This window comes from Homo sapiens, chromosome 20 (genome assembly GCF_000001405.40).
Source record: "Homo sapiens chromosome 20, GRCh38.p14 Primary Assembly".
NCBI lineage: Eukaryota > Metazoa > Chordata > Mammalia > Primates > Hominidae > Homo > Homo sapiens.
The window spans coordinates 24427266-24712103 of NC_000020.11; the positions used below are offsets into that span (position 1 = coordinate 24427266).

General features: G+C 46.6%; 1 protein-coding gene and 1 pseudogene across 23 annotated transcripts, besides 24 other annotated features; both read left to right on the plus strand.

The window, feature by feature from the left end:
- Positions 15630 to 16301: an enhancer, noted in NCBI's record as "OCT4-NANOG-H3K27ac-H3K4me1 hESC enhancer chr20:24423531-24424202 (GRCh37/hg19 assembly coordinates)". NCBI's record gives its function as "activates a minimal SCP1, AML or CMV promoter by ChIP-STARR-seq in naive H9 embryonic stem cells {active_cell/tissue: H9 hESC(naive)}" and the evidence as "EXISTENCE:reporter gene assay evidence [ECO:0000049][PMID:30033119]".
- Positions 16302 to 16973: an enhancer, noted in NCBI's record as "OCT4-NANOG-H3K27ac-H3K4me1 hESC enhancer chr20:24424203-24424874 (GRCh37/hg19 assembly coordinates)". NCBI's record gives its function as "activates a minimal SCP1, AML or CMV promoter by ChIP-STARR-seq in naive and primed H9 embryonic stem cells {active_cell/tissue: H9 hESC(naive and primed)}" and the evidence as "EXISTENCE:reporter gene assay evidence [ECO:0000049][PMID:30033119]".
- Positions 16974 to 17644: an enhancer, noted in NCBI's record as "NANOG-H3K27ac-H3K4me1 hESC enhancer chr20:24424875-24425545 (GRCh37/hg19 assembly coordinates)". NCBI's record gives its function as "activates a minimal SCP1, AML or CMV promoter by ChIP-STARR-seq in primed H9 embryonic stem cells {active_cell/tissue: H9 hESC(primed)}" and the evidence as "EXISTENCE:reporter gene assay evidence [ECO:0000049][PMID:30033119]".
- Positions 17962 to 18693: an enhancer, noted in NCBI's record as "H3K4me1 hESC enhancer chr20:24425863-24426594 (GRCh37/hg19 assembly coordinates)". NCBI's record gives its function as "activates a minimal SCP1, AML or CMV promoter by ChIP-STARR-seq in primed H9 embryonic stem cells {active_cell/tissue: H9 hESC(primed)}" and the evidence as "EXISTENCE:reporter gene assay evidence [ECO:0000049][PMID:30033119]".
- On the plus strand, positions 18147 to 19049 carry GAPDHP53 (glyceraldehyde 3 phosphate dehydrogenase pseudogene 53; annotated as a pseudogene).
- Positions 25019 to 25519: an enhancer, noted in NCBI's record as "H3K4me1 hESC enhancer chr20:24432920-24433420 (GRCh37/hg19 assembly coordinates)". NCBI's record gives its function as "activates a minimal SCP1, AML or CMV promoter by ChIP-STARR-seq in primed H9 embryonic stem cells {active_cell/tissue: H9 hESC(primed)}" and the evidence as "EXISTENCE:reporter gene assay evidence [ECO:0000049][PMID:30033119]".
- Positions 33896 to 34803: an enhancer, noted in NCBI's record as "H3K4me1 hESC enhancer chr20:24441797-24442704 (GRCh37/hg19 assembly coordinates)". NCBI's record gives its function as "activates a minimal SCP1, AML or CMV promoter by ChIP-STARR-seq in naive H9 embryonic stem cells {active_cell/tissue: H9 hESC(naive)}" and the evidence as "EXISTENCE:reporter gene assay evidence [ECO:0000049][PMID:30033119]".
- Positions 42364 to 239351, plus strand: SYNDIG1 (synapse differentiation inducing 1). Of its 23 annotated transcripts, XM_047440496.1 has the most exons (6): positions 42364 to 42488; positions 60498 to 61386; positions 115755 to 116312; positions 157591 to 157728; positions 206287 to 206505; positions 206662 to 207323. In XM_047440496.1, exons 3-5 carry the CDS (start codon positions 115833 to 115835, stop codon positions 206470 to 206472), a joined length of 804 nt encoding a protein of 267 aa, XP_047296452.1. In that variant the 5' UTR covers positions 42364 to 42488; positions 60498 to 61386; positions 115755 to 115832; the 3' UTR covers positions 206473 to 206505; positions 206662 to 207323. The 23 variants fall into 23 exon arrangements, 22 of the variants coding, with proteins under 22 accessions (XP_047296452.1, NP_001310535.1, XP_011527652.1 ...); NM_001323606.2 differs by lacking the exons at positions 206287 to 206505; positions 206662 to 207323 and adding an exon at positions 238081 to 239351; XM_011529350.2 differs by having other exon boundaries at positions 206287 to 207323.
- Positions 52194 to 52695: an enhancer, noted in NCBI's record as "H3K4me1 hESC enhancer chr20:24460095-24460596 (GRCh37/hg19 assembly coordinates)". NCBI's record gives its function as "activates a minimal SCP1, AML or CMV promoter by ChIP-STARR-seq in naive H9 embryonic stem cells {active_cell/tissue: H9 hESC(naive)}" and the evidence as "EXISTENCE:reporter gene assay evidence [ECO:0000049][PMID:30033119]".
- Positions 62778 to 63439: an enhancer, noted in NCBI's record as "H3K27ac-H3K4me1 hESC enhancer chr20:24470679-24471340 (GRCh37/hg19 assembly coordinates)". NCBI's record gives its function as "activates a minimal SCP1, AML or CMV promoter by ChIP-STARR-seq in primed H9 embryonic stem cells {active_cell/tissue: H9 hESC(primed)}" and the evidence as "EXISTENCE:reporter gene assay evidence [ECO:0000049][PMID:30033119]".
- Positions 63440 to 64099: an enhancer, noted in NCBI's record as "H3K27ac-H3K4me1 hESC enhancer chr20:24471341-24472000 (GRCh37/hg19 assembly coordinates)". NCBI's record gives its function as "activates a minimal SCP1, AML or CMV promoter by ChIP-STARR-seq in naive and primed H9 embryonic stem cells {active_cell/tissue: H9 hESC(naive and primed)}" and the evidence as "EXISTENCE:reporter gene assay evidence [ECO:0000049][PMID:30033119]".
- Positions 64100 to 64759: an enhancer, noted in NCBI's record as "H3K27ac-H3K4me1 hESC enhancer chr20:24472001-24472660 (GRCh37/hg19 assembly coordinates)". NCBI's record gives its function as "activates a minimal SCP1, AML or CMV promoter by ChIP-STARR-seq in naive H9 embryonic stem cells {active_cell/tissue: H9 hESC(naive)}" and the evidence as "EXISTENCE:reporter gene assay evidence [ECO:0000049][PMID:30033119]".
- Positions 76446 to 76947: an enhancer, noted in NCBI's record as "H3K4me1 hESC enhancer chr20:24484347-24484848 (GRCh37/hg19 assembly coordinates)". NCBI's record gives its function as "activates a minimal SCP1, AML or CMV promoter by ChIP-STARR-seq in naive H9 embryonic stem cells {active_cell/tissue: H9 hESC(naive)}" and the evidence as "EXISTENCE:reporter gene assay evidence [ECO:0000049][PMID:30033119]".
- Positions 76948 to 77447: an enhancer, noted in NCBI's record as "H3K4me1 hESC enhancer chr20:24484849-24485348 (GRCh37/hg19 assembly coordinates)". NCBI's record gives its function as "activates a minimal SCP1, AML or CMV promoter by ChIP-STARR-seq in naive H9 embryonic stem cells {active_cell/tissue: H9 hESC(naive)}" and the evidence as "EXISTENCE:reporter gene assay evidence [ECO:0000049][PMID:30033119]".
- Positions 84732 to 85233: an enhancer, noted in NCBI's record as "H3K4me1 hESC enhancer chr20:24492633-24493134 (GRCh37/hg19 assembly coordinates)". NCBI's record gives its function as "activates a minimal SCP1, AML or CMV promoter by ChIP-STARR-seq in naive H9 embryonic stem cells {active_cell/tissue: H9 hESC(naive)}" and the evidence as "EXISTENCE:reporter gene assay evidence [ECO:0000049][PMID:30033119]".
- Positions 85234 to 85733: an enhancer, noted in NCBI's record as "H3K4me1 hESC enhancer chr20:24493135-24493634 (GRCh37/hg19 assembly coordinates)". NCBI's record gives its function as "activates a minimal SCP1, AML or CMV promoter by ChIP-STARR-seq in naive H9 embryonic stem cells {active_cell/tissue: H9 hESC(naive)}" and the evidence as "EXISTENCE:reporter gene assay evidence [ECO:0000049][PMID:30033119]".
- Positions 157712 to 158212: an enhancer, noted in NCBI's record as "H3K4me1 hESC enhancer chr20:24565613-24566113 (GRCh37/hg19 assembly coordinates)". NCBI's record gives its function as "activates a minimal SCP1, AML or CMV promoter by ChIP-STARR-seq in primed H9 embryonic stem cells {active_cell/tissue: H9 hESC(primed)}" and the evidence as "EXISTENCE:reporter gene assay evidence [ECO:0000049][PMID:30033119]".
- Positions 162397 to 162987: an enhancer, noted in NCBI's record as "H3K4me1 hESC enhancer chr20:24570298-24570888 (GRCh37/hg19 assembly coordinates)". NCBI's record gives its function as "activates a minimal SCP1, AML or CMV promoter by ChIP-STARR-seq in naive H9 embryonic stem cells {active_cell/tissue: H9 hESC(naive)}" and the evidence as "EXISTENCE:reporter gene assay evidence [ECO:0000049][PMID:30033119]".
- Positions 162988 to 163579: an enhancer, noted in NCBI's record as "H3K27ac-H3K4me1 hESC enhancer chr20:24570889-24571480 (GRCh37/hg19 assembly coordinates)". NCBI's record gives its function as "activates a minimal SCP1, AML or CMV promoter by ChIP-STARR-seq in primed H9 embryonic stem cells {active_cell/tissue: H9 hESC(primed)}" and the evidence as "EXISTENCE:reporter gene assay evidence [ECO:0000049][PMID:30033119]".
- Positions 183002 to 183901: an enhancer, noted in NCBI's record as "OCT4-NANOG-H3K27ac-H3K4me1 hESC enhancer chr20:24590903-24591802 (GRCh37/hg19 assembly coordinates)". NCBI's record gives its function as "activates a minimal SCP1, AML or CMV promoter by ChIP-STARR-seq in naive H9 embryonic stem cells {active_cell/tissue: H9 hESC(naive)}" and the evidence as "EXISTENCE:reporter gene assay evidence [ECO:0000049][PMID:30033119]".
- Positions 188710 to 189527: an enhancer, noted in NCBI's record as "H3K4me1 hESC enhancer chr20:24596611-24597428 (GRCh37/hg19 assembly coordinates)". NCBI's record gives its function as "activates a minimal SCP1, AML or CMV promoter by ChIP-STARR-seq in naive H9 embryonic stem cells {active_cell/tissue: H9 hESC(naive)}" and the evidence as "EXISTENCE:reporter gene assay evidence [ECO:0000049][PMID:30033119]".
- Positions 206452 to 207104: an enhancer, noted in NCBI's record as "H3K4me1 hESC enhancer chr20:24614353-24615005 (GRCh37/hg19 assembly coordinates)". NCBI's record gives its function as "activates a minimal SCP1, AML or CMV promoter by ChIP-STARR-seq in naive H9 embryonic stem cells {active_cell/tissue: H9 hESC(naive)}" and the evidence as "EXISTENCE:reporter gene assay evidence [ECO:0000049][PMID:30033119]".
- Positions 207188 to 208387: an enhancer, noted in NCBI's record as "MED14-independent group 3 enhancer chr20:24615089-24616288 (GRCh37/hg19 assembly coordinates)". NCBI's record gives its function as "activates an origin of replication core promoter dependent on BRD2, BRD4, P300/CBP and CDK7 cofactors, and independent of MED14, by STARR-seq in HCT116 cells {active_cell/tissue: HCT116}" and the evidence as "EXISTENCE:reporter gene assay evidence [ECO:0000049][PMID:35650434]".
- Positions 207269 to 208107: an enhancer, noted in NCBI's record as "H3K27ac-H3K4me1 hESC enhancer chr20:24615170-24616008 (GRCh37/hg19 assembly coordinates)". NCBI's record gives its function as "activates a minimal SCP1, AML or CMV promoter by ChIP-STARR-seq in naive H9 embryonic stem cells {active_cell/tissue: H9 hESC(naive)}" and the evidence as "EXISTENCE:reporter gene assay evidence [ECO:0000049][PMID:30033119]".
- Positions 211322 to 211823: an enhancer, noted in NCBI's record as "H3K4me1 hESC enhancer chr20:24619223-24619724 (GRCh37/hg19 assembly coordinates)". NCBI's record gives its function as "activates a minimal SCP1, AML or CMV promoter by ChIP-STARR-seq in primed H9 embryonic stem cells {active_cell/tissue: H9 hESC(primed)}" and the evidence as "EXISTENCE:reporter gene assay evidence [ECO:0000049][PMID:30033119]".
- Positions 211824 to 212323: an enhancer, noted in NCBI's record as "H3K4me1 hESC enhancer chr20:24619725-24620224 (GRCh37/hg19 assembly coordinates)". NCBI's record gives its function as "activates a minimal SCP1, AML or CMV promoter by ChIP-STARR-seq in primed H9 embryonic stem cells {active_cell/tissue: H9 hESC(primed)}" and the evidence as "EXISTENCE:reporter gene assay evidence [ECO:0000049][PMID:30033119]".
- Positions 239352 to 284838: the final 45487 nt, after the last annotated feature.

Here is a 284838-nt window from a genome sequence, read left to right on the forward strand (position 1 = left end):
AGCTATAATCCAGATTCCCTGTAATATATAATTCACAATATCTAGAATGTGATTAAAAATTACTAGACATATAAAAAACCAGAAAAATATTACATATAATCTAGAGAAAAGAACATAGGCAAGAAAAAACTAAAAAACACCTGTAAAGTTCACAGTCCAGAGGCACAGGCTCCCGGAAAGGATGATGCCTGATTATGTGGCTGCAGAGTAATTCCCCTCCCGGATGCCCTGCCACTATGGTACTAAAGGCCTAGATACAGCAATTCCTTTTATCCAGCACATCATATCTGTCTTTTAAAAATAACAACAAAAAAATTTACAAGGCATACTGAAAGGCAAAAAAATACAGTTTGAAGTGACAGAACAAGAATCAGACATGGCAGGGATATTGAGATTATCAGACAGGGAATTAAAACAACTATGATCAATATGCTAAGGGCTCTAATAGATAAAAGAGACAGAAGAGAAATGTAAACAGAGATGGAAAGTATAGCAGCTTTATTCAAAATTGCCAAAACTCAGAAGAAATCAAGATGTTCTTCAGTAGATAAGCATATAAATAAGCTGTGATACATCCAGCCAATATTATTCAACACTAAAAGGAAATAAGCTACCAAGCCATTAAAAGATATGAAGGAAACTTAAGTTCATACTACTAAGTGAAAGAAGCCGTTCTGAAAAGGCTACATTCTGTATGTAGCTTTTATTCCAAATATATGACATTCTGGAAAAGGCTAGGGGTTAAGAAGGTGCCATGGGCTAGGGGTCAGGGAGGGATGAATAGGCATAGCACAGAGGATTTTTAGGGCAGTAAAAATACTCTGCATGATACTATAATGGTAGATATATGTCTGCATACATTTGTCCAAATTCAGAATGTACAATATCAAGACTGAACCCTAATACAAACTATGGGCTTTAGGTGGTAATGACATGTCAGTGTAGGCTCATTGATTGTAAAAAATCCACCACTCTGGTGTGGGGTGTTAACAATGGGGGAAGCTGGGCATGTGTGGGTCATGGATTATACAGGTATTCCTGTACCTTTCTCTCAATTTTGCCGTCAACCTAAAACTGCCCTAAAACAATATAGTGGTTTTTTGTTTGTTTATGTTTTTGGTTTTTTTGTTTTTTTAAGTAGTCAATAGAAACATACCCAAAGCTGATTCAGATATAGAAATTAGTATTTATGTAGCACTTATAATTGTGTTCAAAGACTTAAAGGAAAAGTTGAATGTAATGAATATACAGATGGAGAATCTTGGTGGAAAAAAAATGAAAATTACAAAAGAACCAAATAGAAATTCTAGAACTGAAAATTACAATACATAATCAATCACAGACCAATAGAAATTATGCAACCTGAAGGTTAGAAAGAAAAAAATGTTTGGAAAATGTGAAAAGAGCATAAATTACCTATGGCATAATATCATTTGGGTAATTGGAATTTCAGTAGGTAAGGATAATGAGAATTGGGTAGCAAAATATGTGAAGAAATGATGGCTGAATTTTTTTTCATTAATGGAGAAAAACATCAACTTACAGATAAAGGCGTATTAGCAAATCTCAATCAGAATAAATACAATGAAATCACTAGACTCAGACACACTGTGAAAGTATCTAGAGGAAAAAAGATGTGTTGTCTCTGGGGAGCAACCATACAAATAATAGTGTACTTCTCATAAGCAATGGATCAAAAGACAGGCAGATGGCAGCTTCTAGGTGCTAGAAGAAAAAAGGTGTTACTCCATAGCCTATATATTACAAAAATATCCTTATAATATAAGGATGAAATAAAAACATTTACAGAACAATGAAAGCTGAGAAAAGTTGTCACCCACAGACCTCCGCGACAATAAATACTAAAAGAATTCCTTCAGGCTGAAGGGAACTGGTAGCCAGATGGATAAATGAATCTACAGGAAGGAAAAGAAGCACTGGAAATGTCAAGTAAGTGGGTAAAGATAAAAGATTATATTTATTGTTCTTATAGCATCCTTAAAAGATAGCTTAATGTTTAAAAAATATATAATAACATGATGCTGGGAGACATAGCATATTTACAAGAATATATACTGTAAAAGTATGAATTATGTGAGATAAAAGAAATTCTTCTGTAATGTTTGAACATTTTATATGAAGTGATACAATGTTCATTGTATGTAAACTATAGGAAATTAAGCTGCATATCGAAATTCCTAGAACAACCACATAAAAATAAAATGATAGTAGACAACACTAATTGCCTCAAAAGAAGGTGACTAGGAAAAGAGAAAGAGAAATAAAAAAATACAGAAGCCAATAGTAAAATGAACCAATTAGTGTAATTGGTTATGATAGATAAGTATAACATAGTAATATACTTAAAACCATACATACTTACATATTTTTATTTATAAATATAAGTTATAAATTCCTATAAACATTATAGCACATACCATATAGTTATATATGCATATATACTTATATATAATTATAATCTGTATTATACATAATAGAATGTATAAAACATAAGACCTAGTTTCTCAAAGAGAGGAATCAACCTGAAGCAAACAGACCCACTGAAATTATGTTAAATGTAGGAACAGGTCAGCTTAATCCATTTGTTCTGGAGGTTTCAAATTTTTTCTGTGAAAAATCAGACCTTGGAGATGATCTTGAGCAGTAGGATATAAATAACTCCCACAAGCCTAGTGTTCCAATAACGGAACACCAGGCATAAATGGGTTAAAACACATCTCACTGGTAATCAGCAGTGAGAATAATAAAGACATTGCATTCATGAAACAAGAACAGGCTGATAAGGAAAAAAAAGCATCCAGAGAACAAGAAAGAGGATGGGAGAACCTAAAACATCACTGCTGAGGTTATACACATGCATGTGCCCGCAGGCACATGTGTGTGTGGAAAAGCAGAATGCGCAGTGATAGGTACTGAGCCACGCAGACACAAACATGAAGCTCTTCTGGAAAGTGGAGCAAAACGAGAGACGCGTTTCCACAGTCAATAGATGAGTGTGTCTGATTCAGAGCACAGATCTTGCCCCGTATGTATATCCAGGTAGCTCCTGAGAAAGTCTGTCTTACTCCTTCCTCTCCAGGCCATTTGGCTGACTTTTCTTCTCTACAGGTTTGCTGAGTGCAAATATCACAGTGCTAACCACCTGACCTTAAGACACGTAACAGCACCGTGGTTTACATGATGAGATAGAGGGAGGCCACCACATGGGGACATACAGATGAACTTGGAATACATGGGTTCTTGGTATGATATTATAATACACAGTACAATAATGGTCTCCATATTTTTCAGTTACCCGGGAAGAGGGAGGAGAGTACAAAGATGTGGAAAGATAATGAGAGGAGAACCGCATCCTGTGAGGGTGGATATTCCCTAATCCCCCCAAGCTGTGACAGATGTTCAGGCTCCTAAGAAGAGGACGAGGACACCTGGGGAGACAACTGCTGTGGAAAAATCTCCCCACAGAAGGGCTCTTTCCTGGAATGTCCCCTTCAGAGTACCTGAGTAACAGGAGCATCCAATGCCTAGAAGCACCAACACCTGCACAAGCTCACTGTGGGCTTCCAGCCCAAACTCCCCCCACAGCCTTCCAGACAAACTCCCAGACAGCCTTCCAGACAAACTCCCCCACAGCCTTCCAGACAAACTCCCACACAGCCTTCCAGACAAACTCACCCCATAGCCTTCCAGCCCAAATTCCCCCACAGCCTTCCAGCCCAAATTCCCCCAACAGCCTTCCAGACAAACTCCCCCCACAGCCTTCCAAGCCCAAATTCCCCCAACAGCCTTCCAGACAAACTCCCCCAACAGCCTTCCAGCCCAAATTCCCCACAGCCTTCCAGCCCAAATTCCCCCACAGCCTTCCAGCCCAAATTCTCCCAACAGCCTTCCAGACAAACTCTCCCACAGCCTTCCAACCCAAATTCCCCCCACAGCCTTCCAGCCCAAACACCCCCACAGGCTCCCAGCCCAAACTCCCCCAACAGCCTTCCAGACACTCTCCCACAGCCTTCCAGCCCAAATTCCCCCCACAGCCTTCCAGACAAACTCCCCCAACAGCCTTCCAAACTCCCACCACAGCCCAAACTACCCCCACAGCCTCCCAGACAAACTCTCCCAACAGCCTCCCAGACAGAATTCCCCCACAACCTTCCAGCCCAAAGTCCCCCGACAGCCTTCCAGCCCAAAGTCCCCCCACAGCCTTCCAGACAAACTCCCCCTACAGAGTCCCAAATTCCCTCCGCAGCCTTCCAGACAAACTCCCCACACAGCCTTCCAGACAAACTCCTCCCCGCCGACAGCCTCCCAGAAAAACTCCCCCCACAGCCTCCCAAATTCCCTCCACAGCCTTCCAGACACACTCCCCCCACAGCCTTCCAGACAAACTCCCCCCACAGCTTTCCTGACAAACTCCCCCCACAGCCTTCCAAACCACCCCCTACAGCCTCCCAGACAAAACTCCCCTCACAGCCTTCCAGACCGAACTCCCCCAACAGCCATCCAGACAAACTCCCCCACAAACTTCCAGACAGCCTCCCCACACAGCCTTCCAGACAAACTCCCCCCAATAGCCTCCCAAACATAACTGCTCCCACAGCCTTCCAGCAAAAACTCCCCCCACAGCCTTCCAGCCAAAACTCCCCCACAGCTTTCCAGACCAAACTACCCCCACAGCCTCCCAGACAAAACTCCCCCCACAGCCTTCCAGCCCAAACTCCCCCGACAGCCTCCCAGGAGAACTGCCCCCCTAGCCTCCCAGATCAAACTCCCCCACAGCCTCCCAGACTCCCCTCAACAACCATCTAGACCAAACTCCCCCTATAGGCTACCAGGCAAACTCCCCCCACAGCCTTCCAGCCAGAATCCCCCCACAGCCTTCTAGCCCAAACTCCCCCACAGCCTTCTAGTCCAAAGTCCCTTCCCAGCCTGCCAGCTAAAACTCCCCAACAGCCTTCCAGCCAAAACTCCACCTACAACCTTCCAGACCAAACTGCCCCCACAGCCTTCCAGACAAACTACATCCTCCCAGTCCAAAGTCCCCTTCCCAGCCTGCCAGCCAAACTCCGCACCCTTTCTTCTTTCATTTTTTTAATAAATTGGGAACGGAGTAAATCCACAGGCCTTCAAAAAAATTGTTTAACTTTGCTTTTCCAACTCACTGTGAAAGAGCCTTAGGAAAAAACTGTTTAATGGAAAGGAAATGATTAACAACCTTAATTTGTGTTTCGGAAATTGTAACTCCAAATATTTATCTACTTAAAAACTCCAGTAGAATTAACCAACCAAGTACTAGAACTAATAAGGGAATGGAACAGGGCACTTGATAACAACTCAGTCTGTAAGAATCGGTCGTTCTTCTATTCACCAGCAATGATCAGGAAAAAGGAAATCTCAGTAAAAAGAGTAACAATGTGATGAAATGAATACCCAGGAACAAAGAAATTAGGAAACGCACAGCCTGAAGGTTTAGATATCCATACCCACACAGAGCTGTTACACAAACGCCTTTACAGAACGCCCTAGAACAAAGGAAGAGATGCAGAATGTGTCTTGTTCCCAAAAGGGAGGCCCTGTTATTAGAAAAATGTAAATGCTCATGAATTGCTTCATACATGTAAATAACCTGTATCATAATCCTGTGATAATTTGTGATAAACTTCAGCAAGGTATCTATAAAGTTAATATGGGAGATAAAATGTAAAATCATAGCAAGGAGTTTTTTTAAAAATAGTAATACTAATGAGATACTTGCTCTACCAGATATGAAAGCAAACTATGAAGATACAGTAATTAAATCTGTATGGTATCAATATAGAGTGAAGCAGCCTCCTGGGAGAGAACAGACAGTTCAGGAACAGATTCACATGTAAGGACACATGATATTTGGAAACAGTGAGGGAAAGATGCATTATTCAACATGTTTATTCAGAAAATCCCACGCCATTTTGTGGTAGGCACCTTAGTAGACTCCAAATATGTGCACACTCAATCCCTATAATATATTCCTTTAAATGGCAAAAGGTACTTTGCAGGTGCAATTAAGGTTATGAACCTTCGGATAGTGAGATTATTTCAGATGACCAGGTGGGCCCAAACTAATCACAGGAGTCCTTAAAAGCAGAGAGGCTTTCCTGGCCATAGTCAGTGATAGGGACTTTGAGGAAGGGTCAGGGGAAGATGTGTTGTTGGCATTGAGGGTGGACAGCGAGACAGGGAACGCAGGAGGCCTCCAGAAATCAGGAAACACAAAAAAACAGACCCTTGCCTCACAGCCTCCAATGCCTCAAGCTTAGTCCAGTGAGACCTTGTTGGACTTGTGATCCACAGAACTGTGATAGAATAGCTTTGCATTGATTTAAGCTACAAAGTTTTTGGTAATTGGTGACAGCAGCAATAGGAAAGTGATACAACTCTGAAGAAAAAAAAGTAGGATTTTACCTTGTATTATGTATTTTTAAATTTCAGATTAGTCAGCCAAATACAACGAAACACTGGGTTAGATAGTAACACACACACACACACACACACCACTTGTAAGAGGTGTAGAGGAGACAGAAGAAGCTTGAGTAGAATAGATATATACATTTAAAGTGCAGAAAGCCATCTAGGCAACACATACAACCCAGAAACAATGAAAAAAAGATGAATAAATGTGACCTCCAAAATATCAACATTTTCTGAAGAACAATAAAAGCATAAACAAAATTAAAAATAAAAACAGACTGAGGAAGAATATTTTGAACATATGTAATGGACACAATGATACTATTGTTACCATATAAAACAGGTACTAAAACAAGAAAGAAAAATAACAATAACTGGAGAGAAAAAAGTTATACAGCATAAGGCAGGAAATTTCCAGAATAAGCAATTCAAATGGCTGGGAAACACGTGGAAAAAAAAAAGGAATCTGGGCAATGGCAGTGAAGCTAATATGAGGCTTCTCTCATCAGACAGGCAAACCTTTCAAATATTGACAACAGTCATTGACTGAACGTAACATACAGATTTTTCTTTTTTCATACATGGTGTGTAAATTTATGAAAAGCAAATAAAATAAAGCAAAACCTTCTTGTATGTAACTTACACCACGGTCATCTTAACCCTAACTTTTTTTTCTTTTTGTTTTATTACACAAGATAAACATGTACACACACATATATATCAAAACAACTGAGCTGAGGGCTGGAGAAACTAAAACCCCAGAGACAAGAAGTCAGGTGTCCCTTGCCTCATTCTGCTATTTCTGGAAAGCAGTGCCAAACTGCCCACAGTTACAGACTCAAGACCATCTAAGAGGGGAGATCTTCACATTCTCGCCAAAGCCTTCCTGCCTTGGCCTCCATCACTGGTGTATCCTCCTTGCTGCTGGTGTTAACACTCTGCTTTTGCCCTTTTTCTTTCCTTGAGGAGATCTGAAGGGACTTTAAGGGTGGGAGAAAATAATGCCTAAAGTTTATTAATTTGAGGCGTTGCTTATGATATTCTTTTTTTTTTTTTTTTTTTGAGATGGAGTCTCTCTCTGTTGCCCAGGCTGGAGTGCAGTGGTGTGAACTCGGCTCACTGTAAGCTCTGCCTCCAGGGTTCACACCATTCTCTTGCCTCAGCCTCCCGAGTAGCTGGGACTGCAGGCACCCACCACCAAGCCCGGCTAATTTTTTGTATTTTTTTTTAGTAGAGATGGGGTTTCACCGTGTTAGCCAGGGTGGTCTCGATCTCCTGACCTCGTGATCTGCCGGTCTCGCCCTCCCAAAGTGCTCAGATTACAGGCGTGAGCCACCGCGCCCGGCCGCTTATGATATTCTTTTTCCAGGAGTACAGAGTCTTAGTTCTATAAAAGTACTCAGGTAAACGTTGGAGCTGAGCCTGGCTTCTACCATCTACACCCTCAATAAAGAGAAACATTCTCTCAAGCAGTATAAATGGGGCTGACATTTTGGAGGGTGCTTGGGCCCTAGGTACTCCACAAGGAAAGAAAGATATATGCACAAGAATGTTATTGTAGCTTGGTTTATAACAAAAACTCAGAAATTGGAAATGACTAAATGATCACTGACATGGTGCTGGCTGAATACATTATTACTCAGCCCATCTCATTAGATGTGAATGGTGTGTGTGTGTGTGTGTGTGTGTGTGTGTGTGCATGCTTCCTGTGGGCACCATGCATTATTACTCAGCCAATCCCATTAGATATTATGGTGTGTGTGTGTGTGTGTGTGCATGTGTGCGCGTGTGCACGCTTCCTGTGGGCATGATGCATTATTACTTTCAGCCCATCCCATTAGATACTATGCATGTATGTGTGTGTGTGTGTGTGTGTGTGTGTGTGTGTGCATGCTTCCTGTGGGCACCATGAATTACTACCCAGCCCATCCCATTAGATACTGTGGCGTGTATGTGTGTGTGCACATGTGCACGTGCATGCTATCTTTAGGCACCATGCAGGGGCCAATGGAGACTGCCTCCACCATGCCTTGAACCACACTCAGGTGCAAAATTGCAGGTGCTTATAGCAGATGCCAGGTGTGTAGTTCCCTACACCCACTTACAAGTATTCCTTCCTTCGTAACACAAAATAACTCCTCAAACCAAGCAATTGTTTTAGCAGGTATGTGGGAGGAAGAAAAGCATCAAAGTCCACCTTAAAATAAATTATGAAGCATGATAGTTTTTAGGTTTCTGCCCTAAATATTTTATTGGTCGTATTTTATCACTTCTGGGGTTGAGGAGGGAGTGCACGGATTCTCCAAAATGAGCACAAAATGTGCTGTATGTATAGCTTTGGGTTTGAACTGCAGCTCTGGAGTTTGCTAAGCATATAGCCTTGGACAATTTGTTTAACTCCTTGAACCTTGGCTATCTATTTCATGGAGTTGCTGGGAGGACTAAGAGAAATATATGTAAAACTTTCAATGATGCCTAACCCTTGACAAAGGTCTGTTGTCTTCTCTTTCCTAGAATCTATCTCTGGAATTAGCAAACTACTGCCTGAGGGTTAAATTCAGCACACCACCTGTTTTTGTAAATAAAATGTCATTGGAACACAGCCAGACTAACTTGTTTATGTATTGTCTGTGGCTGTTTTTCTCCTCAATAGCGGCAGAGCTGAATATTTGTAACAAAGACCGTCCAGCCCACAAAAGCCTGAAATCTTTTCTCTCTGGTCCTTTACAGAAAAAAATCCTGGACTATGTAGTGGGTTACCACCTCTACTGCCTACTCTCCTGTGAGAGTTGCAAAATGATTAGACATATAAGGAAGGACTATTGTTACTAATTACACATATTCATTTGTGAAGAAGGGCCTTCTTTATACTTCTGTTACTAGTTATACTTTTAACTTCATTTAAATCTTTTTCCATAAGAGCTTATCCATATGTGATAATAAGCTGAATTTCCATATGTTTTATATTTCATGCATCTTTTATTAGAAGAAAGACCCAGATTCTTTTAACATAGTCTTAAAAGGGAAGTTTTAGTTAAGGCATATCCTATCAAATGGGATATGTTGGCTGCAAGGAATAGAATTCATAACTAAACGTGGTTCACACGGCACCCTTATGATTCACCTCACTTCATAAGACATCAGGCAGCTCGGTTGTCTGAAGGTTATATGGTGTCACCAATGATCCTAGTTCTTTTCATCCTTCTGCTAAGCCATCCTCGGGTCTGGGATGTTATTCTAATACCTTTTTGTCTCCTGGTCAGCTCCAGACAGCTATGTCCAGGGACAGGACTTGGATTGGAGGTGTTGGGAGGGGACTGGCAGCAAGAAAAATAAATGCTCCTCATCCTGGCCTCTCTCCATTTACTGGGGAGGATTATTTTTTCCCCAGAAATTCTGCAGCTGACTTTCACATTACCCTTTATTGGCCCAAACTGACTCATGGCGATGCCTCTGAGCTGCCATAGATGCTGGGAAATGAGTCTAGGTTGTTTGTTTGCTTGCTTGCTTGCTTGTTTTCAGTCTCATGGCAGATAAGAAAGCTGAGACGGGGTTTGGGAGGCCAACCAGTGCTCTCCACCAGATTGACCAACCTGGGTCTAGACGTCACCACCCAGGTGGAAACAGGGCCCCAGATAAGGAACCTGGGAATCCTCCTTCTAAGTTGGGTCTTTGATGTCTGCCTCTGTGGTGTCATTGACATGGAAACTCCGTTCAAAGAGTGTTTTCAAGGTGGTTTTCCAGTTGCTGAGGTGTGGATAAATGCAGTGATCATAGGAGGTGGCCAATTACATCCTTGCAGGTGGAGCCCAGGCAGCCTCTTCAGTGTGTTTTGTGTCATCTCTGTCCATTTCCCTGAAAGGACAGGGCTCCTTGCCAGATGATGGGGTCCCAAGCTGAGGCTCTCACCCAACATGGATGCATTGGCCTCTGTCCCATCCTCACCCAAGCCTCACTTATTCCTTTTCATCCAACTTCTTCTAATGATTGTAGTAAAAATAAGGATCCCCTTCCCTCTGAACGTTTGTTACTTTTTTATGTGAGACTTTTATTGCTTTTGGCCAAAGTCCTGCTGCAAGATTTATAAAGCAACTGCTGATTATGTGGGTTATGTATAATCTCTAGAGCTAGAGGGAAATTCAGAGCCTGGAAGTGGCTCTTATTGCAGAGGTGAGCTCATTTCATAAGAAGAGACCATGAGGTCACGAGACAAGCACTTCACCATGGAAGCCTTGTAGAATCATCTCGCACTCCTCCAGTCCTGCCGTTTGAAGTAGTCATTGTTAGACTGAGAGTAACATGTTTTCCAGCAACGAAGAAATGTCTATGACATATCCAGACATCAAGAACTAAGGCAAAACAAGCACAGGCGATTGTGGGATGTAGCCATTCCCCAGTATAAGTTTAAGAGTGTGAGCAGCCTGATGTAACATGAGAGAGATCTGACTTCTGCTCAGATAAGGAAAGCAACAACAAAAATGACAACAGGCAAACAAAGTAAGAAAATAGATTTAGCCACCGGTGTTTCACTATCCAAAACAACCAGTTACATGCTGATCCACTTTCAATCTTCCTGTTACCTTCCTAACCATCTGTTTTTTTCCAGGCATCATTTGCATTTATATTGCATATGTCTTTTGTACTCCTTTTCATTCAACATTTGAACCAAAGGATTTTTCCATCATATATGAGGAGTTTTGACTTAAATTGCTACAGAGGTCATTTGGTGTTGCACATCGTGAGGTGCCAATTCCCAAATCTCTTCTCTATTTGGAATTGAAGCCACTGATTTGGCATAGTCTCAGAGGAGAGTCAGTCCTTGGCATGAATGCACAACTCTCAGTCCGTCAACTGAGGCTTTTAACATTCTGATACAGGATGTACTCACCATCACCACACCTTGAAAACCAACCATCCAAGATTATTCAGTTGGCCATTTTTCCTTTTTGTTTTTTATTTTCAAAACCACTCTTTACTTTGAATACATAATAATGATATTTTGATAAAACAATACCAGCAGAATATATCAACAAGAGACTCTTTACCAATCCCAAGTTAGACGGGAGCAAGCAGGACAGAACTTATAAATAAGTATTGCCTACATGCAGGAAGAAAATGCTGTTTGGGAGCCAGTTAGTGGACAGAAAGATTCTGAGCCACACACATTTGGGATGAAATCACCATAAGAACAGAGAGCCCTGATTTACCCCCATGATCCAACAGAAACAACTTCTGTCAGACAGCAGAAAGCCTCTGGTGCTCCTTGGGCAATGGTATCACAAGAGAACTGCTGAGGCAAAAATGCTGTCTCTATCTGTCCTTACTATCATCAAGAATGTGAGCTACACTCAGTTCTCACTGAAAACACCTATACTTCAAAAAATAGTCTGTACCATTTTCTGAGAAGTTATCTTATGCCAGAGCTATGTTCAAACCTTCACCCACATCCCTCTGTGTTTTATAGAGAAGGTGGCTAGAAGGACAGAGGTGAAGCAGCTGACCACCAGCTTCTGATTTTACTCCTTCTCTAGTTACTCCCAAAACCCACATTTTTTCCCCAAACCTACAAAGTGTGTCTTTAAAAAGCAGTACAGTAATGTCTTCTAAGGTGTCACAATTTTTTTATTAGATAACAATGTGTTTAGTAATAGTCCATCATTATTCTTAATAATATGTTTAGTAATAGTCATCATTATTCTGTAAGCCAACTTACTTGGAATAGCTACTCCCTGTCCTCTCTGAACCACAGCCATTGCTACAAGATGGGAGAAGTCTGGGAGACAGGATGTGATACATATGTGTGTGCATGTGGCTAGAATGGGCAGCTGCCATGCATGAGTTTATTTGTTCATTCATTCAACAAACAGTAAGTGGGCATCTTCTGCATACCTGGCACTGTCCTCCGAAGATCAGTGAAGGCTGATGTCTGTGTGGTTCATAATTGGCAGTACCTTATCAAGGGCAGGTGTCCCAGCCATGTTGCTGAAGAACACGCCTCCTCAAAACTTAGCAGAGGTTAACACATTCATGTTGCTCACCAATCTGCAATGTGCACAGGGTGTGATGAGTCTGTTTGCTTCCACATCATATCAGCCGGGACAGCTCGAAGGCTGGGGATGAAATCACCTGACAGCTGGCCCCCTCACCCCATGGCTGGCCCCCTCACCCGCCTGGTGGTTGAAAAAAGCTGGATACTGGCTGAGGCTGTCTTGAGCACCTGCACGTGACCTCTCCATGTGGCTGCTCGGCCTCCTCACTGCACGGTGGTGGCTCCATGATTGAGTATGCAAGTGTCCAGGCAGATGCTATACCACCTCTTAGGATTTTGCCTTGGAGGTTCCACAGCCTCACTTCCTGGTAGTTGTGGTCCCACCCAGATTCAAAGGGAGGAGTGTGAGCATCATGCCATGCACAGAGCAGGGCGTGGGATAAAAGCTGGTGCAGCCAGCTTAGGAGAATCCAATCTGCCACAGCAGCTCAGAGGCTTTCCTGCAGGCCCCATGGTACAGAGTTGGCTGCTCCTCAGCTGTGCTGTTGAAAGATGTCAGAGTAGTTTAGTAAGAGGAGAGCTGACATGTGGTTCTGGACTTAGCTGGGGAGACAAGAAATGCTGGTGTCACATAACAGTTAGGGCAAATTGTCCTTTGTGCCTGGGGTATGTGTGGCTGTTGGGGACCAGGAGGCTGCACACCCCTTTCTCTCAAGCCTTTACACAGCTCAGATGGGAGGCTAAGACCTCAGACTCTGGAGAAAGACCAGGCCATTTGCTAGTTAGTGGGTGTAGGTCCCTGACCTTAGCCCCAGAAAACATCTGCAGAGGCTGAGCCTCTTCACTAATGCTTTGGACACAATGCCATTTATAATTAAAACTGATTCATGGTGATTTTTGTTTCTCTACTCACTTAACCAAAAAGAGTGTAGTGTGACCATAAAGTCTGAAAAGAGATACTATTATTTATCATCTACTATAATATAGTATCAATAAACCATGCATTGTGTGGTTCCAGGCTTGGTGGCCACCCTGATTATTCTCATAACAACCTTTAAATTAGTGTCCCTGCTTTGTGGATGTAGAAACTAAGAGAGGAAAAGATTAGCCATCGCCCCAGGGTCATGTACAGACCACCAGGATTCAACCTCACTTCCGTTAAGTGTTAAACTTGTGGTCTGTTCAATGAGCTAGCTGACAACAGAAAGAACATTATTATAAAAAAAGAAAATGCATTGTCTCTCCCCATCAGGAAAGGCTCCCATGCCCCCAATGTGGGAACCATCTGGCCGGTGTGGTGCTCACTACTGAGGAGTTGTTTAAATCGCTCAAACTTTCCACACTTCACTGGGGAGGGACTCAGTGAAGTCTTTGATGTCACTTATGCTGTGTGGGGTCCCCAGAGATGAATTTGACTGTGAACCCTATATGATGTCTCACCAATCTCTTCCTATTGCACCTGCTATTGGCATTCTTCTCCCCAGACTGCATAGTATCCCTCACTGGAAACATTCAGGGCTCCTCATCTAAAAGAAGACCCACTATGCCACCCGCCTTTTTCCAAACTGGGACCAAAGTGTCTCCCTGAAAATTCACAGGTGCTAGTAATATGGTCATTGAAAGCTGTTTTCTATGAAAGTTTAGAGACATGCTAAACAGCATTCATTTTGAAGGCAAGGACTCAATAGATGAAAATTCCCATCTGGGTACCAAAAGCTCTGCTTTTAAGGTACCCAATCATGAGTATTCTGAAGCTCATTACCATCCATGAAGGAAGAGGGTATGGAAAATAACTAAGTTCTAAATGTCTATTCTTCCCATTGTCACTCTAGCATTGCAAACACCCTCTCATTGGCTGCCTATCTCCTCCACCCACACCCATATTTTAGGTCAAAGAGTCCCTTCTGTGAATCAGAGCAATGTATTTCTCATCTTTTCTCTTTTTCATGCCAATCTTGAGCAAGTCACAGAGCTGACTTTGTGAAACCAGCTGGCAATTGTTCGCCATGAAAACCAATCATACACTAACGCTGAGTGCCTCAATCGCAGTGAACGTGGCAGGGCACCCTCGTAATCAGGCCCTGCATCAATACGCCTGGTGCCTGTGGGCAGCTCTTGTTCTGTGTGGGAAGGCAGGGGCCTCTTCCATCTGCTAGGAGCTAAAGTAATGACTGTGTGCACTGACACAGCCTCGGCTGCCTCTGTGTCCATATGCTGTGTATTCATGGCACGTTAATGAAGAAATCTTCTGTCTTGCCTGGACTAATGGGGGCTGGTGAGAGGCGTGGAACACAAGGGAAGCTGGGGAAGGTGTTCTATCCAGGAGGTACTGGCTGACCAGAGAAGAGAGCATTAGGGGGTGATGCCAGAGTCCCTACACTTGAGCCCATTTCGCTACCAGAGCAGCTGTGCAATCTTGGGTGAGTGAATTGAGCTGATCCTCCAGTCCACAACTACAAATGCAGCTTTCAATAGTCACTTCCTCTCAAGGAATTTATAAACATGAAAGGGATCACACGTGTGTGGGATGGTTTGGGAAAGCAGTTGTAATTAGAAGTGTGATGCAAACATAATGTCAATAACGGCTGGCTTACCGTTTGCCGACCAGGTACATTTGGGAGCCATTTTAACTGCTGTATGGCAGGTAAACTGCTTCTTTACTTGGAGGAACAAAGCTATACTTGCTCAACATACAGCAATCTTTCTAGAGCATGAGGCCTGGATGTGATAGAACTTCCTAGAAAGTTCCATCTGTTTCCTTTGTCACATACTGAAGTCTATGCTTGTAAGAAGAGCAAGTACAGGAACCTAAATTCCACACTGCAGTATGGGTGCTACACTGGGCAGTTAAGTGCTGTATTAAGCTGCCAAAATGTTCATCAGTAGCCTTGGCTGTTTCCTTTTGATTCCGTTTTCTAAGCACCTAATTCAGTCCTCATGCCCATTGCGCTGTCTCTGTTACAGCAATTTCCACAAAACCTTGAAATCATTTTTTGCTGGTCTCTCTTTTCCCGTAGACTTTCCAGGCCTTTCAGGTAGAATGAGCTGTTGATTGCCAGCGGGTCAGAACCCTGTGAGTGACAACTGCAACCGTTTACCCTTGCTGCATAACAAACTACCACAAATCAAGTAGCTCAAAACAACATGCATTTAATAGTTCCCATTTCTGTTGGTCAGAGGTTGGGCAGATGGCTGGATTTTCTGCTTGGGGTCTTGCAAGGTGTCAGCCGGCCTGTCTGGGAGGAATCTGCCTCCAGGGTCATTGAGTTCTCAGCTGAATTCAGCCTTGCAGCTCCAGGACTGAGCTGTTTTCCAGCTGATCCCAGTGACCACTCTTGGCTTCTAGAGACCACGCCCAGCTTCCTGCCATGTGGGCCATCCATCTCCAGTGGAGAACCCCACCCCTGCTGAATTCACTTCAAGCTACAACCTGACCTTCCTGGCTGTGACCTGCAGACAGATTGAAAGGGTTCCTGTGGCCAGGTCAGGCCTGCTGGGTAATCTCCCCATCTTACAACCAACTCACCTGAGACCTTCATTACTTCTGCGGAATTCCTTCATGGCCCAACCTCAATTCATGTTTCATTAAGTGACTGAGGGAAGATGAGCAGGACTCTTGGTGCCAACTTAGAATTCCATCAGCCACAGCACACAAAGTCACTTCAAGAAGTATTTGTAAAGTGAAGAAAAGGCATCAAGTCACATTTTTCCCTATGAGAAACTTAGACTGTAAGGCATGTCTTTGCAGTAGCCCAGGATTTCCAAATGCACCCCAGGCTAAGGCTGCCTCCACTGAAATCACAGTTCCCCTTTCAAATGCAGATTCCTAGACCCAGGGGATTCTAGTGGCAAGCAGGCTATCTGCCTTCTAGCAGGCTACTCCTTGGGGGCGTGTTTCCCTCTACAGCTCATCTGGAAATGACTGGAAGCAGCCTTTGCACCTGGAGACCTTGCTAGATGGGCAATGAAAGGCAGTATTTAGAAAGGAGGCTCCCAGGAGGGATCCTCAAGCCCCCAGCAGGCAGCCTGGGCCTGGGGCTACCACAGATTAAGGATGCCGCCCAAGGAAACAAAGGATCCAGGGAGAGAAATGCAGAAATTAGTAATCATCCAGAAGAGGAGTAACAACAGTTGATACTTACATAATACCTTGCTAATAAGCATGAGCAACTACTCGTAGAAAGGCAGCATGTTCCATCTGTATCATAGCATTGTGAGTTAACTGAAGGGGGTCCTAGAGTTACCAGTGGACACAGCATTTAGCCAGTCAGCAAACATTGCTGAGCCAGGTTTGGAGAGATGCTCCTGCCCTCCACAGCTCACGACTCCCCACAGAGACAGGCGGGTATACAAATGACAGAGGCTAAGGGTCCATATGTACTGTCACCAAACCAAACTCAGGTCCTCTTGCCCTGTGCAGCAAAACCAAACACTGACATCAGGACTGCAGCAACAGAAACCCAGGCATTTATGGCAGAACACCACGCAAGGAGAATCAGGCAGCTCAGGCTTGAGACCAAAGCTGCCCTTGCAGTTAAGTGTTTTTAAAGGAGGGGAGGCAGAGGTCACAGGCCAAGTCATCAATCAATGACCAAAAAAGGCAGAACATCTCCAAGTGGGGGTCCACAGGTTGTAGGTAGAGTTAAAGATTTTCTGATTTGCGATAGGTTAAGGAAGGAACATTTGTCTAGACTGGGGGTCAGCAGAAAAGAGTGTTAGCTCTGGCCTGTGGGCATGACCTCCAGGCTCCTCAAGAAGAAACTGAGAGCAAGGAAAGGCAGGCAGACCTCACTCCTCAGTCCCCCTTATATGGGGTCCACGTACCAGCAGGTCCATTTGTTGGGGGGTGTGGTTTTCTGAAAAACAACTCAGGGTCATATGTTAACATGGTATCCCCTGTGACTTTAACTTCCTTGGCTATTGTTTTAAGCTACTGTTGCCTTCTTGCTTATCAAGTTGCTCATTTACTTGTCAGAGCTAGCTGGGTGTCTGGAATTTCCCTTGAAGGCACTCAAGATTTTCCTTTATTTCCGCACTTAGGAGCTGGGGGATGGCCCCCCCTAAGAGGGGTCCCTGCTGTGTCTCGGCACTGACGGCAATGTGTACAAAGCAACAAGTGGTTCTGCTGCATCCAAAGGAAACCTGGAAAAGTGTAAAGGCCAGGTTACATTTGAGCCCAGGTTTTCCATTTCTTTAGCCATGTTGGCCACATCTTCACTGGGTGGCCAGTGTTTCAACAGCCAAAGTGGACATCACCGCCCACATCTGAGACCCCTGCCCCCAGGGGGGCTGGTCCGTACTCAGCTACCTAATAGGACCGGAGGCTGGGCTTCCTGGGGCTGAGGTCCTGTTAGGTAGGTCATTACTAATAATTCTTGCCCACTCAAAGGACTTAATATACACCTAGTGAGCTGAAATATTACTGACACAAACTCATATCTTACTCTGATTGCTAGTGGCCCCCTTCCCTCTTCCTACCCACTCCCAAGAATGTAGCCAGACTGGGTGTTCCTCATCTGGGCTGGGTGTGAAAGGGGGAGGATTTCTTCTCCTGAGCTGAAGCAGCAGTTTCCAGGCACCCAAAAGACAACCACCCCTTCTTTTTGTTTTCTAGAAGACCACTGCAGTGTAGACCAGACAGGAGGGAAGTTTAGAGCTCCCCAAGACTGGAAAGATGGCTGTAGCATGTGGGGCTCAGATTGGGCACCTGCTCTTCAGGGCTGCCTCCAGCACTGACAAAGTGGACAGTAGAGCTATCAAGGACCCCGGCATAGACTTTAACTACATGGTCTGCATGCTCTAGTGCAGTCCTACCCAAGGCAAGTTCAAGAGCTCCTTCAAGCGGAGGGCAGGAAGCCTGTGATTAAGGACCTGTCTCCATCCTCTATGAGCAGCCCCCCTCCCAACTCCCCATCCCCCGCCTGCGGCATGCAACGGTAATGAGCAGCGGAGACTACTAGAGCTGTCAGTGCCTTAGAGAAGCTGGGCTCCCTTGAATGGTGGAGCCGCAGGGTCAGCGTGTTTGCCACTTCTGTGAAGTCTGTGTTTGTCGTGGGAGTCAGGAATGAGAGCAGAGCTGCCACCAGACTCAGCAACACCTCCTGCACCATGAGCCACTTGTCCTCCCTGCCCTCGAGCAACTTTAGCAATGTTGGCATCATGGAGAGGCTCGGGACGACAGTCTACACCATCCTGCCCTCCAGAAGACTTTGTGGCTAACTGTGGCAAGGTGGACATGGAGCTGCTCAAATGCCAAGGCAGCAGGCAAGGCCCTCCCTGAACTGAGTGGGATGCTCACTGGCACAGCTTTCTGTGCCCCCACTGAGCTGACCTGCCTGTCTGGAGAAATATACCAAACACAGTGACACCAAGAAGGTGGCCCAGTGGGTGTCAGAGACCCCTACTAAGACTCTTGCTTCCCTAAGAACAGGTTGTTTTCTGGGACTTGAATGGTGGCACACACCCACTCCCCCAGCCTTGGTCTTGGGCTGGCACTGCTCTCAATGATCCCTTTATCCAGCCCATTCCCTCGCATGATAATGCATTTGGCCACAGCAGCCTCTTTGTGGACCTCACAGTTCTCATGGCCTCCAGGATGCAAGAGCCCTGGACCACCAGCCCCAGGAGTGGTATGAAAGGAAGAGAGAGGCCTTCAGCCACTGAGAGTCCTGGCCTCTAGCGGCTCCACTTCCCAACAATTGATGGTCTCCCATTCTGCACTAGGCTCTCTCATCAGGCCCCTGAGGCAGTGGTGGGGCTTCCAGAGCCCTGCCGTGCCCTGCACCATCAGTGCTGTCTGTGCTGACCTCTCTAGCCTGCGCAGCGGGAAAGCAGTGAAGCAGCATACTCCGATGTCGAGGAGGGAGTGGGCACGCACTTGAGAGTAACTGCGAGCTGCCCCTGGCGTCACATCACATTGTCAAGTTCATGTTTTCAGCTGCAGTGAAAAAGAAGGAACTTCTTGCAGGGAACTCAACTAAATTGTCTTTAAATGACTAAACCCTAGGGAGGACAACTGCTATTTGGTCATGCATTTTCCATGTGGATTTCCATACACTGTGACTCCCAAGAGGGGATTTTCTGCCACATGTATTGTTGGTCTTTTTATTTTGGGTTTTGCTCTATCTGGAAGGATTAACAAGAACAACATTAAGTCCCACACGAATCCCTTTGCCCCTGTAGCAAGAATGACCTTGAGGAGGCCAGCCCTTCCTAGCTCAGGAAGCGGCTTTGTGGGAGATGAGTCTCAATTGCCAGGACCCCCCAGGGCCAGGTGTCCTCCACTCAGGCAGGCTGCCTCTCCTCCTTGTCCCAGCAGCCCTCACATTCACTTCCTGTCTTTCCATCCAAGCTGCTGCCCTTGACTTCAGCCCTCCTCTCACCTCTTACCCCAAACCTCTCATCTCCACTCTTCTCATTCAAGTCAAATATTACCTAATTAACATCACTCTCTTCTCCAGATAATTGGCTCCTTCTTGCCTGGAAGGTACAGTTTAGGGGACAACTTACCTTGGACCTGTGTGAACACACTCCTTCCCCATTGACCTCAACCTGTGTCTGACACAGCAAAGGTTACACCACTGACCTCTCCACAGGGCTCCTTCCTTTCCTGCAAGGTGAACTCAACAGGAACTTCAGATCTGGAAGTTGCTCCCTAAATAGTGGGCCACCTCCACCTGCCATGAGGTGGGAGACTACAGGCTGGCTTCTGTGGTGAAGCTGGAAGGCGTCATGCACCCTGCACCTGGTAGCAGAGCCCCTCGGGCTGCCTGTTTGCCCTGAGCCCCCTGCCTTCACAGGCACACACTCCGATGCTGATCGCTGTTGCAACGGGGAAAATGAGTTGTTTTCCACCTGGGTGGGTCTGAAGGGAGGAAAGGAGTTGTCCTTGTCTCCAAATTCTCCTGTCACTCATGCTGCTTCAGAAGCCCATTAGGGTCACCATACCTGGAGCAGTGGATTGCAAGGGGCTTGGACTGAAGGCAAGGCCTGCTGCTCACTGCTTACAGAGTCCAGTTAACAAGAGAGAGGTCAGATAGAGAGAAAGTGACCATTCCAGAGCTTGGCTAAGGGGAAGAGGATACAGGCTTCTGCCTTAAGGGAACAGCTTCACCTGTAGAAGCAGAAAGCAGGGGCTTTAAAGGGGAACTTGGCATGAACGGCATGCAGGGGACTGGGGAGGAGATGCGGGGTCTGCATGACTTATTTCAATGTCTTATCCATCGGGTGGTCTGGCTGGTGCTGTCGTGGGCAGAGCTAGATTGTAAGTTGACGATTGTCTCGAGGCAATCTCCTGGTGGGGTGAAACCCAGAGGGTTCCTGGTTTGGTTCAACATTTGGTCCTCTGAATTTCCAAGCAAACATACAGAGAGATAAGCTTGCAGTGCAGGGAGTGCCTGGTGGAGAGAAGGGAACGGTTATAGGTGCATTCCTAAAGAGCTAAGTAAGAAGTGAACACACAGGGAAAAAGAGAAAAGGTAAAGATGACTTTTAGGAAAATGGGGTACTCGGTTACAGTCTGAGGCCTTAGGCTGTGGCATCAGGTCCGATGAGCCGCAAGCTTTAGCAAACATGGAAGAAGTGGGCTCAAAGCAGAGTCAAAGCCTGGGGACAGGGTGACTGCTAGAACTGCTCCGCCTCAAGATGGGGGTAGAGATAAGGCTGTGGGCTGGAGACTGCACCTCAGCTCATAGGGCGGGTGTGGGGGTGCGCAGAGGGTAATAAAACAAAAGTAAAAGCCAGAGGTGTCTCCAGAGCAAGAGGCCACTCCTGGGACAGCTGGCACCCAGAACATGCCTCCAGCCTGTGGCCTCTGACAGTCCTGTGGGGCCGAGGGGCAGTTCCTGTCAGCGACCACTCACAGTCAGCAAGGGAGTCTTCCCCCAGCTTATTCATTTTCATTTTTCTTTGTGCTAATTTAAAACATAACCGCCCCAGGTAAGGGCTGCACATGAAGCCAATCACAATTCAGTGTGGACTGGCAGGTGGGACCCCGAGCACCCGGAAAAGCGGGTGGGGACTGGTTCATCTCCCAGCTGCAAATGCAACTTCAAAAGGGAAAACACATCACTTCACAAGGAAAAAAACCTCACCTACATCACATTTTTTCACACATTTGAAGTTCTGCAACTTCTATGTTATTTTTTATTGTGATGAAATACACATAACATAAACGTTACAATTCTAGTCACTTTTAAGTGCACGGCTGAGTGACATTAAGTACATTCACATTAGTGTTCAACCATCACCAATGTCCATCTCAAGAACATTTTCATATTCCCAAACTGAAGCTTCATACCCATTAAACAGTCACTTCCTATCTCCATGCTCCCCCCAGCTCCTGCACTCACCCTTCTACTTTCTCTCCATGAATTTGAAAACTCCAGGGACCTCACCTAAGTGGAACCACACAGTATTTGACCTTTTTTGTCTCGCTTACTTCACTTAGTATAATGTCTTCCAGGTTCACCATGCGTCATAGCACATCAGTACTTTATTCCTTTGTAAGGCGGAATATATTCTATTTGATGTATTCACCACATTTTGCATATCTGTTCAGCTGCTGATGGGCAATTGGTTTGCGTCTACCTTTTGCTACTATGAATAATGCTGCTGTGATTATGGGTGTGCAAATATCTGTTAAAGTCTCAGATTCCAGTTATTTGGGGTAGATACCCCGGAGTGGAATTGCTGGATCATATGGTGATTCTATTTTTAATTTTTTGAAGGATGGTCATACCATTTACCACAGCGGTTTGACGTTCCCTCCAGCACTGCACAAGGGTTCCAGTTTCAACTTCACATCCTCAATCACATGTGTGATTTTCTGTTTTGTTTTGTTTGTAATAGCCATCCTAGTGACTGTGAATTGGTATCTCATTGTGGTTTTGGTTTGCATTTTCCTGATTATTAATGATGTTGAACACACAAACGTATTGGCCATTTGGTTATCATCAATGAAGAAACGTCTACATTTGCCATATTTAAATCAGGCTGTTCATTGCTGTTGAGTCATAGGAGCCCTTTATATATTTTAAATATACATATATAAAATACATATATTTATATATATTATATATATATATATAAGCCATATCCCTAAATATATATATATATTTAGACAGAGTCTCGCTCTGTTGCCCAGGCTGGAGAGCAGTGGCGCAATCTCAGCTGACTGCAACCTCCACCTCCAGGGTTCAAGAAATTCTCCTGCCTCAGCCTCCTGAGTAGCTGGCATTACAGGCACACACCACCATGCCGGGTTAATTTTTTTATTTTTAGTAGAGATGGGATTTCACCATGTTGGCTAGGCTGGTCTCAAGTGCTTGACCTCAGGTGATCCACCTGCCTCAGCCTCCCAAAGTGCTGGGATTACAGGCATGAACCACCGCGCCAGGCCTATTTTAAATATTAACCCTTTATCAGATATATAATTTGCAAATATTGTCTCCCATTTCATGGCTTGGCTGCCTTGTCACTTTGTCAATAGTGTCCTTTGATGCACAAAAGTATTTAATTCTGGTGAAGTTTCATTTCCCTGGTTTTTCTTTTGTTACCTGCACTTTCAGTGTCCTATTCCCTGTGCTTTTGAGACCTTTGAAACCTAGTACATTTCCATACCTGCTACCGGGCTTAGGAAAGCCCTACCCACTCGCTGTTTCTGCAGCACACACACTTGGGCCTTTGGAATTCCATAATCACCTTGTTTAGTGAACATGTTAGCATTTCCTAGTCATCTGGTATTCCTCTTATTACCCATCTTACTTGCCTTTCCACTGGTGGGGTGTGTCTGATAGGAAGTAGTAAGCTTTCATCTTTCTATGACATTTCCTGGGAGATACCCCAGATCTCAGTATGTTTTTAATTGGATAAATCAGACCTTTTATTTATTTTCATTGTGGTTTGTGATGCTTTTAATGGGAATTAACTAGACAGAAATGTCAGTTACACTGTTATGAGGCTGATATTCCTCAGAGGAAGGTGGGTGGCAGTCCAGCTCATCAGCTGCTGAAAAATGTCCCCCTTGAGCTCCTGATGGTGTTCCAAGGCCATGTAGCTTCTGCTGAAGCAAAAGTAATGAGATCCTTGGCAGAATGCACTTGAACATGCTGTAGAGAGCTTTCTGTATGCATTAAGCACTGCCAACAACATGCATGTCCAACACAAAGGGGCACGGTGGACGTAGCGCATGGCAGGTCCCAGTCTCTGAGTGGAAAGGGCCCAAGTGCAGATGGTAACCCACTCAGCACCAGGGCCACTGCTCTGGCTGCTGAGGGCTGGTCCTGCAGCCTTGCTGGGCACTGGCAGGGCTTCCCCAGGAGCTCTGGGCTCTTCCTGACAGACACCAGCAGTGCCGTTTCCGCCAGAGGCTCCTAGGACTTATCTGCACCCCGAATACTCGCATGTGTGAATGCCTAGTCCTGCTCTCCTTACTGCCCCCGTTTGGCGCTGAACCCTCCAGGTCGTGCCCCCTCCCCACGGTGCACAGCCAGACATCCTTCTTGTGTCCACTGTCCTCTTCACAGGGCCTCTCCTTTTTGTGTCCCTTTCAAAAGAGCAGCCAGGCTTCTCCTGGTCAATTTCTTCTTCTCAATTTGGTGCTGACCCCTGGCTTCTCAAGAGGATTTTTATTTTTGAAGCTTATAGTAAAAATCAGCAATGCATTCTGGTTCCTCCATGCCCAGAATTTGTGCTTGTGCCTAAATATGAGACTCTTGACTCATGTCAGTAAAAATGATGGCCTGGGTAGACCCATGGCAGAGCCTGCAGCCTGGTGCCAAAGAGCGCCTTCCTGCCAGCTCAGCCATTCACCACTGCTGCTGCCTGCACACACAGACACACACACTCACAAAACACACACACACACACACACTCCCACATGCACAGACAGGCACTCACATGCTTGCATGCACTTACATGCATACACTCACACATACACACACACAATGCTTGCATGCACTCACACATACACTCACACACTCACATACTTGCATGCACTCACATGCATACATTCACATATACACACTCACTCCCTCACTCACACACACTCCTGCCCCTCCCGACCGGCACCAGGCACTGCTCTGCAGGCACTCCCTTGGACCCCTCACTCATGTGCTCATTCCCAACTTCCTCTGCTACCTCCCGTTTATCTGCTGATCCAGATCCTCTCCGCCAAGCCTCACTCCCGATTTATCTTGAAAAGAGTCCAGTGCCTAACCCACTTTCCAAGGGCAGTCGAGGTGGGAATCATTGCTTTTATATAGGGCATGGCTCTGGCAACACTCGGGAGATGCCCTCGTTTCATTTCAGAGAGAGGCTGTTCCCTGCTCACTCCCTCCACTTGTCCTCCAGCCATACCCCTGTACAGAACTCCCTTTAGTCCAGGCCCCCAGGCCCCCAGTGACCTCTTCCAAGCCCTCAGGGCGGCTCCGTCACTAGGGAGATATGACCTTGAGGTGTGGGGCAGCTGGTGGGGCTGGGCGAGGCCGGGGCTGGCTGTATCCCTGTAGTGCAGGGCCTCCTCTCTGCCTTAAGGTGTTCAGGTGTCCTACATGTCTGGCCCCTGGTTGTTAGGACGGCACCCCCTCCATATCCTGCTCTATGGCCATTGGCTTTCCGTCTCCTTTGAGGATCTCTACTTCACTGTCTCCCAAGGAACATGTGGCTGTGTTGCAGCACCTGGCCAGGCCGTTTTCTGTTCTCTCTTTACTCCTAAACCAAGCAATGTCATCAAGCTGTACATCTGTCAATGGGTCCAAATGCCAAAGACTCCCAGATCTCCCAGATCCCAATCTCTGGCTCCAACCCCTGCCTCATTCTTCTGCCATGGAACAGCCACTGGAACTCCTGCTCCACCTCCATTGATCTCTGCCCGCCATGCCACAGTTCCCTCTGCCCCAGGGCTGATGGCCAGAGCCACAGGTGGCACCGGGCAGCTTCTGCCACACACCGTGGAGCCACTCTTGGTGGCCCCCTTTCCCTCCAGCCCTCCTTCACCCACCAGAAAGTTCTCCTGGCTCTGCCTCTGACCCGTGCCAGATATGTCCTGTTCTCCCCACCCTCAGTCCATTACCATCACCTCACTCTTGGACTGTGTAGTCATCTCTGGACCGCTTGCCTAGGTCCTGCCCTGCTCCCTGCAGGCCATTCTCTCAGCAGCAGCCCAGCCCAGGGTGGTATTGTTGGATAGGTCAGATCAGCCTGCCCTGCCTGTTGAGGGCCTTCCCTGAGCCCACACCCCAGCCAAGGCTCCCTGTGTGCTCACAGGAGCATTCAAACGCTGACCACGGCCTGCAAAGCTCAGCATCAGCCGCCAGCACTCACTCTCCAGCTTGGTTTGAGGCCACTCTCTTCTAGTCCCAATGCGGTCTGGCTGCACTGACCTGCTTTCTGTTCTTCAAATAATCCCAGGCCACTCGGACTTAGGGTCTGAACTCCTGCCCTTCCTTCTACCTGGTGTGTTCTCTCCTGGATGCTCCCACAGCTACTCCTTCCCATCCTGGGGTTTCAGGTGGCAGGTCCCCCATGCAGTGGGACACTCCCCGACATCCCCAGGAACTGCACCTGCACATCTCCCTGACTTTATGGTCTCACAACACTTGGCGTCATCTTGGGATTCCTTTCTTTCTTCCCCCAGTGGAACATAAGTTCCTTGAGTACAGGGACCAGCCAGTCTTGTACATATTTTACTTCCAGTGCCAAGAAGTGCCTGCCATGGATAAGGCAGTCAAAAAACATTTGTTAAAAGTGAGTGATTACATAATTGAGTGACGAATGTCCACCTTCTCCATCTGTGGTTCTCAACCTTGGAGGCACATAAGATTCACAAATGAGCTTTACAAATACAAATGCCAAGGCCCACCACCACCCCACCCCCCACCCACAAAACCTTGAATTTCTGACTTAATTGTTCTGGGGAAGAGCCTGGGTATCAGGATTTGTTAAAACTACTAATGTGAATCAAATGTGCTTCCAAGGCTGGGAATCAACTGGAATGTAGGTTACAGCCTGGAGAAAAGTTGTCGTCGTCCGGATACTGTCCACTCCACTCCTTGAAAGGACCCCAGAAAAAGACCTACTGCAAAAAGAAAAACCTCCACCTTGATGGTATTAGTAGTTCTCAGAAGGGCAAAGTCAGGGGACCCTATGCATTGGTTTCAGGGCCTGAGCTCAGTGATTGTTAAGGCAAGTCTTGAAAAGTGAGGAATTGATTGGAACTGGCAGAGTCTGACAACAGAGTTTAGGATTAAAGGGCACAGCAAAGGGAGGGTCTTAAATGAGGTGTTGGTGAGAAGACTCTTGAGTTGAGCCTTACGTTCCAAGAAGAGGGACTCTGTGGAGCACTCTCCCAACTTCCTGCTCTGTTTGCTTCTTGGGAGGTTTGTTTCTGCTTGGTCCCAATACTGCTTAACACGTGAACAGGAAGTCCTGTTGGTTTCTGCTCTCAGTATTAATCAGAAGGAAAGCTTAGAAGCAAGTTTGAATCCATGCAAACAGAAGTATATTCAGAAAGAGTAAATGAAAATCCATATGGTCAAGAGGAAAGAAAAAATCAAGCACTATGCAGTTGCCTCCACAATCAATGGGGAAGCAGAGTCTGAAAGTTTTCAGGTTTCTCTAAATTAGCTACTAATTTTTATTTTAACATAAAACTATTGCATGATTAATAATATAACCCAATCTATTAAGCACAGTTTAATAAATCAACCTAATATTTTTGCAAGAAGTGAAACATATTAAGAATATGAATGTATTAGTGAAACAAATGATTTATTCTTAAAAAATGCAACATAACGATGCTATATCCAATTAGAAATTAAAATCAGGAACCTAATTAGAGACAATCATAAAAAATATATTGATTTTGTTAAACATGTAGAAGATGGTTGGCTAGGAAAGCACATAACAAGTTGTTTAGATGAGCGCTTCACCAAGATACAAAGAGAGGTGTACTTGAGGAGGGATCATCACCAGCCACCTGTGCTCCATCTACAAAGATCTGGCTGTGACAGCATGGCTCAGGAGCTGATCAGAAAATTTTTCGTAGACGCTCTCTCCACTCCAAGCCACAAAGACAACTAACTAACCACTTCATTGAATCTAGATGCCAAAGCAAGCCATCTTGATTTAAATCCTTAATTTCCCTATTCATGAGGTAATAAAATAGAATTTTATTTCTGGGAAAATGTTTTAAATCATGAAAATATTTAAACTGATCACAAAGCTAAGTGAAATATAATAAAACACAATGTCTGCAGGTATGTACCATTTTAACGTCTTTTTAGACCAAATTCTTCATAATAAGGTTCTTGTGGGGAGACCAGCGGCATGACCCCAGGACCCCACCCCAGTTGGCTGGGCTGGAGGCCCTGGGCTCGCCCCACAGGGTGGGGGCTGTGCCTGGTCCTGACCCTGGGCTCCAGACACAATTTCCTTTCTTTGACCCCCAGTCCCTCATTTTGCATTCCTTCACAGCAGTTTCTCCCTTTGCTTTGGATGTTCTTGGCTTCGTCTCTTCCCCACTGCTAGACTGCAAGCCCTTGCCAGGCAGAAGCTGTGCTTGAATCATCTTCTACTCTAGCATCTAAGACGACATGCTGAAGTTACCGAGTGTTTGCTGAGTGAACTGTGTCTCTTGACTGCCTGCTTATCTGAAGGCGAGCTGTTTCCCATAAACTCAGATCTCCCTTTTCCAGGACGGCTCAGGAGTGTCTGCTCATGAACAGCCCAGGCTCAGCCAGCCCTGGAAAAGTATGGTCTGCCTGCAGGTGAAGAAAGGAGAATATAATAGAAAAATGGCAGTTGTCCTCGGCCCATTGAAATTCAAAAGATTCCCCGGGGATTTATTTTCTAAATGGCTTCTTATTTCCCTAAGTGTTTTGTCCTTTTTCGTCTGATGTGTGGGCATCCAATAAGCAGGCACTGGTGCCATCAACTCCTGACGTTCCTTCCCTGGAAAAATCCTCTAATTATAAAGCATCACTTGCTGCATGAGCCAAAGGGAAGAGTAAATTATTTTATTTTTATTTTTATTTTTTTGTTTTTACCATTGACTCCAGAGACGAATGTCTTCTTGTCCCCTGGGGAGCCGAAGCCATCCGCGTTGACCTTTTGCAGAGGCGGGTGACAGATTCTTGTGCTCACCGCTCTGTGAACCCCACAGCCCATGAATTCGAGTGCCTGCCTCCCTTCTCCTCAGAAGCAGTCTGTGTGTCTTCCAGCTTCTACTGTCCTCTTTTCAGAATGTCAGGGACACTGTCTCCTACTGTTTGAGTCCCTCTGCCTGTTCCCATCCCCAGGGGAACAGGAGAAGGTCCTCTTAAATCCCTGATTGGGATACAATTCTCCTAACAACATTCCCAATTGCCTTTAGGGCTACATTGTACACAGAAAAAGCGCAGACAGCAGAGAGTGTTTAATGCATCGTGACAGTTAATGTATATTGAATGCAAATGTCACCTCCATACCAAGACATTCTATGCATGATGTCATGGAACCCCCCCACAGCTGATCCATGATGAAGAGATGCTGTTGATGACTCCATTTCAGTTTCAGACTAAGTGACCTGCCCAGGGATCATCTCTCTCTCTCTCTCTCTCTCTCTCTCTCTCTCTCTCACACACACACACACACACACACAGAGTCACACCCATGCACACTCTTGTTAATAAGTGTCAGAGCAGCCTTTTGGCCCCAAGCACTCTGACCCCTCAGCAGGATGTCCTGCTGTCTCAGAGCATCTTCCCTTTATGTGTCTTAGCTGTAGTCTCAGGAAGTTAGAACTGGCAGAGGCACTAGCTCAAGTGAGAAACCCCAGCACAGGGATGGGTGAACAACAAGCTCAGGCCACAGGGAGGAGATTATTCAGATAGCCTCTGAGACCTTGAGCAAGTCACAAGATCCAAGTGTCTTAGGCAGGTTCTCCCAGAATCAGACTTCCGATGAGAATCCACAGGCAAGTGACTGATGACGGGAGAGGCGCCAAGGGAGGTCAGGGAGGGAGCAGGAAAGGAGGGTGGGGAAGGGGAAAGTCAAGCCAGGCTCAATCTCAGGAACAATCTTGTAGGGAGATCTTCAGCCTGATCTTGAAGAGGCCTCTGGAGGGCAAGCAAGCCCTCCGAATTTGTCTTGCCTTGAAGCAAGGAAGCTGGACTTTCCCACTCCTGCCTGTCAGTCATGAGTTACTGACCACTAGGAAGGATATGCGCCCACAGGCCCTTGCAGCTCTCTGAACAATGAGGCTAAGCAGCTCCCGTGGCCCAAGCCCCATGAAGAAAGAGCATGGGCTGCAGTTAGAAGAAAAGCATGCAGAAACTGCAGAGTGGGCACACAGATCAGACACAGGCATCACAGGGCATCAGGGTGGAGACCACCAGGATCCAGGATACTCAGCCCCAGTCACTAGTACAATGCCCCACGTGGGGCCAGAGCTGTGTCTCTGTGACTGGAGCCCCATGACCTCATGAGAAGGTCTGGGGATCTGGGAGGTGAAATTGATTAAGGGGATTAGAAAGTAGGTTTTGAAAGAAAGTTGACACAATTAGAGTATTTCACCTCCAGAGAAGACTAAATAGTAAGCTAGTAACAGCCAGTAACCACACAGGTAAATAAAGACTTCTTACCAAAAAATCATGGCTGATTCAAAGACTGCAGGAGTAGAATAATTGACATACTGCACATACAGAAGGGTTCCTACTGCACAAAGGAAACCCCAGCCTGACAAGGAAGGGAAGCCCCAGAAGACTGTAAGGAAGGGTACATGGTCCACATGCCAGGCATCTGTCTTGCAGGATTACACAGGGTCCCCCCTGAAATAATTTGCTCTGAACAGATAAAGCATGACAGCCAGGAACATTTCCTGAGTGGCTCTTATGTGGGAGGGTTTGGAAACAGAAGTTCATAAAGTACATGAAAATGAGGATGAGACCAGGATGAGAAGATCTTCAACACCGCCCTTGACTCTATGTTGGGGGAGTTGAGGCAGGTCAACCCTTAGAAGCCTGAACCTAGCATCAGAATGCTGCAGGGAGGGCTCTCTCCAGCCCAGAAGCTCCATACTGACTCATAGGAGGTATGGAACCTCTTACAGAATCCATCCCTGATGTGAACAATGGCAATGATACTGTCCCTGCCTCAGTGGGCTGTGATGAATGGGTGCAGACACACTCAGAGTTCTTGCTACAGAGCTGGGAAGAAAATAATGAAGTATCAACTAGAATGGCTCTCCACATGTGAAATATATGCCCCATCCTGGTGGAAAGGTGGCATTCACTGCAGCTTCAAGGGATTCAAAACACTCCTCTGCTCAAGCAGAATTTGAGTCAACACAGAACCATCAAGAGACATACAATGTGTCCCAAATATCCAGCTCATATTATTTCTGTTTCTTCCAGTTATTGACACAGCACCTTCTAGCACACACGTACTCTGCAGAAACACAAACTTATTCATTCTCCCCTTGCCCTTCTGTGTTAGGTAAAATCTGGAAATTAGAATCCTCATTTTGCAAATACCAAATAACTGAGAAACAGATCAAGCTGCGACTCACTGAATCTGGAGCAAAAGCAGGTTCTATCTTCTGTCTCCTTCCTTGTGAGCTCGAGTTCCTGCTCCACTAGCCTAGATGTCAAGGTGCTTTATCCTTCTCCCTGCTCTGTTCTTTCTTTCTTTCCTTTTTGTAAAAAATGAATGAATCTTTCTTTGATAGGAGTGACAAAGGAGCATACAGAAGAGGTATGGAAATTTCAGAAGGGATGGGGTTCCTTCCTGCAGAATCTGACACTGGATCCCTGATTTACACAACCCTGGCACTGCCCCAGGAGCAGAGAAGGAAAAGTGCAAAGCAGGCTGTGCACATCCCCATCCATCTGATCGGCTCACCGGGTCCAAGCCTGGGAGATGCCTGCCAGGGAACTGTCATCTGTTCACTTTTACACACAGTCCACAGATGGAGCCCTCCAAGGTCAGTGGATGAGGGACAGGCTGTGACAGGAGGAAAACTGGGAGTCAGGGGGCCTGGATGCAGAGAGCATTTCTTCCAGTTTCCAAATGTGACTTTGGGTGCCTGGCTCTCAGTTCCAAAGGTTGTGGTGAGCCCTGAGTGCTGCCCCCTTCTCCTGCTTATACTTAGCAGGGTTCTATTCTCAACTGAGAGGGGGCTGTTCAAAGCAGGACAGTGAGGATCATGCTCCAGACTGTTGTTGAGAGACACTGAGGTCTGATACAGAAGAATGATGTCAAGTCCAAAGACCAAGGAAGGGGAAGAAGGGAGCTAGATAGCAGCTGGGGAAGTCAATGCCAAAGGAATTAGGGACAACATCAGGTTTCAGACTGTGGTTCAGAGTGAGCCCCCATCTGTGAGTGTGAGCTAGTGCCTCTCTGGAACACCAGCACCACCCCAGGAGCCTTACGGCTTCATCTGCAAAAGGGGTCATTGTACCTGTGGAGGAGGCGTCTCCTTAGGAGTAGAAGAGAATTTATGTGAAGGAGACTCTGGTCAGTGCTGAGCCCAGATCATGGGTGGCTCCGTGATGAACTCAGGTGGGTCCCAAACATCAGACATTCCCCTACCCATCCCACAGTCAGCCGAAGCCTCTTCTTCACCATCAACAGCAAATGGGCACACACTGAAAACCTTGGCTGTGCCACATTTCTTACCTATGTTGATTCTTTTACTCTGCAATGATGCCGCACCTGGGGCCTGAGAGGGAAGGGACCCACCCAGGGTTGTTCCACCGTAGATGGTGCAGCCAAAGGGAGCTGCAGCCTGGCCATACCCTCACTCCTGGTCACCACGCTGCCACCTTTCCACCATGCCAGTCCTGTCCTGATCTAGGAGGAAAGTGAAGGCTGCCAAGGGATCTCCAGCAGAGCCTTCTTTTACAATTATAGTAGAAATTGGATCCTTCTTATTTCACTACTCTGGTTTTGTTAACAGGCTATTTATGTGGCACTAACTGCCCATGGGGGTCAAGTCCCCAATGGGCTAGAATAAAGGGAAGATGTGATATCCTTTCTTCTTCAGCAAAAAAGGATTGCTGGTATTGCTCCTTTAAACTTCTAGCCCACTCACCTGGGAGGTTCAGCCTGCCCTGTCACCTTGGAGCACTCAGGCTGCTGGGCATGTCCTGACTTTTCCCTTTTCACGTTCCCTTTGACTCTGCAGGAGGGAAGCGGGTCCAGTTGATCTGGAGAGGCTGAAAGGAGAGAGAACTGAGGCAGAAGTAATCAGTGGAAATTCCAGAGGGAGACAAATCAGAACCCACTGTCTAAGCACAAAGGGCTGCTGGCTTAGTAAAGTGAGGCTAAGGTGGGGAGGTCAGTGAGCCAGGGAGCCTGCCCACCTGCAGAGTGGCTCTGCAGCTTTGTCCCTGTAGGAGGAGGCCCTGAACTCTGCACCCACCTTGGTGGGCTGCGCATTTTGTGCTGTGAGACCACTGCAGGTGCAGGCTCAAAGCCCTGCCCCTGCAACCCTCTCCACCAACGTGCCTCCTGAGGGGCAGGTAAGGCAGAGGTAGGCCTCAGGGTGCCACCCCCATGAAGTTGCGGGTGCCCTGCTTACTTCTCTGGGCTCTGCCTTTGCCTTGATAACTAGGGGACAGTTAGGTGGTTTGCAGGAAAAAGACATGTTGCTGTTGAAAATTCTGTTTTCAGGCTGGGCATGGTGGCTCACAATTATAATTCCAGCATTTTGAGAGGCTGAGGTAAGAGGATTGCTTGAGGCCAAGATTTTGAAATCAGCCTGGGCAACGTAGCAAGACTTCTCTACAAAAAAGTAAAAAATAAATAAAATTTTCAGTGCAGCAATTGGGTTCTTTTTTTTTTTGAGATGGGATCTTGCTATGTTGTCCAGGCTGGCCTTGAACTCCTGGGCTCAAGTGATTCTCCTGCTTTAGCTGCCTGAGTAGCTGGGACTACAAGTGTGTGCCATGGCATATGGCTAGCAGTTGTTATTTGTTTACACTATGTTATGAACAGAATGTCTGTGTCTCCCCCCAAAATTTATACATTGTAACCCTAAACCCCAATGTGATGGTATTCGGAGTTGGGGCCTGCGGGAGGTCCTTACGGCTGGAGGAGGTCACAAGAATGGGCGCCCATGATGAGATCAGTGTGCTTGTAAGATGAGGAAGATACTGACCTCTTCTTGCTCCGCGTGAGGATGCAGTGATATGGCAGCCATCCTCCACCAGGAGGAGAGTCCTCGCCTGTCAGCATGCTGAGCATGGACTTCCCAGCCTCCAGAATTATGAGAAATAAATGTATACTGTTTTTTAAGAATGTATTTTTCTACTTGTTTGCTTTTGGGGAGTCTAAACAGTTTCTTGACAGGACAAAGTACATTATTATTAGAGATAATGCAAGTTATTAATTACCAAATATATTTGTATAGAAAGAAAAAAGACACAAAATATCTATGAATTGTAAGAAATAAGCACTGTTGCAGTACAAATATCCCAAAACATTCATGTGGTGCCATGTGCAGCTCTCCGAAGCTCTTCAGCTCTAACCTGGAACAGCCGTGCTCAGGGTGATGCTGCTGGGAGTCTGGAGATAGATGAAGACACTCCCCCCACACCCGCCTTCATACTCGCACATGCACCTGCACACTGGGACACACACTTGTGCAACACATGTAGTCCTTACACTGGAAAAGCCTCCAGTCCAGTAAGTGAAGCACAAAAGGTGAATAAATAACAAAGCTCCAGACAGGAGAGGGTGCAGCCCACAGAGAGGGGGGCAGGCCCGCTGTCATGTTCCCAGGAAGTGGGATGTAGTCAATGGATCTTCCTTCCAGGGTGGGCTAGCTTTGCAGCCAGGAAAGGGGGATAGGAAATGGGGATTCAAGGGGCCACCCTAACAGAGAGTCATGGCCCATGCCTTCAGGTGTTTGCATTGCAAAGAGTGTGAGAAACATCAGTGTGACTATTTCAAAGCAAGTGAAGAATCATCAAGGCTCATCACCATTCTCTGCAGTCTGGGGAAGATCACTCACAGCTTACCTATACCAATCCGATTCTATCACTCTATTCACAGGTTGCTTGCAGCCCAGGATGAAGCCCAATCTCCTAAAACCTGGTGTGAGGCCTTTAGTGATGAGACCACTACCCATCTTTCTGGCCTCACCTTACGCATCCTACACTCTGGTGCTCCATGCTTCTTCAAACTCAAAAATCAGAAAGAGCAACACTGCCCCTAGGAGCACCGCCTTCCCCCACCCCCAGGGTCACAAGCACCCACACACAGGCCACCCCTGCTCCTCAGGTCTCAGCAATCTTGATTACTCCCTGTCTTCATGGGGCCCCCTCCCTCTCTGCTCCCCCAGGAGCCCTTCCTCTCCCCTTTGGAGCAGTCATCACTCTGCATAATCACTGCTGTTTACTTGTCCTTTTGGGCAGGGCCATACCTGCCAGGCTCACCTGCTCCTGTGCCCCCAACAGCTGCTCTGTATCTGTCCAGTAGCAGACACCAACAAACACTCGCCAAGCCAACTGACAAACACAGAGGCAAGGAAAGAATACATCTGGGGACTGGGCCTCCCAAAGTGTGACTCTACCACTGTGGATACAACAGCTTCTTCGTTATTGGTTAAATCACTTTGTTTTGCTATTTTTTTCGCCATGGCTGCGGGTGAGAAAAGCTTTATGTACATTTGACAAGGTCTATCTTAGCTGATGAGTCCTCTTTCAATCAATTCTGTATTTTCAGGTGGCTCTTGAACAGAAGGAACTCTTCTTTATGCTGCTGGCCAGGGCAAATGTGTCCTGTACCCCCAAATTGGATAGATGATGTGAGGCCATGCTTAATACATGCTATGGGAGGAGACCCTTGTGGGACCTGGGTGCCTGATAGCAAGCAAACTGCATTAAAGGAATGCCCCTAAGGACCAGCTGCCATGCCAGCTGTGCAGAAGCAAAATAAGGGTTCTTTGTGGGCCAGTGCTGATCTGCATGACAACTGCCCAGGGAACAGAAGCCAGCATGCTGCAGAGAGTTGCCTTTGGTTCAGGCACTCGCCTGAGTAAGTTCCTTTGTTTAAAGGCATTCTTTTCTTAAAATATGAATGATAAACAGAGAATCACAAAAATGAAATTGCTTACCTTTGTGTTTCCTTCCTCCAGTTTCACATGCTGCAGAATTACACAAGTGGTTATTTTTGCAAAAGAATTTTTTTCGCTCGCAGAAAAAAAGCAAATGCAGCAAGAAATATGTCTTCTTGAGCCAAAAAATGGGTTCTTAGGCCTTTTAGAAAGTGCCAGCAACCATGCTAATAATTAATGACGTTTAAATGCTTAGTTCTGCACCAGCAATATTTTCAAGAATCCCAACCTCTTAGTTTTTCTTGATGCTAGAGCTACACTTGTACAGCAAAAAAAAAAAAATACAGTCTTCCTTTATCTTAGTAAAGAGGTGCATTGCACTGTTCGCTTGGTGCCTAGATTGAAGTCGATGTCTGTATCCATTTTTGGAAGCTCGAGTTTTTGAGCATATGCTACAAATTCTGGCCTCACAGGTCATCCTGTAGCAAAGTTTTGTAAAGCTAAGATTTTTCTTTCTCTTTTCTTTTTTTTCCCCTAATCTCTAATGGTCCTGAGAACAAGCATGTTTTCCAGCTTTCAGCTGAACTACAATTTTCTTAAAGATACTGAAGATTATGATACCACATTCAGTCATAATAATAGGTATGTATTATGGGATAATTAACTGAATCATAGAAATTATTAACTAGATAAAATTCAAAGAGAAGCCATCTGCTCAGGCAGGACAGGGGTGAGGCAGGTTTCTGGGGGACATGAGGACAGCCACTTTGTTGACACAAGGAGGATGCAGGCTCTGGTGTGGACAGGCTGGGTCATTACCCATGATAGCCAGAAATGCCCAGGAGAATGTAAGGCCAAGTCTGTGTTCAGGTCAAGTGACAATCTAAGAACAAGAAGTGGAAGACTGAGGTCAGGAGAGAGCAGAACAACTGCAGGGCCAGCCATACAGGACAACAAAAGAAAGAGCCGCCACGTCCTTATGGGCATGTGGGGGGCTTGAACTTAGTGTTCTGTCTTACCTGATTTCTGGCTGTCCGTTGTGTGAATGGGCTGCTCACTGGTGATGGTTTAGGATCTCTCCCAACTGGACGGCATAAACAAAACCTACCTGTGCGATTATCTGCTCTAAGCAGCCTTATGACCCAGGCTCAACACAGGCTCATATTTAGAAAAAAGATAAACTGGACACCTAAAGTCTTGAATTGAAATCTAGATCTCTAATGTAGACTTGGGCAATGCAGGAATTCCACATTTTAAATGACACAGCAAGATTTCCTAGGATCCTATTTTGACATCTCTCTTGTGCTAGAGGGAACCCGCCTCACACATTCAGGTACCACTCAGCAATGCGGGTGATGTCTCTTCCGCCCCTGGAGGACAGAGGCTGATGGAGGTGCATCTCCTCTTCATCCCCTGGCTGGGTGATTCTGAGAAACACACTCTTCCTTCCAAAGGGTTGGAGAGTGGCTGCTGCCTGCAGTAGTGACCAGCTCAGGGATTCTTCTGCCATCTGGCTCCCCTCCCGCCCTGCTGGCCACCCACTGGCCCCTCACTCCTTTTTCCTGGGATTATTTTCCAAATAAACGTCCTGACTGAGCTCTCCAGCCCTGGTTTTGGGAAGGGAGACACAGGCCAAATGTCACATTCTTTCTGGGTATTTTAGCACCTCTGGTTTACTGAAGCGTGACAAATCTTATCCAATTTATCCAATTAAGGTTTGTGAAATTGTGAACTTGGCTGAGGGAAACTATTCCAACAAAGAATGGGCATAAGAACACCAGATAATAGGTAGCAAAAGCTGCCATTTTGGCTTCCATGGGGTATTGGGCAAAGATGGGTCTTAGAAAGGTCTGCTGACAAGCACAGCAGTGCACTGTGCCCACGGTGCCCACAGCTCCTCTCCTGCGTGCTCATGGTTTTCAGTGCCCTGGACTTGCCTTTCATGCTCAATGCCAGTATGCCCACTTTCTAGATGGAGAAACTGACATTTCAAGAAGATGAGGAGCTTGTTGAATGTAAGCAGGTAAAGGTCGGATGTGAAGGATTAAACTCACCCGGCCTGCCTCTGAAGCTGGCATCCTCTCCACCATACCATGCTGCATTGCCAACCCTCCTAGATAGGCCTGGGTGGTTCTTCAGGAGCCCACATTTTCATATTCTCAGAAGAGAAACTAAAGCTGTCCAAGGACTGAGCACAATACTCAATACATTGTTGGTGTGAGCCATTGAGCAGCAAAGTCCATAGGAGCTAGGGGCAGCCAGATGGAATCAGCCACTGATATCTGGGGCATCTGATCCAGACACAACAGTGTCTGCTACACTCAGCCTCTGCCCCCTTGAAACAAGAAGGTCCCCAGCTGAGGGAGAGACACAGTCATGGTCTTAGGTTCTGAGGGTCTTCACACCAGCATCGGCTTGGTGCCAAGGATCTAGACTTTGCCATTTCTCTCAACGTCTCAGAAAAAGCACCAGCAGCTCTTGTCTTGCCAACTGTCTTTAAGAACAGTGACCAGCCAGCTCCACTCAGGAAGGCACTGCCAGCACTCTGAGCCCGCCCTTGCCTCCTACAATGCCAGGCAGCACATAGAATAAGCTCATTTCAGAAGTGAGGAAATCCAGGCTCAGTTAATCAGGATAGAGTGTGAGAGACAGCAGCAGACACTTGCCTCCAACCCAGGCTTGGCTGGCTCTGAGGTGTGAGATTCTACCCTAGCAGGGAAGCATTCAGCTGATGCCTGACAGACACCCCCTATTAATGTTGGCTACTTTGGATCCCACCCCACTTCTCACAAGTAATGTGAAGACAGGAGAGCCACTCAGTTCTCAAAATTCAGCTTCTTCATCTTCCTGCGATCATTCTGGCTGGCCCCACGGACCTTAAGATTCAATGAGGTTATATTTATAAAGAACTTATCTCATTTCTAGACATGGTCAATTGAAAAAAAAGGCCACAGATTCCTCCTGTCACTCACTGCAAGCCCATTTCCAATGTGACTTTATAGCCAAAGAGTACAGGATATCTCCCCAACTCCTGAATCTGGCCTGGGCCATTTGACCTGCTTTGGTCAATGAGATGATGTGACGTCACCCTGAAGAGCCATGCACATTGAGGTTTGCCTTCCCTTATTGCTGTCGGGCACCCTGAAGCCACCACTGGGTGAAGAACTCTGAGCCAGCCTACAGGAAAAGGACAGACATGGCCCACAGCCAGTCTACTCCCAGAAATGTAAGGTCTTTGGCTGCCAGCTGACCGCAGATGCCTGAGTGAGCCCAGACAGCAGTGTGAGGCAGAGGCAATCCATCCCAGATGGCTCAGCCCAAATCATCAACCCACAGCATTGTGAGCAAATCAGTGATTATCATTTTAAGCCACTGAGTTTCAGAGTAGTTTGTTCAGCAGCAATAGATAACTGATACAACCAGCACTATAGAAGTTGCTTAAAACATATTATCTTTCTCTCTTCCTTATTTCTTTTCAAAGAGCTGTAATGAATGCACGGGCAAGACTGCTGATGTTGGAACTGAGCAGACCCGGACATGCCCTTGACCCCTCTACTCAGCCTCGCTGTAACCATTTCCTCACCTGTGGAATCAGAGGGCTGGACTAGATGACTGCCAAGGTCCCAACCGACTCTAGCCTTCTGACCTTCTCTTGCATCTTTTCTCTTGTTTAAACTTTCATGTCAACATTGTCTCAGACATTTTTCTAGGTTTTGTATCACTTTCCATTCACTTTTGATAGAAATTCATGCTTTCTTTCCAGCCCCTCCTATCATGTCTAGATTGAGCATCTGAATGGATGTCTTTCTACACTTCTAAGTCAACAAGATTCAACTTTAGCAAGACACTGCCGCTTTTCAGTTCCTATATGTCATCCACTTAAGTCCCTTTAATAACAGATTTTGGGGGGGAAAGAAAAACCAGGTTAATTGCATAGCTTTAAAATTGCGTATGTGATTTGTTACCTTTGGTATTGCAAGCAATGTTTGAGGCCGAGCATTTTACATGGGTAACCTGGAGATGCTTTCTAGAAGGGCACTGTTGACCCCCAGACAGTGCATAGCAGGGCTGTTTGTAACCCCACAGTCAAAAGCTTTTGAGTTCAAGACATAAAGAGGAATATTTCCCATTTGAAAAAGTACTGAATCTGTGTTTCCCCTCATCAAATCACCTACCTCTAGGCATGTAAAGTTGGCTGGAGCCGGGCTTGGTAGCTCACACCTGTAATCCCAGCACTTTGGGAGGCTGAGGCAAGAGGATCACTTGAGCAGTTTGAAACCAGCCTGGGTAACATGACAAAATCCATGTCTCCACAAATACAAAAATTTGCCAGGCTTGGTGGTGTGTCTGTAGTCCCAACTACTCAGGAGGCTGAGGTGAAAGGATCACTTGAGTCCAGGAAGTTGAGGCTGCAGTGAACCATGATTGTGCCAGTGCACTGCAGCCTGGGCCACAGGACAACACTCTGTCTCAAAAAACACATTTACCTATGTAACAAAACTGCACATCCTGCACACGTACCCCTGAACTTAAAACAAAAGTTGAAAGTTAAAAAAAAATGTTGGCTGGAAGGTGTGGCAGCTTGCTCGGTGCCTGAGTGACAGTTCTTCCCAGCACAGGAGGTGGCCCACAGACCTCTCTTAGCTCTGAAAGTTCTGTAACATCCTCTGAGAGATAAGCATTGTTGAGAAGGTTACCCCAGTTTCCAAGAGACTTGGCAATTTCTACTGTGCCCCATTGCCTAATATGTGACAGCTCCTCACTGACTTTCTTGAAAGTCTTTATTTCAATGCTATATCACAGCATACCAGATAATATTTCAAGCCACAACAAGGGAATCACAGGTAAGAGAAACTGCCCATCGTGTGCTGGGCAACTGAGCTTCCCACCAGGAGCCCTTAATGAGCTGCTGCATCTGCCAGGAGTGGGTGACATCTGTTTCTTTACATACACGTCCTGGCCCTGTGAGTTTCTTTTGAAATGAAGTGTAAGGCCCCTTTGAATTACAGAAAGATGTGTGTGTGTGTGTGTGTGTGTGTGTGTGTGTGTCATGGGGGAAGAGTCCACCTTCTGTTTCTTTCTTTTTTTTTTTTTTTTTTGAGACGGAGTCTCACTCTGTCGCCCAGGCTGGAATGCAGTGGCGCGATTAAATTCAAACAGCACCCAGGAGACAAAGGCGAGTCCTGGCTGCAGCCCAGGCAGGTGTTCTCTCGTCAAAACAAAATCTGCCTCAAAAGTCAATCCAGAGGCTGGGCAAGTGAAAGAGCAGTGACTTAGAGGCAGGGAACCCGAGCTTCAGGCTACTCCTGCACATTGGGTGGCTACACAATCTCAATTACCCTTTTTAAACTTCAATTTCTTCATTTGATAAATGGGATCAATGACTCTCCACCTCAAATGGGTCTAATAGTATCTGCTCAACCTAATGGCTTAGATGGGAAACTGCTTTATTCAGGAAAGGACTCCGGAAAGGTAAGCTGCTTTATTAAAGTGTGGTGGCATGTTCTTCCAAGTTGAGAAGTTCTGCTAGATGGGAGAAATGAACAGTGCCCGTTTCTGAGTGTTCCAGACCACAGCCTTGCAGCTCTGGGGACCTAAAGGAAGAAACATCAGGTGTGTCTCGCGGGGCTGCAGACATGAAGACGGGGATGGAATTCAGGTGATAGTACTGGTTCCACTCATCCGCGCCTCCTTCAAATGCCTCCTTCTGGCACTCTGCATTTCAGCATTCTCTTTGGGCTGCGGAGGCTCCCTAGAAGCCACGTCCCCTGAAAGGAATATAGGAAGGACCTCTTGTTCCTGGCACCACCTTTAACTCCTGCCCCTGCCCACCAGGACACCTGGGCAAGACGCAGCGCAATGGTGGGTTACCAGGCAGGAGGGAGGGCTCTAGGAAGGTTGGGAGCCATGGAACTCTGGAGCTTAACCTTCTCTGACCACCAGTGTACCAGCCTGCGGGTGGCAGGACTGGGGCCTCTGCCTAGTGTTGAAACGGGGGCGCACAGATGCTTTTCTAAATAACTTTTGACCCCCTTTCTGGTAAATCTTTTTTTCAGAGTTGATTCTCTATGAAATCTACACTGCAAACACCACCTCCTCCGCTCCTAGAACGCAGACTGTCTTACCACCGCCCTAGTTTCCTTCCAATTCCAACTGGGGCGGGCCCGCCATGGGCCAACAACAGGCTGGCTCAGGGCTGAGGGGGTCTCTGGAGTCTGAACTCCGCGCCCGCTTGCTCCTCCAGGGCTTAGCTGGTCAGGACTTGAACATTCGCCGGATCCATAAATTGGGTCATTTTTAACCTCAAAACCGAACCGCAGCCTGGGGAGGCCTTTAGGACCGAGGGGAGCCATCCCTTCCTCTAGTCGGGCAGCAAATTCCTGTCCTCCTAGTCCCCCGCAGCTATCCCCCGCCCCCAGCCTCTGTGGCCCTCACATTGTCAGACACTGGCCGCGGGCCACCATCTGGACGCGATCCCCCGCTAGGGCCTCCCTGGTCTGGGCCAAAGTTGGTGGCCACCTTCGCGCGGGCTGCGCCCTCCTTCTCTTCCCTGCCCTCCTCCCCCGGGGCCCGCGCCCGCTGCCTCCAGCACGCGCGTCGGCAGGCTCGGCAAGCGAAGAGGAGCGGCTCGCCCCAGGGCGCCCCTCGCCCAGCCTGCCGGCCAGGCGAGCGCGACGAGAGTCTCCCCGCACCCCTTCCTCTCCCGGGGGCCGAGAGGGTTGGGCTCCGCCCCGGCGCCGCAGCTCCCGACTCCCCGCCGCTCGGGCTGCCGCCGCTGCCCCGCGCCCGGCGCTCGGGGCAGCCGGGGGCGCAGGCGGAGAGCGCAGGGCGGGGAGAGGCGTGGGGAGCAGAGCGGCGCTGAGGGGAGGGCAGAGGAGGAGAGAGCCTGGCAGCGGAGGAGCAGAGGCGGGCGCCGCACCGCCCCGCACGCTCGCTCGCTCGGGAGAGTCGCGGGCGGCCGCTTGGGCGCACTTGCCGGGTCACCTTGTCCCGGAGGTAAGTCCAGACCTCCCGGCCGCGGGGGCGGGCGGAGGGGCCCGCAGTGGGCGGGGTCGCGGCAGGGGCCGCGAGCTGGCGGCGGGAGCTGGAGGCTGCCCTGCGCTGGCGGGTGTCCTAGTCCTGGCTCCGCCTCGGAGCGCGCAGACCCGGCGGCGGCGTGGCGCCCGCGGTAAGTCCGGGTGGTCGCCGCGACGAGACTTGGGAGACACGGGGTCGCAGGGCGGGAGGGGGAGCTGAGCCGGCAGAGAAAATGCCCAGGAAGGGGTCGATGCTGGCCTGGGCTGCACCTTGGTGCCTTGCCACCCCGGGAGACGCGAAGGGGCTGCTGTGCGAATTCGATGGGAGCTGGTGAGACCGAGAACTGAGAGCGTAGCGGAGCCAGGCTGCCCAGCAGGGCCATGAGGGCGCGCGGCGGGCCAAGGCTCTGCGGGTTCGGGCTGCCCCTCGGAGTGACCCGAAGGAGACCAGCCAGGGCTGGTGAGCCGGGCGGCCACGGAGCTGGGGACCTAGGTCTGTTTGGGAGTAGGAAGGGAAACAGACTAATTCTCCGAGCGGAGCGGCAGGCAAGGTGCAAGCGCGCTTGGGATGGGGAATCCCGACGGGCGACCGTGGCGGAAGCAGAGACTCCTGGAGCCTCTTTCCTCTAGCCAGGACAAGACCTGCCTTCAAAAGCTGTCTGGCCCCTGGCAGCCGCGACAGCCTGCAGCCCTGGGAGCCACAGCCCTGGCGCCGAGATGGGAGCGAGCACATACGCTTTTTTGGTTCCAATTTGAATCTCGCTTTTTCCTAGTCGTGATTTCTGCCTCTTCATGTGCACTCTCTGGGCAGTGAGGAGGAAGGAATGGCTCACTGGATGAGTTGGGCACTTTTCTTAGGGAAGGGGCTTTGTCCCTATGCGCTTTTTGCAAGACCCTACTAGAGTGGCTCTGGCAGCCGAGCTTTGAGGAGGCGGCCAGAGGGGCCGCTTGGCGTTTCTGAAAGACGAGAGGAAGGGGTCTTCTGGTAGTCCTGTTTTCCTTTGGGGGTTTCGTTGCACGCAGAGGCTTGGGCGCTTGGCACCCAGACTTCAGGTGCGCACAGTCCTCCTGCGACGTCAGATGCGCTGGCGCCGCGGCGCTCCTGGCTCGGACCGATGCCTGCGCCTTCCCTGGCCACGTCCTGGTGTTTAGTGCAGCAGACACCGGCCGAAGGCTTGGCTGATTGGGGGTGTCGAGGGGAGGGGGGCTGGGCGTTACACAGTGGCTCCGTTTTCTGGTTGGAATCAGTTGGTGAGGCGTGCGCGCGCGAGTCCGTGTATCTGTCCGTCTCCCTCCTACAGCCCAGCGTGTTTGGTCTGAGTCCAAAGAAGGAGGTGGTGTGTGTGCTGCGTAGACCTGCGCCTGTGGGGTGAGCAGCCTCATAGCCCCCAGAGCCGGCCAACTTCTCCGTGCTAGGCTGCGACCTCAAGGGCTGCCGCGTCGGGGATCGGAAGTGGTCTTCAAAGAGGGGTCTAGGTCGCGAAATCCTGGCAGCAGCCGAAGTGAAAAGGAGCTGCTAGGAGGCGGGCGGGGGGCAGTCTGATGTCCGTTCTGGCGCGGACAGGAAGAAACTGAAGTCGAATTTTTAGTTGAATTGCGTGCTCTGTGTTTGGCGGTGGTGTGGCCCGTTCTTTTGGAGGTCCACACCACAGGTATGAGGCCTGTGGGCCCTGAGGAAGCGCGATCCCCTTAATTCCTCCCTCCCCTCTCTCTCCACCGCCCGCCCCTTTGCAAGGAGCAAGCCTGACAGTAGCTGATCGGCGCCCTCTCTCACCCTGTCCCCATTTCCTGCCTGAAAACGGAATCCTCATAATCAAGAGGGCCTTGTTAAAAAAAAAAAAAAAAAGGAAAGAAAAGATGGAGAAACCTATTTTTAAACTTTTTTATTATGGAAAATTTCAGTTGTACACAGTGACAGACAGAGAATAGCACTGAAGCTTTGTGTACCCCCCACCCAGTCACCACCTGCAGTTACCTTTGGTAGAGTTTTGGAGGCCACAGAGTTTTGGAAGCCTTGTTTGATGAAGTATTTCAAAACTCATTCCAAAATGCTAAGTATTGGATAGTAGGTTAATTAGCTCCATTCAGTCATGACACATTGTATACGCATATCACAGCATCATTTTGTACCCCATAAACATACACAATTATAATTTGTTAATATCTGATAAAATAAACCAATTCAGTAAAAATACAAAATCACTTTGATGTAAACTTCAAAAAAATAAAAAAACCATTCCAAACTCACTTCACCTCTAAACACATCCCTCTGTATCTCCAGCTGATGACATTTCATTTTATGTTCACCTATCAGAAATGTCAGTTTTTAATAACCCCATTAGAGTATAGGTGATATTAAAATAAAAATGAAGGCCCCCTCCATTCCCATTTTAGGGTAGAAAAGGAAAACCTGCCAACTTTACTTGAGGCGTACAGGGGTGAGATATTGAAGAAGGAAAGACAAGTCCGGATCCTGGGAAGACAGATATGTTAGCAATAGGAACAGACTCATTCTAATTCATGAAGGGCGTGAACACGATTCTGGTTGAGCCATGATAGGCAAGAGAATTTTTTTTGATAAAAACTTTAAAACTCAGTTCAAAAATTATAAGCAATTAATTTCTTCCACATTTAGCATTGAGATAAATTAAAAGTGCTCTACCAGACTTGAGTTATTTTTCTCATTAATTTTAAATCGTATTTTCTAGGGAGTTATTACTATTATCAGAGAATAGAAAGTTGTTTTCTTATGTAAGATTTCTATCTGAGGCACTAGTCGGTGCTATTCTGAGGTTCATGGAGAGTACTGAACATTTCATTGTCTAATTAGAAAATGTTTGGTCATCCTCCAGGTCACACCTGCTCTGCCCTCTGAAAAGGCTCTGTGCTTGCTGAGATGTGATATTCACTGTGACTTCTACTGTCTGGAGAGGCATGGCACGCAGGGAGGCACTGGAGGCAGTGGGAGGGGAGGCCCTCCCTCCACCAGCCCCCTCCCATTCTGCACACCTCTGTGCTTTCCTGTATATAAAAGCAGTTCCTAAAAATTGTCAGTGATGTTCTTAGAGGAGTCAGTCAGACTTTTGAATACCTTTATAAAGTGCACTATTTAAAGGTGTCCTTAGTTAACCTTTTGTAAGATGAATAACCATCTTGTAGGTGAGCAGTTTTATGTCCTGTCACCCATCCCCAAATAAAACCTTGTCTTTTCATGACTCCAGCTTGACCCTGTGCCCCTCACATTGGCCTTTCAGACCCTCATGCACATTGGAAAATGCAGGCTCCATCTCAGAGTAAATGTACCGCTGTGGCCCATAGTTTGAACAGATGTCACATTATCAGCAAAATTCTTTGAATGAGTGGGTAAAGGTGACAAGGACTGAAGTATGTGGGGTGTTAATTTGACAACACCAGCAGAACACTAGGGGTAAATGACTAGCAAAACAGCCTCTTGTATCAGTGGAAAGTTGCATAAGGTCATTTTGGGGCAGTGCACTGATAGAAGTTTTTGGAGCCTTAGCTCTTGACCCGGCATCACTACACTAGGGGCATGGTGTCAAAATCTCTACAAAGCAGTATTCAAAACATTAGAGATAGGCTGACCAGGTCTCTAACCACGTCACCAGAATTAGAATAATGAAGTTGTCGGCAGGAGGTTTGAACAAATGTGGTTTCTCAGCATTCTCTGTGCAAGATGCCCATTTTGAATGATTCCTGAGAGATCCTAAACTTGTGTTCAAAGAGCAGATGAAGTAACCCGGGCACCAGCTATGATTCAGTGCCCTCATGGTTGCTTTGCTTATGTCCAGGCAGCATATTGGATTGCACGGGGAGTGGGGGAGGGACGCACTGGGGAGACAGGCGTGCAGAGTGTCTCCTGTCTCCAGGCTACTCCCTCTTTCCCCCTGGGCCTTTCCCGAGTGCCATGAGCAGACATAGGCTCCAGAATCTGGAAGGTCCCATTTGTTTTCTCAGAATGCCATGTGAATACAAATTTACCCAGAGAAACATTGAGACAATGAAGTGTCCTCAATCCAGTGTCTTTTTCATTTAACAAGCTGTGACAACATTAACGCTTGGTTTTCAAAATCCTGGAAAGAATATGGTTGAAAAGAAATGGTCTCAGAAAAGTGACGTGGTTTGTCTAAGATCATTCAACTAGCAAGCAGCAGAACCCAGAGTCTGGAGCCTACAACCTGCCATCAGCAAGAGTGAGGACTGGGACAGTGTGTTTGCACTCACTTGGGGTGGATGGATACATGCACAGGAATGTACCCAGGGTGTGTACATAGCCATGTGGGCTAAAGATTTACAGGAATGGATAGGAAAGGCATGTGAGCAATAGCTTATGAAATTTATCCTTAGCATAACTAAATTAGATTCATATTATGTTATAAAACTTACATGATGCATTCTCTAAGATGGAAACATTTTTAAAACAGATTACCAACAGACCACCACCCTCCATTTATAATATGTGATGATTCAAGATGCAAGCATGGTTGGATGACAAACTGTAAATCATCTTAAACTATTGTTTGATAAATGACCTGTTAAACTACCAAAAACAAAGGAAAATAGAAACTCTAAAGAACAACAACAGATAAGCTTCAGGATCAAAAATAACTGCTAGAACCAAAAATAACAGAACCAGGAAACATTAAACACAGGTAGAAAATAATAAAAATAAAAGCTGTTTCCAAAGGCACAACCCAGGGGATAACCTTGCCTGTTTAGTCGCATAAAAAGAATTTAGGAGTTCAGTTAGCATTATTTCAGAGAGATGGGCCTTGCAATCCGTGTTCAGTGTGAAAAACTTTTTGCTTGGTTTTTAGTTGTTAACTGAATTTTTGTCAATAACATTCATTTTTAAATACTGGGGTGGCATTTAGAGAATGAGTCTGAAGGAGAGAGTACTTGCGTGGATTTCAAACTGCGTCTTTCAAGAACGGCTCACTTAGGTTAAATTTCTATTTTGAACAATTCTTAGGTCTCCAACAAGTTCAGTTGTAATCTATCACTTGGCCTCACTGGGCAGGCGCCCGCTTTCACACGTTACCTCCATCTGTTTCTTCCTTACCTTTCCTCTATTTCAGAAAACTTCAGTGCCCAAAACAAAACCAGAAAGCAAACACATTTCAGATAATTAGAACCACAAAAGTTTTATTCCATTGCCTCAACTTTAAACTACAGATCTTTCTGAAAGGGAGATACAGTAATCTTACCTCAAATACACTTGGAACCACCCCCCATGCCCCCACTTAGAAAAGCAAATAAATGAAATGTTACAGAAACTCACTCTTCTGTCATGAGTACAATAGGCAGTTTTTAACTTCCTCCTATGATCTTGGTCCTCACATGTTGGTGGTACAGACCCTCAGCTAGCATGGGTCTGAGATGCAGGAGTTTATTCCTGAAGATGCTAATGGGATTAAGTCCTGGGACAGTTTCCCAGTGGAAACCCAGTAGCCATGCTGGGGAGTGGCCTGAGGCATTAGCTTTAGGGTAGCCCCCAGGGAAGCCCAACTCATCCTACAAAAGATTGGTACCAATTCCATTGTTAATTATTTGCAGTTTCTAAAAGTGCATTTAAGAAAGCCTATGTGTTTCTGTAGCCAACCTTCATGTCTGACATCTCAGCCTCAGCCCATCACCCATGTGTCTCCCTTATAAGAAACCTTGTCCTTATGGGTCGAGTGCCCCATGGGATAATGGCACAGGACCAGTAGGGCAGTTGAAAGAGTTGAAATGTGATAGGTAGTGTGCGTGGTTTCTGACATGCTGTCTAAGCACAGGGGCTGGCCTGGGCTTGTAGTCATAGATGATTGACTGTCATGGATTGACTGTAAGAGGCACTCGTTTGCCTCAGATCTCCCATGGAAACCCTGTATTTGTGAGGACCTTGGAGAGGACCCTGCACAGGGCAGTCCCACCAATCCTAACCTAGTCTTGGAATGCTTTCAGACATCTCTTGCCTGTGTACGATTCTGGCTTTACTTTTCTCTCCCAATTCCTCACCGTTTCCATAGTGCCTTTGTGACAAGTGGCTCCACAACAGAGAACTGTGAGCTAATTAATGTGCATAGTATCTTTTTTTTTTTTTTTGAAATGACGTCTCACTCTATCACCCAGGCTGGAGTGCAGTGGCACAATCTCAGCTTACTGCAACCTCCGCCTCCCGGGTTCAAGCGATTCTTCCACCTCAACCTCCCAAGTAGCTGGGACTACAGGCGCACTCCACCATGCCCGGCTAATTTTTCTATTTTTAGTAGAGTCGTGGTTTCACCCTGTTGGCCAGGCTGGTCTTGAACTCCTGACCTTAAGTGATCTGCCCGTCTTAGCCTCCCAAAGAGCTGGAATTACATGCATGAGCCACTGTGCCCAGCCTAATGTGCATAGTATCTTAACAGTTTTTTTTCTTATATACTAAACCCAGAGATACAGCTCATTCATTTCAGTACTCTAATAATAGTTTAATACACTAAATTTCCTCACAAAGACAGGTTTTTGTTGAAAGCTAACTTTGAGTCAAGGGGAATAATCTGTTTTGTTATTTCTAAGTTTATTCTCTGCCCTTCATTATTATCCTGATCTTTAAAAGCTGTGGATATTGGCCGGGCGCGGTGGCTTACGCCTGTAATCCCAGCACTTTGGGAGGCTAAGGCGGGCAGATCCCTTGAGGTCAGGAGTTCAGGACCATCCTGGTTAACACGGTGAAACCCCATCTCTACCAAAAATAACAAAAAATTAGCCGGACGTGGTGGCGGGCACCTGTAGTCCCACCTACTCAGGAGGCTGAGGCAGGAGAATGGCGTGAACCTGGGAAGTGGAGCTTGCAGTGAGCCGAGATCCCGCCACTACACTCCAGCCTGGGTGACAGAGCAAGACTCCAACTAAAAAAAAAACAAACAAACAAACAAAAAAAACAAAAAAAAACTGTGGATATTAAGTATCACACACTTTGTTCACAATGGGATCATCAAGGCTCTGCTGGAAGCCTCTCCTAACTGCTCTGGACTTGGTAAGGACCCTGCAGCCTGCAGCACAGCTGTCCCACTAAAGTAGCCTGGAGCAAGGAGAGTCATTTGTCCAGCTGCATCTCTGTCCTTCTGCCATCTGCCATGGCCCTGCTCCTGTGGGTCCTCTTGTGTAACATTCATTGGTACACTTGCTAATCTGAATGTTCTGGGTGTAGGTGTATTAGCTGTAAATCGGAGCCCTAGATATATTTGAGGACATCACAGTCTATTTTAGAACCATAGACATGAAATGTATCTGTTGACTCAATATGTGCAGAATTCTGTAGCTTCCTTCCTTGCCTATTGCTAGACCTCGAGTTTCTGATTTGCCACATACCTTTCCAGGAAAAACATGCGTCACACTCTTGGGACACAAAAATGAGTTTGCATCCCTAATCTCAGCAACGGTTCTCTCTGTTGCTCTTCACATGCCTACAGGGCAAAGTGGCACAGGGCTGCTTAGTGAGTGCTGGGGTGACCAGGTGGCCCTACCGTCTCACCATTGATGTTGGGCCATAGCCCGTCCTCAAACACACTGTTTTGTTTTTTTTTTCTTTTTTTACCAGAGCAGGGCCACATGGACACCTCCCTCCTCCCTAAGCTTTCCTGCATCCCATTGATTGTCTTCAGTCACCTATCTGTCCCACCCAGAGTCTGGCACTGCAGTTACCAGCTAGTCTGTTCTGCTACTTCAGCCTTGCCCCCGGTGCACCTGGGACTGTAGCACCCAGACTCATAGACAGTGGGAACAAAGGGCTTCCTGATGGTCTCTGGATCAGAGAGCCAAGCTGTAACCCATCTGTGATTGCCCTGCCTCTCCATCATCTTGTCCTCCAGTGATTGCAATGCCCTGGATACCTGCAGAGGTTACTGAGGGGATGGGGTATACAGCACCCCACTGCCCCTGGCTCCAGTGTGTCCTGTACATTATGCAGAAGGCCAGGCCAGTGCATGGAAGTGGAGTAGGGAGAGCCATGGCTCTGGGAGATATTTGCCCTTCAGGGGAGACTGAGGCTGGGGTGCGATGGAGGGGCTGATGGAAAGCCCAGCATTGGCCAAAGAATAGACCTCAGTCACTAGCACTTCTACACGGTTATAGATACTCCAAACTCCAGGTGTTTCTGTGCTGTCTGGACCTAAGACACAGACGTGGGCTTCCAGCATTACCGACCTCAGGATTTGGCTCTGGGCTGGACAAGAACTCCACCCTGCCAGTGGCTGAGCATCCTCTCTTGGTAGAACCAGGTAAGCCTGGTGCCTCACCACAGGGCCGCCTGGCTGCCCTAAAAGGGTGGCTCTGCTCTTCAGGTCTGGATGAAATAGAGGTGAGCTAAACAATTGTGAGGAAATAAAGGGAGCTCAAACCCGAAGGGTCAGATTAAAGCTGGCAGGGCCTGTTTGGATGTTGTCATGAAGGAGATTCAGGAAGACCACCAGCTTCAACCATTGGTGCCTTATTGCTTCGGTGTCTGTCTCAGGGACCAGAGTGGCAGCGCCAGGCAGGGCAAGGGAGGAGCCCTAGGAGGGAGGGGTGGAGACTGAGCTTTGGCTGTTATTCTGTGTGACTCCCTCGGCGAGCTCCCCAGATGCCTGTTTGACACTTGGTGGAATGAAGAGACCCAGAGGGCTTCCCCAACGTGCCGTCCAGCCTCACTGTCTGCCAGAGGCAGAGCCAGGGCACAGGGACCCAAATTTTCAGGGCTTGCTTGCTTTTGTATTTGTCTCTAAAGTGCATTTTTTCTCACCCACTGTACTTAGTTTTCTTGGCATTGCTGGAACCTAGAATACTGTTTGGGACAATGACAGACCCCATGCACCGTAGACAAACAGATGCAGACAGCTCCAGCTTCCAGCAAGCCCCAGGTAGAACACAATGTGATGAGGACATTTCTCCATCTGTGCTTTTCAGTGGTTTCCTGGGAGGAGAGCGCCACAGCCAGTCAGGGGCACCATGGGCAAGGGGAGGCCCAGTTCCTAGGCCAGGCCAGGAGTCATGCACTTAGAAAAGTCAGGGAGAACAGAAGCCTCCCACAGAACTCACAGGCAGGCAGAGGGGAAGCTGCATTCCTGTAATGCCAGAGGCCAAGACATTTAGAGAGAATATCGGATTGAACTCCGCAGGACAGCAGGTCGACTGTCAGACCTCGTGGGCACTGTGTTCTTGTCTCGCTCTCAGCATAAGGCTTTTCCCGGAAGATGGAAATGTTCTTTCTCCTTAGACACTGCCCAGAAATGCTGATCTTCCTCGAATTTCTATTCAGAGCTTTAAATATTACAGAAATATATATTTGGTGAGTTGGGCTCTGCCAACTGTTTCAGTCTCTCCATAAGACTAAGTTGGTGCCTAATTAGAGTAAAAACAAGGATGCAAATTGCTTCTTGGGGACCCAAATCAGAGGGTCTCTGTCTCCACCAGAGCCTGGCCCAGCCCTGGAGAGTGACTTGGGAGCCCCGTCCTGATGGGTTCTTCCCGCTCCTCTGAGACCTTCTCCCCGAGCCCTCACCCTCCTTGGATTCCGCCTGCCAGGCCTTCTTTGTCAGAATGGAGTGGCCCCAGGGGCAGGACTCACCTCTACCAACTGAGCTTTCCTATGTGCACAACTGGCTGCCCTAGATATTTTCCTGTCCCTACCCCTTACCCAAGGCCATCTCTGGGATGTTCTCTGGGGCAGCAGCCTCAGTGAACCCATTCTCTATCTGCTCCCTCCAGCCCCTCAGGCTTCCCTTCCCATGCCCCTTCCTCTGATAATGATACTCAGTAACCCAGGAATCCACACCAGAAACTCCCTAGCCCCTGTGCTTCTTCCTCTTCCTCATCACTAGATCTAAGTATTTCCTGCCTCTCTCTTGCATCTTTTCCACCCTTGGCCCCATATGCACACTCATCTCTTGCCAGATCATCTCAGTACCGTCCTGCAAGCTCTCCCTGCCTGCTGCATTGTGCCTCTTGCCTCCAGGACTGCCAGGAGAGTGAGCTGTCTCAAGTGCAGATCCGCCTCTGGGGCGCTCCTCTCGAAGCCCCCTACTGGCACTGGACAGGCTGCTTGGGAAAGATACAAGGCAAGGCTGTCCTGTCAGTCCCTGTTCACCCTCCAGCCTCATCACCATTTCTCTAGGTGCCCAGAACACTGAGTTACTCCTGCCCTGCCATGCACAGGTACATGTGCACACACAAATGCCTGCACACACACACACTCCATGGTCCCACACGTGCACGCGCGCACGCACACACATTACATAGTCCCACACCTCCCCCACCTGCAGTTGGCTACCTCTTGCCTCTTGCTAATCTCCTTTGAGGTTCAGAGGCTTAGCTTGATCATCACCTCTTCCCAGCATCCTTCCTCCAAGTTTGGCATCCCCGCTTCTAGGTGTCCTTGGCACCTGGGCCCATCCCAGCACTGGTGTGGCATTAGCAGAACAACCGAAGATGAAATATCTACAAGTAACTGTCAAGAAATGTGTAAGACCTATATAATGCTATTTCAATCAGAATGCCAATATTATATTGCCTTTTGAGCTTGACAGAATTATTCAGAAGTTCATGAAATTTAGGCTACAGTACTAAATTTTTTTCAGTGAAGAAATGTCCTACCAGATAATAAAACGAAGTGTTCAAATTACGTTAATTGACCTCAAATCCATTAGGATGGCTACTGTCAAAAAAATCACAGAAAATAACAAGTGTTGGTAAGGACGTTTGGAAATTGGAACCCATGTGCACTACTTGGGGAACTGTGAGAGGACGTAGTTGCTATGGAAAATAGTGTGGAGGTTCCTCAGAAACACTAAACATAGATTTGCCATATGATCCAGCAGTCCCACTTCTGGGTATATATCCAAAATAATGGAAAGCAGAGTCTTGAAGAGATATGCACATGCCCATTTTGATAGTAACATTATTCACAATAGCTAAAACGTGGAAGCAAGCCAAGAGTCTATCAGCAGATGAGCGGATAAGCAAAATGTGCTAAACACATACAGTGAAATATAGTTCAGCCTTGAAAAGAAAAGAAATTCTGTCATAGGCTACAACATGATGAACCCTGAGGACACTATGCTTAGTGAAATAAGCCAGAGACAAAAAGGCACATACGATATGGTTTCACTTATCTGACATACTGAGAGTTCTCAAACTCAGAGGCACAAAGTACAATGGTGGTTGTGAGGGTTTGGGGAAGAGGAGATGGGAGTTATTGTTTAAAGGGTATAGAGTTGCATACGTGCGAGATGAAAAAGTTCTGGAGAACCCTTGTGCAGCAATGTCAATATACTTAGCACACTAAGAAATGGTTACGATTATGTAAATTTTATGTTGTGTGTGTGTGTGTTTTTTGCCACAATAAAAAAAAACTACATTAATTGGAAATGTAAGATTCTAGTTACTGGTATGTAGTTAACAGGCTATTCTGATCTACTGTTGCATAACAGACTGCCCCCAAAACTCAGTGTTCATGGATCTGTGGGTCAGGAATTTGAAAGGGCACAGTGGGGACGGCTTATCTTTGCACCATGGCTCCTGGGGCCTCAGCTGGGAAGACTCACATGGCTGGGGCTGGAGTCCTTGCCCAGGTTGGGCTCACTCGAAGCCTGGACCAGGAGCACCTACACGTGACCTCTCCCTGGGTTTCCTCCCAGCATGGTGTCAAGGGGGCCAGACTTCATATGCCGAGGCTTCTGCTCCAAAAGTGAGTGTGAACATGGTCAAGACTGCACGATCTCCTGAACCGTCTCCACAGCCACTCTGGGTCAGCGCCACAAGATTCTGCTGATTATAGGCAAGTTTCTAAGCCAGCCCAGAATCAAGGAGGCAAATTAGACCCCACTTTTGAAGGGAGGTGTGTGAAAGAATTTATGAACCATGTATTCAATCTGCCATGCAGACAGGTAGGTCAGACAGAGAGCTCTGAAACAGATGCCAGCCCCAAGAGCCTAATGAATGTGTGGGAGCTGGCGGGGAGAGCTGAATTAGTCAACATGGAGCACTTTGGAAGTAGGTAGTTGGACTGTAAAGTCAATTTATATCTCCCTATTTCATAAAAAGTTCTGAATGTATATAAAAAGCATTGATAAATAAATATTCTAGAAGCATGAATAAATTCAGCCTGAACATCTTACCGTAATCCCAAGTGAAAAAAAATTGATAAAGATTAAATATATATATATGTACACATTCTATACAACAGGCACTGTAAACAAAATTGGAACGCATATAATAATCTGGAAACAAACATTTGCAACAAATTAACAAATGCTTAATAATCCTCACAGAGCAAATAAGAAAACACAAACAACCTAATTAAAAACTGAGCTCATGCCATGGAGAAAAAGGTGAGAAGAAGTGGAAATGACTAAGAAAGAAATACATGGAAAAACATATGTGCATTTTTACTTGTTTTTTGGTTTTTGTTGTTGTTGTTGTTTTTTCTGAGATGGAGTCTCACTCTGTCACCCAGGCTGGAGTGCAGTGGTGTGATCTCTGCTCACTGCAACCTCTGTCTCCCCTGACCTTGTGATGCACCTGCCTCAGCCTCCCAAAGTGCTGGGATTACAGGCGTGAGTCACCACGCCCGGCCGTGCATCTTTACTTGTAATGATGAAAATGCACATGAAAGTTAGGGAAGACACATCTTTCCAAAATGATTGCCCAGCTTCAGAGATTCCAGTTGCTCAGTAAAGGCACCTGAGGCAGCCTTTGGGATCACTGGGGAGGTTGAATCTCTTGTCTTGAAAGTTTCACTGAAATGTTCACTGAGGTCCTTCCCCTATATCTGTGGCCACACAACAGAACCACTAAAACATTTCTAAGATACACGCAGAGTATGTGTATCTTGCTTCCAGTAATGAACTGTCAGAAAAAAACTAAATGCCTGTCAAAAGGGGATGGTTAAATATGATGCAACTATTATGATGTTCTTAAAATAATGATTAAATTATTCTAAATCCCTTGTCCATTGGCCAGGGCTGTGCTGGGTATGTATTTACATGGATCAATGTCCATGGTAAACTACTAAGGATGGAAAGCTAAAGGAAAATATGTTGAACATTTGTGTGAATATGTTATTCTCTGAGAGTTTAAATATTTATTCAGATAATTCTTGAAAGCTGTTCTCCACATTGTTAATGGTATGTAGCCATGAAGAGTAGAATGGAAATAGGAACTTCCATGGTTTTAATTTTCTATGCATTGGTATGATTTGAATTCATAAATATGTGTTGTTTTTGCAATTTAAAAAACCTATTTAAACACATATCTATCCTTTGGAAGTAATCAGAGGTCTGGATGTAATGTTTCGGCTACACGTTCACATTCATACCTGATTTGGGGGAAGTGGAAAGCCTGGAGCCTCCTAGAAGTTGAGTGAAGGGTGTCTTTGTCAAGCATGCAGTGCACGTTGTGGTTGCAGTGTGACGCAGCAGGAGTCCAAGCCGTGGGCACTCACACGCATGCAGAGAAAGGTGTGCATGTGTGGAAGGGACTGCAGGAGATGCCAGTACTGCCACGAGTAGCTCCAGGCATGGGGTTACATGTGGATTTCATTTCCTATGTTATGTACTTTTCTGATTTTCAACTTGATCCTTGATTACTGTTTTGATTAGGAAAAAAAACCCAAAAGTTTAGAAATTGTTTTGCTCTCTCTCTCATTTGACTGAAAATCTGTTTCTTAATCATATTTTATGTTCCCACGTCCTATGCCCAGAGCTAGCACACATTATGTGCTCAGCCAGTGTTTGCTCTTCCTGTACTTCCCCTGGGCACCTCCCTGCCCCTTGAAAGAGCGTGCTCTGCATTCCCACCCAGGAGTCCCAGCCTGAGGAAGCCCCTCTCCTCTGAGCACGCGTGTGCACGCACCTGCCTGCGGCTGACCGTCTTGGCTCTAAGCCCCACAGCAGTGGATATGTTTTCAAGAGTAGTTCGTTCACCACATATTGAGTACTTGCCATTTGCTTGACCTTGTGGCAGACCCCAGAGACAGAGATGAAAGGCTTTGGTCCCTCATGGAAGAAGGGCATTCAGAGGCCCTGCCTAGTGTGCAGGGCCTCACTTTGCTTGACACGGTGCAAGTGCAAGTGGCGATACAGGCAGGCCAGCGGGGATGCTGCGTCCAGATGCAGCCAAGACTCGGAATGCGAAAGAGTGACTAGCCTGGAGGAGTAGAAATAAGGGGTCTTCTCGGCAGAGGGTGCAGGATAGGGCAGAGGTCACAGAGGCCTCCGCGCACCTAGGAGGTGGAAGTTGGATGTGACTTCAGAATTCCGTCTGCATCAGTGGTGTTTACTGAGATCCAGGTGCCCACACGAGAAACAACAGATGGGGTCAGACGAATTCAAGTGCAGTCCTGGCTACCTACTGCTGCCCAGATTGCCCCAAAATGTATAGCATGAAAGCTGCTGAGGGTTGGGAATTTTGGAGGGGTCGGCTGGGCGTGTTCAGCCCCATTCTCTCAGGCAGGTGCTGTCAGAGTGTATCTGGAGCCAGAAGAGTGGGGGGCCTGGGGCTACTGGGGGTCAGCCAGGTAACTGTAACCTCAGGGGTGCTGCACGTGGTCTCCCCACATGAACGATATTGGCCTTTCTCACAGCATGGCAGCCTTGAGGTATTAAACTTCGTAAAAGGAAGGTCAAGGCTCCGGTTTGAGTTTTCTAGTAAAAGACAGGTTGCGTGAACTTTTCTGACCTAGCCTCAGAGGTCAGGTCACGTCACTGTCGCCACACTCCTTCTGTTCAGGGTGAGTCTCAAGCCCACCTGGGTTCAAGGGGAGGGAGCAGAGACCCCACGTTTCACTGAGAGGAGTATCAGGGCCATATCCAGGAATAGATGTGGGATGGGAAGTAGTGTTGTGTCCACCTTTAGAAACGATGATCTGACACAGATACTAAAAAACAAAATACTCCAATTACTTGCCCTACACACAATAGGTCTTTAGGTCACAAAATAATGAAAAGTAGAGCCTTTTCTTACCAGAAATTTATCTAGATCTATTTGTTTAACATATGGATTTTCTAGAGTGCTATGGCTTGAGTATGAATTATTTGTTCCCACCAAAACTCATGTTGAAATTTGATCCCCAATGTGGCAGTGTTTGGAGGTGGGGCCTAGTGGGAGGGGTTTGGGTGATGGGGGCAGATCCCCATGAATGGCTTGGTGCTATTCTTGAAGTAGTGAGTTCTTTCTTCCTTGAGACTGGATTAGCGCTCCAGCCAGAGCAGGTTGTTATAAAGCAAGGTTCCTCCTTCTGTTTGGTCTCTTTCCCTGCGTTTACACTTCCCTTTTGACCGTCTCTGCCATGTTATGATGCAGCACAAAAGCCCTTACCAGAAGCCGGGGCCATGGCCTTGAACTTCCCAGCTACAGAACTGAGCTAAATAAACCTCTTTCCTTTATAAATTACCCAGTCTCAGGTATTCTGTTATAGCAACACAAAACAGACTAAGACACATAGTCTTAATTATTTTCCAATGTCTGTATATATTCTTAGTGTGTCATATTGTTCTTTAAAAGTATCTTCTAGAGTGTGGTGCTATACTTGAGTCCATGATGCAGAATCTGGGACATAGATTGATAGCACCAATTTTGTTCATTAGATGGATGCATTTGTCATTACGTAAGGAAATTATAGGTCTTTGGAATTTTCTTCAATTCCATCTCTCTCCAATGTTTTCACTGAAGAGATAGAAAGGAAAAGTGGGAAAAATTTGGAAGTTTCAGGTCCTTGTAGATCTAGTGACTTCTCCAGACTTATGCAGAAATCAGTGGCAAAGCTAATTTTGATATAATTTGGATACAGCTTTTTATTGCCTTACTTCTTTTTTTCTTTATTTCGTACAGTAATATCTCCTTTAAAGAAAGAGCCCTTTTAGCAAGTGTGTGTATACAACGTAGAAATGGTACTGCAACAAATGACAGAAGACTGAATGTGGCTGAGTGTTACTCAGGAGCTAAACAATGGAGTTTTCCATACCTGGAGGAATCTGGAAGCAGGAGCTACTGACTCAGCAGCTCAGTGCGGTTGGAGCTGGATCTCTATAGTCCTTGTGGCCTTTCCCTCCTGGCTCCCAGATGGCTGCTACTGCCCCCGATATCACATCTGAGGTCAAGGCAAGAAGTGAGAAAGGTGGACAGAGACCCCCCCAGGAGATGTCTTTGGCCCAAGCTTTGTCTCGTGGCCACCCTTGGTAATAAGAAAGTATGGGGTACAATTGAGGATTTAATGAGAACTTAACTCTTCCACCCTCCAGGTGAAGGTGGGCAGGGTGAAGCACTGACATCCAGCAGTGGGTCCCCTATTCAGCCAGGGAGGGTCACCCCAGCTCTCAGTGACAGGCGTGCCAAGGCCACATCACAGGGTAGGTGTGGGAAGGGAAGACTGGGTGTATTTATGAAATCAAAAGAAAAGTCAGTGGTTTGCTGGTGGGTGTGAGGTTGGGTGTGGTGTGGGCAGGATGGCACAAGAGAGGGCAGGGTGGGTGCTGGAGAGGTGGCAACCCCCTTGCCTGGGCTGGGGAGCCAGGTGGAGGCCCTGGGCTGATGCCATTGCTGCTTATCCATAGACTTTGAATAGCACAGGTCCAGAGTGGTTCTCAAGTTTTGCTGCATGTTAGATTCACCTGGGGATATTTAACAATTGGTTTATACACAAATAATGTGAAGACCAAAAATTGAGTTTAGTCTATAATATTAAAGCAGCAGCTGAATCAGTTTTGCTTACTGAAATGTCTGTTCAAGCACCATTCCTCAAACTCTAATGCACTCACATAACACCTGGGGATTTGCAGGCATGCGAGCTCTGGTCCAGTGGGTCGCTGGAACCTGAGAGTCTCCATTTCTTTTTTTTCTTTCTTTCATTTATTTATTTATTTATTTAATTTTTTTTTTGTTTTTTTGTGATGGAGTCTCGCTCTGTCACCAGGCTGGAGTGCCGTGGTGCCATCTCGGTTCCCCGAAACCTCCACCTCCCGGGTTCAAGCGATTCTCCTGCCTCACCCTCCTGAGTATCTGGGACTACAGGTGTGCGCCAACATGCCCAGCTCATTTTTGTATTTTTAGTAGAGACCGGGTTTCACCATGTTGTCCAGGATGGTCTCGATCTCCTGACCTCGTGATCCACCTGCCTCGGCCTCCCAAAGTTCTGGGATTACAGGTGTGAGCCGCCGTGCGCAGCCGAGAGTGTGCATTTCTAACAAGTGCCAGTGATGACAGTGCTGCTAGCCCGCAGGACACACTTTGAGCAGCCGGGGAATCACGGGCCAAGGTTGGGGGGAGAGGGTCGGTGGATGTGGGGTGGGGGGTATTTGGGAGTAGTTGTCCCTGGCTGGGCCACAGGAGGGAAGAAATGGCTTCAGCTGGAGAGGCCAGCAGCACAGAGCTTGCAGACTTTCACTTATGGTTTAATTTGCCTTAAGTAAACTTATACAACCTGGATTTTGGGTCAAGAAATATAATATGCTTAAAATTTGTCTTATGTAACAATATAATAAAAAACAAATTTTTACCATCCTTTTATTTAAACATTTGGAGGTAGAAAATCAGTGCTGTAGTTGGCAACTGCTATGCTTCTGGGTTTACTGAGGTGATGAGTGTTACAAAAGACACAGCAAGAGCCCAGGTTCACAAGGGATGGTGGTCCAGATGCCAGCTCTGTCCCTTACAGCCCCGTGGCCATGCTGAGTTATCTGCTCTGGTTCCTCCATCTCTAAGTGAGAGATGAGTGCTGTTATCTCAGGAATGTGAGGTAATGCCTGCAAAGGGTCCAGCGCACTTTTTTCATGCAGTGGGACTAAAGAAATGAATCCGTGTCCACATGGAAATGCACCCCCACGTGCACACAGATGTGTATGTGTACATGTATATGTGTGTGTATAAGTATGCATCTATGCATGCTAATATTCCTTCCTTCTGGAATATTTGGCCCCATGTGATGTGTTTGTAACAGGGGCTGCAACACTTCCTCTCATCCTGTTTCACACAGCCCAGCCCTTGGCACTGTGACATTGCCACAGCTCCCGTCAAGAAGAGGAGGTCCTGGGATCTGGATTTGGACTGACCCCATAACTGGCTTGGAGCACTACAAGGAAGCGAAAGTGGCGATGGACCCATTCTGAGGTGGTACAGCCAGCAGCTGTCCAAACATGTCGGTGAGGCTGTAGTGTGCCGATCTACTCCAGCTGACTGCGGCTTCATCAGTGACCCCAGGAGAGACCAGCCAAGAATCAAGCATCCCAGCGCAGCTTCACCTGTCAACCCAGAAAATGAGATGACTCCATTTTAACCCACCAACTCTTAGGGTGATTGGTTACACAACAAGTAATAACACATGGCTAGAAAAAAATGGACTAGAAATATCTCTGCATAATACTCTATATTTACACTCAACAATATAGCCCTTGAGTAAACGTTGGAAGGGAATTCAGCTGGTCATTTATTGCTCCTGCAGAGAGGAAGTGTGGGAAATAATTCAGCCGGGATCCTGGCCCTGGTAAAAGGCAAGGCACCATGCGAGGCACTGCATTCACAGTGAACCAGACGTGAGAGCCAAACAGACGTTTCCCATTTGTGCACACATACAAAGTGCTTCGCCCAGTGCCTTGTGGGGTGCCCCCACTTCTCTTCAGTGCTCCACGTCTGTTTGTAACTCACTGTAGCTCTCACTACCTGGTGGTGTGCCGACAACAATGGTAGACCAGCTGGACAAGCCCCAGAGTGGGGAGCAGAGGGAACACTTCATCTGCTTCAAGCCCTTCTGCAGGCTCCAGGCACAAACTGATGAAGGACAGAATTCTTTTGTCCTGCTGGAGCCAGAGGGTGTGGACACCAGAGGAGCCGTCCCTGGGCATCACATTGGCTCTTGCCCAAGAAAGGTGAGTCCTCGTTTGTTCAGCCTTTGCCAAGAACTCTATACCCCAGGCAGGCCCACGGTGTCTCATTGATGAGCTCAGTGGGACCAAGGTGTGAGTGTTTCACAGGACAGAAGTTAAATATGGAATACATTTCCTGCCTGGACTCTCAGCTGAAACACCTCTCCAGTATCTGCTGATGTCTTTAATGCCAGGCCTGGTGCCAGAGCATCCCCGGGCGCTCGGAGGAAAGGGACACGCCTCGCTCCACAGCTCTGGAATGGGGCATTGGTCCTGGGGTCAGGATTTTCCTCCTGTTCTATGTGAAAAGCCTCTTCCCCTGTTAGTCATCATTTCCCCACTGTGGCTGAGCCCTGTCCCTTGGTCTTGGCAAGTCTAAGCTCCTGTGGAGGCTGAGATTCCTGCAGGTGTCCTGACCCAGAAATGAACATCCAGCTTCTTTTAGAAGGCAGTGTTCTAGAAATGTGGAGGCCACCTTCCCATCTGTACGCATGCACACACCCACACTCATGGGGGCACACACACATACACATGCACACATACACTCACATGGACACAGATAGATGCATGCACACCGACATGTAGATACATGCACACACACAGACACACATGCATGCACACACGTGCTCACAGGGACAGGCACAGTCACATGCAGGCACACGCAGACACATGGACACACATATAGATTCATGCACACACACACAAGATACATGCATGCACACACAGACATGTGGACACAGATACAGACACATGTGCACACAGACACATGGACACAGACACATAGATACATGCACACACAGACACATGCACACAGACACATACGTGCATGGACACACAGACACATGGACACATAGACACAGATACATGCACACACACGTACACATGCATGCACACACATGCTCACAGGGACAGGCACAGACACAGGCACACACCACAGTCACATGACCACACACAGACACATACATGAATGCACACACACATGCTTAAACAGACATACATTCACCACACACACTTATATGGACACAGAAATGCACACACAGGCACACTTATAACCTGAACAGTAACCTCCCACCTCTGTGAATGTCACTGCGGCATGGAGGGAGGAGGGAGTTGCCACTGGGGAGCCAGGGGCCTCCAGCCAAAGGACAGTGTGCGGTTCAGGGACAGACTCGAGCAGCAAGTCAAGAACCAGAAGTTCTGATCACAGCCACTGGAGTGCGTTAAGAAGCCCTGTGGGCTGTTTTGTGTCATCACCAAGCAGGCCTGGCCGCTGGTGCTGCAGTGCATAGGAGCCCCAGATTCATCTGGTGAGGGTGAGGGTGCCATCTGTGTGTGGCCCCCGAGCTGAATCCACCACATCTGCTCCCACAAATAACAGAAGAGAGAGGCAGGGGAGTATGCAGCCAGGGACAGGGGCCAGAGAGGCACCCTCCAGGATACCTTTGGGGCCCTGCACCCTTTCCTGTTCCATCCACATGCTGTGGGCAGTGACAGGGGCAGGGCAGAAGGCCCAGCGGAGTGCCTCTGCGGGTCTGGTTTGTCATGGAGGGATCAGTGTGTTTCCATGCCTGAATGAGGAACACGCAGATCACAGTTCCCAGAGTACTTTATGTAAAGCTCGTCTTTGCGGCTTCTTGATTTTTATTTATAGAGAGCTATTTCACCTAAAATAGCAGTTATGCCTTGCCTATGAGCCCATGAGGATGGGATTTGCTCTTGGCAGTTTGGAAATGAGGAGAGGCCTAGAGGAGGGGAAACCAAGTCACAGTCCTCATGGGAAAGGTGGTTTGGGGCTGGAGTGGGCAGTGGAAGGGGCTAGGCATAAAGAAGGTTGTATCTGGGGCTCTGCTGCCAATGTGCCCGGGCTTGGACCCTGGCTCGCCCCTAGCCCTTGGGAGATCATTCAACCTCTCTGTGCCTCGGTTTCCTTATGAATGAAGCGAGCACGCCAGTTACCCCTCCATGGTGTCGTCGGGGCAATTACCTGGATGAGAGATGTGCAGTGCTCAGCAGGATTGTCACGAAGCAGGGGCCGGCATGACAGCTGTGGCTAGGACTCCTTATGTGGGGCCTCAGCCAAGGCTAGCACCAGGGAATGGGCTGATCGGGGCCCTTCATATGGCAGGTGAAGCTCTGCTAGGAACCTGGAAGCGCCAGGCTCCAGGGCAGCACAGAGGAGGGCAGGCAGATGTCAATCAGCAAGCCAAGCCCCACAGTCTGGAAATTTGCACCAGTGTGAGTGGAGGTGGAGCCAGGGAGGAAGTAAATCCCAGAGGAGAAGGCCTGGGCCAACATTTTAGAGCCCAGCGGCAGTACTGAGCCCACTTAGGGAGGTGCCATGGAGTCGTGGCCCCTGGAGCTCCTCGTGCGTCTGGTTGCTGTGGCAGGTAAGGGTCGGCCTTTGAGGTCCAGGGTCAGGAAAGGACAGGCGCCATGGCGTGCAATAACCCTTATGGGATTGATAGTAAAACATACAGAAAATATGTTTCAATAGCAAGCACCACTGCCTCAGTCCTTAAGATGCTAACCAGTTGGCTCCAATGAGTGTGAGGTCAGCCGCGATCCATTTTGGGAATTCTTTGAAGGCACAAGTGGTGACTCGTGGAATACTTAATAAAACAAAGTAAGGGTTGCCCCTGGAGAACAGAGGTCTGTACAGGCTGGGAGAGCAGCCAGGAGAGGACAGGATGCTCAAGTCTTTTTGCAGGGCCAGTCATGTCCGAACAACGCCAATTCACTTGCCGTAGGTTGACAGGTGCAGAAGATGAAAGAGTGGCGAGCCTCAGATGCTATTGCCTTGATGTTATTAGCTCCTGATTCTGACAGCGCAGGGCCTGGCCCAGGGCACAGCTGCGCACAGGGTGAGCAGCATGCCCTGCTGCAGGAGGGATTTGCCTTGTCACCATCCCCATAGCAGACCCAGGACAAGGTCCGTCACGTTCCTGATGCCAGGGGATGTGACATGTACCTCCCTCAGTGGCTTCCAGGTGCAGACCCAACACTGACACTGACCTTACAGTCAAATGGCAAAGTAGAAAATCCAACTGTAACACCAGCAAAGGACACTAGCTTGACAGCACTTTGGAGTATCTGGAGGAAATTAAAAGTATGGTTATGCTTGAAGACATTTCACTAAGTCATAAGTCTCTGGGCTCCTGGGCACATCAAGATTTGTGTCATGCACTTTCTGGGAAGAAAACAAAATGGAAAATGAGGACCTTCCATCAGGAAGCTGATCGTTTCCTTCAATGCAAGTACTCTTTGGAAACAAAAGCAAAACAAAACAAAAACCATAAAAAATACAAGAACAAGAAATGCTGAAGACAGGTGGAAAGAATGAAAATAGGACTGAAGCAGGCCTGTGCCCTAGGCAGAGCCAGGCACACGCCTGCTGAGAGGACCCCACTAACAGGTGACCCAGGCAAGAGGCCCCCGGCCGGCTCCGTGTGAACAGATCCTCCCATCTTGTCGCGTCCGTGTCCACAGTGAAACTCCAGGCACCGCAGGGACGCTGGGGAGAGCCTTCTCTCCACACCCCCTTGGAATGTGCCCCCCACTTTTCGCTGTTCTGGTGGGCTTTTGGTTTCTTGTCAGGGTTGGGGCTCTGCCAAGTAGCCACAGTGAACACAGAAAGCAGCCCTTGAGCCTGGCCTTCAGCGAGAGTTGCTAAGGGGTGGCTAGGAGATGAGGAGGGTAGGCTCGGCCCCGCCGCCTCTGCTGTCTGGTTCGAGATCAGCTGCTGGCCACCACAGGGGACATGTGCATTGTCATCTATCTTGGGAAAGACTTTGGTAAACATCCAAGTTTCAAAGGAAAAACAAAACCTCACGGTGGCTCCCCTGCAGGATAAAGGACAGCACTGCCTTCTCTTTTCTTCAGAGGCTGGCTTGAGCCAGGTTTGCATAATCCCCCACCTAGCCCTGAGGTGGGGAGAGAGTGTAAGAAGAGCAGCTTCAGGTGGGGTCCTTAGATCCTTAGTGCAGTCCCCACAACCGCCCCCTCCACCCCTCCTTCCCCCGCTACATTGCTGGAGTGTGAGGGGCCTATAAGGCCAAAGGGCTGCCCAGGGGAGGGGCCCAGCACCCAGCTTACCACCTGCACGCCCATCCCCCTTTCTCCATCTTCCTTCCCCTTTGCCTTGCCTCTCCCTGCATCCAGCCAAAGTCCAACTCTGCCCTTCAACCTGAAAGCCAAATCCTCTAAGCAAAAGAACTGACACATTTTGGAAAGTGGCAGGAATTCAAGGTGCTGATGCACGTGATGCTGGGCATGGCTTTGTGTGAGATTGAAGCATTGGTGGTGATGATCCTGTTGTGCTAATTTCACTAATGACTGGAGAAGAGAAAATCTACAAGGCTTCAGGCAGGTAAGGGATATTGAAATTCAAGGCCATCAAAATATTGAGATGCCCTCAGAAAATTTAGGGAAACCTTTGAATATTTCTGCATAAGTCATTCTCTTTCCTGTTTCTGTCAAAGTCAATTTCGTTGGAAAAATTACACAAGCAAACCTAAATGACACTTGATCATTTTTCACTCCAATTAGCACATACTTATAATCCAAGTAATGTGAAAAGCTAAATGAACTCACTTTCCTAGTTGTGGGTTTCCTTTATTGGCATGAAGCTGAACTGGCCCTCATGTGCACACATCCACATGCATGGGCACACAAGCATGCACGTGCACACACATCCATGCACAGGCATGGAAACACGCATGCACACACACATGTGGACACACACAGACATGCACGGGCACACACATGCTTGGCACACACAGGTACGCACACATACATGGGCATACACAGGTACACACACATACATGGGCACACACACATCCACATGCACACATGCAGGTACACACACTGTGGTGAAGTTTGCTTACTGGTTTAAGTAGATTTGTTTTAACTACATCTTCCCCAATATTAAATATCCTTGAAGGTTTTGAGTTGCAGGCTCCATGAGAGGGTTTTTGTCTGGTTTTGTCACTGCTCTGTCAACTGGGCCTGAAATCTAGCACCTAGAAGATGCTCAAATGCTCAGTGGAGTTGGTGAGCAGTGGAGGGTGGTGGAGGAGGAGCAGAGCTCTGTTTTGACACTGTAGTGTGAGGAGCTTTACCCCCACCCTCAGGGGACCATTGGGCAGCCGCAAGCTCAGAGGGGAGGCATGGCCGGGTGCTGGAGTCACCACCAGCATTGGAAGAGCACTGAGCCCCCCGGCTGGCCAAGCTCAGTAGGTAGTGAGAGAAGGAAGAAAAGATAAAGGAAGGGTCTTGGAGTCATCCCAACGTGTGGAGGCCCAGAGGAGGAGACCCAGCCCTGGAAGCTGGGGACAGAGCCGCGGATACTGGCCTTTTGAGATCCCTGGCTCTGGCAGCTCGGCTGGTTGCATCCCGGCCACACCCCTGCTCGCTGGGTATGGGGAGGGAGGATCTGGGAGAGAACTGGGTTTGAACACAGCAGAGGCTTCACCAGCAAAGTACAGGGGCAGGGAAGAGGGCCGGGGGCGGGGCGGCGCGCATGGCCGAGGACTGGATCACTGAGTGCAGATTGAGAAGCACAGCAGGGCAGTATGTGTGGGACTTGTGGTGTAAGGGAAGATAGTGAAGGATGGAGGATTGAGCGCACAGTGTCAGGGAAGCTGCTGGGGGCATGAGCAGGGAGGAATGCTGAGAAGAGTGGCCTTAGAACCACACAGCTAGAGGAGCTGGCGGGTCCGAGGGTGACTGTGGGAGTGGATGGCTCAGGAGGAGCAGCAGGAGAGATCATCGAAGTGGGGCGTGACGAGCTCGAGAAGCTAGCACGTTGGGTGGGCACTGAAGTCACAGAGAGTGGCGTAGGCAGTGGTGGGTGAATGGACAGGGCGCCTGGTGCTGACATCACTCATTCCTGGGGGACTGGTGCCACCAAACATCTGTGAAATTGAGCCCCGAGGGATGAGGAGGAACAGGATGCAGGGAACAGACCCCCCCGGGAGAGGTGCATGTGGCCGGGAGGGTGGGCAGGACTGGAGGCAGCAGGGACCGGGGCCCTGAGGGGCCACCCTACTCACCCTGTCCCTTTGCCCTGCAGAAGGCTGGCCTGACTACCCAGAGGAACCCCTGCTGTGCTGGCTTCAGGGACCTCAGACGTGACAGGCACCTCCAGCCTTCCCCATGTACTGAGAGAGGACCTGGTGGCCTTCTTCCCCTCTGAGGGAGGCCCAGAAATGCACTTGGTGCCCTGGCAGGGTGCAGGGCCTCCTCAGCCCTCTGAGTTTTTGCATTAATGTAGGACCCTCTGTCAGGAGTGACTCCTACTACCTCAGTCCAGGTCCAGGGTTCTCATTCAATCTATAACCATGCCCTGGTCAGTTAAAAAGGTAGAACTCAGTTACAAGAACAGTCACTAATGCATCTGCGGTAGTCATGGTCATTGACAGCTGTATTTATTATGCTTAACACTGTAAATTTAAACTAAGACAAGGATACGATGCAGTACAATGGCCATGTTCCTCTACTAGGGTGGGATTTGCCACTTAAACTTTGTGACCCACTTTTATGACATTCTCAGGGACATCAGAAGGGAGGGTGGATTTCTTGTCAGCTGTTTCAGAAGACAGGACTACCCTCCAGGCCCTCAGCTCACTTCTGACCTGCCCTCTAGTCTGCCCCTGGCTTGCTGGAGGCCAGCCACTTGGCGGCTTTTAGAGGGTCACCTCCCCATTCACTGCACATGACACTTATCCAAGGCCACCCGCACCCCAGTTTATCCCTCAGGCATCACCCCAGTTACCAGTCCCAGCCCGCTTCATCCAGTTCCCCGAGCTGACGGATTCTCTGTCATGCAATGGCAGCGAGTCTGGGAATGTAGCCTGTGGTCTGGGGCCAGGAGGGCGGCTGTGCTGATCCACCTTTCCCTGAGATGCTGACTCGCAACCCAGCCTCCAGCAGCAATGTGCATAGCTGGAACAAACATGCCAGAGAACATCCCCTTAGAAAAGTGCCTTGGGGATTTATTTGGACAGAACAAGGATCAAGTCCTAGGGCTAGGACTTCACTCTCTTCATGCACAAAACGAGAGTAATTGAGTTCTAAAGTTGACGGTACTCACATGGGATCACATTGGTGAGGTGGGCCAACGCCCTGGCCAAATGCTGGGCAAAGAGAACTGCCTGAGAAATGGAGGTAGTTATTATTTCTGTTTTTATTTTTATTTTATTTATTTATTTATTTTTGATATGGAGTCTCACTCTGTTGCCCAAGCTGGAGTGCAGCGTCACGATCTCGGCTCACTGCAAGCTCCGCCTCCTGGGTTCACGCCATTCTCCTGCCTCAGCCTCCCGAGTAGCTGGGACTACAGGTGCCTGCCACCACGCCTGGCTAATTTTTTGTTATTTTTAGTGGAGACAGGGTTTCACCATGTTAGACAGGATGGTCTCGATCTCCTGACCTCGTGATCAGCCCGCCTCGGCCTCCCAAAGTGCTGGGATTGCAAGCGTGAGCCACCAAGCCTGGCCATATTTCTGTTTTTAAAAACTGGGGTTGACTGCATGTTTCAGGAGCAGCAAGAGAGGGAACCCATCCTTCGCTTTTCCCCGTAAATGTTAATTTGACGATACACTTGTCCGTTCCGCCAGCTGTGGTGCTGATGGGACCGCACTGAATCTATGGCTGCGTTTGAGAAGTGTTGCCGTCTAATGATACTCAGTTTTCCAGTTAATGAACATGGATATCTCTCCATATATTTAGGTCTTCTGTGATTTCTTCCAATGAGATGTCTTGTAGCTCTCAGCAGACAAATGTTTCATTTCTTTTGTTAAATTTAATTCCTTAAGATTTTATCCTTTTTGATTCTAAAAGCATGGGTTTCTATAGTGGAATAAATGTGGGTTTTGGCATTGGGCACACCTGGGTGTAACTCTTACTGACCAGGTTTGTAATGCAGGGCAAGATACTGTTTTGTTTTTTTCTGAACATCTGTTTTCTCATCTTTAAAATGGGCATCATAATTCATTTCTACTTGGCTTAGTGAGATGATCACTTGGGATAACGTATGTGAAAATACACAGCACAGTGTGGTAAATACTAGTTTCCTTTCCCAGATCTACAGTAAAGCTTATCCTGACACTAAAGCACTATATCCCCTGACACAATATACCCAGAGCTGGGGGAGAAAAAAAGATCTGTTGGCTTTCACTTTTGTACTTTAAATATTTAAGATTTTTCTTATCCTTATTTTTTCTTTAGTGATGTAATTTTTATCTATTTCTAATTCTCAATTTCTATGCCTTCCCCCTCAAAATCCTCCTGGTACCTTTGAGTTTCTAGATCCAGCCTTAGTAGGCTTATTAGAGTTTTATATCTTCACAGTAGTACTAATACCATTTGCTTAATTTACTATTTCATTGCTAGCTCATATCTATCTTAGGAGATAGAATTTTATCAGAATTTTATTCTTCTGTTCTTACATATTTGAAATGAGATGATTGATGTCCAGGCCCTGTGAATCAAGTAAGTTTTTTCTGCTTCTCTCTTTTTCTTTTCTTTTGTTTGTTTGTTTATGTGTTTTTTGTTTGTTTGTTTGTTTGTTTTTGAGACAGGGTCTCTCTGTGCTGCCCAGGCTGAGTGCAGGGATGCGATCTCGGCTCACTGCAATCTTCGCCTCCCAGTTCGAGCAATTCTTGTGCCTTGGCCACACGAGTAGCTGGGACTACAGGTGTGTACCACCAAGCCCGGCTAATTTTCGTATTTTGAGTAGAGATGGGGTTTCACCATGTTGGTCAGGCTGGTCTTGAACTCCTGGCCTCAAGAGATCTGCCCACCTTGGCCTCCCAAAGGGCTGGGATTACAGGTGTGAGCCACTGTGCCTGGCCTCGGTTTCTCTTAATTTAGTATTTTCTTTTAAATCACAAATGGGCTTCTTAGATTTCAGCGCAGTTGGGGTCTTGGAAGGGATTGAACTAGTCTTCTATGTGCACTGTACTGCCCATGCCATACAGAGGGGAGGTAAGAACAGATGGAAAAGGAGCATTTCTTCACGAACCTGGGGTCTCTGCCCAAAGTTAAATGGATACAAGGGCTTCTAGGCAACCCTGGGGCCCATTGCTGTTAAAAAGAAAAACCAGGAGCTAGTGAAGAATGTCAGCTACAGGGGCTGAAGAGCAGAGCTTAGCTTATGGCCCCAGAGTGTATTTGAAGATCATGCACTATTCTGGTTTTATATGTGATCTGTGGATCCACTTCTGCCTGAAGGAGATGGAAAACAATGGCTAAGTGCTGACAGTAAAGAGCTCTTTCAACCTGGATTGTCCAGACCCATGATCTTACACTGGAATCTCAACACAGGCTGTCATATAGAGCAGACTTGGCCATCAGCCAAAGGCCTGGGCAGGTTATTTAAATAAACACTAGAATCTCACAGCCCTCATTCCAGGGTGGTTTCCCACATGCTGATCTCACAGCCCAGCCTTTAAACAAAAACAAGTCAGCTGACTTTACTGAAGTTTGACTGACACACAAAAAGCTGTGCGTGTTTAACGTATGCAACTTGAGGAGTTTGGACCTCAGTGTACACCCCTGGAGTCATCAACATACTTTGTGCCATCACTTCATCACTATTCATCACTTCCAAAAGCTTCCTCCCACCCCATTTATTTATTATTATTAGTAGTAGTATTTGTGATAAGAACACTTAACATAAGGTCTACCCTCTTAGCAAAATTATAAGTGTATATTATATAGTGTATATTATAAGTGTATATTAAAATTTTGTCCTTTAAATTTCTACGTTAGCCATAGGCGCTGAGCTGCACAGTAGCTTGCTAGGACTTTGTCATTTTGTATAACCAAAATTTTGTGCCTCTTGACCAACACCTCCCCATTCCCATCTCCCGTTCCCTGCCTCTGGCAGCCACCATTCCACTCTCTGCTGCTGTGAGTTTAACTATGTTAGATTCCTCATGTCATATATGTAGATGTGTCCTTGTGTGTAACCGTGTTCCACTTAGCATAATGTCCTTCAGGATTCCTCATGTCATGTATGTAGATGTGTTCTTGTGTGTAGCTGTGTTCACTTAGCATAATGTCCTTCAGGCTTGTCCATGTCACAGAGGTCAGGATTTCCCTCTTTCGTAAGGTTGACCAGTGTTCCGTGGCATGTACACCACCTTTTTTCCCTTCATTTGCCTATCAGTGGGCCCTTAGGCTGCTTCCATGCCTTGGCTGTTATGAAGAATGCTGCAGGGAACACGGGTGTGCGGCATCCAGATGCACAACCAGAAGCAGGATTGCCAGGTCATAGGGTGGTTCGAGTTTCCATTTTTTGAGAAACTGTTTTCCCCAGTGGCTACACCAGTCAGTAGACTCTCAGTAGGCACTAGTTTCTCCTGTTTTGTTTGTTTGTTTGTTTGTTTTGAGACGGAGTCTAGCTGTCGCAAGTGCAGGCTGGAGTGCAGTGGCACGATCTCGGCTCACTGCAAACTCTGCCTCCCAGGTTCAAGTGATTCTCCTGCCTCAGCCTCCCGAGTAGCTAGGATTACAGGTGTGCAGCATCATGCCCAGCTAATTCTTGTATTTTTAGTAGACATGGGGTTTCACCATGTTGGCCAGGCTGGTCTCGAACTCCTAACCTCAAGTGATCCAACCGCCTCAGCCTCCCAAAGTGGTGGGGTTACAGGCGTGAGCCACTGCGCTCAGCCTAGTGAAAGATGGGAATCTTTCCTGATCCAGTTCAGCCACAAGTGGTCAGAGGAGGAATAGGACATGAGGTTTTATGTTCTCATTCTCAGGCCCAGTGGCACAGTTATTTCTGGCAGTGTGGAAGGATAATTAACTCATATTCACCACCACCCTACTCTGCTACCCAGGCAAGGCTGCACTGCATACATCCATAAATGACAATTAGGATGTTTACCTATGAACATGAGAGAACTACCAACATGCGCCAACCTTTGATGGCATAAACACTTACAGCAACTAATGTGGACTAGAAGTGACATGTACGGACTGAGTCGGTCGGTACCTGTCCAGATTCACTGGCTTTGCCAAGAACCTAACTGTCCAAACAGCCATTCTCCATGCCCTGCCCGGGTAGAGGCTGCTCACTGGTGGGAGAGAAAGCAGGAAAGCAAAAGCATCCTTGGTAAGGCAAGGAGTGAACACGCTCCCATCATGTAAAAATTCTATACAACACAATGAAAATCTTTATACATAGTTCATATCAATATATGTAAGGCTGATTCCTGATTATCAGCCAAGGGAGTGGGGTAATAGATGCCTTATAAATCATGCCAGTAATTTTCACGATTCTAATGCAAATAGCTACACTGAGAAGTGCCATCACTGCTCACTCCGTACCCACTCATCTCCCCGGATTTAGTGAGAAGTGAAATGGCCCAAAGGTGGGCATCAGGAAAGGGAACCCAAAAAAGGCCACAGCCAGCCAGCCGTGTCCAGACTGTGGGTTTGCTGCCAAAGACTCCAGACTCAGTTTCTGTGCGTCTGTGTCGACAAAAGCACCAGAACTTGCTAGCATCCCTAGTCCTCTCGGTGATGGTGATGTTTGATTTATGCATGTATATCTCTCAAATGGCATTTTAAATGATGCCAAATGTGATTCCTATGTTTCTTTAAAAGTGAATAAATATAATTCACAGAAATCGTTGATAGAAAATGGCAGAAAAAATAGAAATACCTTCTATGTTGCCAAAGAAAGGATGGAGTCCTTTTCTATCGAGTGTTGTTTTCATCCTTTTTCCATGAGTTTCCACAAAACATTGGGCTGTTCAGGCATTTCAGTATCAACTTAGAGAGTTGGCTGTTTCTAGTTGGAAAACAAAAGCAGATTCTTTTCTTTCTTTCTTTCTTTCTTTCTTTCTTTCTTTCTTTCTTTCTTTCTTTCTTTCTTCTTTCTTTCTTTCTTTCTTTTTTCTTTCTCTCTCTCTCTTTCTTCTTTTTTTCCTTCTGTCTTAATTCAAGTGATGTGTGCCATGCTTGTTACAGATCGTAAAACCCAAGCGCACTGCTGTGTGCAGACACCACAGCATCTTTCTTTAGACTTGACCTCACGTCTGGCTCCACAACATGCTTAGTTAAAGCTCAGCTTTTAAAATGATGGTCCTGTCAGCCATGTCCATTGGAATATCAGTGACCTGCCTGACCAAGGAGGACACTGCAGAGTGTGGGATTTATATTTGGAAGCATGTACTGTGGAAGATTCATTCCTCATAAAGCAAAATAAATTGCATTTATGATCTTAGGCTGACAAGGTGTATGCAGAACTCTGGGGAAGCCCTGAGGGAAAGTTTTCTAACTAGTGAAGAAATATTGAAAACAGAAGTGGGGTAGCTGTCCAACTCTACCGTATAAACACTAAAAAACACAAGAAATGAAACTTGAAAAAAAGATATTTCCTCAAACTGGCAAGCATACTAAAATAATTTGAAGCTTTTAGGAAAAGAAATCTACCTATCTATCTACTTATCTACCTATGTAGATAACATCTATCTACCTATGTAGACAGCATATTTACATATTCCATCTATTTTTTTATATTATAAAGGTTATTTTGTACTTTACATATGTAGGGTGTGCTTTGCTTTGCAGATTGTACTTCTACTTATAATCTACTAAAACTCTTGAAGATGGCGATTCCTCTGGGACCTAAATGTCGTACCTGTAGCTTCCATATCCTCTGCAGCATGCACAGGGCAGTAGCCCCGGATGACAGCGAAGATAGCACGTGTGAGGTGCTCTGAGCAGCAGGAGTGGATTCCATGGATCGAATCTGTGAATCCAGTTCACGGATATCGTTGATCACCCTTCAAGCTTATTTCAGGCCCTAAGCTGTGCTGTGCCCAGCCGTTTATGTGGCTGCATTTCTGATGGGAAGCTATATAGAGTAGGGACTGGGGACAGAGGTCCCAAGGCCACACCGGCTGGGTTCAGATTCCAGCCTTGCCACTTATTAGCTGTGTGACCATCAGTGACATACTTTGCCTCTCTGTACCTCTGTTCCCTCTTCTGGAAATGGGGGTAGTTATAGAATGTCCATGTCACAGGGGGTTATTACGTATTTCATGGTAAGCTTAGTCCCTGTGCTTCCGATATTATTCATCTGTCATGCACTAGACTCTGTCTTACAGAGTTAAAGAAGCACCCACTTGTGGTGTCTCATCCAGGAGAGTTTTATGCATCAGAGCAAGTAAGGCCGGTGCCCCAGGTGTACCCACTGGGCACTCACCTCTGCAGGCCCCGAGCTGCTTCTGGCTGACACCTGTGGCCTTTTTCCTGGGGATTCTTTTCCAGCAAGGGGAGACTGCTCTGCCCATGCCAGGGCAAGCTAAGGGCCGAGAACGAATGGCCCACGAGCAGCCCTTGGCCAGTGGCGGGCAGGACGTTGCTGGGAAGATGCCCCTGTCCTGATAGCTGTGAGTGAATGTCCTATACAGTCCCCTAGACGTTCCCACAGGGCTGAGCCCCAGCCACTGGCAGCAGCAACTGGCTTAACCACACATACCCCTCACCTTCTTTCTGTTCCCTACCTTTCTTGCCCCTACCCAGTGCTTTCTGGAACCACCTCCCAAGTGCACTCAGATCCTCGTCGCAGGGCCAGCTTCTGGGAGGTCTTGGGCATCATCCTGGATGCAGGAGTCATAGCCTTGTGGAAGCAGCAGGCCTGTTCTGCGTCATCTGCTTTCTCCCCATCACTAAGTGAATCCTGTCCAGGACAAGTGGCGAGCAGGGCTTGGAGTGTCACGTGGGAGGCAGTGTCTCTTGGGAAGCATCTCTGCCTGTGCATCAGTGCTGCTCTGATTCACAGAGCATCGTCCTGGCCTCTCCAGGATGAATCATACCCCGGGCACAGACAGGAATGAATGTCAGGGAGACAGAATCTCTCAGAATCCTCACCCTTGAATCTTCCCTGCAGAGTTCTGGGAAAGAATGACTTTGAAACAATCATTTATTTGACCCTGGCAGCTATTTCAGTGACTTTTAAGCAAGCTATTTTAGTGATTTTTAAGAGTTAGTGTCATTCCATGGATGTCCCATTCAAATCTTTGTTAAGAACATGCTAATTTGCTTTTCTGGATCAAATGCACATCCTCCAAGTGCATTGCCATTTGGCTTCTGGTTAGGATGGTGTGAAGGCCTTGGGGCTGTCCTCTCTGTTAAAGGAAATAAAATACAAAGGTCACTGAAGAAGAGAAGAGTGACAGTACTGATTCATACAGTGCCTGCTGACGTGTCTGGAAAGCAGAGCGCTGACGTGGGAGTTTTGTCTTTGCATTTATGTTAATTCTGCTTTAAACTCTGGGAAATTAAGTAGATACGAACTTTGGCACAATTATGTTCAGTGATCATTCAAGATGTCATAGCATGAAGCCCATCACACTTCCAAGTTTCAAGGGCCCTTTATCTGGGATGCGTGAATGGACAGATTCATGGTCAGGGTCTCAGAAGCTTTGTGGTCTTCAGCTGAGCTTGGGAAGCAGACTGTGCCCTCATTCTTCTCATTCCTTCTTCTCTGTTGCTCCTTCCTGAGGACTGTGGGGGAAGGCAGGCGTCCCCTGCCAGAAGGCGGCTTGTAATGCCTGGAAATATAGCTGGGGATGCGTTCCTTCTGCACGGTACTTATCACGCAAGGCAGGGCGGACAGGTGGCAATATAACCAGCTAACTAAATGCACAGATGATCCTAACAAGGTGGAGGAAAAAGATCAGGAAAAATGAGATCACACCAAGAGGGAGGTGAGCACCTCAAATATATTTTGGTGTCTAGAGCTGGCTGTGTGCTCAGCAGCAGTGCTGAGAGGGAGACACAATCAGCAGCATGACTCACAGTGTCCACGCGGTAAAAATAGACCAGGGGCTCAGGAGAAGCTCGTCTACTTTTGCTCTGATACGGGATGCAGAGTTCTCATAGAAGCAATGAGCGTCACCCCCAAAATCCCCCAATGGGAATGCCTCCCCAGCCCCCCAGCGCTCCAGTCCCTCTGACCCTTTGCTAGCTTTCCACTGCTCTTATCTGCAGAACTCATTTATTGAGCTCATGATCTCAGCCCCCTGGCACTCCAATCCCCCTGACCCTGTGCTAACTTTCCTACAGCTCTTATCTGCAGAACTCACTCATTGAGCTCATGATCTGCCTCTCATCTTTAGGTCAAGTGTGAGCTTCACAAGAACACAGGCTTCTTCTGGCTGCTTCCCTGCCACCCCCAGCGCCTACTGCAGGGTGCGTACTCGGGCATGACTTGTTGAATGACTGGATTGAAGACATTTCATGAGGATTGCTGCTTACAAAGCAGATCCGTGGGATCCAGGGAGAGCAGGTTTTTTTTTTTTTTTTTTTTTGAGACGGAGTCTCACACTTTCGCCCAGGCTGTAGTACAGTGGCATGATCTTGGCTCACTGCAAGCTCCACCTCCCAGGCTCACGCCATTCTCCTGTCTCAGCCTCCTGAGTAGCTGGGACTACAGGCACCTGCCACCACGCCGACTAATTTTTTGTATTTTTAGTAGAGACAGGGCTTCACCGTGTTAGCCAGGATAGTCTTGGTCTCCTGACCTCGTGATCCGCCCGCCTCGGCCTCCCAAAGTGCTGGGATTACAGGTGTGAGCCACCGCGCCCAGCCAGGAGAGCAGTTTTATGCTTTGCGGACTTTCATTGGTGTGGCTATCTGATGGCTTGTTTCACTGCAGTGTAGATTGTGGCATAGGTAGCCCGGGGAGCAATGAAGTCGCACATAATAAAGAGACCCTATGCGTAGCAAAAAGGCTTAAAGGAACCCCTGGAAAGAAAACAGGGAAAGACAGGACAGAGATGCAGCGAAGGAAACCCAAGCCCAAACAAGCCCGACTGAGCTCCCTTGGCCCTCTCTGGATGCCACCCTCACCCTGGCTCTAGGTCTCCATCTGTGGCTCGGAGGCTGCCTGGGGGCTGGGACCTGAGGCTGTATTGTCCCTGTGGTGGAGCATGGATGTTCTTAGTTTTCAGTTTTCTTCAGAATGAATCCGGATCCAAACTTTAAAATCTGTAGCTCATGAAGAACAGCTTCTACTTCAAAGAAGGCCAGTCACGAGGGAACATAGAGAGTTGGGAGATGTCAGAGTTGAGACGGAGACTAAACGGGGGTTGGCATATGCTGGCTCTCATGAGCTACGCAAAAGCCTTTGGTCTGTGCCCCGGGAGCTGGGTCACTGAAGAATTCCTGCAGAGCTGTCACAGAATCAGTTCCCCATCTGAAAGACCCTGTGACTGCTGCAATAGCCCAGTAAGGATGTGGGGAAGCAACTAGGAAATCGTTGAAGTGGCCTGGGTGAGAGGATGGTAGCTTGGTCCAGGGTGACAAGGGGGAAGAATCAGTAGGACTTGTTGATGCTTTGATTTTCATGGAGGAGGTGGTGAACAGATCCCAGGTGTGGGGCAAGGCCAGGTGAGCCGCGGCAGGGCTGTTCACAGACGTGGTGGGTGAGGAGCCAGCAGAGGGTCTGTGCGTGTCCAGCTTGCTAGCTGAGTGGTCATCGGCACAGGGTAGGTAGGTGGCACCGCGGGCTACAGGGAGATGAGCTGGAAAAGGCTGAAGAGAGGACCTGGCAAAGAGTCATTGAGAAGTCATTGGGAAGCAGGAAAACCAGCCAAGGGTGCGCAGCCAGGGGAGCCCTGGGGAAATTCTCTCAAGGAGAAGGAAGATGCCCAGGGTGTCATATTTGTCTGAGGTCAGGCCTGGTGGGCAGAGGCGGTCATCCTCTGGACTCACTGGCGTTTAGGACCCCCTCAGCGGGGAAGAGGGGGGCTCAGAGTGGCTCCTACATATCCAAACCCCAGATCTGCCCCCCTTACTCAACCTAGCAGCTAAATTGGGGTGGATTTTAGGAATCCACATGGATTGTTCCCTTCTGGGGTTTTTGTAAATGGCACTGCAACATTTTTAATAAAATTTAAATTGCAGAGCAGACTGGGTCCTCATTCTTAGGCAATCTTAGGTGGCTTCCGCCCATATTTGCTGTCTTCATGTTTACTCCACTCGCCCAGGTCAGCTGTTTATGCTGTCTGGATGCCTCTCAGTGTTCTCCTTAGGAGACCAAGTCCTGGACATCAGGGCACAGTGGAGCTGGGACTTATTTTAGAAGATCAGAAATCCGAATATAGAAAGTGGGATGCTAGACTTTCCCCTTGCAGCACTTGAAGCAAAGTTGCAAAAAATCCTGACAATAGAGACATGCCATTAAAAGAGTTGAAGCATTTTCAGTTGTCTCATTCTCCCTATTCTGCCAAATTCTGTGGTTTGGTAGTAGCTAGATGCAGTCATGAAAACAACACTGCTAAGGGGAAATGGTTTCTTTGTAACTGGTCCAGAACATAGGTGCCAGGATGGCAGGAATCAGAGAGGAGTCACAGCAAATGCTGAACCTCCAGTGCCGACCCCAAGAGTATGACTTAGCTCCCACCAACTCTCAAGTCCTGGCCCCAGTTTATCCTAAGTGCCTTAATTTGGCACCGCCAGGTCTGGTTCATAAATAATCTCCGGGAGGAATTTCCATGAATGTGAACTCAGCTGCAGCTGAGAACATACCCATTGCCCAGGTAAGAGTCTGTCTGTCCAGCCATCCATATCCTTAGCAAGTTATAAGACAAGGGGCATGTGGAATAAGATGAGGTGAAACCTCTATCTAACTATGCCACATGCCAGGTGGCAGCACACCCACATACCCAAAAAGGGAAAGTGTGACTGTGATGCCACGTCTGAGTTGTCAGGAAACCACTCCAGGTTTAGGAGACAGAAATTCCCCCAAGCGCCAAAGAGAGGGAGAGCATGGCCACAGTCCCCCTGGTGCCACCACAGCTGAGGGTGGACAGTGCTTTGGGGATTGGCACTGTTATTTTTTTCTTTCAAAACTGAAGCAATAAGATCTCAGACTCTGAAGTTTCTCTTGAAGTCCTATTAAGGTCCACCAGAAAAGGTCCTTCTCTGGAAGCCCAGCCTGGCCCTGCTACTGGGATGGAACTGTGGCCCTGTGGGCCTAATCTGGGATGGGCCACATCTAAAATAAAAGCTCCCATGGGTTCCCTCTGGTTTATTTCAAATCCGCTGATGCAGTGGTGTCCGGGGCAGTGGCTCCTCCAGGACCTGGCAAGCCGTGTTATTGTGGTCCCAGGCAGTCCCACATCGGTTCCCAAAGCCAGGCATACCTGAGCCCTGTGGGCCCCAGTCACATGTGAGGGGCAGGTTTGAGTCACTCACACAGGCAGAGAAGCTGGGCAGTGGGCAAGAAAGCCTCGGAGCTCATTTAGTCATGAGGGGATTCTAGAATAAAGGAAGGATTTGGCAAGAGTGCCCAGGTATCTTAGATGGGCTCCCCAGAAGCCCCCTGAGATAAGGATTTGGGTGATTTGGGTGCATGTAGCTTGCATGGGAAGTGATGCCAGAAAGCACTGGAAGTGGAGTGGGAAGTGAGCTTTTAGGGAGGCTGGCCAACACACACTTCGTCATCAGCCGTTCCCAGCTGGGCAATGGGCCCCAGTCCACCTCTGAGTTACTGGTGGTCCATCCTCCACCTCTGTCCATTAAGGCTGCGACTGCTCCTGGGCTCTGACCTCCCCCCACAGCCTGCCAAGCCTGTTGCCCACAGGAGCGTGCTGCCTGCTGGCCAGAGGATGCTGCCAGGGCTTGCCCAGGGATGAGAGCTGAGACACACAGCCGGGCACCAGGAATGCCTGAACCTTTCTGATTCATCATCTATATTCTCACGTGGTTCCTGAAGGAGGAATAAATAAGACTCAATACCAATTTGTCCCTGGCTGGTGAGAACCAGGGCTTTTCCGGAAGGAGCTGTGATGAGCTCAGCACAAGGCCCCTCCTTTGTTGGAAGCTCTGTTCCTAGCCCATCCCTCTCCAGCTCCAGGAACCCAGCCCTTGCCACACTCTGCTGCGCGCCTGGAGCCGTGAATGTGGCCTGCAGAAGAGTCCCCTTGCCTGCACCTGCTTAGTAGGAAGGTGGCAGCTTCCTCCTTTGGCTGCTGAAGGTCTGTGGGTGTGGGGGAGCCTTCCCTGCTAGAGATAAGAAACTGAGCAGTATCGGGTGTGAGCAAGGCATCTGAGCTAGGCCGAGGCTCCTCCTCCATTTAACCAGAAGAGAAGCAGGCAGCAGGGGCCTCCTGCGGCCATCTGTTTCCTCCTGTCCAGGACATGCTAATGGGTACCATTTGCCCAGAATCCATGGTCCCACTCAAGGAGCTCATCTCCGAGAAGTGCTGGTGGGACAGCCAGGAGGTGCGCTGTTCCACAACCCAGGAACCTGCGCAGGGAAGCTGCCTTCCTGCAGGGAAGCACCCTCAGTGGATACAACAGTGACCTCTCAGAAGAGCCTGGGGCCCAAGAGGACCACTGCAGGCCAAACTACGAAGAAGTGTTCTGGATCTCCCCAGGTACCTAATGTGGTCTTAAAAGCATAAACCAATAAAAAAAGAAATGAAAAGTAAATTCCTGAGGAAAAGAGAAGATAAAACATAGATAAGAAAGGTGAGAAGGTTAAGAGATTAACACAAAAACATTAACCATGAGGTAAGTGGAAAATTAAAATTAAGGAGGATAATTTTTTTTTTTTTTTTTTTTTTTTTTTTGTGACAGAGTCTCACTCTGTAGCCCAGGCTGGAGTGCAGTGGCACAATCTCGGCTCACTGCAACCTCCACCTCCCGGGTTCAAGTAATTGTCCTGCCTCAGCCTCCCAAGTAGCTGAGATTACAGGCGTGCACCACTACGCCCAGCTAATTTTTGTATTTTTAGTAGAGACGGAGTTTCACCATGTTGGCCAAACTCCTGACCTCAAGTGATCTGCCCGCCTCAGCCTCCCAAAGTGCTGGGATTACAGGCGTGAGCCACCATGCCCTGCCCAGGAGGATAATATTTAAATGTCAGATAATTTCAAAGCCCCAGTGAAGAAAAACATAGGTGAAATAAAAGAGATTTTTAAACAAACGTTTAAATGAACAAACAAAAAAACTAGAGCCAAAAAATTCAGAGGAAAGCCTAGAAGTTGAAGATCAAATTTTAAAGTAAAAATAAAAACCAAATGAGCAGGCAAAAGTTAAAACAAGGCTAGGAGTTGGAAGAGCAATAAATATAGTTCTTCAGACTGATAAAAACCATGAGTGTGCACCAGCTCCCACTCCACTACCCTGCAGGCGCAGGCTGGAGTCACATGAGAACTGAAGAAAAGGGGAATAAATAGAGGTGGAAGCGGGAGGCTGAAGATGAAATCGAGGATGTTACTACCAGGTCAACAAGAAATAAAAACCCAATTGCCCAGATGCCAGGTCCCACAACCCAACACATTCATGGCGATTTAAGAAAGTAACATGGAGTCAAAAGACCATCAGTAAAAAATGTAAAGAATCCCACAGGCCTTAAACATAAACCTCCCTGCAATGAGCATTGGTTTACTGTTTGATGTCCCTTGGTCCCTGTAATTTTAGCAGAAACCCCTGATGCAGACACCTTAGTGTGAGTTTACAACCTGATGGGTTATGGGCATGTTTTATTTAGCCCCTTGAGGGATTTAGTGTACACACATGTGTGTATGTATGTATATGTGTGTGTGTATTTCAATTATTTGTGATTATAAAATAATTCTGGAGCTCCAGTTTCTCTGAACTGTTTTTCTTTTCTCTGTCTACTGGCTTATATTTTATTTCTATCATTAGATGTTACCCTTAAATTTTTAATATGCATTTCTTAATGTGCAAATTCTGGAGTTAATATTGTCCATCCTTCTTCCTAACAATACAAGGAGTTTAGAATCCCCTTGCTTTCTTATGCTATTGTTCTGTATTTCAGTTCCTTCTAACTTTTGTTCCAGTAGAATTAACCATTGTGAGTGTGGTTAGTTTTGCTGTTGTTTTCTATAGTCAATGCTCATTAAATATCACTCGTGTTCTTTACTTACTTTCCACCTTGCATCTCATTTTTACTTTGTCTGATCAGTTTTCTTTTTTTCTGGAGAATATGCTTTAGTAGCCTTAATGAATGGCTGTTAGTGGTTCATTCAGTTTTTGTACAAAGGCCTTAAGTTTTCATTTGTGAATGATAGTTTAAATAGGTGTAGAATTCTAGGATAAAATGTTCTCTCTCACAAATGCTGAAATTATTTTTGATTTCCTTAACGGTTTCTAACATAGTTTGGATGTATGTCCCCAGTCCAAATCTCATGCTGAAATGTAATCCCCAATGTTGGAGGTAGGGCCTTGTGGGAGGTGATTGGATTATGGGGGTGGTTTCTTCATGAACGGTTTAGCGCTGACCCCTTAGTGCTGCTCTCACCATAATGAGTGAGTTCTCCTGAGATCTGGTGGTTTAAAGGTGTGTGCCACCTCCCCGCTCACTCTTGTTCCTGCTTTGGCCAGGTGACCTGCCTGCTCCTCTTTTCCTTCCACCATGATTGGAAGCTTCCTGAGTCCTCCCCAGAAGCTGAGCAAATGCCAGCACCATGCTTCCTGTACAGGCTGCAAAACCATGAGCCAAATACACCTCATTTCTTTATAAATTACCTAGTATTTCTTTATAGCAATGCTAGAACAGCCTAATGCACTTTCTGTTGCTGTTGTTGAGAAACCTACTCTTGGTTTGCTTTTTTTCCTATAGGAATTTGAAATTATTTTCTCTGGGCTGGGCGCAGTGACTCACGCCTGTAATCCCAGCAGTTTGGGAGGCCAAGGCGGGCAGATCACCTGAGGTCAGGAGTTCAAGACCAGCCTGGCCAATATGGGGAAACCCCATCTGTACTTAAAAAAAAAAAAAAAGTTAGGCATGGTGGTGGGCGCCTGTAATCCCAACTACTAGGGAGGCTGAGGCAGGAGAATCTCTTGAACCCGGGAGGCAGAGGTTGCAGTGAGCCGAGATTGCGCCATTGCACTCTGGTCTGGGTGACAAGAGTGAAACTTGATCTCAAAAAAAAAAAAAAAAGAAAAGAAATATTTTTCTCTGTTTGAGATCATATTTTTGTCTTTTGTATTGTATAGTTACTACATTTAGTGTGGGATAGCTTTAATTTACCTTGTATTATGTATGTCTGAATCTGTAAATTCACATCTTTTATTAGTTCTGAGAAATTCTCAGATATCTTCAGATATTGCCTCTTCCCCATTCTCAATGTTCTCTCAGTCTAGAATTCCCAATCTATTCATCTGGATTTTCTATTAGTAGATTGGGAGACCTTCTCATTTTTATCTTCCTACCTTTTAATATGTCTTTCATAATTTCCATATTATGCTGAATTCTAGGTAGTATCATCAGTTCCATATTCCAGTTCAAGTCCCTCATCAGATATTTCAAGTTTGCTTATTAACTCATCCATCGTGTCTTAAATTCAGTAGTTATTTTTATTTCAGGAAATTCCAATTTGCCTTGTCTCTTTTAATAATGTATTTTTCCCTGTGTGGATTTGGTTTCTCCTTGTGTGCTAGAATATCTTAAAAGAGACTTACTTTATCTATCACTTGAAATTCTTGGAAAGATGCTTTCCCTGCTGACTGAGGCTCAGGGCAGGCCATTTCTTGGTAAATTTTAAAATTTTGAATGTCAACCTTTCTCCATGACACTTTAACTGAAAACTGTCATTATGCATTTCCTGAAGTGAGGATGCAGTACCAGGTACCCCTCGGAATCACTGACATGTCACCACTTTTTATGTTAGTTCCTCAGTGTAGGAGTTTCCTAGCTGCACAAATACTAAAATCCCAAACCCCGGCTCCACATGGTGCTGTGTTTTCAGCATAGAACTTTCCCAGCACCAGGCCAATGGGACCACCCCATGTTTTCCCTCACTGAACTGATGGGCAGGGTGATTCTGGATTCTGAGTTTTCACTGGATACGTTATTCTCTGAGCTTCCCGTCTTTGTTTGGGGGTCTGATTTCCACTCCCTTCTTGAGGGGACCCAGGCCCTGTCTCCTCTGCCCCCGCCACTAAACACATGCCCTGTTGCCAGGACTGGCTTCTCTCCCCACACTGCGGCAGTATCAGCTTGGGCTTAAGGCTTCATATCTAACTTTCCTCCTTAATTCTAGCCCCTGAAGATTTCCCTTGCTTTCCTATGACCTTAGCTGTGGCTTAAAAAAATTGCTATGTTATGCAGCATACTTACATGCTTTATTGCAGGAAGTGTTTGAAGTGAGTCTGGCACCAGGTTTAAAACCAGTTTCTGCTGAGAAATTTGAAGATCTGGCAATATGACGTCTGTCTTTCAGCAGGACTAAAATTGGCTAGTGTCAGGGGGCATGTACTCTCTGTTCAGTCTCTAACTCATCACCTGTAATATTATTTTGACTCCTGTGTAGGCATTTATGATTCAGCATAATATATTCCACCTTTTACCCTTTTCCACAAAATGGACCCTAACAGCATCCAGTTCATATCCCAGTTCTGTACCACAAGCCTTTGCTACTGATATAGGAGAATGGCAGCCATGAGGCACCATTGGTCTTTAAAATATATATATATATATATATATATATATATATATATATATATATATGCAGTGGTTCCAAGATGGCCGAATAGGAACAGCTCCAGTCAACAGCTCCCAGCGTGAGCGATGAAGAAGATGGGTGATTTCTGCATTTCCAACTGAGGTACTGGGTTCAACTCACTGGGGATCATCGGACAGTGGGGGCAGGACAGTGGGTACAGCCCACTGAGTGTGAGCCAAAGCAGGGCGAGGCATTGCCTCGCCCGGGAAGCACAGGGGGTCAGGGAATTCCCTTTCCTAGCCAAAGGAAGAGGTGATAGACAGCACCTGGAAAATCAGGTCCCTCCCACCCTAATACTGCACTTTTCCAAGGGTCTTAGCAAACGGCACACCAAGAGATTATATCTCGTGCCTGGCTCCGAGGGTCCCACGCCCACGGAGCCTCGCTCATTGCTAGCACAGTAGTCTGAGATCAAACTGCAAGGCAGCAGCGAGGCTGGGGGAGGGGCGCCTGCCATTGCTGAGGCTTGAGTAGGTAAACAAAGCTGGGAAGCTCAAATTGGGTGGAGCTCAAAGAGGCCTACCTGCCTCTGTAGACTCCACCTCCGGGGGCAGGGCATAGTCGAACAAAAGGCAGCAGAAATCTCTGCAGACTTAAATGTGTCTGTCTGACAGCTTTGAAGAAAGTAGTGGTTCTCCCAGCACGGAGTTTGAGATCTGAGAACAGACAGACTGCCTCCTCAAGTGGGCCCCTGACCCCCGAGTAGCCTAACTGGGAGGCAAACCATAGTAGGGGCAGACTGACAACTCACATGGCCGGGTACCCCTCTGAGATGAAGCTTCCAGAGGAACAATCAGGAAGCAACATTTGCTGTTCTGCAATATTTGCTGTTCTGCAGCCTCCGCTGGTGATAACCAGGCAAACAGGGTCTGGAGTGGACCTCCAGCAAACTCCAACAGACCTGCAGCTAAGGGTCCTGACTGTTAGAAGGAAAACTAATAAACAGAAAGGACTTCCACACCAAAACCCCATCTGTATATCACCATCATCAAAGAACAAAGGTAGATAAAACCACAAAGATGGGTAAAAAACAGAGCAGAAAAACTGAACATTTTAAAAATCGAGCACCTCTCCCCCTTCAAAGGAACGCAGCTCCTCGCCAGCAATGGAAAAAAGCTGGATGGAGAATGACTTTGACAAGCTGAGAGAAGAAGGCTTCAGACGATCAAACTTCTCCAAGCTAAATGAGGAAGGTCGAACCCAATGCGAAGAAGCTAAAAACCTTGAAAAAAGCTTAGCTGAATGGCTAACTAGAATAACCAGTGTAGAGAAGCCCTTAAATGACCTGATGGAGCTGAAAACCATGGCACGAGAACTATGTGACAAATGCACAAGCTTCAGTAGCCGATTCGATCAACTGGAAGGAAGGGTATCAGTGATTGAAGATCAAATGAATGAAATGAAGCGAGAAGAGAAGTTTAGAGGAAAAAAAGTAAAAAGAAACAAACAAAGCCTCCAAGAAATATGGGACTATGTGAAAAGACCAAATCTACGTCTTATTGGTGTACCTGAAAGTGACGGGGAGAATGGAACCAAGTTGGAAAACACTCTGCAGGATATTATCCAGGATAACTTCCCCAACCTAGCAAGGCAGGCCAACATTGAAATTCAGGAAATACAGAGAGTGCCACAAAGATACTCCTCAAAAAGAGCAACTCCAAGACATGTAATTGTCAGATTCACCAAAGTTGAAATGAAGGAAAAAATGTTAAGGGCAGCCAGAGAGAAAGGTCGGGTTACCCACAAAGGGAAACCCATCAGACTAACACGGATCTCTCGGCAGAAACTCCACAAGCCAGAACAGAGTGGGGGCCAATATTCAACATTCTTTAAGAAAAGAATTTTCAACCCAGAATTTCATATCCAGCCAAACTAAGCTTCATAAGTGAAGGAGAAATAAAATCCTTTACAGAGAAGCAAATGCTGAGAGATTTTGTCACCACCAGGCCTGCCTTACAAGAGTTCCTGAAGGAAGCACTAAATATGGAAAGGAACACCCGGTACTAGCCACTGCAAAAACATGCCAAATTGTAAAGACCATTGATGCTAGGAAGAAACTGCATCAACTAACGAGCAAAATAACCAGCTAACATCATAAAGACAGGATCAAATTCACACATAACAATATTAACCTTAAATGTAAATGGACTAATTGCTCCAATTAAAAGACATAAACTGGCAAATTGGATAAAGGGTCAAGCCTCGTCAGTGTGCTGTATTCAGGAGACCCATCTCATGTGCAGAGATAAACATAGGCTCAAAGTAAAGGGATGAAGGAAGATCCACCAAGCAAATGGAAAACAAAAAAAGGCAGGGGTTGCAATCCTAGTCTCTGATAAAACAGACTTTAAACCAATGAAAATCAAAAGAGACAAAGAAGGCCATTACATAATGGTAAAGGGATCAATTCAACAAGAAGAGCTAACTATCTTAAATATATATGCACCCAATACAGGAGCACCCAGATTCATAAAGCAAGTCCTCAGAGACCTACAAAGAGACTTAGACTCCCATGCATTAATAATGGGAGACTTTAACACTCCACTGTCAACATTAGACAGATCAGTGAGACAGAAAGTTAACAAGGATATCCAGGAATTGAACTCAGCTCTGCACCAAGTGGACCTAATAGACATCTACAGAACTCTCCACCCCAAATCAACAGAATACACATTCTTCTCAACACCGCACCGCACTTATTCCAAAATTGACCACATAGTTGGAAGTAAAACACTCCTCAGCAAATGTAAAAGAACAGAAATTATAACAAACTGTCTCTCAGACCACAGTGCAACCAAACTAGAACTCAGGATTAAGAAACTCACTCAAAACAGCTCAACTACATGGAAACTGAATAACCTGCTCCTGAATGACTACTGGGTACATAACGAAATGAAGGCAGAAATAAAGATGTTCTTTGAAACCAATGAGAACAAAGACACAACATACCAGAATCTCTGGGACACATTTAAAACAGTGTGTAGAGGGAAATTTATAGCACTAAATGCCCACAAGAGAAAGCAGGAAAGATCTAAAATTGACACCCTAACATCACAAATAAAAGAACTAGAGAAGCAAGAGCAAACACATTCAAAAGCTAGCAGAAGGCAAGAAATAACTAAGATCAGAGAAGAACTGAAGGAGATAGAGACACAAAAAACCCTTCAGAAAATCAATGAATCCAGGAGCTGGTTTTTTGAAAAGATCAAAAGAAAGCATATTCAATTAGGAAAAGAGGAAGTCAAATTGTCCCTGTTTGCAGATGACATGATGGTATATTTAGAAAACCACATCATCTCAGCCCAAAATCTCCTTAAGCTGATGAGCAACTTCAGCAAAGTCTCAGGATACAAAATCAATGTGCAAAAATCACAAGCATTCTTATACACCAATAACAGACAAACAGAGAGCCAAATCATGAGTGAACTCCCATTCACAATTGCTTCAAAGAGAATAAAATACCTAGGAATCCAACTTACAAGGGATGTGAAGGACCTCTTCAAGGAGAACTACAAACCACTGCTCAATGAAATAAAAGAGGATACAAACAAATGGAAGAACATTCCATGCTCATGGATAGGAAGAATCAATATTGTGAAAATGGCCATAGTGCCCAAGGTAATTTATAGATTCAATGCCATCCCCATCAAGCTAACAATGACTTTTTTCACAGAATTGGAAAAAACTACTTTAAACTTCATATGGAACCAAAACAGAGCCCGCATTGCCAAGACAATCCTAAGCCAAAAGAACAAAGCTGGAGGCATCACGCTACCTGACTTCAAACTATACTACAAGGCTACAGTAACCAAAACAGCATGGTACTGGTACCAAAACAGAGATACAGACCAATGGAACAGAACAGAGCCCTCAGAAATAATACCACACATCTACAACCATCTGATCTTTGACAAACCTGACAAAAACAAGAAATGGGGAAAGGATTCCCTATTTAATAACTGGTGCTGGGAAAACTGGCTAGCCATATGTAGACAGCTGAAACTGGATCCCTTCCTTACACCTTATACAAAAATTAATTCAAGAGGGATTAAAATGCTAGACCGAAAACCATAAAAAGCCTAGAAGAAAACCTAGGCAATACCATTCAGGACATAGGCATGGGTAAGGACTTCATGTCTAAAACACCAAAAGCAATGGCAACAAAAGCCAAAATTGACAAATGGAATCTAATTAAATTAAAGTGCTTCTGCACAGCAAAAGAAACTACCATCAGAGTGAACAGGCAACCTACAGAATGGGAGAAAATTTTTGCAATCTACTCATCTGACAAAGGGCTAATATCCAGAACTCAAACAAATTTACGAGAAAAAAACAACCCTATCAACAAGTGGGTGAAGGATATGAACAGACACTTGTCAAAAGAAGACATTTATGCAGCCAACAGACACATGAAAAACTGCTCATCATCACTGGCCATCAGAGAAATACAAATCAAAACCACAATGAGATACCATATCACACTAGTTAGAATGGTGATCATTAAAAAGTCAGGAAACAACAGGTGCTGGAGAGGATGTGGAGAAATAGGAACACTTTTACACTGTTGGTTGGACTGTAAACTAGTTCAACCATTGTAGAAGACAGTATGGCGATTCCTCAAGGATCTAGAACTAGAAATACCATTTGACCCAGCCATCTCATTACTGGGTATGTACCCAAAGGATTATAAACACATGCACATGTATGTTTATTGCAGCACTAGTCACAATAGCAAAGATTTGGAACCATCCCAAATGTCCATCAATGATAGACTGGATTAAGAAAATGTGGCCCATATACACTAGGGAATGATATGCAGCCATAGAAAAGGATTAGTTCATGTCCTTTGTAGGGACATGGATGAAGCTGGAAACCATCATTCTCAGCAAACTATCGCAAGAACAAAAAACCAAACACCGCATGTTCTCAATCATAGGTGGGAATTGAACAATGAGAACACTTGGACACAGGAAGGGGAACATCACACACTGGGGCCTGGTTTTGGGTGGGGGAAGCAGGGAGGGAAAGCATTAGGAGATACACCTAATGTAAATGACGAGTTAATGGGTTCAGCACACCAACATGGCACATGTGTACATATGTAACAAACCTGCACATTGTGCACATGTACCCTAGAACTTAAAGTATAATAAAAAAAAAAATAAATAAATAAATATATATATATGCCGGGTGTGGTGGCTCACGCCTGTAATCCCAGCACTTTGGGAGGCCGAGGCGGGCAGATCACAAGGTCAGGAGATCGAGACCATCCTGGCTAACACGGTGAAACCCCATCTCTACTAAAAATACAACAAAAAAATTAGCTGGGCATGTTTGCAGGCTCCTGTAGTCCCAGCTACTCTGAAGGCTGAGGCAGGAGAATGGTGTGAACCTGGGAGGCGGAGCTTGCAGTGAGCCGAGATCGCGCCACTGCACTCCAGCCTGGGTGACAGAGTGAGACTCTGTGTCAAAAAAAAAAAGTATATATATATATATACACATATATATATACACACATATATATGTGTATATGTATATATATATACACATATATATGTGTATATATATGTGTATGTATATATATTATATATGTGTATGTGTGTGTGTGTGTATATATATATATACATACACACATTTTTTTTGAAAAAATATTTTTTATATATATATATATTTTGAGAGGGAGTCTGGCTCTGTCACCCAGGCTGGAGTGCAGTGGCACGATCTCGGCTCACTGCAAGCTCCACCTCCTAGGTTCACACCTTTCTCCTGCCTCAGTCTCCCAAGTAGCTGGGACAACAGGCGCCCGCCAACACACCCGGCTAATTTTTTGTATTTTTAGTAGAGATGGGGCTTCTCCGTGTTAGCCAGTATGGGTCTTGATCTCTTGATCTCGTGATCCACCTGCCTCAGCTTCCCAAAGTGCTGTTTTTTAGGACTTTGAGGCTCACTTTCATTGAAGCCCACTAGCCAAAGACCAATAGAAACACACTTATAGTCAAATGAAATTGGTTGAATTTAGCTGCTGCAGCAAGAAAATGGACTACATGGAATATTGGGAACATCTTCAGTAGGAGGAGAAGGTTCTTCAAGGATGGGGGCCTGTGCTAAATAATATTCTCGGGAGCAAGCAGGGGAGTGGCCGGCTCTGGACTGGTACTAGGGAGAAGCATCGACACCTAGCAATGGGGACTCTTTGCAGTCTCTACAGGCAGTGGAGGAGCTGTCAGGGCTGGGACTGCCACTGTGAGAAAGGGCATGGCTCAGAAGCAGGGATCGAGGGCAGCTTTGTAGCTGCAGGAGGGTTCTGCTGTGGAAACACGGTATATGGGCATTATCCTTGTCCCGTTGGCAACACTGTCACCAGCAGGGCTAAATTGCACTTTTTGTCTGGGGGTTCAGCTAATCTTTCAGAAAAGTATTTTTGTACAAGAGAAATTCCTTGTTTCAAAACAAAGCTCACTTCTTGTGACGCTCTGGGCAGAAGGTGCTGGGAGCAGCTTCCTGGGTGGCCCTGCTCGTGTCCCAGCCTCTGGCTTCCTGCTAGTATTGATTCACAAGGGCCCTAAGGCCATCACAGAGGACGTATCTCCATATTCACCACTTGAGCATACCTCCCAGCTCCATGTTTCACTCGTGAAACCATGGTCTTCAAAACATAAAATAATTTACCAAGAGAAACCAGTTTCTGTCTGTTGGCATCCTGGTGACAACAACGAGGACCATCACCACCTGTCTTCTGGCAACCACAGACACACCCCGAGGAAGCAGGGTGCTCCAGCAGGGTCTCTGGAGTGAGTACCCTCTTCCAATTTGGGTTTCTTGACCTTGCTAGGGCGGCGCAGCCCATTACTAGCTGGCAGAGAATAACTCAAGAGCAAATGGCCCCAGGAATAAACTTGAGATATTAACATGGAAATGCTGGATTGAAATGTGACTCATTTTCTCATCAGTCAGCACGCTGATTAACTAATTTCAGCTACTGATATTTTTTATGTTTCCCAGACTGAGCTGTTGCTCTGTTTCTCATCCACAGGTCCAGGAGGCAGTGTGAGAGTTTATGATGTTAATTAATTACAAGATGGACCACGATACTGTCCGTGAAATTGTGTAGTCATTTCTGAACCTTTTGTAATAAAGAAACTGTGCTTCCATATTGAAGAAGCACTTAGTTATAGGAAAAATGTGAGAAATAGTCACTTTTTGTTTTTATGCTTTTGGTTTATTTCAGCAAATCTGAGGTTTAGTAAAAACCAATGGCACAGGAAAAAGCAAGTCACTCCACCATTTTGTTTTTGTGGGTACTTAAGATCTCATGTTGCACCCTAAGGATTTTTAAATAGATCATTTATGATGTGAATGATGAGCTGGCCATGTTGTCACTTCTGGGTTCACTTCTGTGAACTTGGGAAGGTTAGAAGCATAGTATTCTTCAAGTTTCTTTTTTACCCTCTTCCACAAAATGGATCCTGGCAACAGCCAATCCACATCCCAGTTCTCTACCACGTGCCTTTATTATTGATACAGAGAATGGCAGCCATGTGGCTCCTTTGATCTTTTGGTAAAGTTGTATTACTCATGCAACCCTCAGTGCATAGTGGATTTTTCTCTTTCTCTTTCTCCCTCCTTCTCCTTCTCCCTCTCTCTCTCTCCCTTAGACAGACAGACAGACACACGCACGCACGCGCACATGCACACACACACACACACACCCCACCACCACCGCCATCACGAAAAACACAGAATGTCATCACTGTAGATTAAACTCATTTAGTAACTAACCCATGCTAAGGAATTTTCTGAGTAGTGTTGCAGTCTGTGGCTCTTTCTCTCTTAGTTTATTTTCTATTTAATAGTGCATTTCTCCAATTCTAGGATGTACATTCCTTTCTTTTCATTTGTTCCTATTTCTGAAATTCTGAAACAGTGATGCACCTCGCAGTCAGTGGCTTCTGACCCTTGATGGAGTCCGACGGGGCTTTTCCCTGAGCATGCTTTTATGTATATAGGTAAATCTAAATGAATACTGACTGAATAAAGAAAAAACACTAACAAAATATTGTGGTGCTTATATATGTTTAATATATAATTTTATATGTTTTTATATCTTACATAATAGTATATGTATATTATATATAATTTAAAATAAAGCCAACAATAGTACTACAGTACTAAATTTGTAGATTGTAATCAGAATTAATATGTTTGAGGTTCTTATATTTTCCAGAAAGTGTAGAACTAACTTACATCAAATTCCAGTAAGTTCAGGCCAGGTGCGGTGGCTCACGCCTATAATCCCAGGACTTTGGGAGGCTGAGGCAGGCGGATCACAACCTCAAGAGTTTGGGTCAGCCTGGGAAACATGGAGAAACCCTGTCTCTACTAAAAATACAAAAATTAGCTTGGTGTTGTGGTGTGCGCCTGTAATCCCAGCTGCTCAGGAGGCTGAGGCAGGAGAATCACTTGAACCAGGGAGCCAGAGGTTGCAGTGAGCTGAGATCATGCCAGTGTACTCCAGCCTGCGTAACAAGAGAGAAACTCTGTCTCAAAAAAAAAAAAAAATTACAGTAAGTTCAAAGGTACTATACTTGTGTATACTTGCACCTAACAATGTTGGCTTGTACACCAACATTGTTACTTCTTATTTTTTTGAGAAAAGTCCTTTTTTATTGTAGTAAATACATATAAAATATACCATTTTATTCCTTTTTAAATGTACAATTCAATGGCATTAAATCCATGCACATTGCTGTGCAGCCATCACCACCGTCCATCTGCAGAACTTACCACCATCCTAAACCAAGACCTTGTCCCCATTAAGCAGTAACTCTCCGTTCCCTCCCTTCTGCAGCCTCTGCAGCTGTGTTCTGTCTGTGAGTGTGACTATTCTAGGTACCTCATATAAGTGGAATCATACAGTATTTGACCTTTTGTGACTGGCGTATTTCACTTAGCATGTTGTCTTCAAGGGTCATCCATGCTGTAACACTGAGGAAAATTTGCTTCATTTTGAAGGCTGACTAATAATTCAGGGTAGCATATGCCATATTTTGCGTATTCATTCCTCTGTCAATGGGCGTTTTCATTGTTCCCACCTTCTGACTACTTCTGCATCATGATGCTATGCACTTCAGTGTCCCCAAATCTGTGTTGGAGTCACTGCTTTCAATTTTTTTTAAGAGACAGGGCCTTACTCTGTTGCCCAGGCTGGAGTACAGTGACACAATCACACCTGCTTTCCATTTTGGGGAGTGTATACTCAGCAGTGAAATGGCTGCTGTATGGTAACTCAGTGTTGAATCTTTGAGGACCCACCGTCTTGTCTTCCACCGTGGCCACTCCATTTGACATTTTCACTGGCAACGCACAGGGTTCCAGTTTCTCTACAATAATATGAATTTTAAAGGCTATTTTCATATGGTTATTCTGCTAGTATAATAAAGGCATATTTAAAATTTAAGTAGTACCTCGCCACACACAGTGGCTCACACGTGTAATCCTAGCACTTTGGGAGACCGAGGAGGGTGGATCCCCTGAGGTCAGGAGTTCGAGACCAGCCTGGCCAACAGGACAAAACCCCGTCTCTACTAAAAATACAAAAAAATTAGCTGGGTGTGGTGGTGCATGGTTGTAATCCCAGCTACTCGGGAGGCTGACGCAGGAGAATCGCTTGAACCCAGGAGGCAGAGGTTGTAGTGAGCCAAGATTGCGCCACTGCACTCCAGCATGGGTGAAAAAGAAAGACTCCCTCTCAAAAAAAAAAAAAAAATTAAGTAATACCCCGAAATAGTAATGAAAGTTACAAACCTTTCCCCTTGGCCCCTAACATATCACTTCATTTGCCCAGACACTTCTCAGAGGCAGCTCCTGCCCACCTTCCTCTTTTGACTGTTATTGCCATACCCTGACAGCTGTGTTCATCCTGTTCTATCTTTTTTTCTTTTTAGAGATGGAGTCTTGCTCTGTTTTCTAGGCTAGAGTGCAGTGGCATGATCATAGCTCACTGCAGCCTCAAACCCCTGGGCTCAAGTGATCCTCCAGCATCAGCCTCAGCTTCCTGCCTTAGTCTCCCACCTGTAGCTAGGACTATAGGTGCATATGCCTGGCCAGCTTTAAAAATTTTTTGTAGAGATGGGGTCTCATTGTGTTGCACAGGCTGGTCTCCAACTCCTAGCTCCAAGCGATCCTCCCACCTTTGCCTCCCAGTGTGCTGGGATTATAGGCATGAGCCCATGTACCTGGCCGCATCAAGTTATTTCTTGATCCGTTAGCTTTAAATTCTACCAGTGGACTCCCTGCTTTGAAAGGGTAGAGATTAGTTCACTTAAGGTTAGAATTTAGTTCACTTACACTACTGCCTATCTCCTCCCCACTTCTCCCAACTTCTTAGGGATGTATTATTTTGAGTCCTTCCCTTGGTTACTGTTGTATTCATTTCACTCTGTGGGATGAGGCTGTGGTTGGCATGCTTACCCACACTGTTTCTCTCTTCCCCATTGGCCTTCTGTATTAGTCCGTTTTGTGTTGCTGTAAGGGAATACCAGAGACTGGGGCATTTGTAAAGAAAAGAGGCTTATTTGGCTCGTGGTTCTGTAGGCTGTACAAGCATGGTGCCAGCATCTACTTGGCTTCTGGGGAAGCTTCAGGAAGCTTTTAATCATGGCAGAAGGGGAAGTGGCAGCCAACATGTCACCTGGTGAGAGGGAGCAAGAGAGAGATGTCAGGGTCTTTTAAACAAGCAGCTCGCATGTAAACTAACACAGCAAGAACTTACTCCTTGCCACAAGGATGGCACCAAGCCCTTCATGAGGAATTCACCCCCATGACCCACACACCTCCTGTTAGGCCTGCCTTCAACACTGGTGATCACATTTCAATATGAGATTTGGAGGGGACACACAAGCAAACTGTGTCACTTTCCTATTGAGGTTGGCTGTGTCTTCAATTGTACATGAGAATGAGTGAGTCCAGCTTACTGGCTATGAGTCAGACCCTGAAGTCAGGCTTCCTGGCTGTGAAATCCAGCTCTGCAGCTTATAGGCGAAAGACCTTAAACAGGTTGCTTCAGTTTTTGATGCCTCAGTTTCCACATCTGCAAAAGGGATGATAATAACTATACCTACTTAATGGGGTTGTTATAAAAATTAAACAGGATAGTCCTTATTAAAAGTTTAGCACGATGCTTGGGATTTAGGAGAAGCTGAACTCTTGGTCAAACTGATGATGATGACCACAACAACAATGATGTCAACTTGGTCAGGGTGAGGCACCTTTAAATTTTGGTTTTCAGTTACGTTGGGTTTATATGTAGATTCTAAATGTTAAATTACTAAACATTTATTGTCAAGATTCTGTAAATGTTATGGCTATAAACCCAAGTTTTGGTAATAAGTTAATATTGCCTCTGTATTCAGCTCCTGAATCATAACCCCTGTGCCAGATAAAGGAAAATATAGTGTCCAGGTCAAACGGATTCTGTCTTTTTAAATTCCACAGCTGTGTAAAATGACGGGAAATTTTGTTTTGCTTTATATTTGGACCGATGGAGTTCCTATACACCTATTCTGGCTGTGTGTGTTTTTCTGGAGTTTCTAAATGACATTCTTTTCACATTGAGGAAAGAAACCTGTGCCTTCCTCACAGCATCCATCTTAACTTCCAGCTGTGCATGCGCGCTGCCGTTCTTGCTCACAAAGATGGTCTTTGTGAAGCCCACGGGTGTTTGTTATAAATGGGACAGATTGCTGCTGGCCAGCTGCCATGCAGAGATTGCTTTTTATTCATTTAAGCTATTCACTGCTTTCCCCTTATCCTCTATTATCCACATCCATGGTTTTCACTGCCATTTGTTTCTGGAGTAAATCTCTAAGTTACTTATTCAGACAGGCTGCTGTGAGCTACATCTTCTGACTCTTGAAAATATTTATTGTCATCCTTGTTTTGTTTCCTTTTTTGTTTTTACTCATCCTTGGAGGAGTGCTTGGTAGAGTACATACTTTAAAGGTTTTTCTCGCAACTTCGAAGGCGCTGACCCATTGCCTGTCCATGTGCATGGTTTTGATGAAAGGTCCTCTGCCAGCCCATGTTCCTGTGTCCTCTTGGCCATCTGCGGGCTCCAAACATAAATTCCTGGCTGCAGCTTCTGTCCACACTCCTTCTTCTCGCCTTTGGTTAGATTCCTCATCTACTGTTACGCTTTAAAATTATTTATCTTGTTGGCCGGCCAGGGTGGCTCACGCCAGTAATCCCAGCACTTTGGGAGGCCGAGGCGGGTGGATCACGAGGTCAGGAGATTGAGACCATCCTGGCTAACAAGGCGAAACCCCGTCTCTACTAAAAATACAAAACATTAGCTGGGCGTGGTGGCGGGCGCCTGTAGTCCCAGCTACCCCGGGAGGCTGAGGCAGGAGAACGGCGTGAACCCGGGAGGCGGAGCTTACAGTGAGCTGAGATCGCGCCACTGCACTCCAGCCTGGGCGACAGAGCGAGACTCTGTCTCAAAAAAAAAAAAAAAATTTATCTTGTTAAGGATGATTTTTTCCATTTTCTCTTCCATTAAGATTCTTTTTGCTCTTTCACTAACATTTTAACGGGGTCTTGGAGAGAGGGGAAGAGTGATGTGAGTCCACTTCTTCATCTAGCCTAGAAGCAGGCTCCCTGGCTCTCTCTTTACACAGCCTCATCAGAGAGTTGTCTTTGCAGGGAAGAGACTTGGCCTTGTGGATCCTCTGTGTGGTATCTTTGCTTTCTGTTTCACTAGCTTCTGCTCTTACCTTATTAACACCTGTCATGTATTATTTGCCTTTATTATTATTATTTTGGTGAATTTATTAATTTAGATGGGGCTCATTAATTTTTAACCTTTTAAAAATAATATATGCATTTAAGGCTACATATTTCCCTCTTCTCCTGCATCTCTAGGTTTCAATAATTTAGTTTCTCAATGATCCTGACCTAAGTATTTTTATATTTTGTTATGATTCCTTTTTGATCAAATGGTTATTAAGAAAGCATTTCTTTTCCTTCGTTTCTAAATGAACGTGGTTTTTATTAATTGTATCAACTTTTATATGATTTGCATTGTGGCTAAAGAAAATGATCTGTAAGATACTAATGTTTTATACATACTTCTTCTTCTTCTTTTTTTTTTTTTTTTTTTTTTTGAGACAGAGTCTTACTCTGTGGCCCAAGCTGGAGTACAGTGGCACGATCTTGGCTCACTGCAACCTCCACCTCCTGGGTTCAAGCAATTCTCCACCTCCCGAGTAGCTGGAATTACAGGCACACACCACCATGCCTGGCTGATTTTTTATTTTTAGTAGAGACGGGGTTTCACGATGTGGGCCAGGCTGGTCTCGAACTCCTGACCTCAGGTGATCCACCTGCCTCGGCCTCCCAAAGTGCTGGGATTACAGGCGTGAGCCACCATGCCCAGCATACTTCATGGCCTAATACTTGATCAATTTTTGAAAGGAAGAAAGAGAGAGAAGAATGGAGAGAGAGTGAGAGAGACAGAGAATGAGAGAGAAAGAGAACACGTATGCCTAGAAGAATTTGTATTCTCTGTTGGATGCCAAGTTTTATATGTGCATTTTTGATCAAAATTATTATTCAAATATTCTATGTTTTTCTTAATTTTGGCCTGTTTATTTCTCAGCATAATTGAGAGCATACTTTGCAGTCTCCTGTTGTGATGGTGAAAATATTACATTATCCCCATAATTCTATAAATTTTGCTTTATATAATGTGATATAAATGGATTATGTACATGGAATTTGAGAATTGTTGTATACGGTTAATTGGATCTCTCTCTGTGTAACTATGTTACTATATAATAATACTTTCTACTCCTTAATATCTGTTTTGTATTCATTACACTGTGCCAGATTTCTTATTTGTTGCCTAGGATTTTCCTTGTATATATGTTTTCCATCCTTTTACTTTTAGCGATTCCATGTCCGTATGCTTTAGGTCTATCTCTTATAAATAACATATGTCTGGATATTATTTTAAATCCAAACTAACAATTTATTTTAATTGACAATTTAAATTAATTTGTACCTATTGTGAATACTGATATGTTTGGATCTGCTATTATCCTAGTTTTCTATTTAGAATTTGGCCAACTTTTTTTTTATGTTTCATTTTTTTCTTACCTCTTTTTATTTGATTGAGGTTTTACTACTATTTTCATTCTTACTCATGTACTTCTCTCCCCTGGTTTAGAATGATTAGAAATGTTTCCATTCATTTGGTAGTTATCCTTGACATTTGCCTATGTATATTTAAGTATAAAGCTGAACATGTTCACACACTTCTGGAACATTAAAAGAATCTTAGCTCACCTCCTGATTTACATGCTATTGTTTTCCTGTGTTTAGAGTTTTAAGAATAAATCTAATGATTTACATTTATATATATAGAGAGAGAGATATAGATATAGATATATAGATAGATATATAATCAATGTTTGTTTGGATTTATAAGTATGTCGTGAGTTTGTGTGCTCATAAGTCCTTGTATCTCAGGTCATCACCCAGCATTATTTTTCTTCTTCCTAAAGTGCATCCTTTAGAATTCCTTTTAGTTTAAGTCTCTAAGTAGATTTTTTATTTATTTGCAAATGGATTTTTCACTTGGCTCTTGAAAGATAATTTCATTATGTCCAGTTCAAGGTTGAGAGTTAATATCTCTCAATATATTGAAGATATTATCCTCTGTCCTTTTGCTTCCATTATTGCTTGATATGTGTCTTGCCATTCTAGTTTTTGTTGCTATGTAGATTATCCACTATTTTCCTTTGACTGCTTTTAAGACCTTTCCACTTAATCTTCAGCAGTTTCATGTAATGTGTCAATGTGGTATTTCCTGGATCAGTGAATTTGTGTTTCTCATCAGTGCTGAACATTTCACAGGTAGCGTCCTTTGAGGTGCGGCTTCTCTCCCAGGAGTTCTGTCTCCATTTCTGAGACTCCCATTAGAAGAGACTGATCTTTCTCATTCTACCTGCCAGGCTCTTTGCTGCTTATTGCTGTCTCCTATCTTTTTTTCTATTCGTGAGGCATTTGGGGTATTTTTCTCAGATCTGTCTTCTGGATTACATTTTTTTTCTTAGCTGTGTCTATTCTGCTGTTTAGATTCCATATCTTCCGTTGTGTTTTTTACTCCAACAAAAATATTTTTTGCTTTTTGAAATTCACACGTTTCATTTTTCTATTTATTCTGGTAGTCACTTGTCACTTGCTCCTTCTTGTGTTTTATTTATGTAAGTATTTCATGAACAATTGTTCTATACTTTCTTCTCACTATAAAAATATGTAAAGTCCTTGATGGTCCAGAGTTGTTCTTTTCTTCTCTTCTCTTTTCTTTTTTTTTCCTTTCTTTTCTTTTCTTTCCTTCCTTCTTTCTCTATAGACTCTCACTTATGGTGGCATACAGTCTTTTGTGCATGATGATCTTTCTCAGCTCATTATTTGACCTTACTCTGTGGCTAAATTGGGGAGGGGGTCTTTCTCTTAGAGATGTTTGTTTCTATTCTGCCTGTAATGAGGAGTCGTCACTGAATTGGCTCTATTGCAATCGACAGAACAGTGGTTCTCAGAGTGTGGTCCCTGGATCAGCTGCAGCAGCGTCACCTATGAGCTTCTTAGAAATGGAAACTTGGGTATCCCTTTCCACCCTGAGTAAGGAACTCTGTAGCCTGGCAACCTGGGGCTTAACATGCCCTTCAGGTGATTCAAATGCATGCTTAAATCTGAGACCACATCCGTAAAGAATCTTAGCTTAGAATAAGGTTCAGCCTCAACTTCTCTATCTTGTCTTTCTACAAGGCTATATAACTTACTATTACTGTTACTGTTGATGCCTAAATCAGTGCAGCTCTGCCCCTTCAAGTAATCTTCCATGGAAGAGTGGTGATATTTGGAGATTTTCCTTCGCAATCAGTAATGTCTCAAAGTGTGTTCTAATCCTGAATCTAATTTTGTAACAAGAGAATCTCTCAGAGCATCTAGTCAATTCTAATGCTAGAAATAACAGTTTGTCCATTGACTTTTAATTTCACTGATGTATTTTTATTTCTAAAAGTCCTAAATCTTTCATTTGTAAAGTATCCTAAGTATGGTTGTTTTATAATCTTCATCTGAAAGTGTTAATACCTACATTCACTGTGGGCCAGATTTGTGATATTTCTGCTCACCCTTGCTTATTTCTTCCTGTGTTTAGTGCTTGTCTTAGTTTGCTTCTGCTGTTACAACAAAATACCACACAGTGTAATTTATCAATAATAGAAATTTATTTCACACAGTTCTGAAGGCCGGGAAGTCCAACATTGAAGTGCTGGCAGATTCAGTGTCTGATAAGGACTCACTCTCTTCTTCTAAGATAGCACCTTATTACGTGTCCTCTGGAGGGGATGAACACTGTGTGCTCACATGGCAGAAGCTCAAGAAGGGGCTAACTCTCCCCCTCAAGCCCTTTTGTACAGGCACTAATCCTATGGGCGAGGGCTTAATCACCTCCAAGGGCTCCACCTCTTAATGCCATCACCTCAGGAATTTAGTTCCCACATATTAATTGCAAAGGAATATATGCATCCAAACCATTAGCAGTGCTCATTTCCCTCCCTTGAATCCCAAACTCAGGTTGTTTTCTGAGACTATCCATGGGCATTTTCTAGTCCTGTCTTTAACATACATTATCCTAGAGGACATTTGCATTTGCTTCTGCCAAGAATCACAGTGGTGGATTCCCAGCCCCAAACACTACAAACTAAGTGTTCAACTGTGTTTTTCAAGGCACATTAAGAGTGTGAAATCTCAGAGAGAGTGTGAGTGCAGGCTTGTGGTTAGAAATTCTCAGAGATGAAGCCCCTCTGGCCCTCCTCCAAAGGAAAAAAAAACAGTTTTACCCAAAATAATTTTAGAGGTGAGAATGCGTTCAAGGCTTTCTCTTTCTGTCCTTCAGTGGGTGGGGAGGAAGACGTCTTGGCTGAGTCTGTGTCCACATTCACAATCTTATCAGTTAAATCTTTGGTCACATGGGAGCCTCTGCATCTCTAAACCATGGACTGTGTGTGTGGGAGGACATCACTGTTGATGGTAATGATGACAATGGTACTGGTGACATTACTTGTACCAACAGTGATGTTATTGTTAGTAGTAGTAGTGGTGGTGATGTAATGGTGGTTGTGGATTTCTGGTAGTGATGGTGGTGGTGGTGGTGGTGGTATGGAAGGGATGATGGCTAGGAATCAGTAAAATTTTTCTGTAAAGAGTCAGATAATATTTTAGGCTTCATGGACAATATGGTCTCTGTCACAACTGCTCAACTCTTCCCTTGTCATGAAGAAGAAGCCATAGACATATGTGCATGAATGGTTGTGGGTGTAGTCCAATAAAACTTTATTTATGGACACTGACATTTGAATTTCACATAATTTTTGTGTGTCATAGAATATTCCTATTTTCTTCAACTACTTAAAAATGTGAAAACCATTCTTAGCTTGTGGGCTGTACAAACGCAGGTGTTAGATGTATTTGTTCTGTGGCCTTGATTTTCCAAATCCTGGCAGTAGTGTCAGCAGTGGGGATGATGGTGGTAATGGTGATGGTACTCCTATTGACAGTTTCAGTGGTGGGGACGGTGATAGTGGTACTCCTGCTGATGGTGTCAGTGGTGGGGATGGTGACGGTGGTACTCCTTCTGACAGTGTCAGTGGTGGGGATGATGGTGGTGATGGTGGTGAGGGTGATGGTAGTACTCCTGGTGATGGTATCAATGGTGGGGATAATGATGGTGATGGTGTCAGTGTTGGGAATAATGATGGTGATGGTGGTGGTGATGGTGTCAGTGGTGGGGATAATGATGGTGATGGTCGTGGTGATGGTGGTAATGGTGAGGGTGGTGGAGTTGGTAATGGTGGACATGGCAGTGTCACAGGGGAAGAAGCTTCCTCCCTCCACATTATCCTTAAAAATGAAGTGGAGACTTACAAAGCTAAAGGGAGTTGGCACAACTTTTAAAAGCAGCAATGGTCTGAATCTGCAGGTTTTCTTGTTTCCAAAATCACATCATATCTGCTATATATGTCTGACTGCTTATAAATCAGATTTGGAGTTCCTGTGGATTGTGACCCAGTGGTGCTGTGCTATGACAAAGCATCACTCACCAGCAGAAGTTTGGGTTGGCTTTGTGAACAGGAAGTCCCAGGCCACCAAAAATGATACATAGGATGATGTAGCATTTTGCAATTGTAATGTGCCATTTAAATGCTAAATAGTAATAACTGATCTGGTCCCAAATGTTTCATTAACTCTCTCCACTGCCAAATCACAGGCTTTTCTGTGTGTGCTAAAGGCAAATTTTAATTGTTTTAATGAGGGTTTGCAAGCAGCTCTTTTCTCTATACACTTGGGCCTTGGTGAATTACACGTATCATTCGCTTAGCAGTAGGGAAGTTTTACTATTTACACAAAAGGCTTCTAACAGTGTTAGGGTTTGGGAAAGACCCAGCACCTGGTGCCCTCCTAATGCCTTGACAAATTGAGCTGTATAAGAAGGGTCAGGAGCAGCCATACCTGTCAAACATGCCAAACACTCTGGCTAAATGAAACTGCAATTAGTTTTGTGGGGGGTTTTGTTTGTTTGTTTTTTGGGTTTTTTGTTTTTTTTTTTTTCGGAGACGGAGTCTTGTTCTGTCGCCCAGGCTGGAGAGCAGTGGTGCAATCTCTGCTCACTGCAACTTCTGCCTCCTGAGTTCAAGCGATTCTCCTGCCTCAGGCTCCTGAGTAGCTGGGACTACAGGCGCATGCCACCAAGCCCAGCTAATTTTTTTGTATTTTAGTAGAGACAGGGTTTCACCATGTTGACCAGGCTGGTCTTGAACTCCTGAGCTCAGGCAGTCTGCCTGCCTCAGCCTCCCAAAGTGCTAGGATTACAGGTGTGAGCCACCGTGCCTGGCCTGCAATTAGTTTTATTTTCTCCTTCAGTTGCATAGGTAGCTGACTTCATTCTGTTTCTACTTGGAGAGGCTGCTACAGAGATGGTCTTATATGTTAAATATGACTGATACTGCACAATATAATCGGCATTCGAGTTTTCTAATTAGCCACACAGGGATGGACATGGAATACTATGTTGTGAAGTTCCTTCCACTCTATACAGTAACAAATCATAAACCAACAGTGCAGATCTTTAAGTCATTCTGTGAAAGGAGTAGGTATGTTTAAGAAAGGGAGATGAGTGGGTGGTAGGGTGGGCGAGACATAGACTTTTAAAAAAAATCTAGACTTATTCGTAGGTTCAGAAAAAAAGGAAAACTAGTAAGAGAAAGTTCTGATTCTCCAGTTTTTCTGTATTTCTTTATTCATGCATTTGTTTGAAAATAATTGCACTTGCAATCCTGGTTCCCAAAACATTCACTGGATTTTTTCTAGCCAATTCCTCAGAGCAAAACCATCTATTAAACATTAGAGACAATTTTGAAAAAAAAAATGCTACCTGTAATGAGTAATCAAAATTTCTTCATGGATAGGACCATGTATAACTCTGTCACTTTTACAATGCATAATTCCCCCTGGAGCAGGCTGGCCTTCTTCACAGAAGGTGTGTGCTATGTGTGCTACGTGCAGGTGGAGCATGAAATTGCTCAGATCCCATTTCTGGTGGGGAAGATGGCTTCTGCGTGTGCTGGTTTATTCTGCTGGGACACTCGGCATGCAAAAGCATCTGCTGTATTTAGGGGACTGAGTTTTTCTATCTCACAGTGAGTAAGCAGGCCCAGCCTGCAGCATTTTCTTCCATTGGTGGGTAACAGAGGCTGCCTCCAGCAGGATTTGTCTGGTCCATCTAATGCCTCTGCTTCCTGAACATCTACTATGTTGTCACTTTGTGTTCCAGGCCATACACAAAATGCCATTCCCTCACCCCAGAGGTACTCTACCACTGAGGGCTTTGTTTTTAAGGTAGTTTTATTCTCACTATATACCTGCCAGAAAAAGAACACACTGTCTTATCAACCATTCAGCCAAAGAGCTGTAATCATAATTAGCCCCGTATTACACAAGAGCTAAAGGATAGCAACCACCATTTCCCCCCACAATGAAAGCACAGTGAAGGTAAACACAGTGCAGTGCTTCCGTACCATGGAATATGAGCCCGCCATGAGAAGAAATGACCTCAAACACATCATGCCAAGTGAAAGAAGGCAGTCATGAGAGGCCACATAGTGTATGATTCCAGTTATATGAAATGTCCAGAATAGGCAAATCCATAGAGACAGAAAGTAGATCAGTGTTTGCCAGGGGCTGGGGAAAGGAACCACATCATGGGCATGGGGTGACAGGAATGTTCTGGAATCAGATAGTGATGAGGGTTGCACTGCACAACTTGGTGAATATACTAAATCTCACTCAATTATACATCCTTAAATTTGGATGAATTTCATGGCATGCAAATGATATTTCAGTAAAGCAATTATTTTAAAAAATGAATGAAAATACTAATTAAAGTTAAAGAAAGCAACAGAGTTGGGATCTTCCTGCACTCCCAGCCTTTCAGCCGTGAGCATCCATGCATGGCCCCACAGCCTGAGCTGTTTCGCCAGCTTTCCAACAGAGACCTGGGGTCTTCTGCTCCATGAGGACTGTAAGACTTGGAGTCAGAAACTCCTGGGCTCAATCTCCACCTATTTCTCTTCGTATCTTTTCTATCTGCATTTAGATCAACAACTGTTAGGATTTAGGACCTTGTGGAATCCAAAAGACATCACCAGGGCACATCCTGGAGGTTGCTGGAGCAGTCATTTTCTTGGAAAGGGGTTGGGGGGTCTGAGTCTTCCTTCTCCTGGGTCTCAGAAGCCAGGAAAGCTAACTGTTCCCCAGCACGTGGGAGAGAATCCGTCTTTTAGGGGCAGGATTAGATTACTCCGCCTTCTGAGACTGCTCTGGAGGACCAGAATGCCATTGAGCACTGAGGAGTCATTCTCCTAGGAACTGAGGACACCGAGACATGCTCTCCCTGCAATCAGGCAGCTTATACGCTTGCAGAAAGAATTAACTGTCCTGGCCTTTTTCTAATTTTTGTTGTAAGACGTGTTTGTCCACGTAGGCACATTACCTTCCTCCTTGCAGGCTGGGAGGCCTTCCAGCTCTTTCTGGTGGTTTCTGCTTGGACCTGTGAAGGCAGATATTTACCCCCTTCTCCAGTTCTGACCACAGAAACAAACTGCAGTCGTCTAATAATATTTACAGAGCTGTGGGTTTACAGACATACAAGTTGGCCTGCTTAGTTTTCTTGTCCATACAGAAGTTGTGATAACACCTCGCAGGCTTGTTGACAATAGTCTGATGCCTTGGGTTTGTCCCCAAGAAACAAGCCTGGGGATGAGAATTTGGGAGAGGAGGGGATCCCGGGAAGCACCACCGAGGACCAAGGAGGGAAGGCCATAGACAAATGCTGTGTTGTACAGCAAGTTGATCTCTGGGGGGCGCTGGGGAAGTGTCAAACACCAGCCTCCGAGCTGTCCCACCCCAGGACAAAGGTGCTGGGTGCTGATCCATCAGCTTCTCACTGTCACTGGCTGAGGCTGCACCAGGTGCCATAGCCCCTTTGGCCTGGCCTGACCTGTATGTGAGCCGTGATAGCACCATCAATCCCTGGGATGATGGGAGCCAGGGCACGGAGTAGGGCACCCACGGATTCAGCCCCTGTGTTAGTCCATTTTGCATGGCTATAAAGGTATTCACCTAAGCCTGGATGGTTTATTTTTAAAGGAAGTTTGTTTGGGCTTACGGTTCTGCAGGCTGTACAGGCACGGCACTGGCATCTGCTCAGCTTCTGGTGAGGCCTCAGGAGGTTTTTATTCATGGAAGAAGGTGAAGGGAAGCAGGCACATCACATGACAAAGGGGGAGCAAGAGAAAGAGGAGGGGGTCCCAGTCTCTTTTCAACAACCAGCTCTTACGAGAGCTTATTACCCTAGGGAGGGCACCTCGTTCCCGGCCCCACCTCCAACACTAGGGATCACATTTCAACCTGAGATTTGGAACCCACAAACATCTAAACTGTAACAGCCCCTGGTTGATGTGACTTTGTCATCATCCCTTTCCCTAATCCGAGGGCCTAAGCTAGAAGCAGGGGGCCCCCTCCTCACAGCCTCCACCCCTCCCCTCCATCTGGGGCACTCAGGGAAGCCCCAGGAGCCTGTAGATCCCACCTGGACTCCTGAGGTTGTCAGCACAAGCTCCGGGGCTCCTGCCTGGCCAGGCCTGTGCCCTCCCTCTCTTCTTTTCTGAACCTCTGCACAGGTCCCTCTGCTGGCCTTTGCCTCAGGGCCCAGTGTGCTGGGCAGGGATTTCCCCCAGCCGGAACAGTGCCCCTCGGTCTGGCCCTGGCTAACTCCTCACCCCGTTCAGGGCTTGCCGTCAGCGGGTCTTCACAGGAGATTGTGCCCTGTGTTTCTTCCTTCAAGGCAGCTTTGTCTCGCCCACTGGTTACACGTTGGCGCTCATTCAAAAAATTGTCTTTCTCCTGTGCTGCGTGCAGGGTCCCTGCTGGTGGTCACCTAGGTCCCCAGCTACACCCCCGCACTCAACACACTACACACTGCCTGCACACGGTAGGTACCCATTAAGTGCCTGTCAGGTGGATGCATGGAAGTACCTGCCACATGCTCGTGGTGTGGTAGGGGCTGGACACGGTGCGGCTTCCTTTATTCCCTGGGTTTGAGGGAGGGAGTTCTGTTTTGAAACTTTTATTGGTGACATTGCATTAGGACTTGCGGCCACCTCTGCTCTGAAGAGCTGGCTTTTGCCCAGCTGGAGTATTATTTTGTCACCAACCACTGGATGGTTTTCACTTGCATTGAGAGATGATTGTCACTTGGTGTGGGGTGTGGTGTTTGCTGGTTTAGGTTTAGGAAGCTTCCAACATGCAGAGCCATAAGAAAACAGTGACTCTTTACCTGTTATGATCTTGGTTTCAGTAGGCCATTACCTTGAGTTAAGACAGGGATGAGATGGGAACCATTGCCAGTTCTGAAGCAGCACCATAGTTGTTTGCCGATGTTTTCTGCTGGCTTGTGTGTAGACACCTCCTGGTGAGAGCATAGGAGTAGCTCTTCATGTCAAAGGGAAGATGTGGGAAATTGCTTGATGAAGATCCAAACCTCATCACTAAATGTACAGCAGTGTGCTTTCTTCCTAAGTACTACTGAATTTCTGGCTAGAATAGTTCCTTCCCAAATGGAAGGTTTATTTACAAATCAAGAAAAGCTACTAGCGTTCAATAACTTAATCCAAGATAGACGGGCTTTTAAATTACACATGTCTCTAGGTGTCAACCTTAATCATAAACAGAGAGAAGCTCTCTAAAAGAAAAGATGTTTATCTGGGCATAAAGCTTTGCAATGGGAACACACATGCCATAGTAAACTGTGTGCACATTCAGGGAGGTAAAAGAAGACAAAGGTTTTTCATGAAAAAAAAAGGGTGAAGATTGCACAATTGTTTTGAAATAATTATCCTTGGCTATAAAGATTAATAACAAGGGTGACACCACTCTGAGTCTGGACGGGCAGTTGCTGGGCAGATGATCTCGCAGAAGTGTTTTTTGTGTAAAATGCTGTGGGTTTTGTAGTCTTGTTATTAAGCATACAAGCATGAGACCCCTCTCTTCATGGCCTCCCCTGGCTCTATTTGTCAGGGTTTTCTTAACGTTACTGACTCCATTTTGATTCTGACAACTTTCACTGGGGTACTGACTTAAACAAGTAATTTTTCCTCATTGATGGAGAGTTCATCTGTTTTCATCAGTGAAGTTCTTGACACACATGTTTGAGGATTCATTTGCGGCTGCTATTGGCAAAACATCACTCAGTTATTCATCAAGTGCTAATGGAACAGATGAATTGTACAGGATGCATCATCAGAACTGCAAGGATGGTTGAGATCATGGCTGTGATGGGAGAGCCTGCAGTGCAGCCGCGATGACTTGTCCCCAGCAGAACCAGAGGGGCGTGGCCATGCTGTCATCCAGGCCTGAGCTGGGCAGCCTGGGAGCCCAGATGACCAACTCTGCTCCAGAAAGAGGTGATATCTGAGTGTGGCCACGGGTGAAATTACCGGGGAGCCACATTCCCGTGGGTGTCAGCGCACTCAAAGGCCAATTCAGAATGGACATTTGTCTCCAGAGGCAGGGAGGAGTTGGGCATCCTGAGTCTTGCTGTGTTCCTCAAACACTCTCCAAGCAAGAAAGGCCCCACTGAATATGTCATTGCCACCCCATTCAGGAGACCCGGCTGCCTGGATCAGCTCCTTCAAGGCACTAAGAAGCGCTGTCTGTCTGTCTGGGAGCTCTCCCTGGGCATATTGGAGATAGCCTCAGGCCCCATAGCCACCTCTGTGTTAGAAACCGGGTGTGCCCTTCCTAAATATCCTCCGGGTTACGCCTGCTTACTCAGGTGAGCCAAGCTGAACAGCCTTCCACACACAGCCTGGAGAAGTGTCTGTACCTGAGAGGGACAAGTGAGAGCCCCAGCGCACTTTCATTCATCACTCCTACTGCCAGCATGGTCTCAGGCCCCCCATGTCTCGCAGGGAGGACCCTGTGATCTGAGCTGCTGAATGTGGAATCCTCCAGCTGTGGGATGAGGCTACACATTTTGCCTCTTCATGACCCATTTTTCAAATAAAATACATAAAGCAGGGAACCATCACTGGGGCTCTGTTGGGTCCTGGACCCCAAAGTTTCCTGGAGGGCATCACACCCTTCTTACTGCCCAAAAGCACTTTGAGCAGTAGAGGACCACCGCATCTGTCAGTTGTCCACACCACCAGGGCTTATTGTGCTTCTCCTTGTACCCATTCCTCATGCTGTTCACACATCCATCTGCCTGAACTGCCTCTATGATGATCACATCCCACTTAAGCCTTTCTTCCACATGCCTATTGCTTACTATGAGCCTCTAAATGAGACCCGCCCCTCCTAACTTTATCTCTCCAGCCTCCTCCTCTGCTTCCTAAACACTACCTATGCTGTTCCCTCTGCCTGGAACATCTCCCCTGCACAGCTTAACCTGTTGATTTTTTCAAACCTCTCTATTACAGAAAATTTCAAACACACATGAAAGGAGAGAGGATTCTATAATGAATCACATGCACCCATCAACCAACTTTGGTGGTCAGCCCACAGCCAGTCTTCTTTTCTCAGTATGGTATACACTCCTCCTTCAGTGGTCAGTCCACAGCCAGTCTTGTTTTCTCAGTATGGTATACAGCACACCTTCATTCATCACTCCTGCTGCCAGTCTTGTTTTCTCTGTATGGTATACACTCCTCCCTCAGTGGTCAGTCCACAGCCAGTCTTGTTTTCCCTGTATGGTATACAGCACACCTTCATTCATAACTCCTGCTGCCAGTCTTGTTTTCTCGGTATGGTATACACTCCTCCTTCAGTGATCAGAGATGGTCAGAGATGACCACAGGTAATGGCTGTCAGATGGGGCTCCAGATGGCACTGCTGGTGGGTTCATCGGGGATCCCTGCTGTCCCACATCCCATGAGACAGAGAGGTCATTGGCAAGATGAAAGAGGGATGCCTGATCCTAGAGCCTCATGAGGCTGGAAGTGTACTTGAGGGGGTACACTTTGGGAGGTGTTTCTGCCGTCACCTGTGGTTCCTTGACTTTCTGCTGTCATCTGTGGTTCCTTGACATCCTAGGATGTGAAGGAGGAGGAGGAATTCCAGATGAGAATTCCAATTGAGATGATCAGTGGTCAGCGCACAGTCTTCTTTTCTCGGTATGGTGTGCACTTCTCCTTCCTATCCAGATGATTTTAAACAAGTCCCAGACAGTGTATCTTTTATTTCATCTGTAAATACTTTAGCATGAATCTCCACATAGATAGCTCTTCTTTTTATGTTTTATTTTAGTTCAGTTTAATTGAGTTTGTCTAATTTTTTATTATGTTAGCATAAAATCTACAATCTTAACAATTTTTAAGTGTACAGTTCGGTGGTATTAAGTACACTTATAATGTGTAACCATCACCACCATCTATCTACCATCTATCTCTATATCCCTTTTCATTCCATACCTATTAAATAATAACTCCTCACACCACTCCCATCCCCTGGAAACCACACTTTTGATTACTTTTGAGTACTTTTGATGACTCTAAGTACCTCATATTGATGGAATCATACAGCATATGTCTTTATGTGACTAGCTTATTTCACTTAGAGTAATGTCCTCAAGGTCCATCCATGCTGTGGCCTATGTGAGAATTCCCTTCCTTTTTTAAGACTGAGCAATACTCCATTGAATGTAGATAGCACATTTTGCTTATCCATTCATCCACAGACACTTGAGATGCTTTCAGATTTCAACTATTATGAATAGTGCTGCTATGAACATGGCATGCAAGTATCTCCTCAAGACCCTGTTTTCAACTCCTTTTGGTATATATCCAGAAGTGGAATTTCTGGACCATACGGTAATTCTATTTTTAATTATTTGAGGAACTGCCATACTGTTTTCCAAAGCGACTGCACTGTTTTTCATTCCCACCAGCAGTGCACAAGGATTCCAATTTTTTCACATCCTCACCAACACTTGTTATTTTCCGTTTTTTTTTTTAACAGTAGCCATCCCAGTGAGTATGAGGTCATATCTCATATGTAGTTTTGATTTTCATTTCCCATTATTAGTGATGTTGAGCATCTTTTCCTGGGCTTATTGGCCATCTGTATATCTTCTTTGGAGAAATTTCTATTCAAGACCTTTGCCAGTTTTTGAATCAGATTATTTTTTGTTGTTGAGTTTTAACCATTCTCTATATATCTTGGGTATTAATTCCTTATTAGATATATGATTTGCAAATGTTTTCTCCCATTCTGTGGCTTACTTTCTTACTCTGTTGATATTGTCTATTGATGCACAAAAATATCTAAATTGTTATGAAGTCCAACTTGTTTTTTCTTTTGTTGCCTCTGCCTTTGGTGTCACATCCAAGAAATCATTGACAAATCCAATGTCATGAAGCTTTTGCCCTGTTTTCTTCTAAGAGTTTTATGGTTTTAGATTTTACATTTAGGTGATTGATTTATTTGGGATTGGTTTTTGAATATGGTGTTAGGTAAGGGTTCAACTTCATTCTTTTGCATGTGGATATCCAATTTTTTAGCACCATTTGTTGAAAAAAAATGTCCTTTCCCTATTGAATGGTGTTGGCACCCTTGTTAAAAATCATTTGATTGTATAAGCAAGGGTTTATTTCTGGGCTCTCTATTTTATTCACTTGGTCTATATGTGTGTATTTATGCCATATCACACTGTTTTGATTCTAGTGCCATTGTAGTAAGTCTTAAAATCAGGAGGTGTGAGTACTCCTACTTTGTTCTAAGTCCAGCCTGAGCTCCTTGAGATTCCATATGAATGTTAGAATGGGTTTTTCTGTTTCTGCAGACAACATTACTGGGATTTTGCTACTGATCGCACTGAATCTATAGATAACTTTGGGTAGTACTGACATCCTAGCAATGTTAAGGTTCCCAGTGCATGAATATGGAATGTCTTCCCATTTATTTGTGTCTTCTTTAATTTTTTTCAGCAGTGTTTTGTTTGTTTGTTTGTTTGTTTGTTTGTTTTTGAGATGGAGTCTTGCTCTGTCACCCAGGCTGGAGTCCAGTGGCACGATCTCAGCTCACTGCAACCTCTGCCTCCTGTGTTCAAGAAATTCTTCTGCCTCGGCCTCATGAGTAGCTGGGATTACAGGCGCCCACCACCACGCCCAGCTAATTTTTGTATTTTTGGTAGAAATAGGGTTTCACCATGATGTTGGCCAGGCTGGTTTCGAACTCCTGACCTCAAGTCATCCACCCACTTCAGCCTCCCAAAGTACTGAGATTACAGGCATGACCCACCATGCCCTGCCTCAGCAATGTTTTGATGACTTCTTTGTATGAGTCCTTCACCTCATTGGTTCAATTAATTCTGAAGTATTGTGTTCTTTTTGTTGCTATTGTAAATGAATTTTTAAAAAATTTCTTTTCAGATTCTTCATTGTTGGTATATAGAAATGCAGCTGATTTTTTGTGTATTAACTTTGTATCCTGCTACTTTGCTAACTTCATTTATTAGTTCTAATAGATTTTTTTGTGGAATCTTTAGGGTTTTCTATATGTGAGATCATACTTCTTCCTTTCCAATTAAGTGCCTTTTATTTCTTTTTCTTGCCTAATTTCTCTGGCTACAGTTTTTAGTACAGTGTTCAATAAAAGTGGGAAAAGTGGGCATCTTTGCCTTGTTCTTGATGTTACAGGTGCTTTCACCATTGAGTATGATGTTCACTGTGGATTTTTCAAATATAGCTTTTATTTTGTTGAGGTAATTTCTTTCTATTCCTAGTTTGTTTCATGTTTTTATCATGAAAAGGAAAAGCATCAATGCTTTTCCAGAAATGCTTAGTAGAAAGGCATTAAATTCTTTTTCTATGTCAATAGAGATAATTACGTATTTTTTGTCTTTCATTCTGTTAATGTGGTGTATTACAATGATTGATTTTCATGATTTTAACCCTCCTTGCATTCCAGAAATAAATCTCACTTGATCATGGTATATGATTCCTTTAATATGCCGCTTAATTCAGTTTAGTAGTATTTTGTTGGGAGTTTTACATCAGTGTTCATAAGGCATATGGGTCTGTAATGTTCCTATGGTGTCTTTTCTGGCTTTGGTGTCAGGGTAATGCTGACCTCATGGAATGACTTAGGAAGTGCTCACTTCTCTTCAGTTTTTTTGGAAAAGTTTGAGAAGGACTGGTATTAGTTCTTTAAATGTTTGCTACAATTCACCACTGAAGCCATTTTGTAGAAAATCTCTATCTATTGCCATAAAACCCTAAAACTCTTTGACTAAGACAGAAAAAATCAGAGCTGAAAGGGACCTGAAAACTTTCCTTGCTCAATCACCCCATTAATAGTTCCACTTTCATAAGCCACTTGCCAACAGTCAGATATTTAGTAGCAAAACTAGGGCTGAATCTCTGGCCTCGTGACTTTTAGTAAAAAGTGTTCTTTATACCGTGACAGTCTCCAAGTAAAAAAATGTATATGTGTTTATGTAGAATATAAAACTTGTATAGAATATGTTGTATACCTACTTTCTGACTTATATTTTTCTTTCACAACCCCTCAATTTTCCCACTCACCTGATATTCACCACGACTCATGGTTAGCTGTGCATGTTAGTAACTCCCCAGGAGAGTTCTTACAATAGTGTTATAGAAAGAGATTAAGAACTAGGGACTCAAATGCAAGGCCACAGAGGCCCCTCTTCATCCTGTCTCCTCCTCCAGCTGCCTTCCTCTATAAGGAAGCAGGTGGAGCATGATTGGCCAGTGATGCATTTAAGGCGGCTTCCTCTGCCAAGCTCAAAACCAGACTCCCAGTCTTATAAGATGATGACACGGGGAACTCAGTGGTTGATGCAGCCCAGAAAGTGTTTGGTCAAGAGAAGGGAGCATCCTAGACATAGCAGAGACTGCTTATGCAGAAATAAAGAGTCAGGCAGGAGGCTTTCATCTCTGTAGCTACTGGTTCTGAGTATCATCGACTGAGAAAAAAATAAATAAAAAATCCCACAAAAGTTATAAAGGGAATTGGAAGAACAGTAGCACTGTCCTGGGGCAAGACTCCGGAGTGCATTGGTACAGAGAGCCATGTGGATAACCCTAGATGGCAGCCTCATTAGAGGCATTCTCTCTCCTCCCATCAACCCAGTTTCATCTCTGAGCGGATGAACCCAGGCCCAGGGAAAGGCTCTGAGCAGGTAGGAGTGGGTACCAGCAAACGTGGAAGGAAATGAGCTAATGGGAATTATGAAGCAAAGGCAATATATATGACAAACCAGTCTGTGTTGAAAGAGATATCGAAGGATGCGGAAATGACAAAATAAAATTCCACTAATTTTGATCCCTTTCATTCATACTTAGTCATAATTTATGATACTCAAAATTGAAAAAATTCACTTCAATAAGAAAAAAAAGTTGTTCTTTTAAAAAAATAAATTGTTTGACATAATTTGAGTACATTTTAAAATTTAGTAAATAATCAGTTGTAAAATCAACTTGTTCAGCAGGCCAAAATGTGCACTGTACACTGTAGCCCAGCACCTCCTCAGCTTTAATGTGCAGACTCATCAGCTGGGATCGTGTTAAAATGCAGATTCTGATTTAGTAGGTGCAGGTGCTACTCAAGATTCTGCATTTCCAACAAGCTCCCAGCTGGTGCTGATGCTTCTGGTTCTCAGCAAATTCTGAGTGGCCAACTATAGAGAGCACCCTAGGAGACCAAGCTGTGCCTCTCTCAAGATGCCTCAGTAGCAGATTCGTGTTTGGGACTTGACACCTCAAGATCATCACTAAGTAGAGATTATTGCAATCACATAATTTCCTGCTTGAATGAACAGCCATGTACCTGGGAAGAGCTAATCGCCTTTACAGATTTGCAGTTCTGTTTTCCTATGGACTTGTCAGATGCTAATGCGATTGGGTTTACCTGTGGGTTTCAGGATGTCTGCTAGCAATCAAAGGTTCCTCTAGGCTGCAAGGGAGCCAATTCCTGCAGTCTCCTTCATTTGGAAGCAGAGACTTTATAGAGATTCAGGTAATCAATTTCTGCTAACTCTGGCTAGCCGCCCCCACAGACCCTTTTTAACATTCACTGAATAGGTAGGACTGCATTTTATCTAACTCTCACAGTTACTATGCGTTTATCAGCTGGCTGGTACAGTCTGAAACAATGTGGGTCTGGGTGATTAGCTTGTTTTCAAGTGTGATTCTCTTGTCTCATCTCTGTTTTCTCCTCCTCCAGGAGAAATGGCTTCCCTGAGGCAAGTGTAACCTACATTCCCAGCCCACCAGCCTGACGCCCAGCCAGGGAGAGAGTACCATGGATGGCATCATTGAACAGAAGAGCATGCTGGTGCACAGTAAAATCAGTGATGCTGGCAAGAGGAATGGTTTAATTAACACCAGAAACTTGATGGCCGAGAGCAGAGATGGTCTGGTGTCTGTTTACCCAGCGCCCCAGTACCAGAGCCACCGGGTGGGGGCCAGCACAGTGCCGGCCAGCCTGGACAGCAGCAGGAGTGAGCCGATGCAGCAGCTGCTGGACCCCAACACCCTGCAGCAGTCAGTGGAGTCCCGCTACCGGCCCAACATCATCCTCTATTCAGAGGGCGTGCTGCGCTCCTGGGGGGACGGTGTGGCCGCCGACTGCTGCGAGACCACCTTCATCGAGGACCGGTCGCCCACCAAAGACAGCCTCGAGTACCCGGATGGGAAGTTCATTGACCTCTCAGCTGATGACATAAAAATCCACACCCTGTCCTACGATGTGGAGGAGGAGGAGGAGTTCCAGGAGCTGGAGGTCACAGGATGTGTTTGTCAGAGGCCCTCTAAGAATGTGTGATGGGGATTCTAGGGAGGGCAGGAGCCATGAATGCCTGGCAAAAGTTAGGGAATGAAACTAGTGTGCAAAAATGCAGAAACCAAAGGCAGTCTTGGTGCCCTTCACTCTTGAGTGCTTATGGAAGATAGAAGGAGAGGAAAGACTTAGATTAACAGAAACCCAGGGGCGCTTCACCGGTGATTCTGGTATGAGATGACCCCAGGTAATGGCTGCAGATGGCAGTGCTGGTGGGTTCATCGGTTTTCCCTGCTCTCCCGCATCCCATGAGACAGAGAGGTCATTGACAAGATGAGAGAGGGACACCTGATCCTAGAGCCACATGAGGCTGGAAATATACTTGACAGGGGACACTTTGGGAGGTGCTTCTACTGTCACCTGTGGTTCCTTGACTTTGCATTCCACAGTTACTACTGAGAGATTGTTGATAGAGCTGAACCGTGCTGGAAGAAAGTGTAGGTACTGATAGCCTGAAGGGAAGATAAGTTGACTTCTTAGATGACTCGCTTCTTTAATGGACTGGAGGGCAGGTGACAGCATTTGAATTACATGCACAGAGATGTACACACTGCACGTTGGATATAGTGTGGTAGGCACAGTGGTTGCTGAGTGTGTGGCACATTGTCCCCCCAGGACAGCACCGGTGAGAGGGTGAGAGCAGCTGCTGCAGGCCATGGACTAGCGGTTTGCTGCCCATGCCTCCCAAGTCATTCCACTGCAGTGAGGCCAGGGGTGTTTTCCCAGGACGCGATGTCAGGGAAACACGTGCCAGGCTTTCCGTCAGTTTGGTGGGGAAGGAAACCGCCGAGCAGGTCCAACCTTCAGAGGCAGTGTGTGGCCAAAAGGGGAAGGGATGTCTGTTTTTCACTAAGGTAGGCGAGAACATTTTTGTAGGTGGAGAGGAAATGTTCAGAATGGAAAATTCAGGATCGTGGCCAGCAGCTGGGGAGTGGTCTTGGGGAGGCAGGAGCTGAACTCCAAGCATGTATGTGTGAGAGCTGGCCTCTCAGAAGAAGTCCACATGCTGGCCTGGGAGAGAAGAGAAGGGTGGGGTAAGGGAAAGTTTGAAGGGCTCTGGGTTGAAGAGGAAGAAAAGGAGGGGTTCGTGTTGGCTGAGCATCAGCACAGCCAGAGAAGCTCCTGGGGTGTGAGGAGATTGCAGACAGTCTAGAGCAATGAACTGGGGGAAGTGCCCATTCTAGAAAAGACTCCTGGAGAAACTGCCCAGCTGCAGTATGAGTTTGTGTGAAGATCTGGTCAGACCCAGGGCTCTGTGACTTTCTGCAGCCATGTGGGACCATCTTTAGCAGGTGAGGCTCCCTTGGCAAGGTGCACTCTGCCTGGAAGGTGGAGGAGGCAGGAGAAAGCAATAGGGAGGAAGTTTGGAGCAGAATCAGACCCACAACCATGGGACCCCACACTTGATAGAAAGGCCGGAGAAATTGCAAGGGAATGACAGGCCAAGGAGACCAGAGGATCAGGATTGGAGAGACCCCATTGAGAACCAGGAGCTGAGAGATCCAGCGTTAGTCAGGAGGGAGGATTAGAAATGGAGAGGGAAACTTTGGTGCAACTCCAGCCGGTGGAGCCCGGGAAGCCCACTGGCAGGGAGTGGAGAGTCGTGGCATGGAAGAGGACCAAGACGTGATGCCTGGGCATCTGCGCAGGCCCCAATGCCCTCTGGTGACACCTGTGAAGGGAGGGCACTCACGCTGCAGCTGTGGAAAGTTGGGAGCATGCTTGGCTTCTGTTCAGAAGCCTCTGCCCTGTCTACTAAGTTTTCCAAGATCTGAGGGCTTTGCTGACAGCAAAGCGTAAATGCTGCCCGACTCGCATGGAGTGGAATTAGAGAGGCAGATGCACGAAAATGCAGCCCCAGGAGTTATGGGAATGGAATACCCCATCAGCTCTGAAGAGGGTCTGGGGCCCTGAGCTCAATGCGGGGTTCAGAAGTCATCACACAGGCAGGAGCCCTCCCCCGGCTGAGTCTTGAGGATGAGTAAGAGGAGGCTTGAGGGGAGCTTAAATAAAAGCTAGGAATGGGTGGGGGCAGACACAGACTTGTCTGTCTTAGTAGGTCCAAGGCTCTGACAAGTAGTATAGACTTCTGGGGAGGTAACCTTTCCCACCCAGTCCTGCTTCTCTGATCTAGCAGCAGAAGTGGAAGCCCACCAGAAACAATTCTTTTAATAATACAGCAATAAGAATCTTTAGTCATAATAACGGTGCCTACTCTGTATTAATATTTCTAGTGACTTTTGAATATAACGTAAGATGGAGCATGTTGGCATTTATACTAAAGTAACATCGATGAAACAGCAAGTTGTTTACTTAGGCACTTTAGTGAGACTTTCTGGTCGGCTTCCAAGGAGCTCACCTGGACCAAGAAATGGCCCCTTCCACAGGCTCTGAGCAGAAGGAATGGAGACACATTATGGCTGCTGCTGCTTCTACATGCGGCTCAGGATGCCAAGGAGGATTTCAGAGCCTCACCACGGTGGTTAACTTCGTCCTTTTTCTCTGAAAACAAAGATTTTCTCAGAAACATTCTTACAGTATAGCTATGGTGCTTTTCATTCCCTTCTTCGGTAATTAACAAAATACTAATGACTGGTTAGAAGTGTCATTGAACATGCAGTAGCTGTTCTTTGGTTTACTGTTTTCTCCATTCCATTAAATAATAAAGGGTCATGTATTGGTTAGCATTTGCTGCATAACAAATCACCCCCAAAACACAGTGCCTTAACAACTCTTTCTTCAGCTTATGATTTCTGAGGGTCGGCAATTGAGCTGGGCTCAGCTGGGTGATTGTTCTGCTGGTCTCACCTGGGCTCACTCACTTGTCCATAGCTAGCTGTGATAGGCTGGGAAGCCAGCCTCTGGTGGGCTGTTGGCTGCAGTGACAGAGGTAACTGCATCACCCAGCTGTCACCCATCCTGTCCCAGGCTTCATTTTGCGGCAGCCAGAGAGGTGGGGCCCACTTTGTGAGGGCTTGTCAAGTCTTTGCCTGTGTCCTGCATGTTACTATCTCATTGACCAGAGCAGGTCCCACAGCCAAGCTCAGTCAGTGTGGGAGAGACTGCTTAGGGTCACAATATAGGGAAGTGATAACAAATTGGGTGCCAGTACTGCAACCACAGAGCCAAAAACCATAGACTTTTGGCATCATTTTTTTTTTCAGATGGTCTAACTGAACAGAATGACAACTACTGAAACAAAAGAACAGTGAATACTGATCTGAGCTCTTTCCAGAAGGCAGTTCTACTCAGCCAAAAAAGAAAAAAAAATGTGATTTTTAACTTCTTTGAGTATTGTATAGCTTCACTTGGTTTATAGCAAATGGATACTGTTTCCCAAATAATGCCGTTTTCAAAAAGCCATTGCCCTGGTTCAGAATGGGGCCCCCTCATTGCCCTTGTTCAGAGGGGGCCACCTCATTGCCCTTGTTCAGGGCCCCTCCCATTGCCCTGGTTCAGAGTGGGGCCTTCTCATTGTCCTGGGTCAGAGCAGGGCCCCCTCATTGCCCTGGTTCAGAGCAGGGCCCCTCGTTTCCCTGGTTCTGAGCGGGGCTCCCTTGCTGGAGCTCCTGGGCACTGGGTGGCTGGCTGTGTTTTCCCCAATCACTTTCCCAAGACAGGTGCATCCCTGGCATTTATGAAGGAGCCTCTCCAGGTCCGAAGAGGTCGGCCTGTCTGACATATGTTTGCAAGGGCATGTGGAGCGTTCAGTTTGCCTTCGAGGTTGTGGTAGTAACAAGAACAGGTTCTATGGCTAACTTTGAGAATATTTATGGGAGGTTCTCAACTATTCGGCAAGTGTTTATGATCTGTCCTGCTCCACCTTAAGTCGCCAAGTAGAGCATGGCTTGACATTAGACAGGTAGATGTAGGGGACCTCTGGGGCTTTGCGGGAGTGCAGAGGTGCCATGCCGCTCATTATCTAGTGCCACTGCGCTCAGGGTGACAAGACAGGCATCCTGTGGGGGTGCCCTCAGGGCATCCTGGGTAGTGATAATTGGGCCTGATGTCCGACAGCCCAGGCCTCTTCCCAGGTATGTGAACACTGCTTCATCCACTTCCCAGCCAGTAGCTAAAAACTGCTGTCTCTGGGAATACCAGCAGTGGGAAGCCACTTCTCCTTTCACACAAATAAACTCAGAGAGACTTCAGGGACAAGTAATGAAGTAGGTCTACAAAATATACAATTTGAGTTTACAGCCATGAAATGAAGTGGATGGAGTCCAGGTGCAGAGGCCTGACCACCCTCCTGCCCTTAGAGATGGTGACCAGATGTTGAATGGCACTTACCTGTGGCAATGCAAAACCTCTCAGACCTGAAGTACATGACGGTCACCACCTAGAAGCGGTGCCCATGGGGGCTGAGCCTTTTCTTCACTGAAGGAAGAAGGGGGAAGGGAACGCTCATCGATGGAGCACCTTTTCTGCCACGCCCTCCAAGTGCACTTGGCCATCGAATCCTCGAAGCGCTTGGGGATGGGTCATGGTGCTGTCCTCATCCTACACGTGGAGAGACAGAAACTTGGGGTGTTTCCAAGATCACACACGTGGCTCTGCTGTCAGCCCTTGGATCTGAGACAGATCTCCTGACTTTAGACTCTGTCTCCTCATGATGATGCTGTTCTTTCTACATTAGGGGGAAAAATGTGTTCCAGTAAACTTCTGTTTCAGCATTATGCCAGAGTCCAAGGACAAAGCAGGAAGAGACGGCACCAGGACTTCACTTCTGTGAACTCTCCGCCAAGCTTTCCAAGGCCTTCCAGTCTGTCTTCCCATGTAAAAACTTGAAAGCTGTTGGAGGACACAGAATTCTATAACTGCAATAGAGCACTTTACATATACCTCAGTCATAAGTATGGAAAGAGGGGCGAGGACTCAACACACATGTGAAGAAAACCCAAAAGCATGAATGAGACAGAACAACAACAAATAGAACAGTTGACCCAGAGGAAAGAGAAAGAGTTCAGAAAATAATAAACAGCATTTTGAAAATTATTTTTAGTATCTCCAGAGAGATTTGAGGTGCTGCTGATTTGGGTGGAAGGAAATTTGGGGGTTTTGTTTTGCTCATTTGTTTGTTTACCTCATAGCACTGGCCAGAACCTCAAATACATTGTTTAGTGTGAGTGAACGAACATCCTTGCCTTGCTCCTGATCTTAGGGGGAGCTTTTAGCTTTCATGATGAAAGGTGATGTTTTTGTAGTTCTTTGTAGACACTCATAATCAGGTATAGGAAGTTCCCTTTGTCACTACTTTGTTGAAGAGGTTTTTTATTTTATTTTTTATTTAATTTTATTTTTTAATAGACAAATAAATGGGATATTCATATTCATGGGGTATATAGTGATGTTTTGATACATGTAACATATGGTGATCAGATCAGGGTAATTAGCATATTCATTATCTCAAACTTTGATCATTGCTTTGTGTTGGGAGCATTCAATAACCTCCTCTTAGCTATTTGAAACTGCATAATATATTATTTTTCAACTGTTTTCATGCTACAGTGCTGTAGAACACTGGAAGTTATTCATATCTAGCTGTAATTTTGTATGTTTTAATACATCTCTTCCTATCTCTCCCTTCCTCCTACTCTGCCCACTCTCTACTATTCTTCCTTCTACTTTTACTTCTATAAAATTAACTCCTTTTAGCTTCCACGAGTGGAACATGCAATGCTTAACTTTCCCTCCTGACTTATTTCATTTAACATAATGTCCTCCAGTTTCATCCATATTTGCTGCAAATGACATAATTTCATTATTTTTTTATGGCTGAATAGTATCCTGTGGTGTTGAAATGGGAGAGTTCCCTGATTCCCCTTGCAGGACGTGGGGTGGGTGTGGTTCACCTGTTCTGTTGCTGCTCAAACCCCTTGCAGGACTGGAGCATGCAGAAGGGCAGGTGCAGAGGCTGGGGCGAGTGCTTTATGCTCTGGCCTTGCAGTAGTGTCTAGGGGTGGGTGACTGCAACCCCACTGTTACAAAGCTCTTTCAGCTTTGCTGTCCACAGACGGCTTGAATACTAACAGGCTCAATGGGCCCTTTGCCTTTTCGCAAGGACAGAGGGCTGGATCCAGAGCTGTTGCCCAGCATCCTGGAAAAATCAGGTCACATACGGGCTTGAAGGATGAATGTGAAGTTTTTTTGAGTGGTAGAGGTGGTTTTCAGTGGGATGGATGTGGAGCCGGGAAGGATACTGGAGTGGGAAGGTGATCCTCCCCTGGACTTGGGCCACCCAGTGGCTGGACTCCTCTCTGACCATCCCCAACCAAACTCCTCTCGGCATTCAGATGTTCCTCCTCTTCTCCCTTTCTCTGCCATGTTGTTCTGCCATCTGTCTATTTGCTGGTCTTCTGGCTTGCTAGTCTGCTTCTGGGTCCTGGGTTTCAGGGTTTATATGGGTGTAGGCATGCGGGCCAAAATACAACTTTTTGGGTACAAAAACAGGAATGCCTTTTCTCACTTAGGGCCACAGATATCCAGGCTTGAGGATGGGGCTTTGCCAGGAAACTGCCCTCTTCTACCCAGTATTTCCCTGATTCCTGTCCTATCAGTGTACAACTACCCCATTTTCTTTATCCATTTATCTGTTTGTTGTTGGAGACCTAGGTTAATCCCATATCTTGGATATTGCGAATAGCACTGCAACAAACGCATGGTGTAGATGTCTCTCTAATATACTGATTTCGTTTCCTTTGGATAAATGCCAAGTAGTGGGGTTGCTGGATTGTATGGTAGTTCTATTTGTGGTTTTTCTAGGGAGTTGCATATGGGTGTTCAATTCGTCAGGTACTACTTAGGTAATCATGTGTGGTGTTTCTTTGTTGTCCTTTATTTTTTCATCCTTTAATCATGTGGTATATTACGTTAACTGCTTTTTTTTTTTTTTGAGACGGAGTCTCTCTCTGTCGCCCAGGCTGGAGTGCAGTGGCGCGATCTTGGCTCACTGCAAGCTCTGCCTCCCGGGTTCACACCATTCTCCTGCCTCAGCCTCCCGAGTAGCTGGGACTACAGGCGCCCGCCACCATGCCCGGCTAATTTTTTTTGTATTTTTAGTAGATACGGGGTTTCACTGTGTTAGCCAGGATGGTCTCGATCTCCTGACCTCGTGATCTGCCCGCCTCGGCCTCCCAAAGTGCTGGGATTACAGGTGTGAGCCACTGCGCCCAGCCTACATTAACTGCTTTGCAGATAACAGACCATCCTTGCATTTGGGGGTAAATCCCACTTTGTCGTGGTTTATAATCCTCTTTAAGTGTCACTGGATCTTTTCTAATCCTTGGATAAGGATTTCTGTGCCTATATTCATGAGGGATGTTGATCTGCAGTTTTCTCTTCTTGTGCCATCTTTTCTGGGCTCTAGTATGAAGGTAATATTGGCTGCATAGAATAAGTTGGGAATTATTTCTCTCTTTATTTTCTGAAAGACTCTGTTTAGTATTGGTATGATTTCTTTTTGTTTGTTAGAACTCACCAGTGAAGGCATTTGGGCCTGGCCTTTTCTTTGTGGGAAGATTTTCAATTACTGAACTGATTCTATTACTTTACTAGTTTAAGTCTCTTGTTTTAAAGAAAATCTGAAGATCGTCCTTTATTCTTGTCCCAGTTTTAGTATTGTGACACCTAATTTGTTGGCATGAAGTTGTTCATCATATTCCATTTAAATCCTTTTACTTTCTGTATGGTTGGTAATATTTACTCTTTCATGCCTCATTTTAGTAATTTAAGTTTCTCTATTTCTTTCTTGGTCAGTCTAGATAGAAATTGATCATTTTTTGGATCTTTTCAAATAGCTGACTTCTGGTTCCATTGATTTTTCTCTCGTTATTTAGTTTTCCATTTTATTAATTTTTTACTCAGATATTTATGACATCCTGCCCTCTGTTTCCTTTGGCTTAAATTTGTTCTTTTTTACCTATTTTTTTTTTTAGGCGTGAGCTGGGATTACTTATTTGACATTTGTTTCTTCTTATAATGTATATTCAAGGCTATCACTTTCTTTCAAACACTGTTTTAACTGTGTCCTGTAAATTTTGATTTGTTGTGTTTTAATTTTTATATAGTTGAAAATACTTCTGTAGCCATTGTGATTTTTTATTTTTCTAATGAGTTATTTATTAATGTGTTGTTTAATTTCCAAATATTCAGGGATTTTGTTGTTTCCTATTATTTATTCTTAATTAAATCTCATTAAGGTTGAAGGACATAGTTTGTATAATTTCTCTTTTAAATTGATTGAGACTTGATATGTGGCTTAGTGTCTGATATGTTCTGGGGAATATGCCATGTGAACAAGGAAAGAATGAGTGTTCTGTCCTGCAAAGTGTTTTATACAGATTCGCAAGGTCGTGTGAGTTAATTCCTGTTCGTGTCTCCTGTTCTTTCTGTTTGTCTGCCTAGTTGTCACAATTAGGAGTGGAGTATCAGAAATATTTACTTTTAGGGAATTGTCTATTTCTTTCTTTTATTTTGTCAGTGTTTACTTCATGTGTTTTGGGGCTCCGTTGTTAAGAGTGTGTACATTTATAATTGTTATATCTTGCTGAACTGTTGGCCATTTTATTATAAAGCTTCTGTCACTGAAACACCAGGGGTTCCATCTAGAACCTGCTGCTCCACACACAGAAAGCCAATCACTGAGACGATTATTGCCAAGGAAGAGGGCTTTTTTAAAAAATTATTATTATACTTTAAGTTTTAGGGTACATGTGCACAATGTGCAGGTTAGTTACATATGTATACATGTGCCATGCTGGTGTGCTGCACCCATTAACTCGTCATTTAGCATTAGGTATATCACCTAATGCTATCCCTCCCCCATCCCCTCACCCCACAACAGTCCCCAGAGTGTGATGTTCCCCTTCCTGTGTCCATGTGTTCTCATTGTTCAATTCCCACCTATGAGTGAGAACATGAGATGTTTGTTTTTTTTTGTCCTTGCAATAGTTTACTGAGAATGATGATTTCCAATTTCATCCATGTCCCTACAAAGGACATGAACTCATCATTTTTTATGGCTGCATAGTATTGCATGGTGTATATGTGCCACATTTTCTTAATCCAGTCTATCATTGTTGGACATTTGGGTTGGTTCCAAGTCTTTGCTATTGTGAATAGTGCTGCAATAAACATACATATGCATGTGTCTTTATAGCAGCATGACTTATAATCCTTTGGGTATATACCCGGTAATGGGATGGCTGGGTCAAATGGTATTTCTAGTTCTAGATCCCTGAGGAATCGCCACACTGAAATCCACAATGGTTGAACTAGTTTACAGTCCCACCAACAGTGTAAAAGTGTTCCTATTTCTCCACATCCTCTCCAGCACCTATTGTTTCCTGACTTTTTAATGATTGCCATTCTAACTGGTGTGAGATGGTATCTCATTGTGGTTTTGATTTGCATTTCTCTGATGGCCAGTGATGGTGAGCATTTTTTCATGTGTTTTTTGGCTGCATAAATGTCTTCTTTTGAGAAGTGTCTGTTCATGTCCTTCGCCCACTTTTTGATGGGGTTGTTTGTTTTTTTCTTGTAAATTTGTTTGAGTTCATTGTAGATTCTGGATATTAGCCCTTTGTCAGATGAGCAGGTTGCGAAAATTTTCTCCCATTTTGTAGGTTGCCTGTTCACTCTGATGGTAGTTTCTTTTGCTGTGCAGAAGCTCTTTAGTTTAATGAGATCCCATTTGTCAATTTTGGATTTTGTTGCCATTGCTTTTGGTGTTTTAGACATGAAGTCCTTGCCCATGCCTGTGTCCTGAATGGTAATGCCTAGGTTTTCTTCTAGGGTTTTTATGGTTTTAGGTCTAACATGTAAGTCCTTAATCCATCTTGAATTAATTTTTGTATAAGGTGTAAGGAAGGGATCCAGTTTCAGCTTTCTACATATGGCTAGCCAGTTTTCCCAGCACCAGTTATTAAATAGGAAATCCTTCCCCATTGCTTGTTTTTCTCAGGTTTGTCAAAGATCAGATAGTTGTAGATATGTGGCATTATTTCTGAGGGCTCTGTTCTGTTCCATTCATCTATATCTCTGATTTGGTACCAGGACCATGCTGTTTTGGTTACTGTAGCCTTGTAGTATAGTTTGAAGTCAGGTAGTGTGATGCCTCCAGCTTTGTTCTTTGGCTTAGGATTGACTTGGCAATGCGGGCTCTTTTTTGGTTCATATGAACTTTAAAGTAGTTTTTTTCCAATTCTGTGAAGAAAGTCATTGGTAGCTTGATGGAGATGCCATTGAATCTATAAATTACCTTGGGCAGTATGGCCATTTTCACGATATTGTTTCTTCCTACCCATGAGCATGGAATGTTCTTCCATTTGTTTGTATCCTCTTTTATTTCATTGAACAGTGGTTTGTAGTTCTCCTTGAAGAGGTCCTTCACATGCCTTGTAAGTTGGATTCCTAAGTATTTTATTCTCTTTGAAGCAATTGTGAATGGGAGTTCACTCATGATTTTGCTGTTTGTCTTTTATTGGTGTATAAGAATGCTTGTGATTTTTGTACATTGATTTTGTATCCTGAGACTTTGCTGAAGTTGCTTATCAGCTTAAGGAGATTTTGGGCTGAGACAATGGGGTTTTCTAGATATACAATCATGTCATCTGCAAACAGGGACAATTTGACTTCCTCTTTTCCTAATTGAATACCCCTTATTTCCTTCTCCTGCCTAATTGCCCTGGCCAGTACTTCCAACACTATGTTGAATAGGAGTGATGAGAGAGGCATCACTGTCTTGTGCCAGTTTTCAAAGGGAATGCTTCCAGTTTTTGCCCATTCAGTATGATATTGGCTGTGGGTTGGACATAGATTGCTCTTATTATTTTGAGATATGTCCCATCAATACCTAATTTATTGAGTGTTTTTAGCATGAAGGTTGTTGAATTTTGTCAAAGGCCTTTTCTGCATCTATTGAGATAATCATGTGGTTTTTGTCTTTGGTTCTGTTTATATGCTGGGTTACATTTATTCATTTGCGTGTATTGAACCAGCCTTGCATCCCAGGGATGAAGCCCACTTGATCATGGTGGATAAGCTTTTTGATGTGCTGCTGGATTCGGTTTGCCAGTATTTTATTGAGGATTTTTGCATCAATGTTCATCAAGGATATTGGTCTAAAATTCTCTTTTTTGGTTGTGTCTCTGCCCGGCTTTGGTATCAGGATGATGCTGGCCTCTTAAAATGAGTTAGGGAGGATTCCCTCTTTTTCTATTGATTGGAATAGTTTCAGAAGGAATAGTACCAGTTCCTCCTTGTACCTCTGGTAGAATTCGGCTGTGAATCCATCTGGTCCTGGACTCTTTTTGGTTGGTAAGCTATTGATTATTGCCACAATTTCAGATCCTGTTATTGGTCTATTCAGAGATTCAGCTTCTTCCTGGTTTAGTCTTGGGAGGGTGTATGTGTCAAGGAATTTATCCATTTCTTCTAGATTTTCTAGTTTATTTGTGTAGAGGTGTTTGTAGTATTCTCTGATGGTAGTTTGTATTTCTGTGGGATTGGTGGTGATATCCCCTTTATCATTTTTTATTGCATCTATTTGATTCTTCTCTCTTTTCTTCCTTATTAGTCTTGCTAGCAGTCTATCAATTTTGTTGATCCTTTCAAAAAAACCAGCTCTGGATTCATTAATTTTTTGAAGGGTTTTTTGTGTCTCTATTTCCTTCAGTTCTGCTCTGATTTTAGTTATTTCTTGCCTTCTGCTAGCTTTTGAATGTGTTTGCTCTTGCTTTTCTAGTTCTTTTAATTGTGACGTTAGGGTGTCAATTTTGGATCTTTCCTGCTTTCTCTTGTGGGCATTTAATGCTATAAATTTCCCTCTACACAGTGCTTTGAATGTGTCCCAGAGACTCTGGTATGTTGTGTCTTTGTTCTCGTTGGTTTCAAAGAACATCTTTATTTCTGCCTTCATTTCATTATGTACGCAGTAGTCATTCAGGAGCAGGTTGTTCAGTTTCCATGTAGTTGAGCTGTTTTGAGTGAGTTTCTTAATCCTGAGTTCTAGTTTGATTGCACTGTGGTCTGAGAGATAGTTTATTATAATTTCTGTTCTTTTACATTTGCTGAGGAGAGCTTTACTTCCAAGTATGTGGTCAATTTTGGAATAGGTGTGGTGTGGTGCTGAAAAAAATGTATATTCTGTTGATTTGGGGTGGAGAGTTCTGTAGATGCCTATTAGGTCCACTTGGTGCAGAGCTGAGTTCAATTCCTGGGTATCCTTGTTAAATTTCTGTCTCGTTGATCTGTCTAATGTTGACAGTGGGGTGTTAAAGTCTCCCATTATTATTGTGTGGGAGTCTAAGTCTCTTTGTAGGTCACTCAGGACTTGCTTTATGAATCTGGGTGCTCCTCTATTGGGTGCATATATATTTAGGATAGTTAGCTCTTCTTGTTGAATTGATCCCTTTACCGTTACGTAATGGCCTTCTTTGTCTCTTTTGATCTTTGTTGGTTTAAAGTCTGTTTTATCAGAGAGTAGGATTGCAACCCCTGCCTTTTTTTGTTTTCCATTTGCTTGGTAGATCTTCCTCCATCCTTTTATTTTGAGCCTACTTGTGTCTCTGCACGTGAGATGGGTTTCCTGAATACAGCACACTGATGGGTCTTGACTCTTTATCCAATTTGCCAGTCTGTGTCTTTTAATTGGAGCATTTAGTCCATTTACATTTAAAGTTGATATTGTTTTGTGTGAAATTGATCCTGTCATTATGATGTTAGCTGGTTATTTTGCTCGTTAGTTGATGCAGTTTCTTCCTAGCCTCGATGGTCTTTACAATTTGGCATGATTTTGCAGGGGCTGGTACCGATTGTTCCTTTCCATGTTTAGTGCTTCCTTCAGGAGCTCTTTTAGGGCAGGCCTTGTGGTGACAAAATCTCTCAGCATTTGCTTGTCTGTAAAGTATTTTATTTCTCCTTCACTTATGAAGCTTAGTTTGGCGGGATATGAATTTCTGGGTTGAAAATTCTTTTCTTTAAGAATGTTGACAATTGGCCCCCGCTGTCTTCTGGCTTGTAGAGTTTCTGCCAAGAGATCCACTGTTAGTCTGATGGGCTTCCCTTTGTGGGTAACCCGACGTTTCTCTCTAGCTGCCCTTAACATTTTTTCCTTCATTTCAACTTTGGTGAATCTGACAATTATGTGTCTTGGAGTTGCTCTTCTCAAGGAGTATCTTCATGGCATTCTCTGTATTTCCTGAATCTGAATGTTGGCCTGCCTTGCTAGATTGGGGAAGTTCTCCTGGATAATATCCTGCAGAGTGTTTTCCAACTTGGTTCCATTCTCCCCGTCACTTTCAGGTACACCAATCCGATGTAGATTTGGTCTTTTCACATAGTCCCATATTTCTTGGAGGTGTTGTTCATTTCTTTTTATTCTTTTTTCTCTAAACTTCCCTTCTCACTTCATTTCATTCATTTCATCTTCCATCACTGATACCCTTTCTTCCACTTGATCGCATCAGCTCCTGAGGCTTCTGCATTCTTCATGTAGTTCTCGAGCCTTGGCTTTCAGCTCCATCAGCTCCTTTAAGGACTTCTCTGCATTGGTTATTCTAGGTATCCATTCGTCTAAATTTTTTTCAAAGTTTTAACTTCTTTGCCTTTGATTTGAATTTCCTCCTGTAGCTCGGAGTGGTTTGATCATCTGAAGCCTTCTTCTCTCGACTCGTCAAAGTCATTCTCCGTCCAGCTTTGTTCCGTTGCTGGTGAGGAACTGCGTTCCTTTGGAGGAGGAGAGGCGCTCTGCTTTTTAGAGTTTCCAGTCTTTCTGCTCTGTTTTTTTCCCATCTTTGTGGTTTTATCTACTTTTGGTCTTTGATGATGGTGATGTACAGATGGGTTTTTGGTGTGGATGTCCTTTCTGTTTGTTAGTTTTCCTTCTAACAGACAGGACCCTCAGCTGCAGGTCTGTTGGAGTTTGCTAGAGGTCCACTCCAGACCCTGTTTGCCTGGGTATCAGCAGCGGTGGCTGCAGAACAGTGGATTTTCGTGAACCTCGAATGCTGCTGTCTGATCGTTCCTCTGGAAGTTTTGTCTCAGAGGAGTACCCGGCCATGTGAGGTGTCAGTCTGCCCGTACTGGGGGGTGCCTCCCAGTTAGGCTGCTCGGGGGTCAGGGGTCAGGGACCCACTTGAGGAGTCAGTCTGCCCGTTCTCAGATCTCCAGCCGCATGCTGGGAGAACCACTGCTCTCTTCAAAGCTCAGATGGAAATGCAGAAATCACCCGTCTTCTGCGTCGCTCATGCTAGGAGCTGTAGACCGGAGCTGTTCCTATTCGGCCATCTTGGCTGCCTCGCCGGAAGAGGGCTTTAATCAGGTGCTGCAGCCGAGGAGATGGGAGCTCAGTCTCAAATCCGTCTCCCTGCAGACTAAAGTTAGGGGTTTATATAGCAGGGAAGAAGTGTAACAATGTATAGGAAAACAGGAACTCTGGAGGGACAAGGAAGCAATCGTGATGAATGAGGGGCTTGGTGTCTCATAGTCTGGATGCAGTGATTTGGTGAGTTTCGGTTCTTCACTACTTTTTGAAAGGCCTGGGGGTACTTTTCTGAGGAAGGAACTCAGATAAAACAATTTTAAGTTTCAATCTTTAAGACCAGAAGTGTCAATTTCTCTATTTATCCAAAAAAAATTGTCTACTGGACTATTGGTTCAGTTTCATGTCCCTCTTTGTGTCTAATAATATTTTCTGTCTTAAAGTCTGTCTTGTCTGATATTAACATAGCCACTCTTTCTTAATTATTATTGTTTGTGTGATGTATCTTTTCCTATCCTTTTACTTACAATTGATTTTTGTAAATAGAAGGGACATACCTGAATCACATTTTCGAAATTTAGCCTTACAATCTCTGTCTTTTGATTGGAGTATTTAGTCCATTGGCATTAACCATAATTTCGATGATTGGAATAATGTCTGCCATTTTGATTTTTGTTTTCTGCATGTATCCTGGTTTAGTAGTTATTATTGTTTCTCTACTTCTTCTTACTTCTGTTTTTGTATGTTAAGTAAATATGTTTAGCGTACCATTTTAGTTTCTCTGTTGATATTTTAACTGTATTGTTATTTTCTTAGTATTGTCTCTGCAAATTACAATAAGCATCTTAATTTATCCAAGTTACTTCAAGTTAGTGCTAACTTCATTCCAGTAAAATATAGAAACCGCACTCCAGTACAGCCCAATTGTCCCCATTTTTTGCTCATACTGTCATGTATGTATTTCACAGGCATGTTATAAATCCAACAGTAGTGTTACAACAGTTGATTTATACAATTATGTCTTTTAAAAATTATAACAAGGAAAAACAGTTTGGAGGTTTCTCAAAGAACTAGAAATAGAACTACCATTTGATCGAGCAATATCAGAAATCAATATATCAAAAAGATACCTGCTCTCATATGTTTATTGCAGCACTATTCACAATAGCAAAGATAGGGAATCAACCTAAGTGTCTATTAATGGATAATTGGATTTTTTAAAAATGTGGTATATATATATATACACAATGGAATACTCTTCATCCCTAAAAAAGAATGAAATTATGTCAGTTGCAGCAACATGGATGGAACTGGAGGCTGTTATCTTGAATGAAACAAGCCAGGCACAGGAAGACAAACATCACATGTTCACCTCCTAAGTGGGTGGAAACTCAGAAGGGTGAGAGAGTGGGAGCAGGGAGGATGATGATAAATTGGTTAATGGGGTACAAGGTATGTAATTTGGGTGATGGATATTCTAAAAAGCCATGACCTGACCACTATGCAATTTATGCATGTCATAAAAGTGCACATGTACTCCATAAATGTGTACAAATAAAAAGGAAAAAAGATCTATAAGCCTTAAACAAACAAACGACACAGGATCACAGGAGAATAAAAATGTATTTATACAGTATTATATAGTTACCCTCACTCATATTTACTGTTCCCAGGGCTCTCCGTCTTTTCCTGTGAATTCAAATTGCCATCTGCATCATCTACTTCCAGCCTGAAGGCTTCTTTCACTGTTTCTTGTAAGACAGGTCTGCTAGGAACAAATTCATTCAGCCTTTATTTACCTGGGAATGTCATTCTTTTGCTCTCATTTTTGGAGAGGTTGTTTTGTTGGATATCGAATTCTCGTTTGGAAGTTTTTTTCACTTGTAACATGTCACTCTGTTGCCTTCCAGCCTCCATTGTTTCATATAAATAAGACATCAGTTGTCCTGATATTTCCTGTTCGGGACAAGTCTTTTGTGGTTTTTTTCTCTTGCTTTCAAAGTTTTCTCTGTTTTTCAATAATGTAATTGCCATGTCTTGGTGTTGGTCTTTTCCTATTTGAGGTTCACTAAGCTTGAATCTATAACTTTTTTCTTCTTCATATTTGGGAAGGTTTTGGCCATTATTTCTTTGACTTTTTTTTTTTTTTTTAACATTTCTCTCCTCTCCTTTTTTTTTTTTTTTTTTTTTTTTTTTTGCAGTCTCACTCTGTCACCCAGGCTGGAGTGCAGTGGCGCGATCTCAGCTCACTGCAACTTCTGCCTCCCGGGTTCCAGTAATTCTACTGCCTCAGCCTCCTGAGTAGCTGGGATTACAGGCACATGCCACCATGCACGGCTAATTTTTGTATTTTTTTAGTAGAGACAGGGTTCCACTATGTTGGCCAGGCTGGACTCTCCTCTCCTTTTCAAAATCCCATAGCAAATACATTGTTATGCTCAATATTCCTCCACAGATATTTGAGGTTCTGTTCCTTTTCCTTTAACATTTTTCTTTCTGTTCTTCAGCTTGGATAATTGATCTTTCAAATGTGTAGTTCCCTCTGTCATAACAAATCTGCTGTTGAGCCCCTCTTGTGAATTTTCATTTCATATTGTATGTTCATTTCCATCCAGTTACTTCTTATGGGTTCTATGCCTTTTCTTACATTGAGTCATTGTCATCATGTTTTCCTTTTATTATTAAATACGGTTTTCTTTAGTCTGTGAACATATTTGTCACTGTTGCATTGAAGTCTTTTTTTTACTGAATCCAACAACTGTGCCCCTGCCCTGCCCCCGAGACAGTTTCTGTTGACTACTTTTTTTTTTTTTTTTTTTTTAAACTAGGTATGGGTCATGCTTTCCTGTTTCTATACCTGGCTAGTATTTTTTGTTGTGGTTGAAAACTAAACTAGACAACTTGAATGATATAGCATAGCAATACAGGATTCTGATTTTTACCCCTAAGGTTATGATTGTTACTTGGTGTTTCTAAAAAACAAAAAAAAAAAAGTGTTGTTTTGGGTGTCTTGTTTTAGTTTCTTTAGTGACTTATCTGGACTAAATGTGCAGAATCTTTCTCCTCTGTAGTATTCAGCCACTGATGTCTCCTCAGCTTTGTCTTTTTTTTTTTAACTCTTTTTTTATTGCTAAGCCTGACCTCCTGGGATTCACTTCTGGGTCTGCATAGCTTAGAGGTCAGTCAGTTAATTATTGGGTAGAGGTTGGGCTCAAATACCTCAAGCAGATAAGGTTTCTCTGTCTGCCAGTAGCTCCGTGTGTGCTTTGGACAATGCATTTCAAGGTTCAGGCAGTTTTCAAGTCTGCTCCAGCCCCTGCTGCCTGTCTGGCTCTCTTCTGCCTCCTCTGTGCATTTACATTGCCACCAGGTCCACTCAGGATGTGAGGAGAGCTTACCAAGCCCTGCTATGCTTCCCTCATTTCCAGGAGCTCCCCGTTAAATTCCTGGTTGTCCTCCAATTTGCCATTTGACCCAACCAGAGTTATAGCCTTAGACTAGGAGAGCTGGAAGCACCTCCACCAGTAGCTGGGCGTGGTTTTCCAACCTCTGCTCTCAAGCAATTCAACCCCTTCCAGCAGTGAAGTTCCTGGTTTCCATGGCTAACCCCATTCTAGTAGAAGCACTTCATGGACCAAGCTGATGGATGGCTTGGAGCAGCCCAGGGCAAGAACACCACAGACTCCCACTGTTACTACTCAGAATTTAGCAATTTTTCATAAATAACACATTTTGATATATTGCTGGCTGCTGGTCAGTTTGAGAGCCTGGCTATGGCTGTGTTTGTCAGTTTTGTCCAGTTGTTTCCTGGGCATGAGATCGGCCTGCCTCCTGACTGCCCTAGCAGAAGCCGTGCCAGGATACTATCTAAGCGCTGGGCGTGCATTTCCCAACATGCAGTAAATATGGACAAAGAATGTGTTGATGCCCACACATGGCTTGTGGTTAGGTTGAGAATGTTAATCAAATTAATTATCTTTCAATAATATGATATCTATTTGCTTATGGCATTAGAAAATTAAATTACTCATTTCTCTCTGTTGGAGCAGTCCCTAAATAGAGAAATGCATTTAGATATTCCAGATTCTTCCAGATCTGCATGTGGATCACTCACACAAAGGAACCAGTTTCACCTTCTTATAGTTGCATCTCATTTATTCCAGATTCTTCCAGATCTGTGTGTGGATCACTCACACAAAGGAATCAGTTTCACCTCCTTATAGTTGCATCTCATTTATTCCAGATTCTTCCAGATCTGTGTGTGGATCACTCACACAAAGGAATCAGTTTCACCTCCTTATAGTTGCATCTCATTTTGTGCTGCCCAAATTGCAGCAACCACCTTATTCTGTGAAGAGCCACCAGCATGAATAACTGGCTCATCCTAGAAATTGAATTTCCTTCATGAAGCAAATATGTGCCACCATTGAGGGCATGCCAAATACTTACAATTTTCAAAAATGAAATCAAAAATATTTTGTGAAATATGAACATGATTGGAATAGTAGTATGGCATCTAATGTTTTAATTTTCTATATCAAAAATATAATAACTCATTTAAATGTGTCACTCAAGGCATGTTTCTCAAAAAATAAAAATCAATATCTTTACACTATTATCTTAGACATTCTCATCTTATGTGCATCAATAAAAGGCATTGGGGTGTGAAATGTAGCCATTTGGTGAGAGGGAAAGAATCTCCCAGATAATAATACAAGGGGACCATTCTTCATTTTCCTCTGAAACAATGTGATAAGAAAAGGGGTGCTGGCATCTATCCAAATGTGTGTGCTGAGAAAAGAAAATCTTTTTAATTTTTCAGACTTGTGCTTTTCAGATCTCTTGATGTGGCTTCCATGCCACTATGTAAAATTGTGGGTGAGTAGAGACCTGTTCCATCTGTGGCTGCCTTAATAAAGGGAACAATGGTCAAAGAATTGTAATCTTTTGTTACTGTAAGGCTATAACTATTATAATGAAATCCAACTTTTCTGTATTTACATGGAGCTATGAGTGAAATACCTTCTGACACAAGTAATTGTGACAAATGTAGTTTGAGTAGTTAAGAGGCCCATAATTCATGAACCTCTTCCACACTCAGTTTTGAACAAATAGTAGTAAAATGTTGATTCTAAATGAAATTGTAGTTTAATAAAGTTGTCCCAAACTTGACTGAAGGCCCTCTTGTCTCAAGTAGTACTCACTGAAACAAAATCCAGTACCAATAAAAAGGATCCTTCAGAATGCCCTATAATGTAGATGTGTTCGATGGCTTATTAAAACATCTCTCTTTATGGACCTGCCTCTGTCTTCAGCACTTTGGTAACTCTCTAATATGTGTCTAAAGTATATTTCTGCAGTGATTAGCCTTGAGGCTGAAACTGGCCCAATTATCCCATAGAACTGATATTTATGGTTTCTTTGAATAAACAGAAATCGATCCTCCCAATCTTAAAACTTGAAAAAGTTAGATTTGTCTTATCTGAGTTCCTTTCTCAGGAAACCAACCATCAGCCCTCCCAGAGAGCACCAGGAACTGAAACTCACCAAATCACTAGATCTGGAGGATGAGACACCGGACCCCTCACCCATCACAATTGCCTAAATGACCACATGCTGCGTGTTGACCAGCTCCTCATCCTTATCACTCCCTAAATCTTGTTTTCCCACACAGGGTTAAATTTCTTTCCTGTTATATAAACTCCTAATTAAATTTATTTATTTAGAGATAGGGTCTTGCTCTGTCACCCAGGCTGGAGTGCAGTGGCACAATCTTGGCTCAGTTAAGCCTTGACCTCCCAGACTCAAGCAATCTTCCCACCACAACCTCCTGAGTAGCTCAGACTACAGGTGCTCACCACCATGTCCAGCTAATTTTTGTATTTGTTTTTTTGTAGAGACAGGGTCTGTGTTACCCAGGCTGATCTCACACTTTTGGACTCAAGTGATCTGTCTGTCTTGGCCTCCCCCAAGTGCTAGGATTACAGGCATGAACTATTGCACCTGGCAAAATCCCGAATTTTAGTTGGTTGGGGGGACAGATTTGAGGCTGACTTCCCATCTCTGTGGCTGCAACACCCAATTAAAGCCTTCTCCCTGGCAGTCCTCATTGTCTCAGTGATGGACTTTCTGTTCAGCGAGCAGCAGGACCGTGGCCAAACCCCTAGCATTTCAGTAACAAGGCCTTGAGAATTCCTTTCAACCTGACCAATGTAGATAAAAACAGCATCTCCTACTTATCATATCATAATATTATAAGGAAAAAAGTGATGATAAACATTAAAATTAAACAGAAGAAACACATTATTTGAATTCAATATATTGGTGATGACAGTGTGTTGATTTAAAAGAGTAAAGAGAAACAGTCTTTGTATTACAATACAGTTCAGATATGTATTAATCATGCTACACAACAGGGGCAGAGTGCACATTAAAATCCAAAGGTGAGCCCAGCTTTTATTTCAACCAATATCTTTCTTCCTTTTTCTCTAGCAAATGATTTCACAGTATTTCCTAAAAACAGAAGAACCCACATCTGAAACATTGGTAGTTTGGGGTGCATCACAAGCTCTCATATGTAGAAAGAAACTGTAATATGTTACAGGCCATGAGGCTGTAGTGATTCTCAGTGTGCTGTACTGTTAAAAGGTAGATCTCCAAAATAATAAAAAGAGGTGCGTTATTTGTTGGAGATGTTGTGGCTGTTAAAATCATTAGAAGGGTGAGGATAGTCTGTCCTTACAGATGAAGAACAAGCTCATCGATCTTTAATGGACTTGGTACAAATGGTACACGTGGCTGGCACTCTGATTCATCTGGAAGAAGCAGCAGCAGAAAGAGGTGAGAAGGAGGCCCCCACTGTGCAAAGTGTGCTGAATGATTCTTGCCTGGGCTCATCTGTATTGAAGAATGTGTTCTCATTCACAAGTTGAGGAAAGAGGAAAGCTGCTGCTGTGCTGTCCTGGAACTTGGAGCTGGCTGAAGATTCCAGAAGAAAAGATGTTTTCCTCCTGGATAATGAAGCCCGCATTGTGCCCCATGTACCAGACCCCGGAAGAACACGAGACTGTGTTAATGAAAACAGCCTCTGTCCAGCTTAAAGAATAAATCTTCAGAAAATGAGGTACCTGCTATTGTTCACTGGTGTTCATTAAAAAACACCCCCTTGATACGGTTCATCTGAATCTTCAGTAAGTTTTCACTGGACCTCAAATTCCCATGTAGGCAAAAAGTAAGCCAGCTTCAGTGATACCATATGTTAGGGGACAAGTAATTAGAAATCCCATTTTTGGAAAGGTGAGAACCACCGGGGATATAGTGGAAGTCTGTGCCACCCTGAAACAAGAATATGTGAAGGAAGGAACATTCCTCAGTTACAATGCAAGAAGTATCTTTAGAAACGGAATGTATAGCTCAGAATCCTATAACCTTACATAAGACATGGCACACAGAGGCCGAGACTGTAAAATACAGCTTCAAGAATCATTCAGCCGAGATAACAGTGGTGCTTCAAGGAGGCCTGGTGGTGGAGGGTGCTGGGACAGGATGGGGGACGGGGCATCTGTAACTTGAGGTCCCAGCAGACAGCTATTCTCCCAGCAAAGCATGTAGTGTTCTTCTGGCCCAGGCTGGGTGATGTTTGGGTGTTTCTCAATGTGGTAGATGCTATGGAATTTGTTTCTTCTAGAAAATAGAGGGGAAAGCAAGCCACTAGGACAGATTAGTCCATTGTTGTGTCTCTTCCTCTAATGCTTTGCTTTAGCCGTTTAAAAATGCCCCTGGGCAGCAGATCACCCGACAGCTCAATAAATCCAGACTCCCTGTGGGGGATCTCCCAGCAGCCCCAACTCCCACCTTCTCCTTCCCCCGCTTCACAGCCCTGAGTCTCAGCCCCTTTTTCAACTTCTCAACCACTCCATGGGCTTTCCTGTCTTGGGAGTCCTTGCAGCCCTTCCTTCTGCCTGGAATGTTCTTTCTCTTGCCCTTCACTTGGCTGGCTTCTTATCACCCTCCAGATCTCCATTTAAATGCCATTATTTGTGTGTGTGTGTGTGTGTACTTGTTATTTTCTGTCTTGCCGGACACAGTTGTCTTAGGTCACATTTCCCAGAAGCAGACACTGATGTGGGAGCCATGAGCAAGTGATTTGCTAAGAGATTCCTCCCAGGGAGGAGCAGTGAGTGAGTGGGGAATTCATGCAGGGGAGCTGTCTCAGCCAGAGTCCCACAGAGGGAATCTCAGCCTGACCTGGAGGGGACTCTGCCATGCAGGTGATGGCTGTGATGGTTGAAGGCCTGCTGGCTGCCACCACCAGGGAGCTGTGCAGGGAGCAGCCACAGGCTCCCTGAGGAGCAGAGAAGTCAACTCCTAGACAGGTCTCCAGATCTTAGCCCAGAGCTCGCACACAGTAGGCACATAATTATAATTAATATTTGGCTGATTCATCTAAGATATAAATGAAACTATCAGAGAAGTTTGAAATATCTGAAGAAAATAAATGAAATATCTGAAGAAATAAATGAAACTATCAGAGAAATAAATGAAACTATCAGAGAATAAATGAAACTATCAAAGCCCTGCGGGTATCCTGATTTCAGAAGCATGGGTCTAAGGCGCTGGTGTACACCGTGGTCTTAATCACTGAAGCAGTCAGCTTGTTGTGTGAAGGGCTGGACTTGTTCTGATTACATTTGGCTGCAATCACTAATCACTAATCACTGCACACATCCCTTAAAGTGTACTCCATGGAATCCTCATCTCATGGAAAGAAAAATGGTTTGGGAGCACTGAGTTCCCGTCCCCATCTCTGAAAACTCAGAGTGAAGGAGCCACCCTGAGTGATGCCCCGTCCAAAGCCCTCTCCCAAGTCCGTCAGGCTTCAGCCTGTGTGTGAATTACCTGGGTCTGGTTAAAGTGCAGCTCCCAGGGCAGGTTGGGGCGGGACTGAGAGTCTGCATTCCTACGGCTGCTAGGGGCCCCACCCTGAGCGGGAAGGACATGGACTTTCCTAGTTGAAGGTCCAAATGCATGTTCTCTAACCACTTCAGGGACAGAGGAGGCACGAGACTGACCTTTCTTGGGAGCATAACCCTTCTCTAGCCACATGGCCTGACCCCTTGTAGCTCCTTATGGAAGCCCCAAGATCACACCTGCCCTCTTCTTGTTGCTGGACTTTTCCTTAGTTCAGCTAAAGACAGGGTCCTTGTCTGTCTCACAGCCATGAAAATTCAGGCTTGCGGATGGTTTGAAGGGTGAGTAAAGCAGGGTTTTATTGAGTAAAAAGGAAGAAAAGGAGGAAACAGGGACTCTCCAGAAGCCCAGAGTCCCTGCTGGAGTGCTTCCCCCTGGCAGTTCAAATCCCAGGTTCCACACAGGCAGAGTAAACAGCACAGACTTCTGTGGCTCCACATCGGTGCACACTCTCTCCAGTGTGCAGGCTGCTTGGAGTTTTTCCAGGGCCCCCTCCCACCTGGCTGTCTCATTTTAAGGATGGCCCATCCAGTGAAGACAACTCTCACACCTGCACTTCCTGCCCAGGGGAGCCCTCTGAAGGACATCCCCAGCATCTCCACTCTCCCCAGGATGGTAAGCCACTCTCCTGGGTCCCCCGTCACTCTGGGGCCCTCTTGAAAAGAGCCTTGAAAAGGAGAGCCCAAAGGGGCTCTGACCTGTGTGATGTGGAACAGAGCCTCCAGCCTCCTCCTTTCTGGAGACATCCCTGCAAGTCTTAGCTTCCAAGCACCGCTCCTCTAACTCCTGCCCCATATGGAGTCCATCCAGCAGGGCCTGTGCCCACCTGGTGGCATCTGCCTACTGCCTCCCTGAAAACTCAGGAGGCTCCTTCCAGGATGGGAGGGAGGCACGGAGAGCACACTGGGCTTCCCACTTGGCCCATGTGATGTGCGTATGATGGGGGCACCATCCTCTCCACTGTGTCTGCAGTTGCTAGAAATGCTGGGCCAGGCGTGGTGGCTCACGCCTGTAATCACAGCACTTTGGGAGGCCAAGACAGGAGGATCATCTGAGGTTAGGGGTTTGAGACCAACCTGGCCAACATGGTGAAACCCTGTCTCTACTAAAAATATAAAAATTAGCCGGACATGATGGGTGATGGCAGGTGCCTGTAATCCCAGCTACTTGGGAGGCTGAGGCAGGAGAATCGCTTGAATCCGGGAGGCAGAGGTTGCAGTGAGTTGAGATCGCGCTATTGCACTCCAGCCTGGGCGACAGAAGGAGAGTCTGTCTCAAAAAAAACACAAAAAAGAAAGAAAAAGAAATGCAGCAGCTGGTCCAGTTTTGTGGGAGAAGTAGGGGACATCGTTGCACTGCAGCTGCTGGAGGCATGTGCTTTCTTTTTGTTTCAGGTAATGAGCTGAAAGAAATAAATGTGCTCATAAAAGGGACTATTCCTTTCCCTTTCCCTTTCCTTTCCCTGGTAGCAGAATGGACCATTTTGTTTCAGCTGGAGTTGTCCCCTTGTAGCAGCCCCATCTGTCTGTCGTGAGCATGGGCTGTGGAGAGGTGTGAGAATATCAGACTCCTAGGGCTGGTGACCTCGGGAGGCGTCTGTCATCCTCTCATTTTTATTCCCTTCTCATAACACCTGGAGTCAAGTCTGAACACACAGGACTTCAATGTCTGGGGGACCAGAAACTGAGATAAAAATGATACTAACCTTGAGGAGAGTTTTGAAAAGCCAGCGGCCAAACCAATGAGAGGTATGGCGCACATTGTCCTGATCACCTCCGTGGATCTGTAAGCAGCAGACAGGATTTCCAAAACGTGAGGAATGAGGACTTTATGTATTCATATAAGCACTCAAAATGTGCTATCTGAGCTCAAGGCAAGAGGTAGTCACAGCATTTGATGTAACAATTAGGGCCGAAGAAAGGCAGGAGGCAACATTTTCTTGCAGTCCTCTTTTGGAAGATTCACTTCTGCATAAATGTGTTCACCTGAACCGAAGGTGGTCCTGTGCCCCCTGTTCATACATGTCACCACCTCCACTCATCAGCTGGGCTTCTCAGAGATGGTGCACGTCCGTAACCAGTTCTGAAGGCCTGAGGGACTCTGGGAGCAAGGTGGAATTCACATCTGCTAGCTCATCACGCCAACCTGGGGAAATTGTCCCACCCTCTGTGAGGAGACAGTGCAGGTGTCCCTCGAGAGCCCGCCCATTTCAAGTGACATGACACCTTTTGGTGTCGGAAATACGAACTCAATAAATCAGTCAGGGACTGCTGGAATTTCTGCAAACTGAAAACTGTTCCCCCTCTTTAGCCTTTACTGTGATTTGACCACAGGAGGAGAATTTCTGTATGTGACCAAAAAGGCAAGAAGAAAATATTCAAATCCAGGCAGCGTGTGACAGGAGAGTGACTCGTGTGTCCATGTCTAGTGCTTTTCCTCGCTCAAAGGGGTGGCATCCCTGTTTTACATGTGATGAATCTGAGGTTCCAGCTGCTGGTTTTCCATCTGGTCTTATGTTAGAATCACATATGATTAATTCACTTATAAAGTTCCACATGCCCAGAGAGAGCATCAGAGACCTGGGCGTCAGGAGTGTTGAAGCCCCTGAGTGAGCCCCGGGGTAGCCCACCCCAAGGACATTGGTGACTTGCCCAAGGGTCTCAGCTAGGAAGGGGTAGGTCAAAATTTAACTCCAAATCTCATGCTTTTTCTATTCTATTATACTGACTAACCTGTATCTTAAGGTCAAGTGGATCCAAATTATCTAAATCAAAACCAAAAACCCCAGCTTTCTATTAAAAAATCAATTTTTGTAAAGTTTACCCCAGAAAAAAGTGCAAACAAATACTGAACCCCAGTTAATGGTGTGATGCTGAAGTGTTTAGGGGGAGTGTCCTGCTGTGTGCAACTCACTCTGACATGGATCAGAAAAGATAAGATGAAGCGATGGGTGGATAAGAGGATGAACAGGTGCACGAATAATGATAAAGTTGGTGCGGTAAAGATGCTAGTTGTAGAACCTAAGTGATGAATATGTGAACATTCACTATATAATTCTTTTAAGTGTTCTGTCTGTTGTATCTATTTGAAGTGCAGGTTGATGCCAGGAGTAAAAAAGATGTCTTCTCTGCACCATTTGTTGACTTATCCACTTTTAATCTGCTGTTTGAAAATGGTCATATACCAATTTCAGTATTGTATTTTATAATGTTATAGAGTTTATATGGACAGGCAAAATCTTCTGGCAGAGTTGATTTACTGAACAAATGTGTAGCAACACTGCTCTGAAAATATATGGGCCATCACATTTAAACGTAAAGTGCTTAGCTATAAAGCTTTTAGAAGAAAACAGAAAATCTCTGTAACCTAGGGTAAGGTGAAGAGTTCTTAGCTATGACATCAGAAAAACAATCTATAAAAGAAAGAATAGACAAATTTTACTTAATCAAAATTAAAAACTTTTGCTCTGCAAAAAAACACTGTCAAATGATGAAAAGACAAGCTACACAATGGGAGAAAAATATTTGTAAATTGCATATCTGACAATTTGTATCCAGAATACAGAAAAATTATCTCTTAAATTTAAATGTAAGAAATTGCAACCATCTAGTTTAAAAATAGGCAAAATATTTGAACAGACACTTCATGAAAGGGAATATATAAATGGCAAATAAGCACACAAGAAAGATATTTGACATCATTAGCCATCAGGGAAATGCAGACTAAAACCATGATTATATACCACTGCACACCTCAGAATAGCTAAAATCCAAAATGTTGAAAATACTAGGTACTGGCAGGGATGCAAAGTAACTGGAACTCTCATACATTGCCGGTGGGAATGCAAACTGGAACAGCAACTCTGGAAAACACTGTCAGTTTCAAACACCATATGACCCAGCAATCCTACTCCAAGGTATTTGTGCTAAGGAAATAAAACCTTACATTCACACAAAAACCCATACATATATGTCTATAACATGTATTTCTAATAACTCATAATTGGAAAAGCAAATGCTCTTCATTTTTGGATGAATGGATTAAACACATCGTGTTACTTATTATGGACTATTACTCAGGAAAAAAAATGAATGAACTATGGATACACCCAGCAACCTGGATCTCGAGGGTATTGTGCCAGTGGAAATGGTCAGCCTCAAAAGGTTGATATACTGTATGTTTCCATTCCTATGCCTGCTCGAAAAGACGAAACTGTAACAACCAACAGCAGTGCAGTGATTGCAAGGGGTTAAGGATGGGGAAAGGTGGGATATGAAAAGGAAAAATGAGGGAGTTCTTTGGAGGTGATGAAGCATTTCTGTATCTTGGCATACATCTATACATGCAACAAAATCCATAGAACTACACACTGCAAACACACACACGCACAAGAATGAGGCACAGATACACTGGTGAAATCCGATTAAGGTCTGTGGTTTAGTCAGAAGTGTTATACCAATGTCATTTTCTGGATTTTGATCATTGCATTATGGTTATGTAAGAGGCAAGCAAGGGTATATGGGAACTCTCTGTTCTATCTTTGCAGTTCCTACAGGAACTCTGTTCTATTTTTGAAAATTTTATGTAAGTCCAAAATTATTTCAAAGTGCATATATATATATACACACACACAATATTTCAAAGTGTATATATATAACTTATACATATATACACAGATATACATTTATATTATATGAAGTCATGTTTAATGAATTTGAATATTCTTTCTGTAGTCTTCAAACTGTAACTAAAAATATCACTTAAATACATGCTTTTCTTTCAACAAAGCAGAACATTTTAGAACAGTGAAGAAAAAAAGGAAGTTAGTGATTATTAAAAATAGCTAATGTCCAATTACCTAGAACACCCCAGCCCATCCCTTGATAAATAACCAGAGGTTTACTATAATTTGGTTTTACACAGAGGCAACCTTTTGAAATTGACCCATTGACAGTTTTTTTGAAGAAACAGACATTGACCCTTCTGATCTTAAAGCCTGAAACTTACATTTGTTTTATCTGAGCTCCTTCTTCAAGAGAGGACCTTCAGGCCTTTCAACCCAAAAAAATTATCAAAGAACTGAAACTTACCAGATCACTGTATCCAGAGAAGGAGATGCCAGACCCCTCATTCATCACTTGATTGCTTCCTTAGGCCTCCCTGGTTCCTATTTTCTTACACACTGTTACATTACTTCTCTGCTATATAAACCCCTAATTTTAGTGGGTCAGGGAGATGGATTTGAGACTGAGCTCCCATCTCCTCAGCTGTAGCACTGAATTAAAGCCTTCTTCCTTGGCAATACTCCTTGTGTCAGTCATTGGCTTTCTGTGTGGCGAGCAGCAGGACCTAGACCTAACCCCTGGTGTTTCAGTAAGACTTTAGTTTGGAAAATACTCAAATCCTTGCAACCTAGGCAGCCCAGCTGAACCACAGTCGCATTCTGGCGTGAGGGGATGTGGCCAGGGGGCCAGCCAGGAGAGCTCAGAGAGACTGGGCGGGAGGCTCCTGGAATCACCTGAACTCAGGGTTCTCCTGTGCCACATCTTCGGCAGCTGGCTCTTCTTGTTGCAGAGATGAGAGATGCAGATTTAAGGCTCTCAAACTGCAGAGGGCTGGTGACTTTGGCCACTGCCTGGAACTCTTGAGAGCGTGGAGCGACTGGTCAGGTGGGAGACCCACATTCTTCCCACTCTGGAGTAAGGTGGTTCTCATTCAAGCCGAAGAAGCTTCTGGTGCCCTTGGGTGGAGGACAGGGTTGGGCAGGATATGGGGAGTAGAGATGGCCACTGGCCTCTTAAAGGAAGAGATACAGTTGTGTTCATATGCACCCCTCCCAGAGCAAGCTGGATGGATCTCAAGAGTGGAAAAGGCCAGACTCAAAAGGTTGTATACTGTATCTTTCCATTCCCATGGCATTTTTGAAAAGATGAAACTGTAACAACTGATAGTGCAGTGGTTGCCAGGGGTTAAGGATGGAGGAAGGGTGAGATATACAGAGGAAAAATGGGGAAATCATTCTTGGTGCTCATAAGAAGCTCAGAGACGATTCAGATGGGTAGTGTGGATGGATGGATGTCAGGTTCCTCCAAGCTTGCCCTCTGTTCCAGGGAGGATTGGCACTCTACCAGCCTCCTCCACCTCCCAGCCCCCGTCCTGACCCACATTAGTCTGAAGTTTTACCCACTGCTCTGCTGTAAGTTCCTTCTGGCTCCTGGCGGTGGTTCTGTTCTGCTTTTGAGAGTGGGCATCCTGTGAAGAGCATTCCTGTGGCGCAAGTGAGAATTACCATGCAAGCAACGTACATTGTAAGCAGAGGTACTCATTTAGTAACTGGATCAACAGGCAATGATAACTTGACATTCAGCTATGAAACCAGCCCTTCTGGATGGGTCATAGAAGGCTGCATCCCTATTTATGTCCCAGTCACGTAGATTGATGTGGGATGAGCTCGGTTTTGTTCAGGCAGGGAGAAGTGGTCTGGCTCTCCACAGTCCTGTGTGTGTGATGCCCACTCCCTACCCCCAGCTTTGCCTGTGCTGCTTTCCCTGCACCCAAGTCCTTTAATGAGTCACGGGCTGCCAGACCCTTCTTCACAAGGCCTGAAGTCCAGTGTACAACACAAATTATATCCACACTGTGAAAATAAAAACATACGAGAATGAAAAAGAAGGAGAAAACAGTATCATCGCCAGCTTACACTGATGGCCTGCTGCGCCCTGGTCACTTTGACCTGAATCACGTAGTGATCTTTCACACCAAGTCCTGGAAAGCTTTGGCCCACCCTGTCATTGAAGACCAAGGTATGCATCTGTTCATTGCACCCATCTGTTTGGCAGCGGTGATGAGGTTTCTCATCCTGCATGACGTATTCGTCATGTGTCTGTCACCTCCTCTCAAGTGTCCCAGAGTCTCATGGTCGTGTTCCACATAGGGCTGCCCCAGGGCAGTAATGGGGGTATCCAGCAACCCCCAGTTCCTCCACAGGCTCTGCAGCAGGTGCTCTCAGCTCCCCTTACCCCACACCTTCTCAGGTGTTACCCTTGCCTGAGACACCCCTGGGCCTGAACTTTCTCTGGAGACCTGAAGTCTGCCCTGCAAAGGGTGGGAGAATCTCTGCCCCCAGGAGACCAGGGTCAGTTTATTCCAGAGAGATAACTCAGAATACATCTTACACTGATTTCCTCGAGGTCCCAACAGGAGCAGCCTCCAGGCTCCCACTTCTCTTCCCCATCATCTTTGCTGAGATCACCTCCCAAAAAAGCAATTGCACCTGAATCCTTTATTCAAGCTCTGCTGCAAGGAGCCAGGCCTCAAGAATGCGTTTGTTAGGCGGGGCACGGTGGCTCACACCTGTAATCCTAGCACCTTGGGAGGCCAAGGTGGGCAGATTGCCTGAGCTCAGGAGTTTGAGACCAGCCTGGGCAACACAGTGAAACCCCGTCTCTATTAAAAACCTAAAAAAAAAAAAAAAATTAGCCAGGCATGGCGGCATGCACCTTTAGTCTCAGCTACTCAGGAGGCTGAAGCAGGAGAATTGCTTCAACCTGGGAGGTGGAGGTTGCAGTGAGCCGAGATTGTGCCACTGCATTCCAGCATGAGTGACAGAGCTAGGCTCTGTCTCTAAAATAAATAAATAAATAAGTAAATAAATAAATAAATAAAAATAATGCATTTGCTAAAGCTGCCCTCCCAGGCCACTGAGCACTTCCAGGCCACAGGAAGAACTTAGCCTGATGGGTGAACTCAATGAAGGAACTTCTTATCCTACTCTAACCATTGGATTAAATGCCTATAGCTAGTTAAAAGACAAGTATTTCAATTAATGCAGGAATATGGAAAACAAGTCCTCTAATATAATGATATGTCTTATCACATCATAAAACCTGAAGTCCAGTGTACAACACCATTACCTTCACAAAGACAAACCAGGAGCTACACACAGAGGTGAATCTTAATGAATTTCATTTCATTCGGCTCCTGCTTCCAGAACATTACAGATCCCTAGGGCCGTCGTTAGGTGCTAATCAGAAACTTCTCAGAGGAGAAATACATTTGTGCTTTACCCAGGACAAGCAGACATTAACAGAGACAGTTCTCTTTTGACAACTTCCCTTTGTGAATGAATGCTTGTCTCCCTGGAGCACGGTAGATATTGCCAGGGAAACCCTGGATGTGCTTCCCCAGCCTCATCCCATTACTTCTGGTGAGGTTTTTGTCTGACACAAGTGAATGCAGAATGCAGCCTTACAAGGGCTTTCTTCCCAAAGTTTGCCTTCCAGGACCCCATCCCTGCCTCAAAGAGCTGAACGTTTTTGAAAGGGAGTTCAAGTCTCCCACTAATCATGTCTATTGATGATGGGAATTGAGTCTTCATGGGGATGTGCTAGGAGCTAAGACCTAAAGCACCCATCCCAAAGGAAGAAAACAAAATTTAAAGAAATAGGACGGAGGTGATCCATTAAGGCAGGTCTGGTCAGCTTCAACCGTTCTGCCCATACACACTGAACGTTCATTTATTCCCAGAGAGTCTGTTTGCAAATAATCTTCTTCAGATATTTGCAAGCATCTACTCTGGCCCCAGAATCAAACTGGGAGCTTCCAAAAGAGAAAAGCTCAGTCCTGACCTCCAAGGGCTGGAGCGTGGTGTGCACCTCATTTACAGCAGTCAAGCCCCAAACGCTCACAATGGGAACTTCATCTCATTTGTTCTAGGACGTGCAAGGCATTTGTGTTTTATTTAATTTATCTTGCGAGGTTAATATATTTTTCTGTACAGAAAAGTTTCATATTTTATGCACCTAACTGGATTATTTTCTTCTAAAAATACCTCCCTCCTCAAAGAATATAAAATGATTTAGGAATATTGGACTAGATACTACTAGGAGGAAAAATCTGTTTACTTCTGAATGATGCATTGACTCGCTCATTTTTGAGCATTATACATTAATTTATTTATTTTAGCTGAGATCCATTTGTTTTAGAAAAGATTGCCTGGGAAGCCAATACACAAAACAGGAAAAGCCTGAGCTGTTTGGGCCTGGGCAGGTTCAGGGACTCTGAGACATCCACCCCACACCCCCCACCACCACTTGCCCCTTCATGGAGGCCCCAGGCCCTGAAGAGCACAGTGAGAAACCACTGCATCGGTGACAGCACGAAAGTCCCTCTCCTTCAGTGACACATGGCATCGCCACCCACATTGTCTTGTGCTCTGTGACGTCCCTCAAAAACCAAATGGAGACCAAATGGTTAGACCAGGCCCACCACTGATGGCAGAGGGCATGTTTTCCCCATTTTCAGGGGCACAAAGGTACATATATCCTTGTGACTACAGCAAAATCTAATATGTTGCAATTAGAAATACTTATTTACTAGAAAATCTGGTGTTTTTGTTGGTTGAATTATCTGGGTAATGGAGAGCTGATTAACAAAGAATAACTGAATTCTCAGATTTTAGGAATTAGAATAAAGAGTGAAATACAGTTGACATTTTAACGACATTGCCCACGATTTCATTTTCTTATGATGGTTCCGAGCTCTAGTTTGTGGCTGATGATTGTTGAGCGTTTCTGCTGTACCTGCTTTGGGCTGTTGCGATGTGTGATGGAAGACAGTTGATCGGGGGGCACGTGCCCCTGGCATCACATACCTGGAAGGGGCTGGGTCAAGGCGGGGCTCTGAGATCTGCTTTGCCCCTTGTCATGGTTGACTCCTGAGTTGTGAACTCACAGATCGCATCTGAGCACTTGGCGCTGACGGGAAGGGAGTCACAGACATGAACTCTACCCATGTGCTAAATAGTAATGACCACCCCCGTCCCTGGACTCCCCAGCCCTGCCCCCAGGCTGGGCACTTGCTCCCCACCCTCAGCAGTGCCTCAGGCCCTGACGCCTCCATGGCCCCCTGTCTCCTCCTCCCCATCCCATCTCTCAGCAATCCAGCATGGACGTCCGTAAGGATTCCTAAATCCTCACTTCTGTTGAGAAAGCCATGGATCTCTTCCCATCCCCTTCCTCAGTTCTCTACCTGACCCATCCAAATGTAACAACCTGCTCAGCAGACAAGCTTTTTAAAAGGCAGTTTTAAAGTGGAGGGGTTTTGTCAGTTTGTTGTTGCTTGTTTCACACCAGTATGTGAAATATCCTCTTTCTACAAAAAAAAAACTGCTACCTAGGAGGAAAAACTAAAAGTATGACAGCATATACCCAAGATGATTGGTCAGTAATTTAGGGCAATGTGTGTTCAAATATGAAAACAGGGTTTCCTAGGACTCTGCACTCTGGAACCCCCAGATCTCCATACAGCTGTGTATGTGTGAGCCCTGTGTGCATCACACATTGGGGGTTCTCAGGAGATGTCTGTGGTTTTTACGTGACCTGACTTCAAGTAAAGGAGAGAACAAGGGGCCTCGAGATGTTGAAGAAGCCTGGTGCAGAGAGGATGGTTTGACATGGGCAGAAGGGGTCGGGTCTTCTACAGCCAGGCAGCCCACGGAAAACCCCTGAGGGACCCAAGTGGACCCCTGGGGCTTGCCCCGATGGTGCAGGTGCTGGAGGATGGCCCCAGCACTGGCCCTGCAAGGTCTCCATGGCTCACATCTCAGACACGGGCCTCACCCACGTGGCTCATGAAGACTCATTCCCTTCTGTGGGAGTGGAAGCTCTTGCCTGGAGACCTCAAAGGCAGCTGGGTCCACTTCCACACACCTGTGATGTGGACAGAGGGTATCTCGCTCCAGGCTGTCTGCCAAGACCAGAGAACATGAGTGCACCTCCCGTAGATGCAGAGGGGCTTGAGCTGTGTCTTCTGCCTACAGCTTTCCCAGGTGCTGTCCTTGGTCCTGTCCTCAGTTGCCCTGGAGCCACCATAAATAAGACAGTCTTGAGCGTGGCCAAGTCATCATTCTCACCCAACGTTGAAACCCTTCTCTGGAGGCACATGTAAATGATGGTGAAGATGTATGCCCTGGAGAGCATAGGAAGGCATTTCAGAGGGTGAAGAGAGGATCAGAGGTCAGGCAGCAGGGCTGAATGCAGAGTATTCATGGGTAATGATAGGCCCAAAGGAAGGTGGAGCTGCTGGTTACTCCACTGTCCTCTGTGCAAATTGTAGGGGCTTCACCACTTTAGTTAGTGTTGTTCATATTGGCTTAGGCCACAGGCGAATCCCTCATTCATTCAGCAAATGTGCGTGGGTCCTACTATGTGCCAGGCACTGTTCTGGGCACTTAGGATACAGCTTTGGATAAAATGTGCAGATTTCTGCCCTCCTGGTGCTTAGAGGAAGGGAGTCGGGATGGGCATGATGGCTCACGCCTGTAATGCCAGCACTTTGGGAGACCTAGGCAGGTGGATCACTTGAGGTCAGGAGTTCGAGACCAGCCTGGCTAACATGGTGAAACCCCATCTCTACTAAAAATACAAAAATTAGCCGGGCATGATGGCACGTACCTGTAATCCCAGCTACTCCAGAGGCTGAGGCAGGAGAATTGCTTGAACCCGGGAGGCGGAGGTTGCAGCGAGCCCCAATCGCGCCACTGCACTCCAGCTGGGAGACAGTGCGAGACTCTGTATCAAAAAAAAAAAAAAGAAAGAAAGAAAAAGAAAAGAAAAAAAAAGGAAGAGAGTCAGAAAGTAGACAAATCGGTATCACGTGAATGCAGAGAAGCCCCTAGCAGGCTGGGGTTAGAGGGGCTGGGAAGGTGGTGGCAGCTTTGCAGCTATGTAGGGAAGGCTCTGATGAGAAGTGGCATTTGCGCAAAAGCCTCAAATGAAGTGGGCAAGCTAGGCACATGTGCATCCTGGCTTAGGGGACGGCAGGTGCACAGGCTCTGATGCAGGCAGGGCACACACGCATGTGGGAGGAGCAGCAGGGAGCTCCCTGCAGGTGGAAAACGCCAAGCCCAGAGTAAAGAGGGTCAGATCCCACGAGACTGCTGTGAGCGCAAGGTCAGAGATCACCAGATCCTCACTTTTGTGCCTTTCCACAGTGTCAGGCTTTTTATTGATGCTGCATTCTCCATCATAAAGGCCACGAGCTCCCTGGAGTTCCCAGGAGGTATTCTCCTTAGTGCTTCCCCTTGCCTCGAGAGTGAGAGTGGCCGGCACGCAGGCTTGAGCCGAGCCACCCGTCAGTCAGTATTGCAAACCGTACATCACAGTATATTTAATCAACATATAAATGTTATAGATTAAACATTCCACAACAAACTAAGTAACATTTAACATCAAGAGAAAAGGGATAGGAAAAGGGGTTCGTGTTCCAGTCCAGGGAGAGTGGCGAGAATGGAAAGAATACACTGGCCTGGCCCGGGTGCTCCGTCAGTGGTCAGTGTCTTGCAAGGAATAGTCTTTGCTGTGGGCGGAGCCTTCAATGGCAGATGCTGGGCCCTTATCACAAGTGATGGCAAGATGGTGTCTGTTAAAATGACTGTTTTCGAGCTGCTGAAGTCTTGCTCTTTTTATGGCTGCAGAGTCCTCTGGTGAGGACTAATAGTGGCAGAATGTGCTTGGTTAAATCCTTGTCTGGTTGGATGCAGCCTTTATTGATCAGGCAAAAAAACTCTGGTCTCTGTTTGAAAACTCTGTTGCCCTATGAAATATAAGATGGAGTCTTTCTAAGATGGAGTCACTTATGTCAAAGGTGCTCTATACAACGAACGGCACAGTCCAATAGGACCTTCTGAGGTGGTGGAAACGTTCTGCATCTGTGCTGTCCCACGTGACAGGCATGGGACACGTGTGGCTCCTGAGCATGTGGTGTCACTGAGGGACCAGTGTTGGTTGTGTGTACTTGTGAGCACTTTAAGCGGACACAGCTCCACGTTGGCCAGTGGCTGCCAGGCTCCTCAGTGCAGATGTGGCCATTGGGACCGCCACCCTTGGATGGTGCGTGAGATGCTCACCAGAGTCGGTGAGCACAGAGAAGTGAGCCATGGGTGGTGTTCAGCTTCCCACTCCTGAAACAGGTGCCTCACACTCTTGCTCACAAAGCTGCCATGAATGCTGAACATTGTGATGTGCAAACATTTGGTGTCATGCCCTGCGCTATGATTATTTTGTTAAAATATTCCCAGGAAGAAAACCCCGAGGGAACTGAGAGCCCTCTCTCTCTGTGGAGGTAAGGAAAACTGGGCTAGAACAGGCAGGCGATGCAGTAGAATGGGCGGCCCTGGAGGGCACCTGCCTTTCTCTGCCTTGGCTTTAGCTCAAAACTATGGGACCTCTGCATGAATTGCAGACTCCTTCGCAATGTTTTCAGTCCGCAGATGTACAGATTAAATGACTCATGAAGAGGATTCTTTAAGACAGCTGCAGTGCGTGATGAGTCTTTCTTGGTGTTGGGGATTGTGTGTATTTCTCTGCTTGGCTTGTTGGTATTTGTGTGGCCTCTCCTAGGCCAGCCTCGTCTCCTCTCCTTCCTCGCGAGTGGCATGATGCCCACAACCATTTATACTCCAGAACATTCCTGGCAGAAGAGGAACAAAGAAAAGAGCTGGGGTGTTTTTGTCTGCCCTGTAATTTGTCTGAGCTTTGTTTGTTTGTTTGTTTGTTTGATTTTTGAGACGGAGCCTCACTCTGTTGCCCCGGCTGGAGTGCAATGATGCAATCTTGGCTCACTGCAACCTCCACTCCCTGGGTTCAAGCAATCTTCTGCCTCAGCCTCCCAAGTAGCTGAGACTACAGGCATGCACCACGAAGCTCAGCTATTTATATTTTTTTAGTAGAGACAGGGTTTCACCATGTTGCCCAGGCGGGTCTCGAACTCCTGACCTCAAGTGATCCTTCCACCTCAGCCTCCCAAAGTGCTGAGGTAACAGGTGTGAACAACCATGCCCACCCCTCAGTTTTTAAAATCTATTTCAATCAAAGTTGACAAATTATTTTGATGTCATCTAGCCTCAGCTTGGTAATTTACAGAGTGTGATTCCTTTATGCTTCTAAATTAAAATCTGCGAAGACTGGAGGAGTGCCCTGAAAGCTAAATCTTTGCTTCTTGGGGACTGTGTAATGCTAAAGCAATTTCTAAAGATGGAAGGCAATGCCTCCAAGTGCCTACGTGGTCCGGGTCAACGGTTCCCCAAGCGTTGACTAAGATCGGGAAAACCTCACTGTTGCCATGGGCCTCTCCGTCACCACCATGAGACAGACTTAGCAAGAAGCAGAGTCATCAGAGTCCTGGCAGGGAGAGGGGAGGAAGACACCTCATCTTCTCATGAGAAGCAATGGAGGCAAAGTGGGGTTTGTGTGCAGCCAAAGCAGCCATGTGCAAACCCAGCACGCAGCTCAGAGCCCTGGGTGCGCAGCTGGCATCGGGGATTCCAGACTCCAGCAGCCACTCACAGGATGGTTTGTGAGTGGACGTGTTTTAACCTCTTGGAGCCTCAGCTTTGTCCTTTGTAAAACATAAACGACAATGACAATGAAGATAGTAATAACACCATCTGTAAACTAAAAATAAAGAAACTAAAAGATAAATAAACAGACAGGCGGATTTTTTGTTTTTTTGCAAGGATACGTCGGGATCCATGGCTGCCGTGCTCCCTGAGGTCAAGGGCTGAGCTGCGCACTGGAGAAATGGCCATTCCCCAGCCTGGCTCTGCTGCTTTCAGGAGTCTTGGACATGGGTTGGTTTGTCAGAGATTGGACCTCCCGAGCATCTCCTGCAGAGATAGCCCCTTCTGAAGCTCAGCAGTTCCAAAACCAGCTCTCTGACACCCCCGAAGCCACATGTTTTCAGTGAGGGATGGAGAGTGGAGTCGACAGGGCCGTGTGTGATGAGGTGCAGCGGGGCAGATACCCAGATTCCATGGGGCAAGCCTTCCACACTGCACAGCCTCCATGTTACATGCCATTCATACTGCACATCCTCCCCACTGCATTTCCTCCATGTTGCATGTGCTCCATGTTGCACATCCTCCCCGCTGCATGTCCTCCCAACTGGACTTCCTCCCCACTGCACGTCCTCACCCCTGCACATCCTCCCTACTGCAGGTCCTCACCCCTGCAAGTCCTTCCAACTGCACAGCCTCCTCCCTTCACATCCTCTGCACTGTACGTCCTCCCACCTGCACATCCTCCCTGCTGCACGTCCTCCCCACTGCACATCCTCCCCTCTGCACAGTCTCCATATTGCATGTCCCACCCCCTGCATGTCCTCCCCCCGCACATCCTCTCCGCTGCATGGCCTCCCTCCTTCATGTCCTCCCCCCTGCATGGCCTTCCCACAGCATGTCCTCCCCCATGTACGTCCTCCCCCTTCACGTCCTCCCTGCTGCACTCCCTCCCCACTGCACTCCCTCCCGATTGCAAGTCCTCCCCGCTGCACATCCTGCCCCCTGCACTTCCTCCCCACTTTATATCCTCCCCACTGCACATCCTTCCCCCCTTCACATACTTCCCACTGCACGGTCTCCCCCCTTGACGTCCTCCCCATTGCACGCCCTCCCCTCTCATGCTGTCCCCACGGCACGGCCTCCCCCCTGCATGGCCTTCCCCTTGCATGGCCTCCCCCCATATGTCCTCCCTTCTGCATGTCCTCCCCGCTGCACATCCTTTACCCTGCACATCCTCACCCCTTCACATCCTTCCCCCTGCACGTGCTTCCCCCTGCATGTCCTCACCCCTGCACATCCTCCCCCCTGCATATCCTCCAAGTGGCACACCCTCCCCACTGCTTGTCCTTCCCACCGCACGTCCTTTTTGCAGATTCCAGACTCCAGCACCTGAGGCTGGGAAGTGAGCATCTCCACCTGGACAGGCTGGGGCCTCACAACTCCCCCGTGAATTATGCATCCCTGTGGGCTGTTCCACTTTTTTTCCCCCTTAGCCATAATGATGGCAATTTTCATATCTCCTTACTGTTTGGAGACCATATGGGGGCCAATGTGCAGAATAAAGAGAAGAGAAATCTCACAAGCCTGGCTCCGTGGACAGAGGCTTCGCAGCCCCAGACACATGAAGCAGCCACCACAGCAGAGGCAGCGACTCCTTGACCTGTGCCCAGCAGGAGGGGCGAGGCCAGGAGCTGGCACTGTAGCCTGAGCAAGTTGCTTGCCCTGTTGGTGGAGTGGCACTTCAGGTCCCTGCCCTGCAGGCTTGTTGGGGGGCGAGTAAACAGTGAGCCCAAGTTCCACGAGAGGCCACCTGGGACGTCCTTATTGTTGGACTGATCCCATGAAAATATGCCGTACCAGGGAGCCTCAGGTCTCACTGCAGCCCTGCGGCTGGCTGCACAGTGATTAGAGGCTCTGATTGGCAGTTTTACTTGTGTTTAATTAACAAAAATGGGAAAGGGAGCCGTGGTCACCTGTGGGCCTTCCCAGCTTCTGCTAGTAAGGAGGAATGTCTGGGGGCACTCAGGCATCGGTGGCAAGCAGCGGGCTCGCAGCCACGCAAGTGCTGCACTCACGGGGTGGGCCCACCTGCACTTTTGTCTGGCTTCACAGGGTCTGTCTGGAAGCCTCCTGAAGAAATGGCCCTGACACTGCCATGCACTGCCAGTCATTCTCGAAGCGCTCCAGCTTGCGGCAGGAGGCCTCTGCTTAACAACCTTGGGCAGCTGGCAGAGAGCTAGGAAGCCAGGGCCTCCTCCAAGAGGAAGTGAGCGACTACTCTCCTAGAAAACAATATCTGGAATAAGATGGGCGCCATCTTTGTATAGGACAAATGCCTAGGCAGGGTGGCCCTGGCGTTTGGAAGAGTTGGTGTGAGGGCTCCGTATTTTGATGAGGAAAGAGCCCAGCCAGTGGAATGACAGACAGGAGGCACCCTCTGCACAAACACCAAGGCAGGGCCCAGCCATTCAGCCTCCTGGAGGAGTCACCTGCCCTTTGTGGGGAGGGTGGGGCAGTGGTTCTCTTTGCTAGGTCAGCATTGGAATCATCTGAGCTGCTTTTCAAAAATTACTATGGAATCGCAAACCACATACCCCATGTTCTCACTTGTAAGTGGGAGCTGAATGATGAGGACCCATGGACGCAAAGAGAAGAACAGACACTGGGGCCTGCCAGAGGTTGGAGGGTGGAAGGAGGGAAAGGAGCAGAAAGCATAACTGCTGCACACTAGGCTTATACCTGGGTTATGAAATAATCTGTGCACCAAACCCCCATGGCATGAGTTTACCCATAAAACAAACCTGTACGTGCACCCCTGAACCTAAAAAAAACTTTTTAAAATATAAAATTAAAAAGTAAATTCCTGTGCCCAGCTTCACCCTGATTCCCTGCTCCCAGCACACCCCTTCTCCATCAGAACCCCCAGGAGAGTCTCACTCAGCCCCTGCCACCAGGCCACAGAGCAGAAGGGCACAGCTGAGGCTCACAGGGCCATCCTCTGCTCCTCAGGAAGCCACCCTCGTGCTCCAGGTGGAAATCAGGCCCCACCTGTGTCTTGACTCAGTTCAGAGTCAAGAGAAACTTAAAAGAGAGATTCAGGGGACAATGTCCTCCGTCGATCCACATCAGCCTTGCCTTGTCCTTGTCCGCTAGTGAGAAGTCTCGTAATACAAAGAAAAACGCGCCTGGACTATGCCTTCTGAGAGTCTCCAGTCCATCCTCAGAACACACCGACAGTGCATGGTGGCAACGGGGCCAGTTCTGCAGGTGGCTTCCAGGCAGGCAGTCCCTACAGGCAGTCCCTGCAAAGTCCCCAGTCCCATCCTTTGTCCCCACCATCCAGGCACTCACATCCCAGCGATCTTAGAAATACTGCTTTCTGTAGGATTTCTTCTGCAAACGAGTGACCCAAGAGCCCCGTACTTGGCATTATTATTTTCCTGCTCTTGGCAAGCATTTCCTTGGCCTGGCTGCCCTTCCTGGGAGGCTGTGTACTTGCAGCAATAACGATGACTCGAACAACGTCAGCAACTGCAGCTGCCTCCCGGGGAGGGCCTGCGCCAGCCAGGGGTCATCCCACATCCCTGGACACCCCAGGATGACTCCTTTATTAATCTTCTCTCCTGTCCTGTCCTGCTGGTTCTCTCTTGCAGAGCGACTACTCAAGCGACACAGAGAGTGAGGACAATTTCCTCATGATGCCCCCGCGGGACCACCTGGGCCTCAGTGTCTTCTCCATGCTCTGCTGCTTCTGGCCTCTGGGCATCGCAGCCTTCTACTTGTCCCATGAGGTAAGGCCTCCTTGGTCTGTCGCACGTGGTGTGCAGGTGTTCACAGGGTGGGGGTGGGGGCGGCAATCCCAGCCGAGGAGGAGAAGCAAGGAAGCCCAAACAGCTCCTGCTACAGCTGGGTCGGCACTTGCCCAGTTGGAGGATAGGCTGGGAGAAGTCGGGGCACCCTGGGGCCGGGAGGAGGCATTCCGGCTGCCTCACCCCAGATGCAGCTGTGTCCTCGCAGAGGTGGGACTGCGTTCCGAAGAGGCTTTGGAACTGAAGCCGGTGTCTGCTGGGTAGAAGGCACATGGCCTTTGGGAGGCTGTCTTTCATTTAGGTGCTGGTGTTGTGTGTGTGGGGTGACCCCAGTGCCGGGAAACACCATGCCCAGGTGGGCTACATTGAACTTAATGAGAGAGGAGAAAAGTAGGGTTCTGATTTCCTTGCTAAAGGCTCATTCCTGTAAAATAGATTCCAGTTCCACAGCAGCCCCCATGTACCTGCCCCAGGTAAACGCCCTGCTTGTGGAAATAGCACATCTCAGCATGACATCTGCCATTCCTCCCCAGCATAAGGCTTCTAAAGGTTTCGATTCCCAGCCTTTTTCACTACAGAGCATCCTGTTTGTTGCCCCTTATGCAACCTACATTTTGAAATATTTGGAAGGAATTTTCTCTAGCAAGTTCAGAGTACTCATTCAGAAATCAGCTATATTCACATTTTCATTAATCAGAGAAAGACATTTCTACTTGCCAATTACAGAGTGAGCTGATGGCATTACCATGGCCCACTGCTATCTGCCCAACCAAAACAGGGAGAAAGAGCACTCCTCTGCTGGCCCAGGGTCGGGGTGGTGCTGCGCACCCATGGGGTGTTCTCAGGGAGGGCTGAAGATGCCTCAAAGGTACAGAGGGTCCCTCTCCAGCTTCTAGGGTTCAGGACCAGGGCTGCACACAACTGAGCCTGGCAGGTCCTTCGTCTGAAACAGATTTCCTGGCTGAGCCCAGCAGTTGCTTCTTGATGGCTTCTGTATTGGTTGGGTTTGTTGGACGAGTGAGAGGAGAATCCGCCCTGCCTTTATGGGATTTCTGTTTTCCCCTGCACATCTTGAGTGGTGACTGGCCCCTCTTTCTGACATCCAAGGAGGAGCAGGGGAGAGTGGTGGGTGGTCTGTGGTCCTCCTGAGGGCAAGCGCTTCCTGACAGGGCACAAGAAGTTGGGAAGCTTTTGCAGGCAGGGGTGTAGCTGGAGGGGCACAGTGGGGAAATCTTGATCTGCCGGGGCTAGGCTGAGCAGTTTTTCCAGACCCAGCTTTGATCTTGAGCGTCTGTCGGAGCTTCTCTTGTGACTTCGTCCCACAAATGCCACAGAACCCCTTCTCCATCAGCACAAGCATGGGGTGGGAAGCCTGACTCCTGGGTCTGGCAGGGCCTGGTGGCTGTGGAGTGGATGCAGGCATGAGTGAACCCTGCTTCAGGATGAGGTCCCAGACTGGGACACACAGGAGCTGGAGAAATGGGTGTGGGCACAGGCCCATGGTGGGCAGAGCCTGCTGTGCCACATAAACTGCACCCTGATGCTGCCAATAGACAAGAGCAGTCTTGCAAGGGAAGGAGAGATTGGGCCCGGGAGCTGGACAGGTGACATCAAACGCACCCCCGAAGCCTCCCTTGTACACTCCAGCCCTGCGTCATCTCCATGTGGGGAAGGATAGGGACACACCCACCATCATGGGGCCCAGCCGCTGAGGCATCCCTGTAAAAGTGCCACAGAGTGCTGGGTGGATGGAAGCCCTGGATAGATGGCAAGGGGCCACAGGGAGAGGCTGCCTACGTGGCCAAAGGAGAGACCAGTCCTTTGTGGTGTCCGTGGTCTCTGCTGCTCCGTGTGTTCAGATTGAAGCCCCAGTCTCTGGTGCAGGGCAAGGTATGGACAGCGTCTCTATCCAAAAGATCACCATTATAATAATAAAGAGCAAGGCTACAACTGCAGAGACTGTGTCTAGAGTCTTTCTCAGAAAGTAATTTTATTCTGAACACAGTAAGAGCCTCTTAGGCTTGGGTCTGAGGACTCATGGTGTTTGATACATTAGATAGTGAAGAGGATTTCTATTACTTGTTTAGCTGCAAATGGGAAATGCACTTTCTATAGAGGCTTCTGACCACATTTTTTGGAGGTGAAGTGGAAACATTTTCGGGGGTGGGTGTAGGTGTTGCCTTCACTATGGGCGTAGAGAGGAGCTCTCAGGGCCGCTGGCTGCAGCCTCCCTTTTCAGTGTGCTTTGAGAATGTATTTCCCTGTGGTAAAACTACAACAGAGAAGAGGTGCTAACACTTTTATAAAGATACCTGTGGAGCTGAGTCCCCTTGGCAGGGCCTGTGTCTGCATCCGTCTCCAATCAGAACTCCCATCCCAGGCAGCTCCCCTCAGTCTGCAGTGGTGGTTCCGGGAGCTGCTGCAGATCCTGGAAACAAGCAGCCCTGCACAGGACGCCTCAGCCGGCTACCAGGCTGCTGAGCATTCTGTTTACAGCCCGCACCGCAGATGCGTGGTCTCCAGCAGGCCATCGTGGGGAAGCCGGCAGCTGCCAAGGAGAGAGTGTGGCACAGAATAGAACAGATGCAATCTGAGAATCCTTGCACTAAATTAAATCAGTGCTTTCCTAAGCGAGGCCAGCTGGGAGTGCGAAGCCCAGGACTGGAGAGGGGGAAGCCCGGAGCCCTCTCTGCCGCAGTGGCCAGCACATCCTGCTGCCTTGTTGGGTCAAGGGGATGATGCACCTGGGCAAAGAGCATGTTGGTGGAGCTGAGGCTCTCCAGGCCCTCAGTGCCATTCACAAGGAAATCTTTGACATCTAAGTGTGACTTTGGGTTTTTTTTCCCTTTTATCTCAGATCATATCACAGTGTACTCACTGACAGTCAGGCTGTGTCTGCTCATTGTCAAAATAACTGTTCAGTGAAGTCAAAGGAACATGCCAAGCCATTACAGAAAAACAAAACAACATCTTATGGTGGTCTGATTAAATTGGGCAGTGGAGAAAATGAGGGATGCCATCTCTAGAATTATGCACCTCCAGTATGTTGTTTTGTCCTGTTGTAGCCTGGTCCCATTTAGCAGGCAGCTCTCCCATGCCTCTGTTTCCTGACCCATACAGTGATGTTAAAATGATTTCCAGGGTGTGCGGTTAGCTGAGGGTTAGAGATGAAGGCCAGTGAAAGTTCCCAGGAGGCACCTGCAGAGCAGCTGCTGCTGGTCGTGCCCTGCTGGAAACCTGAGTTCTCCAGGTGCTGGGGGTCCAGAGGCCAAGGAACACCTGGAAAGACACAGACACACCTTTCCCAGCAGATTTTGCTAATTCTAAAAATATGTTCATGAAGTAGCATAACAGTAGTAATCAAAGTGTTAGTGAGGTGGGTAACATTGGCTGACCACCTACTGTGCGCCAGGTTCAGCGCTGGAGCCATGCACCCTTGCTTCCAGGATGTGGTCCTGGACCCCCTAGGCACTTGCTAGAAATGCACACTGTCTGGTCCACCACACACCTGCTCAGTCAGAGTCTCTGGGGCAAAGCCCAGGAATCTGCATTTTGAGGAGGCCTCCAGCTCCTCATGGATGCTGCTGCCATCACCCGGGAGGGGCCGTGGTGACCTGTGCTGCAGTCTCGGCTGGGAATCTAATAAGAAGTGGGAAGCTGCGGGATGTCTTTTGGAAGAAATGACCCCTGGGCTTTGGTTGTGGTGTGAAAGGAAGAGGGAAGGGAGGGATGCCCTGGGTTCTGATGTTGCTCGGTTGTGAATATTGCTGTCTTACATGCATTATCTCATAGGAACTCCATGACATGGGTGCTGAAATCAGGGTTCAGTGAGATTGAGAGATGTGCCTAAAGCCAACATTGGTGAGCAGTAGGCTGGAGCTAGCAGGATGTGCAGGTTCGGAAGCACCTGCCTTCTCTGGGGGAGGCATCTGGCTTGTCCCTGAGCTGTGGGGTGGGGGTGGGTGGGCAGATGAGGGCAGCATGTTGTCTACAACTTCATTTTGCCCAACAATGTTCCATCCAGCCCCCATTGCAAGCACGCTTTGTAAACCAGTTCATACAGAGGAGGATGTGGGTGTGTGCGATTAGGGTGGTGTGGCTTCATCTAGGAACTGACATTTGTGAATGATACTGAGGATAGACATGAATCCCATAATTGGCTGAGTGGCTGCTGTCAGCTAGTTAATGCACACACTTTATCTTATTTAATCTTTGCAGTGAGTCCAGAAGGTGGAAAATTATTATCTCCATTTTACAGATTAACAAAACTGAAGTTTCAAGGGATTTAATAAGTAACAGAAATCACAGAGGTAGCAAGTATGGGCACATGAGGGAAATATTAATATTTCTAACCCTTAAAGCCATATTTTCTGCAATGTAGCTTTGACTTTTATCTGTTTGCAAATGAAAATAGAACCACAGTCCTTGCTTCTAAATTCACCATCCCCCCACCCTGCTTGGAAAGGCTTGCAGGGGAGGAAAGCCTGTCTGAGCATGGTGTGGCATTGGTCTTCATGGCACTTCACTCCATCCCATGTGATGGGGGCAGCCGGGGACCAAAGCCAGATCCCTGCCCCCAAGGTGGGCATTGGGCCTGGACCTGCGCCGGGCAGGCCCGAGGGTTCCTGTGTTGACTGTGCTGGCAGATGTCTTTGCATCCAAGCATTTATTATGTCTTGATCTAATTTCATTTCATAAAATGTTTCTTTCCTTTACTAACTGCAACATTATAACAATAATTAAATGAGAAAAGGGTATTAGGAAGCAGATTATGAATTTTATGAATAGTACCAGCAAAGGGAATTGGGCAAACTAGGGGAAAAAAGAGAATCTTTTTATGGTACTGAAAATCTAGAAGAGTGCAACCTAGCTAATAGCAAAGCCCCTTGGAATCCATTCATTTACCCACTGATTAGTGAACACCTCCCACGTGTTCAGTAAGTGCCAGGCATGCAGCAGTGAACAGAGCAAACCAAATCCCGCTTGTCAGAGCTAACGTGCTCGTCGCCTGCCTCTCTTCCTTGCAATGTCAGCTTTACTTTTCTCCGTTTTACTCACTGGCTATTAGCTGCGGATGGACATGGGGAGCGTGGAACTGGGAGAAACGTTTTTAACAGGGTGGCCGTGGCGGGGCTCGCGGAGAGGATGGTGTCTTCTGATAAAGCCGCCAGTTGAGCCAGGGGGAGCCCTTGGGGAGGAGCTTCCAGACAGAGAGGCCTGCAGTGCCGAGGCCCTGGGGGGAGCACGTGGGGCAGGTGGGGCCGGCGCGGCGGGGCTGGGGGCCGCGGGTGTGGAGTGGGGAATGGGGGTAGGGGTAACTAACAAGGCGGGGCCAACAGGGGCAGACCCCGAGACTCTTTAGGCTGTGACCGAGCGGGGCTTCCACTTTGGGATAAGAAGCCTCGGGGGTTTGAGCGGAGGAGAAGCCCCTGTGGCCACATGCTCCCGGGAGCCTTCAGAGAACAGGGCGGAGGGGGAGGCGCAGGGCGACGACGGCAGTGGTCAAACGCAGAACCGTGGAGTCCTGTGCTGCAGGAGTGGCTGGGAATTTCATAAGCAGTGGGGAGCTGCGGGGTGTCTTCTGGGTGAATGACCCCTGGGCTTAGGTTGCAGTGTGAAAGGAAGAGGGAAGGGAGGGATGCCCTGGACCAGGGGTTTCCTGCAGCCGGATAGGCAGCACCTGCAGCGGGGCCTCTCAACTCCAGGAGCTGTCGGCCTCTGCGTGGAGGCACTGAACCATGGGGGCTCCAGGGAGACGTCTGGGCCGAGGGTAGGAGTGTAAGGCCTGAGCTGGGGATCAAGCACCGGCGCGGTGATGAGGGGCCCGTGGGAGCATTGACCGCTGATGAGCAGCTTCAGGCATGCAGGGAGGGACAGCACCGAGGAGCGGACTCCAGAGCAAGAGGAAGGGAACCATCCAGCGATGCAGAGCTGCACTGCTGGGACTTGGATCAGCAGGCACAGCAGAGGGGCGCGGAGGGACTTGTGGGTGCTGGGGACATTCTCTTTCCTGACCTGGGTACTGGCTGTATGCTTGTGGAAACTCATTGAGCTTTATTTACACCTTCGTGTGTGTGTGTGTGTGTGTGTGTGTGTGCACTTTTCTGTAAGAATACTATACTTCAATTAAAACATTTAGAAAATGCACGTATTTGGGAGGCCTAGGGAGAAGAACTGCTTGAAGCCAGCCTGTGCAACAGACCCCATGTATACAAAAATTTTAAAAAAAAAAATTAGCTGAGCGTGGTGGCTCATGCCTGTGGTCACAGCTAGTCATGAGGCTGAGGCAGGAAGATCACTTGAGCCCAGGAGTTCAAGGCTGCTGTGATCTATGATCCCACCACTGCACCCAGGCCTGAGTGACAGAATGGGACCTTGTCTTTAAATATACATATGGAAGTGCAAAGAGAGTAGCTGAACATAGTACATCTAGTTATCTTTTTTTTTTTGAAGAGTTTTGCTGTAAATGGAGAGTGAGAAATGGGATGCTATTTAATGAGGTCATGTCAAGAGTGTTCTTTTGTTTTTTGTTTTTGCTTTTAAGTGGGAGAAATGATAGCATACTTGTTCATAATGAAAATGACCCAAAAGAGAGAAAAATAGATGTTGTGAAATACAGTGGGAAGGAGAATGGGGGGACAGTTAGGGGAGCAATAAAAAGCCCCCAAGCACCTCGCACATAGTTGACATCACACACTTCTTGGGGCAGATGCAGATGAGGTATTAGGCTGCGAGAGTCATGTAGCTGTTCCCAGGTCATGCTTCCAAGGGTAGAGCCAGGATTCGGTGCCCCCACCATCAATGCCCACTTCTGGGTCAGTGGTCAGTGATTATGTCACTTAGTGACAGATTCCACCAAATACTGCCCAAGTGTTAGAGGAAATCATAGTCTTGCTTTTCACATTACAAATACCCACATAGGGAAGAACTATAGAAGTCTGATATCCTTGCCTCTTGTTTTCAGTTAAATAGCAGCCCTGCTTGCAGCTCCCAGGGATAAGTCTGTCCTTCTCTCTCTGACTCCATTAAAACTGGATCATATTTAATTATGGGAGAGAACCAAGCTATCTTGGGTAATGATATATACTAAAGGTATTTATTATTTCTCCTGAATTTAATGTTCTGTAGCAGAGTAGAAGTATAAGTCAAGTACAGGCTGTTCTTTCTCCTCTGAATAAGATGCTCTGCAAATTCTGCAAAGGTGGAGGGAACAATTTTGGGATTTGGGTGTGAAAACTTGTCACTCAAGTAAGCCTTGTAGGACATTAAGGGACACGACACCATCATTGTTCCAGCAGGAATTAAGTGCTTCCCTTCTCAATCTTACTCTGGATATTAATTCTAATTCTTTATGGCTGGTGTGTGGGATGCAATGTTTTCTATCCATTTCCCAGAAAGAGCCTAAACCTTCCTGTAACCACCGTCAAGACATTGCTCAGAGAGTGTGGGGACATGGGTTCCTCCCAGAGATCCAAACAATGCCAGCAGTTGGAATTTGCTTTCTTAGTTGTGTTCTTGAGCTGCCAGGCTGTTGATGAACTAATCAACAGGGCCATCATAATCAGACTTGGATGATTTGCCCCCACTTTCCAGGTTTTTAAAATTAATTATTTAATTTTTGAGACAGGGTATCACTCCATTGCCCAGGCTTGAGTGCAGCGGCACGATCATGGCTCACTGCATCCTCAGCCTCCTAAACTCAACCTATCCTCACACCTCAGCCTCCCAGGTAGCTGGGAATACAGGTGCCTGCCACCACACCCAGCTAATTTCAATATTTTGTAGAGATGGGGATCTCTCTTTGTTTTCCAGGCTGGTCTCAAACTCCTGGGCTCAAATGATTCTCCTGCTTCAGCCTTCCAAAGTGCTGGGATTACAGGTGTGAGCCACCCCTGTATGGCCCCCAGTTTTTTAATATGGAAAGAACAAGTTGATTTGCCCATGGAAAAAGTTGAGGTCAGTAAATCATCTGAAAGTAGGGAGAAATCAGGAAATCCTGAGGACTTCAGCTCAACGTCCACACTCTGGCCCACTGCTGCTGGAAAAACTCAGTTTGTCTTTCTTTAAAGTTAAAGGGTAGATGTACAGGTTTGTTATATAGGTCAATTGCATGTCATGGGAGTTTGATGTACAGCTTATTTCATCACCCAGGTAATAAGCATAGTACCTGATAGACATCCTCCCCTCCTCCTTCCTCAAGTCGGCCCCATTGTCTGTTGTTCCTTTTCTTTGTGTTCATGTGTTTTCAATGTTTAGGTTCCACTTGTAAGTCAGAACATGCAGTATTTGGTTTTCTGTTCCTATGTCAGTTCATTTAGGATTATGGCTTTCAGCTCCATCCATGTTGTTGCAAAGGACATGATCTCCTTTTGTTTGTAGCTATGTAGTATTCCATGGTGTACATGTACCACATTTTCTTTATCCAGTCTACCATTGATAGGCATTTAGTTGGTTCCATGCTATTGGGAATAGTGCTATGATGAACATATGCACGCATATGTCTTTATAGTAGAATGATTTATATTCCTTTGGGTGTATACCCAGTGATGGAATTGCTGAGTCAAATGGTAATTCTCTTTTAAGTTAGTTGAGAAATTGCCACACTGCTTTCTAAAATGGCTGAACTAATTTACACTTCCACCAGCAGTGTAAAAGCATTCCCTTTTCTCCACAACCTTGCTAGCATCTGTTATTTTTTGACATTTTAATAATAGCCATTTTGACTGTGTGAGAGTTTCTCATTGTGGTTTTGATTTGCATTTCTCTAATGATTAGTGATGTTGAGCATTTTTTCATATGGTTGTTGGCTGCATGTATGTCTTCTTTTGAAAAAAAATCCATCGTGTCCTTTGCCCACTTTTTAATGCAAGTGTTTCTTGCTTGTTAATTTGTTTAAGTTCTTTATAGATTCTGGATATTAGACCTTTGTTGGATGAATAGTTTGCAAATATTTTCTCCCATTCTGTAGGTTGTTTGTTTATTCTGTGGAACATTTCTTTTGCTGTGCAGAAGCTCTTTAGTTTAATTGGTATGGTTTATCAATTTTTGGTTTTGTTTCTATTGTTTTTGATGTCTTCACTGTGAAATATTTGCCAAGTCTTATGTCCAGGATGGTATTTCCTAGGTTATCTTCCAGGGTTTTTATAATTGTACATTTCACATTTAAGTCTTTAATCCATCTTGAATTCATTCGTGTATACAGTGTGAGGAAGGGATACAGCTTCAACTTTCTGCATATGGCTAGCCAGACAGTTATCCTATCACCATTTATTGAATAGGGAGTTCTTCCTCCATTGCTTGTTTTGTCGACTTTGTCGAAGATCAGGTGTATGGTTTTATTTCTGGGTTCTCTATTCTGTTTCATTGGTCTATATGTCTGTTTTTGTACTAATACCATGCTGTTTTGGTTATTGTGGCCTTCTAACATGGTTTGAAGTCAGGTAACATGATGCCTCCAGCTTTATTCTTTCCACTTAGGATTGCCTTGGCTATTTGAGCTCTTTTGTGGTTCCATGTGAGTTATAAAATAATTTGTTTTCCGATTCTGTGAAAAATGTCATTGGTAATTTGATAGGAATGGCACTAGATCTGTAAGTGCTTTAGGCAGTATGGCCATTTTAACAATATCGATTCTTCCTATCCATGAGCAGGAAATATTTTTTCGGTTGATTGTGTCATCTCTGATTTCTTCGAGCAGCATTTTATAATTCTCATTGTAGAGATCTTTCACCTCCCTGTTAGCTGTATTACTAAGTATTTTATTCTATTCGTGGCTATTGTGAACGGAATTGCTTTCTTGAATCTTGGGTGTTGTTGGTGTATAGCAATGCTACTGATTTTTGCATGTTGATTTTGTATGTTAAAACTTTGCTGAAGTTATTTATCAGATCTAGGAGCTTTCGGGTAGAGACTATGGGTTTTTCTAAGTATAGAATCTTATTATCTGCCAACAGAGATAGTTTGACTTCTCTTTCTATTTGGATGCCTTTTATTTCTTTCTCTTGACTGATTGTTCTGGCTAGGACTTCCAGTACTTTGTTGAACAGGAGTGGTGAGAGTGGACATCCTTGTCTTATTCCATTTCTCAAGGGGGATGCTTCCAACTTTTGCCATTCAGTATGATATTGGCTTTGGGTTTGTGATAAATGGCTCTTATTATTTTGAGTGTGCTCCTTCAATGCCTAGTTTATTAATGGTTTTTAATATGAAAGGATGCTGAATTTTATCAAAAGCCTTTTCTGCATCTATTGAGATGATCTTATGGTTTTTGTTTTTATTTCTGTTTATGCACTGAATTGCATTTATTGGTTTGCATACGTTGAACCAACCTTGCATCCCAGGGATAAAACCTTCTTGATTGTGGTGGATTAGCTTTTTGATGTGCTTGTGGTTTTTGCTGAGAATTTTTACATCTATGTTTATTAAGTATATTGGCCTGAAGTTTTCTTTTTCTGTTAAGTCTTTGCCAGGTTTTGGTACCAGGATGATACTGACCTCATAGGATGTGTTAAGGAGGAGTCCCTCCTCCTCCACTTTTTTGTAATAGTTTCAGTAGGAATCGTACCAGCTCTTCTTTATGCATCTGGTGGAATTCGGCTGTGAAGCCATATAGTCCTTTCCAGTTGCTAAGCTTTCTATTTCTGATTCAGTTTTGGAACTCATTATTGGCCTTTTCAGGGGTTCAATTTCTTCCTGGTTCAACCTTGGGAGATTTTGTGTTTCCAGCAATGTATCCATTTCTTCTAGGTGTTATAGATGGTGTGCATAGAAGAGTTCGTGGTACTCTCTGAGAGTTTTTTTAATTTATGATTGTGTTTATTTGGACCTTCTCTCTTTTCTTCTTCATTAGTCTACCTAGTTGTCTATCAAGCTTATTTATTCTTTCAAAGAACAAACTTCTGGATTTGTTTATCTCTTGTATGGTTTTTCACTCCTCAGTTTTCTTCAGTTCACCTCTGATTCTGGTTACTTCTTGTCTTCTGCTAGCTTTGGGGTTGGTTTGCTCTTGTTTCTCTAGTTCTTCTACGTGTAATGTTAAGTTGTTAACTTGGGATCTTTCTAACTTTTTGATGTGGGCATTTAGCACCATAAGCTTCCCTCTTTGCACTGTTTTAGCTGTGTCCCAGAGATTCTGATATGTTGTATCTTTGTTCTCATTAGTTTCAAAGAATTCCTTGATTTCTGCCCTAATTTTATTGTTTACCCAAAAGTCATTCAGGAGCAGGTTGTTTAATTTCCATATAAGTGTATGGTTTTAAGTGATTTTCCTTGCATTGATTTTTTAAAAACAACTCATTTTTAATGTGTATTTATGTGTTTATTTTGCCAATTACTCATTCAAGAGATAATTAAATGTGAAATCTCTAAACCTTTTTTTTTTCTTTTGAGATGGAGTCTCACTCTGTCACCCAGGCTGTAGTGCAGTGGCATGGTCTCAGCTCACTGCAACCTCCATCTCCCGGGTTCAAGCAATTCTACTGCCTGAGCCTCCCAAGTAGCTGGGACTACAGGCTCCCACCATCATGCCTTGCTAATGTTTGTATTTTTAGTAGAGATAGAGTTTTGCCATGTTGCCTAGGCTAGCCTCGAACTCCTGACCTCAAGTGATCAGACCGCCTCGGCCTCCCAAACTGCTGGAATTACAGGCATGAGCCACCGGGCCTGGCCTCCAAACCTTTTCTTACACTCCTGACTCGTGGTGTTTTACCTACAAGTTGTTTCTCATCCTCACCCCACTTGGAGCCCTTCCCCTGCATTCAGAATTCTTCAGCAGTCAGTGCCGGGACATATAAGCTCTGCATCCTCAATCTCCCCCAGTCCCTTTCAGATCGATTCATTGGCCGTCGACTGGACACCTGCCACGTTCGCGTGTTTAGTCCCATTGGATTCAACGGATATCACTGGTCACACAGCATCCTCCTTACTCAGGCATTTGCAGCCTGTGTAGATGGTAAAGGGGGGCACACCCCTTGCTGGTGGGACGCAAAGAGGCTCTGAGTGCTGAGGAGGGGGGAGTGCAGTACCCTGGGTGTGCGGAAGGCCGTCTGACCCTGTCTTCCACTGGGAGTCCATGAACAGATTTCTCTCTGAATTCCCTCCTCCTTCCTTCCCCTCGTGTCCTTTTCCATGGTCCTCTTCCAGAACACATTTGGAAGAATTGTCCCAGTAGCTCTCCCCAGGAGACAGATAATGGATGTCCATTGTACATTTGTCTGCACATAAAAGTGCAGTTTGGGAGGGAAGAAATAGAGTGCAGAAAAGATTCTGGCTTTGTGTCATGGAAATGGCTGCGTGTACTTTCCCTTGTTCCTGCTATACTATTTCAGGACACAGTTTGTTTCCCCCTTGGCTGCCTTATCCCGTCTTGTGTCTTTTTTCCAAAGAGCTCAAGACATTAAAGACCACAGCATTTCTTCCACTTTTTTCGTTGTTCTGGAAGGGATGCTAAGGCTGGGAGGGGGCTGCATTTACACAGACTCACTGGGTGAGTCTGTGGTGGATCGGGGCTGGAATTCTGGTCACTGTGTTTCCTGGAGGCTCTGAGATCCCTAACATGACAGCTGTGTGATGCACTCAGTGTGGTAAGCGTTGGACAGAAATATCTGAGTCCATCAACTCAACTGGGCTCCCTAGAACACAGAACCTGCAGCAAGGTTAGAATTCCGAGGCCTTATTTAGAAGTGTGATTCCAGGCCAGCGAACACGGGGGAAATGGAAAGGAGGTGTGGAAGGAGGCAGGGCAACATCTGATATTTCTCCCTTTGGAAGCAAAAGCACCAACTGAGAGTCACCTCGGTGTGCAAGAATCAGAGCAGCACCTTAGCCCCTCCATAGCTTTGGTGCCTTCATCAGAAAGCATAGAAGACTGCCTTTCCTCCTAAGACTCAAGGAGGTCAAAACTGCAGCATAGAGGTGCATTCTGGTCCATACCACCTCACATCAAATGACAATTTGGGTTATATAATAAGCTGACATCAATCGTTTTTTCAGAGTGCAACCTGTGTTAGCCAAATTGGAACCCAGGTTAAAGAGGGTAATAACATTCTCACCAGGACAGCCTTGTTTTGAGTGCAGTAGGGGCCTGTTTGGGTGTCAGCAGCAAGCCTTCGCTGGCCACAGCTCCAGTTCTCTGTTGAGCCAAGAAATGCGCTGCTGCAGACGGGCACTGTGCAGGGTATGGAGTGGAGGGCTTGCCGCCATGCACTCACGAAACAAGAATGGCAGCAAGGGCAAAGTGCTTTAGACGCACAATTCCACCTAATTCCCACAGCAGCTCCATGAAATTAGTACTAGTATTATCACCATTTTACAGATGATAAATTTTATGAATTGGAATCCAGGTCTGTACAAATCAGGGTCTGTGCTGTTTTAAAAGCCTTCAGATATACCCAGAGCCACTGTTTCACAGAAAGTTTACAGTGAGTTTTATTTCATCTTCAAGAGAATCCTGAAATAGGAAAATTCTATTGTACCCAGCAAGTGAGGAAGTCAGCACCCAGCAAGGTTGTTTAAGCTATTCAGGATCACACAGCAGGTTGGCTACACGCCAGGACTGGGTGGGGCCCACAGTGGGTGAAACTGTGAGGAAATCCACAAGCACCTCTAGGTGCTCAGGATCGGCTCCTACAGATTCTAGTCCAATCTCATTCATGACCTCATTTGCTTTTCAGTTTAACAGTGCTTGGTTTTGGTTTACTATTTTTCCCATGGAAACATTTTTTAATTATGTCTTATCAGTTATTCTCCATTTATCCCAAAGGGTCAGTTTTGTGATTTTAAAATTGACACTATGTAGACCTTTATCTTTCATCATACGCAAAAATCAACTCACAATGAGTTTAAGACTTAAACATAAGACCAAAAACTATAAAACTACTAAAGAAAACCTAGGGAAATCGCTCCTAGATATTGGTCTAGGCGAAAGATTAATGGCTAGGACCTCAAAAGCACAGGCAACCAAAACAAAAATAGACAAGCAGGACTTAATTAAACAGAAAAGCTTCTGCACAGCAAAAGAAATATTCAACAGAGTAAAGAGACAACTTGCAGAGAGGAAGAAAATATTTGCAAACTAGACATCTCACAAGGGATTAATATCCAGAATATGCAGGAAATTCAAACAACAGGAAAAAAACCTACACATAATCCCATTAAAAAGTGGGCAAAGGATTTGTATAGATTTCTCAAAATAAGACAAACTGCTAACAGATGTATGAAAAAATGCTGAACACCACTAATCATCAGAAAAATGCAAATCAAAATCACAATGAGATATCATCATCTTATCCCAGTCAGAATGACTATTATTAAAAAGACAAAATAACAGATGTTGCTAAGTATGCAGAGAAATGGGAACTCTTATATACTGTTGGTGAGAATGCAAACTAGTACAACCATTATAGAAAACAGTATGGAGATTTCTCAAAAAATTAAAAATAGAATACCTTTGACCCAGCAATCCCACTACTGGGTATCTACCCAAAGAAAAAGGAATAATTATATCAAATAAATACCTACACCCTCATAGTTACTGAAGCATTGTTCACAATGGCAAAAATATGGAATCAACCGAAGTGCCAATCAGTGGACAAATGGATAAAGAAAATGTGGTATAGATACACAATGGAATACGATTTGGCCATAACAAAGAATGGAATAATGCCATTTTCAGCATCGTGGATGGAACTGGAGATTATTAAGTGAAATAAGCCAGGTACAAAAAGGCAAATACTACCTGCTCTCACTTATACACATGAGAGCTAAAAAGTCTGATCACATGGAGATAGAGAGTGGAAAGATAGATAACAGAGACTGGGAAGAGTGAGTAGTTGGGGGACGATGAAGAGTAGTGAGTTACAGGGTACAAATGTACAGTTAGATAGAGGGAATACATTCAACGGTTGATAACAGTGTAGGGTGACTATAGTTAAACAAAACTCTATTATATCCAGAAGATGGACACCTTAAATACCCTGACTTGATCACTACACATTATATACATCTAACACAATTTCAGAGGTATCTCATAAATTTGTACAAATTTTTAAAAAGTTATGCTACAGTATACAGTCATTTGTTGGAAGAATCAAGTAATTTCTTTCATATGTCTTCACAAAAAATATCGAGCTTTCCACATATGTGATATATTATTATACATTTTTGAAAGTTAGAAAAAAGGAAAAGAGACTGGAAGAAAATCACGCCATCTGTAGGCAATGGGTGGTTTTTCTCTTCCTTCCTGAATGAGTCTTTGTGTTTATTTATTTGTTTGTTTTAGCACCGTTAATGTGAAGGGGATTGTCAAACCTTTCCTAGTTTGAAAATAACAGTCAGAATAGAAACCTAAATGCATAGCTTAACAAATTATTTTAAAGCAAGTGGCCAAGTCACCATCACCCAGGTCAGGAATGTCCCTGGGACCCCCAGGGTAGAAGGACTAGCACCTTCCAGCCATCCTTCCTCCTTATCGCTGCCCTTCCTCCCCACCCAGTGACCACTGGAATGACCTCCACAGAACACACTTTTCTTGCACATTTTTATTATTTTACCACCTAAATTTGAGTTCCTTAACCTTCATGTCTTCATCTTTCTTTCTTTTTTTTTTTTTTTTTTGAGATGGAGTTTCACTCTTGTCACCTAGACCAGAGTGCAATGGTGCAATGGCGTGATCTCAGCTCACTGCAACCTCCACCTCCCAGGTTCAAGCAATTCTCGTGTCTCAGCCTCCTGAGTAGCTGGGATTACAGGTGCCCGCCACCACGCCTGGCTAATTTTTGTATTCTTAGTAAAGACGGAGTTTCACCATGTTGGCCAGGCTGGTCTTGAACTCCTGACCTCAGGCTATCTGCCTGCCTTGGCCTCCCAAAGTGCTGGGATTACAGGTATGAGCCACCATGCCCAGCCCATGTCTTCATCTTTCCTTACTGCACTTGCAAAGCCACATTGCATCTGAATGGCACTCTTATCTTGTATCAACGGAAAAATTTCCAACATTTCACTGTTAAGTAGGCTCTTTAGGTAACTCATTTTTAAATCATTAATGGCTGTTGGATTTACCGAAAGCTTTTTGTGCAAATGGAAAACAATTATATGAATATTTTCCTTTAATCTACTAATATAAATTACATTGACTGGTTTGAAATGTTAAACCAACCTTGCATTCCTAGAATAAACCCTAATTGATCATAATTTGTATATGTTGCTGAATTTGTGTGCTCTTTTGCTTAACATTTTTGTGTTTCTGTTTACGAGAGAGATTGATGTATATTATCCTTTGTGGTAATTTCTTCATTAAGTTTTGATATCAATGTTACTCTGGTTGTGAAGAGTTCCCTTTTTCTGTTCTCTGAACATTTATTTAAAACTGACCTATTTTTCAAATCTTTGATAGCAGTCATTGGTGGAGCTCTTTGAGCCTGGACTTCTCATCATAGGAAGATTTTAAATTAGTGATTTCCTTTCTTTAATATCGATATCTCTGATTAGGCTTTCTGTTGTTTCTCATATCGGTTATGGCAAGTTATATTTTTCTAGGATTTTGTCAGTTTCATCAAAATAATCAATTTTAATAATATTTTTAAAATATGAATTTGGGCCTTTAAGAACTAAAGAGAAGATTATCTTTTCTGGGGATGGATGGATAGACAGACAGAAAGAAATACTTCAAAATGACAATGTTATTGTTTTACATTGTTGATATTTATCTGTAGAAATCCCTAGATTCCACTACTTTGCTCCTCATTTCTTCCTAAATTTTTTAATCTTCCAGCTTGAATGATACCCTTCTGCCTAAAGAACATCCTTTAGAATTTCCTTTAGAGTGGCTTTTCTTGTGGTAAACACTCTCTGTTTTATGTTATTGGAAATGCCTTTTTATTACATTTATTCTTGCAGGTATGATCATTAGGTATAGAATTCTGGTCCACAGTTTCCTCTGTAGTTGTGTCTCAAATTCTGCCAAACCCATTATAATATTGTTTTTTTTTTTTATTTTCCAGTTCTAGAATTCCCATGTGTCTTCTTTTTCAGATCACCTACAACCCTTCTTGTATGTTTCAATCACCTGCCAACACTTCCAAGCTTTGTTTTATTTCCTGGAACATAGTAAGCAGAGGTATTTTATAGTCTATGCCTGATCATTATGATACCTGGGATCCCTGTGAGTCTGGGTGTTTGTTGTTTTTCCTTGTTCTCACTCATGGTATATTTTCTCAGATGTTACTGATTTTATGCTGGTCATTGTTTCTGACAAAGTATTCATAGTAATATTTTGAAGATGAAGATGATGCCACCTTTCTTCAGATAAGTTATTTCTTTGCTGTTTTTCCAGCACATACGGCACAAAAAATTCAAGACCATCTTAGTCCACACTCAAGCTCCGAGGTGAAGCAGAACTGGGCTGTAGCTCATGAGGGGCTGGTGTACTTTCATGTCACCTTTTCTCTCATGGCTTAGCTCTTTGGTGCTTCATCCTATGGCTGGTTTACAGGATCTCCCTCTTCACTGGGCTCTGAAATCCAACTTGGATTCCTATGATCTCACAAAGTAACCCAAAATTCACCCTCTCAGACACCTCTTATGGTCAGCAAACATCCCTAGGGAATATGTGTCCTCATATGCCTGGTCCACCCTTCTGAATTATTGTCCTCTCCCTGGCCTTGGCCTGATAATCCCTCATCTTCTTACCTCTTTAATGCTTTATAAAATATTTTCTTTAATGTTTCTTTAAGGATTTTTAGCTGTCTTCTGTAGAAGGGTTACCAGTCTGGCATTATTAGAAGCAGAAATCTATATTTCTGTTTCCTTAATTGTTTATACAGAGAATGTATTATTTTTATAACAGAAATATTTTTAACTACAAAATTGGAAGCTTGGTTGAAGGACCTAGATTATCTGTCACTTGAATTCTCATTTCTTCTGGTGCTAACTGAAATTCTAACTGGCTCTTTGCACTGCATGAGTAACCAACACAATGCTATCGAGGCTAATGAGGAGTGTCAGGACATGGGACGAAGGCCATACAGCTCACTCCAATGCAAATAAAGAAACAATCTTTATTTAAATGCTACAAAGAGCCACTGGGCATGGAATCTGCCACATTGTAGGTGCTCATTTAAATGCTGGTTGTGTTTGTATCTGATGCAAAGATGTGCACACCCGTGTTCTGCTTGGTCATTTCATAAAGATGAACCATGTGGTTTATAAATGCAGCATTACCAAAAAGTGTCCGGAGTTGGGAGAGATTGTTCGTGGCTAGGATCAAACCATGCTGCCAAATCCTCTGAGCACATGCCTTTGGCAGGGCTGTAGACAAGTGTCCCCAACCCATGGGGACTTCTGGGGAGAGCTTCATTCCTAGTGCTCCAAGCTCTGCCATTGAGCAGGGAGGTGAGGGCTGGAGGTGCCCATAGGTGAGAGCTGTTCACAAGAGGTGTTAATTCCCTGGTCTTTCTGGCTTGTTCCTGCACGGTAAGTGGAAACAATAATGACAGGCGTGCCCTGAGTGGGACACTGCCTCAGGGAGGAAGTAAATCGCAGGACTTCAGCTGTATGCAGCAGAAGGGAGACATGGACACACGCCTGGGATGGCAGCGGAGGGTCAGAAGCCCTGAGTGCAAAGCAGGGTCTGTCCACTAACAGGGCATTCTCAGCGAGGAAGCATTGCATTGAGAGTAGAGTAGACCATCAGGAGGAGTTGTCAGAAAGCAGCATATGGAAACGGTGTGTTCTGAAAACAACTCATCCTTAGCCCAGAAGAATTTTCTTCACAAGGAAATGAGCAGAGACATTCGTCAGGCACTGTGGGGTCACAGTGGATACCTGCTCCTGCAGACAAATGGGGAGAAGAATATCTGAAAGAATGCCAGGGGAGTTCATTCTCCTCCACTCAACTGCCCCCAACCAGGAGCACATTCACAGTCAACCTTTGCCTGACACAATAATTGAACTGGGACTTTCCCAAACATCTGAAACAAAATGCCCTGGGTTTCTCCGAAGCTGTCACCTGTCCATCTTTCTAATCATTTATCTTACCAAAACAAACAACATTTTCATGTTCTCTCTAAACCTTGTCACAAAGACAGACTTCTTTTGAAATTTGTATTATTCTTTCTTTTTTTTTCAAAGTTGTGTGCTTAGAACATGTACATTGTGTGGAACTGGAGCTCCACGGATTCCACACACTCGATGGTTTTGTTCATAATCATCCATAAGTGTGGGTGTCAGAGGCATTTGAACCAGAGTGACTCCATCTTGAACAGGGGCTGGTTAAGGTAACGCTGAGACCTGCTGGGCTGCATTCCCAGGTTAGGCATTCTAAGTCACAGGATGAGACAGGAGGTTGGCACCAGATACAGGTCATAAAGACCTTGCTGATAAATGGATGCAGTGAAGAAGCTGGCCAAAACCCACCAAAACCAAGATAGCGACAAAAGTGATCTCTGATCTTCCTCACTGCTCATTATATGCTAATTACATGCACCGCCATGCTAAAAGACACTCCCACCAGCGCCATGACAGTTTACAATGCCAAGGCAATGTCAGGAAGTTGCCCTATATGGTCCAAAAAGGGGAGGGACCCTCAGTTCTGGGAATTGCTCACTCTTTTCCCAGAAAAATCATGAAAAATCCGCCCTTTGTTTAGCAAATAATCAAGAAATAAGCATAAAAAGAGCCAACCAGCAGCCCTCCCTTGGGGCTGCTCTGCCTGTGGAGTAGCCGTTCTTTTATTCCTTTACTTTTTTAATAAACTTGCTTTCACTTTACTCTATGGACCCACCTCAAATTCTTTCTGGCATGAAGTCCAAGAACCCTCTCTTGAGGTCTGGATCGGGACTCCTTTCCGGTAACACTGGGATAATATTCCGTGCACCCCGCCAGATCCCACTTTTATCCTTAAGTTCATTATTTTTTAACGTCCTCAGATTTATAGTAAATTGAGTCCCATCTAATGAATGCATCTGTTAGGCTCTGGTAGATTCAGAATCAGCCCAAAACCCAAGTTTTCCCTTGAGAGTCACAGGGCATCCAAGGTCATGGGCAGGTAGTTGGGGGGCATCTGGGTAAAGACATGAAACCTGTGCTGGGGTCCAGGAGAAAGTCCTGGCAAAGGGCATCCCAACCAAGCAGGAGTGATGGAGCCACGCAGAAAGAAAATGCTACCCAGGGACAGATGGGTGGGAAGGGTTTGCCGTGGGCCCACATCTACCTCCCTGGGTGAGTGACATGTAAACGAAGGTTGCAATGAGGGCTACAAGAGCCCAGCTAGATACAAGCATAACATTGACTTTGCAGACAAATGCATTGAAAAACATTGCTAGAGGAACGGCTCCAATATTACTACATGGGTTTATTTTAACTTGTATCAGGGAAATGTGTGAGGGCAGTTAAATAGTCAAATGGTATCTCTCCTCTCTCTCTCTCCCTCCCCCAGTCTGTATCTCTGTCTCAATATGCATATTTAATATGCTGATTGTAGCTTCTGAGAGCTGTTTTGCAACTTCTGGATTTAAACAATTCCATATAAATATTAATGATCTGGTGCAGCCAAGACAAATCAGATTTCTTATGTATTTTTTTCCTCTGGAATCCATGCTGCAGTTAGTTACTGATTTTAACTTGTTCTAGTGTATAAATGAACAAATACATCATGTCTGCTTTGCTCCTTGCAGTGGATTGGATAGATTTTTTTTTCCACTGATAGGTGATACATTGTCTTGGTAATTAGCATCTTGATTTTGTGATTATTTGTCTGTAGCAGAGAAAACATGCATGTTGATTGTCCAAGGGCAGAGTCTGCAAAGCCTGTGACGTGTGGGACCCAGAGTTGACATAGCAATGCATTACATTACAAGCTGTGCACTCTTCCCTTTGGACTTAGGGCTCACCTCCAATTACATTTCCAACATGTGATCATTTTTCTTTAAATGATGTACCTGAAGCTTTTAGAATTTAGCATGCCTCCGACAGTAAAGCTGTCCACATGTTTCTTTTGCATCTCTTTTAAGATCGAGGACTTCTGTGCAGGTCCTACAGCACTATGGTTTTGTGTGGTGTCCCTCGGCTTCTGGTCACTATCTGTGGCCATTTCTGTGACTACCAGGCCAGCCTGGCCAGAGGCTGGGATGATCCAACAATGTGCTGGTTGATCACAGAGGCACTGGAGCATCATTGCAAGTGTCTCCAGAACAGGCATGTGGGCAGTCAGTGCTGGCCTCAGATGGCCTCAAGCCAAGTCTCAAAGCTCCACCTGTCAGGGGATGTGGCTATGAGGCTGTGGTTAGTGGGATGTCCCTGCCTCCTGAACAGCTGATGGTCAGGGGACTGACCCCTATTGCCATGAGCGACAACTCATGAACAATTTTCTCTGGGAAACTATTTCACTGAATTCTAATAGATATCTAGCAGATAATTACCCCAGATTTCACTTTGTCCCCAAATCTTAGGTTCTGTTGACCTCATGCTAAATCAAAAGCAGGAATTGCACTTTAAGGTAAAACCTTAGGTTATTATAGAATTGAATATTATATTATTGAGAAAGTTATTATAAAAAGAGAACAAATCTGAATTAGAAATGTCCATCTGGATGCTACTTTGAATAGATTTAGGAAACTTACTGTAGCCCAGTTAATCCTTACGGTATGGGTTTTCTGGAAGTAGAGATCCGGAGTTTAGATTCTGTGCTACAGGTGGGCAGAGCGCAGCACAAGTGCCCATCCCTGGGGTTATGTAGGGGAGCATACAGGATCAGTGGGGGCCAGGCTGCCAAGCAAGAAGATTGGAGTCAGCAGAAGGCTGTGTGCTCCTGTATTCGTCAGAATGATTACCCCTGGATGCTGACTTGGAAAGTGGATGCTGACGAGCAGAAGAAGCAGTGTTTGGAGGATGATTCTGGGATCTTCATTTTGAAGCTGCCCTGGGCAGTTGAGGCAGTACTGTCAATAGGGAGTTTGAAATAAGGAGTTTGCAAGAATCATGTGTTATATGAACGGACCTCTTTCTTTCCACTCATTTGGCCTTTGTTTGCCATTGATGACCTGGTGAAAGTTCTTTTTGAAAACTCCACCTTGGCCGGGCACCATGGCTCATGCCTATAATCCCAGCACTTTGGGAGGCTGAGGCAGTTGGATCACCTGAGGTCAGGAGTTCGAGACCAGCCTGGCCAACATGGCAAAAACCCATCTCTACTAAAAATATAAAAATTAGCTGGGTGTGGTGGCGTGCATCTGTAATCCCAGCTACTAGTGGAGGCTGAAGCAGGAGCATTGCTTGAACCCAGGAGGCGGATGTTGCAATAAGCCAAGATCACACCACTGCACTGCAGCCTGAGCAACAGAGCAAGACTCCGTCTCAAAAAAAAAAAAAAAAAAGAATAAAGAAAAGAAAGAAAACTCCACCTCGTTCGGGCTGATGAGAGTCCCAGTTGGGCACCCTGGTTCTGGCCAAAGGGCCGTCCTCAATGCCTGATTCACCCGGGCTGCTGGGGTGGAGAGTGGGGCTAGGAAGAGCCTCGGCCCATGACGAATGTTCACCCCTCCTGCTGCCTGGCTGTGACTTTTTCTCCTCAAGAGCGAGACATCTCCATGGGCCACATTCACAGTGGAGACGGCCTCGGGCTCCCCCTCTCCCTGCTTCAAGGGCCGAAATTCACAGGCAGCTGTGGGGACAGGGAAGCCCAACTGCTCTCTCACTAGCACACTGGGACTTGAGTTGGCCACAGTTGGAGAACCTTCTATCAATTACTTTCTTCCGTTTTTGTAGACTTTTTAGGTGTACTCCATTTGACGAAAACCTAATGATCTTTTAAAACTCCCAATATTTACAGTGGGTAAGTCAAGGGCAGTTATGTGTATCTCAGATACCCGAAGGTAACGTTAATGCATTAACATAATGTCCTGCAATTTACTTCAAGTATATTTAAAATACAGGTTTATACAGAAATCTATTTTAAACACTTTTCCCGGATGAGATCCTCTTATGAAACAAGATGTCAGAGCACATTCAAAACATCTTCGGCAGCTAAACCCTCTAGTCTCCAGTGCTGAATTTTAGTGTTTCCTTCCAGTTGTATACCTAATAAAAGATATTTTAATTATAAAGATATGATCTATCAATGCTTTCTAGAGTATAAACCCATGACAAATAATACAGAAATTATTTTAAATTTTGGCAATATTATCTCCTATTTTTTTTTTTTGAGACAGTCTCGCTCTGTCACCCAGTCTGGAGTGCAGTAGCGCAATCTCAGCTCACTCCGCCTCCCGGGTTCTAGCGATTCTCCTGCCTCAGCCTCCCAAGTAGCTGGGACTACAGGCACCTGCCATCATGCCCAGCTAATTTTAGTACTTTTAGTAGAGACAGGGTTTCATCATGTTGGCCAGGCTGTTCTCAAACTCCTGACCTCAGGTGATCTGCCCACCTCAGCCTCCCAAAGTGCTGGGATTACAAGCGTGAGTCACCGCGCCCCACCAATAAAATCTTAACAGTGACAATCCATCACCCGCCAACTGACCTGCTTCAAGTGACAGCACCGCAAGGCCCCCGTGTCCAGACCTCTGTACATAGGAACATGAAACCTGTGTACTTAACAAGATGCTTGGGAGGAATACACAGGATATTATGTACGCTGATCTCACGGATGAGACAATAATTAAAAGGTGACTGAAACTACCTTTCCTGTTGGTAAGCAAAAGCTTTCAGCCACAAATAAGGCAACAAGTACCTCTCAGACCGCCCGATGGCCGTCAGTAAGGATGGGGCTGAGAAGTAGTGTAGATGGAGAGAATCATGTGAATGATATTGATAATATAAGCTCAGTTCTCTTGACCAACCCTTGCATTCTAGAATTAAAGCTAAGATTAGATGATGTTCAGAAAAACAGCATACAGTACTGCTTTGTGTGGAGGACAGTAATTTTGTGTGTCTGGACTCACATGTATGTTGGTGCAAGCCAAACCTACAGATTTAAATGAGGGGTGACAAATGAGTCATGGGTTGATCAGCACATTATAGATTCTCATGGGAATCCAGGGCTATTTTACGTACGTCTCAGTGTCATGGGTGTTTTAAAGGTGCTCATCACATTACCATCTGCACTTCTGCTGTAGAAAAATGTCATAGCAAGAGGACAGGAGCCATGCTTCACTACTCTGGAGGTGGCAGTTCTCGGCAATGTCCCCCTTTTCTTGCCTCTTTGCTTAGCTTAGCATTTTCTGGTGCTTAGGGAGTTATAAGAATCCCAGACAGAGAGCATAGCAAATGCCAAATTTAGAGCTGAAAAAATTACCTTGAGGTTGTGCTTTGACGTGGAAGGCGGATGTGGGATGCTCTTTGCTTTTCTTTTTCTGTCCTTCCTTTTAGACGGGGCACTCTTTATTTTTAACCTGTCTAGACTGTGTATAAAGTAGTAAAGGGTCACTGAAGCACAGTTGCAGCATTCACTTGTATCAGTCCATATGTACGTCCCTGGAAGCTTTGCATTGTGGCAGCACTCAAGCACACACAGGAGCAGAGGATGATGAGTCCCTGGACTCAGCTGGGAGCTGGAAGGGATGGATGCCTCAGTGAATTCGGAAATAAATGATGATGCAACAGGACTGCAGATTGCTCAGGGGATTTGGAAATAGCAAAACAGACGGGCAGAGAGAGGTGCCTTTGAGAGCTGGCCCTGCACTAGAGTATAGGAAACTGGAAGGATGAGTTTATAACCAAAGTCACTAGCACAACTGTGATTCTCCAGAAGCTCCATGGTTTGGGGCCACCTTAACATTCATATCTCAGCTCACTGTGCAAGGCCCAACCTCCATCTGGACAGTATCACCCCTCAAGAGCCCACTCCACCCAACCTGAGCTTGTGTTTTCCAGACATGCCTGCACCCCAAGGCTTCCCCATTACCCCCATTCTGCCATTATCCTCCTTGCCACTTCCCTATGTTCCCAGGCCCATCCCACGTGCAACACTGCTCACCACCACCACATGGGGCCTCTGGTCATCCCTTTTTGGTCAAAAGGAAAAGTACAGGAGCTTCCAGGCCATCCTGGAAAGGTTTTCAGGCATAGAAAACACGAAGAGCAGGTGGGCAATACTTTGTGGTGCTGCCAGGAATCCTAAATACAGGTGAAAACATGGAAATTGCAATTCTCACCCAGCTAATTTTAGACTGACACTGGTGGGTGGAGAGACGGGGTATCTTGAGGCTCTCCAAGCTCAGTTTTAAAATGATTCTCTGCATTCCTGTGATAATTTTGAATAATTTGGGCCTGGTCTTTATAGGCATATAAAATGCTTTGCATTCCTTTGGGAATGTCATACTGAGTGTGAAAACCAAAAGGGATATTGTAAGTGGTCATTCTTCATTCCAGAGCCACCTGTGTCCACGCAACGATTCCGGATCACCCGCCGTGGGCACTCGGAAGCATGTTTATGCATGTAGCTCTGCACACGGGGGGGCGAGTGCTAATCAGCCAGAATGAATGTACTATCCCCATCTCTGATTCCACAGCAGGGTTCCTGAGTCACACACACCACACACAAAAGAAGCTCAGATTTATGCATTGCCTGATTGTTCTGGTCCTTAAGCTGAGTTTTAGGTAATTGGAAAGGTATCTTGCAAGTAACACTCTCAGCAGGACACAATTTATTATGCATGAAAGTTGAATCGTGAGAAAGGGAGTTGCCCCAAGTTGGCTGATGAGCTGATGAGTCTGGAGGGAGGCAGAGCCCTTCACGAAGCCATCTGACCTTCTCCCTGCCTGGACCAGGCACTGTGTATTTGCCCAGATGCATGTAAGTGTTCTTTGCTTGGTGCTGCCCAGGAAGACGGAGATGGATCCACAGGAGGAAGCCAGGCCACTCTCGGCACCTTTGCCTTGTCAAGAAGGGCTGGGTCTTCTTTGAGGACTTTGCCCTGCTGCAATGACAGGAAATGAGTTGAACTGGCATCTTATTTCCTTAGTCAGAGGGGCATCTTCTGTCTTCGGCCAGCTCCCAGGCACAATTCCTGGCAGATTCTCTCAAATCTGCTCCCCTAGCTGAACCACGCGATGCTCAGGATATTGCCTCTGAGTGTTCGCCTTATTTCTGCTGCTGGAACTACTGTTTGCCCACATCCAGGCTCCAAACCACGGCCCACGGCTCCCTCCCCTAGCCCCACCACATTCTCCAGGTTGTGAATCCCAAACATTCTCTCTCTATGAAGGCTCCTGGCCTCTCCATTCCTCTTTGCTGTCCCTTTGCTCTACTCTGGTTCTCATGACCTGCCTCTTTTTGGAACCGTTAGACTATTCTTCCAGCTCACGACCTTGTTTTCATACCTCCCTTTTCTCTTGTGTCAGCCAAAGTCCCCAAGTTAATGCTCCTAAGGCAGTAAGCTGGTACCTGTCCCCAGCGAAGACTTCAGCGGTTCCTGATTCTCTGCAGAGCTCACTCAGAGCACCTTTGCTGGAGGCTGGTGGCCCTTGCAACTCAGCTTAGGGCTCTACTTCCAGCACCCCCTCCCACCCATAGCTGGACCATCCTCCCCACGGGGTCTCGGGAGGGTCACACCCTCCCCCTCCCACTCTCTCCTGTCTTCTGTACTCTGGTATGCCCTTGCCACCCCCACCTTTCATGGCCTCTCCTCCCATGCCACCCCTCCAGGAGCCCCTCCTCAGCCTCTGCCTGGAGGCCTTCTACCCACAAGCTTCCACTTCTTCCACAGGAAATGGGCCAGGAGCCTCTCCCAGGCCCTTCCTTATGCAGCATGGCTCTGCTGTTCAGTTTTAGCCCATGGTGCTGATCTCCTTTGAGCATTCTAAGCTCAAGAATCATAGGGAATCTGGCCAGAGCCCTCTTGTTGTTACTGTCAGATGTGATCCCTGAGAATGGGATAATCCTGTAATTCAGGTGTTCTAAAATAAAATACAGGGAACACCAAACCCTGCACTGCTTCCTGTAATTGCATGTCTTAATGAGAGTGTTCCTGACATATCCAGTTCCATTGCATAGCTGTGCTGACAGGGACACAGCCACTTAATGGCAAGAGCAAGAAAAATATTGTCCCAGAGAATATCACATAGTTTATGTATCAAGTTCTCTAAGGTTCTGCGTGATTAGAGGCAAACAATTCAACCTGCCACCATTGTGTGCTGTTCATGAGAAAGGCTGATTCTTTCTACAAATTCTTCATTAATTCTCATCACCACTTAGGAGCACGGACGCCTCCCAAGACTTTTCTTTTCTCCAAATAATTCCTCTTTTTTATTTAGATAGGAACAGTGTGACCCTAGCTGAAGGGGCTGGGAAGATGTCTTTAATTTTTGGACAGGGCTTAACCCTTTGGTACCAGGACAGACATCAGGTGCCCCCGAGTCCTGAGTCTACTTGGGAATATTGTGATGGTCCCTGTTGACATAAACATCCTTGTGCCTTTGTCTTAAAGCAGGAGAAGAAAGCAGTCTGCACTATTATTCATGACGTGGCATCCCAAGCCGTAAGACTAAAGAATGGCTTTGGCAACAGGACTTAAAACTGATCTTGGCACAACCTTTCATTAACCTGCAAAAGATTAATTTTATTTCCCAGTAACTTAACAGAATTCAAAAGCTAGGAGAAAAGGCTTAAAGGAAAGTCAACCTTAGATATGTTTCTAAATATATCTTAACTCAGAAATATTCCCCCTCAGTCCTAGCATAGAATTATAATAGCTCTTCATCTTCAAAAAGTGTGCATGAAGGGTTCCAGCTCTTAGTGGTCCATAAACAAATGGTTGCAGGAGTCAAGAACTCAGGGTCGGAGAGGCTCCTGGATCTAGAAACATCACTGCCAGTCACTCAGGGGCAGGGACAAACCCCAGAGAGGGTCTACCTTAGCAACAGGACACATCCTGTGTGCCCATCTCAACCACAGGCCATCACATGCTGAGCGCTTCCATGTGCCAGGCACCATGTTGAGTGCTTCATGAGTTCCATCACATGTGTGCCTCCACAACACTGATGAGATGGGAAGGAATGCTTTATGGATGAGGAGACTGCGTCTCTGGGAGATGGCACCGTGGGATGGGGTGAAGGCAGGGTGTCAGAGCAGATCCTCCCAATGCTTGGCTAAACTGCCCACCTGTAAGGCAACCTAGAAGATACCAGACCTCCCTGTTGCTCAGATAAAGGGTCTGGGTGCTTGGGGTTGGAAGTTTGGAAAGCATCCTGGTGACGGCCATTCCCAGCTATGTGACCCTGGCCAACTTACTCCCTGTCCCAGGGCCTCTGAGATAAGACAGGATGTGGTGAGGCTGCCAGCTGCTGTGTGTGCTGTATGGGAGCAAGCAAGCCTACTCTGCAAATCAGAGAGAAAGCACCATCCGCACCTGGACAGCCGCTCTCTGTCCTGCCGTCTCCCTGAACAGAGCTGCATGCCCAGATTTGGTGCAGTCTCCTTGCTGGCCTCACAATCAGCTTTCCATGACACAGACCTGCCCATGGACCCCAGCATGGAACCAGGACTGGGCGAGGACTTGCCCTCAACCCACCCGTTGTGCCTAGCTAGACCCCAAGCCTCCTGTGTCCCCCATTGCGGGTCCCAAAGCCACCCGCACCCCCTGCCTTGGCACCTCCACACAGAGGCTCTCCCTTCATGCTTGCCCTCCTGACCGTGTGCCAGGAACCCCTGCTCAGCCCACACAGAGCCAGCTCCTGCGGCATCTCCCAGAGCCCTTCTAGACTGACGGCCGCGCCCCTGCAGCTCTTCTCCTGCTACAGTGGGGACTTCAGGGAACATTCCCAGCTTAAATCATGACACCCAAAGGACAAGGGCATAAATGGCATAAATGGGATTTGGAGCCTGAATTTTCTTAGTGTCTAGAGACAGAAGAGGATGGTAATCTAGGGCTTTGCGGGGAAGCGTGAATGGAGAGGCCATGCTGCCTCCCAGGTAGGGGAGAGAGGCTGTTACCAGTGCTGGGTGAGGCAGACCATGGAGAGCACTCTGATCGCCAGCGGGGTTGGGCATCACTCTCAGATCTTTTGTTCTTTTTGACAGTATCTCTCTCTGTTGCCCAGGTTGGAGTGCAATGGCACTATCACGGCTCATAGCAGCCTTGCCCTATGGGGCTCAATTGATCCTCCTGCCTCAGCCTCCCAAGTAGCTGGGACTATAGGCACACACCACCATGCCCACCACACCTGGCTAATTTTTAAATTTTTTGTAGAGATGCGGTCTCACTATGTTGCTCAGGCTGGTCTTGAACTCTTGGGCTTAAATGATCCTCCCACCTCAGCCTCCCAAATTGCTGGGATTACAGGCATGAGCCACTGCACCCAGCCTCACTCTGAGATATTAATGTGCATGATTAGACTTTTTAGTATTCATGTAATTTGTGGCTTGGTAAGGGAATACAATAAATATACTTTTTTGTTTGTTTGTTTGACTGGTTGTTGTAAAGAGTGAAGTAGGGAGGCAACAACCAAGGGAACTGGCTCATCAGAGCACTTTCCCCAAACCTCCCGTTCTTCAGTGAAAACAGAATCTGAGGGGAACTAACCTAAAGTTGCTAATTTAAGACTCTGGAGTGATCACAGCAATATATTAAATTAGATCTTAGAAACTGAGACTAGGAAAATCAAAAGAAGGAAGGAAGGGAGGGAGGGAGGGAAGGGGAGGGGAGGGGAAAGGAGGGAGGGAGTCATATGGGAGGAATGAGCTAACCCTCCACACAGATCCTTTTTGGAAGTTGTCAGGGTATAAATAAAACACAAATACTATTAAAGTGCTAATTATTGACAAATTGTTGTCAAGCAGAAGTCCTGCTTCGCCTATTTAAATGCCTAGGCTATACTTAAAATGTTTATATGCATAAATTAATGTAATTGGTGAATGGAGTATGAAATGAACAGAACTTAACAATACCTTATAGTTTGGACCAGGTGCAGGGAAACATTCTCAAACATCTGACTTGTCAAATATTTTAAAGCAGCGTTATTGCTTTCAAGCAATTCTGTTACCTTGCAATTAACAAGCTTATGTTTCAAAGGAGTTCTTTCAGTGGCCTACTTTAATAAGTGAAAGCTAACATTTGAAATTAACAGCCAATTTGTACATGTTTGTTGAAATTCTTAAGGACATTAGTATCTTAAGTAGGTTAGGCAGCTTCCTTGCTAATGTTTGAACATCGATGTAATTGGTCCACACAGCATTTTGTCCACCCTAATAGCCTGCCTCTCCTGTGTGACAGTCTTCTAACGATCCTCACATTCCAACACCCATGTGAAATGAAATGGGCCCAGGGAGGGGTGTTACTCCAATGTTGCAGGAAACCGGGATTCTGAGATTCAGAGAACCCCACCATCCACCTGAAATCCCTAAGGGGGTGATGAGCGAGACCTGGGTTCAGCCTGGGTCTTCCAACCCCAGGTTCTACGCTCTTACAGCTCCTCTAGCACCCATCCAGAACCAAGCTCCTGACCCAGCAAGAGAGGCCACCTCTCTCTAACTGCCAGGCCCCTCTGTGAAGACTGTAGGGCTTTGCGGGAGCCTGGGAGCACAAGGAACCCATGCTGCACCCACTTCATCCTCCCCATGGACCCGGGGCCAGGCAGGCTTTTTTGGTGTCCAGAACTCACCCGGGTTCCTCCCCAAGTGGCCTCTTCTCACAGGCACATTTTCAGAGGGGACACACACAGGTCCTCAGTTTATCCCCACACTGCTGTCCCCGAAACAGGCGCCCAATGGAAGGTCTGCACGGTCTTTCATCTTCCACCTCCTCCTCTCAGCATGCTGCTGCCCGAAGTTCTTAATGTCCTCCTGCAGCTCAGAGAACATGGGATTCTTCCCTCTCCCCTCCCCGCCCCACCTCCCCCACCCGCCCCTCTCTGTAGAGGAAGGACCCCTAAGAGGTCCAGGGAAATCATTTAGCACATCCACGAGCCTGGGTGGAAAATTAGTTACATCATTATTTTTATCAACCTCTACCTGAAATTTAGCACTTCCTCCAATTAGGAGTGTAAGCAACACACGGCAGAGTTTGTTGTGACTTTGCACCAGGAGAAACCACAGATGTCTTCACATCACATAACAGCTGTTGATGGTATTTTAAAATATTGTTTATGCTCATCACTACTTTAAAAATGCAAACCCAAATGTTAGTTATTATTTAGTGTCTTAAAGTAGCCCATATATTTCTATATTGATTATGATTTTTAATGTTTCCAAAGCTCTATTTCAATATATTTGGTTCCTCTTTTAAGCCTCTGTATTTTATTGTATACATTTAAGAACACTATTCCGAGACAGGGGCTGTGGCTCTAAGAAGGTGAGGTTCCCCACCTGGCATTGTGACATGTTGTCCATCTGGCCGGCACCTCCTTCCCACCCAGCTCAAGGCCTTTCACCAAGGCCTTTCCAGGGGCTCGCGCCCCTCCTCCACCTGCATCCTCCCAGCTCTGCCTTTGGGGATTTTAATTTGAAGGAAATAAGCTCCCATTCCAGACAGGGCCGAGGTTGGCTGGGCCAACCTGCCTCCCCTCTGGCAGTGAAAGGCCTGCCCTCTGCACTCTCAGCCACCTCAGGGCCCAGGTTTCTGGGTTCAGCAGAAGGAAGCACAGGAGCTGATTTGCGGGGAGCAGCAGCAGCTCCCAGGAGAAGGCGCAAGGAGGCCCCTGCAAGGCGGAGCAGAAAGGAGCAGGTGCAGGGGGTGAGGCAGCTGGACAGGGCTGAGGCAGCTGGATGAGGCTTCAGCCTTCACACCTGGAGAGCAACTGGCTGAGCTTGGAGGAGAGAAAATCACCTGCTAGCTTCGCTGTTTGCTGCTGCTGTGATGCCCGGCTGCTCCTCATAAGGTATGCACTTCCCAACCCTTCACTGAGCTACTGTCGCCAGGCAGGGTGCCGGCACTGGGGACACTGCACAGAGCAGGACCAAGGCGCCATCCTTGTAGGGTTTGAAATACCAGGCCACGTAGCAGAGCCCCGGTGGCTGCTGACCTTCAGGGTGTGGGCCAAGGAGGTGGCTTCGGTGGCTTCTGGAGGTATCTGCCCGCTTCCACAGCCCTCTGCGGCACCCGTGCACTCTCAGGCCTCTCCCTCTTCCTGTAGCTGCTTAAGTCACTCAGGAGGTTTACATAACAGACAGAAAATTTACCCGGTGTGATAGGTGGGCCGAGAAGAGGTGGCCGCCTGGGTGCTGTCCCCAGGGTTCTCCTGCAGCACGGGGCCTGCACCCCATCGCATGACTCTGCAAGGGGCTGCTCACCCTCCAGCCGTCCCCACCGAACCTCCGTGCTCCTGGCCCGCATCCTTCCTCTCCCTCACCTCCTAAACTCGGTCACCGACTCTGCCCCATCAGGACACCCTCCTCTCTGCTGCCCTGTCACCTCCGCACCCAGCTGACTGAGGGACAAAAGGGGACATGGCACTGCTCTGAACCCAGGAAAGCTGGGAATGGACTTGCGTGCCTTCCTCACAGTCACAGCTGCATCCTTTGGAGATGCAGCAGCAATGCCTGTGAGACAAGACCTTTAATGAGCTTCTAGACACTGCCCTCCGGGTGCTCCTGAGAACTCGACTTTGTCAGAGTCTCCTCCTTCTGCGAAGGGGCCCCAGACATAGGCAACCCATTTCACCCTCAGACTCCTCTGCCGACCCAGCAAAGCCCGGGGGTGCATTTTGTCCTCTGAGATTTACCACAAGGAAGCCCCCCAAAAGAGTAGGCGAACCCAGGACCTTCTCAGCTGTGCTCCTGGCCAAGGAGAGCCCAGGGGAGGCTGAGGGAGAGCTCGGGAAGCTTAAGGAGGGTCTGGGAGAGGGGAGAGCCCGGGAAGGGGGTCCTGGGGGAGGGTCTGAGAGTGGGGAGAGACCGGGAAGGGGGGTCCTGGGGGAGGGTATGGGAGTGGGGAGAGGCTGGGGAGGGTTGAGAGCCCGGGGAGCGGGGAAAGCCTGGAGAAGCGGGAGAGCCCGGGGAGTGGGGAGAGCCTGGGGAGGGGGAGACCCCGGGTGGGGGCTGAAGTCTGGAGAGCGGGGAGAGCCTGGGGAAGGGAGATGCTGAGAGAGAGCCCGGGGAGTGGGGAGAGCCCGGGAAGCAGGAAGAGCCGGGGGAAGAGGGAGAGCTCGGGTAGGGGGGAACCCGGGGAGTGGGGAAAGCCCGGGGAGGGGGGTCCTGAGGGAGAGCCCAGGAGTAGGGAGAGCCCAGGGAAGGGGGAGACCCTGGGGAAGGGGGAGAGCCTGGGGAGGGGTAAGAGCCCGGGGAAGGGAGAGAGCCCGGGGAGAGGGGAGAGCCCCGGGAGGGGGGAGAGTCCCGGAAGGGGGGTCCTGAGGGACAGCCCAGGGAAGGGGGAGAGCCCAGTGAGGGCAGAGAGCCCAGGGAGCGAGGAGATCCCGGGGAGGGGGGAGAGCCTGGGGAAGGGGGTCCCTGGGGAGGGCCCAGGGAGAAGGGTTCTCTACCATCTCTGGGAGGCAGAGCACCAGGCCTCGTGGGCACCACGGGGCTCAGCCTCTCCTTCTCTTGTCGGGGTCATTTCTGACCAGACAAATTATGTCCCGACTAGCCTGCTATTCTGCCAACCCAAAGGGGTATTCTCCTCTATACTCCGAGGAAAAAAAGACATCATCCCAACAGCAGCTTCATTAGCTTTATATTTTCCTCTCATCTTTTGAAGCTGGAAGAAGAGGTTCTGTGTTAAAAATGTTCCTTCCCACTGTGCATAATGCTAATGTCCTCCACATATTAAAGTTAATGGAGTATTTTACACACTGAGAAGAGCTGCTGTGACCTTTTCTTCTTTTGGATGAGTCTCTTATTTTTTTCTCTCTTACCTCTTCCCCTCCATGTGACTCTTTTTCCTTTTTCCTTTCTTTGTTTTTTATTTTATTTATTTTGTGGTGGTTGTTGTTGTTTCAGATATGTAACTGCTGTAGCCAAGAGACCAGGGCATTAGGGCTTGTATTTCCTTAATTGCAACAACAGCAAAAAATATCATCAAATAATATAGAGGGAGACAAAACGCACCTGTTTTCTTCCAGGTATGGCCTCTGTAGAACCTCCTGCTCTTATATGAGAAGACTGAGGTTTACAGTCTCTTTTGCAGGGCAGGAGTGTTGAAGCCTCCTGGAATTTAAAACTGCCAAAAGGGTTAAAGAAAAGCTGTGGTCTTGAGTCTATCTCATTGTTTTAAATGCTGGAAAAATGAAAATGCCTATGTTAAGCCTGTGTGTCTGACTTAGTGGAACCCTCAGCCCTCAGCCAAACTTGACTAGTGTTACACCTCAAGGATCCTTTAATCGGGTGCATAACAAGGATCTGGACTGGCTGCGCAGTGTGTCCACATAAGCTCCTAAGGCCTTCACTGCAGCTTTTCTGAAGAGTGGGGACCCAGGGCCATTCCTCCTGGGCCCACTGGTCATTGTCATCATCAAGTCTGTTCTCTTTAAATGTTGCTGTTATGAAAGGAGCTGGAGGGTAGCCAATCACTTGTACAACACTACTTCAGTCTTGTTTCACTTCTCAATATTTGCAAAGTGATAAGAGAGACAAGTCTGCCATCCTCATGTTCCTGTTCGTAGATGATTCTCAGGGGAGCTGGTATTTATGTGACATAAACAAGAGCATGCATTTGCAAGTGCATGCACACACATAATTCAAGAACCTTGCTATACATTGTATTTATTTTTAATGTTTATAATTAAGATAAATGTAGTGTTGCCACTATATAATAGCATAGCCCAGACTGACTACATTATCTTCATGATGTTATTAGACAACAAAGCTCCAGCCATTAAAGGAAAGTCATCTTTTAGTGACCAGAACATACTGTATCCCAGACCCCATGTGGCATGACCCAGCCTAACTTTCATGTGCAAAATCAGGGTTCTGTATCTTCCATTTGAGTGGCATTGAGGGAGAGAAAGGGTGATGCAGAGGCTTCCAAGTTCAGACCCTGCATGATGCAAGGCATGTTGTGGAGTTCTGCACATGAGGAAACTGAGGCCGTGGGAGTTTAAATATGGACTCAGCTAAAGAGGTTCAAAATCCTGGCCACCCTGGAGAGCTTCCCTAAGACCCTACAGGAGAAGGTAAATTCTTCTTCAGGACAACTTTGTGTCAGTTCCTGCAACCTTCAAGCCACAATCTATGTGATTCTTATCAGTTTTAAAGGAAAGTATTTTATACACAACTCCAGATCCCTGTTTTCTGATAAACCTCAAAATTGTATTTACAACACTGATCTATTTATTGCTGCTACCCATACATGGTGGCATAAACAACTTTTTCATTATGCTCATGATTTCTTTGGTTGGGAGTTCAAGAAGCAGCATGAGGATGGTTTGTCTCTGCACCATGATGTCTGGGACCTCAGCTAGGAAGACCCAAGGCTGGGGGGTGACCTGACAGCTAGGAGGAAACATCTGGAGGTGTCTTTACTCCCACATTTGGTCATCAGTGCTGGCTGTTTGCAGGGACTTTAAACAAGCCATCCATAGGAGGCCCATCTCATTGCCTTTCCATGTGGTTTCTGCACATAGGCTAATTTGAGCTTCCTCACAACACGGCAGCTGGCTTCCTCAAGCAAACGTCCTACATCAAGGTGGAGCACAAGATCTGGTTATGATCCAACCTTCAAAGCTAGGCAGCATCACTTGTACTGGACTGTACTGGTCAAGGCATTCATAGGAGGAGACATAGATGTCAAGGCTCTGGAAGATTATAAGGGATGGGAAAAATTGCAGCTGCTATTTTGGGACTATATAGTCTGCCACAGCTGTATTTCCAAGGATGAAAGAAAACTATACACATAACGTATTTGTATTAATAGGTTCATAGGAAAATGAATAATGACGGAACAATTGTTTTCCTAAATACTTTATTCAAATCAATATATCAAATTAACAAAATCTCTTTGACCTAAAATGCCTTCTGTCAGTTCTTATAAGTTCATGGCATTATTTCAGTAAAAGGTAAAAGGCAATTTGACTGAGATGCTATTATAACCTCTCAGGTGCCCGTTGGCATACAAAGCAATGATGATAAACACATTACCTGATGGAGATAAAAGGGCTAAGAATCTTGTGAATCTTCAGTGGGCAAAGTAAACAGCATTATGTTGATAATGCTAAATGATAGCATTAAATATTTTAAGAGTGTTAAAAAATAAGCTAAGTTAGCATATTCCATCAAATATCTGCAGCCTGATGTTTTGTATGTGTACAAGAAAGGAATAGAAACTGTCTCAACAAAAGAGAGCAACCTTAAAGCATTTGCTAATCTTCCACATGCATCTCACTTGTTATTCTAAAAACAAAGTGTTGGGAAAGCTTATCTATTTACTTTTGCTACTTAAGTAAATAACTTATCACATCATAAGTGCATTGCACTTTGAAGGTTTCAGTTGGTTGGCTTAGCACATGGTAAACACCAATTTGGCATTCTCTCTTGTTAAGTGGCCATTTGCAAAATGTATTATTTCAGATTTGCTGAAATACTGAATTTCTAAGTTTACACTCTGCTTATTCATATTTTTAAATAACTCTTTTGCCATTTGGTCCCAAACCCATGTGCTGATGTGTCTGCTGGGTCTCATTTCTTCCCCTGTATTAGTATCTGAAGCAGTGGCATCCTTTTTTTGGGGGAAAACTCTACCCTGGGAAGGGACAGAAAGATTTGAAAGTCATACCCTTTTCTGGAGTGCACCCCAGGCCAACTATGCACTCCAAAGAATGATACTTGATCAGATCAGAGAACATGTCCTTCCCTATGCCCTACCACCATGTGAATGAGCTTCCAGTATAATAACCATGAGTTGAGCTTGAAAAACCACAAGACATATACTCTGACTTAGGTGCCATATATAAGGGAATCCAAATGCCAAGAGAAGAGGCAAAAATAAGGACATTAGAAGTTTCTGACACCTAAATCTACACCAAACATTGAATACACTTCAACTCCTGGCCAAATTAACATCAATTCTCACTTGAAAGTCTTATTTAACTCAGTATCTTCTGCTCTATACCATATGTCTATATTTCAACATAATATTACAAGGCAGGCCAAAAGTCAAGAGAACACTGATGAGACAAAATAATCATCAGAACCAAACTCAAATATGACTCAGATGTTGGAATTATCAGACATGTAATTTAAAACAATTATGATCAATATGTGAAAGACGTTGATGGAAGAGGTAGACAACACATAAGAAAATGGATGTCAGCAGAAAGATGAAAAGAAATGCCAGTAATACAAAACAGACAAAGAAATGAATAATTTTTTATTGGGCTCATATGTAGATTTGACATGGCTGAAGAATCAGTGACCTTGAGGATAGGTGAAAGGAAATGACCCAAACTGAAACACAAAGAAAAAAAGGATGGAAAATAAAACAGAGCAGGACAGGAAATCCAGGAATGTGGAACAATACAAAATAGTGTAACACAGGGGTCTCCAACCTCCAGGCCACAGACCAGTACTGGTCCATGGCCTGTTAGAAACTGGGCCACACAGCAGGAGGTGAGTGGCTGGTGAGCAAGCATTACCACCTGAGCTCTGCCTCCTGTCAGATCACTGGTGGCATTAGATTCTCATAGGAATGCAAACCGTATTATGAACTGCACATGTGTGGAATCTAGGTTGCATGCTCCTTATGAGAATCTAATGCCTGATGACCTGAGATGGAACAGTTTCATCCCGAAACCATCCCCTCTGCACTGATCCGTGGAAAAATTGTTTTCCATGAAATTGGTCCCTGGTGCCAAAAAGGTTGGCAACCACTAGTGTAACATATGAAAATTGGAATACCAGAAGAAGAAACAAGAAATATTTTTTAAAATCATGGCCAAGAATATTCCAATATTAGTCATAGACACCAAGCCACTGTCTTAAGAATCTTAGAAAACATCAAGCAGAATTAGAACAAAAAACAAAAACAAACCAACAACAACCAAAAGTAACTGAGATATATCCTGTTTAAACCATAGAAAATTGAAACCAAAGAGAAAATCTTGAATACATCTGAAAAGAATGAGGACATTCTCTTTAGAGAAACAAGGATTAAAACTACTGCAGACTTCTCATCAGAAACTGTGCAACTCTGTAATCTGAGCTACTCGGGAGACTGAGACAGGAGAATTGCTTGAACATAGGAGTCGGAGGTTGCAGTGAGCTGAGATCATGCCCCTGCACTCCAGCTTGGGTGACAGAGCAAGACTCCGTCAAAAAAAAAAAAGAAAAGAAAAAAGAGACTGTGCAACTAAGAATGCAGTTGACTGTAATCTTTAAAGATCTGAAGAAACAAATAAAGAAAAAATACTGGCAAGTTAGAATTGCATATTCAGTAAGAATATCCCTCAAAAGTCAAGGATAAAATAGAAACTATCTCAGATAAACAGCTGATGGAATTCATTGCCAGCAGGTCTGAAGTCTATAAGAAATAGCAAGGAAATTCTTCAAACAGAAGGAAAATGTTACAGGTCAGAAATTTGGATCTACATAAAGAAAAAAAGTACAGCAAAAAAGAATAACTAGAAGTGAAATAAAATATTTTGTTTTTCTTACTCATAATTTATCTAAAAGATACTATCCATTAAAAGCAAAAATAGTGATGCTGGCTTTGGTGATTAGAGCATGTGTTCAAGTGAAAAACGAAAACAGCATCCCAAGAAATGAGAAGGGCATTGACAAATACTCTGTTGTGAGGTACCCGCACGACACATGGAGCAGTATGGTATTATTCGAGGGTAAATTTAGATTAGTTTAAGATGTATACTATGAACCCTGGGCACTAAACTATATATTAAAAAAGAAGTATAAATAATAAGTCAGTAGAGGAGATTAAATGGAATCATGTAAAATGTTCAGTTGAAACTAGAAGATTCTGAAAAAGAGGGGGAAAAAACCAGAACAAATCCAACAACCTTACAAAGATGGCAACCATTAATCTGACTGTATTAATTATCAGTTATATATGACATTTAAAAGACAGACTGTCAAACTGGAGTTTTAAAAATGAGACCCAACTGGCTGGGTGCGGTGGCTCACACCTGTAATCCCAGCACTTTGGGAGGCCAAGGCCGACGAATCACGAAGTCAGGAGATCAAGACCATCCTAGCTAACATGGTGAAACCCCATCTCTACTAAAAATGCAAAAAAATAGCTGAGTGTGGTGGTGGGTGCCTGTAGTCCCAGCTACTTGGGAGGCAGAAGAATGGCATGAACCCGGGAGGTGGAGCTTGCAATGAGCCGAGATCCTGCCACTGCAATCCAGCCCGGGTGACAGAATGAGACTCCATCTCAAAAAAAAAAAAAAAAAATGAGACCCAACAGAATGCTGTTTATAAGAAACCTACTTTAAATATAAAGATACAGATGTGTTAAAATTAAGGAATGGAAAAAGATGTACTATGCTAACACTAATCAAAATAAAGCTGAAGTGGCTGTATTAATTTGAGAAAAAGCTGACTTCAGAACAACAAAGATTATCATAGATAAGGAGGCACACTGGATATGATGAAGGGTTCGATTATCTAAGAAGATACAACAGTCCTAAACATGTGTGCTCCTAACCACAAAGAGTCAAAACATGAGGCAAAAACTGATAGAAATGAAAGAAGAAGATACAATGGTAGTTAGAGATTTTCATGCTCATTTGTCAGTAATTGATAGATCAAGCAGAGAGAAAAGTAGTGAAGATATAAATCATAAAAAATGACCTGAATAGCACTATCAATCAACTTGACCTTATTAACATTAAAAGAACATTTCATTCAACAACAGCATAATATACATTCTTCTCAGGGGCACGTGAAGCAGTCACAATATAGGCCATATTCTGGGTCACAAAAAAATCCTCAAAAGATTAAAAACAGTAGAGAAAATAAAAAGTATGTGAGGCAGACAACAAAATAATTAAGACAGAACTAAATAACAGAAAGATACAGGTTATTTCTCAAATATTTGGAACTTAGAAAAAAACCCTTCTCAATAACCCATGGTCAAAGAATAAATCTCAAGGAAAACTTAAGAATATTTCAACTTAGTGTACATGAAAATATAATTTAAAATTTGGGAGATGTAGTTAAAGCAATGTTTAAAGGGAAATTTATAGCATTAAATGCATATCTTAGAAAAAATGAAAGATTCAATATGTATAATCTAAACTACCTTAGGGCACTAGAGAAATAACAAATTAAACAAAAGGAAGGAAATAACTACAATTAGAGAAGAAATGAATAACATTATAAACGGGAAAAATGTAGAGAAAAACAACAAAACCAAATGTCAGTTCTTTGAAAAGCAAACATAAAAATTGAAGAAATCAACACAATTAATAAACCTCTAGCCAGGCTAACCAGGAGATAAAGACAACACAAATTATCAATATCATGAAAGAAAGACGGGCCATCACTCCAAATGCCTGGGACATTTTTTTTTTTTTTTTTTTTTGATCATTCTTGGGTGTTTCTCGCAGAGGGGGATTTGGCAGGGTCATAGGACAATAGTGGAGGGAAGGTCAGCAGATAAACAAGTGAACAAAGGTCTCTGGTTTTCCTAGGCAGAGTGTTTGTGTCCCTGGGTACTTGAGATTAGGGAGTGATGATGACTCTTAACGAGCATGCTGCCTTCAAGCATCTGTTTAACAAAGCACATCTTGCACCGCCCTTAATCCATTTAACCCTGAGTGGACACAGCACATGTTTCAGAGAGCACAGGGTTGGGGGTAAGGTCATAGATCAACAGGATCCCAAGGCAGAAGAATTTTTCTTAGTACAGAACAAAATGAAAAGTCTCCCATGTCTACTTCTTTCTACACAGACACAGCAACCATCCAATTTCTCAATCTTTTCCCCACCTTTCCCCCTTTTCTATTCCACAAAACCGCCATTGTCATCATGGCCTGTTCTCAATGAGCTGTTGGGTACACCTCCCAGACGAGGTGGTGGCCGGGCAGAGGGGCTCCTCACTTCCCAGTAGGGGTGGCCGGGCAGAGGCGCCCCTCACCTCCCGGATGGGGCGGCTGGCCAGGCGGGGGGCTGGCCCCCCCACCTCCCTCCCGGACGGGGTGGCTGGCCAGGTGGGGGGCTGACTCCCCCACCTCCCTCCCGGACAGGGTGGCTGGCTGGGCAGAGGGGCTCCTCACTTCCCAGTAGGGGCAGCCGGGCAGAGGTGCCCCTCACCTCCCGGACGGGGCGGCTGGCCGGGCAGGGGGCTGACCCCCCACCTCCCTCCCGGACGGGGCGGCTGGCCTGGCGGGGGCTGACCCCCACCTCCCTCCCGGACAGGGTGGCTGCCGGGCGGAGATGCTCCTCACTTCCCAGATGGGGTGGCAGCCGGGCGGAGGGGCTCCTCACTTCTCAGAGGGGGCGGTTGCCAGGCAGAGGGTCTCCTCACTTCTCAGACAGGACGGCCGGGCAGAGACGCTCCTCACCTCCCAGACAGGGTCGTGGCCGGGCCGAGGCGCTCCTCACATCCTAGACGGGGCAGCAGGGCAGAGGCGCTCCCCACATCTCAGACGATGGGCGGCCGGGCAGAGACGCTTCTCACTTCCTAGATGGAATGGCGGCCGGGAAGAGGCACTCCTCACTTCCTAGGTGGGATGGCGGCCGGGCAGAGACGCTCCTCACTTTCCAGACTGGGCAGCCAGGCAGAGGGGCTCCTCACATCCCAGACGATGGGCGGCCAGGCAGAGACGCTCCTCACTTCCCAGATGGGGTAGCGGCCGGGCAGAGGCTGCAATCTCGGCACTTTGGGGGGCCAAGGCAGGCGGCTGGGAGGTGGAGGTTGTAGCGAGCCGAGATCACGCCACTGCACTCCAGCCTGGGCACCATTGAGCACTGAGTTAACGAGACTCCGTCTGCAATCCCGGCACCTCGGGAGGCCGAGGCTGGCGGATCACTCACGGTTAGGAGCTGGAGACCAGCCCGGCCATCACAGCGAAACCCCGTCTCCACCAAAAAAATACGAAAACCAGTCAGGCGTGGCGGCGCGCGCCTGCAATCGCAGGCACTCGGCAGGCTGAGGCAGGAGAATCAGGCAGGGAGGTTGCAGTGAGCCGAGATGGCAGCAGCACAGTCCAGCTTCGGCTCGGCATGAGAGGGAGACCGTGGAAAGAGAGGGAGAGGGAGACCGTGGGGAGAGGGGGACCGTGGGGAGAGGGGGACCGTGGGGAGAGGGAGAGGGAGAGGGAGAGGGAGAGCGAGAGCGAGAGCGAGAGCGAGAGCGAGAGCTGCCTGGGACATTGAAAGGAGAATAAGAGAATGCTGTGAGCAACTCTGTACCTGTAAATCCAGTAACTTAGATGAAATTGACCAGTCCCTTGAAAATACAAATGACAAAGCTCACTGGAGGAGCAAGGGATAACCTGATTGCTCTACTTCAATGAAAACAGTGGTTCTCAGTCTTATCTACCTAAGGAATCTGGAAAACTTGAATGAAAAACTGTTGATGCCTGGGCCCTTCTGCTGGTGAATTTTGTGTGACTGGTCTAGGGTGAGGCCTGGGTGCTTGGGTTTTGAGAACTCCTCCCCTGATTCTGATGACCTACCAAAAGGATCATGCTGCAGTCTCCGCATTCCGATGTCCGTTGAACAAAAGGATATTTTTCCTGCACTTCAGAAAACATTCTCCGTAGTGCATCTTTCAAAGGCTAAAAGACATGAAGCCTTCCCCGGTTCCCGGGACTGGAACTGACACTGGTTTGATTCCCAGTCTCAGAAATGTCCATCAATCAATTCTCAGCAACAACAAAATGCTTTGCTACCAAACTAAAAGGGAATGCTTTTCTGAGTTTGTTTGATTACAGGGTCCCACTGCCAAGTGGAGAACAAGGTTGGGGGAACCCTAAGAATAAGCCCCCTCTTCAGCACTTCTTAATGCTGCCCTGGGGCAGGGCCGCCTCTGGAGGTTGGAGAATCAAGTGCTCAGTCACTTGGCGGAGATCCTCGGGCCGGAGAGCAGCGTAGTGATGAAAACTTGAAGAGGAGGCTCTCTGAGCTGTGGCAGTATCTTTAAATCTTTTATTCATGTCATTGGTGTGCAGCGTGGATGTTAAATCATCTTTGATTGTTCGTACTTATGGCACTTAGAGGAGCACAGGATGGTCCCCCTCTAGGACAGAGGAAGGAGGAAGCTGGTGAGCTGTGAGTACGGCTCGCTCTCCGGGGCATCCCCTGCATGCTCAGCCCCCTACTTCCTTTTGTAAAAATTATCTGGGAAGAAAAGAAAAGAATTAGCAACCGCTGCCAGGAAGCAGGTCGAAAGCTTTCTGGCACTGCCAGAGCCTGCGTGCCGTTAAGTCGACACTCTTCTGAAGGGAGTACCAGGGGAGCCCCGCAAACTTGGACGTCTGCAGCAAAGTACTCCTCTGCAGTCAGCAGCCCTGACACCTTCCATTATGCAGCTCTGTGCTCCCCATCCTGCCAGCCACTCTGCTTATTCATCCTCTGATATATTTATTGGTGTGTGGACCATCAACTGAGGTGGCCTCACTAAGGGCTTTATAGCAGAGAAAATGAAAAGATTTCCAAGTGAAGAAGGTCACTATTACTGACTGGAGGAAAGCGTGGCATGGACCCTGAGCAGAATTTCCACTTCAAGAAAGGCAATATCAATGCATAATGATATACATTTGTCCTCTAAGTGATGGACCTTGAAATTTCTTTTGCATTTTCTGCTCCCCACCCAATCAAAACACATTGTGAGTGGCAGTGGGGCCAGCAGAACCCTTGGGGAGGGGAGTCTGGCTGCAGCCAAGCTGGTGGTCCCCAGGAAGCACACACCCCTGCTCCACCCTTTCCCTTCTGCCAAATGCATCGCGCTAGGGCTCTGTCACCATTATCCGGAGTTGCATCCTCCACCTGCCCTTGATCATCCCAGAACAGGAAGTGAAGGTCAGCCTTGCTTTCCAGTCTCCACGCTTTGCAGATTGGGTGGGAGGGAAAGCAAGCAGGTTTGTAGGCTTTCTAAAGCCCCCCATATGGATTCTAAGATCTAGACCCTGAAAGGCAGGAAGATGATGATTTTGAGGGCATAGTGATCCTCATGAGAAAGACAGCCACAGCTACTCTGTATCTGTCCACGTTAGCCCCATGCAAATGGCTTTGTTTCAGGCAGAATGAATGCAGAGCTTGGACAGTGGAGGTGAATGCTCAGCTGAGAGGCTACAGATAGAACATGTGAGCCAGAAAGGCCGGCTCTGGCCTGCTACACACAAGCCATGCCAAGGGCAGGCCCAGGAGCCCACACACTCCTCTGTGACAGACGTGGACATGTCGGCTCCCCGCTTATGCTGAAGTGGCCTCCCAACAGTGAGGCGAGTGTGCCTCTGGGGTTCTCAGATGGGTCTTGCTGCTGCCCTTGGGGAGACTTCCTCAGCAGTGTCTTAGGATGGAGGAAAGTCCTAGGTGGAAATTCTTGGGCAAGAGAATCAAAACTGACTGCTTTGACTTCAGGGCCTTTCAAAGAGGCATGGCAATTAAATAAACAATATGCCAAGAAGAAATTGAGACAGGAAAAAGAGGAAAGGAGGGAGGCAGAGGAGGAGGAAGGAAACTGACAGGAAGCCAAATGAGGACCACAGAGAAAGGCACTCACAGCCACCTAGGCCCACGCAGCAGACAGCAGCTCTGTTGTGTCAAGACCATACAAATAAGCCAAGGAAAGGAAGCCCACCACTGCCTGTGCCACGCCGTGCTGTAGGAACACGGAGAATTGGGGCCCTTCCACATGTTTATACACCACTGAAGCTTCAAAGCTGAAAGTGATTTACAAAGCTAGCCATGGCTTACTGCCAGCAAGGAGAAGTAAATGTAATGCAGGTTTTGTGAAATCATTTTGCAGCACCATTGCCAGGGAGGGTAGACCAGAGTGAGGAGCCCAGGCAGCTTCCGGAACTGAGATATTATCAGCTGCCGAGATAACTGCTTGGAGACAGGCAAGTGGTCATGTGTCTCTGCCTCCTGCTGCCAAGTGGCCTTTCTGCTGCCACTCAGGATATTCTATACTTTGAGGTCATGCACAAGTGCCTGGAGTCAGGAGCGGAGTCCAAGCCCAGCCCTGCATGGACCACCTGTGTGACTGCACAGGAGATGCATCATCTATAAAGTGAGAGATTCTGCTGGTGGTGGTGAAGAATGCCAGAACTCGATAAGAAAAAGACAAAGACCTGAATAGTTAATTCACAAAGGCAGATATGCAAAAATCAAGAAGCACAGAGTTGGTGCCCATGATCGTGTATCATCAGGGGAGTACAAAACGAAAACCTAACGAGCTGCCTCTGCACACACTCACAGGAGTGGTCCGTGTTAAACATGCTGAGACCCCTGGGGATTGACCGGGACCTAGAGGACTGGGACACTCACCCACTGCTGATGTGAGGGTGAAATGCCCCAAACACTGTGGAAATGATCTGAAGTTTCCTTAGAAACATAAACATGTATTTCCCTCCTTCCCACCTAGATATTTTCCCAAGAGAAATGAACTCAGAAATGTCCACAAAGAGAGATACACAGGATTGTTCATGGTACCTTATTCATCAGGGCCCCAAACTGGAAACAACCCAGGAGAGCAGAGAAACAGCCAGAGAGTCTATCTCAAGGGTCTTTTGAATCCAGAATGGTTCACCAGGCAGGTCCATGTGGTGGGGTGGGCCTGAGCCCCTCTGTGTCAAAGGCAGCAGAATCCCTTACGTGGCTGCAGCAACATCCACACTCCTGAGGTCCTGGGTCCTGGGAGCCTCATGCTGCATCCTCAGAACTTGTCAGACCTTCGTCCACTGTCGCCTGGCTGCCCTTGGGCCACCCCTGCTGGGAACCCTGCCTCTCTGCCATTGCCCCTCTACAAGAACCCTGAGTTATAGAATGTCCCATCTAGAGGGAAGGTGACTCTGAAGCAGTTGGTGGTGAGACTAATACCGAACAAAGAAAAGTGAAGGCAAATGCCTTAGGAGCAATAAAGAACACTCTCTAAAGAAAGGAGGACAGCAGGATCACATGATGATTTGGGTCTGAAAGATGAGCTGGCTTGGCTGCTGATGGAAATGAGGGAGAAGATCTTTAACTGAGGCGGTCATAGACACCCTTGGATTGCCCACAGGGCGTGTTGTTATGGAGGGCAATGACAGGAAATCAACACTGCCCCAAAAGTCCCAGCTGGGGAGCCTCTACTTTGTGACATACAAGGGAAACCATGGAAATCAAGGAAGAGGCTGTGGCCTAGAAGGCTTCAAATTGAAGTCTGGGGAAATTAGAGAACAGGCTCAGAATGTCCTGGGAGCTGTGGGCCCAGACAAGGTTGGAAACCGTGGCCTGGCATCTTCCCTGCTGTAGAAGTGGAAGATGAAATGGTGACTCCTGCGGCGGGCATTGCCATGCGTCAGGGTGAGCTCCGGGGCAGGTGGAGGCAGCAAAGGCCTCTCAGGACCGCGGAAGGGCCTCATCAGCCACCACATCCCCACCTGCGGGCGCGACGGCCTCATCATCTCCTCCAGAAAGCAACACTGTCAGCCACACATCAGGAACTGTCAGCCTCAAATTCAACATTCCTCATTCTTGAACCAATTTACCAAAACTTTTTTCTTCATAAAAAGGTGAGATTTTTATATTTGGGATCAGGAGGACCTTTTTAGTTTATCAGGGCTACCCTGGGAAGGACTTCCAGAGCAGAGCTTTATCACGTAAAATCTGCTGAGGCATCTGAGCATTGAGGAATCTCTCCTGGAAACAAACATATCGGAAAAATTTCAAAAATTCTTCTTGCTGAGAGGACCTTTCTTGATTTATATATATATACACACACATATATGCATATATAATAAGTATATACACTTCTATGCAGAACCATATTCTGTGAAGCTAGCTTTATTTTCAAAGAGTTGTAATAAAATAAGCTTCTGTGGCTAGTTCTATACTCTACTATCACCTGGCTTTGTTTTAAATAGTAGATTTGCAGTGTTGGTGACTTCTGAAACCAAGGACCCAACATTTTGATAAGAGCTTAGATTGCTTATAGTTACATCAACCAAGACTCAAAAATGTGAGCAAAGCATCACTGCTGTCCAGCTAGGCATGTCCCTGTAGCCTCATCCTCTGCTCCTAACTTCAGAGGGTGGCACAGACTAGACCAGAACTAGACTCATTCATCTCCCAGATGTCTTTCTGTGGAAGTGGGGGCTGTGGGCCCAGGGCGGTGTCAGGAGAGGGCAGGGAGGAGTTTGGAAGTCAGCCTATCTTTCTAGTTCTGTGAATTCCCTGCTGCGTAGATTTCACACGTAATTTACTTTTTATTTTATTTTATTTTATTATTTTATTTGAAACAGTCTCGCTCCAGGCTGGAGTGCAGTGGTGCGATCACAACTCACTGCAAACTCTGCCCCTCAGGTTCAAGTGATTCTTGTGCCTCAGCCTCCTGAGTAGCTGGGATTACAGGCACATGCCACCATGCCTGGCTGAATTTTGTATTTTCAGTAGAGATGGGGTTTCACCACGTTGGCCAGGCTGGTCTCAAACTCCTGACCTTAGGTGATCAGCCTGCCTCGGCCTCCCAAAGTGCTGGGATTACAGGCATGAGCCACCACATCTGGCCAGAGTTCACACCTAATTTAATAATAACACCAGTGAAAAAAAGCAGGCTGCCTCATTTCAATGAGAGTTTTTCAAGACCCCTGGTCCCAGGACCATAGGGGTCCCTTTTCTTGTTCTTTGTCAAGAGTCCAGGTAACAAGATGATAACGTGGCCCTGCTGTCGTGAGCGGGGAAACAGCAGGAAGCCTTGCTTCCCTTCAAGTATTTAGTGCCAGCTGGAGGGATAAAGAGACCTGTAAATAATTGTGGCTTTACAAGGAAACAAGGGAAGGCCATCGGGGCTTCCAGACACAGGGATGACAAGCTGTTTTCCTCCCTTCTGGAATAAATTCGCGAGAAGCTGAAACAGAACTTGAAATGAACTTATTTTATGAAGGCTCTGGAGGGTACTGCCATAGATTATGTGAAGTTTGTTTTTTTTTTTTTTTCGTTTTGGTCAATAAAGTTACCACAGGCTTTCATATCACAGAATAACCTTTCCCATAGTTTCCAGTGGTTCTTTGTGCTCTGTTCTAGACCTCCTCCCCCGAGGAAAATCAGAGGCGATGGGCAGACCGTGTCGAATCTGAACATGACGTGGCTTGCTGCAGCAAGCTTACTGCCATGCTAAACACTTAGTGAGGAAGCATGCCTGGAAACTGTCCCTCTGGTCAGAGTGCCTCCAGACCCAGAATGTCCTGGCCGCAATCATTCAGGCACATGTTACTGTCCTGAGTACAGACGTAGGATCTGAGCCCTCGCTGGCTGCAGAGCCACCACTGCCCACCTCTCTGGCACGTGCCTTCCTCCCTGACACCACCCAGCCCGAAGGCCCACAGTGGAGTGCGTGATGCCCCTGCTGTGCCCCTCCTGGTTTATCCGTGCCTGGCAGAGTCCCAGCACCCAGCACGGGAGCAGGTGTAGGGGAGGCTCAGAAATAAACATGGATCAATATTAACTGGTAACGTTCACGGGGGGGAATGTTCCAAAGAACCTTGTTGAAACCCTCTAAGTTGGTCCCCTTTTGATTCTAGTTGATCACCCTGGAAGAAATGGCAGCATTCAATTCCTCCATCCTTTTTTCCAGTTCGCAAGGGCTGGTTCCCTGGACCAGCAGCATCAGGGTCATCTGGGAACGTTTTAGGATCGTGAAGTCTCGTCAGCTCCCAAGACCTGCTGACTCGGAAGCTCTGGGGACGGGGCTGGCAGTCTGGGTGTGAATGCCCTCTGAGGTTGCTGTGGAGACTCCTGAGGTAACACATGCTGAAGTCAGCCTGTCCTAATGGACCAGGCTCTTGGTTAGGAGCCCCAGCACCTAGGGGAGGCCGTGGTTCAGGGTTGTTGGGGTGTGGGCACAGCACGTGACACCCGCACCAGCCGCTCTCACCTTTTCACTCCTGCCCTCCCAGGTCACCTGCATCCGCCAAACTCTGCCTGGGGTTCCCTTCGTTATCAGCAGAGCACATAGACACATGTCTGGATTTGTTTATTCATTGTCTTTTCAAATATAGTGTACTCAACTTGGAAAACAGAAGGAGGAGGAAGAGAATGGAGAAAGAAAGCATGAAAACTGAACCTCTCCTCCATGCCCCTTTCTCAAAGCCCCTCCTCCAGGGGGACCCCGTCTTTCTGTGCCTTTATCAATGTGTGTGTGGGCAGTTTTGATTTACACGTAGAAGACCATCAAAGTGCAATGCAGCTTGCTTTTTCACATAATGTAAATACTTCTGGTATCTGCATATAAACACCAGCATTGACATTTTTAATGATTTTGTAGCATTTTGATGTATGAATTGCAATAATTTCATTACAGTAATGTTTTCCCTAAAAATGGACATATCAATTGTTTTCAACTTCTCCTTTTGCAAATATAGGATATCCACAAGTGAAATTCCACCAAGTCAAAGGTTATTCACATGTAAATTTAGCTACATACTGTAACTTCTCCTCCAGAAGTCCGTACCAGTTTTCATTCCTATTAACAAAATGTGAATGCCTGTCTTTCCCACCTGAGCTCAGTGTTCCATTTTCAACAATCTGATAGATAAAATAAAAGATATTGTCAGTTTCAGTTTGTGTTTCATTGGTTACTATAAAGCTGAACATCTTTATGTGTGTTATTTTTTTTCCTGCTTTTATTTCCCGTATAAATTTCTAGTTCTACATTTACCATTTTGTATTGGGTGTTCACATTTTATTAATTTGTAGACCTTATTTTTCTGACACAGTTTTTAGTCTGCTGTTCATGAGCTTTACTGCAAACATGTCCTCCTGCCAGACTTGGCTGTCAGTGGTGCCTCTTGCTGTAGAAAGGAGTCCTGGAGTATCTTCAGTGGTTGCTGGAGGGAAGCTTCCAGGGCACTACAGTCCAGTTCTTTACAGCTGCTGAGCATTGGTTGTGCGGTGTCTCACAGTGACTCAGCAGAAGACAGAGCCTGCACTAGTGTCTCCCAGGCATCATCGGATCCTGCAGCTCCCACACGGCAGCCCCAGGAGCAGCCTGGCAGTGTGACTCAGCAGCTTTCCTTGCCTGTTCTGAGGGGGCGCAGCTGGGGACAGCACGGGCTTCTGCCCACTCCTCACCCTGCCAGCGGGAAGCCTCCAAGACTTGGGAAGGAAAGGCAGTGAAGACCTCACTTGTCTCCTGCTGGGCCGTGGGCCCAGGTGCTGGCTTCACGGTGGTGACTCATGAACACACGAAGAATTGGGTGTGCAGAGGAGGAGAAACCATGCAGTGAAGAGCCCCATCGTCCTGTCACAAAATCCACTGCTAACTTTTTATTTCTACACCTATCTCCTCATGCTTCACAGAACCTCTGACCAAAGCAGCTTCCTCTTATCATTCACAGATTTTATAACTTTCTGCCTTTCCGAACGCGCTCTTCATTCCTGGTCATCTTGCATAATTTCCCGCCCGTGATTCTAAAGAAGAGAACCTATTGCTATGATAAAAGCTCACTGCAGATTCAGGGACATTGCACCTTATCCCAGCGGACACCAAGGGTCTCTGTGCTGGTTGGGTCTTGCCTCCAGTTCTCATCTTTCTTATTAAATACTTAAGTTTCTAAACTGGAGACTTTTCTTGATGAGGAGGCCGACTAAAGGAGTACCTTTTTATAAGCTTTTTTTACAATTACATTCACATCACAAAACACGTAGTTTTGTAACAGTGCAGTTATTCACACATGCCTCTTGTTTTTCAGAGCACCCTTTTCTCCCCTTCTGTGTTGAGGGTGGATCTCACGGCCACACAGTTAACCTATGTTAACCACCTCGACTGCCCTTCCAGTTTCCTCCACACTCAGCCATTTGCATATGCACACACATCTAGCACCCGGTCACCATGCCATCTACCACTGTGGGGACCCTCTCACCAGTTTATTCTCATGAGAGTAAACACACTTTCTGTATCTCAATGTTTTCACTGACAATACTTTCCAATATTCTGGAAATTTTGTAGTTATTGTCTTTAGCATTCATGAAATACCTGCATAACAATGACTGTCGTTGACCCAGCTGTCTTTCCAACACTGCTTGTTCACTGTTGTCTGGACTTTGGGGGGGCTCTATGAACAATGTTCCAATCAAATGTAGTTTTTGGTGAAAGTTTATATCCATATTTGCCGGTATATGAGACTGGGCTGCAAATAGGGTACTTCAATTTTCATGAGAAAGCTTAACTTCTTTTCATCATGCATAAGTTGGAAGTGATTTTCATCTATTATTGAAGCTGCGTCATTGTTTGGGGTAAATACCCAAGGTTCATTGTCTCGTGCCAAGGGAATAGAGGAAATGGACATACAAGAAGTGTATTTAAGAGTGGAGGTTTAATAGGCAAAAGAAAGAGAAAAGAGAACAGCTCTCTCTCCTGCAGAGAGAGAGGGGCACCTGAGTGGGTCTTCTAGTCCATGGCAAAGTACATGGGGTTTTATAGACTGGCTTGAGGAGGCAGTGTCTGATTTACATAGGGCCCAAAGATTGGTTGGACCAGGTGTGCCATTTACATAGCACACAAAGAAGCTGGCCACCTCTCCCTAATGTTTTACTATGCAGATGGGGTCTCTACCTGGCCAGTGCCATGTTGTCTGCTCCTTACTGTGCACGTGGTTGACAAGGAAAGGAGATGATGGAGTGCCATGTTGAACCTGCCTGGCCACCATGTAGCCTTTTCCTATTGGCACAGCTGCTGGCATTCACCCATGCAAGCTTCCAGCTTATCTATGTCTGCAGCTCAATTTTACAGGCTGCTCTTTGTTAGAAAAGAAGTGATTTGGGGGCTGCTTTTCATTAAAAGGAAAATCTTACCAAGGACTCTCTTACCCTCGCTATCTGCCTAAATAATTTCTTTTTAACTGCTATATCATTATTATAAGATAAAATCTATATTGATCATGTCAACAGACCTAGGTTCTGCCTGGGGCGCAGTAGGAAATCACAAGTTGCAATTGAGGCCTTGCATACCATCCAAGAGGCTCCTGAGAATTTTCCCCTGCACATGGGAAGTCATTGCTTGACCTTTTCCCTGTGGGGGATCCTGCAAGGCAGTTCCCTGCAGCCACGGGCAGGGCCCGGGGAGGGCAGGCTGCTGCAGCCTCAGCAGCCCACCCTTCCAGCAGCTGAGGAGGGTACATTGGCTGGGAAGAGGGGTCTTGGTACAGCTCCTACAGAATCCCACATGGAACTACATGCAGCATAGATGCCAAATACATAGTGAACAGAGGAGTGAACAGCGAGCAAGAAACCCAGCACTCTGTGGTGTGTCTCATATGGTAATTACAAGCCACATGGTAATTTACGATTCCTTCCCTTCAGAGCTACATTTTCTTCAAGTCCCTTCCACGTCCCCTCCCTCCACTCTAACAGCCTCTTCCCTGTGAAAAGCAGTGGCATTGGAGAGACAGAAAGAATAGGCCCATAAAGACAACCCTCTCATTCAGAGACATCAGCCCTCAGAGGTCCCACCTAGCCACTGGATCTTCTTCATGAAGCCTCTTGCTCACCTAGAAAACCCCAGCAAAATGTGGGCTCTCCAGACTTCTGCCACAGAGAAGACCCTTCTAAAATGCTGATATTCCTAGATGTGATACAGATCAAGTCACTAAAGTCCTAAATTTCAAATCAAGGAAGGAAGGGGGAAGGTGATGCCAGAAACAGAACAGGCAAAGAGCAGAGCAGGTGCTCTGCCAGCAGGCACCAGTCAAAGGTCCAGCAGTAAAAGGTGTACAGGTGTCACCAAGAGCCTCAGTCACCACAGCAGGGCAGAGGCAGTGGGCTGCACCCACCTAGTTGGCTGGTGTAGACCACCCTGGCTCCCTTCGAGTCTCCCCAGCCCCAGAACACCCCTCAACTATCTGTAGACTCCTCTGTGTAGTCAAGACTTCTTGGCAGAAATCCAGGGCTATCCTAGAAGCATCTTAGAAACTGCTGCGACCTGGAGGGGTTAAATGCCTTGACCAAGGCCACAGCTAGTTAATGGCCAAGCTGGGACTAACATCCAGTCATCCAGTGTCCGAGAGAGTGTTCCCTCCAAACACTGCATCATTTAGCCTCACGCAGTCCTAAAAAGTGGAGGTGAATGAGTTGCCCAAGTGAAGCGGGCACGGCTCACCTCTCAGTCACAGAGGAAAAGCAGCCAGCTCAAAGCTGCACTGTCAACTCATACCAAAGCTGGTCACCCCAGTGACAGTGCAGGGCTGAGAAGGACAGAAAAACCAAGATGGATGCTGCAGGTGCAAAATCGGATTTTTTAAAAAAGGGAATATAACTGACAAGTTTGCATATATATATTAAGAACAGCAATGTGGTATAAGGTAAAAATAGAAATTGTTTTATTTATTATTTATTTGGAGACTGTCTCCAGAGGGTCTCACTCTGTCACCCAGGCTAGAGTGCAGCGGCACCATCAGGACTCACTGCATCCTCCACCTCCTGAGCTCAAGCGATTCTCCCATCTCAGCCCCTTCCCGAGACGCTGGGACTACAAACATGTACCACCATGCCCGGTGAATTTTTTGTATTTTTTTTAAATAGAGACTGGGTTTCACAACGTTGCCTAGGCTGGTCTCAAACTCCTGGACTCAAGAAATACCCCCACTTTGACCTCCCAACGGGCTGGGATTACATGAACCACCACACTCAGCCTGGAATTTGTATGTTTTTAAATGTCATTGGATGAATATCTGTGAATGTGATTGCTACTGAAAACAAACAAAAAAAGGAATGGCCATTGTCAAGATAAATGGCATATTAAATGTGGAAGCAGAGGCTCGGGCTCTGATTTGAAAGTCTGTGCATGACTCAGCTTGGGCTTGTGATGGCTTCTGATTCCAGGCTCAGAGAGTGAGCACACTGCACTGTTTAAGAAATAAACACAGGGGTAGCCCAGGGGTGCCAAAGGTCATAGGCCAGGCACGCAGGACTTGTGCTGAGATGGCAACCTGGACTGGAAGACAACCTGCTGGGCCTCCCTGCCAGCGTGGTGGGTGCAGCTGACATCAGCAGCAGGTGTCTGACATGGGGGCCCAGGAAGCAGAGCTGAGGAGGTGCTGTCCCAACGGCAAGACCCACAAAGGCCACACACATTATTATAATACAAAGCACTGTGTGCAGCCTAAAATGTGGAGACAGGAGGGGTGCACACAGAGGGTATGAAATGCTCCCAGAGTGAGGTAAGACGCAGGCAGGGAGAACGTGACAGGCTCAGGGGAGGGTTGTCAGATGGCGAACAAGGAAAGCACATCTCAGCAGAGGCATGAACCAGGTGCATGTGCCCACTGGCTCCAGTGCTACTGGGGGCTTCGTATGTGACAGTGATGATGAAGGCTTATCAGCCTGCAGAGACAGCAGTCCCTGCCACTGCATATCAGAGCCCAGTGAGGACAGTAGGGTCAAGGCATATTCCCCACACACGAAGGCTTTCACAGCAGCTCCCCAGAATTCTAAAAGGCATCTCGGCATCTCCGGGGATGGGAGACAGCCTGCTGTCCCTGCCCTTCAGCTCCCTAGTGTGAGTGATGGGGACACTGCCACCACCCTAGCTGCTCACACTTGGAGAAATAAATTGAGTTGTCGGCGTGATGTTGACCAGGACAGAATGGCATCCTGCGGTATCAATGTGGTTTATTTGTTGTTGTTAACATTAATACAATTGAAATTTTGGACATTGTGATAAACTATGAAAAAACAGGGTGAAAACATCAGAAGCAATTACACTCAAGAGTTTAGCCTGATTCTTTCCAGTCCTGTTTTCTAAACATTATTCTCTATATAGGTAAGATTAAATTTTAAAGTCTGCCTTTTTGTAATCAATACCATGAGCATTTTCCATGTAATTAGCACTGCCTTATAAGCATAATTGTCTGTGATTACCAGATATCTCACCATATGGACACAACATGATTATTTAACTATTCACAAATAAATTTTAAGGCATTTAGATTGCCCCCCAAATTTTCATTCTAGTAAATAACACTACATATTTTTTCAGTTTTGTGCTTAAATCTTTATTCTTGTTTCTTAAGAAATAAGCTCTTCTGGCCAGGTGCAATGGCTCATGCCTGTAATTCCAGCACTTTGGAAGGCCAAGGTGGGCAGATCACTTGAGGTCAGGAGTTCGAGACTAGCCTGGTCAACATGGTAAAACCCCATCTCTACAAAAAACACAAAAAATAGCTGGGGGTCATGGGGAGTGCCTATAATCCCAGCTACTCAGGAGGTTGTGGCAGGAGAATCTGGGAGGCAGAGTTTGCAGAGAGCCAAGATCATGCCACTGGCAGCCTGGGTGACAGTGAGAAAAAAAAGAAGGAAAGAAAGAGAGAAAGAGAGAGACATTGAGAGCGAGAGAGAGAGAGAGAGGAAGGGAGGAAGGGAGGGAGAAAAAGAAAAGAAAGTGAGAGAGGGAGAAAAAAGGAAGAAGGAAGGAGGGAAGGAAATGAAGGAAGAAGGGAGGGAGGGAAAGAAGGAAGGAAGGAAGGAAGGAAGGAAGGAAGGAAGGAAGGAAGGAAGGAAGGAAGGAGCTTTTCTTCAAATAATTAAAGCGTTAGATTTCATGGTTATCTAGTGGCCCCAGTGTGGGAAGACCTTGTAAACAAATGTGTTTTGTTTTACTATGTAATTGTTTTTCTATGAAATTGACTGGAAGGAGGAGATTTCAGATGAGAACAATAGGACTAATATGTCACCCATAATACAGCAAAACTTGTGGAAGCTCACTGGACACAAAAACACAGGAGTCCTAGGGGTGCTTCTGCAGGTAGCATGGGATGGATCCACACATCTCTAGAGGCACCAAACTAGCAACCCGATAGCATTTCACAGGCACAAAACAGCCACCACCCACGTGTCAGGGAGATGGCGCACATGGAGGGCGCATGGGCAGGTGCCTGCCAGCCTGCATGCACACAACTGTTCACTCCAAAGTGTCCATTCATTTTGGTTGCTAAGAATTGCTCTTCGTCCCCGGTGGGTGTTTAAAAAGAAAGATCTGCCCTTCCTGTCCTAGCTCTTACAATCTTAAACCTCCTCATTTGTTCCCAGGAACTTTTGCTTAGAGAATGATATTGATGACAGTAGTTTCTATTCATGAGCACTTACTACAATCCAAGAGTTAGAAGCTGTTACTCACTAGCTATGTGATCTTGGATAAAGTTCACCTTCCTGAACCTTAATTCCTCATTTTTAAAGTAGCATTAATGGTTTCACACGCAGACATGTTTAGGAGAACTTACTATGAAATACATTTTGGAAAAAGATGATGATGGATGGATGGATTGATGGATGGATGGATGGATGGATGGAGAGTTGGGTAGATACATAAATATAGCAAAATGATAATGGTACACCAAAGTGGTGAGTATATGAGTGTTGACTGTAGTTTCTTTTAACTTTTCCCTATGTTAACATAAAACATTGCTGAGGAAAACAGTATTGATAATGGTACCTACTACATGGTGTTGTGCAATGGAAGAAATGAGATGAGGCAAGTAAAGTGTTGTCCGTATGGTGTTTGACATAAAGCTGTAAGTCAGTGTGTTATTGTTGTTAGTATTTGTCGCAACCAGCAAAATAGGTATTATAACTCTATTTTAGGGAGAAAAATAAAACTAGATACTCAGATAAAATAGTAACAGGACGTAAACTAGTTAACATACGTGCTAGACTTGAGCTGGGCCGGCCTATACCAAAGCTGTGCCCTGCCCACCTCGCCACCAGGCAGCCAAGGATGGAGCACGGAGTGTGCAGCAGGGTGTGCAGACTCACAGCTCCTGGTCTCTCACCTTGTCCCATGCCACGCCCTGATGTTTTTAAAGTCAACTTTTTATTTTAGAATGGTTTTAGGTTGACAAAAAATTTACTAAGACAGTACACAGAGTTCCCATGTATCCCTTAACTGGTTTCTCCTTTCCCTAACATCTTATGGTGTGACACATTTGTCACAATTAATGAGCCACTGCTAACACATTATCAGAAACTACACTCCATGGACTATGTAGGCTCTATGGTTAAACAAAAAACAAAAAGAACCATAGTCCATAATAGATTCCTTCAAGATTTACCTAATGTCCTTTTTCTGTTCCAAGGTCCCATCCAAGAAACCATATGGCATTTAGTAGTTGTGCCTCCTTAAGTTCCTCTTGGCTGTGACAGTTTCTCAAATAAGTTTCCTTGTTTTTGATGGCCTTGACAATTTTGCAGAGCACTGATCGGGTACATCGTGGGAGGCCCCACTGTTGAGATTGGTCTGATGTCTTTATTAGACTGAGGTTATAGACTTGGGGTCACATCAGGGGCACCTGCTATCAGTGTGGCTTGTTGCTGTTGATGTCAAGCTTGCACCTGGAGAGAGAGGGATTGTCAGGGCCTCCACAGCAGAGTCACTCTTTCCCCCTTCCCATGCTGTACTCTGTCATAGGAAGTCACCGCACAGCCCACACTCGAAGGGTAGGGTGGAAAATACTTTATCACCTTAAGGGCAGAGCACTTAGATAAATGTTTTGGAACTTGTCTGTGTGGGAGATTTGTCTACCCTCCTCCATTAATTGGTTCATCCATTTATTTATGTCAGTATGGACCCTTGGATATTTATGTTATACTTTGGTGTCTAATCCAAAACTACATAATTTATTTGCTGCTTTGACCCTTGGGAGCTCTTTCAGATTGGTTTCTGTGTCCACTTGACATCCTTTTGTTTTTTGAAGCACTTTCTTACATTTTTGCACCGCAAGATGCTGCTTCAGGTTCATCTTGTATGCTTCCTGTCCACGTCCCAGAATCAGCTATTTTCCTATGGAGCCCTGGTTCTTTCATTAGAGAATAGGGTTCGAAACCAAGATCTGGGCACTGGGTGTGCTTGTGGCTTCTGGGGTGTCATTGATTCTAGGCTCTCTCAGTGACAAAGCTAGGAAATAAATGTATGTATCCTCATGCCATTACTGTTAGGTTAGTTGCATTTTAATGGCAAAAACTGCAATTACTTTTGCACGAATGTAATTAGTTCTATATAGAGAGTATTTCTACTTGTTTAAATATGTAGAAATATTTCTATATGCATAATTATTTATGTACATATATATATATCCATCTGTATCTGTATTAAGCTAAATGTGAGTTCATACTGGTGCCTCCAACTCTAACTCATTGTCACACATCACTGCAGCCTTCTTCCCTTACTTCTCTGTAACCTCCTACTCCAACAATGAGAAACCTGGCTCCAACCATCCACTATCCACTTACTTAATTGTTCATTTCCAGTATAAGTGTATAGTGTCAGAACTGTCAACCTGTATCTTCATGAGAAGTAACTTTATCAGCTAGAGTGCCGTGTTCATGAGAAGTAACTTTATCAGCTAGAGTGCCATGTTCATGAGCAGTAACTTTATCAGCTAGAGTGCCGTGTTCATGAGAAGTAACTTTATCAGCTAGAGTGCCGTGTTCATGAGAAGTAACTTTATCAGCTAGAGTGCCGTGTTCATGAGAAGTAACTTTATCAGCTAGAGTGCTGTGCTTATGTGTAGTTCTTTCTGCCATTAGTCCTGCAGTCTCCACTCGTTTCCAGGGTTACTTTGGTCAACACCCTCCTCACCCCCTTCAGTGAGGTTGTTTCATAAATTTGTAATACAGTTAGATTAATCCATCATAATCTGCATTCCCTCCTGGCATCCCCTGACTTCCTAATCAATTTTTTAAATTTGAATACAATAAGATTTTGTCTTTGTGTTGTAAAGTTCTGTGTGTTTTGACAAATGCGCAGTGCCACATATTTACCATGACAGTGTCATACAGAATAGTTTCAGAGATGCTCTAAGAAGAAATACAGCTTTGTGGAAAGAGCCTTTAAATATGTGATTTCCAACCACTTATGTGATGCTGAGTTCTCCTTCTTGCCCCATAACTTGGCCCCAGATTTCTCAATAGAAAAACAGACACATCATCAAAAAGAGAAAACTGAGCCTTAGCAATAATTAGCTTGCAGCTTCATATATTTTGAAATGCAAGAAGTAGACTTTCTATGCCAAAGAAGAAAAAGAGAATCATCTAGACTAGCTACACGCAAACACCCACACTTTATTCCCAGGGAACTTGGGAGAAAAATCAATGGATTCCAGGATATGACAGCTTCCAAACACACTTTGATTTAGGTGCATGATTATGAGCAAATTGGTCTGCTCTATGGAGTCTCCATGTGCTCATCCATGAAGCAAGGCTGTTGTGAATCTTCAGCCCTCTATTGCTGACATAGATGATGAGGCAGAGGTTAATTAAAATGACAGTTAAAACATTATGTTCACTGTGGTAAATTTTACCTCCCAAAGATGGCCACAGCATTTCCTAGCACACATGCTCTTCTGCAATGTGGCCTTGCCCCTTCTCCATTAAGGCATATAATTTCATTCACCTCTTGACTTAGTGCTTTGCATAGCACTGGGATGCACTTAGTGCCTTGCTTGTTACAGTGGAGTGCAGGAAGAGGGCTCTGTGTGACCTCAGAAGCCAGGAATCATTGAGGCCTTGTTGCTTCTGCCTCACTCACTGGGACACTTGCTCTTGGAGTCCTGAGCTGCAATGTAAGAAATCTTCCTCCCTGAGACCTCCATGCTGTGGGGAAGCCCAAGTCACATGGAAAGGCCACTTGTAGGTGTTCTGGTCAACAGGCTTAGTCTCTTAGTTATCTCAGCCCAGGAACCAGCTATCTGAGAGAAGTTACATTGGACCTCCAGAACAGCCCATTCTCCAGCTGAGTGCTCCCTGAATTCTTGACTCCAGAATTCATAAGCACCCAGTGGTGGTTGTCTTAAGCCACTGGGGTACTTAGCCACAGAACAATAGATCACCAGAACACTCACTACTGTGTCCTAGGTACTGTTCTGAAGACTGGTGTATATTAACACCCTAGTACTTTCAAAGACCCCATGACACAGTAACTCATTATCTTCAGCTTACAGATGAGGAAATTGAAGCACAGAGAAGGAAACTTGTAGAAAGTCACACTACAGTGAAGCAATGGGTTTGAAACCGGTCAGTCTGACCCTGGAAAAATGCTCTTACATTAGCAAAAATGCTTGAGAGGCAGTTTGGGAAGGAACTGTTAGAGAAATTAAAGTTACCAAGCGTGCCTCCTGGGATCCATCTGCAGCCAAATGAATGATGTGGCGGTGCACTGCTCTCTCCTGGTGGTGAAGTGAGCCTCCTGTTGGAATGAGGAAGCCAAACTGTCCTTAAGGATCTTGCCACATTCCAGGCAAAACACCCATGTTAATTACTTTTTTCATAATTATTTCAATGGGAAGCATCTGCACCCAGTTGGGCCTAGATAATCTGAGTAGGAACACAGCTCGTTTACCCACAACTCGAGATGAGCAGACCAAATAGCTGGTTTTCCAACCATTAGACGAGAGCCCACGCTGCCGGATAGGATGCTGATGGCTGCATTGGTGCCACAGCTGTGGCTGTGGCTCTCACTGAAACAGCTCAGCAAGGAAAACTGGCACAGGGCTCCAGAGAAAAGAGGGAGAGAGGACAACGGAGAGTGAAAGAGGGAAGTGAGGGGGGAAGACTGCCTCGGTGTGTGCAGTGAGCTCTCAGCTTTGAGCCCTCTGGGCGAATCCACTGTCTGGACCAGCAGATGATCCTGCTGTCCCCTCACCTCACCAGCTGCAGGTCTGCACCCAGGCTATACCTGGGCTGAGAGAGGCGGAGGCTGGGCTAGGGGGAGACTCATACTACCAGTATATGTGGCTACCATCTGATTAATCTTGTATTCACAGGCTGAAAATGCTCAGCAAATCATTTGATATCATCTCAACAGTCCTAGGAACCAAAATATTCAAATCTTGGTTCTCTCCTCCCTAACACAGTGGGCTCTAGAGAGAACACCTGGTGCTGGCCAGCTACAACAATGGTTTGCAGGAGTCAAGGCACCCTTCTCGCCTGGATAGAAGCCAAGCTTGTGCTTCCCGTGGGAATGTGATCATGTAACCTTGTCCCACACAGAGCCACCTCCATCCACCTGGAGAGAGGAGAGCTGGAGCATGCACTTGCCCAGGAAGCCCCCAGTTCACATCTGAGCCCCTCTTCAGTCAGATTTTATGTCAGGGTAGAGACCTGCCCTTTCAAGTCCAGCATCTCATTTTGAAGCCCCACATGCAGCTCTGAGGAAACCATGCATGTTCCTCCAATGCCTAGAGGACTGTGGACAGACCAGGGAACATGCACACATTACAGTAAGCAACACTGCCTATACACATCAGTGATTTCCCAGTGACTGCTCCAGGGGGCTAGGCGACTGCTATGGCTTAGGTGTTTGTCACCTCCAAACCTCATGTTAAAATTTGATCTCCAGTGTGGCAATATTGGGAGATGGGGCCTGGTGGAAAGCCTTTGGGTCAAGGGGGCAGATCTCTCACGAGTAGATGAATTCCGTCCCTTGGGTGTGAGGGAGCTCTGTCTCTATTAGCTCCTTCGACAGCTGCCTGTTAGAAAGAGCCTGGCACACCCCACTTCCTCTCTCACCACATGATCTCTGTGCATGCATACCGCTTTCAAGTCTCTCCTTCTACTTTTTGCAGTGAGTCGAAGCAGCCCGAGGTCCTCACCATATGCAGATGCTCAGTATTTTTTTTTTTTTGAGATCCACTCTCACTCTGTCACCGAGGCTGGAGTACAGTGGCGTGATGTCGGCTCTCTACAATGTCCGCCTCCTGAGTTCAAGTGATTCTCCTGCCTCAGCCTCCTGAGTAGCTGGGACTACAGGTGTGCACCAACACTCCCAGCTAATTTTTGCATGTTTAGTAGAGTGGAGTTTCACCATGTTGGCCAGGCTGGTCTCGAACTTCTGACCTCAGGTGATCCACCCACCTCAGCCTCCCAGAGTGCTGAGATTACAGGCATGAGCCACCAAGCCCGGCTGATGCTCAGTCTTGAATTTTCCAGCCTACATAGTTATGAGCCAAATAAACCTGTTTTCTTGATAAACTATTCAGCCTCAGGTATTCTGTGATAGCAACACAAAATGGGCTAAGACAGCGACCCTCACGTAGTCTTTTGAATCTTTTTCTCTCGAGTTCAATACAAGAGAATTTCCTGTCTTTCCTTTGGAATTCATTCCAAACAAGCACATTCTTGTTAGCTTGCACCTGACAGTCAGCACTTCATTAGAAGGTCTAAGTAAAGAAGTCAATATAGATATACTTTTAATTTTGCATCTTGCTCCCAACCAGGGAACCGAGGGAACTAAACAGTGGAGAACCATATGAACACACAGGCAGGGCAGGGTACATGGCAGCACTTTCTCAGTGGCTTGAAACCTGTTTCCCTGGAGCTGACACAGGGCAGTGCATGCGGCAGAATCGGGGGAATCTGCTTTGGGTACATATGCCATCAAGTCACGCTTCAGAGGCAAGTTTCTTCTCAGTAGGAAAAGGAAATGTGGTATTATACGAACATCCTCTTTGAGCCAAACACTTTCTTTGGGAAGGGGAATGGTGGATATCCCAAAGTGCGGCACAGGGGATGGGGGCTCACAGGCATCCATGGAAAAGGAGAGGCACTTGTCAATTTCGTGTGGAAATATCAGGATAGCCCTGAAACAGCAGCTTTCAAGGAACCAGATGGAGCAGGTGACACCATGACACATTTCAGAGAATAATCCCAGTTAAGAAGGCCCAGCAAGCTGGAACCTGTTTTCCAAAGGAAAGTGCCCTTTTTCATTTGAGATAAAAAGCTCAGGAAATGGGTGGATTTTTTTTCCAGCAACTAGATACACGCAAGGGAGTATTGTGAAAAGTTGGGGACAGACTGAGCAGCACATCAGTCAGACTGAGCTGCTGTCACAAGTTACTGTGGACTAGGTGGTTTAAGCAGTGGCCATCTGTTTCTCACAATTCTAGAGGCTGGGCATCTGAGATCAGGGTACTAGCACGGTCAGGTTCTGGGGAGGGCTCTCTTCCAGGCTGCAGATGGCCACCTTCTCCCTGTGTCCTCACTAGTTTGCAGAGAGAGAACTCCTGTGTCTTCTGTTCTTAGAAGGGTACTCATCCCATCCTGAGGGTTTCAGCCTCATGACCTCATCCAAACCCAGTCACCTCCCAATGGCTCCACCTTCTAATACCATCTCATTGGAATTAGGGCTTCAATATATGAAGTTGGGGGGTGGGGTGGTACACATACATGCAGTCCATAGCAGTTTGGCTCGCAGACATGCCTCTGGGCAATGAAGAAGCAAACTCAGCTTCACTGAAGCCCCTCTCTTGAAGTGGGCACTTTTCCTTTTAAGACAGGAGGTTTGTGGAGGTTTATGATCTGCTGCCATTGCCCTGCAGGGTGTGTCCTGGTGTCACCAAGGATCTGAGGACATACAAAGCATGTGGCACCTTCCCAGTGTGTCCACTCTGACTACTGAATCTTCATTTCACTTGACTATAGAGTAAGTTCTGAGGCCTGACTTCCTTTGTCTCACTGTATCATCACACATTTCGGGTTAGTTCAGGCCAGGAATTCTTGCAGCAGGCAAATAAAAATCTGAAGGAGTGGAACTAGGAGTGCACACCCCTGGTTTCCAGTGTCCAGTCTGAAAGCAGGGAGGTTCCCCAGGGAGAGGCCAGCAGGGCCAGCAGGGAGCCCAGCACCAGACTGACAAGGGCTGCCTCCCTGCTTCAGAGGCAAACAGTTTTTGGAAGTTGCTAAGCAACCCATCTTCTTAGAAGGAGCCAAGTGTTAGAAACGAGTGCCCAAGCCAAGTGCAGCAACACAGAGGCCAAGCCACAGCAGCCAGATTCCATTTCAGCAGTCAGCATTGGGATGCTAACAGCTGGTGGAGGCCGGCGTCTGCAGAGGACACTATTGCTATATTCATGTTACCAGCATGCTGCTTGAATTTCTGTTGGAAAAGGTACTGATTCTTATTATTCAGTTATATCTTGGATATATCCTTCATTCATGTCATCCAGGTGCAAGGTGCGATGTTAAGTGTTGAAAAAAGGTGAGCAAAAAGGTGACCTATGCTCCCTTGGGGATTATGGTCTAGTGGGGAAATGAACATTCACTTAGTAAGTGTCATGAATGCAAAGTTCTGTGAAAGCATGGTGCAGGGAAGCATGACCTGAACCAGGGGCCAAGGAAGCCTCCCCCAGGGACTGGATGCTTGTGTGAGATCAGGAGACATCCTGTTGAGGAGATGGGCAGGGTGCCCTACAGCTGAAGGGGAGCCACCTGGAAGTAACAGTTCTGCTTTGGGTGGACACTCAGCTGACCATCGTTTTTATGTTTACTCCCCTCATTCAGTTTATAATTTTCTTTGGTGGTTCCATTGAGATCTAAGATTTTCTTTCCCCTGCTGGAAATCTATGAGCTCTAGTTTATGAAATTGTCATCATCCTTAGCAACGATCTTTGTGTTTTATTGGGTTTGAGTGCTGGATCCATTTATAGTTTAACTTCTCAGCGGGGCTCTTGCACACGTGTATCTATAAACTCAGGGCCCATACCTATAGTTAGCCTGACTTGAGGTCTCGATTGCTCACTTACAGTCCAGGACAGACACAAAGCTTACTCGCTGGTTTATTAATATGGGGTGGAGACTGGGGAATTTCTAGTCCTCTCTCATGGAAAGAACTCTTTGAGGCTATGGGATTTATGCATGAGTTCTCCCCTGACCAAACACCACGTCCTGTCTCCCCTCAAAGCATTAGAAACTCAGCCACACACCCCCAGTCCTGTTTCCTGAAAGTGAATTACCCATGGACTACATGGTTTCTGTGCCTTCTCAGTGAAAGGGGTCACCCATGTCATCCCAGTTGGCCATCTTGCTGGAATGAAAGACCTATCATATTTCACAGATAAACACCAGTGACAGTACCAAATGTAAAAGACTTTATTTAAAACAGGAAAATATTAAAATAGAAAATGCAAATAAAACTAATTCAAATGCAGGAAGCCATTGCTCCCTATGGCATACACTCATCTTTAATACATTTTGTGCAACAAACAGATGGATCGCATGGGCATGGGAGGGCCAAGAAACACAGCTCTCCTGTGTCAGCCAGGCCCTGGGTCACAGTTACCTACTAACCCAAAATAGGGGTAGCATGCAGGCAGCAGGGCACTGGGTGTGGTTCAGAAAGCAAGTTCCACTCTGTGAGTGTGCGTCTGTTGCTTACACTTTCTCAGTCTTCGTTGTCTTATCTATAACGTGTCATCCTGACCAGTCCCCAAGGCTGTTGTGAAAGCAAACTCATAAAGAGTGAACCAGCTAGAAAGCAGCGTTTGTACAAATGCTGTGTCTGCCTTCCAGGAGGCACCACGTTTATAAACAGAAATCTGCAAGTTTGCCAGCTGCGCTAGAAATAAATGGCCCATCCAGTTTGTGCTGAGCCCTCCAACCATAGTGAGCTGTCCATCCTCAGTCCACATGGCACGTATCTGCCTGTGTGCTCCCACGCAGTCATCACGTACGTAGTCAGCACCATGGAGCCAAATGAAACAAATGGTTTGCAGAAACATTTCCATTCTTTTTTTTTCACTTGAATTAAAAAAGATTCAACCTTGTATGTTGTACAAATTCTCCATGTGAGAAAAACGTCCCTCTCTGTACCTTAAGCACTGGGTCTCAGAATTCAGAGCACCAGCCCAGCCTCCCAGCTAGGACAGCGTTCCAGCGTGCTCTTGCCAGCTGTAATGGTTCTGCAGTATGCGTGGAAATGGACTGTTTGATCGTGTGAAAACAAATGTGTGTTTCTTGAAAATGCAATGTATCTTGTACTTCTTACAGCTCACTTCTGGCTCCCAAGGGCTCCCAAGGACCACGCAATGACTCTTATTTCTTGTTTCTTTCTTTTTTTTTTTTGAGACAGAGCCTCACTCTGTAGCCCAGGCTGGAGTGTAGTGGTGCGATCTCGGCTCACTGCAACCCCCGCCTCCAGGGCTCAAGCAATTCTCCTGAGTGAGCTTCCCAAGTAGCTGGGATTACAGGTGCGCACCACCATGTCTGGCTAGTTTTTTTGTATTTTCAGTAGAGATGGAGTTTCACCATGTTGCCCTGGGTAGTCTCGAACTCCTGAGCTCAGGCAATCCATCTGCCTCTGCCTCCTTATATTCATATGTGTATTTGTTTTTATCATGTTTCCTTATCACTTCAGCTTGTTTGTGTTTGCTCACATGTGTTTACTCTTAAGGCCAACACTCTTGAATTTATCTATTTTGCTTCCCTGCAAAGAGGCTGACTGTAAGCATAGATCCTTACCAGGGCCATTCCCCAAATATCATCTTAGAACCATGGCCACAGACTGCATTCAGTGCTGATAAAGGCCACAAGAATGTCACAAATGTATCTCTTGGTCATAAAGGGGATGATGCAAGAGATTGTGGGTTAATCACTATAAACTTCCCCACCAAGAGCCTATCCAAATTTCCTAAAGTTGAAGTCAGTCCTGCTACAGAAGGAGTGGCAAAGGCAGAGAAACGACCACACATGAGCCAAGTTTGTGATTGAATCAGTAAAGCACACATTGGAGTTGTTTTCACGTATATTTAAAACAAGGAAATTTACTCAGCTGTGCAGATTAGAAGTCTAATACAAAATGAGCTAAGGACGCTTCCTCTCCTGGGCCACCAGGTGAAAGGGGCGTCACTGGAGGAGAGTGGCTGTCACTGCAGTACACTAAAGGTGACCACGCATTTCTTGACCTGCTTCCTGCATCCTTTCCCCTTGAATCTGGGCTGGCCCCACTGAGCCACTCGTAACCAGTAGGACACAGCAGAAGTGATGTTCTGAGTCTCCTGTGGCTGATAACCAGGAGAAACTTGCAGCTTCCCCCTGCAACACTCACCCAGAGCCCTGAGCTGCCACACAGGAAGTTCAGCTAGCAGTGACCACCGTGCTGGAGAGGCCAAGGCACCAGGTGTGAGTGGAGCCATCTCAGGCACCCCAGGGCAGTCCAGACACCAGTGACCCCACATCAGGTGACCCTGTTAATGCCATATGGAGTAGAAAAGTCTCCCAGCTGGTCTGATCTGAATTCCTGACCCACAAATTATGAGACAGAAAAAAATGGTTGTTGTTCAAGCCACCAGGCTTTGGAACCATTTGTTACCAGCAGTAGATAATTAGAAGAGTCACTGCTCCCCACAGAGGGGTCATCTTTGCAGAATGATGCATGAGCACTCGGGTTGCATCCAGGAAATGGGATTGACGGGAAAGCCAGACAGAGGCGTTGAAAGGGAAGCATTAACAAGCTGAGGCTCCCCCCAGCAAGTGAGATGCAAGGTGAGGCCAAAGACACGCCTGTCCCTAGTCTCTGCTCAAAATTCTCTTCCTCCTGGAACCTCCTAATTTTGTTTTCAGCTACCAGGATTCACCCCTTATCCCAGGCTGCCTTACCGAGGAACGTTCACAAAACTTATATGAGCTCCTCCACCATAACCTACAAGTCAGAAGGGCCATCAGAAGAGGCTTCTGCCTGTCCTACGCTGGGCTCTGGTCCAGCCCTCGGCCTGCTCATGGTTGGCTGTGACTCCAGTAAGTTTAACAGTTTCCAAGTGACCAAATGTGATTCTTCATTCAGCCGACTGTGATATAGGAAAATGGAAACATGACAAAGCAATTGTTTGAGACACAGCAGATGACACCAGTGCTGCACCCGTATTCCCTTGGCACTCATGGCTCTAACTGCAAATACCTGCCCTGACTCTGTTGGAGGCTTTCTCCACTCACAGCGGGGTGCCCAGCCATGTGCAGGGGAGGGCCAGAAATGTGGGGAGGTGAACACACGGGAGCAGCCCTCAAGCAGTGGTGGAGGAGACTGGGGCTACATAATCCAGACTCCTTGCTCCTGGAGGGGAGCCCCTGGGAATACTCTTCCAGATGTCTGCAGTGGGGCTGACACAGCCACCCCCTGCTCATTAACCCGCCCTGCAACAGCTCCTCTGCCTCCCTATCTCACCTCTCTACCTTCTTAATGGCACTTCTGGGATCACCTCCAAGGAAGCTGCTTGTCTCCCTACCCTTGTCTCAGAGTCACCTCTGGACCCCGCCTAAGCTGGAAAGACATTAAGTAAAAAGGGATCAGTTTCTAGTGGCACTTGAACATGTGTGTTATGTCACCTCCTTCATAAAATCTTTATTTAAGTTATGGTAAAAGAATAAGATGTGAAACCATGAAGGAAAAGAGAATGGACGTGGAGCAACAAGAAACAGAGATGTCAGCACGTTTTGGAAGATGAAAGCGCACGGAGGAGTGGTGATCATGCAGTGTGGCTGAGTCTGCAAGCCCCCATGACAACAGCAGCAGGAATCAGCCAGTCCACTCCACCACCACCGTGAGGAGGCAGGGCTGGGAGCTCCAGGTGTGAGGCAAGACATGGCGAAGACATCCACCTGAAAGCAGTGCATTTCTAAGTTGTAATCGGTAAAGCACCCAGTCCTGTGTCCCATCTTCAGGGCTTAGTGGCAGACGTTTCTTAATCCCAGCAGGAGACCAGTCAGAATGCCTCCAGCCTTGGTGACTCAGGGCACAGTGAGGAGTGAGAGCAGACCAAAGTCCACAGCATGGTGAGCAGCAGGGCCCGGCCCCTCTAATGCCCAGGCCCCAGTGCTCCTTAGCCCCCCTGGCTCTTACCCCAAGGCAGGAAGTTAGGGGATTTATCCCTGGAGAAACTGAATGTCTCTATGTTAGTCTTCTAGGGCTGCCATAACAAAATGCCAGACTGAGTGACTAAACAACGGAAATTTAACTCTGTCAGCTCTGGAGGCTGGAAGCCTGAGGTTGGCAGGGCTGGATTCTCCTGAGGCCACTCTCCTTCATGTGGCCGCCTTCTTGCTGCGACTTCACGGGGTCATCCCTCGGTGTGGTCTGTGTCCCTGTCATCTCTTCCTGTAAGGACACCACTCATGTCAGATTAGGGCCCATCCTAACAATGCCATTTAAACTTACTCACCTCTTTAAAGGCCCTATCTTCAAATACAGTCACATTCTGAGGTACTGGGGGCCAGGATTTCACCGTATAATTTTGGGGGAACAAAATTCAGCCTATAATAGTCCTCAGAGAAAAGACCAATGTACAATGTATGCTGTTGTACAGAAGCTAAAGAAATCTGAAAGACAGCTTGCAGCCTAATCAATACTATGGAAAATCTCACCAGTTAATCAGTGCCATATATGCAGAGCATCTGATTGGCCTGTTGGTGATCTTTAATGTTAAATAACAGCCAGTGATTTCCTGACACTTGAGAGCGCCTCTACCATGGAAAAAAAAAAATGAAACCTGAACAAATGGGTGAGGGTCAGGGGAAGGATTCTGATTGATAGAGAGACAAAGCAGGAAGTAGAAAGTGTCTTTCAAAAAATCTATAGAGTTAATATTTTCAGAGAGATAAGGAATGAAATCAACTTCCTGAAATCAAAAAGGAAAGTTGTGTAAAAGCAAAAGTGAGAGAACAAAAAGAGTAAACAAAAGGAAATTAAGGAATATGATAGCCAAATACTATCCCATAGAAGGCTTGGAGAACGATTGAGGAAATGATCCATAAAGTGCAACAAAAGGAGAGAGGTGGACAATGACAAAAGCAAGCAAGAGAAAGGAAGACAGAGAGAAAGAAAGGAGAGAAGGAAGAGAGGGAGGGAGGAAGGAGAGAGGGAGGGAGGGAGGAAGGAAGGAAGGAAGGAAGGAAGGAAGGAAGGAAGGAAGGAAGGAAGAGTTAGAGAATTCACTGAACATCAAAGCCCTTCAAATCAACATTTTAGAACACCCAGGTGGCAGGGGACTCCACCAGAGCTTCCAGAGAGAAGGAGCAGCTGCAGCAGTGAAGGGGTATAAAGATGATGCTAGACCTGTTGACAGAATTGGAAGTGAGAAGAGTATGGGGCAAGGCTTTCAGAAGTCCAAGGAAAAAAATCATTTCCAAAGTGGAATTCTATACTTTTCCCAACTGTCAGTCAAACATGGCAATAGAATATGGCCATTTGCAGGCACGCAGAGTCTGCCACCCACGCATGATGTTCCGAAGCCTTCCGCGGTGTGTGTTGCAGGGACAAGCTTTCCTGAGACAAGGCCTGGGGTCTAGGAAACAAAAACTGTAACGTCAAAGGGAAGCAAAACAAATTTCCAAAGTGAGGCATCAAAGAGCAATCAGCTTCAATTGGAGCAGAACACCAGGAGTGTGAACGCCAGGAGGAAATAAGAAGGAATTAATAGATTATCTGATATGTTTGATTATAGCCTGAAAAAATGTATTGAGAGGGTATTAATGGGTGTGGTAAAAACTATAGCAACTGAAGCCAGAAGAAAAGAGGCATAAACCAGTGCACTTGGCTTAGCAGTGAACACAAAGTACGTAGTCAAAATAATGACCATATTAGGGGATGAAGGAAGGGAGAGGTGACAAAGTGGGTAGGGACAGAGGTTTCCAAGAAAGCGAACTCTTCATCCACCACAATAGTCGGTCAGTGATAGGTAGTTGACAAATTGATAAATCAAGAAATTAAATATGTTTAACTCCTTAAGAAAGAAGTAAATACCAGATGGATCCACTAACAAAGTTCAAAATGTGCCTTTGGGAAAGAGCCTCAGAGGTAGAGAAGTATCCAAAGACATTGCTGCTGGTGTTTTACTTTATACTATACACCTTTTGGTGTCATGTATTTTACCAAACACTGTGAACATATTCCTTTGATGATAAAAACTATTTTAGAAACTAAATATATACATACACTTATCAGCAATTCTACTCCTAGCTATATGACCTAGCAGAAATACATCTGTATACTCATCAAAAAAAAAAAAAAAAGACTAGAATGTTCATAGCAGAGCTATCCATAGTAGCCCAAAACTAGAAACTATTCAGATGCTTTTCCCCAGGAGAATGGACGAATAGACTGCATTGCATTCCTGCAACAAGAGCCTAGTGAACGGATGGTCCATCACTGCACACACAGGGGTGAGTCTCACACCCAGAGCAGAGGAGTCAGACACCATCGTGCGTGTACTATGGGACCTATAGGGAGTTCCAAAGCAGGCAAACAGAATCTGGGCTGTTGTAATTCAGCAAAGTGGGCACCGCTGAGGATGAGGGACAGTGAGGGGGCACAGGAAGGCCTTGGGGGTTATACGGTGCTGTTCTTAGTGCCAATGGCTGGTTACATATGTGGTGGGGCTTCACTAAGCTGTGTACTGATGCACAGAGCACTTCTCTATGAGTGTTCCACTTGGTATACAGTCATATGGGAGATGTATATCACATTTTAAAGAAGAATGAAGGGCACAGGAAAAGTCAGTATGAAGTGTGTGACCATTTACTGCTATTTGGATCTGACGAATAAGGAGAGTGACAGTTGTCAGTCCCACTGATTCTAGCCGTAATTCTGATTTAATAATAGAATATCTCATGATTTTAGGATCCTTCCTGTTCCTAAACGGCCTGCATGCTGGACCCCGTGGTGCCCTGAGGAAAGCAGGCGTGCTGAGGGGCACTGGTGAGGAGGGCCAGGAGGCGTTTGCAGAAGGTGGGCTGCTGGGGTGGACCCAGCTACTCACCTGGAGGAAGGTGAAGCACCGTGGGCAGCCCCATTAGCATTCAGAGGGCACCAGGATGCAGGACCGAGCTGAAGCCACCCAGACACAGAAATCCACTTCCTGGACCAGATCACAAGTGCGCCTCGCCCTCCTCAGGGGCTCCCATCTCTGCTTCGCTTCCTCCTGAGCTCTGCGTGCTCGCACTTGAGCAGTGCCAGCCCCGCAGCCCCCTCCCTCTCAGGCAAGCTAAGCCTGAATCTGTGAGAAACCAAGGCTGGCTTCTCCCTGGCCAGGGCCAGATGTTTATCCCCTCCGAATCTCATATTGAGATGTAACCCCCAGTGTTGGAGTTGGGGCCTGGTGGGAAGTGTTTGGGTCCTGCGGACGGATCCCTCATGGCTTGGTGCTGTCCTCAAGACATTGAGTGCTCTGAGATCTGGTTGAGTAAAAGTGTGTGGCCCCTCCTATCCCTTGTTCTCACACCCCTGCTCTGGCCCTGTCACAGGCTTGCTCCTGTTTTTACTTCCTCCATGAGTGAAAAGTCCCTGAGGCCTCCCCGGAAGCCGAGTAGATGCTGGCGCCATGTTTCCTGTACAGCCTCCAGAAGGATGAGCTACTTAAATCTCTTTTCTTTATAAAGTTACTCGGCCTCAGGTATTCCTTTATAGCATTGCAAGGAGGGCCAAACACAGCCAGCAAATGGAGTAAATGATAGCAGCTGCCCGGTCCAGCAGCAGCCTGGTGCAGCAGCCGCAGTTCCCGTGTATGTTTACGATGTTGTTATATGGTGATGTCTGTAAATTGAGATCCACAGAAGGGGCTGGCCTTGAGGACAAGGACACTCAAGAAGCCTCCCTGGGAGGAAGTCCCCTCCCTTGGATGTAGTGATTCAGACCAGCAGGAGGCGGAGGGGATCGGCGCCAGCACCCAGGCGGTGACCTAGCCTTCCTCTGGTGTTTGAGTTGGGTTGTAACCAACACAGTCTGTACATTTGGTTTCACAGTCCATCTCCTCCCTGCCATTTAGACCTAACTAACATCAGAAGATTTATTTTTTTTAATGGCTTAAAATATAAGGGTTGTTAAAAAGGCAGGGGTCATAAAAATAGACCTGGGCCTAAATACATGCAGGCAACAAACGTGTGTTGGGGGGTCTGCGTGTGAGACCCTTTGCCTGAGAAGCCTCCCGTTCCTATAGTTGCTGTTCAGCTTCTCTTACTATCATTAAGAATATTGAGCCTGCCTCTTTGTCGAGTACAGCTCTCAGTACCTTGTCAGTGCACAGCAAACATTAGATGATGATAAATAATGGAAATAACCTTTACAATAATGCAAAGAAATGTAATCCAGCCAGACAGGTATCGGTACTGGAAAGAAAATGAACCATAAAACACCCATGGTGGAATACATTTCCAGATAAATAGTTCGGGAGGCAGCCAGTGTCTTGCGGAAGCCTGTCCCAGATCTCGGGAGGCAGGTGTCTGGCGAGGGCATAACTGCTGAGGACCCCCAGCTGTGCTGGCCCCGGTCCATGGATGACGGGGACTGTGGAAACAGCGACCTTGCCCCTAAAAACTGACTGCAGGAGAAACAATGCAGCCGGGGTAGACCTCAGAAAACGTCATGATTTTTCCAAAACCTCAAACGACAGTGGGTATTTTCCAGCCAAAGGACAAGCAAAAGCTCATTGGAAACTCCATGAAGAGCGAAGAGAAATGGCAGCCTGTGGGTCCTGGCCTGTCTGAGACAGCCCAGAGCCCAGCACTTCAGACATCTCCAGGGTGTCTCGGGGAAAGGCAGGTAGTGACGCGGCAGGGGACTGGAGCTCGGTGGAGTGGACTCTGCCTCGGGGTCACTGAGAACTGGGTCCCTGATGGCCGGTGCTCCTCCCCGTGACAGATTCCACACAGGAGCTGCAGGCCGTGGACCCCTGAAGTGGACAGGCGCTCTGGCCGTACCCTGGGGGGTGAAAGCCCTTCCCCAGTGACCTGCAGGTTTCGAGGGGCTTCCCCCTCCCACGGTCACCCCTGTGTCCTTCATCTTGCAGCCGTTTCATTATCTCCACCCTGACATCGAACCGTGTGGAGTATGACCCCCCACCCCCACCCCCCGGCGATTCACTGAATGTGAAATAGATTCCCACGAGGCATGTGGGTGTGGAGCCTGTTTCCCAGGGGCCTGGGAAAGCCCACAAAGTGCACAGCCCGGCAACGCCCAGAGCTTCGTTTCAGGCGTTCACCACAGGCTCTTCTCCCAGCGGGGTCGTCTGCCTCGTTTTCTCCCAGATCCATGCTGTCCAGTGTGGGACCCCCAGCCATGGGTGGCTGTTTACTTTTAAATTAGTTAAAATTAAATAATATTAAAATTCGGTTCTGCAGTCACATGAGCCATGCCCCAAGTGCCATGTAGACGCAGCAAGTGGCACAGCCGAGCAGCATCTCCATCCCCAGGAGCTTCTGCACGGCTCTGATGTGGACCTTCCCTCCCCAGCTGCTGCCCGGTCTCCAACTCCTCTCACCCCCCTCCTTTCCTGGGTTACCCAGGGAGCTGCCAATCCCTCCCGTTCTGTACTGCTGAGCGTGGCATACTGCCCGAACTGGAGCCAAGTCCTCCCTGTGCCCTGTTGAGCCCACAGGGCTTCCCTTTAATAGGTGTCACTGGCCACAGAAAGAAGCACTGGACATAACTCATTCCTTTCTGGATTCGCCTGATTTCTATCTTCCTTAATAGCTTGTGGATTGCATAAAGCCAGTGACTACCGGCCATGATTTGGGGCCTGCCTGCATGGGGTTCTGCCCATCGTGGAAATGTTTCTGGAGAGCATGAGTTACCCTTGGAAACACGGTAGGGGGAAAGTCTGCCGTCCTCATCATCGTGTGGTCATGAATGACACTCCCTGGGCCCTGTCTGGGCACTGCCAGGTGTGGGTGATGTGTCCTGCATTCAGCAAAGAGGCTAGCATCAATGCTGCAGCATCCTGAGTGCTGGGTGGAGACACAAGGGCCCAGACAGGAGCCTTTCCCTTAGCAGCTGGCTGGCAAGGCCGCTGGGAAGGTACCATGGAGAAGCTGTGGCCCGGAAGATGAATAGTGTTAAAACAGTGACGGGTGATGAAACGGCCACTGCAAATACAACCAGAGAGAAGGCAAAATCAGGGAGAGGTGGGGAGAGGCCTGGAGAGGGAGCCGGGCAATACCTGCCCTTGACAGGTGCTGCCTTGTCAACGTAATTACGTTTGCATCTGTGTTCAGAGATGAAGTCAGCCTCTCAATTCCCTTTCTCTGACTTTTCTTCTCTGGTTTTGGCATCAAGATTTTACAAGTTTTATAAAATGAGTTTCTCTATTCTCTGTAGATGGTTCTTATCTGTTCATTTAATTATTGATAGAATTCATTTCTAAAGTAAGGTAGTTTTTTTTCAACTATGCTTTCTTCCAGTTACCGTTCCTTCCCAGAAGTATCCATGAACCTGTTTCCATGCCAACAGCAGAGGCAACTTGGGCCTGTTTTGTGCTGTAGATAATAGGATGCCGAGTCCGGCTTCGTTTGTTCATCACTGTGTCTCTGAAATTTATTCCATGACTATCTGGGTGTCATGACGGCTTGCCCTTCTATCGCTGGCACTCAGAGGGCTTCCAGGTCAGGGCAACCATGAGTCAGATTCCTTTGAACATTCCTACAGATGTGTTTTGTGAATACATGAATAATTCTTATTGGGTATTTACACAAATAAATGTCCACTCATTTACGGGAGTGGAATTGTTGTTGCGTGATGTATCTATATGTTCAGCTATAAGAAATGCTGACCATTTCCCCAAGTGGTGGTACCAATTTGTATCCCACCAGGAGTGCAGGGGAATTTTGGTTTTTCCACATTGTCTGTGACACTTCCTGTTGCCTCTTGGCCTTGCTGGAGGGTCCATGTACAGCATGTTCTAAGCATGGGTTGGGCATGGCTGCACACACAGCAGGCCTGGCCTCAGGAGGAAGGGCCTCCTCTCTTCCCCTCCTCCTCCCCACTCGTCAGCCACAGTGTCTGCCCCTGTGGACAAGGTGCGGTTGGCAGGAGCAGATAGGAGACAGAGATGTCACAGCCACCCCAAACTCACATTGTCACAGGAGGCTTGTGCTCTCGTACACGGCTTGCTTTCTCATCTGGGCACTTGGCAGGTTCTTCTCAGGCCCACGCTCACCTTCGCATCCCCAGCTTCAGCCTGCTGGCACAGGCCCTGTGTGTCCATCCACTTGCCCCTCAGCTGGGCTCTACTGGATAGGACCCAAGACCATGTCTGGTCCCTGGAGAACACCTAGGCCTTTGTTCCCTGCCCAGCCAGGGGCTGGTCATCTCCACAGAGCAGCACCCTCCTGGCCCCACCCCTGAGGGGGCCGGTCAGCCGCTTGCCTTTCAGAGTCTCCAGGTAGGAACCGGCTGGTCACCCGCCCGCAGTGCTGGACATGCATGGAGCCAGCAGGGTCCCATGGCAGCTGCACCCCCACAGCCTGAGTGAAAAGCAAATGCCTTCCTTCTGTGGATGGGACCCAGGCTCAGCACACCGTCAGTCCTTCAAAATGCTTCTCAGCCTCCAAACCATTTGTGGAGGCACAGGCCTTGAGGCATCTAAATTTGTTCTGCTCTCTTGTTTAGAAAATAGGCAAAGGCTGCTGGGGGTGGGGGCGGGGAGGTCCCCGTCACCATCCTAGGGTGTGTCTCTTGTGATGTGGAGCCTGGGATGGAGCTTCCAGCTGGACCTTCTGTTACAGAGCAAGTGAGCAGAAGAAAGAAGGAGGGAGGGAGGAAAGGGGAGGGAGGGAAGAGAGGGGGAGGAAGGAGGGAGAGAGGAGGGAGGGAAAACCGAGGGAAGAGGGAGGGAGGAAAGAGGGAGGAGGTAGGAAAGAAGGAGGAGTTAGGAAGGAGGGAGGAAGGAAGGAGGAAAGAGGGAGGAAGTAGGAAGGAGGGAGGGAAGAGGGAGGAAGAAGGGAGGGAGGGAAGAGGGAGGAAGGAGGGAGGGAGGAAAAAAGGAGGAAGGAGGGAGGGAGGAAAAAAGAGAGGAAGGAGGGAGGGAGGAGGGAGATGGGAATAAAAAGTAAGGAAGGGAGGAGGGAGGGAGGAGGGAGGGAGGGACTGGCCTTCAGCATGCCAGCATATGCCAAGATACATTATTGGATAAACCAGGGACCTCAGGTGGGCATGAGAAGGGGAGACACGAGGGGACTGGGCAAGGGCAGCCTGGCCACTCCCCCAACTAGAGCAAGACCTGGATCCACCAGGAGCGTCAGAAGGAAGCAGGGCCTAGAACCCACTCCCAGACCTCTCTGCCACCTTCACAAGAAGCCACTCCCTTCAGATAGAACCATTCCCCAAAATGTGACCAATGGGCAGGGTGGGGGGTTCCACCAGAGAGAATTGCTGGTGGGTTTCAGCATTAAACACTACCACCCATGGAATGCAAATTGACTTTGTCCCTCCACAAACTGGTCATTTCTCATCACGAAGCCATGACCAGCATGACCTTTACATGTGGATCAACAGCTCTCGGTCCTTTGACAGCCAGTTCCTTTGACTTGGCCACTTGATAGTGACCATTCAACCTAAGGAGGTGTGACCCAGCGGTGGTACGAGGTGGCTGGACCTCAGTTCTAACGGTGACAACTTCAGCTAAAGCACGTTTGTTCTGGCTGTCCGTCCTCTGCTTGTGTAACTTTTATTTCCTCAGTGTGAACAGCGCTGCACTTGAGGGACAGGAAGGGGGTGCTTCCATAGCTGTCATTGCTATGGCGCAAGTTTACTTTTACTCTTCAATTTAAAAATCGGGTCTTCTACATATCTTTGCAACTAGGGAAGAGAAAGCAGGTCTTTTAATTCCAGAACCGCAGTGCACAAATCATGTTCCAGTGTGGGCTGTGCAGGAGCTCAGTGCCTGGTGGGTTTCAGGTTGCAGGACATCTCCCTTGGGGGCTACGTCTGATGCCCTGCAGCCAGCCCTGCCGATGGAGCCCAGCTGCTTCCTGCGTTCTCAATGATGAGTCCTTGTGCCCTGGGCTGTTAAGGCTGTGCCTCTGCTGTGAGCTGAAACGCTTTCTCTGAAGAGCCCTTACAGTGCAGAAATAGTGTCTTTGGGTCCTGCTGAGCCCCTACCCCCAGCCCACCGCTGGCACAAGGTGCAGGCACTGGGCACTGCTTGGGGCTTCGCCAGTCACCTGCACTTTCTAACCGCCTGCACTTATTTTCCAATGAAAGGCCAATAAAGTCACAAACTTCACTTGCAACCTGTTGGCAAAAGACAGGGAAGGAAAACCAGCCACAAGAAATAACAATCTTGACAAACTTTTTTGCACCTACACACAAAGCCTTGCCTTCAGCTCAGAGACTCTTGGACTCAAGACAGTTTGCCCTGCCCTCATGCACACCAAAAATCTTGTCAAAGAGCCAGGAGCTTTCGTCCAGCAGCTGTCAGGATGGAAACGTGTCTTCCCATTTGCACCCTGCCAAAGGAATGAGCAAGCTGTTTCACAGCCACAGTTATCCATTTTCTGAGACAAAAGGTTCATATCAGGTAAATCACCTTCATTAGACCACGTTGTGTGTTTTGTGTATGTAAATGACGTCTCTGCCTTGCAGGAGTGGGCACTGCAGAAACTCTGGCTTCTATGACACGCAGATGCCGAGTGACGTTGCTGAAGGCAGCCTGCTTGCTAAGGCTGCATCTGTTTGCTGTTTCTGACATATCTCCAGCGATCAGGCCCCTAACACACCACATTCCCTAGGTTTCTTGTTAGAGCCAAACATATAAACCGGCGTATCAAGGTCCCCCAGCGTGGAGAATGAGAATAAAGAGCAAATGTGATTCTCAAGCAGACACACCAGCTTGAGCATGAGAGCTCTGGTGCGTCTATATGCAGAACCTGCAGAGTTGGGCCAGAACTGAGGTCAAGAGTCAGCCCCGTGCCACTGCCTTCCTCCTCAACACCACCAGAGAGACTGGAACTGTGCCCCAGTTAGAGAAGTATCGCATTCCTCCTGTCCCCCCAGAGCCCAGCCCAGGCCCCAGGGAGACCACAACACACAAGAGAGACATGGGCTCTGCCTTGGGGAGCTTACAAGTGAGCAGGAAGGCAACTATTCCGCAAGTGGGTACTCAGATGTGTGAGCCCTCATGAGCTCGGGAAGCCCGGCATGGGTGTTCCCACAGGGGTCAGGGAATGAATGCTGCTGGCAGGTGCCCAGTCAGCTGTAGCAGCTCCACCTTCCTCTCTGCACCCCTTTGCATAGCCCTGGGGATGGCACTAAGGCTGGTGATCATGGCGGGGACACAAAGCCATGACCCTAATGAGCAATGACTCTTTCAGTTAGCGCTAAGGAAAGGCAATTACAGGAAATTGTGTTCGAAGATGTGGGCGTGTGTGGGAGCACTGCTGCATGAAACAGACTTGGCTCACCACGACTTCATTCATTCATTCATTTATTCATTCATTGTCCTAGGAGGCTTCCCATTTTGCATCCCTTTATCTCTGCTCCCTCCAGAATTGTCCATAGTGAGCTCTGAAGCTCAGTTCCAAGACAAAAAGTTGGGGAGGAAAAAAATAAAAACTAGCTTTTAAGATCCGAAAGTTAGAGGAGCGAGAAGGAAGCCAAGCAGCGGCAGGCATCCCTTCCCCACACGACACAGACTTCCAGAGCTCAGAGACCATGGAAGATGCAGGTTCACGTCATGAGCCATCTCTGAGTGTGAGCCTTTCTGGTCCACTGCAGAGGTGTTGGTGTGTTTTAGCTGGTGTGTTTGAGTGAATGACATGCCGACTCCCATACTCACCTATAAAACCTAGTAATGTCACTGACCTTAGGTGGAAATGGGACCCGGTAGAAATCTGGCTTTCTGGAGACGGCCATGAGAACGAGCTAGGACATTCTGCCAGGGTAGTCCTGACCACAGGGGGCCCGCGGGTGGCTTGGGAGTCAACCCTCCTCAGCATCACGTGGGCTCCCGTGGCTCAGTGCTTTGGTAGCATCTCACCCCATCTGCCAAATGAGCCATTTTACTCCGGTGATCCCTCCATGGTGGCCTCCAAAACCTCCATGTTTCCATCTCCTCGTGACCCCAAGAATCATGAATTTGATTACACCAACACCTGGTCATGTCATTGAGCACTCAGGAATATAGGTGTTAGTTTTGTATCAAATGATTTTATTGATGGATGAATTTTACTAACGCCAACCATGTCCAGGGTGGGGACGGTCAGGAAGTGAATGACTCATGGCCACAGCAGGTGAGGCAGCTGAGGAGGAAGGTTTCAGGTGTCCTCCAGTGGTTTTCATGATCTTATGCCGGAGTTTCTCTCGGGGAAATGGGAACTGTCATTGCCTTCCGCACACCTCCAGTGGGTAGCAGAGATTCAATAAGATAGATAGAAATATGCTTTAGAAAATTACGAGTTATTCAAATAAACAAGCACACCATTCTTGGGTAGAAAGAGCAGCACTAGAGGAGTCTTATCTAGCCCATCCCTCAGTACTCGTGCTGGAGATCCCAGACCCCACACTGATGGAACTCAGTTGGGCTACTTCCAGCCTTCTCTTATTCCCTTGGGGCCAAGTAGAAAAGAAGTCTGTCTTCCCTGCGGTGTGGGGGAGCAGCAGCAGGCCCCAGCCCCACATTTGTTTCTTGCAGTTAAAGAACTGCCCTGGTCATAGCAGGGGTGAGCACAGTTTCCCCCTCAGCCTTCTCTGCATCAACAATGCCTTTTTCTGAATCAGGAGCCGTAGATGAGCCCTCCACTCACTGCTTGTTCCGACTTGCTTACAATGACTTCCTTTTTCTTCTCCAACTCTGCAGACCAACAAAGCCGTGGCCAAGGGGGACTTGCACCAGGCCAGCACCAGCTCCCGGCGGGCCCTATTCCTGGCAGTGCTGTCCATCACCATTGGGACTGGCGTCTATGTGGGCGTGGCCGTGGCCCTCATCGCCTACCTCTCCAAGAACAACCACCTGTGAGCTTCCTGCGAATGGAGGGGGAGCACCCGGGGCCAGGTCTGTGTGGACGTGGAGGAAGCAGGCATACCGCATGATGCTGTACAGTACAAATGATTGCCAAATGATGCCACGAAGCCCTGGGATTTCCTACCCATGGATTTATTTTGTTTTTATCCTTTAATTTCATGTTCACAGCACTGTGTAGAGCACCAGACAGACGGGCACTGCTAATCCTTCCAAAGGAAAGCTCCAAAGATCCCAGCCCGCAAGGCTGTCTCTGGATGGATTCTGGTGGATGAATGGCAACGCGGCTCTCTGCAGCCTGCCAGTGCCCAGAGTGCCACCGCATTAGCAATATACAAACAGTCCAAAAAAGTGTTTATTTTTTATGGAATACGGTGCAATAGGCAGAGGACAAGGGACACATCACTCTTCTGTCTGTGGCCCTGCTGGAGTCCTTTGTGCCCCCCGGAGTCCACACGCCTTCCCTGCAAGACGAGAATGGGGCTGGGAAGAAAGAGGCAACACCACGGCTGGCAGGAGCCCCGCTGCACTGCTCTGCAGACCCATTGGCCTGACCCTGAGAAGCAGAGCCAGCAAAGCCCGGGACCTGCCCCTCTTTCTTTCCCTTCACACCACCCCAGCCTCAGGATGTCAAGCCACCTCCGGAACGTGTCTACACTCCACAGCTACCCCGCAGCAATACGCACTCTTGGGACCTCGCTGATCTAGGATGGGGAGGCAGGCCACCGCCCCTCCCAAGACTCCTCAAGAAAGAGCCCCGCGGTTGCTCCGGAAACTCGAGGCACTGCAGCTATGGGCACTGCCTCAGCCTAAAGACACAGGGGCGCCTCCCAATCACCGCGCTGGCGGATGCTCACCCCGTCATAAGCAGAAACTAGTGATCCTGGAAATGAGATGGGCCTTACTCTGTCGACTAAATGAATAGCTATTTTCTTGTCATTTTTTAAAGTGCAACTCTTGCTTCATGCTGCTTAAGTTACCAGATGAATGCTGAGAAATAAGTAATCACAGACATTTTAATACCATTTCATTGCTGTTTTACGAGTGTTCATTACTTAACAAAAAATTATCTTTTAGCTTTTTCGCTTAAGACTTTTCTTTCTGATGAATAGCTGTCGTTGGGTTTCATTTATACTTTCCCCTTGTGGTTTAAGGAACTGCAGAGCCACCCAGGCCTCCACTGCTGAAATAGTAGGGGGGTCTCAAGGAGAACCAAAGTCCCTGCCGCTTCAATTTCCACCAGTAAATATGATCGTCCTAATCCCCTCAGTGGACACAGAGACCCCCTCTCCAGGACGGTGGCTCCACCGGCAGCACTTCGCAAATTCCTGAGGCCTGGGTCAGCCCCAGGCTGACTTGATGGGTCAGGATGTGGCCTTGTAACTGCAACGTGAAGCCAAGGTTGAGAACCACTGCCCTGGACTAAGGTCTCTGTGTTTGATCCTTCTGCCTGAAACTCTCCTCCTTGACCTTGAACATTTAATATTCTGAAAATTATTAGCACTGTCTTCTCGGGTCAAATTTGAGATCCATCTAGCATTTGTCTCTACTGGGTGGTTCACAAACACTGTAGGATGTTAACCCTAAGAAGTAGATAAGGAAGCCAGCCAACACCCCTGTAGGAGTTAGAGTCACTGGCCATGGAGGGCATAGGTTTAGGTTCAAACCAACCTGGATTTGAATCCAGCTGTGCTACTTTCTAGCTGTGTGATCTTGGGTAAAGGTTTACACCTCAGTAGGGCACAGTGGCTCACACCTGTAATCCCAGCACTTTCGGATGCCGAGGAGGGTGGATCACGAGGTCAGGAATTTGAAACCAGCCTGACCAGCATGGTGAAATCCCTGTCTCTACTAAATATGCAACAAATTAGCCAGGCATGGTGGTGGGCACCTGTAATCCCAGCTACTCGGGAGGCTGAGGCAGGAGTATCACTTGAACCCAGGAGGCGGAGGTTATAGTGAGCCGAGATTGTGGCACTGCACTCCAGCCTGGGCCAGACAGAGCAAGACTCCATCAAAAAAAAAAAAAAAAAAAAAAAGGTCTACACCTCTCTGAGCTTCGTCTCTAGGAGAGGATAATCAATAAGGCCCATTTTGAGCTTCGTCTCTTGGAGAGGCTAATCAATAAGGCCCATTTTGTGGGGTTGCTGGGGAAGGCACGAGGCACAGACCATCACGCCTGGCAGGAGCAGGTGGTCATGGTTACTATCATGTCCTTGGCTGGCTGTCCCATGGCTGGTCAATGTCCCTCCATCTCTCAGGGTTCATTTATCACAAGTCATTGTGTCAAATGGGCTTCTTTGCACTTGTCCTGAAATGATCCACTTTAAGTTCAAAGGCTCCCCAAAGGTGCATACCTTTGGATGTGGTAAAGAAGTAGAACCTGTCTGTATATCCACACCCATCATTTCTGTCTATACTGTCACAGTCACCCTAAGCCAGGCCCTCAGTGCCAGGTACTTTACCTCTGCTAGATCAACTGCCCATCTTATTCCAGCCTCTGTATTTCCAGATGGAAAAGCCTCAGTTCCCAGGGGCTTGGCCCTAAGTTGTCAAGCTCTGCCAAGTCTTTCTCAAAGGCTTTACCTATGGGTGTAAATGGTCCTAGGTGGGCACAAGGAACAGGGCCAGCTGAAGGCAGCCATGGGGCCGAGCAGCTCACCTGGCAGCTAGGCACAGTGTGTGACAGCCCTGCGACTGGCTTGGCCTTGGCGGCAGGGAAAGTGACTGAAGGTCATCTTTGGTGGTTGTGTTAGTGACTGCTGTCAGCTGAGCCATCTTCCGAGTGTGCCGGAGCGACCTGCACCTCCCTAAACCTGCATCATTGCTGTTAGGCCCACGTGGCATCCACTAAGCACAGCTATGCCAGGAACACATGACCTCGCCTCATCCTCCCAATAGTCCCAGGAGGGAGGTGTCCCCACCTCCTCCCCAGGTGTCCCTGCCTTCCGAGGCATCCCCCCACCTCCCCAGGCATCCTCATATCCCAGGTGCCCCCACCTCCCCAGGCATCACCACCTCCCCAGGTACCCCCACGTCCCCAGGCATCCCCGCCTCCCCAGGTACCCCTGCCTCCCCAGGTACCCCTCCTCCCCAGGAATACCCGCCTCCCCGGGTACCCCCACCTCCCCAGGTACCCCCGCCTCCCCAGGCGTCCCTACCTCCGCAGGCATCCCTACCTCCCCAGGTACCCCCGCCTCCCCAGGCATCCCCAACTTCAGCAAGTGTCCCAAATGACTTGACCAGATGTCATACCCCAGCTATTCCCAGGGAACTACAGTGGGTTCTGAGGAGAACATGGTGGGGGAGGACCCATCATTGGTCACCATGCCATCTGCAGCTGCCACAGACAGGCCACACAGCTAACCAGGAACCAGGCCCCCTGACACCAGGACCAGCCCCTCCAGAGCTGGGACAGGGCTTCCCTCAAACTCAGCCAGCTCTGCAAGTGGCCCTGCCCTCTGCAGCAGCCTCTGGGTTTAAAATGACCAGCGGAGCAATCTTCCTGCTTGCCAATCGCCACTCCCATGCCCTGGATACCAATGTCAAGTGGAGCGTGCACGGAGGCCATGGCCAAAGCCACCCTCCAGAGCCGTGACCTAAGTTCAGGATCTGACCCCTGAGGTTTCATAGCATCCCTTAGAGGCTCCTAGTGGATGGGCTGAAATGCCTGTCCTTATGAGGACATTTTTGTGCTTCCCTCTTTCCCTCAAAGTCCACCTGCATTAGTTGCCATCAGTGCTGACATCTGTTGATCCAATTTGCCAATAAGCCATTAACTGTCCCTTTATAGCCTGAGCTGAGGCTGAACCCTTGGAAATCACAGCCGTCCCATCTCCTACCTAGGGATGCCTCCATGCGCTACTTTGTGCTGATAACACTGGGATCAATTGCATCAGGCGGTGGCTGTGCTGTCCCCACCCCCGTGACCTCCTGGAAGTTCCTCCCTGCTCTTCAGAGTGAGCTTGGCTGTCCAAGGGGTGGGGGTTTCACTCCCCTGAGGCTCTTGTCTGAATATTCTGCTCATCTTTGAAAGTAATGGTGGATGCTAGACCAAGACAAAGGAGGTCTTCAGACTGAGGGCTCCCTGCCAAACAAGCATGTCCATTGAGTAATGAATTTGTCAACTGCCTGAGCCTCACAGGAAAGAGTCAAAGCTCCCTGTGGGGAGAGGAAGAAGGGGCAGGAGCTGCTGACCCTGCATTTAAGGTGCAGCGGGACTCAGGACCACAGGGGTGGCTTCACTTTCCCACAGGAGTGAGGGACGGGCATGGCATGGGGCATCAGAACAGGGTGGGAAATGAGAAGGTTGAGTACAGCTGCCCCATGCACAAGGGGATGGGGGTGGCTGGGATGGAGCTCCAGGCAGGTATGCATAATGGGATGACCCCCCTGGGCGGGGGAAGACCCTGAGGGCTCTAAGGATTTGCCCAAACCTACCTGGTGGAAAAGAAGCAGACGGGTGTGAATGTGGATGACTCCACGCAGAAGCACCAGACTAGAGACATTCCCAGTGGGTGGGGCCGGGCTTGGCTTTCCAAACCCAAACAACAGGAGAGGGGCGATTCATGCTGTGGGGAAACCTGTATTTTCTTGAGCTGAAAAGTGGGAAACCAGCCTCTACTCCAGGAGAAAGGCCAAGGGCTCAATCCTTTGGGTTTTGTTGCTGCTCCTGCTGATGGTGTTTGGTGTGTTTTGTTTGTTTTGTTTCGTTTTGGTGTGGTTTGATTTGGTTTTGAAGGCCCATGGGGTAGGACAGCTTTTTTCAGGAAACCTTTAAAGGCCCAAGGACAGCAGCGTGCAGGAAAGGTTGAGTCCTGGCCTTCACACTGGGGACACAGACCCACACCCGCTCCAGGATGCCCACCGTGAGCCTCTCACGTTGGTCTGAGGGTAGCCTGAAGGGCCTCTAGGCACTGTTGACAGCTGTCTCTGGTCACTTCTGTCCAGCAGAGGCCACAGACCCACCACAGTGCCTATGGCTGCACATGCTGGCAGCTCCACAGGAGAGAATGAGGAATGTGAAGAGCTGAATCCACGAGACCTGTGCTCAGCTCCCAGAGCAGGCTCGTACCCAGGGCTCCCAGGGTGGGCTCATGCCCAGGGCTCCCGGGAGGGGGGGTGGTCCCAGGGAGGACCCGTGCCCAGGGCTCCCAGGGTGGGGTCCCAGGGTAGGCTCTTGTACAGGGCTCCCAGGGTGGGCTAGTGCACAGAGCTCCCAGGGTGGGGTCCCAGGGTGGGCTGGTGTGCAGGGCTCCCAAGGCAGGCTCTTTCCCAGGGCTCTCAGGGCAGGCTTGCTTGCTCGCTCACACACTCCAGCACAGCTGGAGCATCCACTGCCGGGCCTTCCCATCACGGCCCTAAAGCCATTAGTTAGGAGCGACAAGGACAATGTCTTTGTCCTGATTCTGACCAAGGTCCTTTCTGACTTTCATTGCAGGCAACTCAATTGCCTAATGTGTGTCTACAGTCACCATGTTGTGTTCAAATATCACAACAAGGAGCCACAGGCACACAGTTCCCACATTAGATCTGAATAGTTGCCTTGACCTGTTCTTGAGATTTCTGCCTCTGCTCCAATCCAGGACAAGTGCTGTGGCTGCCCTGGCATCAGGCCTGGCTTCTCAGTGCCACTGCCCCTGCCCCAGCAATGCAGGGGCAAACATGGTGGATCTGGGCTGCAGACTACGAGACAAGTGTCCCCTTAGCTGAGCATGTCGTCAATCTCCTCCGTCACCCGCATGCCCTTTGCTCCAGCACAGAATGAGCCCAGGGCTGCGCTTGCCCAGGACAGAGAGAATTCAACAACTGGGCCTACACTCAGTCAGTAAAGGCTGAGTGAAAATGAGGTGCTCTGGGAGGTGCCAGATAGGTCCTGGAGGGCTTATCCCCTGCACCTCCTACTGTGTCTAGGGGATTGCACTTTGCTTTTTACTGAAACCAGGTCACTGGGGGCAAATTTGAATATACATAGACAGAGATAGAAATAAGATATTTAAGAAAGAGAGAGGTGACACAAAATCACGGTATCTGCACCACTTCCCCCAGCTCCAAGCCAGCGCTCTCCATTCTGATCAGCCTTTGCTTATGACACCTCAGGACACCAGAGTCCAACTTATGACACAGCCAAAAAATGGACAATGATTTGAATCTGTTGTCTATATATGCCAGAGCATCCATATTTGGGTTCCAATTATTTTATTAAACCATTCAAGATTTGCAGGTGGAACAAGATGGTCCCAGTTCCCCTAAGTCACCTGAGCTAATGTCTTCATTCCCTGGATAGAGTTGGCACATTTTAAGCATCATCTATTTTTCTACTGAACTGGCTGATGAAGTGTTCCTGCTAAGTAGGAAGAATCTGCTAAGGTGGGCCCCGACTTGCTGAGGGCTGAATTGGCGGAAGGGCTGCTGAGGAGCTGGGAGACCTCTCCTGCTTAGCACAGCGAGCGACTCTTCCATTATTCTCTCAAGATGTCCTTCTGTCATTAGCGACAAGGGATGGTCACTATCCCACCACAGTCTTTAACGTAGAAAAGAGATGAGGCTCACTTGCCCTTCTTTTTAGTCCATAATGGAATAATGGGAAGGAATTAAATGTAAAGCTTTGTTATTACTCCCAGAGAAGAATCCAGCTCTTCAGGTATTCTAAACCAACTCTCCATCTGGCGTTTGTAGATTCTCAAACAATAGGTGCTTTAAAAATAATACATATCTTAAATTTGAAGAGTGCATTGCAAACTGGTCTGTTTCATATTCTCAGCAGTCCTGTGCCACATCTGAAATGGAACTCAAAAGGCTGTTTCCCTCAACACCCCCGGGTGACAAACCCGGATTTGGGCTCAGCCAAGGAGCAGTGAGGCCAGTGCCCCATAATCACGGTTGCAAGATGGCCACAGCACTCCCTGAGTCTCGTCCCGCTGAGACCCCAGCAAAGAGGGTCTCAGTGCAGGCTGTGTTCACCCCTGCACTGAGCATCCCCTTTGGGGAGTATGTGGTACCAGGATGATTTGCACCAGGAGAGAAGCTGGGGATGTCAGGCTTCTTCCAAATGCCCTGCCCTGATGTGTGGCTTCCCCCGGAGCAGGTGCAGCCTTTCAGGCATGAAAGGGACCTCCCCACAACCCCCACCCCAAGGCTTCATCTGAGTCCAGTTCACAAGAAAGTGGTGACTGCAGTGGTTGACGTGGAAGGCAAAGGCCTGGAGAATATGCAGCCGGGGGCCTGGGTGAGCCATCCATGCTCGGGGATAACAGAGGTCTGACAGCAAATAGAATCAGCAACCGGTGTCAGCTTTGTACCCACTCCTGGGAGATACTTGTGAATGTTTGGGGAGACATTTTTGGTTATCACAACTACCCCTCTTATGGATAGAGTCAGGGATGCTGCTCAACATCCTACAATGCCCAGGACAACCCCCACAAAGAGAGCTAGCTGACCCCAAACCTCAGCAATGCTGAGAATCCCTGCACTATTCCACCCGGGTTGGTTACTCACAACACAAACATTCACATTTTGAAAAGTGGCTCTGAATTAGTCACCATCCAGATGGAACCTGCCAAGTAAGCTTGGAATCCACTCACAGACCTATGAAAGGACTTCCCTGAACACCCCTATCATAGTTTAGCTGAAGAGAGGAAGGGAAAGTGGAGAAAGGGAACAAGGGAGCCACCCCCTCCTCTGAGCCCTGCAAGAAGCCTGTGGAGTCGAACATCACTTCAGCTGCCTGGTGCACACTTCCACCTGCCTTCACCAGCAGTGTGCTGATTCCCATCAAACAGGAGCAGTGAAATGGCCACTGCCTCCCACTGGAGGTGGCCTGGGGCTTTGTAGAGAAAGCTTTCAGGGCCGCTCAGTCACTGAGTCCCAGAAATCCTCTGATCCAGAAAGGGCTGTGGGTCTTATCCACAGAGGACAGAGACAGGCCCCACAGGAGAGGAATGAGCCCAAGTCAGCCAGGTCATGGTAGGTGGGGACTCAAGTCTCCTGGGTGGTGGGTGAGCCTCCTTCCCAGCTACTCCGCTGTGGGCGAGGACCAGGGTCTAACCGGGTGGGGCACAGGCATCACCAGCAGCCTTGCCATCCTTTCCGGGATGGTGGTCTAGATGAGGCTGGGAACCATGTGCTCTGCATTGTGCAAGCTGTGGGCAAGAAATCAGACCCACAGAGCACGACTGCTCACAGAAAAAGTATGGTTCCTTCTGCTCCTTCTACATGAATTAGGAGAGGACTGCATTTGAAAAGAGGTTGGACAAGGCCTATCAGAGGCTGTAGGGGAGGTTTGGGCTTTCATTTAGTTATCTGCAGGTTTGTTCATTCTGAGTCACTCAGCATCACTGTGGAATAAAGCCAGAGGTGCAATGCACGGGGCAGGCATTCCATGCCCCCTTGTGAATGCCAGGACAGTTTCACAAGCATTGCTGAGCACCTATTGTGTACAAGGGCTACAGTGGGCCCTTGGGAAACAAAGATGAGGAAGGGGGCAGAGCTGGAGAAGTGCACAACCTCACTGGAGACAGTGCAGGGGCAGAACCAAGGCCATGGGCACCGCGCCCTCAATGCAGGGGCAGGGGCCTAGGGAAGGGGTCAAGGCCGTAGACCACCCAAGTCCAAGAGCATGTGTTTGTGGTGGGAGGTGCTGCTCAGGCCAGAGTAGCAACCTTGAGGGAGACTCATTCATTCTTCCAGCTTCCTGGGACACTCTTCCAGTTCTCAGGCTTCCATCAACACTTTGCAAATGCTGCATCTGGCCCCATGTGCACATATCTGTGGTGCTTGTGTGGGGGCGGGTTCCTGCCTACGCAGCTCTGTCAGCTTTGGGAGAGATGGAGGTGCTCCCCAGGACCCCCACACCTGGGCGATGGTCTCCCTTCCTAAAGGGGATCAGTGAGCGGCCACAGCGCTCTCCTTCAGTCACTCAGATGGCCACTGTTGAGCATTGCCTATGGCAGGGTACGTAAGGCAGGGCCTTGTTTCTAATGGGCCGAGAAGATCATCTTGACAGTAGGGCGCTGGCAGAGGAAGAATCAGCCTGGGGTTCTCCCTTTTCAGACCCATCATGCCCATTCTCACATTGAGGATGAGGGGCACTGATAGAGGGGCATGGTGCGGAGGGAGGGTTCTGCCAATCATGGAGCATTCTATGATGTCATCTTCATCTGTACGGTGGTCTCAGGGGTCTGTATCCTCGTGATCCCCATGTCCCAGATGGAAGGCCAAGGCTCAAAGAGGTTAGGAAATAAATTGTCCCAGGTCACACAGCTGGTACAAATCTCAGCTTTGCTCCAGCTCCGCCCGAATCCCAGATTGGTGGTCTCAACTGCTACACACTCCACTCCACACACGCACCTTCTGGCATAGTTAGCTTTGCTGGCCGCTAGTTTGCAAAGGAAATGGAGGTGTGGCCTTCCCAGTTTTCCAGGTGTGAGGTTCTGGGACTGAGAAGGCCTTGCCCGCCCTCTCCACTGCCCTTGATTGGGATTCTTGGTCCCCACCACTCAGCTGGGTAGAATCAATCAGATTATATTTTGAGCTTGGGAAGATGAAACTCAGGTCTTCTCTCTGGAGGGGAAGGTGATTGGTCCCAGAAAGGGAAGGCAGCCCGTGTGTCTGGAGGGCCCCTGCACTGCCAGTGTGTAGCAGACACCATCACAAGCTCTCCCTTTGAAGCCCCACCACAGCCCTCAAGGGGGATATGGGTTTTAACCTTCCCACTCTACAGATGGGGAAACAGAGGCTCAGAGAACCAGTACTTTGCCTGATGGCAGAGCTGGTCCACAACAGGCCAGAGTCAGAGTTCAGGTACGAGTAGCTCCCCAGGAGGCCAAACACCCAAAACACACCCGTCTGGAGAGTGGCCTCTTGAGGAGTTGCCTGTGTGGCTTTGCCAGGGCTGCCGTAACGAACATCACAGACCAGGCGGCTTAGACAACGGAAATGTACTTCCCATGTTCTGGAGCCTGGAAGTCCCAGATCAGCTGTCAGCAGGACTGGTTCTTCCGAGGTCTCTCCTTGGCTTGTGGGTGGCTGCCCTCTTCCTGAGTCTCCTGCGTACATGTCCCAATCTTCTGATAAGCACACAGCCATCTAGGATCAGGCCCACCCCTGGTGACCTCATTTTAACTTAACCACGTCTTTAAGGATTCTATCTCCAAATAGTCACATTCTGAGGCCTGGGGATTAGAATTCCACCATATGAGTTTTGAGGGGACACAACGGAGCCCAAGTCACCACCCAAGCTCATGCATCTCCCATCCCTGTCCAGATACACTGCCAAGCCCCTTACCAACACCCAGAAGAGCTGCCATCAGCCACACCCACATCTGTCTGTCTGTCTGTCCACCCGCATCTGTGGGCCCCACATCCATGCTGTGTTTGATCCATGAAGGGTTCAAGCTGCACACACATGGGCAGTGGGTGTTCAGTATATGGACCCCTTCTTCCCAAGGCTGCAGAGAGACCAGCTGGCATCTGCACAGGATTCAGACTTGGCTGTGTTGACTGAGCTGGGGATGCTGCCCCCGAGGATCCTGCAGGCAGAGGGCAAGAGGACCTCTATGATGAGGAGCTCCCTGGCTGGGGGCTGTGCATTCCCCACCCTGCCTGCCTACAGCCCTGCCATGCCTGAGTTGTGAGAGAGACCCAGAGAGGATTCGCCACTCAGCCCTGGGGCTCTTCTCCTGTGTCAAGGAGCTCCTTGGGAACCGGCATGCCCCGGTCAAGTGGGAGTCAGTGGGGCCGCCAGGACAAGGACCTTAGACCAGTGAAGATGCCTGGCTGGACATGGGGGACCCCCAGGCGGGACCAGAGAGGAGCACTGGAAAGGATGGCATTGGTGAATGTGCTCACACGCACTGGGGGGTGCCCCTAGGGAATTGCCAGGGATCCTTGACAGGCAGATTTTCAGACTGATGAAGTCCTGCCTGAACCTACCTGAGGGTAAGAACCAACCAAGTGTGTGCAGCTTCTGCTACCACAGCCCCGTGTCCCACAAGCAGCCCACTATCCTGGCTGCCCCTCTGTGAGGAGCATGGCCGCTGACAGCCTTCAGTGCTAGAGCCACAGCCCGCTTTCCCTGGGGCAGCCCTGGCCAGTGACCAGGCCAGGCGGAGGCACAGGCCTGCCCCTTCCCACCCAGACCAGCTATTCCCGCCAGCACCCTGGGCTTAGAGGTGTCCAGAGGTTGCCCAATGTCCTGAAGGCTCCTTCTGCCCAAGCCCACAGTCTCCATGTCTGGTTCACAGGCGTCACTCCCCATACAAGCCTCCCCGCTACACACCTTGGTGCTGCTCCCTGGAAAGCCTGCCTGCACCGGCCTCCCCTGGTGAGGTCCAGGGAGATTAGGACACAGATGTTAGGAACGTGAAGCCCAAAGAGGTGAAAAGATAACCATGAGCAGCTACAGCCTAACCCATGTGACTCCCGCACCATTGAAACCAGCAATCCATCTTCCAATTTGAGAAGCACCTTGCCACAGCTCACTTTGAGCCCTTCTCACAGATGAGGGACTCAGCCTGTTTCAGTGACTGGCTCTGAGGCTCGGGGCCCTTGCGTTCCATTAGGCTCCTGCCTGCTGGACCCACAATATTCTTCCACAGCATCCATCTATCCTCTTCATCCCTCCTGACAAAGAGGCCCCTATGCTCACAGGAATCCGCAGAGGGTTGCAAGAAAAGAAGCACGCTTGGCTATGTGGCAGCTGCAGCTCTGTTTTCAGCCCACATGGACTCATTCTGATGGAGACAAGTCTGACAGGCTTAGAAAATTTACTCGGAATCCTCAGCACAGTGCAAACTTTTGTCTCCTCTGCGAAAGAGAGGAGGCCTGTGTTTGTCTGTAGAAGGTCCCTGTTAGCAGAGCCTCCAAGGAAGGTCGTAGTGAATGTTTGGGGTAAATGTTTGCAGAACGTGATTTGAACAGCGCCAAGGCAGGTGATACTGTTTTTCATTCTGTGATTTCCTGTGCAATTAAACTCTCTCAATCTTCACTTGTCTCTCACCTGTGAAATAGATCTCCTCTGGACTAAGACTCAGCTCAGTTGTTCTAGGAGCAGAACTTAACTGTTATGGTGCAGCTAGAAAATACTTGCTGCTTCTAAGTTATGCACCAAAGAGAAAAATAAACACATCTTAGCTTGAACATTAGAGAAACAAATTTAACTTCTTGGAAGATGAACCAGGCCAGATCTCCCACTCACACTGAAGCCACAGCTCCTGAAGAATGGCCCTGGAGAATGTGAAATGACAAAGAAGTCTCGAGCAATTGGACTGCCCCGGGGGTCAGCTTCTGCCCTCTCCACAGCCCAGGGGTGTTTTTTGGTGCCCTCCTCTGGCAATCCCAGGTGCAGAGAACGGCCACAGCGGTGCAGCTCCCGTAGTCTCTGCCCACCCACCCCCACAAGCTGAGGCTTTTCTAGCATTCACTCAGGGCCTTCCAGACTCAACCTTCAGGTAGAGAGCTCACATTCTTCCGGCTCATATCTGATAAGACTAAGGTTTTCTACCCCTGAAGAGCGCCTTGGGTACTGCTGCCCTGGAATGCCAAAGGTCAACTCTGAATCCTCCCAACAACACCCTGCCAGGAGATGGGCCTCTGGCAGACCAAGCACCTTGGCCTCTGATGCAGTGGGAGCCCCTTCTCAGCCCATGCACGGCCCATGACCACACCCTGCCTATCTTTCAAGGCCAGCTGATACCTGCTCCAGAAAGCCTTCTTTGACACTTCCCCAGCCTTCAGGAAGCGGCACCAATCCAAATTCCAGAGCCTCTAACATCAGGCCCCACTGGCCACTCACTCCCAGAAGAGGGCCATGGAGGGCTGACTCCTAACCACTTACCACATGCATTGTTGTTGCAGACCTGCCCAGTGATCCAGCTGCTCTGAGCTCAGAGGTAACGGTGGTCAGTAAGGGAAAGTAAGGTCTGCCTCCTTCCATGGGGGCAGACAACACCCAGGCAAACCAACAGACAGGCCAGCAGCCACAGAGAATGAGAGGACTCGAAGAGACGGGCAGCGACGGAATGGGTGCCACCGGGCTTGGGGGTGCCACTGGAGATGGTCAGGGGGTAACTTTAGATCCCTCAAGCCAACTCAGTTGCCACTGACACAAAAGCCCTGGAAAGATGAGAGGCTTATGCCCTGGTCTATCACCTAGATGTGCCTGAAGCCAGCCCAGGGTTGCTGCTCAGGACACTCACGTCCTGGCTGGCACCCCTCCCAGGTGCCTGGCAAAGTCACGGCCAGAACCCACTTCCCACATCCTTCTTTTGGAGCCTGCAGCAGAGGCTGCGTGGGGCTTGTGGAAATGAGACGTGGAATTTAGGATGGCTGGGCTGATGGCTGACCATGAGTTCAGGTCGCCACACCAGCACAGTGACAGATGCCAGAGCTGATAGCAATAATTGATGATGCAGGTGAGGAAGAAGATCGTATCTCGGTGTTACAAGCTCTCAGGTTACGCTCTGGAGATGCATCTCAGCCAGGAAGTAGTTTCCAGAGAGCACAAAGTGAAAATCGCATAGGGTCAGTATTGCCTTTGTAATTTTGTAATGTGGAATATAAAAATACTATAACAATGTAATATAGCAGAATTACATTCTTTTAACTGATATCAAAAACTATGTTGGGTTTACAACCCTGCACATGATATAGCTAGTGTCATCTGTACAACAATAGCACAGTCTCTCTTAGTGCACCAAGGGACTCGATTCCACAAGGGGGTTCTCAGGGTGCTTCGCAGCAGGCAACTCTGCAACCTGTTCACAAGGGTTCCAGCTTGCTGGCTTTTCTATCAGTTATTATTATTCTCATCTTCTGGAGACCAGTGCATCAAGTTTTCTAATTGCCTTTCAGTCAGTGTTTGTGTAGGGCCGCCAGTTCCTTCTCTGATTCTTCCTTCTAGAATATTGAAGAAATCATCACCAGGCAGGGGCGGCCCATCCCCCTCAGCAACCCTTTACTCCCAAGTCATTGGCAGGAAAACATTAAAATCATTCATGCATTCTTTCCATGGGTTTGCTTAAAATGCATTGATTTCTTTCAGGCATGATTGCATTTGTTACCTCTGGATAAATGCTCATGGATTGAAGCACCTGTTTAAATCGCACCCTACTTCTAGCCCTGCCTCCAGACTCGCCTCTTTGCATTCAGGGAGCACAGGTCAGTTAGATATCTTTATGATGAAACTCTGCTGTAATGTGTAGAATGAAGTGGAGGAAAGGCCTTCATTAAATGTTTGTTGAATTTAATTAAATTGAATTTGCGATTTTATGCATAGCCCGTCCTCTCCAGGTGAGCGATGTGCTAAGCTTGTCCAAACCAAAACGAGAGGCCTATCTCAGAATGAGTAAGAGCTGGGAGCTGGGAATGAGGTCAGGGCCTTGGTAACGAAGAACTGAGTGAGATGTCCTTGGATTATCAATCATGGAGACTGTTGTCTCAGTGACCCTTTCCATCATCTTATGATGACAGTGGCTGCCTGGGCCAGCATCCGGGATGTTGGGGTAGCTTGAGATCATCCGTGTTCTGGGGTTGCAATGGAGCAGGGACCCCTCTTGGGGCCTGCCAGGCCTGCCAGTTACCCCTTCCCCCAAGCATGGAAATAAAGGAAAATTCTGAGTTCCTTCAAGGGACTTTCCAGGTACCCAGCTAGCCCTGAGAAGTAAAAGAGCAACTTGAGAAGCCAGAAGGTTATAGTGGCTTAAAAGGGTGGCCACGGAAGTTAGAATCACGAGAATATTTGGTTTCCTACAGAAACTAAAGATAACATCTTAGCATATGTCCTTGGGTTGTTTTTCAGAAATGTGGAACCCCATCTAATGGGTTCACTGGCACACAGACCTCAGACAAGGGGGAGCTGAGGACTGGACTCTGACCACTGTTTTGGTTCTAAATTTCTTCCTGAGGCCCAAGAGGAGGTCACGTCCACCAGCTAAACCTAGCATTCTTTTCTGCTGGCTACAAAATTTTTAGACAAGGCTTTGCCTCCTTAAACAATCGCAAGTTTAAAAATCTTTGAATCCAGCCATCTATGACCTGTGGGCCCCCACTTGGAGATGTTCCACGTTTTTAGGTCAAGCCAATGTACAGCCTCCACCTATTGATTTATGACTTTGCCTGTGACCTCTGCCTCCCTCCCTTTAAAAACTCCTACCTGTAAGCCATTGAGGCCAGGTCTAAATCATGAGCTGCCCTGCAATCGGTGCCTCAATTTCTCTCGCCGCAACCCTGAGGTCAGCCTTGGCTTTGCTCTGCTGCACTGGTGGACCCAAGCTCTGTTCACTGTTGTCAGCCTAGGGTCCTGCCTCCAGCCCTGATTTCTCAGAGATTGGACTTGGACCCTCCAAGCCCCCTGATTACAAAAGGAAGTGAGCTTGTTCCAAGACTGCAGGGAAGGGATTTCCATTTTGAGCTCCATAGGCGGCTCCTTCAGCTATCTCTGTGGCTCACAGACAAAAGCCGGCCCAGGGTGAAAGTGATCCTGCCAAGCTGAGACACTCAGAGAACAAAGGACATCTTGAAGGTGAGCGCCTCCCACTTCTCCTTCTGATGTGCACACATTAGGGGAGAATATTAAATGCAATGACGGAGGAGGATGGAGACGAAATGACCACGGTAATGACATCAGTGGCCTGCTACCCTATGTGGAGGCTGCCGTGACCTCTGAGGTACACCCTCGTACCCCTACCTGTGAAAACTGGACTCATGGGGATGCTCAACACCCTAACACCCTCCTCACTGTACAGCAGGCATCTTCCCGGGTGCCGCTCGCATTCTCTAGGGGCTGATTTTGCATGGCTCTCTCCACTCATCTATTCTGCTCGAACCGGGTGATGAGGAAGGTGGCTCTGACCTCCTCTCCCACTCTTCAGTGGATCTATCCCTGCACCCAGCTGGCACAGCAGATATTTGTTCCTTGACTTTCCTCTGGTTTGGGGTTTTCACCCTTTTTTTTCAATAAATGACTCAGAAGTGAATATTTCCCACTGGCATATTTTTTCTCTCTCTCTGTCTCTGTGTGTGTGCCTGTCTCTCTCAATCTCTCTCTCTCTCTGTCTCTGTCCCTCTCTTATACAGGCACACACACACATGATCACACACACACAATAACAAAATTACACATATGGCTATAAAAATTCTGCATACAAAACTTCCACAGGTCCTGCAGAATAGAGCCCTGCCTCAGCCTGTGGACAAGCCCATCACACTGACCCAGCCAGCCTCAGGGCCAGCCCTCTCTCAGAGACATCCTAACTTCAGAAACAGCACGCTGGCTCCTGTGCTGTCGGACGCTCACAGGGCCCTCAAGCAGTAGCCATCCCATGGGATAATCAGAGACCCCAGAGTTTGGAATACAGGGCCCAGGAGGCTGCGTCCCCGAGACTCTGCTGCTGGGGTGTACTCGATGTCCTGGCTCGACTGACACAGTCCTGATCTTGCCAGTTGGTGTCTGTGGACCTGTGTTTTGGCATGGACAGGCACAAGGCTAAGGAGGTCAGCATGCAGCAGGAGGCAAACTGTGAAGTACCTCTCTGGCCTGGCCTTTGTGAATTACCACAGTGCGGGGTCCACCCAGGAAACTGTGAAGTACCTCTGTGGCCTTTGTGAATTACCACAGTCAGGGGTCCACCCAGGAAACTGTGAAGTACCTCTCTGGGCGTTGTGAATTACCACAGTTAGGGGTTTACCCAGGAAACTGTGAAGTATCTCTCTGGCCTTTGTGAATCACCACAGTTAGGGGTCTATGCAGGAGTACTGGTCATTCACAGACTCAGCTCATTCCAGGCCTTAGCAGTGTGCACCTCAGAGTGAAGCAGAGAGGCCCCAGGAGAAGCCATGGCCACGCCCTCAACCTCCTGCTCCGAGGAGGAGACGTGTGGCTTCAAGGGGTGCTCAAGGCCTGGACTTGTTCCCTCAGGGCATGAGTCTGGGGCCTCCTCAGGGCATCGGTCGGGGGCAGTGTCTGCACATGGAACTGAAATCCTAATTTAGGCTCCCCAGGAACCCCCTCTTGCCACACGTCTTCCCTCCCACCTTGAGTCTTACAGATTCTCCAGTGAGGCACACACTGTTCTGCCCTATTTCCCAGCTACCCTCACAGGTGTATCAGAGGCAGGTGTGTCCCCAAAGGCCCAGGTAAATGCAGACCCCTCATGAAGCTGCCTCCAAACTCAGAACTCCCCTCCTTCCTCTGTGCCCAGGCTGGTGGTGGTCTTCATCCATTCATTTCATCAATAGTGCTCATGGCAAACCCGCTGTCATCGTCCGGCCCAGGGGAATCTGGGTGCTGAACACCAGTGAGCCCAGGGCATGAAGCTTGAAAACACAATGTGAGCAAAGAACACCAACACAGATGGTACAGAAGGTGCGTGCTGTGACCCATTTAGATCTGGTTCAAAGGAAGAAAAGCTAGACTGTAATGAAGCACAAGCAGGTAACAAGAGCTGATGCAGCACTGGGGAGTGTAACATGCAATTCAAGGCAGGGCTTCTTTCTGCAGAAGGCAGTACAGAGATTTCCCAAAGAGCTAAAACAATCCCACAACTGGGCAACTACCCAAACTAAGAGATGTGATTGTATCAAAAGGACACCTGCTCTCACACTGTTGACAATAGCAAAGACATGGAGTTAACCTGAGTGCCCATCGATGGATAAATAGATAAAGAAAATGTGGTGTATACACACAATGGAATACTACTCAGCCATAAAAAAGAATGAAGTCATGTCTTTTGCAGCAACATGGATGGAACTGGTGGCCATTATCTTAAGTGAAATAGTTTAGACAGAAAGTCAAGTACCACATATTCTCACTTATAAGTGGAGGCTAAATAGTATGTACACATGGACAAAGAGTGTGCAGTGACAGACACTGGAGACTCAGAACGGTGGGGGCAGATGGGGGAGGGTGATGAGAAATTACTTAACTGGTACGATGTACACCATTCAGGTGACAGATACACTAAAAGCCAAGACTTCACCAGTATACAACATATGCATGTAACAAAATTGCATTTGTACCCTTTAAACTCATACCAATTAAAATTAAAACCAAAGATAGTGGTTCTTCCGCAGGGAGGGAGGGGACAGGGTGGCAGTCAGCAGAGGGGTCCAGGGTGCTGGCAAGTTTCCCTTTCTGAGACCAGGAGGGCACAGGTGCCTCCTATTTTTCTTAAACTGTGTACTCCTTATACATATTGCTTCTATGTAGGATGTGGCTCATGCTTTTAACAAGTCAAGCCAAAGATTTAGTGTGTGCCAGGCACTCTGCTGGGCTTGAGGATTAAAAATACTAAGAAGGCGTAGCCCTGTGCCCAAGGACTCATACGCCCACGTCCTTTCATCTGTGTTGTGCCGTTGCTCCAATCACAGGCTCCAGGGTTAGAGGATGTGGGCTGGGATCCCTGCCACCCCACTCACTAGCATCTCTGGGCCTGGCTTCCCTCATCTTTCAAGTCTCCAGGCACAGAGCTGCTCTGAGGAGTAAATGAGGGGATGCAGGTTCCGGCTCAGCACAGGGCTCTCCGGGAAGGCTGCAATCTCCTCCGTGGGTGTCCTTAGGACTTCTAATTCAGTCCTGCATCATGGTCCTGGACTTAACTGCAGCTCCCTCTGTATTTTAGGATTTTTTTTTTTTTTTTTGAGAACAGACCTCTTATTTTATGCATTATTTCGCTCAGCATTAGCTATTTGGGAAACAGGATAAGTGTTATACACGTATATTTAAATATGATTAAATTTGATCCTCTCAAAAAAATGACTCTGTGAAGCAGGCAGGTGAGGCACCATTTTTTACACTTACAAGCAGGGAAACTGAGGTGCGGGGAGACTAAATGGAGGCGCCTCTCAGCAGACAGGGTGTTCCTCTTTTTACAAAGGCACAATGCAGAGACCAGAGGCTGCTGTCTGCATCTGAAAATTTAACTGCAAGGTTAAAAAGAAGCAGGTTCAAAGGTTCAGCAAAGGAAGCCCAGCCATTGCATCCATTGGCCTTGAACGCTGGCCTGTCAGCAATGTGTGGATCTCAGAGTCTCCAAAAAGGGGAACTGGAAACACCAGCTTCCCTTAGAAAACAGGGTTTTTTTAACTGAAAAGAAAAATCTCCTTGGAAGAACTTATCTTTGTGACATTGCTATAACAAACTTCTTCCTTTAATCTTTGAGAAAGAGAAAAGTGTGCTCATCGCAGCTGCAGCAGAAGCCAGCGCACTTCTCAGCCACGTCCGTCCCCAGAGGGAAGCATCATGTTTGATTTGATTGTGCCACGAAGAAATGGGAAGGGAGTCAGCGGAACTGGCTGGGGCCTGGCTCCTGCTTGGCATTCGTGCCACGTGTGGCTTCCTCAGGTGGCCAGACCACTCTGTCTGAGACAGCTTGACCTCAAGAGCAATTGTGGTCATGAGGATGATGGTGGAGACACAAAATGGCATCTTCCGCTCCTCTTTCACATGGACGTTAGTGAGATAAAACCAGAAAACCAAAGAATACATTCATTCAATAATTTCCATTTCCTGATAACAAGATTTCTCCAAGTGCAAGTGGCCAGTGTTGGCACCAATGGTAGCGGCCGTCAATGCCCAGCCCATGATCCTCAGGCTCCTGTTTCCTGGGGGGATGAGGAGTCCTGCCCTTGGCTATGCCCCAGGGGCTCCCCTTCACCTCTGCAGGGCTCAGGGCAGGCACAGGACCAGGGAGTTGCCACCAGGAGTAGCCTCAGCCAGTGGTGCTGGGAGTCGTGGGTAGTCACCAGCTTCCTAATGGGACGGAGCCTCGGCTGTCCACGTCTATCACTGGCTCTTTCATGCATCCTCTGCTGGCATCTTCCCCTTCCGCTACCAGTGCTTCCTGGGCTCACCTCCCAAATAAATCCCTGGCACGTGCGTCCCTGCCTGGGGCCTGCCAGGTGGGCAGCGCAGGCCCCTCCCTCCCCCTGCTCTCCACTAGGAGGCCTCTGTGAATGCGCTCTAGGCCATCTTTGTTCACACTCCTGCCCCGGGGCTTGATGAGATCCAACCTTGAAACCCTGCTGACATTCCTGTCTCTTCACGCTCTGCCAGCTCCCCTCAGTGGGCAGTGGGGCCCCTACATCGGAGTTTACACTGCGGCCACTGTAGACATGAAGTCCCTTGGATCAGGTTCCCTGGGGCTCCAGCTGGCCCTGCCTCTGGCAGCCTCCTGGCTCGGAGTCCTCACGGAGGCAGCCAGGGTAATGCCTGCTTCTGCTGATCTGTTGTGGGCCTAAAATTCACTCTTTAGTGCACAGTGCTAAGAGTTTTGATAAATATGCACTGAAATGGAACCACCTTGACAGTCAAGATATGAAGCTTCGTCACTCCCCAAATCCCCACATGCCCAATGCAGTCAACCCCTGCCCCACCTGTAAGCGGTGGCACTGCCCTGCCCTCTGCCCCCACCGTGTGGGTTTCCAGAGTGTCCTGTGAATAGAGCTGCACAGAATGCAGCCTTCGAGCCTGCTTCTTCCCCTCAGCCTGCAGCCTTGGAACTCATCCAGCTTGTTGGGTGCATCAACAGCTCACCCCTTTTTACTGCTAAGTAGCGTTGCACAGGGCAGGTGCAGTGGTGTGTCCATGCCCTAGTCAGAGGATATTTGGGCTGTGTATTCAAAGTTTGGGGCAACTTTGTATAAAGCTACTATGAACAAGTGTGTGCAGGTTTTTGCGGGAACATAAGTTTCCATTTCCTTTAGGTGGATACCAGGAGAGGGATTATTGACGCCTTTTTAACTGACTCCCATCTTGCCCTTTGCCACTTCCCAGTTCCTCACGTGTGCCTCCCGGGACCACTATTTCCCAGCCTTTGTCTGAGGTCTGCTTCCAAGAACACCAAGCTAAGATAGCAAGTGACCCTCAGCGCCTTGAGGCTGCGCTACAGCTGGGGCTCAGGAGCGGACAAATACCAGATGAGGCCCAGACTTATGATTTCCCAGGAAACAGAAGTTCCTGAGTCCCAGAAGCTGCTAGCTGTCTGCAGCAAAGCAGCCATTTTGCACAGAGAAATTCACACCAAACCCTGAAATCTTTATTTTTTATTATTTTATTATTTTTTTATTTCAATAGGTTTTTGGGGAACAGGTGGTGTTTGGTTACATGAATAGTTTCTTTAGTGGTGATTTCTGGGATTTTGGTGCACCCATCACTCGAGCAGTGTACACTGTACCCAATGTGTAGTCTTTTATCCCTCACACCCCTCCCACTCTTTCTCCCAAGTCCGCCAAGTCCATTGTATCATTCTTATTCTTTTGCATTCTCATAGCTTAGCTCCCACTTATGAGTGAGAACATACCATGTTTGGTTTTCCATTCCTGAATTAATTCACTTAGAATAACGGTCTCCAACTCCCTCTAGGTTGCTGTGAACCCCATTATTTCATTCCTTTTTATGACTGAATAGTATTCCATTATATGTATATACCACATTTTCTTTATCCACTCATTGATTGATGAGCATCTGGGCTTGTTCTAAATTTTTGCAATTCCGAATTGTGCTGCTGTAAACATGCGTAGGCAAGTATCCTTTTTTGTATAATGACTTCTTTTCCTCTGGGAAGATTACCCAGTGGTGGGATTGCTGGATCAAATGGTAGATCTAGTTTTAGTTCTTTAAGCAATCTCCACATTGTTTTCCATAGTGGTTGTACTCGTTTACATTCCCACCAGCAGTGTAAAAGTGTTCCCTTTTCACCACATCCATGCCAACATCTATTTCTTTATAATGGCCATTCTTGCAGGAGTAAGGTGGTATCACATTGTGATTTTGATTTGCATTTCCCTGATAATCAGTGATGTTGAGCTTGTTTCATATACTTGTAGGCCATTTGCATATCTTCTTTTAAGAATTGTCTATTCATGTCCTTAGCCCACTTTTTGATGGGATTTTTTTTTTTTTTTTTTTTTTTTTTTTTTTTTTTTTTTTTTTTTTGCTGATTTGTTTAAGTTCCTTGTAGATTCTGGATATTAATCTTTTGTTGGGCGCATAGTTTTCAAAGATTTTCTCCCACTCTATGAGCTGTCTGTTTACTCTGCTGGTTATTTCTTTTGCTGTGTAGAAGCTTTTTAGTTTAATTAAGTCCCAACTATTTTTCTTTGTTTTTGTTGCATTTGCTTTGGGATTCTTGGTCATGAAGTATTTGCCTAAGCCAATGTCTAGAAGGATTTTTCAGATGTTATCTTCTGGGATTTTTATGATTTCAGACCATAGTTTTAAGTCTCTGATCCATCCTGAGTTGGTTTTTGTATAAGGTGAGAGATGAAGAACCAGTTTCATTCTCCTACATGTGGCTTGCCAATTATCCCAGCACCATTTGTTGACTAGGGTGTCCTTTCCCCACTTTATGCTTTCATTTGCTTTGTCGGAGATCAGTTGACTGTAGGTATTAGGCTTTATTTCTGGGTTCTCCATTCTGTTCCATTGGTCTATATGCCTGTTTTTATACCTGTGCCATGCTGTTTTGGTGACTATAGCCTTGCAGTATAGTTTGAAGTCAGGTAATGTGATGCCTCCAGATTTGTTGGTTTTGTTTAATCTTGCTTTGGCTATGGGGGCTCTTTTTTGGTTCCATATTAATTTTAGGATTATTTGTTCTAGTTCTATGAAGAATTATGGTGCCAACTGATGGGAACTGCATTAAACCTGTAGATTTCTTTTGGCAGCATGGTCATTTTCACAATATTGATTCTACTCATCCATGAGCATAGGATGTGTTTCCATTTGTTTGTGTAATCTATGATTTCTTTCAGCAGTGTTTTGTAGTTTTCCTTGTAGAGGTCTTTCACCTCCTTGGTTAAGTATATTCCTAAGGATTTTTTTTTTTTTTTTGCAGCTATTGTAAAAGGAATTGAGTTCTTGATTTGAAGCTGTTTGTGTATAGCAGTGCTACTGATTTGTGTACATTAATTTTGTATCCTGAAACTTTGCTTAATTTATTTGCCAGTTCTAGGAGCTTTTTGGATGAGTCTTTAGGGTTTTCGAGGTGTATGATCCTATCAACTGCAAACAGTGACAGTTTGACTTCCTCTTTATTGATTTGGATGCCCTTTACTTCTTTCTTCTTGTCTGATTACTGTGCCTAGAACTTCCAGTAGTATGTTGAATAGAAGTGGTGAAAGTGGGCATCCTTTTCTTGTTCCAGTTCTCAGGGGGAATGTTTCAACTTTTCCCCATTCTGTATAATGTTGGCTGTGGGTTTGTCATAGATGGCTTTTATTACCTTAAGGTATGCCCCTTCTATGCCAATTTTGCTGAGGGACTTAATCATAAAAAGATGTTGGATTTTGTCAAATGCTTTTTCTGCATCTATTGAGATGATTATGTGATATTTGTTTTTAATTCTGTTTATGTGGCATATCACATTTATTGACTTGCATATGTTAAAACCATCCTTGCATCCCTGGTTTAAAAACCACTTGATCATGGTGGATTATCTTTTTGATATGCTGTTGGATTCAGTTCACTATTATTTTGTTGAGGATTTTTTCATCTGTGTTCATCAGGGATATTGGTCTCTAGTTTTCCTTTTTTGTTATGTCCTTCCCTGGCTTTGGTATTAGGGTGATACTGGCTTCATAGAATGATTTAGGGAGGAGCTCCTCTTTCTCTATCTTTTGGAATAGTGACAATAAAACTGGTACCAATTCCTAATTCTTCCTTGTTTTGTATTTGTTTTTGTTTTTGTTTTTGTTTTGAGACAGAGTCTCCCTCTGTCACCAAGGCTGGAGAACAGTGGCACAATCTCAGTTCACTCTAGCCTTGACCCCCCAGCTTCAAGCAATTCTTCCACCGCAGCCTCCCAAGTAGCTAGGACCACAGGCACATGCCACCATGCCAGCTAATTTTTGTATTTTTTGTAAAGGTGGGGTTTCACCATGTTTCCCAGGCTGAGCTCAGGTGATCTGCCTGGCTGGGCCTCCCAAAGTGCTGGGATTATAGGAGTAAGCCACCATGCCCAGCCCCAATTCTTCTTTCAATGGCTGATAGAATTCAGCTGTGAATCCACATGGTTGTGGATTTTTTTGTTGTTCCTGGCAATTTTTTAATGAACATTTTAATCTCGCTGCTTGTTATTGGTCTGTTCAGAGTTTCCGTTTCTTCCTGGTTTAATCTAGAAGGGTTGTATATTTCCAGGAATTTATTCATCTCCTCTACTTTTTCTAGTTTGTGCACGTCAAGGTGTTCATAGTAGCCTTGAATGATCTTTTGCATTTCTATGGTATCAGTTGTAATATATCCCATTTCATTTCTAAATGAGCTTATTTGCATCTTCTCTCTTCTTTTCTTGGTTAATCTCACTAATGGTCTGTCAATTTTGTTTATCTATTTCAAAGAACCAGCTTTTTGTTTCATTTGTCTTTTGCATTTTTTGATTCAATTTCATTTAGTTCTGCTCTGATCTTTGTTATTCCTTTTCTTCCATTGGGTTTGGATTTGGTTTGTTCTTGTTTATCTAGTTTCCTGAGGTGTTACCTTAGGTTGGTTGTTTGTGCTCTTTCAGATTTTTTGATGTAAGCATTTAAGGCTATGAACTTTCCTCTTAGCAATGAATTTGCTGTATCCCGGAGATTTTGGTAGGTTTTGTCACTGTTATCATTCAGTTCAAAGAATTTTTAAATTTTCAACTTGATTTTATTGTTGAGCCAACAATCGTACAGAATCAGGTTATTTAATTTCCATGTATTTGCATGGTTTTGAGTGTTCCTTTTGGAGTTGATTTCCAATTTTATTCCACTGTGATCTGAGAGAGTACTTGATATAATTTCAGTTTTCTTGAATTTGTTGAGACTTGTTTTATGGCCTATCATATGGTCTATCTTGGAGAATGTTCCATCTGCTTTTGAATAGAATGGATATTCTGCTATTGTTGGGTAGAATGATCTGTAAATATCTGTTAAATCCATTTGTTCTAGGGTATGGTTTAAGTCCATTCTTTGTTGACTTTCTGTCTTGATGACCTGTCTAGTGCTGTCAGTGGAGTATCGAAGTCCCCCACTATTATTGTGTTGCTGTCCTCAACCAGCTTCCACACAGCCCACAGCTCAAAAGGCTGGTCTCACTCCCACCATGCCCCCAACAACAGCACCAAGTTGTCCCAGGTGGCTGGTGAGCAGGGCTGAAAACTTGCCCCAAGCTAGCTGCCTCCCCACTGAGAAAGCAAGCTGTTCCATGGAGCCTGCAGTAGCAATTCACCTCCTTCAAAGGGTCTGTGGATTCTCTTGTCTTTCCTGGTATGTTCCTGCAGCAGTTCTTGGAGCAAAAGTTCATGATGTGATTCTCCACAGGCTGCTCTCTCTGTCTGAGCGGGAAGTACAAGTTCTTCATGCCTCCTATCTGCCATTTTTTTCTCATCTCCAAAAAAAATCTTTAAATCTACAAATAGAATTGAGACTAATAAGCTGTTTAGATGTAGGTTCTTAAGGCACCTGGGGAAACCAAAAAATCGCTGAGTCCAAACCCTGACTATCTAATGAAGACTGAGTGGCTCCATCCCTCGTATGCTGCAATTCCTTTTTTTTTTTTTTCATTTTATGTATTTGGACAATGCATGCTTGCTATTTTTAACATTCTATAATTTAGAGAATGTGAAAATTCCTCACAACCTCACTCTCAAAGACAACATCCATGAACGGCTGTGCACAGGCAAGCTCCGATGTTTCCTATGCATACCTACCGATTTTGCACTTTATTTATTTATTTATTTATTTATTTATTTATTTATTTATTTATTTTGAGACGGAGTCTCGCTCTGTTGCCCAGGCTGGAGTGTAGTGGGGTGATCTCCGCTCACTGCAAGCTCCGTCCCCTGGGTTCATGCCATTCTCCTGCCTCAGCCTCTGGAGTAGCTGGGACTACAGACGCCCGCCACTACGCCTGGCTAATTTTTTTGTATTTTTAGTAGAGACGGGGTTTCACAGTGTTCGCCAGGATGGTCTCGATCTCCTGACCTCGTGATCCACCCACCTCGGCCTCCCAAAGTTCTGGGATTACAGGCGTGAGCCACCGCGCCCAGCCTTTGCACTTTAAAATAGTAAATAAATCACAGAAATTTTCTCCTTATACATACATAGAGCCCTTCCCTATCAAGGCAAATGGATGAAGGCATTTTTGTTGCCTGCGTCTCATCCCTCTGCACTTTCCAAGATTGCCTTGTTCCATTAGAAAGGAGGAAAGGGGTACAACGAGAAACGGGAATGTCTTTTATTTCACAGCATTATTCAAATAGATTACTTCCCTCATATATAATCCTAAGGGGAAATTGCCAATTTCCGTGTTTGTGGAAAATCCATTTTCACAAGCTAAACTTTTCCAGCAGGTGTGGGCTGCTGCTTGCTCCAGGCCATCTCTGTCTTCTACCTCCCTGAGGTTTCCAAGTAACCAAGCCCCACCTTATGCCTTGGCTAGGAACTGGCCCATTCTCTTCCTGCCACTAGCCCTCTAGGAAACTTCGACAGGTGCCCAGGTCTCCTGGGTGTAGAGAGCACAGCCTTGCTCCACAGCCACCAGCTTGTGCTGAGAGGAGACGCTCAGGTGGGATGGAGCTCTCTGAGCTGGTTCTGCAGGAGTTGAGCTGGCTGCCACCGTGGAGCTCAGAGTCTAGCTGGTGTGAATCCAGCAGACCCACCCGCAATGTGCCCCTGAACCTGGTTCCCCTCTCCTCCCTGTAGCCTTGTTCATCATGTGCAGATGGATGTCTTCAGACTAGAGTATCTGCTCCATCAGAGGCTTCTGCCACCATGGGATATTCTGCTCCTGCCCATGCACCACAGCAGCCACCAGCCACACCTTGCTATTGAGCACTTGAAATGTGGCTGGTGCACCTGTGAAGCAGAATGTTTTATTTAAACAGCCACATCCTGCCAGTGGGCAAAGTATGGGACAGCGCAGGTGTAGGCAGGAAGGTGGAAAAACGCATCCCAAGAAGAGAGAATAGTTTATATGAGGCAAGGAGACTGCAGCTTGGATGAGCCCAGGGTCGGGAGGAGGGCCTCCTCTTTCCCTTTGCACACCAGCCTGGGTGGTCTTAAAACTGCAGCGAGGTGGGCCCTTGGCATGGGGAATGCAGGACTGCAGGGTGAAAAGAGGGCATGGTGCGGGGCCAGCCAGGGCTGAGGAAGCGGCCAGTGATGCAGAGCTCCATGTCGGCAGGGCCCCATCGACTTGCTCTGGCAGCCTGCTGGGGCCTGGGTACAGGTTCAGATCACAAGTGCAGGCTCAGAGAAGCAGGGAAGGATGGTGTTCCTCGATGGCAGTAACTCCATGCTGTGTAGTTCACTGTGGAGACAGCACAGAGCCCACCAGGTCCAGCGTTGCAGGTGCGTTGGCCTGAGACTGCAACACCACTGACCGCTTACTCTCGAAGACTGAGCTACTGCTGTGGTCCCCGTCCCTCACCTCATGGCTGGAGGGTGCAAAGCGGAGCCAGGGTCAGAGCTTCATGTGGGACTGGTGACAGTGCCGTGACTGGCAGGCCCCAAGTCCCCAGCACTTCCTCTAATTAAGGGAACTTGGCATGTCCCTGGGCCTCTCTGAGCTTTAACTTCATCTTTAAATTGTGACTTGTAAATGGATCAAGCTTCTCAAACTCTAGTGAGCCTGAGAACAACCCAGGGTGCTTGTTTAAAATATAATTCTTGGGTCTCTGGACTGGATTCTGGAACAGAAAAAGAATGCTAATGGAAAAACAAGTGAAATCTGATGAAATCTAGAGTTAATTAATTGTAATGAGCCAATGTTGCTTTCTTATTTTTTACTAATGAACCTTGATACTGTAAGATACTATTAGAGGAAGCAAATTGGGTGAGGGGCATATGGGAACATTCACATTATCTTTGCATATTTTTTGTGACTCTAAAACTATTGCAGAATAAAATGTGTATTTTTTAAAAAGCTTGTTCCTTACCCCGACCACAGCCATTCTGAATTCAGTAGGTTTGGGGGTGGGTCCCCACGGGCTGTGATGGGAGTGATCAGCAGACCGGGTTGGAAAACACTGAACTTTGTTCCCATGGTGCTAGCTGGAACCACTCCTGGGTCCAGATTCTCTGAGGTGGCTTTCCACCCAAGCAACAGGGGCACAGCCAGAAAGCAGGCCACAGATGCCAGAGAGTCAGAACCAGGCCTGGAGTCTGGAAGGGCCAGAGAGAGCTGAGGACACAGGAGATGAGAAGTCCAGATGTCAGCAAAGAGGGACGTGAGGGGACAGAGCTGGGGACTCGCCTCCCTCACTGCCCCATGCACCTGCCATGAGTGCCTGCAGTGCATACCTGTGTGGTGTGGGGGGCACCCTGAGCACCCACCCCCGAGTTCCACAGGTTCCACTCCTGGGAAAACACATAAGGAGCTGGTGGCGGAGGCTCTGGGCCTGAAGTCAGAGCTCAAGAGTGGATGGAAGGTCAAATCCTTGGATGAAAACGACAAAAATATCAGGAATCTAAGTGCGGAGACCCCAGCCTGCTGCCTCCAGACCCTCCCTGGGTTGGGAAAGGCCATGGCTGAATAAGGTAGTTGGCCAGTGTGGCGGGAGAGAGGCCTCTTGGGAGTACCCCAAACCTCGTGGCACAGAAAAGACCCATGGATTTGTACCCAGGGGGTTGGATAGGGACATTCCAGCACAGACCACAAGTGGCTTACACTGCCCTGTGAGGGCAGGTGTGATCAGGACACACCATGGCCAGGAGGGGCTGGACGAAGTGGCCTGGGCCCTTGGTGGGAGCACGGCCAGAACTCGGCCATTCCCTGGGATCTGGAGGGACATAGGAAGTAGAACAAGGAGAGTGGGGCTCCAGGAGGGCAGCCAAGAGGGCAGCGGTGGTTGCAGCCTCTAGGGTGGGTGGGCCCAGAGAACCTGGGAGGAGGCCCCAGTTCGGCAGACTTTTGCTAGGGAGAGGCAGGGAAGGCCTGGGCTGAAATCCAGGCAGAGGGGGTGTTGCCAAGACACTGACTGGAAGACGGGTCGGCAGGACACAGTCAGATGATTCCTGCCCTTTCTGGGGTGACTTTGCGGCACCTGGTGATGGCCTGAGCTTCTCCATCACCTGCAGTATAGTCCATGGCCCCGAGCATGCACACTGGGACTGCTAGGTCTGCAGAACCCATTAGAAAATGCAGAACTTAGGAATCTGCATCTCCAGGGTTGGGGTCCAGGAATCTATTTTTTTACATCGCGAGGTGATTCTAACGAGCTAATAGGTTTGGTAACTGCCAGAAGAAAGGACTTCCAAGTCCCTAGCTATGGGATCCTGGCCCCAGGGACACAAGCTAGATGTGCAGGCTCTGGTTGTCCCCAGGGAAGTGACTGTTCTGCCCTCACCCCAGCATACCTCCCAAGTTTTAGTGCTCAGCCTCTCCCAGCTGAGTCCGTGGGCCGGAGTGGTTATAGCCCAAGGAGTTATTGCTGCCATAAATTCAAAGAAATGAAGCATTTCGGAAGATAAATTTCTTTTTGATTCCCAGCCAGGCTTCCTTTGGAGAGATGGCTGGAAGTCCATGCTGTCCCTGAGCTGTGTCTCCCTTTCCTTCCTGTGCCACCCCTGCTGTGACCTCGCCGGCGCCGGCTCCGGACAGGCTGCTGCTTCCCGAGTCCCTGGAGGCTTCATCTGAGCCACTCAGTTTCCCTCCCTGGCAGCTCCACGGCCGGGCAAACTTCATTAGTTCCAGCACTTGCTCAAGGATTTTCTGTCTCTCCCTTCACTGTCTTGTTTACTTTTCTTACCTTCTGTTTCTACTTTTTTTGGTTTCCATAAAAATTGCTTGCACAACTGGTTTGGTCCAGTTCTGCAATCAGCATCTGGGCCACTGCCTGCTGCAGGGCTGAGAGTTGACACAATCAGAAACAGTGTCCTGCTGGCTGGGGCATAATTTAGTTCAGATGACACTCTGTGGCCAATGTCGTATTTTCCCCCAGATTCTACTGGAGCCACGCAGAGGAAAATCTACTGCATGTAAAGCTAATGACAGGTCGAATACATCAGGGATTGCTGAGTCTTGGTTGGATAATACAACACATGGATGCTTGGCAAGTACCTTCATTCATTCCTTCACTCATTCACTCTTACAGTGATTCATTGAACAAATTTGACTGGTGGCTGCCCTGTCCCAGGTGCTGTGTTAGGTAGATTCCACCAGAGAGGAAGAGAGGAGCAATGGAAAGGGATGCGTGTGTGCACTTGTGTGGCATGATTAAATATGGATTGTGTAATATATATGATGAAGCAAACATGAGTGGCTATCTAGGCATAAAGAGGTAGTTGCCCTAAGAGCTGCACAGTGGAATGTTTCATGGGAAAGCATTTCAGATGAGCTCTGAGCAACCCCTGAAGCAAGGGCAGGTCCACCAACCACAGGCAGTCTGTATGTGTGCCCAGAGCAGGATGGGAAGAGGAGGTGGTCAGAGACTGGAGGCTGGGGACATGTCCATCCCATCCCTAAGCACCACCAGCCCTCCATGCTCAGCCATAACCTTAACCCCACATCCTCTCCTGAATATCCCCAGGCTGGAACCAGGGCCCTGGCATGTGGGTTGATGAAAACCTTATTAATTTGATGCTCCTCCTTGGAGGCTGGTGCTTCTGGCATTTGCTGAGCAGGTAGGTAGCCGTGTGGTGGGACCCAGATGTTCATAAAACCAAGAACTGCATGGGAAAGAGATTGTTCAAAGTCACTGTCAGCTGAAAAAAGTGACAAGGGCCCTGAGAGGGCAGATGATGTGCTAGGCCCTGAGAAGGAACCAGGAAATGCTTCCAGGAGGGATGGATGGGGCAGGCTTCATGGAAAAGCAGAGGAGGATGTGGAACCAGCTAGTTAGCAGGAGGCGGGTGAGTTAGGTGGGTCACTTGCCAGGAACAGGGAACAATGGAATGGACCCAGCAGAGAAGTGGCAGACATAGCAGTGGCAAGAAGGGGGCATTGGAGCTGGACTTTCAGGGCCTTAAGTGGCAAATTAAGGACTTTGAGTTTGACCCCAAGAAGGTGAAGCGGTCTTGGGAAGTGGCTTTAATGGCTGGGGATGGCGTGATCAACACCACGTTCAGGGGTCGGAGTCTTGTGGCCCAGTGGACTGGGCATGGGCTGGAGGGGGAGGGTGCACTAAGAGGCAGAGGGATGTCCCTTGGGGGCATGAGCTGAGACAGGCTGGGAATGTGAACGGAGAGGACGAGGTGCTGGTGTGCCTTGCCGTGGCTGAACACAGCCTTGTGGCTTCACTGAAACATTCCTCAGAGGCAACCGAAGATTCAGGGAAGAAGCCATGTCCATGGGCTTCCAGCACCAGAAGGATCAACTCTTCAGGCACATATGACAACCTACTCTCAGGTCCTTCCTACCAATTCCTGATGGGCCACCTAGGGCCATCTTGGTTTGTTTAATTTGAGTTCCCTAGCTACTAAAAAATAAACTGGATTTTTTATTTTATTTTATTATTTTGTTTTATTTTTTGAGATGGAGTTTCGCTCTGTCGCCCAGGCTGGAGTGCAGTGGTGTGATCTCCGCTCACTGCAAGCTCTGCCTACTGGGTTCATGCCATTCTCCTGCCTCAGCCTCCCGAGTAGCTGGGACCACAGGCACCCGCCATCACGCCCGGCTAATTTTTTGTATTTTTTTTAGTAGAGACAGGGTTTCACCGTGTTAGCCAGGATGGTCTCAATCTCCTAACCTCGTGATCCACCCGCCTCGGCCTCCCAAAGTGCTGGGATTACAGGTGTGAGCCACCACGCCCGGCCTTTTTTTTTTTTTTTTTTTACTTTGGATGATTCAGACTTTCAGTCCTATGAAAGATTGGAGGCTGAGTAAGTGGACTGTCCTGTCCCCGTGTGGACAAGTGGCCCAGCCACTGCAAGCTGCTGTGTTCTGGAAAAAGGACAATTTATATCCAGGTCTGTATTCGAATCCCACTCTGCTGCTTGGGAAGCTCTCTGAGATTCACGGTTTCCCAACAAAAAAGTGGCATTGTGAGGGCCATAATGGTCTAAGAGGAAAAGAGGAGCTGAGAATAAGCTTGTCACCATCGGGCACACCCGTCAGCATTTTCTTCTCTTCTTCCTGAACACCCAGCAGATCGGACAGCAGCCTCCCCTGCAGCCAGGTGAGTTCTAGCCAATAGGATGTAAGCCAGGGAGCACTCTTCCCCCTTCTGTAGGCTGGATCCAGATGTAGACACTGAGGCCCTAGAGAACAGAGGAGCCACAAGGTGGGAGAATTCCTGGAAGGGATCGGAAGAGGGAGGACAGCTACCTGCCAGCCAGGACCTCGCATTTTCAACTCTTCAGGGAATAAGCAATAAACTTCATACTTGGGACTTTGGACATTATGGGGTCCTTTTGCTATAGGAGCCAGCATTAACCCAAAGGAGACAGATCATGTCATCTGCAGAACCTCTTCCAAGGCAAGCAGCATCAGGGAGATGTGTCTGAACAAAGCAAGGGGATTCGGGACAGAAGAATCTTGACCTAGTCAAGTTCAACTAAAAGCACACACTTGGGAAAGGAAGGAAGCCCCGAGATCACGGCTCTCCCTTAAGACAGAACCTTCCTTCTGCCCAGAACCTTTCAGCATTGAAGCAAAGCAACAGGCCCATGCTTGGGAGATCTAACTCCCCAGAATAAGTGTCTGACCATGTGTAAGCCTTAATCATCTAATGTGATTAGGGTCAACAGCGTGACTTAGCCTAGTGGTGAAAAACTCTGAAAAAGATTCAGGAAAACCCAGATGATCTTGCCTTGCTTTAACTAGGAGAACCAGAACAGCAGGGCAATTGACGTTAACTACAAGACCCAGGCCCGGCTGTTGTGCTCCTCCTGGGAGCATCAGGCACTCACCACACCCCCACATGCCCTGGCCACATCCACAGCTGCTGCTGCAGACACCACACATCTGGGCTGGCTCTGCTGCAGTCCCTCTGTAGTGACGCAAGCCAGAAAGATTCACTTCTGTGTGGATCTGCCACCTGCAGCAGGGCACCTGTCGCCTGTGGTTTTGAACTTGCTAACTGCGGGTGCAATGCAACTGCACCAGTGCATGCAGCACAGTGTGATTCCCACAAGCCGCCTCTCAACTGTTTTCTCCCTTCCTAGCCCAGTGCCATGGCCTTCGGCAACAACACAGGGCAGAGGGGTGGGGATCATCAACTTCTTAATCCTGGGGCACAGGCAGGAAATGTAAGCCAGCCCTGCTCCTGCCTCTACTCCCAAGCATGGGCTGTGACAGCCCTGAAATCCCAGTTCAGCCACTCAATTGCCCTGTGACCTGAGGCAAGATACTCACCATCTCTGAGTTTCTCTCCTCCAAAAAGTGGAGATGATGCCTGCACCTCCTTCCCAGGTTGCTGGGATCCTGAGTCCTAGCCCAGTGCTGCCCAGTATCGTTTGCACCCTTGCCAGGTATGAGGACTGACAAGTCGTAAATGAGCTGTGTGAGTCATTGTTCCTCTGTGAACCTCAGTTTTTTCCCCTACCTGGTGATGGAATAGGCTCGGCCCTGCCTATCCCTGTTGGTGTTGCTGCAGGAGCAGCTGTAAAACCCAGCAGACCATTTACTGCCATGACAGCCTGCCATCACCCATCCCTAACCAAGGAAACCCCAGGTGACTTTTGGGATGTTGCAGGAGGCAGAGGGGCCTAGGTGACTCTCAGTGGCAGCTACAGGAGCCCAGTGCTCCCAGCACTCACTGCCTGAATCAGATGTGGGTGCGGAGGATGGACGTGCAGGGATGAGGGCCCTGGGCTCATCGGAGCCTGTGGCCATGGCAACCTCATCAGGAGCTCCATGTGGGGATTATTAAGGAATATTTGCATTAATTAAGAGTCCAAACATCTTCCTTTTCCAGGCAGGGACCTGACACACACATGCCTCTCTCCAGCCTCTAAGTACCCTTGGCTATGCCTTGGGCAGCCTGCTGGGTGCTGGAGCGGGTCCTGCAGCATAAGGATTCTGGCTCTGCTCTCCAACCTCTCAGAACCTCACTTGCATTGACGCATTTCCCTCTACTGCTGTCCCCAGCCTTCTAAGTGAGCCATCAGCAGCCTCAAGTGCATCATCCATCTGCTTTATTCACAAAACAAACCATCGTTGCTGGGCTGGTCCGGACTCCGCCCTCCCTCTTTGACATCATCATGAACAATAGTCATTGTTTTGTTTGAACCAAAATTGTCTAATGTTGTACAAAAATAGAGTCACTTTGAGTCTTCCAAAGGACATGTGACATCCTGGAAGCTGGAACAAAACCCAAGCCCCAGAGGCATCCCACAGATGACCACAGTGAACCTGGATGTGCGGGGACCCAGGTGGAGCCCAGAGACTGGGGACAAGAAGGTGGCTTGGAGGAAGAGGATAGGAGCCCTCCTGCAAACACCCCTGACTCTGCAGTGGGGTCTCACCTGAGAACTACCCCCATAGTTTCAGCAGGGCAGTTCTTTGTGGAGACAGTGGGTGCAGAGACCAGCAGGTCAGCCCCAGGGCGAGCAGCAGACCCCATGGAGAGGAGCCCCTTGCTGGGGGGTGGGGGAACTCACTCCCCATAACAGGCATGGTATAGCCCTTCCTTCCTCTAGGCCCCACCTGTGGCTTCTCTCCGTAGAGGTCCATCCTGCTCTGAGCCTCAGCCACATAAAACCTCCCTCCACACCCACCAGGAGCCCCAGCTCTGCTGTTGGGCCTGCTCTAGCCACCTTCTCTTCCATTTCCTGAAGACGTTGCGGGACCTCCCATCCCCATTTCATGAGCACAGAGGACTGGGGAGAGCAGCCCAGAGTCAAGTGGGTGTGAGTGCCTGCTGCTCAGATGGGGTCCACACATGCCCCTCCTTCCTGTTTGTTCCCCCAAATTCCTGATTTTCACCTTCCTTGCAGGCTGGGGATGAGGAACAACCCCCTTCAGAGCCCAGCCCTTATCAGAGTCCACACCTCCCAGACAGAACGGCTAAGAAGGCACACAGACCCCAGCAAGTCAGACCTGGAAGCATACTCACTGCTGGAGGCCTGGGGTCCTTGGTACAGGGGAGTTCCCCTGGTTAAGGGAAACCTTAGCCCTTGTCTGGGCCCAGCTGTATGACCAAGGCTGGTATCCAGGCCCTTAGCTTGGACACTGGCAGCGCTGCCCACCTCCCTGATGTCTTTGTCCCCTGCTGTTGGCTGGGTTCCTGGTCTGAATGATCTGAGTAACCCACAGCAGCATGGCCGCTATCTGTTGCCAAAATCCATTTCATCCAATGCCCAGAACCTCCTGCTGTCCCAGTCCACCCCTGGATATTGACAAGGCCTGGGTGAGCCAAGGACCTTCCACAACACCCTGCATTTGTGGGCTGGCCAGCTTCCTGGGGAACCGTCCTCCCTGGGACCCTCCCCAGTCTCAGCATGTTCAGTTCCCACTGGCTCTCCTAGGACAGTAACTTGTCCCTGTGCATGTAGCTTGCATCACCCTCGATATCAACTTCCTAAAGTGGTGGCCTGGACAATGAATTTCTAAAGACAGTGACACCAAAATATGTCATCCATCCCCTGTGTTTCTCTCATGATATGAGGTTGACCTGCCTCTATTTGAGGGGTGTCTATGTCCTCTGAATCTAAGTGGACCTTGGAAACCACTCCAACCAATAGATCAAGGGAAGTCACACTATGTGGCTTCTGGAACCAAGTTGCTTCTCTCCTGGGTCCCGTGCCTCCTGGAGCCCAGGGCTACCACGAGGGACATTGCCATGCAGGAGGCCATATGGAGAGAGCACAGGGAGCCTTGGATGCCCACAGTGCCCAGCTGGTCAAGCCTTCCTGCTGCAGCCCCGGGTGTCCTGGAGCTAAGACAAGCCCTCACACGGTGCTCGGCCCATGTCCCCAACCCACACACCAAGAGAGCAGTACATACGGTTTTGCAAAGCATTGAAGTTTGGGGTAGTTTGTTATGCAGCCATAGTGACTAAAATAATCTGTGTTTCTCCAATACAGAAGGCTATATTAGCCAATAATCTGTGTTGCTTGGGCTTGTAGCCTGTGGGAAGCCCTGGGTGTAAGCTGGGATGTGATTATGCTCAATTATAACATGAGAGGAGGTGGCAGCTCACTGCTCTTCAGTGGCTCTGTTCGTCCTTGTTCTTTCATATCTCTTAATCCAAAGGCAGCTGAGGCTTTTTCTCTGGGTCACCTTAGAGTCCTCCATTGTCAGTAACAGTAAAAAGGCAAGTGTGCAAGAGCTGAACTAGAAATGCCTGGTATTACATCCCTGGCCTGTGCAGATAGTGGGAGTAGACCTACACAAACGTGCTCTCCCCACAGAATCGCCTCAAGGAGGGGTGACAGATGCCAGCCTGCCACAGCAGCCAAGCACAGGAGACACCAAGGAGCCAGCATGTGCCCAGGCCCCTGGATCTCCTACTGCACACTCCATAAGGACTTCTGGATTTGGGCCATGTTTCCAGGAAGCAGCATAGTAGTACCTGAGAGTGAAGAACGACATGGCCAAGGTCTAGTCATGATTTTAAACAAGTTATAAATGAATCACGGTGCATCCATCCACTGGCAGACCGTCCCGCAGAGCTATATGTGCATGTGTGCCTCTAGAAAGCTGTCTGACACTAGCAGTGAAGGAACACTGAGGCTGCAAAACATCATGTCACCTTATATTTCATGTATGCACACACACTCACACACACATATGCTATTAAGAAGAGAATGGTTGTAAAGAAATATGTGCTAAATGATTAGTGGTGATTCATTCTCTCCAGCAAAAAATTATACAGAAATTCTTCTTTTGATATACTGTATATAAAGCTGAGATTTAAAAAAAGATATTAAAAGACTTTTAGAAAGAAAATCTGCTGCGCAGGTAATTTTGCAGCAGCACTGGGGCTCTCAGGAGGTGAGGGGCTGCTCTCCTCCCGAGTCTTGAAGTGCAGTGCTGCCCAGAGGTGGAGGGCGGGGCAAGGGACAAAGGACAGGGAACAGGGGCAGGAGCAGGGGATGGGGAGGGGACAGAAGACAGGGAGTGGGACATAGGGGGCAGAGTCAGGAGACAGGGGGCAGGGAGCAGGGGACAGGGGAGAGGAGACAGGGGCAGGGGACAGGAGACAAGGGGCAGGCTCGTGAATGAGGTGCCCAGGGCTTTCAGTCCTGGGATCCCCTGACCAGGGCCACTGGGACCAATGCTTCTGAAGCGGATGCATCGTTGCCAGGGAGTGGGGCGGGGTGGGGATGGCATATTGGCCTCAGTTCATGCTCTCCATCAAGCAGTCCTGAGTTTGAACTGGGATTGGTATTAATTTCGATTCCCTACAAAGCAGAGCCTGAGATGAAAGCATTTGTGCCTGCACTGTCCTGGGAAATAAGACCTCAAGGAAGCAGAGCTGCCAGGGAAGGAAAGCGAGGCAGGGAAGGAGAGGGGCCAAAACCCAAAACCAAGGGATGCATAGCTGGACCTGCTGCCGGGCCGGGTCCTGTGGGACTTCTTCAGGGAGCCTGAGGGTCGCCGTGGCTTGCAATATGAATATGATGTCAGCCTACATAGAACAAGAAGCAGTCATCCACTGGCTTCCATCTCCTACTGACCAACATCTACCCCGTCACCTAGCAGCTCTCTCACCCTTCCAGGGTGCAGCATCTGGCCGTCCTGGGCAGCTACGGGGAGACTAGATCCAGGAAGGGTCTGTGTCCTCCAAGACATAAGCCACCGGGCGGGCAGGGGAGCACCAAGACAGCAGGTCCCATCACTGGGGGATGGAGCCCCAAGAGAGACCCCCACTCAGTTCTACCGAAGTGAGGAGGAGCCACCTTATCTTCCTGGAGGGTCATCAGTACCACAGGGCAGAAAACCAAGATGCCAGGGTCCGTCCTGACCACATGGCCAACTCTGGGAGCAGGAACTGAGCCTCGACTTCCTTCAGCCTACCTGCCTGGTGGCTGCCTCCAGGGTGAGGCGAGGCAGCAGGCAAGCTGCCCGCACGCAGGAAGCCCTCTACATGCTCCTGGCTGGAAGCATTTGTGTTGCCATCAGCATTTACATCGCAACAGGAAGACTGCTCCACATGGGCAGTGGCGGTGGCTCATGCAGTCTGCAGAGAGCCCACTGTTAAATGTCTAGCAATTCGAGGAGCCGGTTGTCAAACTATTGGTAGCTTGAATTCTGCAATAGTGGGAGGGTTTGCACCACAGAAGTCAGAAGATGCTACAAATTGGGGTTTGTTGGTGTCTTTTTAAAATTTTCCTTCCGGACTGCTGGCTTACTAGGTCACCACTGCTCAGCGCCATCATTTTTTTTTTATTTATCAAATTAAATGGGAGAGGGTGGTCCTAGAATTACCTGCATTGTCTCCCCTCTGGTGTCTCGTTTACATGCAGATTTTGGGATCCCACCCCAGACCTCTCAGAGCTAAATCTCCAAGGGTAAACCTAGCCCCTGTGTTGGACTGGAAAAGGTGATTTGCTTTATGCACGGTTACTTGAGGGACCCACTTGTCCAGGCATTCAGGTGCCCAGAGTCCAAGGTCTGAGACTCCAGGAGCCCTCAGCCATGTGCTTCTGCCCCATCACTCTCAGTCACCTCTCAGGTGGAGCATTTTTCTTTTCACCTCCCTTTCTCATCAACAAAGCCTCACTGCTTTGACAGTTACAAAGCGTCCTAATTTACCGGCTTTTCCTAAGGATGTCCACGTTGGCCGAGTAACTCATGGCTTTAAGCCTGAAACTTAAAAGGCCCACACACTTATGGCATGTAAGTGGCAGTGAGACCTTCAACGCATGAGTCACCCCCTTTCAAAGGTACTCACAGACATCTCAGAGAACAGAGGTCACAGCCATCCCAGAGCACAGGCCTTGGACCCACATCTTGGCATCCCCGGAAGCTAACAAATGCCAAATCTCCTGACCCAGATCTCTTTCCTCCAGACCAGCACATCTCAAACCTTAACCTGCCCACGAAACACCTGGAAATCATGTTAAAAGGCAGATTAGGTTCACAGGTCTGGGGCAGGGCCTGAGATTTTAGAAATTATCAAGCTCTCAGGGGATGCTGATGCTGCTGGTCCAGGGACCACACACTCAGTCTCAAGGGTCTCTGATTCACCGTTACCCATGGAACCTTGTGGAAGAGAGAGTAAGAGCTCTGACACCATTACAGATGAAAGGATTCACTACATTTTTTATATTTGTTTCTGCTGCCTGCTACCTTCTCTTCTAGGTGTGTCTCAGCTAGGACCCCTAGACTTTAGTTTCACTTATTGATTGCCACAGAATGCTTCAAAACTTAGAAGCTTAAACAACAAAAATTAATTTGAGCTGGAGCTCAGCTGGGCAGTTCTTCAGCTCCAGGTAGCATGTGCGAGAGCTGGTGCACCCCATGTTCACATACCTGGGGCTTCTCTAGAGAGCTAGTGTGGCTGGGAGTTGATCAGACATGTGAGCTCTCTCTCCCTGTGATCTGACCACCAGGGTAGTTTGGGCTTCCTTATAGCTTGGTGGTCTCAGATCACTTGGAGCTCTTATGTGACAGCTGCCTTACACAAGAAAGCATTCCAAGAAGACAAACCCCCATGAAGAAACATTGATCAGGTCTCTGCCTGTATCGCACTTGCTAACATCCTGTTCTCAACAAGTTACATGGCCAAGCCCAGAGTCAATGGGGAAAGGGCCTACACAAGGGTGAGAACGCCGGATGGTGTGGTTCACTGGGGCTGCAGATACAAAAGCCTACCATAGCCTCTAACTTCTGATTCCCACACTGGTGTTTATTCATCTGTCCTTATCTGAAGTTCAATTCCCATAGAAATTATCTCACCTAATAGCTCATTTGAGGGAGTCTTGGATCTGTAGCAATTATCAGAAAACTGCTTTCTGAATTCAGCTTCATTAGAACATTTAAAAGGAAACAGTTCATTAGAATTTCAGAAATACTCATTTTCATGCAAGACTTGCTTGCTTAGGTTATTACATTGAAAATTAATTAATTCTTTTAGTCATATTTTTAATGGAGGAGGAATTTAATTCTTTGAATAATATGACACATTTCTGCTGAAGACTGACAGCTGTGGGTATTAATCACTGTTCTCATTTCAGAACCTATTCTCCCTGCCCAATTTCATTATTTCATGGTGAAGGAATGGTTTAGAATTGCCACTGGCAAAAAAGGAATTTGGACCACAAGCTAGGGTACTGTTATTACGAATACGGTGACAAAGAGGTTGGGAGCTTCACCCAAACCCTGAAGATTTCACCATCCCACACTCTGTGGCCCAGCAGCACCAGCTAGCGGCATCATCGCCTCACATTTCAAAGTTGCTCCTGCACTTATATCTAGGGTGGCTTATAAGAAATGGGCAAAAGATCACATTTTCCTTAAAACTTTTTGTCCACATATTTTTATTAAAAAAATAAAGAGCATGTTAAAAATGATCCAGACAGATCAAAAGAATGTGCAATGAAAAATCATTTTCTTTCCACCCAGCAAGGCTGGACACCAATCCTCAGCATTTCGGAGACAGTGAGTCCAGTTGCTCACATTGTGTGTGTGCGTGTGTGTGTGTGTCTGAATGTGTCTGTTTCACATCCACTTTTGAATGTTTGCTAAAGAACACTTCAAAACTTAGCAGCTTAAATAACAGGAATTAATTTGAGCTGGGGCTCAGCTGAGCAGTTCTTCAGCTCTAGGTGTATATGTGAGGGCTCTAGAAACCCAGGCTGGAAGTTACTTTCTCTGAGCTCCTGGAAGATATCATCACATTGTTTCCAGGTTTCCATTGCTTCTGTTGAAAAGTCAGATTAAAGCATATCTTTTTTTCTGGACTCTTTAAAGATTTTTGTCTTAGCTTTACTATGATGTGCCTAGATGTTGTTTTCTTCATACTCAAAGCCCAATTTCTTTGGATCTGTGGTCAATGTCTTTAACCAGTTTTACAGTTTTCAGCAGTTATCTCTTTAAGTATTATTTCTGCCCTATTTATTATTCCTCTCCTTTTCAGATTCTAATTACCCATATATTCGATATTTTTCATATGTTCTATGTCTCTTAAGGTCTTTCTCTATTTTTAATTCTTTTTTTCTCTTCATGCTTTAATTTAGACATGTTCTTCAAATTTATCTTTCAATTCACTTTCTCTTTACCTGTGTCCAATCTGCATTAAACTCATTCATTGACTTAATTTTAGTTATTTTATTTTCCACTTATAAAATTTGTATTTGATTCTTTTCTAAAGCTTCTGATTTTTGACTACATGTCTCACTCTGTTCTTTAATTTTCTTTAACATATAAAGTGAACTTAAAGTCTGTATCTAACAGCTCCTATATTTGGATCCCCATGGGCCTGTTTCTAATGTCTTTTGTTGATGCTGTTGTTATTGTTGTATTTCATTCATGTTGTCTTATTGTGTGTTTAATTATTTTAATAAAAACCTCTTCCTTTAGTTAGAAGTTATGTTTTTCAGAAAGGGTTGATGAGTGACTGTTCTTCAGGTCCAGGCATGTTTGAAAATATCTTCTTTTGCTTTTATATCAAAATAATTGTTGAGGAATTTAATTCTTGCATTATTTTTTCTCTAATAAACTCAATCATATTACTTGACTTGCTACTTGCATTCAATATTGCTGTAGGAAAAACTGAGACCAAGCTAATCTTCCTGATTTTTTGTAACTTGCATTTTTTTTTTTTTTTTTTTTTGAGACAGAGTCTCGCTCTGTCACCCAGGCTGGTATGCAGTGGCGCCATCTCGGCTCACTGCAAGCTCTGCCTCCTGGGTTCACCCCATTCTCCTGCCCCAGCCTCCCGAGTAGCTGGGACTACAGGTGCCCGCCACCACGCCCAGCTAATTTTTTGTGTTTTTAGTACAGATGGGGTTTCACCGTGTTAGCCAGGATGGTCTCAATCTTCTGACCTCATGATCCACCCACCTCAGCCTCCCAGAGTGTTGGAATTACAGGCATAAGCCACCGCACCTGGCCATAACTTGTATTTTTTATGTGAGACCGTATTGATTTGTTTCTTTGTCTTCAAATTCTAAAATCTTCAATTTTCACCAAGATATTTCTTGGTAATAGTCATTCTATGTCAGTTTTTTTTAAGTTCTAACATTCCTTTCCATTCTTTCACTCAGGCTGCTCCTAGGAGTACTTCCTTTTGTTGTATTTTTAACGTATTGTATTCTTTTTTACTTCCTGAATTTTCTTGTTCTCAGACACTATGTGTGTGTGTATATATATATATATATACACATAGTTGAATCTCCTTTAATTAATATTTTTTCTATAATCATTTTCTCTCTGTGTACTTTTCTAAGTGTGTTATCCATACTTCTGACTGCAATTTTAGTGTTAGCTTTTTTTTTAATCCCTTTTTTCTAATGGGACTTTTATTTGATTTCACTTACTAATTCTAATTTCTTTTCTTAACTCACCCAGACCAATATTATCTCCTTCTGGTGTCTTATCTCTCCTTCGATTTCGAGCATATTTTCTTTGCACTATTTTTTCTTACAACTTATTGTAACGGTACATGTCCAGGAAGAAAAATAAACCACATCAGGTATCTTAAGAAAAACAAATTTAATATAAAATATTGTCAACCAAGTATTGAACCAAAAAAAGAAAGGGGAAAATACTAAGATACCTTTAAGATAACAACTCCTGGGACCCACTGCCATATCTAGGCTAGAGAAACAAAGTGAAGAGGTTGAAACATTAAAATCTATAGCTCTGATGGAGGAGCATTCTCAAGCTGGAAGCTAGACTTCTGAGTAGGGGTTGCTACTTGGTTAGTGCTGGTGTCTTCGAGCTCCCAGGAATGGTCCTAAGGGTCTGTGACCCAGATATCTAAGGATAGGACTCCTTGGCTGGTGCTGGCACATCAGGAATTGAGAGGAGGGAACTGAGATGAGTGCTCTGCGGAGGGGGCCACTGCTTATCAGGAGTTGCTGCCTGACCTCAGCAGAAGAAGCCCATGGAGCTAAGGCCAAGAGAAGAGGCAGTGCATGGCTGGTCCTGGTACATTAGGAGCCCAAAAAGAGGTCTCATGAAACAGACCCAGGCTGGGAGGCAGAGTTCCAGCTGAGTGTTGTCCATGTCTCTGAGTGCCATCCAGTCATCGGTTCTGAGTGTGAGTAACTGTGGAGGGAATTCAGCTGCTGCAGAGGAAGGAGCTGCCACAACTGGGGTGAGGACCCATTGCTGGGGAGATGCTGATAGGAACTGGGAGCCCTCAGGAGGGAAGGAGCAGGTCCTGTTCCTCCTACAGCCATGACGCCTCCCTCTAACACCGCTTCTTGGTGTCCCCCACAATGGGGGACAGCTGACAGATTAGAAACGTGGCTGCAGAATCCCAGCCCCATCACAGAGCAGAGGTTAAAAGGGTGGGCATGCAGCCAGAGGAAACAGCTTAAGAGACAGCACTCTTCCGAAGAAGCATTTGTCCAAAATCCCCTTCTGCGTCACAGCTCAGCTTTCAGATGCATGTCCTACATCAGCCTTGCTTGTTAGCTTCTTTTGTTGCTGGCTCCTTTCCGAGTTACCCACTGAGGGAAAAGGGAAACATGGGGGGAAGGAAAGGGCATCCACTGGGGTGGTGAAACATCCACCCAGGTGTTTTCTTTCACGCCATGCTCACTTAGCTTTTGGTTAACTTTAGCTAATTGGATTAGTTGGTTGCTGTGCACACTCTCCCTTTATCCTTCCCCTACTGCCATCTGCCTCTTGCAGAAACAGCTCTTCTGTGCAGCCTGTCCTCTACCCCACTCCCTGGCCTGCTTCAACACAATGTGCCAGGGTTTGGGGGCTGCTCCCATGGTCTCTCCATGTTCCAGATGTTGCAGTGGCAGGTTCTAGGTCCTTGACTGGGCCTTCGTTGCTATCTAACTCTCTTTGAGACCTCTGTCATTCTTGGGAGACATGAGGGGTCATCTTTATTTCATACTGTTTTTCTTTCTGTCCAATTTCACTCTATTTGCCAGCTATTCTTCACAGTGGGTGGTTTGAGGTAGTGGGCTTCTTTCTAATTTAGTTAAATATGGAGTTTTCTTCTCCATTTCTTCATTCCTTTTGGCTGTTTTTGGTTGTTGGGTAAGAGTATAAATATCTCTATACTGATATTTTCAACTAGAAGCCAGAAAACTGGGATTGAAACCTTTATCTGCCATTGATCTTCAAAGTCTATCATGATTGAGTACTTTGACAATGAGTACAAGAAAAGACAGTAGTGCTTCTCTAGCTTACTATGTTTCCTTTTTTCTACCTTGGCTCTTAGGCAGCTCAAAACAAAAAAGAGAGGTCAATTTTGGTAACTCCAGTTTTTATGTTAGCTCTCCAACAGACTTCTTGTGATTTTTTTCACAACGTAGATAGCTGCTTGAAGTCTCTTTATATGCCACTTGAAACCCTGTCTGCAAGCATGTCAAGTGTACTTGATCATTTTTAAAGTTCGATAGGATCTCTAATTAAGATGTGGACATCAAGCTGTAGTCTTTGAATAAATGCAGGAGAAACCTCCTAAGAGGGATCACCCCACCGCTCATTCTGGGGGTTCCCAGTGGCAGTATTTTAGGCACTCAAGGGATAGTGCCTCCGTGGCATTGGTTAACATGTCCATCATGGTTAGTATTTACTTTAGTCTTAGCCTAAATTAGCTCATGTCTGTAACCATCTATCTTCCTTAGCTGTGTGTCATCAGAGGGCATGCATCTCATTTCGGCTCTCATTTCACCCCCATGACCTCCCCACCTGAAATACAGCAAATGCTTTAGTAAATGAATTAAAATGGTAGAACTTGGCACAGAATGCATGTTCAAGATGTGAAATGTGTGAGTGAGTGAGGAATGGAGCAAATGAGTAAGTGAATGAATGCCGTGAAGACATCTGGCAAGTTTTCTGCAATTAGGCATACACTCTGGGCCAAGTGCTATGCTAAGTTCCGTTTAGAGGAGAGATAGAAGTTGGCATGCACTTTTTGTTCACAGGAAAGAACACTCTCTTAGGCACTAGACAAGGTGGTTTAACTCACAGAGGCTAGAATAATTCCCCGGCACTGGGCATAGCGCTCTTGGAGAAGAAAATGCTATATGGGCAAAGAAAAATAAGTCATTGTAAATTTCTGTATTGTATACCTTTTGGGAGCCTAGACAAGCCAAGCTCCTCACTGGGAAAGGCAAATCAGGGCATACAATTTGGCATCATCATAAAAGGCAGCACATGAAACTTCACACAACATGAAATTACCCTCTTAAAGTGTACAATTCACGGAGTTTTAGTACATTCACGGGGTTGTGCAACCATTACCACCATCAAATTCCAGAACATTCTTACTACCCCAAAGAAAACCCCACAGCTATTACCAGTTACTTCTAAGTCTCCCCTACCTCCAGTCCCTGGCAATCACAAATCTAGTTTCTGTCTTTTATGTTTTTCATGTTGTGGACATTTTCTATCGGGGGACCATACAAGAAAGCCTTTTGTATCTGCCTTCTTTCACTCAGCATAATGTTTTCTAGGTTCATCCATGTGGTAGCATGTATGGTGCTTCATTCCTTCCTATATCTGAATAATATTTCATTGTATGGACATACAATGTTCTGTTTATCCATTCATCATTTGATGGTCATTGGTCATTTGGGTTGTTTTCACCTTTTTGATGATATGAATCATGCTGTTTGAACATTCATTTACAAGGAGTTTTAGTAAATATATGTTTTCAGTTTTCTAGGGTATGTACTTAGAAGTGGAATTGCTGGATCATGGAGTAACTCTGTATATAACTGTTTGAGGAATTGCCAAACTGTTTCCACAGCAGTTGCATCACTTTATATTCCCACTAGCAATAAATGAGGGTTCAAATTTTCCTACATCTTTGTCAACACTTATTACTATTCATCTTCTTATTATAGCCATCCTATAGGTATAGGAAGTGGTATCTCATTGTAATTTTGATTTGCATTTCCTTGATGACTAATGTCATTCAGTATCTTTTCATGTGCTTGTGGCCATTTGTATACCTTCTTTGGAGAAATGTTTATTCAAGTCCTTTGCCCATTTTTAAAATGAGATTGCCTTTTATTATTGAGTTGTAAGAGTTGTTTATACATTCTGAATGATAGATGCTTCTCAACTATATGATTTACAAATCTTTCCCCCATTTCTTGGGTTGTCCTTTCACTTTCTTGGTAGTGTCCTTTGATTTGCATAAGCTCTTAATTTTGATTGTCTTATACATTTATTCTGGGTTTCCTGTGCTTTTTTAACATTTTATTTTTTATTTAAAAAGTTTTTGAGGAACAGGTGGTATTTGGTTACATACCAAATGGTGGTATTTGGATAAGTTCTTTAGTGATGATTTCCAAGATTTTGGCGCACCCATCACCCAAGAAGTGTACACTGTATGCAATGTGTAGTCTTTTATCCCTCACCCCACTCTTACCCTTTCTCCTGATTCCCCAAAGTCCATTGTATTATTCTTAAAATTCCAGGAATTTATCCATCTCCTCTATGTTTTCTAGTTTGTGCACGTGAAGGTGTTCATAGTAGCCTTGAATGATCTTTTGTATTTCTGTGGTATCAGTTGTAGTAGCTCCCATTTCATTGCTAATTGAGCTTATTAAGATCTTCTTTCCTGTTGTCTTGGTTAATCTCACTAATGGTCTATTAATTTT

Bases quoted from the DNA above. Each gene is read 5' to 3' on its own strand.
- SYNDIG1 (XM_011529350.2), top strand. From the start codon at position 115,833: ATGGATGGCATCATTGAACAGAAGAGCATGCTGGTGCACAGTAAAATC. The intron at 116,313-157,590 runs GTCACAGGATGT...TCTCTCTTGCAG, and splicing joins AGGAGTTCCAGGAGCTGGAG to AGCGACTACTCAAGCGACAC. The intron at 157,729-206,286 runs GTAAGGCCTCCT...TTTTGATTCTAG, and splicing joins CCTTCTACTTGTCCCATGAG to TTGATCACCCTGGAAGAAAT.